This window comes from Aquarana catesbeiana, linkage group LG08, assembly GCF_042186555.1.
Source record: "Aquarana catesbeiana isolate 2022-GZ linkage group LG08, ASM4218655v1, whole genome shotgun sequence".
Classification (NCBI taxonomy): Eukaryota; Metazoa; Chordata; class Amphibia; order Anura; family Ranidae; genus Aquarana; species Aquarana catesbeiana.
In genome coordinates, this window is record NC_133331.1 from 256,657,233 (window position 1) to 256,879,569 (window position 222,337).

Below are 222,337 nucleotides of genomic sequence, written 5' to 3' on the forward strand. Positions count from 1 at the left end.
TTTGGGTAAAGCTCTGGATTGGAGCCCTCCAGCTTGCTGGTATAAAACAGGGCAAGTGCTTTCCAACCCAAGAGCAACGGGCCAGTGACCAACAGGCATTGCGGATGGCATTCCTGGGAGAGTGGCCCCAGCAGCAATGGGTGACTGAGTTGGACAGGCTGGTCCAGCAGGAGGTAGAGCTGGACAATCATTAATCGGGCTCTGCAATGGCATGCAGAGCAGGGATATTTAGGGGAGACAACAGAACGCTCTCCAGAGGGATATGGCTTTGGAGGCCCTGGATTGCTGTGGGAGAGCCTTACAGATAGTTTTGTGTTTATCGATGAAGGTTAACTTACCCTTGAAGAGAGGCTATGCTCAGTCTTGCAGGGGTCTTAGAGCTTAAACCTGATCTGGACCATTTGTTAAGGAAGGAACAGCATCTGGAAAGGGCATACAGGAAACTGCTAGAACACGTTCAGCAGCATGCCAGAGAATCGGCAGTGGAAACTCCGGAGATTGCTGTCCGCAAACCTGAAGTACTGACAACAGGGCAAAGCTCTGCTAACCTCTGCCCAGCACCAACAGTGGCTTCGGCCTTCTTGAGAGAATTGGTAGTCGGCCTTTCTCCCACAACACTGACAGGGACATGTGATTTTCTGCCAGCAGCATCTATGGAGTTACAACAAACTTCTACAGCTGATGATCTGGTAACTGAACAGAGGGCCCAAGACCTCTGTCCCACACTTTTAGCAATTCCAGAGACTGGGGATTTTATAGACGTTTCGGTAGAGGTGGAACCACCTAGCAAACCCCCAGCAGAAGTTCTGGCAACCGGACAGAGGGTCCAAGACCTCTGCCCCACACCTGCAGCAATTCTGGAGGCCCAGGGTGAGGAGGTGGCAGTCTATCGCAAGCTGCAGAACAGGATGCAAGGAGAGAATGCAGTCGTCACCTGACAACTACAGCTTGATCTGGTGTCGGTGGATGGGCCTGTGGTCTTCACTAACAGAAGATCAGCAGAAGTGCTGGCAACCTCTGCCCAGTACCGGCAACAACTGCGGAGTTCCAGGGAGCTGGGGCAGTTGGCCTCTCTCCCCAACAGATAGCTGGAGCAGATGATGTAGGGAAGCTCCTACGCCCAGCTGAACTGCTGGCAACGGAACAGAGCGCTGCTGGCCTCTGCCCTCCACTAACGATGGATTTCCTGTAAAAGTGGATGGGACTTCAGTCTCCACCTGTCTACCCCAGGGATGCTGGGCAGTCGGCCCAGATCCCCAACAGCATGACGGATTGAGCCCAGTCACCCTGTCTTCTCTCCAGCAGCTGAAAGGACTCCAGGGAGAAGGGCCAGTCCAGGCCTGTCTCCAGAGGCAGGCATGTTCTCTCAGAGAGGCAGAGGTTGGCTGGGTAAGTAATGCTATGTTTGGGACAATTTGTTTGGGATACTGTGTGGGTACAGGCATTAGGGGACTGGAACTATGGACTAAATTCGGAGTCAACCTGTCTGGGGTCTCCTCCTGCGTTAGTCTCCTGCCAAAAGGGGAGATGTGTAACAGACCTAGCCGGAAACAGAGGCTTTTGGAGAGGACTGAATGCTAGCCTCTTGACTTCTGATTATGGGCCCTGGATTTTAAGGAAACCATACACTTTGCGAGCTGTATGCCTGGGGAACTTGAAGTAATGTTACTTTGGATTCAAGTCCATGTCCCCCCAAAACACAAAACTCTGGGAACCCTGTATATGCCATATTATAAATAGTGACTGATTCATAATGTTGGGGCTCATAGAAGATGCTGATGTCATCAACTCCAGCCACCTGTTGTCTGCTATAATGTGTTTATTGTAAATAAGGCTAGTGTGGGCTCTAAGACTATTTCACCCATTGTTGTTTGTGTTAATTAACTCTGCAATTGTGTGAAGGTTTACTGTGTTTCTACAGTGGCTTGCGAAAGTATTCGGCCCCCTTGAACTTTTCAACCTTTTGCCACATTTCAGGCTTCAAACATAAAGATATAAAATTTTTATTTTTTGTGAAGAATCACCAACAAGTGGGACACAATTGTGAAGTGGAACGAAATCTTTTGGATTTTTGAAACTTTTTTAACTAATAAAAAAATGAAAAGTGGGGCGTGCAAAATTATTCGGCCCCCTTGCGTTAATACTTTTTAGAGCCACCTTTTGCTGCGATTACAGCTGCAAGTCGCTTGGGGTATGTCTCTATCAGTTTTGCACATCGAGAGACTGAAATTCTTGCCCATTCTTCCTTGCAAAACAGCTCGAGCTCAGTGAGGTTGGATGGAGAGCGTTTGTGAACAGCAGTTTTCAGCTCTTTTCACAGATTCTCGATTGGATTCAGGTCTGGACTTTGACTTGGCCATTCTAACACCTGGATACGTTTATTTGTGAACCATTCCTTTGTAGATTTTGCTGTATGTTTGGGATCATTTTCTTGTTGGAAGATAAATCTCCGTCCCAGTTTCAGGTCTTTTGCAGACTCCAACAGGTTTTCATCCAGAATGGTCCTGTATTTGGCTGCATCCATCTTCCCCTCAATTTTAACCATCTTCCCTGTCCCTGCTGAAGAAAAGCAGGCCCAAACCATGATGCTGCCACCACCATGTTTGACAGTGGGGATGGTTTGTTGAGTGTGAAGAGCTGTGTTGCTTTTACGCCAAACATATAGTTTTGCATTGTGGCCAAAAAGTTCGATTTTGGTTTCATCGGACCAGAGCACCTTCTTCCACATGTTTGGTGTGTCTCCCAGGTGGCTTGTGGCAAACTTTAGACGAGACTTTTTATGGGTATCTTTGAGAAATGGCTTTCTTCTTGCCACTCTTCCATAAAGGCCAGATTTGTGCAGTGTACGGCTGATTGTTGTCCTATGGACAGACTCTCCCACCTCAGCTGTAGTTCTCTGCAGTTCATCCAGAGTGATCATGGGCCTCTTGGCTGCATCTCTGATCAGTCTTCTCCTTGTCTGAGCTGAAAGTTTAGAGGGACAGCCAGGTCTTGGTAGATTTGCAGTGGTCTGATACTCCTTCCATTTCAAAATGATCGCTTGCACAGTGCTCCTTGGGATGTTTAAAGTTTGGGAAATCTTTTTGCATCCAAATCTGGCTTTAAACTTCTCCACAACAGTATTACAGACCTGCCTGGTGTGTTCCCTGGTCTTCATGATGCTCTCTGCGCTTTCAATAGAACCCTGAGACTATCACAGAGCAGGTGCATTTATACAGAGACTTGATTACACACAGGTGGATTCTATTTATCACCATCAGTCATTTAGGACAACATTGGATCATTCAGAGATCCTCGCTGAACTTCTGGAGTGAGTTTGCTGCACTGAAAGTAAAGGGGCCGAATAATTTTGCACGCACCACTTTTCAGTTTTTTAATTGCTAAAAAAGTTTAAAATATCCAATAGATTTCATTCCACTTCACAATTGTGTCCCACTTGTTGGTGATTCTTCACAAAAAATTTAAATTTTATATCTTTATGTTTGAAGCCTGAAATGTGGCAAAAGGTTGAAAAGTTCAAGGGGGCCGAATACTTTCGCAAGCTACTGTATTTATGATAATGTTGATTGTGTCTTCTGAGCTAAAAGACGGCAAGTCTGTCCTAAAGTTCATGTCTCTGAGTCACCTGGGCTGTCTAAAGGATTATATAATTAGATCATGTTAATTAGGTTTCTGGTTACAGTTTGTATTGTCATCCTGCGGTATATATTTGTGTGAGATCTCAAATAAAAGGCTATTCCTGATGTACTCTAAGACTGGTTTTGTCTGGTTCTTGGGGGTTACTATAGATCTATTGGACTCATGTTCCAGGACTTAGGAAGCGATATACTGATGGAAGCACTCAAGCAGAGTGTGGGACATTCCATTACAATCATTATTTTTATAAACCCTGTTATTACCGTGTAAAAGTAGCTGTGACCCCATTATTGTGCTGTACATAACCTGTGCAGAGCGCAAGGCTGTGGGAGGGGTGCAGCAGGTCCTCCTACTACAGGCTGCCTGCAGAAAGCTACAGGAGGGGGCAGAGACAAGACCAGTCACCCTGCATAAGGAAAGAGCAGCACTGACCAGTCTTTATTGCAGGAAGTTCCTGCAAAACAGCAATGTTTTACACTCGATTACTGCACAGATCCTAAATGAAAACATAAAGCACACAAAGTTTCCATAGTACATACACTATCTTTGCTCCACCTCCTGACACACACCTAACCTCATTATCCACTTCTAGTTTCAGCATACATGCAGTTATACCCACTGTTCTGATTTTACATTTGCAGTTGCTGGAACAGAATAATGTCAGAATTCAAGAATTACCGTATATACTCGAGTATAAGCTGACTTTTTCTGCACATTTTTTATGCTGAAAAAGCCCCCCTATATTATACTTGAGTGAGGGTCTCCCACTGTGTCATGCAGTCTTAACTGTTCGGCGGCCATCCACTGTAACAAAGCCCCACCTCCTCCTCGTCGGTGATAGACGGAACACTGATACAATGCTGGGAAAACTGAATCAGTGTTCCGTCTATCACGGACGAGGAGGAGGCGGGGCTTTGTTACAATGGACGGCCGCCAACCAGACTGCAGTTGCATGACACAGCGGGACACACCCGCTGTGTGTAATCAAAGGTGAGGCTGCAGATGGGCACAGTGAGGCTGCAGATGGGCACTGATGATACAGGTGAGCACAGTGAGGCTGCAGATGGGCACAGAGGATACAGGTGGGCACAGTGAGGCTGCAGATGGGCACAGAGGATACAGGTGGGCACAGTGAGGCTGCAAATGGGCACAGTGAGGCTGCAGATGGGCATTGTTGACCAGTAGCTGCTGCATTTCCCATCCTAGGCTTATACTCGAGTCAATACGTTTTCCCAGTTTTTTGTGGTAAAATTAGGTGCCTTGGCTTATACTCGAGTATATACAAAATATAATAAATAATATATAAAATAAATATAGTATATATAAAATTAAAAAAACTATACAGAACAGGGAAAAATAATTTTTTTAGTGAACATATTTATTAACTAAATGAAAGTTCTTACTTTGCCTGGTGTTATCAATTATGGCAGAAAAAGCTGGTGTTAGTGATGCTAGTAGTATATTTCAAAGTACGTAAATATTTCAGTATTAACATATTGACTAAGATTTACAGGAAAAGGATAAAATTACATATGGATAAAATTATATACACATATTACAACACAAATTCCTACATTCCCACAGGATTGCATTTAGAGAATGAAGAAAGATGCCTCAAATTCATAACAGCATCAGTTCACAAAATAAAAATACATGCAGACGTTTCCTTACCATGTGATATTTGTTCATTTTAACAATCCCAATTTTACCTTTTTTTTTTTTTTTTATTCCATTTTATTTTTTATCAACCATATCTGCTGAATATAAGCCATGTATGTAGGTAAAATCAAATCACAAGGGTTAGCACCAAAGTATTGGCTCCTAACAATGTTGCTTCTTGTGATAACAGATATGTAAAGTATTTTTTTTGGATAAGGTTCGGACATGGTTAGGTTTTGTTTTTTTTTCTTTTTTGCTGTTTGTCTTGTCAGGGAGAGTTCCCTCCCTGCCCTAGAGAGTCACTAGGAAGTGAGGCCGTGAGTGTCAGAAATAGGGGATAAAACGGCTATATATGGAAAAGATAGACAATGTATATTTAACCCCAGGCACGAACCTGCGGCCGCACATGTACAACCGGCACTCAAAGATATCATGATAAACATATGTAAAATAATTCTATGTTGTCCAGCTTTGTAACAGTATATGGCACCATCCAGTGCGAGATTTGTCCTGTTTACCATTATGATTGAAAGTGAAATAACATTTTGGCTAGTCCCCAGAACAGTAATAGAGGAGAAATCTTCTAATTGGGACACTAGTTCTGGTGACCTAGGGGGGCCCCAACAGATTCTCTTAGTTTGCAGTTAATTTCTCTTTTTTTGGTTATGGGGAGGAAGTGAAGGAAAATCTCCCCAATAGGCCACAGATGCCAAAAAAAAATAAAAAATCTGTGGGGGTTATACCCTCCTTTACGCTATCCAAAAAAAAAAAAAGTTTTGCCTGTAGTTCCACTTTAGGATTGAACAGTTTCTCATCCAACTTTATACAGTCACCATTTAACCACTTAAGGACCGAGCCTCTTTCTGAGATTTGTTGTTTACAAGTTAAAAAAAAAATTTTTGCTAGAAAATTACTTAAAACCCCCAAACATTAAACATTTTTTTTCCCGAATACCCTAGAGAATAAAATGGCGGTTCTTGCGAAACTTTCTGTCACACCGTATTTGCGCAGCAGTCTTACAAGCGCATTTTTTTTTGAAAATACACAAATACATTTTTTGAATTAAAAAATAAGACAACGGTCAAGTTAGCCCAATTTTTTTTTATATTGTGAAAGATAATGTTACGCCAAGTAAATTGATACCCAACATGTCCCGCTTCAAAATTGCGCCCGCTCGTGGAATGGCGACAAACTTTTAGCCTTAAAAATCTCCATAGGCGACATCAGTGCTGCCTATCAGTGCCCATCAATTCTACATATCAGTGCCGCCTCACCAGTGCCCATCAGTGAAGGGGAAAACAAAATTTTATGGCAGAAACTAAGAAAAATGTTTGTGTTTTTTTCAAAAATGTTGGTCATTTTTAGTTTGTTTAAGAAAAAATAAAGACCCCAGAGGTGATCAAATACCATCAAAAGAAAGCTCTATTTGTGGGAAGAAAATAATAAAAATGTAGTTTGGGTACAGCGTTGCATGACCGCACAATTGTCATTCAAAGTGTGACAGCGCTAAAAGTTGAAAATTGTCCTGGGCAGGAAGGGGCCAAAGTGCCTGGTATTGAAGTGGTTAATATCTTTTTGGGCATCTCTCTGTTATTTTATCCACCTCCTGTGCATTGAAAAATGCTCTTTTTACAGGTTACCTTTCAAATTATTTCTGGGTCTACAGATTACAATTTTATCAGACCTATTAGTGACAAGTTACCTTATCCCAACATTGCCACTTCAGACCCCTAACCTAGAACGTCACACTTGCATGGTTGAAGTTGAGGAGGACAGTCTGTTGTTTCAAAGTCTTTGGGGAAAGAAAAGTAGAGAGACCGGTAAGAACCTAAATTCCATCAAATGTGACAGTCATGAAGAAAGAAAAATGCCTTATTTAAGTGTCAGTCCACCCCCAAATACAGTCTGTGGAAAACCTGTTATAGTTAGATCTTTTACAGCCGAATTAGCAGCTCAATCCAACTGCTACATTTTTAACAAGGAAGTCTCACTCAACCTGCTGGCTTTATGTTGGTGAATGGAGAGCTAAGAACTTCAGTAGGTAACACTTCTCTCCAGCATTTGCTAATAACTGCAAGACCAGATTTGGTTGAAATGATGTTTTAATATGACAGTCCAAAGAGTAGAAACTACAATTGACACTCTCCTATAGATATTAGTTCACTGGGGTGGAATTGGGAAAAGCTTCTGATAGCTCTTTAGAAAGCCCTATTCAATGACAGTGGTTGAGCACATCCTAAGTATTACAGGCTGTTAAAGAACATTTACAAAGCCCAGGGTCTTTCAGATGACACTTGCTTTTGGTAATTCTTCAGTGATTTTTTTGGAGGGATGAGAGTGTTACTAAGTCCTGGCTTTTTCCTCTTCCCCCTCTCAGCTTGTGTCTCTTGCCGCAATTCCTCTACACTTTGTACATCCCCCAGTTTTGAGCTGTCTCTGACCATCTCTGGAGCATCACCTCCGCTGCTAGGAAGTTCTCCTGGGCTCAACACTGTACCCCCTGGTGGCAAATCAGTTCCATGACTGTATTTGCATTTTGTTCCATATCGACACCGTCCATCTCTCTGGAAGGCCAAACAGGCTCCTTTTCCACCCTTTGCCCAGTTGCCGTCGCTCAGTTTGACATGACGTTCCAAGATACTCAGCTGGGCCCGTTCCTCATCCCGAAAGGGATTTGAAAACACTCCACTGGGGCTTACTTTGCTCTGAGTCCCAAGCCGTGGTGCAGGGAGGCGAGCAGAGAGTAGAGGAGAAGGAAGAGGTTCTGTGGGTTTCTCTAATTCTCTTTTACTGTCATCTTCATCTTCACTGCTGGAGGCTGCATCTGCAAAGAAGTTCATTTTGGATCGAGAGGGCCTAAAAAAAATAAAATAAAAAGCGACAGCAGAAGACTAAAAAGGAAATAGAAGTCACAGAACAAAAACAGTGAAAGAGATGTTTAAAGGGTCAGTTCACCTTTACAGAAGAAATGTAAAGGTAAACTAACACAAGACACCCATCCCCCTGGTCCCCACTCTACCTACCTCCGGGGTTGCTGTCAGCACCCCCTCAGAGAGGGTGGTAAGAGAGGTAGGCAGTAGTAGTAGAAGATTAAAAAGTAGGAGATTCCAGCACAGAGACTTTAACACTTACTTCTTTTGGAGAAAAAAAACAGTCTTTGGTGTAGAGGATTTATCAGCAGGAGATGTGAATATGCAAACAATGGTATAAAGGCATGATATATATTCCTACAGTCATACTGCGTTTTTCACTTGCATAAGATGTGCATTGACCATGTAGCTTCATGGTGTCATTTGTTACCCTATACTTACTGCCTGTAGTAGAGTAAATTTTTACAATTCTGTGTCTGCAGTTTCTATTTGTGTTGAAACATGAGACATGGCACTACACAGGTTAATGCATGACCTCTTTCTGTAGTCTGAGACCTGACACTTCCTGTGAATAAACCACATATCCCACAATCCCTGGGTCTCTCAGTTTAGCACTCATGCAGATGAGAGCCAAAAAGTCATTGGATCTGCCGTAGACACAAGCAGTCAGCACTAAGAGCACATTCATGCAACTAGATGTGTTTAATCACATTAGAACTTCCACATTAGTGATGAGGCATGCATTGGACACTGTGTGACTGACCTGGAACAGAAAACTGTCCTGTCCCCTTGGTAAATATGGACCAGTTAACTGAAGCAATACATGGTCATAGGGGAATCGATCAGCCATGACAGTACAACTGCAGCCACAACAGGTGAGCTTATCATTACAAGGCAAGGCAAACAACACAAGGATCATATTAACACAAACACCTAACTAAACGAACAAAAACATTTGAAAGTCTACCATGCCCTTAAGTTTACCAAATGAAGAGTTTGTGTTATGTAGGGTGAGGGGCAGTGTTAGGAATAGTGGGAGGAAGAGGAGTGTTAGTGTTGTAGGAAAGGTTAGTATGTCAGTTAGTGTAAAATAAACAGGGAGGGTTTAAGTGTTAATTTTAGGGTTAATTTTAAAGCTTCTCACGTGAGTTACCTGCAAGGTTGTGGACAATGTTAGGGTTTTAAGAAGCATTAGTATATGTGTTAATGTTAACATTACAGTGAGGGCTAGTGTAAGGGTTAGTGTTAGGGTTGCAGAAGGGGGGGCAATGACAGGGGCTGTATTGTGTTCCTATTGTTGTTTGAGTTTCTCATCCCCCTGGTCAGCCCCGCTCTTTCCTACTTTGAGTGTACTATCGCCCACACTTCAGCCTAGTGCATCATCTTAACACAGGGGTGCCCAACCTTTTGAAGACCGAGGGCCACTTTAGCGACTTGGTAACTGATTGTGGGCCACAATGAGCGGAGTGGGCGGATGACAGGTCTCTGTCCACTCTGCAAATGCAGAGCAGACATGTGTAATTAAGTATGGAAGCTGCGCTTAGGACAAAAGTATAGGTATGCAGCCCCCCTAAAGGAGTTTCCCTAAGGATCCTCCACAGAGTAATGGGATATAAATTAAAAGGGGTGTGGCGCTCCCTACAGGGTTTAGGGATAATGTAAGGGAGGGGGACGGGGTTGTCTGATGGATTATATTAAATCCAAAAGGTGATATCCCCCACTCATCAACCTAGTAAGGTACCTGATACTAACAAAAATTATATACACAACAAAATTATTTAAACGAGAGCGATTGTGTGATTGTGTGCATCAGTGATTGTGTGCAAATACAAAAATGCCTTATATGTAAAGGATGTGTGCTGAGACCCCTACATCTGTGATAGGTCTGCACCATACATCGCCACAAGTGAAATAAGTATAATCCAAACCATAACCATAAAAAATTCAAACGTAGAAAACGTAAGTGTGCTCTACCTATCCGGTGCAAATATTACTATATAATGTAATCTGCCTAAAATAGTGCCAAATATTTTCACATTGGTGATCAGAGTCCAGTGAACAGGTGATTGCACCTCACCCTAATTAGTGCAAATATAAAACAATTAGTAATAGTCATAGTCCTTAAAGTGGTAAAACTCTTCAAACACAATGTTTCAGGGAATTTTCTTAGCAAGAGAAAACCGTGACAGGAGTGCTCTCAGGTGGTTTCTGTGACTTTTGTGCTCCCCCTTTTGGGTCCCCAAAAGTCACAGAAACCACCTGAGAGCACTCCTGTCACGGTTTTCTCTTGCTAAGAGAATTCCCTGAAACATTGTGTTTGAAGAGTTTTACCACTTTAAGGACTATGACTATTACTAATTGTTTTATATTTACACTAATTAGGGTGAGGTGCAATCACCTGTTCACTGGACTCTGATCACCAATGTGAAAATATTTGGCACTATTTTAGGCAGATTACATTATATAGTAATATTTGCACCGGATAGGTAGAGCACACTTACGTTTTCTACGTTTGAATTTTTTATGGTTATGGTTTGGAGTATACTTATTTCACTTGTGGCGATGTATGGTGCAGACCTATCACAGATGTAGGGGTCTCAGCACGCATCCTTTACATATAAGGCATTTTTGTATTTGCACACAATCACTGAAGATCGCTCTCGTTTAAATAATTTTGTTGTATATATAATTTTTGTTAGTATCAGGTACCTTACTAGGTTGATGAGTGGGGGATATCACCTTTGGATTTAATATAATCCATCAGACAACCCCGTCCCCCTCCCTTACATTATCCCTAAACCCTGTAGGGAGCGCCACACCCCTTTTAATTTATATCCCAGACATGTACACAGCCCGCTCTACTCTACTATGGGCCCTCCAGTCCTATCCGCCCAGACAGAAGGGGACAGATCACCTTCTGTTTTTTTAAACAGATCGGATTGGAGCTAGGAAGGTTAAATAAACACAAGTCCGTTTACATCTGCTGCTTTATAGAGGTGAATGGAGAGTGTGTTTGGGTCCGCATGAAAAACGGACAGGCGGACCCGATCGGACCGATCATGTGAAAAGGGCCTAAGACTGCTTTCACACTGATGCAGTGCGGTACCTGCACCTCAACTAACCTCAATCTTCACTTCTTCCTCAGGATTTCTGCAGGCTGGCTGCTACTGTTTCCCAGGCGGGTATGGCTGGCAGCTGCTGCTGGCTGTCCTCCAGGGCTGATACTACTATTGGGTACTGCTGGCGGGTACTGCTGTTGAATACTGCTGGCGGGTACTGACCATTTTACACTGTTAATGGCATCCATTCATGTGCCACGGTGTACGATTGTGAAAGTTGTGGTTGGCCATGGCTATCACATGGTACAGTTCTCCTGTGATTAGCCCTGTACCATGTGATCACTGTGACCAATCACAGAGATCACAATAGTACACAATGGCTATGAATGAAAGCCATTGTTTACAACTGACATGTGATAGCTGTGATTGGTCACGGTGATCGCACGGTACCAGGGACCCTAGGGTGCACACGAAGCGTGCAAGTGGGTATCCATCCAGGATAACAGAGCACCTGCCCTGCCGTTATATTACAATAGCCAGGAAGTGGTTAATGATGTATGAAGCAATACAAAACTTCATTCATTTGTTTCTTTATATCGGTCTGGGGTTCAGTTTTAAGGCATGCAAAGATTATTTACCCTGAGCCATCCTTCGCTCCGTCCTCTTCATCTGAGCTGGAGGAATTATATCCTGATAGGAGTCCCAGAGATGATGAAGTGGAGTTCATGGCTTACATGGACCGGTTGCTGGCTGAATCCCGTAACAAGGCGAACTCTGCAGGTTAAACAGAATAGTCATCAGATGCAAACTCTCCTTCCTATTATATTAAAAAAAAAAGTCTTATGAAAAAAATGTCTTTAAAGAACCTGTATTGTCCAGGCAGGCAATGCGGAATACACCTTTCACTTTCTATTATTGACAATATAAAACATGTTGGAGCAGCGCTACAAAACACACATTATCAAATAGCTAGTATGGGTATGCAGAACCCTCTAGATCTGACCCATCAGGGCTGGTCGGATCTAGAGGGTTCTCAATATCCCAGATAGGTATGTGATCCATCCTCCTGGCTGCAGTTTGATTTGGGAAGAGATCGTTCAATCAAAGATTTGCACTCATGGAGGTGTTGGTGACAGCTTTCCTTCCTCACGTTGGAACTGAACCCAGTGTGAACTGATCTCACCTATTGTTCCAGCTATATACAGTGCAGGACTGCAGCACTTTTGGACTTTATTATTCTAATTGCACCTTTCCATATATACAGTATCTCACAAAAGTGAGTACACCCCTCACATTTTTGTAAATATTTTATTACTTTTCATGTGACAACACTGAAGAAATGACACTTTGCTACAATGTAAAGTGGTGAGTGTACAGCTTGTATAACAGTGTAAATTTGCTGTCCCCCAAAATAACTCAACACACAGCCATTAATGTCTAAACTGCTAGCAAGAAAAGTGAGTACACCCCTAAGTGAAAATGTCAATATTGGGCCCAATTAGCCATTTTCCCTCCCCGGTGTCATGTGACTCGTTAGCGTTACAGGGTCTCAGGTGTCAATGGGGAGCAAGTGTGTTAAATTTGGTGTTATTGCTCTCACTCTCTTATACTGGTCACTGGAAGTTCAACATGACACCTGATGGCAAAGAACTCTCTGAGGATCTGAAAAAAAGAATTGTTGCTCTACATAAAGATGGCCTAGGCTATAAGAAGATTGCCAAGACCCTGAAACTGAGCTGCAGCACGGTGGCCAAGACCATACAGCGGTTTAACAGGACATGTTCTACTCAGAACAGGCCTCGCCATGGTCGACCAAAGAAGTTGAGTGCACGTGCTCAGCGTCATATCCAGAGGTTGTCTTTAGGAAATAGACGCTGCCAGCATTGCTGCAGAGGTTGAAGAGGTGGGGGGTCAGCATGTCAATGCTCAGACCATACGCCGCACACTGCATCAAATTGGTCTGCATGGCTGTCGTCCCAGAAGGAAGACTCTTCTAAAGATGATGCACAAGAAAGCCTGCAAACAGTTTGCTGAAGACAAGCAGACTAAGGACATGGATTACTGGAACCATGTTCTGTGGTCTGATGAGACCAAGATAAACTTATTTGGTTCAGATGGTGTCAAGCGTGTGTGGTGGCAACCAGGTGAGGAGTACAAAGTATGTCTTGCGTACAGTCAAACATGGTGGTGGGAAAGTCATGGTCTGGGCTGCATGAGTGCTGCCGGCACTGGGGAGCTACAGTTCATTGAGGGAACCATGAATGCCAACATGTACTGTGACATACTGAAGCAGAGCATGATCCCCTCCCATCAGAGACTGGGCCGCAGGGCAGTATTCCAACATGATAACGACCTCCAAGACGACCACTGCCTTGCTAAAGAAGCTGAGGGTAAAGGCGATGGACTGGCCAAGCATGTCTCCAGACCTAAACCCTATTGAGCATCTGTGGGGCATCCTCAAACGGAAGGTGGAGGAGCGCAAGGTCTCTAACATCCACCAGCTCTGTGATGTCGTCATGGAGGAGTGGAAGAGGACTCCAGTGGCAACCTGTGAAGCTCTGGTGAACTCCATGCCCAAGAAGGTTAAGGCAGTGCTGGAAAATAATGGTGGCTACACAAAATATTGACGCTTTGGCCCAATTTGGACATTTTCACTTAGGGGTGTACTCACTTTTGTTGCCAGCAGTTTAGACATTAATGGCTGTGTGTAGAGTTATTTTGAAGGGACAGCAAATTTACTGTTATACAAGCTGTACACTCACTACTTTACATTGTAGCAAAGTGTCATTTCTTCAGTGTTGTCACATGAAAAGAATAATAAAAATAAAATATTTACAAAAATGTGAGGGGTGTACTCACTTTTGTGAGATATTTATATATCTATATATACACACACAAATATTGTTTAGTATGCACGCCAGCTATTTGATATTGGGGTTTATTTACTAAAGCTGGAGAGTGCAAGATCAGGCTCACTTCTACATAGAAACCAATCAGCTTCTAACCCCAGCTTGTTCAATGAAGCTTTGGCAAAAAAAACCTGGAAGCGGATTGGTTTCTATGTAGAAGTGAGCCTGATCTTGCACTCTCCAGCTTTAGTAAATAAACCCCATTGTGTGTTTTGTAGCGCTGCTTGAAGTTTTTTTGTGTTTAAATATGTTTTAATACCTACCACTAGTAGGCTTTTATAGTAGCCGCTTCAGACCTAATGGTCCTATTATTACTTAATAATCAATCATTAAGGTTTTATTTCACCTAAACGCTTAATATTGTGGGAAAGGGCTCGAGATTGTGTTGTAAATTCTACAGTCATAATATAGTGAATATGGACTTTTGATGCGACGGTAGATGAATGACGGAGGGAAGGGGGCAGGTAAGGTGAATGTGATGAAGATGCAGGATTTGGATGTAGGGGAAATATAAAACGATCCCTGGAATTCAAAATAAGCACAAAAGATATCTGGAATTCGAAATCTGCGCCACTGAAGTGCAACAGATGGTGGAACTTGCGATTTATGCATCAGTAAGGTGTGTATGAATCTGTAACCACAAGTCCATGCAGCCCCTGCATCCCAACTGCTAGTAATAGGACTGCCTGTGTGGGGATGCACAGAACACCCTGTGCTGGTAAACACGGCCCTCCACGAGTGTACAGTTATGTCTGGGTGTACCGTGTGAATGAGGACTAAAGGGGCATTCCACCCAAAAAAAAAACATTATTACTGGTGGTATGAATAGCTTGCTGGCTTATCTCCTTAGTAATCCATTGTCCAGCATTTTCCTGTAGCAGCGATTTTGAAGCCAAAGATGTGAATCTCGCTCCTTATACTGCAAGCTTCACTAAAACCTAAATAATATTCCAACAACATCCTTGTATAAAGACTACAGCAGGTGACTGAATCTAGGAATTCGGGTGACAAGTGTTACCAAAGCTTACCAGCATCCACCCATAACATTATAACCCCTTCAGATCCGCACTACAGGAGAAAGACGGCTACAGCACGGATCTGATTTGCCTGGAGGGCGTCAATAGACGTCCTCCCCTTTGAACGCTCGCCAAGGCCCCCCCCCCCCCCCCCATGGGCGCACACAGTGATCACCCGAGTCAATGAGACTCGGGTGTTCACAGATCGGAGTAAGGGGTCGATCCTGACCTCTTACCACATGATCAGCTGTCAGCCAATGACAGCTGATCGTGTGATGTAAAAAGAAGATCGGTAATCTTTTTTTTTTTTTTTTTTTTCTTCCTTCTCACGCTGACAGCGTGAAGAGAAAAAAAAAACGATCACTGGCTTCTGTTTAAGGGACTTCGGTCCCAAAGAGGAAGAGGCGAAGCCGCCTCATATGTGCCCACCAGTACTGCCTGCCAATGCCACCTGCCAGTGCCCACCAATCAGTGCCCACCAGTACATCAGTGCCAGCAATCAGTGCCACCTATCAATGCCCACCAGTGGTGCCAATTAGTGCCTCAGTACCACCTAGAAGTGCTGCCTATCAGTGTCACCTACCAGTGCCCATCACTGCCACCTATCAGTGCCAGCTATCAGTGCCACCTATCAATGCCCTTCAGTGCTGCCCATCTGTGCCACCTCATCAGTGCCACCTCATCAGTGCCCATCAGTGTCACCTTATCAGTGCCCATCAATGCAGCCTATTGGTGCCCACCAGTGCAGCCTCATCGGCGTACATCAATGAAGGAGAAAAATTACCTGTTTGCAAAATTTATTAACAAAATATAAAATGGTTTTGTATTTTTTTTTTTTTTTTAATTCTGTCATTTTTTTACAAAAAATAAAAAACCCAGAGGTGATCAAATACCACCAAAAGAAAGCTCTATTTGTGGGGGAGAAATGATAAAAATTACATTTGAGTACAGTGTTGTATGACCGCGCAATTGCCATTCAAAGTGTGACAGCGCTGAAAGCTGAAAATTGGTCTGGGCAGGAGGGGGGTTTAGGTGCCCAGTAAGCAAGAGGTTAAACTCCAATTCTGCAATCGACGCCATCACTCCATGGCATTCGTTCTCTTTTTATGCATAAACCACCTTATTATCACAAAGACAAAGTCAAAATGTGATATCGTCTCAAAACTGTCCTATTATCTGTCCCACCTTAGATGATCCGGCTCCGGCACTGAATGGGTTAAGCAATAGCTGGCCAGATAATGGTTGGTTATCGATAACACACCAGATGTATGGGGGGGAGGGAAGGGTGTTGTCTGGCAGAGTCCATCCCCCCCGCTGGTGACCCTGCCAAAATCAAATTACTTCTCGCCTGACTGTCTGCAAGGCTCAATCCGCATCTTGCCTTCCCGAGAAGATATTTAACGTCTTCAGAAGCCATATATATGGAGGTGATGTAAAGTAAGTATGAGCAATTAGCACTGAACAATCCTTCCCTGACCCTTTTGTCCATTGGTCCTATTTGTTCCATTAGAAATGTGCAGCATGTTTTATAGGTCTGAAGGGTGAACAAAGCCAAAAGGATCCTATACAGACCTTCAGGAGTCGAGAGATCTAATCCTGTGTTCCCATCCTGAGCACAGGCACTGACCACAGGCACACCTCCATACGAGACTGCTGGCATGCCCCAACAGCCACCCACAATGCAATGCAGCACTCTTCCTATGAGCCAGGAAGCATCTGCATTACTCTGGGGGGGATTTTTTAGGATTGAAAGAATTGGTGGATCCACAAAATGAGAGTCTAAACTTGGCCATAAACATTACAATCTGATTGTACAATCTCTGCATTTTCCATCATACTTCGCAATACCATGCTGCTCCTCCTGCTCCTCCCTCAGCTCCCTTAGGTCCTTTTGCAGCTGGGAACAGAGGGTATGTGATCACTTATATAAAAAAAAGATATAATGTTTTTTATATGTATACACAAACTTTTTGTCCTTCATTTCTATTTTAAACTGAATGGGTTGTTTCAAAAGGTGAGCAGGCACACAGAACCTACTGCAGCAATCATGTTTGGTTAAAATAGGCAGTCATTGCTGATTTCTCTCTAAAAATGTTAGTGGCCAAGCTGTCATGATAATCCAGAAGGCTTAAAGCTGAACTCCAGATACTTCGGCAAAATAAGCACATAACCCAACGTGTGGCTTCAGTTCCTCTATGGCACTGGTGCCTACCCTGCAGCCCTTTGGCATTTTTTGTGCAGCCCTTAGGGCTTCTGCAGACACTAATCTGTGTTTCCCTATTGCCCTGTTATAGCAGTGCTTTCTAGTAGTCTATGACTGTCTCCCAAAGCATTTCCCCAATTTTCAACAACTACTATAGCATGTCCACAGTCTCTGACCACCTCTTGTATCATGTCTGCAGTCTCTGACCACCTCTTGTGTCATGTCTGCAGTCTCTGACCACCTCTTGTATCATTTCTGCAGTCTCTGACCACCTCTTGTGTCATGTCTGCAGTCTCTGACCACCTCTTGTGTCATGTTTGCAGTCTCTGACCACCTCTTGTGTCATGTCTGCAGTCTCTGACCACCTCTTGTGTCATGTCTGCAGTCTCTGACCACCTCTTGTGTCATGTCTGCAGTCTCTGACCACCTCTTGTATCATGTCTGCAGTCTCTGACCACCTCTTGTATCATTTCTGCAGTCTCTGACCACCTCTTGTGTCATGTCTGCAGTCTCTGACCACCTCTTGTGTCATGTCTGCAGTCTCTGACCACCTCTTGTGTCATGTCTGCAGTCTCTGACCACCTCTTGTGTCATGTCTGCAGTCTCTGACCACCTCTTGTGTCATGTCTGTAGTCTCTGACCACCTCTTGTGTCATGTCTGCAGTCTCTGACCACCTCTTGTGTCATGTCTGCAGTCTCTGACCACCTCTTGTGTCATGTCTGCAGTCTCTGACCACCTCTTGTGTCATGTCTGCAGTCTCTGACCACCTCTTGTGTCATGTCTGCAGTCTCTGACCACCTCTTGTGTCATGTCTGCAGTCTCTGACCACCTCTTGTGTCATGTCTGTAGTCTCTGACCACCTCTTGTATCATGCCTGCAGTCTCTGACCATCTCTTGTATCATGCCTGCAGTCTCTGACCATCTCTTGTATCATGTCCGCAGTCTCTGACCATCCCCTGTATTATGTCCGCAGTCTCTGACCACCTCTTGTACCATGTCCGCAGTCTCTGACCATCCCCTGTATTATGTCCGCAGTCTCTGACCATCCCCTGTATCATGTCCGCAGTCTCTGACCACCTCTTGTATCACACCATTAGTCTTTGATAATATCCTATTTTGTGTCTACTGTCTGATAGTAAATATTCACAAAATTTTATGTGCGGCCCTTTGGTGTCAAGGGCCACACTTGAGGGCCCCCCATATCAAAAAAGTTAACCACTACTGCTCTATAGCAACAAGCTTTAACAGTTCCCAGTGGATACCATAACAGCCCTTCTCCGGTGTAAAGCTGGGAACACTCTAGTTTTTTTGGTTGCATGAAAAGAAAAAAAAAAAACTGACAACTTCTGATCGGGAGTCAGTCATCTGCTGGTTTTCCAGCATGCACGGCCGACAGAAGCTGAATGGCCGGCTTCTGTTGGACAGACCGACATACACATGGGCAGAATGTCGGGCAGTAATTTTTGTACCAACAAACGTCTCCCGACATTCTGCCCGTGTGTATGGGACTTTAGAAACCAAACAAAAAGGTTACCAATAAACAGTCAATGGTCCCTCTTTCAGCATACCCACTCCCCCATTTTACAAAATCCTAACCCCCCCCGGTTTAATGTATTGTCAGGTTGTCGCTCTAGATGAAGCATGCCATTTTTTTCTACTGCAATAAAAGTGCCTAACCAATTTTGCCAGGAACTCTGCCAACTACATCCCCAAAATGGAATATGGTATCAAATACTAACCATATTTTTCCTTTCCTGGCACCAATCCATGGCAGCATACCCCTATAACATTTTGACCACCAACCATCGTGGCATGGACTCCACTAGACCTCTGAAGGTATGCCGTGGTATCTGGCACCAAGCCATCAGTAGCAGATCCTTTAGGTCCTTGTTTTTCCAGCACATCCCACAGATCCTTGATTGCATTGAGATCTGGAGAATTTGGAGGCCAAGTCAAAACCCCAAACTCGTGTTCCTCAAACCATTCTTGAGATCAGGCCACCTTCTTTCATTACTCGGTGGTCCAGTTCTGATGCTCATGTGCCCATTGTAGGCACTTATGGCTGTAGACACGGGTCAGCATGGGCACCCTGACCAGTCTGTGGCTATGCAGCCCCATACACTACAAACTACAAGACTCTTTGTGTTCTGACACCTATCAGAACCAGCATTCACTTTTTCAGCAATTTGATCTACAGAAGCTCTTCTATTGGATCAGACAACACAGGCCAGCCTTCCCTCCCCACATCCATCAATGAGCCTTGGCTGCCTATCACCCTGTCTTCAGTTTCCTTCCTTGGACCCCTCTCGGTTGGTCCTGACCACTGCAGACCGGGATCATCCCACAGGAGCTGCCATTTTGGAGTTGCTCTGACCCAGTCATCGGCTCTTGCAAAGTCACTCAAAATCCTTACACTTGACGAACATTTTTCTGCTTTCAATGCAACTTCAGGGTTAACATGTTCACTTGCAGCTGCCATTGTAACCAGATAATCAATGTTATTAACTTTACCTGGCTGTCAGTGGTCATGTTATGGCTGATCGGTGATAAGGATGAGCTCCGGCGTGTTCGCACAGCCCACGTGCAGAGCCCGCCTGGAAGTCGTCACGGCGCTGCGCTAATCACAGACAGTGAGATATTTCCTGATCTCTGCAGCCGCACATCGGGACAATGTCTCACTGCCTGTGATTAGCGCAGCGCCGACTTCCTGGCGGGCTCTGCACGTGGGCTGTGTGCGAACACGCCGGAGCTCATCCATAATTGGTGGAACGCTGCCATGCTGGCACCAAGATGGCAGAAAACTGTATCAAATATTTACCACAGTTTTCCTATCCTGTCGCCAATCTCCGGCACCGTACTACCCATATGTATGCTCTTATGTTGGCACCAGGAAAGTTCATTACCACCTCCCATTCCCCAGGTGGAGCAATCCTTTAAAGGTCCCAGCATGCCTTGCACACCCCCCAATACAAAACACCAACCTAACCCAGAAACAGCAACAACAAAAAAAAGCCATAAAATCAACCAGGAGAACAATGCATAACAACCTCATTGCAAACCATACGTTCTTTTCACATTACCTCGCTCTTTTATTTACCTTCCAATCCAGCCCAGCTCCAGTCCAGCTTCCCGTTACATCATCAGGTCGCGCCGAAGACTGGAAGCCGAAAGTGGGCGGCGCTTCCGCCCAACCTGTGACAGGGTGTGCCGCCAGGACTTGTGCGGGGAAAGAACCTAGAGGTCGTCACGTGGTGCCCTGACTGCTGAGCTGGTGACGTCAGCGCTGCCAGTAGTCATTGTAGCAATAGTGAGTGTTGCATGGAGATGTGCATGTGCAGGCAGGCGAGCTCTGGGCCAATGGGGTGACAGTGCAGACTGGGTGTCAGACTGTTATACCAAAGGCAGTGTCATTGTCTTCTGTGTGGGCTTTGTATTTATAGTGGGTGGCACATTGATATAGATGACAGTTCCTGTGCAGTAGCCATGTGCATATAGAACATACAGATGGCAATACAGGTCATCATTGTCTGCACACAGTACTGAAGTCTGAATATCAGTATTCCTGGCAGAAATTCCCTGCATGTGTCATGCGTGTGTTTTGCGTGTACCCGCACACATGTGTAACATAATTCCAGTTCCCAGAATTTTTGTTTTTGTATTGAAAGCAGAGTACGTATGTATACATGTACAATACTGTCCAGGGGCACCGATTTTTATATATATATATATATATATATATATATATACACACACACACACACTGCAAAAGTGTGTGTACATGTAGGGCGGGTCAAGGTGACACGGTGGTCATCCCGTCCTCCATGTGCCCCTCTTTATTGGGCTCTAAAGCCTCGTACACACAATCGTATTTTCCGCAGACAAAGAATTTTGTCCGAAGGGCGTTGGCCAGGAACTTGTCTTGCATACAAACGGCACACAATTGTCGGCCAACCAACACGAACATAGTGACGTACTACGCGGCTTTTCATCTCTTTAGCGCCACCCTTTGGGCACCGTCTGCTAATGTTGTGTTTGGTGAGCATTGATTCTCAGCATGCGTGTTTGTACTTTGGACTTTTGTCCGACGGACTTGTGTACACAGGCTCGGAAAGTCTGACAACACACCGTTGTCCGCGGAAAATTTATAAACCTGCCATCCAACATTTGTCCACGGAAAGTTGGCCAACACTTGTCTGATGGAGTGTACAAACGGTCAGGTTTTCAGCCTGGCATCACAGAATTCCCATCTGAAAATCCAATCGTGTGTACGAGGCTTTAGTGTGGGTCACATACAGTCATGTAAGTAACAAATGTATACCGCTTTGTGGTAACAGGACTAGGATAACACAGCTGCAACATACCACGTGATCCAAACATTGTCAAAAGTATTGGGACACTTTCCTTTACACGCACATGAACTTTAATGGCATCCCAGTCTTAGTCCGTAGGGCTCAATATTGAGTTGGCCCACCCTTTGCAGCTATAACAGCTTCAACTCTTCTGTGAAGGCTGTCCACAAGGTTTAGGAGTGTGTCTATGGGAGTGTTTGACCATTCTTCCAGAAGCAAATGTGTGAGGTCAGACACTGATGTTGGAGGAGAAGGTCTGGCTCGCAGTCTCCGCTTGAATTTATCCCAAAGGTGTTCTATCAGGTTGAGGTCAGGACTCTGTGCAGGCCAGTCAAGTTCCTCCACCTCAAACTCGCTCATCCATGTCTTTATGGACCTTGTTTTGTGTACTCGTGCGCAGTCTTGTTGGAACAGGAAGGGGACATCCCCAAACTATTCCCACAAAGTTGGGAGCATGAAACAAAAAACAATAAATAACAAACATGTTATACTTACCTCCTCTGTGCAGTTTTATTTGCACAGAGCAGCTGCGATCCTCCTCTTCTCGGGTCCCTCTTTTCTGCTCCTGCCCCCTCTCTCCTATCGAGTGCCAGCTCTCTATGGGGGCACCCGAGCCGAGTCAGAGCTTCAGACATGGAGCTCCGCCCCCTCTCTCCCCTGATAGGCTGACTTTGACAGCCGTGGGAGCCAATGCTGCGGCTGTTTCTCAGCCAATCAGGAGGAGTGTCCCGGACAGTTAAGACACTTGTTGACATCACTAGAGAGAGATGCGGTTTAGGTAAGTAGTTGGGGGGTGCTGAGGAGGCTGCTGCACACAGAAGGTTTTTTATCTTAATGCATAGAATGCATTAAGATAAAAAAAAAAACTTTCTGCCTTTACAACCCCTTTAAGAGTTCCCTTCACTGGAACTAAAGGGCCAGGCCCAACCCCTGAAAAACAATCCCACACATCATAATCCCACCTTCACCAAACGATTTGGACAAGTGCACAAAGCAAGGTCCATAAAGACACGGATGAGTGAGTTTGGGGTAGAGGAACTTGACTGGCCTGCACAGAGTCCTGACCTCAACCCGATAGAACACTTTTGGGATGAATTAGAGTGGAGACTACGAGGCAGGCCTTCTCGTCCAACATCAGTGCCTGACCTCACAAAATGCGCTTCTGGAAGAATGGTCAAACATTCCCATAGACACACTCCTAAACCTTGTGGACAGCCTTCCCAGAAGAGTTGAAGCTGTTATAGCTGCAAAGGGTGGGCCAACTCAATATTGAACCCTACGGACTAAGACTGGGATAGCATTAAAGTTCATGTGTGTAAAGGCCGGCGTCCCAATACTTTTGGCAATATAATGTAGTATAGCAATACAAATTAAAAATGCTGCACTATTGTCTCCATCACATGAAAAGCAGACATCACAATATCGCTTGAACTAAGCGCAATGAATGAAAATAAATCTGAAAGATAATGTATAGAAAAAGCCCAAAAATCACATCCAGTAGGTGATCAATTGTGAAAAGAAAGTGTAGCACCAATCTCTGAGTAATGTGTGATGTAATCCAAACCTCCCCCCTGTGACAACATGCAAGGATTACCGGAAGGAATTTACCATTCGTTCCAGATAGGTCAATTCAACCATGAGGTATCAGGATATCATCTGTCTCCTATATGGATAGCGGATCATCACCAGCAACTGTATTGCGTTCTCAATGGATTGTTCCTCCGCATGACACTATGTTAGGAATAAAGCAAAAAGACCCTTATAGTGTACTCTGTATAAAACAGTTTTATAAAAAAAATAAATAAAACATTAAACTCACATCATCTACTAAAAAGCGCTTTCTCAATATAAAACTCCAAACGAATACGCTAAAATGGTATCCCGATCACATCCGGCAACGATATAGTGACGTCGCAGCTGGCTCCGCCCTATGCGTTTCGTCATTCCCAACGTCCTCTGGGGCACAGACCATCATGGCCAAAAATATTGGCACCCCTGCATTTCTGTCAGATAATGCACCACTTCACCCAGGTTGCAATTACAAATGTTTAGGCATTTAGACGGATCTCTGTTATCCCAGGCAGCCCATCCCCCACACAGTAAACACACCCAGGGAACACATTTAACCCCTTGATCGCCCCTGATGTTAACCCCTTCCCTGCCAGTGTCATTAGAACAATGTCAGTGCATATTTTCAGCACTGATTACTGTAATAATGTCACTGGTTCCCGAAAAAGTGTCAAAAATGTCAGTTAGGTGTCCGATATGTCCTCCGCAATGTCGCAGTCCCGCTAAAAATCACTGATCACCGCCATTACTACCAGTAGTAAAAAAATAAAAATGCCATAAATCAATCCCCTATTTTGTAGACGCTATAACTTTTGAGCAAACCAATTAATATACGCTTATTGCAAGTTTTTTTGTAACCAAAAATATGTAGCAGACTACATATTGGCCTAAATTGATGAAGAAATTAGATTTTTTTTATTGGGTATGTTTTATAGCAGAAAATAAAAAATGTTGTTTTTTTTCAAAATTGACAGTCTTTTTTTTGTTTATAGCGCAAAAAATAAAAACCGCAGAGGTGATCAAATACCACCGAAAGAAAGCGTCGCACGACCGCGCAATTGTCAGCTAAAATAACGCAGTGCCATATTTCAAAAAATGGCCTGTCAGGAAGGGGGTAAATTCTTCCAGTCCTTAAGTGGTTAATGAGGCTCTGTCCTGCTTATTCCTATTACAAGGGATGTTTACATTCCTTGTAATAGGAATTAAAGTGATAAAAAAAAAGTTTTTTAAGGGACAGTGTAAAAATAAAGATTAAAAGTAAAATAAACAAGAAAAAAATAAAATTTAAAGTGCCCCGTCCCTCCGTGCTTGCACACGTAAGCGAACGCATACGTGAGTCGCGCCCACATATGTACATTTAGAAGATTTTTACAGTACCCATAGGTAAGAGTTATTATAGGCTTACCTATAGGTAAAAATTATGCATGGAAGTTTTTCTCCCACTTTAAGATCTCTGGAGATGGACTTGTAACCTTGAGATTGTCCATGCTTTTCCACAATTTGTTTTCTCAAATCATCAGACAATTCTTTGCTGCTCTTTCTCTTCTCCATGCTCCGTGTGGCACTCAGACACACAACAGAAAGGTTGAGTCAAATTTTCACCATTTTAACTGGTTACCTGTGTGATTTTCTATATTGTCGGCACCTGTTAATTGATACAGGTGAGTTTAATTACAAATTACAGGGGAAAAGGACATCAATTTTATTTGGATACAGCGTCGCACATCTGCGCAATTGTCAGCTAATGTAACGCAGTGCCATAATGCAAAAAATGGCCTGGTCAGGAAGGGGGTAAATCCTTGCGGTCCTTGAGTGGTTAATGAGGCCCTGTCCTGCTTATTTCTATTACAAGGGATGTTTACATTCCTTGTAATAGGAATAAAAGTGATCAAAAAAAAGTTCTTTAATCACTTCAATACCCGGCTATTGTAATATGATGTCCACAGATGGGATCTCCCATCCTGGGTGGACGTCATATGACGGCCTCGGGTTCCCGGCGGCCTAGGGGGCGCGCGCGCGCCGCCGCGTTGCTCGGGACCTGGTGTGTGCCCGTCGTCCGCGATGTCCGCCGGGCACCCGCGATTGCCCGTTAACCGGGCCGGACCGTGGATCTGTGTGTGTAAACACACAGATCCACAGCCTGTCAGGTGAGAGGAGAGCGATCTGTGTTCCCAGAATGGAGGAACACTGATCAGTCTCCTCCCCTTGTACGTCCCCTCCCCTTACAGTTAGAATCATTCCCTAGCATCCCCTCCCCGCCCCCTAGTGGTTAACCCCTTCACTGCCTGTCACATTTACACAGTAATGAATGCAATTTTATAGCATTGATCGCTGTATAAATGTAAATGGTCCCAAAAATGTGTCAAAAGTGTCCGATGTGTCCGCCATAATGTCGCAGTCACGAAAAAAAATTGCAATCGCTGCTATTACTAGTAAAAAAAATAAATAAATATTTTTTTTTTAAAAATGCCATAAATCTATCCCCTATTTTGTAGACGCTTTAACTTTTGTGCAAACGAATCAATATACGCTTATTGCGATTTTTTTTTTTTTTTACCAATAATATGTAGAAGAATACGTATCGGCCGAAACTGAGGAAAAAATTAGTTTTTTTTAAAAAAAAATTGGGATATTTATTATAGCAAAAAGTAAAAAATATTGTGTTTTTTTTCAAAATTGTCGCTCTATTTGTGGGAAAAAAAGGACGTCAATTTTTTTGGGTACAACGTCGCACGACCGCGCAATTGTTTAAAGTGCGACAGCGCTGAAAACTAAAAATTGGCCTGGGAAGGAAGGGGGTGAAAATGCCCTGTATTGAACCGGTTAAGGGACAGTGTAAAAATAAGAAATAAACAAGAAAAAAAAAAAATTTAAAGCACCCTGTCCCTCCGTGCTCGCATGCAGAAGCGAACGCATACGCAAGTCACGCCAACATATGTAAATGGTGTTTAACCTCTTGCCGACCGCCGCACACACATAAACGTCGGCAGAATGGCACAGGCAGGCAAATGGGCATACAGGTATATCCCTTTAAATTTGCCACCTATCGGGTGTTCGCACGATGCGGGAGCATGCCTGCAGGTCCCGGGAACTCGATGTTCACCGGCAGCCTGCGATTGCGGTGTGGAGAGGTAGAATGGGGAGATGCCTAGGTAAACAAGGCATTTCCCTGTTCTGCCTTGTGACATGACAGAGATCTACTGCTCCCTGTCACCGGGAGCAGTGATCGCTGTCATGTGCTGGGTTGCCCATCCCCCCCACAGTTAGAATCACTCCCTAGAACACACTTAACCCCTTGATCGCTCCCTAATTTTTAACCTCTTCCTGCCAGTGTCATTTACACAATAATCAGTGCATTTTTATAGCACTGATCGCTGTATAAATGACAATGGTCCCAAAATAGTGTCAAAAGTGTCCAATGTGTCCGCCATAATATCACAGTCACGATTAAATCGCAGATCATTGCCATTACTAATAAAAAAAATTAATAATAAAAATGCCATAAATCTATCCCCTATTTTGTAGACACTAAAACTTTTGGCAAACCAATCAATACACGCTTATTGCAAATTTTTTTTTACCAAAAATATGTAGAAGAATATATATCAGCCTAAACTAAGGAAAAAAATCGTTTTTTTATATATTTATTATAGCAAAAAGTAAAAAATATTGATTTTTTTTCAAAATTGTCGCTCTTTTTTTGTTTATAAGCACAACAAATAAAAACTGCTCAGGTGATCAAACCAGATCATACCACCAAAAGAAAGCTCTATTTGTGGGAAAAAAAGGACGTCAATTTTGTTTGGGTACAACGTCTCACGACGTTGCGCAATTGTTAGTTAAAGCGTTGCAGTGCCGAATCGCAAAAAGTGCTCTGGTCAGGAAGGGGGTAAAATCTTCCAGGGCTGAAGTGGTTAAATCACACATGTGTGGTATCGTTAGAGAGAGAGCAATAATTCTAGCCCAACACCTCCTCTGTAACTCAAAACTGGTAACCTGTAGAAATTTTTAAATGTCGCCTATGAAGATTTTTAAGTACAGAAGTTTGTCACAATTCCACGAGCGGGCGCAGTTTTGAAGCATGACATGTTAGGTATCAATTTACTCGGCGTAACATCATCTTTCACATTATAGAAAAAAATTGGGCTAACTTTTCTGTTTTCTAATTTTTAATTAAAAAAGTGTATTTTTTCCAAATAAAAAATTGCGTTTGCAATTGTGCAAATACGATGAGACATAAAGTATTGCGCCGATCTCCATTTTATTCTCTAGGGTCTCTGCATAAAAAAAAAATATATATACAGTTGTGCTCATGAGTTTACATACCCTGGCAGAATTTATGATTTCTTGGCCATTTTTCAGAGAATATGAATGATAACACAATTTTTCTTTCACTCCTGGTTAGTGTTTGGCTGAAGCTATTTATTATCAATCAACTGTGTTTAATCTTTTTAAAATCATAATGGCAACAGAAACTACCCAAATGATTCTGATCAAAAGTTCACATACCCCAGTTCTTAATACCGTGTATTGCCCCCTTTAACATCAATGACAGCTTGAATTCTTTTGTGGTATTTGTGGATGAGGCTCTTTATCTTCTCAGATGGTAAAGCTGCCCATTCCTCTTGGCAAAAAACCTCCAGTTCCTGTAAATTCTCGGGCTGTCTTGCATGAACTGTATGTTTTGAGATCTCCCCAGAGTGGCTCAATGATATTGAGGTCAGGAGACTGAGATGACCACTCCAGAACCCTCACTTTATTCTGCTGTAGCCAATGACAGGTCGACTTGGCCTTGTGTTTTGGATCATTGCCATGTTGGAATGTCCAAGTACGTCCCATGCGCAGCTTTCTGGCTGATGAATGCAAATGTTCCTCCAGTATTTTTTGATAACATGCTGCATTTACCTTGCCAACAATTTTCACCAAATTTCCAGTGCCGTTGTAGTTCACACATCCCCAAAACATCAGCCATCCACCTCTGTACTATTCATCATAGGCCTTGTTGACTTCTCTCCAAATGTAGTGTTTATGGTTGTGGCCAAAAAGCTAAATTTTGGTCTCATCACTCCAAATGTCTTTGTGCCAGAAGGTTTGAGGCTTGTCTCTGTGCTGTTTGGCGTATTGTAAGCGGGATACTTTGTGGCATTTGCATAGTAATGGCTTTCTTCTGACGACTCGACCACGCAGCCCATCTTTCTTCAAGTGCCTCCTTATTGTGCATCTTGAAACAGCTACACCACATGTTTTCAGAGAGTCCTGTATTTCACCTGAAGTTATTTGTAGGTTTTTCTTTGCATCCTGAACAATTTTACTGGCAGTTGTGGCTGAAATTTTAGTTGGTCTACCTGACCGTGGTTTGGTTTCAACAGAACCCCTCATTTTCCACTTCTTGATTAGAGTTTGAACACTACCGATTGGCATTCTCAATTCCTTGGATATCTTTTTATATCCCTTTCCTGTTTTATAGGCTTATATGCTTTCCCCATGACTCAGAATCCAGAAAAGTCAGTGCAGCACTGGATGAAAGGTGCAAGGGTCTGTCAGGAGTCCAGAAACTCATTGACCTTTTATATACACACACTACTTACAAGCAAACAGATCACAGGTGAGGATGTTTACCTTTAATAGCCATTCAAACCCCTTTGTGTAAACTTGTGTCACGTACCTGGTGGAGATAGAGCTGTGGAGGGGGCTTCTCTTGCACCTCCTGTCCAACGCCCCTGGTAGTGATGACAGGGAGTGGAGGACACAGAGTGGCATGAGGGCTGAAGTAGCAGATGACTCTGGCTGGACTTTGGCAGGAACCAGGTGGCTGGAGATCGCTGGGCCGGAACTGAGGACAGGAGCTCCGTGTCGCTAAATCAGCAGCTGGAAACATAGCCGGGACGTAAGCCAGGGGGTCATCAACAGCCAGACGGAGCAGGTACCTGAGACGTGAGGCAAAGGCAAAAAGGGGACACAGGCCAGGTTCGGTACACAGTCGGCAATGAGGCACGGGAACATCAGGCAGAATCAAACACAAGCCGGAGTCACAAGTAGGCAGAGGAACATCAGGCAGACTCAAACACAAGCTGGGATCACAAGTAGGCAGGAAGAGGTCAAGGGGAGGTTCAGGCAACCTGGGTCAGGATACAGGAAACTGGTACAGATTGGGTAAGCAGGCACTAGCTGAAAAGACCACTCAGCACTCAGTGCATGTCACTGGCAGGTTTAAATAGGCGGACTGGCGCCAATGCGTGCGCGCGGCGGCCCGCGCGCACTCACGCATGCGCCAGTACATGTCCTTTCTTGTGCATTTACTGGAATGTCCGCACCTGCGCACCACTGTGTACTTGTTACCCAGGTTTCTCTTACAACTTGTGTGCATGTTATCAGGTCACAATCACCAGGCTATGTAAACTTTTGATCAGGGTCATTTGGGTAGTTTCTGTTGTCATGATTTTAAAAGAGTAAACACAGTTGATTTGATAATAAATGGCCTCAGCCAAACACTAACCATGAGTGAAAGAAATGTTTTTGTGTTATCATTCATATTCTCTGAAAAATGGCCAAGAAATCATTTGTTTTGGTTTCTTTGCATGAAAGTCTGCTTAGACATCATCTGGGGTATATCCATACCCCAGATGACGACTAAGCAGAGGAAACACGTCTGGTTGACCTCTGCCAACATTACTGCGCCTCTTCATGTCCTTCTATGAGCTTTTTATGCACTTTCTAAATGCGAGTGTTCCATTGTTACTTTTTTTTAAATAAATGCAATTTTTAAACGATATCACACTATGTGGAACCTTTCTTTGATTTTTGGTTTCAACGTGTGAGCAAAGAATATCCTCTGGCTTATCCCTCCTTCCATTTTGAGCCTCCTGTTCTTGTATGCTGTGGACTTGATGTTAATCAACACTATTCAAAGATCTGTTCAAGAGTTCTGATGGTTTTCCATATACGGTGTTTATCGCCATAAGCCTGTTTGACTTAAAAGGCATAAGCCCCTTTAAGTCCAATACTTTCGGTAAGCCTTCATGCAATTGGTGGTGGTGTCTTCTACAAGCTTCTCCTCACCGAGTCTCTTCCCATTTGATGTCACTTACCTTATCGATGCATTTATTTTTCTGATATTAATCACAGATACCAGGACTGTTTAAATTTCATTATTCATCATTTTTCATTACTTTTTTACTTGGTAGATATCATTTTACATTTATATTCACACCATTTTTTCACTTGGTGGACTATTTTTATATGCCAGTGTGTGTTTTACTGATCACAGCATATATTATCTTTAAGTGTTCTTGCATAGCAAGACCACTTACTGTTATCTCACATATATATTATTAATCTTATTATAGCCAAATTTACCACCCACCCACTCCTCCCACAGCTTTTACACTACATAAACAGTAATATACTGAAACGTGCGGATTGTTCCCGATTGGTGTGCCATTACGAAGTGGAACGTTTCGCCGAATGGTTCACGAAATATAATCATTTTTGTGGCAAAATTGGTCCCATAGGAATGAATGGTGAAATGTTCAAAACTAGAGTGGGAGGTGACAAAAGCTGACAACCCCATGATCAGCTAAGACATTATGACCACCCTATGATCAGCCAAAACATTTTGACCCCCCCATGATCAGCCAAAACATTTTGACCCCCCCATGATCAGCCAAATCATTTATGACCACCCCATTATCAGCCAAATCATTTATGACCACCCCATTATCAGCCAAATCATTTATGACCACCCCATTATCAGCCAAAATATTATGACCACCCCATGATCAGCGAAAACATTATGACCACCCCATGAAAAAAAAATCATTTAAAAAAAAATCATTTTTGAAAAAAAAAAATCATTTTTGAAAAAAAAAAAAAATCATTTTTGAAAAAGAAGTTCAGCTCTTTCAGCTAATGATGGGACTTCTTCAACTTTTTTACTACTATTTATACTTTTTAAAATATTAAGCTTTTTAACACTTTTCGCAGTTACTCCAGCCACTCCAACCACACAACAGTTACTCAAGCCACTCCACCCAGTTATTCCGCCCACTCCAGTTGTAGAGGCAAGAACACTTTTCACAATTTCCCCAGAAATTGTAGCTTTTCTAATTATTATATATTGCCATTTTTTATATATTTATATTCACACCATTTTTTCACTTGGTGGACTATTTTTATATTTCAGTGTGTTTTACTAATCACAGCATATATTGTCATTATTATATACTGTCATTATATAATATATATATATATATATATATATATATATATATATATATGTATATATATACGCTGCATTTTATTGCATGATTTAACTTTTTGCTGTTGTCTCTGGCCGTGCTGGCTGCTGTATATATGTGTGTGTATATGTATATATATATATATATATATATATATATATATATATATATATATATATATATATATATATATATATATATCTTTTCTTCTTTCACATCGGGATAATCCCCCCCTCTTTTTGTCTAGAAAACAAGGGGTAACTGATCACTGTGATAGCCAATCAGAAGCTACCACAGCGATCAAGTGATTGGGAACCAGTCCTTCCGGTTCCCGATTGTTAGTACCGGAGATATCACTGACAGCTTGGTCTCTGTGTTGGAAGTGTGCTGTGCAGCACAAACACAACGGCACACATCTGCAGCCCCATGGAAGAACTTCTCTAAGGCCGCGTATATTATTATTATTATACAGGATTTATATAGCGCCAACAGTTTGCGCTGCGCTTTACAATTTGAAGGTAAGCAGTACAGTTACAATACAATTCAATACAGGAGGAATTAGAGGGCCCTGCTCATTAGAGCGTACATACTCTCATTGGGAAGAGATTAAAGTCAATTCATTCCATTTTTATTTCTTTTTTTATCTCATGGTACAGGCATTTTGATATTTTAGGAATGCAGAAAATAACAATCGGGAACTCTGCACTGGCCAGTAAGTGAAAAGAAAACAATGTATTGGTGTGAGAATGCAATGTTGGCTCAGGAATGCAAATCATTTGTAAGATTGCACCAGAGGGAGATCATTCAGTGAATGAAGGTCTTGTATGCGGGCCATCTGAGCTCGTTCGGCATAACTGGAGCCCTATTTCCTCCACCCAGGCAGCCCAGATGCAGCATACAGCCGCTCATCACCATGAATGATTTGTATGCCCGCTGTACTGGTGTATACATCAGTGCTGTCAAACACAAGTACACTGTACAAATGTTAGCAAAAAATAGAAAGTTGCACACGTTTCCTGTACCGCATTCAAAACGCGGTCTGCTGCGGGTGTCAGTGCAATGCTAATGACACTCCAAATGCAGAACGCAAACGCCATCCGGTTGCTCTGCGTTTTGTAAAGTGGTGCATGCACTACTTTTGCTGCGGCCTTTTGTGATTTCAGCCCATTCAGGTGAATGAGCTGAAATTTGACTGCACCTGAATCGCAGGCCCTTCGATATTCCTGTTTCAGGACTGATTCTCATTGGGATCCAATGGCGGCTGGTGTTCAAATTTTTTTTTTTGGGGGGGGGGGGGAGCAGCAAACACATCTGGACCCTCAACTCCCCCCCCCCCCACCAGCTCGCCCGTCGCTCACTCCATCGATCACCAGTTGCTACAAATACTGCAACTGCTGACTTTTAAAAGAAGGACACTCACCTGTCTAGGGCGCCTACGATGTCCTCACCCGAAGCCGATCCGTCCCCTCGGCTCCGGGATGAGGCGCCGGCATTGCTAGTAAGGGAATCAGGAAGTGAAGCCTTGCGGCTTCACAGCCTGGTTCCCTACTGCGCATGTGCGAGTCGCTCCCCGTTCCAAGTGGTCCCTGCTGTCTTCTGGGACCTGTGTTTCTCCCAGAAGACAGTGGGGGCAGGGGGGGCAGAGGAGGGGCCGGACATGGCGTAGAACGTCGCCGACACTGCGGCGATCTTTCACCGGAAGTGGGAGCAAATAAATGTAGTAGACAGGTATCTGCCCCCCTCCGCCCTGAAAGGTGCCAAATGTGACACTGTAGGGGGGGGGAGGAGTCCAGACAGCTGAAGTTCCATTTTTGGGTGGAACTCCGCTTTAACCCATGCAGGTAGCGGCTTTGACGGCTGCCCCCCTTCATTTTGTCCCGAGTCCCGGCTGTCGCTTTTCCTCCCGGCCAAACTGGTCTTAGGACTCCTGGCCAATTGGGTCTCAGGACCTGCTTCCTGATTGGCCAGAAGGAGAAGCAGGAAGACCTTAGCGAATTTTAATTTGCTAATGTCACATAAGTGGGTGCCCACCCTTTTGGAAGCCAATTAGAGCCTCAGGCTCTAATCATGTGCTTAAAAAAAAAACAAAAAACATTGAAATCCAGCGTCTGGCGCCCTGCATGGAGATTAGGGGCTGGGCGCATGGATTAGGGGGGTGTCACCCTGCACCCCTTATAAACGGCGACCAATGCAGAGAAATGCACATTTGTGCATTTTGTCAGCCCATTAATTTGCTAGTAAAAACAGTGCTGCACTCAAACACAATAAATAAAATCAACAAAAACGATGTCGCAAAACATAAATATATCCAGCGACGAATCCAAGTTAATAAATGATTACTGTCCCTTTAAATAACATGGGACATTTAATGACATGGGACATAGTTACATAGTTACATAGTTAGTCAGGTTGAAAAAAGACACAAGTCCATCCAGTCCAACCATAAAAAAAAAAAAAACAAAAACAAAAAAAAAACAAAAAAAAAAACGTACAATCCAATATACCCAATACTATACCCACAGTTGAACATTATTGTCTCATGTCATTTAAAGGGACAGTAACTATTCATTCACTTGGATTCTTCACAGGATATATTTATGTTTTGTGACATAGTTTTTGCAAATTTTATTTTGTTGTGTTTGAGCGCAGCACTGTTTTTACTATTTTACCGGAAAGGTTTGGTTTATTGTCCCTTTTAGTGCTAGCTGCTGTTTTCTTTACTTTTTCCGCTAAGTGCTCACTTTACATTTTTCATCTACTTTTAAAAACGCACTGCATTATATCGCATGGTACTACTGTAGTATAATGAGACTTGGTGCTCGCAAAAGCACTGCATTTGCGATCTGCCTTTGGGATGCCGTTAACAATACATTGGGACCCGCATGCAGATCGCATGCGGGTGCCACCCTGTGCTCTGGTGTGAACTGGCCCTCAAATCACAGTTCCTTTTTTTTAAAGAACAGATTACAGTTTTCTATTTTGCAATATTTAATCGCATCATTTAGTATTATTTTTTGTTTTACCACAGGCTGTAACGCTGAACCGGAGTAAGATCAATAAAGACACACTGCCCCTTGCACACGGGGCGTCTAGGAGCAGTGTGCTCCTCCCTGCGTTTTATTGCCCCCAGGATGGACTGGTTTAGCATCCAGGCCTGCAGCAGGCTGCCTGTCAAAGTCTATGGCAAGCAGTGCCTGGATGGGGCTGAATACTGTACCCAGCGATACGCCTAGGGTTGCCACCCTTTCTTCAAGTCAAACCCAAACACTTCAGCGGCGCACAGCTATTTTTTTATACATATATTTTGCTAATAAATAACATTTCTAAACATATGAAGTTAATAATAAGAGTCCTCAGAGTTCCCTTTCACTGTAAGGGGGGACTCTGCAGACTCTGATGTAAGGGAGGACTCTGGGGACTTTAACATAAGGGATGCTCTGGGAATCCTGATTTAAGGGGGAACACTGAAAACTCTGATGTACGGAGAGGACTCTGATGTTAGGGGGAACACTGAGAACTCTGATTTACGGAGAGGACTCTGATGTTAGGGGGAACACTGAGAACTCTGATTTACGGAGAGGACTCTGAAGTAAGGGGGAACACTGTGGCCTCTGGTGTAAAGGGGAACTCTGATGTAAGGGGTGCTCTGAGAACCCCCGCTGTCAGCGGGAAGCCCGCTGACAGCTGATGACTCATTGGTGAAGATTCATTGTTTGTTAAGGACGATGCTTCCCGGCCTGCTCATTAGCAACCAGCTATATACAGTGAATGTATAAAAAAAATATGAAATCGCAAAACGCGGTAAAAACGTTTTGGATGCAGGTCCATTGAAGTCTATTACATACAAAACGCTGCATTTTGCAGGAAAAAAAAGTCCCCAACCCTTTCCAAAAACGCAGAGGCACAAAAATGCATTGATGTGAACTTGTTCCATAGGAACCCATGTTAAAAAAAATTCCCTGCATTTCTACAAAATGCAAAAAGCATCAAAAAGCGTATTAGTGTCAATCCAGCCTAAGGCCTCATGCACACCTAAAGTGGAACTCTAAGCAAATGTTTCTTTGGATTTTTTTTTTTTTGCCATCTGTGTCCCATTGCACAGATTTCCCTTCGCTTCCTGTCCTATAGCCAAACAGGAAGTGAGAGAAAATCCCTTCAAATGAAGGGAATTCTCCGGGGGTTCCCCAGGTCACCAGAACTAGTGTCCCCACTGGTAGATTTCCCCACTATTGCTTTTCTGGGGACAACCCAAAATTTGGAATTTTTCTTTTACTTGCAACAGCTGCAGCCGCTCATTTTTTTTTACACGCATTTTTTATATTCTTTACTTTGGAGCGGCACCATTCATTTGATTGGGCCTCCCTCTGCTCCAAAAACGCTCAAAAAGAAGATCATGTTCCAAATCTTGGCACAGATCCCGGAGCGCTTGCGGTTGCGATTGTTGCTGTGACTGTACCGTGATTTGTCGATTGACAATCGCTTTAAAATCGCACCGCGTTTAGGGTGCCATTAAGAAATAATGGCATCGCAAACGCGTTCCGCGTTCTGCCACGAATTCTGGAATCGTGGGCAGAATTGCGACGATTCCTCCCGCGATCCAGAACGCCCAGGTGTGAAAGGAGCCTTAGGCTAGGTTCACAGCTGTGCATATTACATTGTTAATCTGGTTGACAAAAAAATAAAAACACGTACATCCAGTTCAACCAACAAAGAATGTGCGGTTGATGCTTTTTTCGGGGGCCCATTTTCCAGCATGTTTTGTGTTTTTTTTTTTTTTTTTTTTTTTTTTTTTTCATGCATGCTTTTATTGCGTTTTTGGGAAGTGTTGATTTTGCTAGGAGGAGGTGTCTGTTGTCATGCAGAAAATGAATATGTTTTGGATGTGATTTCAGTGAAGTCTATGGAGCCAATAAAGCACCGAGCTGGGTGTAAAAAATAGTCCCTGCGACTGTCCAAAAAATGGAAACTGCATAGATGTGTATGTGACCAATAGGAACTTATGTTAAATGGGCTGTAGGGCGTTTCTGAAAAACGCACTGGAAAACGCATAGGTGTGACCCTAGCTCTAGTGCTGCTATCGTAAATACGGTATGTTTAATTTGCTGTTGGGGTTTTTTTTAGCCCCTCACCCACCACTGTGTTTTCCCTACTCTCTGACTTCCTACACTGCGTTCACAATGGTGACCTTATCAAGTTTGCAATGTAATACATTTCCAGTGGGCTGTTTTCTGCTCTGTCCCAGTTTGGATGGATTCTGTGTTACTGATCTTTCCCTATAAACTGACACTTTGCAGTATCACACTGTCTTTGCTGCCTTTTGGATTAGATTGCCCCCCACCCCAAAACACCCCTTAAGAATGATTGCTACAATAGAGGACTTTGAATACTTACCTTTTTGGAACTGGTGAGTAGAGATGAGCTCAGGTGTGTTTGGATCCTAGTCGGAACCCACCTGAACTATCTAACAAGGAATCTGCCGCTGCCGATCATAAGCGTTTGAGGCATTCCCCACCCCACAGCCACATGTAGCACTAACTCTCGGTGGAGCTGCTGGTTTAAAGCGGGTTGTTACCTTCACTCTCGATACCTCTGTTGCACCGGGTCTAGGGGTCCTGTTGAGTTTACCTCTGGACAATGTATACACCAAACACTTGAATATATTTTCCAATGCTTTAATAAACAAGTAACGAAGGAAGTAGCAGGAAAGAGGCAGAAGGAAAGTTGCAGGGAAGCTCAAATACCTTTCCTTAGTATTCTTTAGAACGTTCTTTGCAATTGAACACTTGTAGTTGAATGCATTCCCTTTGTGGTATTCAATCTTTGCTCGCCTGGATAGGCCTCTCTCACTTGCCCAGCAGCCAGTACGTAGCACGAACATAAGTCTCTGCCACAGACTTGTTTGGAATAAAACCCGTACGATCCTCTGCCACAGGATGTATTGGTTGCGATGAATGTCAGACACAGTACTTGAACCTTTAAGCCAACCCGGCAGTACCATGCAATAAGACTACTTCAGGATATGTCCTCCAACCAAGTCACCAGGCCCCTCTCCAGACCAGCACTCTGCATGATCCTTCCATGAAGGGTCCTCCCCTGGGATCTCCTCAGTTGTCCAGCTTCTTCACTCAGGATAGACAGCCCAGGACCATTCCTCTGCTGCTGTGGTAGGCCCCAGACAGGCTTCTGGGCCCACCCACACATTTGCATCTTTGAAAATGGCGCCGCCATTCTCGCCCGCCTTCGGCCATTCTTGGCGGCTCTCGCCCGCCTTCGGCCATTCTCGGCGGCTCTCGGCCGCTTTCGGCAATTCTCGGCGGCTCTCGGCCATTCTCGACAGCTTTCGGCCGCTTTCGGCCATTCTTGGCGCCTCTCGCAGTCCCGTGGGAGCCGCCGAAAGCCGAGAGCCACCAAGAGCCGTCCAGAATGGCCGAAAGCAGCCGAGAGCCACCGAGAATGGCCGAAAGCGCCATTTTCAAAGATGCAAACGACACAGGGCAAGGCTACAGAGGGACACTGACAAGGCTGCAATGGGGGACAAGGCTGCAATGGGGGACAACACTACAGATTGACACTGACAAGGCTGCAATGGGGGACAAGGCTGCAATGGGGGACAACACTACAGATTGACACTGACAAGGCTGCAATGGGGGACAAGGCTGCAATGGGGGACAACACTACAGATTGACACTGACAAGGCTGCAGATGGACACTGATGAGGCTGCATTGATGGGCATTTAAATGTAAGTTTTTTTCCTTAAACTTTCCTCCTAAAAGTTTTTTTCCTTAAAATTCCCTCCTAAACTTGGGGTGCGTGTTATACGCCGGCGCGTGTTATACGCCGATAAATACGGTATTTTGTTCCCGTCCACTATAATCAATACAACATTCCTCTTCATATAGACCGCCTTCTCCTTACCCCACGATCCATATACACACATATATGTTCTTACCACAACATACTCATTTGCATATCTCCTCCCCCCCTCCTCACTCCCCGCCCACTCCCCGTCTCCCTTCACTCCCCTTCCACATTGTGTACACCCCATCTCCATGGTTACCTACGCGCCCAATTATTATACATAGTCCCGCCCTCCTCTCAGCTACCAGGACCCAGGTCACAGGACTCACATCCCAGGAACCCCCCCACTGGCCCGTGACACCCACATTCCCCGAGAGCACGCGGATGAAACTACTTTACAAAGTGTTTTTATCTGTTGTAATAAATATTTTTAACATATATGCTGCACTTAGAGGGCGCCGTCCTTCTTTCTTTTTTATTGTTCCAGAGCTTCTTCTAGCTTTTATAGACTGGCTGCCTTCCATTTATTCAGCATCATTTTATCCTCACATGGACTAATATCTGAACTTGTTGTGAAACATTAACTACCACCACCAAGTTCCCCCTCTCAGGAACCCCCAACCCCCCCCTTCCCCCCACCATTTTTAGTTATATGTACTCGGCTACCTCCATTGTGCACCATATTAACCCCTTGATTGTAAAATATTCAAAGTTTGTGATATTTTTTTATAACCTAACCCTGCTTTAAACTTCTCCACAACTTTAGATTTTAGTTAGAGGTATCAGAGTAAAGGGGGCTGAATACAAATGCACGCCACAGTTTTCACATATTTATTTGTAAAAAAAAATTGGAAAACCATTTATCATTTTCCTTCCACTTTGTGTTGGTCTATCACATTAAATCCCAATAAAATACATTTTATGTTTTTGGTTGTAACCTGACAAAATGTATAACATTTCAAGGGGTATGAACTATGAATACTTTTTCAAGGCACTGTATGTCCCTTGCATATGTGCGCCTGTGGGGTGGGAAATGCCTCAGCGGCTGGGAGAATAGCTCAGGTGGGTTCAGACTAGGATCCAAACTAATCCCTAATGTTGAGGCCAAATTCCTCTGCATTTAAAGGGTTAGTTCACTTTACCAAAAAACTGCCTATGCAGATAAGGGACAAGCTCTGCTGCTTTGACCAAAGTTGAATAAAGTCCTTGCTATTGGTGTAGGCCATTTTATGTAGCTTATTTATCGGCGTATAACACGCACTTCTTTTTTCCCCTTAAAATCAAGGGAAAATCGTGGGTGCGTGTTATACGCCGATCCCTGCTGTTTGTGAGGGGAAAAGCCGCCGCCGCCGAAAAAGACCAAGACAGCCTCCCTGCTGTCTGAGTGGGAGAGGAGCGAGCGTTGCCGAAAAAGACTGAGCCACGCCGAGTGTACTCGGCTCGGCTCTTCTCGGCTGTGCTCGTAGTGACGCTGTCCCGCCTCCCTGCTGTCTGAGTGGGAGGGGAGCGAGCATCGCCGAAAAAGACCGAGCCAACTTTACTGTGTACTCGCAGTCCCGCCTCCTAGCCCCGCCATTGGAACGGTGATGTGTCCATCATAGGAGCCGGGCCAATGGGCGGGACTGCGAGACAAGCGGCGCAATAATTTAAAAAATCTCAGCGGCGCAGTCATTAAACGTTAATGCTGCAATTTTGGGCAAGGCTGCGGATGAACACTGGGCAAGGCTGCAGTTGAACACTGGGCAAGGCTGCAGATGGACACTGGGCAAGGCTGGACACTGGGCAAGGCTGCAGATGGACACTGGGCAAGGCTGCAGATGGACACTGGGCAAGGCTGGACACTGGGCAAGGCTGCAGATGGACACTGGGCAAGGCTGCAGATGGACACTGGGCAAGGCTGGACACTGGGCAAGGCTGCAGATGGACACTGGGCAAGGCTGCAGATGGACACTGGGCAAGGCTGGACACTGGGCAAGGCTGCAGATGGACACTGGGCAAGGCTGCAGATGGACACTGGGCAAGGCTGGACGCTAGGCAAGGCTGCAGATGGACACTGGGCAAGGCTGCAGATGGAGCCGGGCCAATGGGCGGGACTCCGAGACAAGCGGCGCAATAATTTAAAAAATCTCAGCGGCGCAGTCATTAAACGTTAATGCTGCAATTTTGGGCAAGCCTGCGGATGAACACTGGGCAAGGCTGCAGTTGAACACTGGGCAAGGCTGGACACTGGGCAAGGCTGGACACTGGGCAAGGCTGCAGTTGAACACTGGGCAAGGCTGGACACTGGGCAAGGCTGCAGATGGACACTGGGCAAGGCTGGACACTGGGCAAGGCTGCAGATGAACACTGGGCAAGGCTGCAGATGGACACTGGGCAAGGCTGCAGATGGACATTGGGCAAGGCTGGACAATGGGCAAGGCTGCAGATGGACACTGGGCAAGGCTGCAGATGGACACTGGGCAAGGCTGCAGATGAACACTGGGCAAGGCTGCAGATGGACACTGGGCAAGGCTGCTGATACACACTTCAAATGTAAGTTTCCCTCCTAAACTTGGGGTGCATGTTATACGCCGATGCGTGTTATATGCCGATAAATACGGTACCTCATGAAGCCTGACTGGAAAACTTCTAGGATATTGCTAAGTACATTACTAAGACAGGCCTAGCTGTTAGTCTTCACACCCACCATCACATGAGTGAGCTGTTTCTCTGATTCAGACCCCCTCACATGCATTTTCTCTCTCCTGATACAGTAGCTCTGAGCTCAGCATTTTAAACCTCACTCCTGTGATGGTGGAGATGAAAAGTAACAGCTAGGAGTCTCTTAACAACATCCTGGACGGACGTATTCCACTCAAGCTTCATGAGGTAGGTAAATGGCCTACACCAATAGCAAGGGCATTATTCAACTTTGGTCAAAGCTGCACAGTTTGTTTTTATCTACAGATACCCCTTATCTACAACACCTTTAGGTGCTACAGCCTTTATCAGAATCTTTATTTCTGACACACATGTCTATTGGGTGCTGGTTCCTCAGTGTGCTTAAAGTATAACTAAAGGCAAAACTTCATTTTTTTTTACAATTGGATAGAGTGGTGAGGGAATAGAACCACTGTCAGGTCTGTATTTCTGTCAGTGTCCCCGTTAGGGAGATCTGACCTCTCAAATTTTCCCTGGTTGCCAACATCACAAGAAAAGAAAGTGATTGTCACCAGAACAGGAACAGAGGGCAGATATTCCAGCAGGGATACTTGTTCCCATGACAACTAAGCAGATTTCCCTCACATTGCAAAGATATCCTCTCACTTCCTGTTGAGTCTACAGGACAGGAAGTGAAGGCAAATTGCCCTATTTAGATACAGATGGCAAAAAAAAACAAAAAACTGACAGCGGTTTTAACCTTCCTCTATTCAAATGAACTTGCAGCCCACTGCAAAGGAACAGTATCTCACAAAAGTGAGTACACCCCTCACATTTTTGTTAATATTTTATTATATCTTTTCATGTGACAACACTGAAGAAATGACACTTTGCTACAATGTAAAGTAGTGAGTGTACAGCTTGTATAACAGTGTAAATTTGCTGTTCCCTCAAAATAACTCAACACACAGGCATTAATGTCTAAACCGATGGCAACAAAAGTGAGTACACCATTAAGTGAAAAAGTCCAAATTGGGCCCAATTAGCCATTTTCCCTCCCCGGTGTCATGTGACTTGTTAGTGTTACAAGGTCCCAGGTGTGAATGGGGAGCAGGTGTGTTAAATTTGGTTATGGCTCCACTTTATGTTGCTCTACATAAAGATGGCCCCTGGGCTTTAAGAAGATTGCCAAGACCCTGAAACTGAGCTGCAGCACGGTGGCCAAGACCATACAGCGGTTTAACAGGACAGGTTCCACTCAGAACAGGCCTCGCCATGGTCGACCAAAGAAATTGAGTGCATGTGCTCAGCGTCATACCCAGAGGTTGTCTTTGGGAAATAGTTGTATGAGTGCTGCCAGCATTGCTGCAGACATTGAAGGGGTGGGGGGTCAGCCTGTCAGTGCTCAGACCATACGCTGCACACTGCATCAAATTGGTCTGCATGGCTGTCGTCCTAGAAGGAAGACTCTTCTAAAGATGATGCACAAGAAAGCCCGCAAACAGTTTGCTGAAGACAAGCAGACTAAGGACATGGATTACTGGAACCATGTCCTGTGGTCTGATAAGATAAACCTATTTGGTTTAGATGGTGTCAAGCATGTGTGTCAACCAGGTGGGGAGTACAAAGACAAGTGTGTCTTGCCTACAGTCAAGCATGGTGGTGGGAGTGTCATGGTCTGGGGCTGCATGAGTGCTGCCGGCACTGGGGAGCTACAGTTCATTGAGGGAGCCATGAATGCCAACATGTACTGTGACATACTGAAGATCCCCTCCCGTCAGAGACTGGGCCGCAGGGCAGTATTCCAACATGATAACGACCCCAAACACACCTCTAAGACGACCACTGCCTTGCTAAAGAAGCTGAGGGTAAAGGTGATGGACTGGCCAAGCATGTCTCCAGACCTAAACCCTATTGAGCATCTGTGGGGCATCCTCAAACGGAAGGTGGAGAAGCACAAGGTCTCTAACATCCACCAGCTCCGTGATGTCGTCATGGAGGAGGGGAAGAGGACTCCAGTGGCAACCTGTGAAGCTCTGGTGAACTCCATGCCCAAGAAGGTTAAGGCAGTGCTGGAAAATAATGGTGGCCACACAAAATATTGACACTTTGAGCCCAATTTGGACATTTTCACTTAGGGGTGTACTCACTTTTGTTGCCAGCGGTTTAGACATTAATGGCTGTGTGTTGAGTTATTTTGAGGGGACAGCAAATTTACACTGTTATACAAGCTGTACACGCACTACTTTACATTCTAGCAAAGTGTCATTTCTTCAGTGTTGTCACATGAAAAGATATAATAAAATATTCACAAAAATGTGAGGGGTGTACTTACTTTTGTGAGCTACTGTAAGTAGTCAAATATCGCCATTGCATGAAACTGTGATTTAAAGGCAAATTATTTCTAATTCATTTTTAGATGCACTGTATGTGTAAAACCAATTGGAATAATATAAATAATCTTATTCAATATGAATCTGATGCCCTAAATGACCACCTCCCATTCCCCAGAAACATTGTACCTTTTAGTATTAATTTGCAATCATATATGAACATGTATAGATATTAATGGGAGGCCATGTTTGCTCATTACATAGGAACACTCTGCTGCATTGTGTGCATCTATGTGGCTGATATCTTATTCAGCAGCTGCTAAAGTAGATAGATGTATATAAATTAAATGAATGACGTTTAGTTTGCTAAAGCACTGTAAATCCTAAACAATTGCCATTTTTTAAAAATAAATAAAATGCAACCCCAATTCCAAAAAAGTATAAAATTGACATAAATTCAGAATGCAATGATTTGTAAATCTCATACTAAACCCATATTTTATTCACAATAAAAAATCAGAAACCTAAAATGGACCATTTTAAGAAAAAATAAGGCAATTTTGAAATTGATGGCAGCAACGCATGTTAAAAAAATTTAGGACATAGCCATGTTTACCACAGAGTAGCATCCCCTCTTCCTTTACCAACACTCTACGTCTGGAAACTGAGGAGACCAATTGCTGGAGTTTAGGGAGAGAAAGGTTATAAAGATTCTAACTGCTCAACAGTCCCGGATCTTCTTTTTTCAGGATGCGCCAAATATTTTCAGTTGGTGAAAGGCCTGGACTGCAGGCAGACCAGTAAAACACCTGGACTCGTCTACTACAACGCCATGCTGTTGTCATAAATGCAGTTATGAGGTTTAGCATTGCCCCGCTGAAATATGCAATGTCTTCCCTGAAAAAAGAGGAAAGTGAAGGAACTAGAGTAAGAACAGGACGTTAAATATGCCTCTGAGAACACGCCACACTAAATATATTTTAAAAAATACAAATTTTAATGCATTTACATATTTTTTTAAAAAGCCATAAAAACATAGAATTGTATACCATACAGAACAGAGCATCATGGTATGTTTGGTAGAAGAATTGCGATTCATGTATCTGTTCAATAGTAAGTTGGTCAACGGGTTTTGTGGAAGCACCTGCTTCTTCAGGACCACATTAACATATACAATATACAGCTCTGATTAGAAAAAGTTTTGTAGGCTGGCCACTCTTGTGAAGGTTCACCGCTGTTCCAAGTTATCTCCATTTGTGGATAATGGCTCTCCCTGTGGTTCACTGGAGTTCCAAAGCCTTAGAAATGGCTTTGAAACCCTTCCCCCACTGATACATGTACATTACTTTGTTTCTAATCTGTTCTTGATTTTTTTTTTTTAGATTGTGGCATGATGTGTGGCTTTTTTTGTGATCTGTTCACTTTGTCAGACAGCTTCTATTTATGTTATTTCTTGATTCAACAGGTCTGGCAGTAATCAGGCCTGGGTGTGGCAAGTGAAATTTTCTTCAGCTTTCCAAAAAATTGTGGTTAATCACAGTTCATTTATGATTTAGCATGGGGGGGGGGGGGGGGCAATTACTTTTTCACATAGGGCCAGGTAGGTTTGAACAGCTTTTTTCCCTTCATAAATGAAATAATAATTTAAAAACTGCATCTTGGATTTACTCTTGTAGTAATCTTTGTGTAATATTAAAATTTGTTTGATGATCTGAATCATTTAAGTGTGAGAAATATGCAAAAAAATAAAAAATCAGGAAGGGGGCAAATATTTTTTCACGGCACTGTGAATGTACAGCGTTGTATGACCACGCAATTGTCTATTAAAGTAACGCAGTACCGTATAGCAAAAAATGGCCTGGTCATGAAGGGGGGTAAATCTTCCAGAGGTCAAGTGGTTAATGTGTGTGCAGTAATATAAGGCAGCAGCTTAGTGTAAAGGGGCCAAAAAGATTTAAAACCTAACTCCAGCCAAAAATTTTTTGGTGACTAGTAAAAAGTAAATTTTTCTGTTAGCTTTGTTTTGCTGTCCATGATGCCATTGGGCGCATTTTACTTTATTTAAACTGCCCATAGATGGATAGTTTGTTTGTTTTTTTTTATCAGCTGGATAGATGATCAAAAATTAAAAATGAACAGATTTCCCGATCCACACATTTGAGGTAGATGTAGGAATCCTCCCTGATGTGCTATTGTATTCTGACAGCAGGCCCCCTCCGCTGTCAGAATACACTGATCAGTGCTGCAGCCATTTGGCTGCATGTGCAGATCGAGCACAAATTTTCCAACATTTATTTGTAATAGAAGTTGATCACTAGTTCGACTCTTCTCGAATGGGAACAGCCATAGAAGGATTGAAATTCAGGCGTTCCCTGCTGAGCTGGCCAAATTTTGATCCTTCTATGGCCAGCTTTACTGTCCCTCTGACAGCTTATGACATTACAATGACAGTAATAGCCTGACCGGGGTGTCAGTGAACATACAGACAGGGCTTCTATGCCTTCCACACTCTTTAGTCTAAAGCTAAAAAAAAAAAAAAAGTTTTGGCTGTACTTTAACCACTTCAGATCCGGAAGGTTTTTACCCTTTTCATGACTAGATGCAGTCATGAAACGCTGTACCCAAACAAAATGTATATTTCTTTTTTACTTTTTGTGGTATTTGATCACCATTGTTTTTTGGGGTTTTTTTGTGTTTTGCAATATAAACAAAAAATGACCAAAAATTTGTAAAATAAAAACAAAAAAAAAACAAAAAACATATCAAATAAAAAAAAAGGTAAAAATCTAATTTCTTCATAAATTTTAGCCAAAATGTATTTTGCTACATGTCTTTTGGACAGAAAATCACAATAAGTGTATATTAATTGGTTTGCGTGAAAGTTATAGCATCTACAAACTATGGTGTATATTGTAATTTTTTTTATACTGCTAATGGCAGTGATCAGCAAATTACAGTGGGACTGCAATAGTGCAATCTGACACTAACTGCTACTAACATCACCAGTGAGACTAATATAGTGATCAGTGATAATACTGTACACCAGTGTTTTTCAACCGGGTTGCCGCATCACCCTGGGGTCCTGCGAAGAATGCCCAGTGGCAGCAAAATCGTTATAAAGTTAGTAAAAATCATACAATCCCTTATACACAATCCTATACCCACAGTTGATCCAGAGGAAGGCGAAAAAAAACCCCCAGCAAAGCATGATCCAATTTGCTTACAGCAGTGGAAAACAACTCCTTCCTGATCCCCTGAGAGGCAATCGGATATTCTCTGGATCAACTTTACCTATAAATGTTAGTACCCAGTTATATTCTGCACACCTAGGAAAGAATCCAGGCCTTTTTTAAAGCAATCTACTGAGGTGGCCAGAACCACCTCCGGAGGGAGTATATTCCAAATTTTCACAGCTCTTACAGTGAAGAAACCTCTCCGTGTTTGGAGATGAAATCTCTTTTCCACTAGATATAAAGAGTGCCCTCTTGTCCTCTGTGATGACCTTAAAGTGAATAACTCAACACCAAGTTCACTATATGGACCACCTATGTATTTGTACATGTTGATCATATTCCCTCTTTCTCCTCTTCTCAAGAGAGAATAAATTCAGTTCTTCTAATCTTTCCTCATAGCTGAGCTCCTCCATGCCTCTTATCAGTTTGGTTGCCCTTCTCTGCACTTTCTCCAGTTCCCAGATATCCTTTTTGAGAACTGGTGCCCAAAACTGAACTGCATATTCCAGATGAGGTCTTACTAATGATTAGTACAGGGACAAAATGATATCTTTCTCTCTGGAGTCCATACCTCTCTTAACCACTTAAGGACCAGCCTCGTTTTGGATTTTAGGTGTTTACATGTTTAAAACAGGTTTTTCTGCTAGAAAATTACTTAGAACCCCCAAACATTATATATGTTTTTTCTTCTAACACCCTAGAGAATAAAATGGCGGTCATTGCAATACTTTTTTTTGCACCGTATTTGCGCAGCGGTCTTATAAGCGCACTTTTTTTGGAAAAAATTCACTTTTTTGAATAAAAAAATAAAACAACAGTAAAGTTATCCCATTTTTTTTTTATATTGTGAAATATAATGTTACGCCAAGTAAATTGATACCCAACATGTCATGCTTGAAAATTGCGCCCGCTCGTGGAATGGCGTCAAACTTTTACCCTCAAAAATCTCCATAGGCGACGTTTAAAAAATTCTGCAGGTTGCATATTTTGCGCTACAGAGGAGGTCTAGGGCTAGAATTATTGCTCTCGCTCTACCGGTCATGGCGATACCTCACATGTGTGGTTTGACCACCGTTTTCATATGCGGGCGCTACTCGCGTGTGCGTTCGCTTCTGCGCGCGAGCTCGTCGGGACAGGGGGGTTTAAAAAAAATTTTTTTTATTTTTATTATTTATTTTACAATATTTTATTTATTTTTACACTGTTTAAAAAAAAAAAAAATTGTGTCACTTTTATTCCTATTACAAGGGATGTAAACATCCCTTGTAATAGAAAAAAGCATGGCAGGACCTCTTAAATATGAGATCTGGGGTCAAAAAGACCTCAGATCTCATATTTACACTAAAATGCAATAAAAAAAAAAAAAGTCATTTAGAAAAATGACATTTGAAAAAATATGCCTTTAAGAGGCGTGGGCGGAAGTGACGTTTTGACGTCGCTTCCGCCCAGCAGTGTCATGGAGACGAGTAAGCGCCATCTTGGCCTCTCTCGTCTCCAGACACACCACTGCACAGGACGCGATCGCCTCCGCCGCTACCGACGGCTCCGGTAAGCGGCGGAGGGCACCGGATCCCGGCGGGAGGGGGGGCCCCTCTCCCGCCACCGATAAAAGTGATCTCGCGGCGAATCTGCCGCAGGGACCACTTTTATCTGAAAGCCGGCCGCCGCACGAAAACGGGGATACCGGGGTTATGGCAGCTAGCTGCTGCCATAACAACGATATCCCCGTTCAAACTTAGGACGTACATCGTCGTGCGGCGGTTGGGAAGTGGTTAATACAAGAAAGGACTTTGCTCGCTTTGGAAACCGCAGCTTGGCTTTGCATGCTATTATTGCGCTTATGATCTACCAAAACCCCCAGATCCTTCTCCACTATGGATTTCCCCAGTTGTACTCCCCCTAGTATGTATGATGCATGCATATTCTTAGCCCCCAAGTGCATAACTTTACATTTATCAACAGTAAACCTCATTTGCCACATAGTTGCCCAATTAAACAGTGCATTGAGGTCGGCTTGTAAGTTGGAGACATCCTGTAAGGAGGTTATTCCACTCCATAGCTTGGTGTCATCTGCAAACACTGAAATAGCACTTTTAATCCCAGACCCTATATCATTTATAAACTATTAAAAAGTAAGGGTCCCAGCACTGAACCTTGGGGTACACCACTAATAACCTTAGAGGATTCAGAGTAAGAGCCATTAACCACTCTTCTCTAAATTCTGTCTTTTAGCCAGTTTTCTATCCATTTACAAACTGACATAAAAAAAAAATTACATAAAAAACTGTCCGAACATATACTCTATCTGATCTGAGAGTGATCCTGTAACTTCTGTGTAGAGACAGGAGTAAGAGAGCACCACCCACACCTCCTCCCAGCTCTCTCCCCCTCCTTGCTTCTATGTGTAATCTTGCCAGCAAAACGGAAAGCTGTGTGGACCACCCGCCTGAGCCCTACCAACCAATGACGTCATTGGTTGCTAAGGACAGGTCAGGCAGCCCCACAGCTTTATGTTTTGCTGGCAAGATTACACATAGCATCAGTGAGGGGGAGAGAGCTGGGAGGAGGTGTGGGTGGTGCTCTCTTCCTCCTGTCTCTACACAGGAGTTATGGGATCACTCTCAGATCAGACCATCATACAGGGCTTGATGACCTCTCCTTAGCTCCTCAGCAAAAATTGTGGGTAAAAAAAGAATCAAATCAGTATGGGACTGTACCACCTGAATCATTATACTTATTTGCGCACCAGCCAATAATATGTAAGAAAAACTGTGACTGCGCTGGCAGACAAACAAAATGAATAAATAAGTGAATAAATAACTGTACAAAAGAAATATCAAAAATTCATCATTTGCAATCTAAAATTCATATAAGTGCAATATGCAAAATAATTACTCTTATGTGAAAATCCATTTTTTCCACTTATTTATATATTTATTTTATCTGTGAGTGCAGTCACTTTTTTTGTTTTGTTTTTTTTTTTTTTTTACAAAAATTGTGTGTAGTGGGAAGTAATCAAACACTGTTGTGTGATGAGAGGGATGTGGTGGAATGAGAGTTTTTGTGAGGGGGGTATATACAACCTACAGACCACCTAACTCTGCCATATAAACAACATTTTAGGCATAGGTGTGCCCAGCCTATTGCATTAGGGTGTGCAATACAAACACACCTACGTGTGTGTAAATATATATAGGGCAGTAGGGCAATGGACAGTGTAAGTAGGACGGACGTTGGTGTCAGTAGAGCAGTGGATGGTGTCAGTAGGGAAGAGATTGGTGTCAGTAGTTTATTTTTTTATTACTTTTTTACAATAATTTTTAAATTATTATTATTATTTTATTTATTTCTCTGAGCCCCATTGGGGGGCTTTGGTGAAATATCAGAAGTCTAAACAGACCCCTGATGTCTCACGTTGGAGAATACGAAAGGAACTAAGGACAGAGATTAACCAGTCCATTTCTCTGCAGCCAAGCAGCAGGGGCAATCTGCACAGCACAGGGTGATTAGGGTGTGCCCTGGCACACCCTGTGCGCACGCCTATGATTTTAGGGCATGCCATGCAGTAACACCTGCAAAATCGTGTATTTTTCCCGCACCGCACAAAAATGTATTCTTAATGGCACCCCCATGCATCTTGCAAATATGCGTACGTTATGTTGATGCCTGATAACTTTGCCTCTGTGTTGTCACCCTGTCTCTTGGGCTCCTGTTGGCATGATCAACTGCTGTCATCCTCAGGACACCTGCAATGAAAAATGCCATGCATGCATCCTTGGAGTAGACTGCAAAGGGGAAGCGGCAAATCAACAGCACTGACATGCAAAAAAGGACAAAATAGAAATTCATATTATTTTTAATACACAGTGCCTTATTAAACTAAACCTACTTCACTTAGGATGTAAACCTACTTATAATTTCTAACTTTCAGCATATAAAAAAAAAACAAAAAAACTATATATTGCCTTTCATAAAAAAATTAGATTTTTCTTATGGGTAATTCCATAGAAGAATATCTATAAGGGTGTGTTGAATTGGTGGCCCTGGGGATTGCACTATAAACCTGAGACACTGGGATGTATTTAAAACTGCTGAGCCTCGTTATCCTGCCACTTCCCAGATATGATCATTAAGCCGTATGGTGACAGGCGGCTGCACAGCTCTTTCCTATGGATGCTTCAGATCACACAGCAAGCCCTATGGCGGCGGGGTCACCAATGAAACATTCCATAGCTAATCACTGGGATTAAACTGTTAATGCTGTGTGTCTGTGTGCCCTGCTCCCTCTGTCACTGAGTCTCTTTCTCTCTCTCTCTCTCTCTCTCTCTCTCTCTCTCTCTCCTCTCTCTACCCCTACGCTTTGCTGTTTATCAGGCTCTGCTATTGCTGACACTCCCATTGTAAAAGACAAGTGACTTCAGGGCAGATGTACCATCTTCCTTCCAACCTATATTAGCCAATCCATCATGGATTCTGAAGTGGCGCTCGAGGACCTCTTCTCGCAGATTATTCAACAGTTGCGCCAAATCGGGGAGGATCTCGGACACCTGAAGGAGAAATATGTGAGATATCGGGAAATGTTTATTGTTAGATGCTGTTTTTTTTTTTCTTTACTAAGGGCTCAATCGGGGTTCCCTTTGCATTTTGCTGCATTGTTTTTAATAGGACCTTTTCACATTAATGCATTCTGGTGCATTGGAAAACCGCTCTGCTTGCTGCATTTTGGGTGCATTGATTTGTATTATGCCATTTAATGCAGTGATGTCAAGACTAAGTACCTAAAGGAAACCTGTCATTAACGTAATATATATAAGTTGTTTGTAAAAGGCAAATGCCGTGTACACACGGGCGGACTTTTCGACCGGACTGGTCCGACGGGACGAATCTGTCAAACAATCCGACAGTGTGGGCTTCTTCGGACCTGCAGCGGACTTTTTTGGTCGAAAATCAGACGGACTTTAGATTTAGAACATGTTTCAAATCTTTCCAACGGACTCGAGTCCGGTCGAAAAATCCGCTCGTCTGTATGCTAGTCTGATGGACGAAAACCGACGCTAGGGCAGCTATTGGCTACTGGCTATCAACTTCCTTATTTTAGTCCGGTCGTAAGTCATCACGTACAAATCCGTCGGACTTTGGTGTGATCATGTCTAGGCAAGTTCGTTCGTTTGAAAGTCCGTCGGAAGTCCGTCAAAAGTCTGCCAGAAAGACCGTCGGACCTTTGATGCCGAAAAGTCCGCCCGTGTGTACATGGCAAAAGAGTTGGGACTTTAGATGAGGTGTGTGCCCAAAGATCGATGCAGAGAACAAAACCTATGTATGAATACATTGACCCATAATACAAAGGTAGATGCACATTCAAGACAAACTTTATTAAAATGTCAGTCAACTATTGTCACCATGTTGAAACATGATTGAAGCTATACATTGAATCAGTCTCTACAGAAATGATAAAGCAAAAATACAAGGCAAAAATAGGAGCAAAAACATTTATGTACATGATATAAGTAAAAAACCAAAAGGATTGCAGCACAGTATGCTCTACGCGTTTCGTGAACCATCACTTCCTCAGGAGCAGGCGCAATCCATCTGTCTATAGGGAACATATGGGTATACATAAATTTAAGTTACTCACAGAGACGGCTACCCTCGTCAGTACCAGGCACCGACAGCCAGAGATCATCCCATACATGTGATACACCACGGGAACTCAGGGGGCCATGTCAGTGCACGATGGGTTGCAGTAAAAGGACCACAGACATGGGCGGGGGGGGGGATATCCATGTGGAGATCACCGGTGGTCATTTGACCATCCGGGGAGATTCTGTAGGAAAAATATAGTTTATATGTAAACAATAAATGTAGTCATGTCAAAAAATTATTATAAATTATTAGTAATCTTTATTTAATTTTTAAAATATATTATATTGATAGATAAATAAACCTATATGTAAGTAAGCTAATAATAGGATGTCAACCCAAGAAGGGGATAATGGGTGAGTGTGTATGGTAAAAAATGAATAAAATGCCAATATACAGGGTATTGAGGTGACCCTGGTAAATATAATAACATGCCAAAATCCAAGGTGTAAGAGTGACCATAAGTAAAAAAACAGGTGCAAGGTATTAAAGTAGCCTAGGTAGCAGAACGCCCTGCAGACCCAAGCCACTGTGTATATACTAAAATGGTAAACAATAAGGGAAGATTATATAATGTGATAAATGTGAACAAAGGTATAAGAATGATCCTACGAACATAGGATAACACGCTTATATGTTTAAATGGAAGAGGAACAAAAAAATACCATCCCCTCCAGAGCTAATTACCTTATTAATACCTAGTATTAATGGTATTGAACATTGACAAATATCACCAAACTAGATCCAAGAATTTCCAACCCCGCAGTCCTCTGCAAATGGGTAAATGACTGGCAACAGCTATAAAAGTTTTGTTTCTGATCTTTTTCTTAAAAAGTCAGTCGCCGGGCTGTCATGCTAATCCTATGGTGTCAGTAATTTCTAAAGCTGGGTACAGACACATACATTATTTTCAACCTGAGGGCCAAACAAAAAGGTGGGAGGTGGCCACCTACCTGGGGAAACTCAAATGATGTGTACCCAGTTTAAGCCACTTCGCCAAAGCAAGTATACAAAGATAGTGTTCAGACTTAGCTAACTGCATACCTGTTGATACTGAATCCAGGGGACCAGCATGATGACCTTGCATCTAGTGTGGAGCTCATCAATGGCATCTTGTTATATTTCTCTAAAAAAAAGTTTGGTTTCAACCTCAAGTACTTGTCAAGTTCCTCCCTTGAGGTGTGCATGTGCTGCCACATCATTCACAAAGTTTGATTTATAGGCACCCCTTTACATTATGGTGCCCAAGATTTTGGAAAATAGGAAACGCTTATATGGCACAAAAACAATACAGGATGGGTGCACAGATCCTCATAATAATGATCATTTACAAAGCCTCAAAGAAAAAGTGCCTGCAGACAATAATGATACCACTCAAATTATATATGATCCAATAGTGGAATCGTTAAATATGTACCCAAGTCAAAACTGGATTTTGAGTTACGGAGACTTAAGGGGAGTGTAGCTCAGTTGCAGAGCAGTTCTGTAATTCTTCTTGAAACCAGTGCTTCCAACTCCAATTTGTCAGTATTCTGATGTTCTTGGAACATACCTGTTGGTGATGCTGGAACACACTTGCTGATGATCCTGAAACACATCTGTTGGTGATCCTGGAACACACATACTGATAAGGCTGAAACCCACTTTCTGGTGAACCTGGAACCCACCTTCTTGTGATCCTGGAGCACACTGTCTAATGATCCTGGAACCCACCAGCTGATAATTCCTGAACACTCCTATTTCTAGAAATGGATGTAAAAAACATCAGCACTAAGAAGTACCTGTTTGGAAGCTTGAATGTGATGAACAGGAAGCAGGGAATGGGAGCTGTGCATGCTTACTCTGCTGGAGATTACAGAAAATTCATATTAAATGAACATTCTGATTTTAGTACAGTTTTAGGACATTGACTTTGGACCTGGAACTATGCACGCACCATCAAATGGGAAGTCAATTAGCCACAGCTCAAGGAACCCAAGCAATCTCTGGAGAAACCTTAAAGAGAAAGTAAACTTCCATGTATTGTTTGTACCTAGAGGTAAGCCTATAATAAGGCTTACCTCTAGGTACTGTTAATATCTCCTAAACGTGCACAGTTTAGGAGATATTTACTGTATATGCAGCCAATTACGTCATCTGTGCAGGCGCTCTGAAGGAATGGCCACCCGTGCCGTTTCCTCAGAACCCTGTGCCATGACCGGTGGCTCTCGTGCGAATGCACAGGAGTGATGTCACGCGGCTCCCTCCAGTCACACAGCCAGAGTCTTCGGACCCGGAAGGAAGAGGGGCATAGATGGATGCGGCCTTCAGCGGTGACGAAGAGGGCTTCGTTTTCATGTTAGTTTAACATAATGTGCTAGTGCGATGCATACTAGCACATTATACCTATACTTTTGCAGGTCAGAAAAAAAACTGCACTTTACTTGCCTTTTAAGGGTTCCAAGGACCCTGGTTGAGAATGGCTTCTATAATGCTTTTAAGTACCTTATACAGTATGTTACCTAGGCATTATATAGCTTATCTGTACCTAAGATCTGTAGACTGTAGTCTGTTAGGGACACTTACGGGGGAGGGTTACCTTTTACTTTTCTGCACTGAAAGCTCCACACTCAAAACAACTATCCCGTCTAAAAGAGAAGACAAAAAAGGAGAGAAAATGGTCTCCAGTAAAGCAAAATGATTTAAGGTTCTAAAAACTATTTTCCCTTCTCCTGGCACCTACTTTAGCAAACAGAGGAGTCCTGGAGAGGCCCTGTATTGGGATGCCTATCCATTCCTACAAAGGGTTCTATATGGCGTGCATGCTTGGATGTAGGCATGGTCCTGATGTTCGAGTCGAGCGTAAGTTCGTAAAACAAACAAACATATGGGGTGCTCGCCGGAAGTTTGCCCGCCGCAAAGCACCCCATAATGCACTGCCAGATCGCAGTGCATTGACAGCTGCTAATTGGCCAAAGCGTACACCTGACCTGTATGCTTTGGCCAACCACAGTGCGATGTGCTGCGAGAGCTCAGAGGCTAAAACCACGCCCCACACTATACAAGGCTGCGGCTTACACGGCAGCCGTATATAGTGAATGAATGGAGATTAGGCAGGTAGTTAGTGTAGTGTGCAGTCAGTCAGTGTAGTGTATATATAATACAGTTGAGAGTATATAGTGCAGTCCGTGTAGTATATATAATACAGTTCAGAGTAATATAGTTCAGTCCATATAGTGTATATATAATACAGTTCAGAGTATATAATGCAGTCAGTGTAGTATATATATAATACAGTGGAGAGTATATAGTGCAGTCCGTGTAGTATATATAATATACTTCAGAGTATATAGTGCAGTCAGTGTAGTATATATAATACACTGCAGAGTATATAGTGCAGTCATTGTAGTATATATCATACAGTGGAGAATATATAGTGCAGTCAGTGTAGTGTATATATAATACAGTTCAGAGTATATAGTGCAGCCAGTGTAGTATATATAATACATTGCAGAGTATATAGTGGAGTCATTGTAGTATATATAATACAGTGGAGAGTATATAGTGCAGTCAGTATAGTATATATAATACATTGCAGAGTATATAGTGCAGTCATTGTAGTATATATCATACAGTGGAGAATATATAGTGCAGTCAGTGTAGTGTATATATAATACAGTTCAGAGTATATAGTGCAGCCAGTGTAGTATATATAATACATTACAGAGTATATAATGGAGTCATTGTAGTATATATAATACAGTGGAGAGTATATAGTGCAGTCAGTGTAGTATATATAATACGTTGCAAGGTATATAATACAGTGTATTGAAGTGGTTAAGGGGAACCCTATGACAGAATTAAGAAAAAAAATGGTGTGGGGTCCCCTCCAAAATCCATACCAGGCCCTTTGGGCCTTTTATAGATTTTAAGGGGAACTTCACACCAAAATTAACCACTTCCTACCTCGCCCATAGTCAAATGACATCAGCAGGAGGGATCTCCCATCCTGGGCGGGCGTCATATGACGTCCTTGGCTTTCCAGCTGTCTAGGGGGCATGCACGCCTGCCGCATCACTCGGGAGCCGGTGCACGTGCCCGGCGGCCGCGATGTCCGTCAGGCACACGCGATTGCCGGTAGAAGAGCCGGGACGTGGATCTGTGTGTGTAAACACACAGATCCATGCCCTGTCGGGGAGAGGAGACCAATCATGTTCCCAGTACAGAGGAACACTGATCGGTCTCCTCCCCTTGTGAGTCCCCCCCTACAGTTAGAATCACTCCCTAGGTAACACATTTAACCCCTTGATTGCCCCCTAGTGTTAACCCCTTCCCTGCCAGTGACATGCATTTTTATAGTACTGATCACTGCATAAATGTGAATGGTCCCAAAATAGTGTCAAAAGTGTCTGTGTCCGCCGCAATGTCACAGTCATAATAAAAATCGCAAATCGCCCCCATTACTAGTAAAAAAAATAAAAATGCCATAAATCTATCCCCTATTTTGTAGACGCTATAACTTTTGCGCAAAATAGGGTAGCACCGACACACTATCACTTCGGTGCCGATACCGAGTATTTGCACAAGTATCGGTACTCGTGCAAATGCACCGATACCTGAAACCAATACTTTCAGGCTCGGTTCTTTGAGCTGTCAGTGGGTCTCCCCTGTTGATAGCTGAAGTGTTAAAGAAGTCCGGTAATTGGAGTTGTAAAAAAAAAAAGCAGCCGACAATGTTTATTAACAACATTGCTCAGCTGAAACACTAAAATAAAAAGAAACATTGTTTCTTTTTGAATCTTTCTGTTTCTTCATCTGCAGATCAAAGGGATCAACAAATGTTCATCTGTTTAACCCCAAATAAACCCTTAATTTACTCTAATCAGCCTTAATTAACTCCCTATTCTCTTCCATGTAATTATTTTCCTGCTTTTTTTTTTGTTCACATCTATTTTATAAACGATAAACGATTAAAACTATTTTTGTTTGCTTTGTTAGTGAATATTTTTACACATATATTATTAACATATATTTACACATTTCACATTGAAAAAGCGCAAAATTAGAAAAAAATCTATTTATTTCATTTGTAAATAACTTTTCAATGCTTTGTACCATTGCTGACAGCTGAAGTTAAAACAAGACAGTTGTGGTAGGGATCGGTAACTGGTATCGGCGAGTACTAAAAAAAAGTATTGGTGCTCGTAAAAAAATGGTATTGGTGCATCCCTAGTGCAAACCAATCAATATATACTTATTGCGATTTTTTTTTTTTTTTTTTTACCAAAAATATGTAGAAGAATACATATCGGCCTAAACTGAGGAAATTTTTTTTTTTTTTAAATTGGGATATTTATTTTACCAAAAAGTAAAAAATATTGTGTTTTTTTCAAACTTGTCACTGTTCTTTTGTTTATAGTGCAAGAAATAAAAACCGCAGAGGTGATCAAATACCACCAAAAGAAAGCTCTATTTGTGGGGGAAAAAATGATAAAAATTTAATTTGGGTACAGTGTTGCATGACCGCGCAATTGTCATTCAAAATGCGACAGCACTTAAAACTGAAACTGGTCTGGGCGGGAAGGGGGTGAAAATGCCCTGTATTGAAGTGGTTAAAAAAGAAAAGTGTGGGGTCCCCCCCAAAATCTATACCAGGCCCTTAGGGTCTGGCATAGATTTTAAGGGAAACTCCACGCCAGCATTTTTTTAAAAAATGGCGTGGGGTCCCCCCAAAATCCATACCAGACCCTTATCCGAGCATGGAGCCTGGCAGGCCAGGAAAGGGAGGGGACGAGCGAGCGCCCCACCTCCTGAATCATACCAAGTCGCTTGCCCTCAACATGGGAAGGGTGCTTTGGGGTGCCCCCTAAACCACCTTGTCCCCATGTAGATGGGGACAAGGGCCTCTTACCAACAACCCTGGCTGGTGGTTGTCGGGGTCTGCGGGCGGAAGGGGCTTATCGGAATCTGGAAGCCCCCTTTAACAAGGGGGCCTCCAGATCCCAGCCCCATGTGAATGGGTATCGGGTACATTGTACCCCTACCCATTCACCAAAAAAGTGTCAAAAAGTAAAAACCACAATAGACAGTTTTTGACAATTCCTTTTTAAAAAAAAAAAAAAAGTGTCCCGTGATGTACATCCATCTTCAATCACACCGCCGAGCATGATTGATGATAGATTTACAATGCGGGACACTTGTCATAAACTTTCTCTTGTGGTTTTTACATTTTGACACTTTTTCTGGGTGAATGGGTAGGGGTACTATGTACCCGATACTCATTCACATGGGGGGAGGAGCCAGGATCTGGGGGCCCCCTTGTTAAAGGGGGCTTCCAGATCCCGATAAGCCCCCCGCCTGCAGACCCGACAACCAATGGCCAGGGTTGTTTGGAAGAGGCCCTTGTCCTCATCAACATGGGATCAAGGTGCTTCACGGTGGGGGGGCACAGCCCCCCTGCCCCAAAGCACCCACCCCCCCCCATGTTGAGGGCATGTGGCCTGGTATGGTTCAGGAGGGGGGGCGCTCACTTGTCCCCCCCCATCCTGACCTGCCAGGCTGCATGCTCGGATAAGGTTCTGGTATGGATTTGGGGGGGGCCCACACCAATTTTTTTTTTTTTAATTGTGGCGTGAAGTTCCCCTTAAAATCTTAGTTCTCGAGCAGTTTTAATAAGTGCCCTGCCAGCTAACCTAAAATCTAATAAAGATTCTGTAGGTAAAAGAAGAAGACTAAAAGAAAAAAAAATAATCGGAAAGCATTTCATAAACTGTTTAGTCAATAAATTATTTGCCAACTAAAATCAAGCTACTTGCTGTGGGGGCACCCGGCAGGAGGGAGGAGCCAAGAGCGCCGGCGTGAGACCCAAGATGAGGAGGATCTAAGCTGCTTTGTGCAAAACCATAACATGTTTGTTATTTTAAAAAAACAAGACTTTAGCATAGTTTTAAGCTTGGTTCCACATTTTTTTACCTACCTGAGCCTCCCTATTGGTTGTTTGTTTGATATGATGGTTTGCCTCGCTGATAAATGGGGAGGAATGGGGTGAGGGGGGGTTAGTGCTGGAGCTCAGGGCTAATATTGACTTTTACAGGAAAAGTCAAGATTTGCATCTAACATTGGCCGATAATATCTGGTAGGCTTATCTTTAGGTGTATTTTCTTCCATTCATCTGAAATTGCATCAGTTATTGTTTCTTTTGAACTTCTGATTCTGTTAGATCGCTTTCTTCTGTGAACTTACTAAAAGCAAAGCTATCCCAAGCTTAAACCTATAAGAGCGTCACTTCCTACAAGAGGTCACCAGAGCTTTATTGGTCAAAGTCTTCTCCTGGGAGTCATGGGAATCTCAGAGCTTTAGGAGCAGACTGAAAGCAAAAAAATATATACATCAGGACCAAGGAGCATTTATGCAATGGCATTCCTTTCTGTCAACCAGTATTCTAATTCAGTCCATGCTATCCGTATTTCTCTCTGTATATTCCTAAGATCCAGCAGGGTACGCAATGTGCTAGTGGCACCACTTCTCAGCAAGTGACTGCATTGTGGTAGTACAGGATACATAGTTACATAGTAGGCGAGGTTGAAAAAAGACACAAGTCCATCAAGTCCAACCTATGTGTGATTATGTGTAAGTATTACATTGTATATCCCTGTATGTTGCATTCATTTAGGTGCTTAGCTAATAGTTTCTTGAAACTATCAATGCTCACCACTGAGACCACCGCCTGTGGAAGGGAATTCCACATCCTTGCCGCTCTTACAGTAAAGAACCCTCTACGTAGTTTAAGGTTAAACCTTTTTTCTTCTAATTTTAATGAGTGGCCACAAGTCTTGTTAAACTCTCTTCTGCGAAAAAGCTTTATTTCTATTGTAGGGTCACCAGTACGGTATTTGTATGTTGAAATCATATCCCCTCTCAAGCGTCTCTTCTCCAGAGAGAATAAGTTCAGTGCTCGCAACCTTTCTTCATAACTAAGATCCTCCAGACCCTTTATTAGCTTTGTTGCCCTTCTTTGTATTCGCTCCATTTCCAGTACATCCTTCCTGAGGACTGGTGCCCAGAACTGGACAGCATACTCTAGGTGCGGCCGGACCAGAGTCTTGTAGAGTGGGAGAATTATCGTTTTATCTCTGGAGTTGATCCCCTTTTTAATGCATGCCAATATTCTGTTTGCTTTGTTAGCAGCAGATTGGCATTGCATGCCATTGCTGAGCCTATCGTCTACTAGGACCCCCAGGTCCTTTTCCATCCTAGATTCCCCCAGAGGTTCTCCCCCCAGTGTATAGATTGCATTCATATTTTTGCCACCCAAATGCATTATTTTGCATTTTTCTACATTGAACCTCATCTGCCATGTAGTTGCCCACCCCATTGTTCAGATCTTTTTGCAAGGTTTCCACATCCTGCGGAGAAGTTATTGCCCTGCTTAGCTTAGTATCGTCTTCAAACACACAGATTGAACTGTTTATCCCATCCTCCAGGTCGTTTATGAACAAATGAAATAGGATTGGTCCCAGCACAGAACCCTGGGGAACCCCACTACCCACCCCTGACCATTCCGAGTACTCCCCATTTCCCACCACCCTCTGACCTCGCCCTCGTAGCCAGTTTTCAATCCATGTACTCACCCTATGGTCCATGCCAACGGACCTTATTTTGTACAGTAAATGTTTATGGGGAACTGTGTCAAATGCTTTTGCAAAATCCAGATACACCACGTCTACGGGCCTTCCTTTATCTAGATGGCAACTCACCTCCTTATAGAAGGTTAGTAGATTGGTTTGGCAAGAACGATTCTTCATGAATCCATGCTGATTACTGCTAATGATACCGTTCTCATTACTAAAATCTTGTATATAGTCCCTTATCATCCCCTCCAAGTGTTTACATACTATTGATGTTAGGCTAACTGGTCTGTAATTCCCAGGGATGTATTTTGGACCCTTTTTAAATATTGGTGCTACATTGGCTTTTTTCCAATCAGCTGGTACCATTCCAGTCAGTAGACTGCCTGTAAAAATTAGGAACAACGGTCTGGCAATCACTTGACTGAGTTCCCTAAGTACCCTCGGATGCAAGCCATCAGGTCCCAGTGATTTATTAATGTTAAGTTCTCAAGTCTAATTTTAATTCTGTCCTCTGTTAACCATGGAGGTGCTTCCTGTGTTGTTTCATGAGGATAAACACTGCAGTTTTGGTTACTGAAGCACTCGTGAAGACTGAGGAGAAGAATAAATTTAATACCTTTGCCATCTCCCCATCCTTTGTAACCAGATGTCCTTCCTCATTCTTTATGGGGCCAATATGGTCAGTCCTCCCTTTTTTACTGTTTACATACTTAAAGAATTTCTTGGGATTTTTTTTGCTCTCCTCCGCTATATGTCTTTCATGTTCTATCTTAGCCGTCCTAATTGCACCCTTACATTTCTTGTTGCATTCTTTATAAAGTCTGAATGCTGAGGATGATCCCTCAACCTTGTATTTTTTTTTAATTATTACATATTCCCAGTATTATTTTCCCCTTAGCTTCAACCCTTTGGAGCTCTACCCATAAGGATTCCACCTCCTCCCTAGCTCCCTCAGTGATGTAATCTCTCACATTCACTTGTACATTATTCTTGATATATAGGCATACCCCTCCCCCTTTTTTACCCTCTCTATCCTTGCGCTAAAGGGTATACCTTTGAATGTTTGCCAGCCAATCATGAGAGCTGTTGAACCAGGTCTCTGAAATTCCCACAAAATCCAAATCCTCCTCGTACAACAGTATCTCTAATTCACCCATCTTGTCCGCCATGCTCTTGGCATTGGTGAACATGCCACATAGTTTAGACCGGTCGCATATTGTCCTCGTATTGGGTGTTTCGAGATTGCAACTAGGACTTGCTACTATACTTACCTTGTGTTTTTGTGCTTTGGTCAACCTACCACTAATGCCCCCAATACTACCCTCTGGAATATCTTCCGCGCTGACTATCTCTACCTCTGGACCCTCCCCCCCCATCGCCTAGTTTAAAAACCCCTCTAACTTTTTGGCCATCTTCATTCCCAGCAGATCTGCACCCTCCTCATTTAGGTGCAGTCCGTCCCTTCTATAGTACCGGTTATCGACTGAGAAGTCAGCCCAGTCCTCCAGGAACCCAAACCCCTCCTTACTACACCAGCACTTCAGCCACTAGTTTACTTCCCTAATCTCCCTCTGCCTTTCTGGTGTGGCTCGATGTACCGGTAGTATTCCTGAGAATACTACCTTGGAGGTCCTTTTCCTCAATTTAGCTCCTAAGTCCCTGAAATCGTTCTTTAGGACACTCCATCTGCCTCTGACTTTGTCATTGGTGCCAACGTGCACCATGACAGCTGGGTCTTCCCCAGCCCCTCCCAGTAATCTGTCCACAAGATCCGTGATGTGCCGAACCCGAGCGCCCGGTAGACAACATACTGTTCGGCGCTTCAGGTCTTGGTTACAGATTGCCCTCTCTGTCCTTCTAAGAATTGAGTCCCCTACCACCAGAATCTGTCTTTCCTTTCCCTTCGCTGCCCCCCCACTCTCACTGGAGGAGTTCTTCCCCCGGCAGCTAAGAGAGTCCCTCAGCTCCAGCAGTGCTGGTCCCTGACTGGTTTCACCAATGTCACTCAATGGAGTGTACTTATTGGGATGCTCCAGTCCTGGATCGGCCTCCTTGGCACTTCCCTCTCTACCCTTCCTGACTGTCACCCATCTACTCTTTGCTAGTGCCTGCACCTCTTTGTCTCCACCCGCCTCTGTGCTGGCCCCTGCCGGCCCCTGCAATGTACGTTCCTGGCTCTCCTTTAGTATGGAGGGACTTCTCAGTGCTGACAGTTGCTTCCCCAGATTCAGAACCCGGGCTTCCAGGGAAACAATGTGCATACATTTTGCACAGCAGTATTTGCCCTCGATCGGATGATCAAGGAACGCATACATGCAGCAAGATGTACAAAGAGTCGCCTCTCCACACCCGCCGGGCATCGTACCTATTAAATTTAGTGAGGATTGGGGATTATACCCTGTCCAAATTACCTAACAGCTAGCTTCCTGGCACTAATACTTAAGACAATACACAGGTACACAACAAGACAATACACAGGTACTCGCAGACCTACGTGCACTCGCAGACCTACTCGCAGATACAGAAGGGCAGTTCCTCCAGGTCTTCAAGCCTAGCTGGTGATTAAAACCCTCCTAAATTAAGAACCAAGTAATCGTTTTAGTGTTGATGTGTTGACCCTTCAATACAGGGGTATTGAATTAAAATTATGGAGGTCCGCCTCCCCATTTACATCACCCCCCACAGCACTTGCCCCTTTACATCACATCCCCCCCCACAGAACTGCCCCCCTTTACATCACACCCCCGCATGGCACTGCCCCTTTCAGATCTCCCTCCACAGCACTGTCCCCTTCACATCCCCCAACAGCACTGCCCCCCTTCACATCCCCCCAACAGCACTGCTCCCCTTTACATCTCTCCCACACAGCACATTTCTCCCTTTACATCACCACCAGCACTGCTCCCCTTCACATCACATCTCCCCTCCCCACCAGCACTTGCCCCCTTTCACATCAGCCCCACGGCATTGCTCCCCTTTACACCCCCCCCCATAGCCCTTGCCACCCTTCACATCATCCCCTCCATGGCACTGCCCCCCCCCCCAATAATGTGCTCTGCCCCTACACCCCTTCAAATCACCCCCCCACAGCATGCCCCCTTCACGTCACCCCCCCCCCCCCCTCCTTTGCAGTCATGTTCTTATGCCAATGTTCTCCTACCTTACACAAATCAGAGAGATGGAGGTGCAGCCACACTGAATAGAGGGCAGGAGCTGCCGGGGGTTAATTTTTCATATTAACTAGCTGGTTGGTTGCTAGGACTGCCAGGCGGCCTTAGCAGCCAATCACCTGCTGGTAATCTGGAAAGTCAACTCATGCAGCTCCTGCTCCTGCCTTCCATTTATTGTGGTTCTGCTTCCTGCTCTCCGATCTGTGTGAGGTAGAAGTTAAGTCATGCAGCTCACTCCCATCCTCCATCCAATGTGGCTGTGCCTCCTTTTCTCCATACATTACTATCCTGCCTCCTGCTCTGTGCTCTGTCAAGGTTAGTGGCTCCTAAATAGCGTGACTGCGGGTCCAGGTGGGAAAGTGGCTCGATCTACATCCGGACCACAGCCTGCCATTTAGTGATGCCTGCTTTAAAGGACAATTTCACCTTTCTATACATGTATTTGAGGTGTAACATGTACAACAAATTTTCAAAGAACAGATGTTGCTCAGAAAAGTTATAAAAGGAATAAAGTGCAGAAACAATATTACGATGATTCATCCTATACACCCTCAAGCCTAATCTAGCTGCAGTAAATACATACCTTTTGCCCACTGATTTCAGGGCAGTAGAGGCAACGTGTTGTCATGTCACTTTAGGAAGTTAGGAGCTCCCTGAATTTCTGGCAGATCAACAGTTTTTGTTTTTTTTTTGTACTTGCAATGTTTTAAAACATGATTAAATGTGCATTTATTGTAGAGAGATACAGTACATGTGTTTTGGGGGATTTTTTGCTTTTTTTTACCCAGACAAAATCTTTAAACAAAAAGGAGATTTGATTACTCAGAAACACAATTATTTTTTCAACTCATAAAGACGACTCTTGATGTTATGTTTTGTATAAAATATTAAAAAATGTGGGCATACCATATAGTATGTATAACACTTTATTTTATTAATATCATATGTTGGTTACAAAAGTTGAATAAATAATGCATGTAAGGCTTTTTGTCCTGACACTCCTTTTTCTTTCAGTTGGAGGCACATGGGCTTGACAGCTTATCACATTTTGACCTACATGGAAGCGCATCCATGAGCTCAGAATGCTGGATGAATATGGCAATGGAGGAACGAATGTTGGCCAACATTACTGCCTACATAAAATTGGAGAGACGACTAATGAAAGTGATAGAAGAGCAGGCCGAAAGTCTTCTGCATGAAAAGCGGGACCTACACGGGGGCCTTCAAAACCTACTGGAACAAGTGACAGCCCTGAGGGCACAACTGGAGAACCTTGGAACCACCATGGGCCTGAGCATAGAGTCAGATGAAGGCATTGATGAAGTCGATAGAAATTCAGTACCTATGTTTGAGAGGAAGGTCAGGGGCTACCATGTCCTGAGAGACCTGTCCACATGGGCAGTGAGAAGTGTCAGGGACTTACGGAAGTTGCAGAAGGAGCAGAAGAGGTTGGCCAACAAGACTGAAAGATTCACTGAAGGGAATGGTCAATGAAGAACTGGGGGAAACCTTGAGTGAGGGAATGAGAAGGTGCCTAAGAGAACAAAGGTTAAAGAACACCTGTGCTTCAGCAATAAGCATAATGCTGACGTAGGAGGGTAGGAAGCAAATACTGTACTTGGAATTTCAGTAATGGTTTGAGTATATTTTGGAAGTGAAAAATGTAAGGTTTACTTTAGTCCCATTTTCATCCATGTTATTTGACTGTGGCATGGCTGGGATGTTGGGTTTAAAGGCTGTTTGCTGTGATGGGATGAATTGTTACTCAGTATCTTAGAGAAAGGAAGACACCAAAGCCTTCCAATACTTAAAGCTCTACTCTAACCACAATTTACTTTTTCATAGAGTGTAGAAGTGCTGTCTGTGTCCCTATTTAAGAGATTTCTCTCTGGCATATTAGCTACTTGACAGGTGTCAGAACAGGAAGAAAAAATCAATATTTTCCATGGGCACAGTGACAGCATTTAAAACCCAAGGGTAAATGGGGAAAAAAAAACAGGATGTGACACACCAATAGTAGAGTCAAGCCATGTTTTTTTCATAATAAAAAGTCCAACAAGACAAACTAAAATATTTTGGGGGCTCAGATGGGCTCTTTTCACAGTTCCTTAGTGTATCCAAATCTAAAAAAAAAAATGATTTGGCTGGGAGTTGATCTCCTCTTACCAATGCCCAATAGAGGATAAAACTTATGCTGGCCATACATGGATAGAAAATCGTTCGAAAAAATTAGATAAAGATTTTTGTAACAACTGCGTATTAACACGATCATTGTATCGAATTGTTTTCCACACATATTATCGATCGTTAACAACATGAATGATACATTTTTTGTCGCTCAATGATCAATGCACATGTTCATTCAAACTATTTACGATTGATTTCCCTACGAATGTTTAGAAAATCGTTCAATTATGCAACAAAATTCCAACATAACGGATCTTTCTTTTGGCATAAAAGTTTGCATTTCGAGAATCGAAATGTGCCCACTAACATTTCTAAAGTTGAAGGATCGGCTTATGGAACGCTTTTTCAAACAATTTTCTATCCATGTATAGTCAGCTTTACTTGTATGGCCGATGTACTGAGAAAATGGAGTCACCTTTCCAAGATCTCTTAAACCTTTATAATTGAGAATGCATTAAAACTAAGCCTAGTGCCTAACTTCCATATCCACCATCTTTTGTTTTCCCCACAGTTACAGGTGCTCTTTAAACAGGCCATACACAGTTCGAATCTTGGCAAGTTCAGCGGGAACTGGCCAAGATTCAAACCATGCATGGGCAAGCTGAATGTACAAAGTTGATTGATTGATCAACTTGGGTACAACCAGCATGCTGCCCCCACCGGGAGCAGACAGTGGCTCGGTAGGGGGGATTCCAGCATCAACACTGTCTGTGTCAATGGGGAAATCTAGCAAATTTCTTTCCTGCAACCCGCACAGTTGCAGGAAAGAAATTTGCTCCATGTGTGGCCGGCCTTAACCTCTTGGCACCGGCGCCTACCAGCCCTTTAAGGGGTTTAGAATGCCGGGTAGGTGGGGCTGGGTTTATGATCATGTGACCGTCGTGACTGGCTGTCATGGTGATCACATGATCTTAAAGCTCCCGATTGCAACTAGCAATCGAGAGCTTTCTGTTAGCCGCTGGTAACTGTTCTGGGAGCACACAGGGCGTGCTCTCTCGCCACAGCTGTATTTAAACAAATCCACGCAAATTTGCAGCCGCTCGGCACCAAGGTCCACCCTTCAAGAGGCTGCATATTTGAGTGTGGCTGGTGCCAAAGGGGTTAAAAAAAATCAGTCATTATGTGATCTTTACCAGATCTTGCTTGATTCAAGCTGACCACATAAAAAATATTGTCAGATCAAATCTAATCTATGATAATATAGGTAACTGGATGTACGGTAGTAATCTTCACTTATGCGGGCATTTAAAGTAAACCCGTCACAAGCCTGCACAATGCAAACTGAGCATATGATAAGTAGATACATGTCACATTGCAGAAAATCGAGAGGTTTAATGGCTGAAGTCATGTGCAAACCCTTGAGCTTGGCCCTATCCTCCCTGGATCCAAAGTCTTCCTACCACTTTCCTTGGTGATGGGCCGTCTCGCTGACCAATCAGGAAAATTCGGAGATTATGAGACTGGGCAAAGCTCAACTTTTACAGCATAAGTGTATATAAATTCAGGTATCCATATCTCCTGTTCTACCACTTATACTGGGCTACAGTTTTCACTGATAGTCACCTCTGCTTATGTATGTATATAAGGTGTTTAATCTCATATGCCCAGTTTTATAATAGAAGTCTATTAAGGCAGGGCATACATGGGTCGAATTTCTAAAGAATTTTCTTTTGGAAATCTTATCTAAGAATTTTCGTTCGAACTTCGAACCATTAGTGGGCTGCAGCAACAGACGATTTTTGTGCGGCCATCAGATTTGAGTAATCGAGCATGTGAGAAATTTTTTGAAAAACAAACGATTTTCTAATCAATCTTGGGAGAATCGTGCGAGAAATGTAATCAAAAAAGAAATGCGCATGTGCAAGAAAAGAAAATTCACGGGAAAAAAAAGATTCCTAGCAACGAAAATTCTTTTCTGTAGCAACGGGAAGTGAAATTGAAGGCTCTGTTGGTCGAATTTTGAAATCAATGGTGGCACCATCGAATCACAAAACGCACAAATTTTTTGATTTTCAAAAGAAAATTCTTTCCAATTTCGACCATGTATGGCCAGCCTTAGAGAAACCAACTGATTGGAAAAACGCTCAAAGTTCATCTGTCATTTGATGCCCAAAATAGATCATAGGAGAAAGATAGGAATGGTGGAATTGTCCTTTTATAAACAGTTGAACAAGCAATATACCGGTGCAAAAATTGTCTTTGTAAAATTGTCTTTGTTTTTTATAAGGTTGAAGAATGTGATGCCCACCTGTATTGTTACAGCCCACCACCTTTGTATAAGCTTGCTACTATAGTAGTGGTAGGAAAGTTAGTTGTCAGTTGCACTGTGGTTCTTAGAAGCTGAAAAGAGGGATGGGGTAGCCAGTGCTACTGAATAACAAACCTCAAAACACTTTTTCCATCTTCCTCTCTCCAGCTCCACCTGATTTTGTAAAACCTGTGGGCTCACTCAACTCAACCTTTCTGCACCAATGTGACTTCCTTCCCAAATGCACTAAAACATTCATCGTTGATTCATCAAGTACAGTATTAACCTCCCCTGCCACCCCTCTTCACAGCATTAAAGGTTCATCTAATTGACAGGTGCTCTTTAAACTATTAGTAGGACTGAAGACTGTGAAGTTAAACCATTATGCTGCTACTCTAACCCATTTGGGCCTGGCACCTACTAATGATTTCATCTAAATTCCACACGTTAACTGCCATTTCCTGGGGAGAAGCAGTTAATCCTAATATAATATATTCTACTATTCTTACGTGCTATTTATTACAAAGCTATTTATATATTTAAATTTAGTTTCCTAATTTTTGCTGATCATTAATTTATTATCACCAGAATATATGAAGAAGTTTCAGATGTGTCTTGCTAAAACAGATCTACCTTCATGCATGAAAAATAAACATGATACTAATACTAATGTTGTAGTGTGATCTGTCTAAAGTGGTGAAATATCTGTCAACCTAGGAGAGCGGTTTATAGAGAGTCGCAGTACCGCCCGTAGGGGCTGCTGAATGTAGTGGTCCATCTGTCACCCTGCCCAGCCAGGCACACACTTTTCACTCACTCAAAGACATGAAAGCAGTCCTTGCACTTGTTTTTATGTTTTATTGAGGGGAATTAAACTTGGATAGGGAGGGGGAACTTCTGAGATGCCAAGGAAATCAAAAGTCAATATTGGGACCAACTATATACACCTCAGTATATACAATCTCCTTTTCTCCTCCTGCACTTCCTTGTTTGCAGTGTATCGCTCCTCACTCCTCCAACACATCACTTCCTTGCACTCTCCGGACTAGCTAGCGCTGTAGACCTGACACTGGCTCAGCCAGATCTAAAGCAGATACCCTTTACAGGAAGGGACCACGGGCCCCTATGGTGTAGCAAAATAGAAAGTTACAGTGCTAGCTGTCCCTGTGGCTACTGCTCCCAGTACCACCTCTTCAGGCACTGCCAGCCCTCCTGGCTACAACTGCCCCTTTCCACTGCCCACGCCACCACCATCCTCCAGACTGACTCTGCACCCATCCCAGACTGCTGCATTTTAGTCCTCCCAGGCATGCCTCCCAGTCCTCCCAACAGTGTGTACACTCACCAGCCCTCTTGGCTGCCTCTGTGGAACTCCTGGAGACTTGCCTGGCAGTGTTCTCCCGCTGTCCTCTCTTGCTCCTCTTGTGACTCCTGGCCAGGACACCTCTGTGGGTTGTAAGAGGGTCCCGTCCGCACCCGAGCCCAGGCCCAAGGTCACCCCCCCAAACTGGGGAGCTCCCTCAAAGGCCCTGACAGCCTAACACTCCATCTCCAACTTCCACTCGATCAACTTCTCCCCAGCTGAGCTGATCCTGGGTATTTAAAAATGCCTGCCTCCTGCCAATCCAGTTTGGGGATTTGTCAGGGCTCCTCAAAACACCCCAGGTGGCTCCACCTCCCCTCTCCGCCTCCCTTTCCAGAAAGTACCAGAAGATTATGGAAAGAAGTGGGTGGTCCTGGTGAGTCACCCAGCACTACTCTAGGTCACTCCCAACCCAGATCACCAAAACACACCCAGGCTTGGCTGCCTGCCAGTCCTGGAAATTTACCTACTCTCTAAAAAAAAACTACATTACTCTTTTAGCACACTAGAGGGTGCTACAAGAGTGATATGGAAGCTGTACGTGAATTGTGCTACAGGGGAGAGTGGGCATGGCTTAACAATTAAAGGGTCTTGGTCAGTGTATAAATACTAATACAAGAAAAGGGCCACGTGATATTAAAAGAGAAGTATGGGTTTCCTTTTTTTTGCTTACATCTATTCTATGTGAACTGCTGATATCTAAAAATCATTCCAGCTCTCTCAGAAGTGCCCACATTCTGTTAAAATTAAGCTAAATACCTGTGGGAGGGTCTACAGATTTTCATACTGTGTAATACTGACAATGGTCTGGCTCTGGAGTCTGGATCCATCCACTTTCCTGTCATCTTGCTTGATTGATGTCGGCTCTCTGCTCTGTGCTCATTCCCGAGACTTCACAGAGTGTAGCTGCTCCCCCCTCCCCCCTCCTCCTCCCTCCTTCCTCCCCTGCAGCCTGTTCCGATGGTCACAAGAATCGGGAGCGATATCAGCACTTCAGTGACTAAGGTAGGAGAAGACACTGATAGTGCTGTGTATGTATATCTCCTATACATATTACTATCTACCAGAGTGAAAAAAATATATTTGTAAAGCAGAATACACATATGGATGTGACAGCACACAGACATTCCATGCATTACTGGTATAGGAAAATGAAATAAAATCAGAGCTAACCTTGTGAATGAATCCTGTCATTACATGTTGTACAGTGCCATCACATGCCGTACAGTGCCATCACATGCCGTACAGAGTCATCACATGCCGTACAGAGTCATCACATGCCGTACAGAGTCATCACATGCCATACAGAGTCATCACATGCCATACAGTGTCATTACATGTTGTACAGTGCCATCACATACTGTACAGAGTCATTACATGCCATACAGTGTCATTAGATGTTGTACAGTGCCATCACATCCCGTACAAGGATGGGGATGATGGGACTGTATAGGAGTACAGGGGATGGAGATTATGGGACTGTATAGAAATACAGGGGTACAGGGGATGAGGATGATGGGATTGTATAAGAGTACTGGGGATGGGGATGATGGGACTGTAAAGGAGTACAGGGGATGATGGGATTGTATAGGTGTACAGGGGATGGGGATGATGTGATTGTATAGGAGTACAGGGGATGGGGATGATGGGACTGTGTAGGAGTACAGGGGATGGGGATGATGGGACTGTAAAGGGGATGGGGATGATGGGATTGTATAGGAGTACAGGGTATGGGGATGATGGGACTGTATAGAAGTACAGGGGATGGGGATGATGGGACTGTATAGGAGTACAGGGGATGGAGATTATGGGACTGTATAGGAGTACAGGGGTACAGGGGATGAGGATGATGGGATTGTATAAGAGTACGGGGGATGGGGATGATGGGACTGTAAAGGAGTACAGGGGATGATGGGATTGTATAGGTGTACAGGGAATGGGGATGATGGGATTGTATAGGAGTACAGGGGATGGGGATAATGGGACTGTATAGGAGTACAGGGGATGGGGATGATGGGACTGTATAGGAGTACAGGGGATGGGGATGATGGGATTGTATAGGAGTACAGTGGATGGGGATGATGGGACTGTATAGGAGTACAGGGGATGGGGGTGATGGGACTGTATAGGAGTACAGGGGATGGGGGAATAGGGATGACATTGGTGGCAGAGGGATGGTGGTGGGGGATGGGATCAGTGACAGAGGGATGGTGATGGGGATGGGATCAGTGACATAGGGAGGGTGGGTGGGGTGGGATCAGTGACAAAGGGATGGTGGTGGGGGGATGGAATCAACAGCAGAGGGATGGTGGTGGGGGGATGGAATCAATGGCAGAGGGATGGTGGGGGGGTGGGATCAGTGGCAGAGGGATGGTGGTGGGGGGATGGGATCAGTGGCAAAGGGATGGTGGGGGGGTGGCATCAGTGGCAGAGGGATGGTGGGAGGGTGGGATCAGCGACAGAGGGATGGTGGGGGATGGGATCAGTGAGAGAGGGATGGTGCTGGGGGGATGGGATCAATGGCAGAGGGATGGTGGTGGGGGGATGGGATCAATGGCAGAGGGATGGTGGGAGGGTGGGATCAGAGGCAGAGGGATTGTGGTGGGGGGATGGGATCAGTGACAGAGGGATGGTGATGGGGGGATAGGATCAGTGGCAAAGGGATGGTGGTGGGGGGTGGCATCAGTGGCAGAGGGATGGTGGGAGGGTGGGATCAGTGACAGAGGGATGATGGGGGGGTGGGATCAGTGACAGAGGGATGGTGCTGGGGGGATTGAATCAATGGCAGAGGGATGGTGGTGGGGGGATGGGATCAATGGCAGAGGGATGGTAGGAGGGTGGGATCAATGGCAGAGGGATGGTGGGAGGGTGGGATCAGTGGCAGAGGGATCGTGGTGGGGGGATGAGATCAGTGACAGACAGAGGGATGGTGATGGGGGGATGGGATCAGTAACAGAGGGATGATCTGTATGTAAATTAAAGGAGACTCTGGGGACATATCAGGGGTCACTTTAGATGTGGGGGAGTTGTCAGGCTCCCCTCTTATGTACTGTACACAGGTATGCTCTCTACACATAGCACTGTGTACATTTCAGAGAACAGACACAGGGCACAGGTCACTATGCTCCTTACCATGTTTCCTCTTCTCATATAACACAGTGCTATGTGTAGAGAAATTACCTGTGTTCATAGAAGTTTTCAGTGACGATCCCATTGGCTGGAGGAGACGCTAACATGAACTTTGAATGAGTGGGGGGGGGGGGTGATTTTAGAGGACACAGGAATATCAAAGCCCAGGGGAGAGGTGTTGGAATCTCGCACAGAGCTTACAGATAACAGCCAGAGAAAGGTGAGGACTTCACTGCTTTTCTCATGCTGCTTCCGGGTTTTAGCTGGGGACATGTTGCTATGGAAACGGAGGCATGTGAAGAACGTGCTTGTCCTAGATAGCAGCCTGGGTGTGCACCTCTTCACCAAACACACCCACATGTCCTCCAGAGGGAGGGATTGAAGGAGTGGCTGGATTGTGGAGATGTTTCCACCCCCTGGAAACTTTTGAACTGAAAAAGAACCATTAGAGGCTGATTCTGGACACTTCAAAAGACTATTCTGCAAAAACTAAAGGACTGGGGAAAGAAAGAAATGCAGTGCAGGTATGAGGGTAGCATGTAATACCTATTTTTGCATTCCCTTACTTCTCCTTTAAAAAGCAATCTATCCTTGTATAAACTTTATGGTGTGAGGAATGAGTTAAATTTTTTGATGCAGGATGTAAAATCTGCTATATATCTACAAGCTAGTTTCTCAACAGTATATTCCTAATCTTCAAGAAAGATATGTTAGATTTCCCTAAAGAGGAGTCCAATAATGGCTCTAAAGGATAATTGAAGTCACCTATAAAGACTGCCGGCATCTGTTCCAATCTTCGGGAAAAAAAATCACCCTAAAAAGCGGCTTGAATAAAATTCAGAGCGTACACTACAGGCATGCTCTACGTTCTTCCAAAGAAGTCTCCTTCAATTATTAGGCACCTACTCCAAATGACCTATAAGAGAACCTGAACTCTAGTAGCTGTGTCTAAAAAAAGGTTGCCTGTGGGCTGCCTGTGGCTACTTTTGTTTTTTATAAATACCGACTTGTCATAACTTGTCCAACACTGTGTTTCTGTGTGGGTATTGCCATTTTGGTATAGGACAGTGATGGCAAACCTTGGCACCCCAGATGTTTTGGAACTACATTTTCCATGATGCTCATGCACTCTGCAGTGTAGTTGAGCATCATGGGAAATGTAGTTCCAAAACATCTGGGGTGCCAAGGTTCGCCATCACTGGTATAGGAGAAGGGCTTTGCTTTATTATGTCGGAATTGCCCGGCTAATAGCTGGTAATATCAGATAGCTGGTGGAGGAATATTCAAGAAGGAGCAAAAGAGGTTCACAAAGCATATGCATGAAGCAGAAGCAAGGAGATGTACAGTACTATACTATACAGTACTCTATTACCAAAAGTATCAGGATGCCTGCCTTTACACGCACATGAACTTTAATGGTGACTGAGTCTTAATCCGTAGGGCTCAATATTGAGTTGGCCCACCCTTTGCAGCTATAACAGCTTCAACTCTTCTGGGAAGGCTGTCCACAAGGTTTAGGAGTGTGTCTATGGGAATGTTTGACCATTCTTCCAGAAGCGCATTTGTGAGGTCAGGCACTGATGTTGGACAAGAGGCCTGGCTCGCAGTCTCTGCTCTAATTCATCCCAAAGGTGTTCTATCAAGTTGAGGTCAGGACTCTGTGCAGGCCAGTCAAGTTCCTCTACCCCAAACCCGCTCATCTATGTCTTTATGGATCTACACTACTATAAAAAGATTGAGTATACATACAATTTGAATATTTATTAATAAAACAATTATTGAATGCATATGCAGAATAAAAAAAAATAGATATAAGACAAAAGCTAAAACCAAAACTTTTATTCTTTTTAAGTAGTGGAATGGAGAATGGGCAGGGTTATTTTTGGTTTCTATTTGCCCCCTAAGAGCCTGACACCAAAAGTGAGTGGCCTCCTGATTTCTAAAGGCAAATCTAATGCCTGACCTCATTTTCATACCATATGCCATCTCTCACTTGCTATCTGTGCATAGTGGTATTAGATAGCAGAGCCCCTCTTTTTTTTGTTATGCTGTTATGTACACTCTTGTGTTGGGTGTCAGCATGTGTTATCATTATGAGGTGCTCCGGCAGTTGGCAGATTGGCTACAGTTGTGCCTTTCCCACCTTTGACTCAAACTGAAGAGTCATCCTCAATGTATCAGCAAGTCTGTGAGACTACGGACCACTAATATAGGGGGCAGTAGGATAACACTGTCATTGACCACTAGTGAGAAAGGAGGTTACATAATACTGCTCCTGACCACCAGTGCAAGGGAGGTTAAAAGCATTGGGGAGGGTTACATAGTTACATAGTTGTTCGAGTTGAAAAAAGACTCAAGTCCATCTAGTTCAACCAATAAAAAAAACACAAAAAAATAAAAAATACAATCCCATGTACACAATCCTATACCCACAGTTGATCTAGAGCAGTGATGGCATACCTCGGCACCCCAGACATTTTGGAACTACATTTCCCATGATGCTCATGCACTCTGCAGTGTAGTTGAGCATCATGGGAAATGTAGTTCCAAAACATCTGGGGTGCCAAGGTTCACCATTACTGATCTAGAGGAAGGCAAAAAAAACCCAGCAAAGCATGATCCGATTTGCTCCAGCAGGGAAAAAAAATCCTTCCTTATCCCCCGAGAGACAATCGGTTATTCCCTGGATCAACTTTACCTATAAATATTAATATGCAGTTGTTTTATGTACATTCAGGGAAGAATCCAGGCCTTTTTTAAAGCACTCTACTGAGCTGGCCAGAACCAGCTCTGGAGGGAGTCTATTCCACATTTTGACAGCTCTTACTGTGAAGAAACCTTTCCGTATTTGGAGATTAAATCTCATTTCCTCTAGACATAAAGAGTGTCCCTTTGTCCTCTGTGATGACCTAAAAGTGAATAAGGCAACACTGAATTCCCTATATGGACTACTTATGTATTTGTACATGTTGATCATATCCCCCCTTAATCTCCTCTTCTCAAGAGAGAATAAATTCAGTTCCTCTAATCTTTCCTCGTAGCTGGGTTCCTCCATTCCTCTTATCAGTTTGGTTGCCCTTCTCTGCACTTTCTCCAGTTCCCTGATATCCTTTTTGAGAACTTTGCTCGATTTGGAAACCACAGCTTGGCATTGCATGCTATTATTGAGCTTATGATCTACCAAAATCCCCAGATCCTTCTCCACTATGGAATCCCCCAGGTGTACTCCCCCTAGTATGTATGATGCATGCATATTCTTAGCCCCCAAGTGCATAACCCTTATTTGCCACAAAGTCCCCCAATTAAACAGTGCATTGAGGTCGGCTTGTAAGTTGGAGACATCCTGTAAGGACGTTAAGCACTGCATAGCTTGGTGTCATCTGCAAAGACTGAAATGTTACTTTTAATCCCAAACCCTATATCATTTATAAATATATTAAAAAGTAAGGGTCCCAACACTGAACATTGGCGTACACCACTGATAACCTTAGACCATTCATTAACTACCGTATTTATCGGCCTATAACACGCACCAGCATATAACACGCACCTTAACTTTAAGAGGGAAGTTTCAGAAAAACAACTTAAATTTCTAAATAAGGGTCAGTGCTGTGCAGGCTCATCAGTGCCCATCAATGCAGCCTGATCTATACCCATTATTGCAGCCTGTTTAGTGCCCATCTGCAGCCTCTAACATGCCCATGATTGCAGCCTCTAACATGCCCATGATTGAAGCCTCTATGGTATACATCTGCAGACTTGCCTTTGCAGATGATTGCAGCCGCGCCAGTTCTGGATGACACAGATCCGCGATCTCCTGTGTATCCGGCACTCAGTCACTCACAGTCCCGCCCAGCTTATATGATGGACAGAGCAGTGGTCCAATGTCGGGCCAGGGGTTCGGGACTGTGTGTGACAGCGCCGGATACACAGGAGATCGCGGCTCTGTGTCATCCAGCGGCGCTCGTCCCCTCCTTCCACTCCAAGTAGCAGGGGTCGGCGTATAACGCGCTGAAAAATACGGTACTACTCTCTGAATTTTGTCTTTTAGCCAGTTTTCTATCCATTTAGACTTTACCTTACACATGAGCCGTGTGTGGGGAACTGTGTCAGAAGCTTTTGCAAAACCCAAGTATTCCATGTCCACAGCCACCCCTCTGTCCAAGGTTTTACTTCCCTCATAAAAAGAAATCAGATTTCTTTGACAACTTCTGTCTTTCATAAATCCATGCTGTGTCTGTTTTTTTTTTGCTTAATATATTTTTTCTTTTATTAAACTCTCCAGTATCTTCCCAACTATAGAAGTTAAACTAACAGGTCTATAGTTACTTTGATCCCTTTTTAAATATAAGAAATTTAAAAACTGTACAAACTGTAACACATGCATGGATACCATGTTTTTAACCTCCTTTTGAATATTATGTTTATACTTTATATTTTTCAATAAATGTGATGAATAATACTACTAATAGTAGTACTAATAGTACTCTTAGTAGCACTCCCCCTTTTTTTTCTTCCTAAATTTACGGATGTGGCAGTTTAGTGCTTTTCTTTTTTTCAACCACTTAAATTTATTTTTGAGAAAGACATTTTATAAAAAGGTACAGATTTCCCATGGGGGATGCTGCTGATAAATGCCTAAATCACCTTGATCTAATTTTGAAGAGTAACTCCACTTTTGTTGAGAAAAAAACTGGGTGATCAATGTACATTGCAGTAATTTTAACAAACTTTTTTGCAGATTCCTACCTTTTGTTGTTCTGAAGAAATAGCTGTTTATTTGGCTGTAGTCATGTGCAAATTGAACGGAATGGGAGTTAATTTATAATTATCAATCAGCTGTTGCACTTGCAGGGTTCTAATGAGGAAAGTGACAGGGTCTGCATCCCTTTAGATGCGATTTCCCTTTGGGAGTATCTCACCCAAAATGAAACCTTTGTTCCAGGAGATGCCCAAAATCTGTTTGCATCCCAGCGCAGACTTCTGGGAAAATCAATAAGACAATCACAGAAGCAGGAAATTAGATATCTGCGGGGTGTTCTGTACACATTCTGTGTACAGAACAGCTCTAGGTAGCCATATTGCATTGAATTTTACAGAAAATTACAGCGCTGGAGATTGAAAAGGAAAGGTAATTTTTAATGCCATTCAATTATAATATGACTTGTGTAGCAGTTGTATATGCTATATTATTTTTTTTTATTTGCTATTTCTTCCTATGAAAGTAAAGTCATCCTTTAAATTCAAGCAAAAAGCAGAACTTTAAAGTTGTCGCCTCTCGAGAAACAATAAACAGATACACCACTAAAACCCACTAAAAGCATTCATGTTTATTTTATATGCCAACAATATGAAAGATAAAATATAAAAGATATACATTCTAGTATCCCAATACAATACACTTAGTACCCTCTAGTGGCCACTATATAACTTCTATTTATTCTATTCAGTCATGATGTGATATACCAGACCTAACAACCCAAGGCTCAGTCAGAATGTGCGATAGATATCAATACAGTGGAAATGGATGTGACCAGACTCAACGCCTCTTCAGGAGTAGGGTCCTGTAAAATAATCATACCAAAAAGTCCTTTATAACATACCAACTAATGTGTGTGTGTATATATATATATATATATATATATACAGTGGGGATGGAAAGTATTCAGAACTCCTTAAATTTTTCACTCTTTGTTTTATTGCAGCCATTTGCTAAAATCATTTAAGTTCATTTTTTCCTCATTAATGTACACACAGCACCCCATATTGAGAGAAAAACACAGAATAGTTGACATTTTTGCAGATTTATTAAAAAAGAAAAACTGAAATATCACATGGTCCTAAGTATTCAGACCCTTTGCTGTGACACTCATATATTTAACTCAGGTGGTGTCCATTTCTTCTGATCATCATTGAGATGGTTCTACACCTTCATTTGAGTCCAGCTGTGTTTGATTATACTGATTGGACTTGGATTAGGAAAGCCACACACCTGTCTATATAAGACCTTACAGCTCACAGTGCATGTCAGAACAAATGAGAATCATGAGGTCAAAGGAACTGCCTGAAGAGCTCAGAGACAGAATTGTGGCAAGGCACAGATCTGGCCAAGGTTATAAAAAATTTCTGCTGCACTTAAGGTTCCCAAGAGCACAGTGGCCTCCATAATCCTTAAATGGAAGACATTTGGGACGAACAGAACCCTTCCTAGAACTGGTCGTCCGGCCAAACTGAGCTATCGGGGGAGAAGAGCCTTGGTGAGAGAGGTAAAGAAGAACCCAAAGATCACTGTGGCTGAGCTCCAGAGATGCAGTCGGGAGATGGGAGAAAGTTGTAGAGAGTCAACCATCACTGCAGCCCTCCATCAGTCGGTGCTTTATGGCAGAGTGGCCCGACGGAAGCCTCTCCTCAGTGCAAGACACATAAAAGCCCGCATGGAGTTTGCTAAAAAAAACACCCGAAGGACTCCAAGATGGTGAGAAATAAGATTCTTGGTCTGATGAGACTAAGATAGAACTTTTTGGCCTTAATTTTAAGCGGTATGTGTGGAGAAAACCAGACACTGCTCATCACCTGTCCAATAAAGTCCCAACAGTAAAGCATGGTGGTGGCAGCATCCTGCTGTGGGGGTGTTTTTCAGCTGCAGGGACAGGACGACTGGTTGCAATCGAGGGAAAGATGAATGCCGCCAAGTACAGGGATATCCTGGACGAAAACCTTCTCCAGAGTGCTCAGGACCTCAGACTGGGCCGAAGGTTTACCTTCCAACAAGACAATAACCCTAAGCACACAACTAAAATAACGAAGGAGTGGCTTCACAACAACTCCGTGACTGTTCTTGAATGGCCCAGCCAAAGCCCTGACTTAAACCCAATTGAGCATCTCTGGAGAGACCTAAAAAAGTGGCTGTCCACCAACGTTTACCATCCAACCTGACAGAACTGGAGAGGATCTGCAAGGAGGAATGGCAGAGGATCCCCAAATCCAGGTGTGAAAAACTTGTTGCATCTTTCCCAAAAAGACTTATGGCTGTATTAGATCAAAAGGGTGCTTCTACTAAATACTGAGCAAAGGCTCTGAATACTTAGGACCATGTCATATTTCAGTTTTTCTTTTTTAATAAACCTGCAAAAATGTCAACAAAGAGAATAATGACTAGGGATGAGCCGAACACCCCCCGGTTCGGTTCGCACCAGAACCTGCGAACGGACCGAAAGTTCGCACGAACGTTAGAACCCCATTGACGTCTATGGGACTTGAACGTTCAAAATCAAAAGTGCTAATTTTAAAGGCTAATTTGCATGGTATTGTCCTAAAAAGGGTTTGGGGACCCGGGTCCTACCCCAGGGGACATGTATCAATGCAAAAAAAACTTTTAAAAACGGCCGTTTTTTCAGGAGCAGTGATTTTAATGATGTTCAAAGTAAAAAAAAAAAAAAAGTGAAATATTCCTTTAAATATCGTACCTGGGGGGTGTCTATAGTATGCCTGTAAAGTGGCGCGTGTTTCCCGTGTTTAGAACAGTCCCTGCACCAAATGTAATTTTTAAAGGAAAAAATCTAATTTAAAACTGCTTGCGGGTTTAATGTAATGTTGGGTCCTGGCAATATGGATGAAAATCAGTGAGACAAACGGTACCCCCCAGTCCATTACCAGGCCCTTTGGGTCTTGTATGGATATTAAGGGGAACCCCGCACCCAAATTAAAGTAAGGAAAGGTGTGGGGCCACCAGGCCCTATATACTCTGAACAGCAGTATACAGGCGGTGCAAACAAGACAGGGACTGTAGGTTTGTTGTTAAGTAGAATCTGTTTGTCATTTTGAACGGGTACATTTTTAACGTGTTTAGCTCCAGCCAAAATATCTTTTTTAAGCTTTTTGGAAAACATAGGGAAGGGTTATCACCCCTGTGACATTTGTTTTGCTGTCTTTCCTCCTCTTTAGAAGATTTCACCTCACTTTTTGTCCCAATGACAAATGTTTTTTGAGAATTTGGGGTTTTTTGTGGAACAAGGATTGGAAAGCATCAGTGGAAAGGAGAAATGTTTTTCCCATATTAACTCTTACAGGAGAGAATTTCCCTTCCTAGGGAAAGATTTCATCTCACTTCCTGTTGTCTCCTTCCGTTTGCAAGTAGGAGTCGTTTGTAAGTTAGATGTTTGAAAGTAGGGGCCTGCCCTATATACTCAGCAGAAATTTGGACCTTAGGTGTTGTTGTGGCCACAACAACGTAAGCCCTCACAGGGCCCTGCTGTGAAATATTAGATCAAGAATTGTAATTACATTCCCCTGTTGAACAGGGGCAGAAAAACTGGGCCTTTGGTGGTGGTGGTGGTGCTGGTGCCACAACACTGTAAGTCCTCACTCGCTCTTGGTGGGTGCAGAAATGGGCCCTGCTGTGAAATATTAGATCAAGAATTGTAATTACATGCCCCTGTTGAACAGGGGCAGAAAAATTGGGCCTGTGGTGGTGGTGGTGGTGGTGCTGGTGCCACAACACTGCAACCCCTCACAGACACGTTTGTTGGAACGCAGGAATGAGCCCTGCTGCAAAGTATTGCATCAAAAATTGTAATTACACGCCCCTGTTAAACAGGGGCAGAAAAATTGGGCCTTAGGCACTGGTGCTGGTGCCACAACACTGCAACCCCTCACAGACACTCTAGTTGGAACGCAGGAACGAGCCCTGCTGCAAAGAATTGCATCAAAAATTGTAATTACACGCCCCTGTTAAACAGGGGCAGAAAAATTGGGCCTTAGGCACTGGTGCTGGTGCCGCAACACTGCAACCCCTCACAGACACTCTAGTTGGAACGCAGGAACGAGCCCTGCTGCAAAGTATTGCATCAAAAATTGTATTTACACGCCCCTGTTAAACAGGGGCTGAAAAATTGTGCCCTAGGCACTGGTGGTGGCGCCCAGAACCAAAAATGTTCTTACAAGCTATCAGCGTGATGATTGAGGAGGAAGAGGATAATTACTCAGGGATAGTCACTCAGCATCAGCATAGGCAGTCTTTGAAGGGATCTGAGATTTCAAAAAAAATTATTCGGTTACATCAGCATCAGGTGCTTGGTAGCTGGTGGTGATCCAAGACTGATTCATTTTTATGAAGGTCAGTCGATCGACCGAGTCGGTGGACAGACGCACCCTGTGATCGGTTACCACGCCTCCAGCAGCACTGAATGTGCGTTCCGAAAGAACGCTGGATGCAGGACAGGCCAGTAGCTCAATTGCATACTGTGCAAGCTCTGGCCAGTGATCCATCCTCAAGACCCAGTAACCCAGAGGATTTTCGGTGGGAAAGGTGTCCAAGTCTGATCTTGCCCCTAGGTATTCCTGCACCATGTAAAACAGACGCTGGCGATGGTTGCTGGAACCGATCATACCTTGGGGCTGTGGACCAAAAAATTGTCTGAACGCATCGGTCAGACGGCCACCTTCTCCACCGCTCCTTCTTTGACTGACCGAAGCCTCAGCAACACGTTGTCCAGAAACAGGAGTTTGTAACCTCCCAGTCTCTGGGAACGCGTTGCACAGACCTTTCTGCAAGGCCTCCCGAAGATGTTTCATCCTCTGCTCCCTCTGCGATGGCAAGATAAGGTCCGCAACCTTACCCTTGTAACGTGGATCAAGGAGGGTTGCCAGCCAGTATTGGTCCTTCTCCTTGATACCACGAATACGAGGATCCTTACGCAGGCTTTGCAGGATCAGGGAGGCCATGCAGCATAGGTTTGCTGAGGCATTCGGTCCGGAGTCCTCTGGGTCACTAAGGACGACATGGTCCGCAGCCACCTCCTCCCAGCCACGTACAAGTCCATGTGTTTCTTGGGACTGATCCCTTAAAGACTGCGGCTGATGCTGAGTGCCAGGCTCCACCTCCATACTGACACAATCTTCCTCCTCCTCCTCCTCCTCCTCCTCGTCCTCTTCCTGTGTGATCGGCGGGCACGCAGGAACACTGTCTGGATAAAGGGGGCCTTGAGAGCTAAGGAAGTCCTCCTCTTCCTGCCTCTGTTCTGCCTCAAGTGCCCTGTCCATTATTCCACGCAGCGTGTGCTCCAACAGGTGGACAAGGGGGACAGTGTCACTGATGCATGCACTGTCACTGCTCACCATCCTCGTGGCCTCCTCAAATGGTGACAGGACAGTGCATGCATCCCTGATCATGGCCCACTGGCATGGGGAAAAAAAAACAAGCTCCCCTGACCCTGTCCTGGTGCCATAGTCGCACAGGTACTCATTGATGGCCCTCTGCTGCGTGTGCAGCCGCTGCAGCATGGCCAACGTTGAGTTCCACCTGGTGGGCATGTCACAGATTAGGCGGTTCTTGGGCAGGTTAAATTCCTTTTGGAGGTCCGTCAGCCGAGCACTGGCATTATATGACCGGCGGAAATGCACACAGACTTTCCTGGCCTGCCTCAGGACATCCTGTAAGCCCGGGTACCTGCCCAAGAACCGCTGCACCACCAAGTTAAGGACGCGAGCCAAACAGAGCACATGGGTCATTTGTCCCTGTCGGAGGGCAGAGAGGAGGTTGGTGCCATTGTCGCAAACCACCATTCCTGCCTTAAGTTGGCGTGGCGTCAACCACCTCTGAACCTGCCCCTGCAGAGCTGACAGAACCTCTGCCCCAGTGTGGCTCCTGTCCCCCAAGCACACCAGCTCAAGCACCGCATGGCATCTTTTGGCCTGCGTACTTGCGTAGCCCCTTGAATGGCTACGGAGCACCGCTGGTTCCGAGGACAAAGCACAGGAGGAGGCCATAGAGGAAGAAGAAGAGGAGGGGGTGGAGGAGAGAGGTGTGTCACAATCATTAGCATTTTGGAGGCGTGGTGGCGGAACAACCTCCAACCCAGCTGCCAGCAGAGTCACCCAATGCGCCGTGAAACTTAGGTAACGTCCCTGTCCATGCCTGCTGGACCATGAGTCAGCAGTAATATGCACCTTACCGCTGACCGCCCTGTCCAGCGAGGCATGGACATTGCCTTCCACATGCCGGTAGAGAGCCGGAATCGCCTTCCGTGAGAAAAAGTGGCGTTTGGGTACCTGCCACTGAGGAACCGCACATTCCACAAACTCACGGAAGGGGGCAGAGTCTACCAACTGAAAAGGCAGCAGTTGAAGTGCTAGCAATTTTGCCAAGCTAGCATTCAACCGCTGGGCATGTGGATGGCTGGGAGCAAACTTCTTTCGGCGGTGCAGCAGCTGGGGCAGGGAAATTTGCCTGGTACAATCTGACGTCGGTGTACCAAAAGCAGATTGCCCACAAGTACTTGGCTGTGACACACCTAATTCTACACCTTCATTCCTCTCAGTGCAGGTCTCAGAGAGGACTGAAGGTATAGTGGGGTTGGAAATCTCAGCTGATGAGGAGCAAGGAGAGGTCCTCTTTGTTCTTTGGTGTGGGTCTTTTAGATACGCTTGGCAACGAACTGCATGGCAGGTCAACATATGTCTGGTCAAGCATGTGGTACCCAAGCGGGAGATGTTTTGGCCACGCGAGATACGCTTGAGACATATGTTGCAAATAGCAGCGGTGCGATCTGATGCACTCGTCTCAAAAAAGGCCCACACCAAAGAACTTTTTGAATAACGCGCAGAGACTGCAGCGCCCTGCACATGTGGAGCTTTGGGGTGTGATGCAGTCAATGTGCTGCCCTTATGATGTGCCACCTCCTCCTCCTCCTCCTCCTCTCTCCTATCAGGCACCCACGTTGAGTCAGTGACCTCATCATCCCCTCCCTCCTCATCACTGGAGCAAACCTGGCAGTATGCTGCAGCAGCGGGAGCATGACTGCCAGATTGCTGTCCTTCTTGGGCACCCCTTCTGTTCGTGCTCATGTTACTGCCTTCATCGAGCTCAGTATCATCATCAGAGCCTTCCAAACGCTGGGCATCCTCCTGGAGCATGTACCCAACACTGTGGTCAAACAGTTCGAGGGACTCCTCAGGAGGACATGGTGGGGCTAGGGAAGGAGTCACTGATGACATTGAGCCGAGGGATGAGGCCGCTGCTTTGCCAGACAAAGTACCCTGGGCATGGGTGAGAGAGGATGAGGAGGATGAGGACGGCTTGGTCATCCACTCGACCAAGTCTTCCGCATGTTGCGGCTCAACACGGCCAGCTGCCGAAAAAAAGGCCAAGCGTGTCCCACGGCCACGTGCTGATGAGGATGCACCGTCTCCACGACCAGCACTAGACACAGAGCCTGCTTGCCCTCTCTTATTGGCTTGTGACTGTCTACCTCTCCTTCTTGGCCTTCCAGACATACTAATGGCCTGTAGCTGCACTAAGCTGGGATATATATATATATATATATATATATATATATATATGTACTGATACTGCAGCTAGCAAAATCAACTGCCTGCCTGTAGTATGAGAACACCACCAACCTTCTAAAGGTAGCTTTAGCTGAACACTGTGAGGTGGACGCACCCCACTAACTTGTAGGTTTAGCTGAACACTGTGAGCAGGACGCACCCCACTAACTTGTAGGTTTAGCTGAACACTGTAAGGTGGACGCACCACACTAACTTGTAGGTTTAGCTGAACACTGTGAGCAGGACGCACCCCACTAACTTGTAGGTTTAGCTGAACACTGTAAGGTGGACGCACCACACTAACTTGTAGGTTTAGCTGAACACTGTGAGCAGGACGCACTGCACTAACTGTAAATAGTCTAGCTGCCTGACTGTGGTACTAATAGGATCAAAAAAACACCAGTAATTTTCTTCAGGTAGCTGTATATACTGTAACAAGACAAGCCTGCCTGTCAGTAAGAAGATAACAGGAACGGATCTAGCTGAACACTGTGAGCAGGACGCACCCCACTAACTTGTAGGTTTAGCTGAACACTGTGAGGTGGACGCACCCCACTAACTTGTAGGTTTAGCTGAACACTGTGAGCAGGATGCACTGCACTAACTGTAAATAGTCTAGCTGCCTGACTGTGGTACTAATAGGATCAAAAAAACACCAGTAATTTTCTTCAGGTAGCTGTATATACTGTAACAAGACAAGCCTGCCTGTCAGTAAGAAGATAACAGGAACGGATCTAGCTGAACACTGTGAGCAGGACGCACCCCACTAACTTGTAGGTTTAGCTGAACACTGTGAGGTGGACGCACCCCACTAACTTGTAGGTTTAGCTGAACACTGTGAGCAGGACGCACTGCACTAACTGTAAATAGTCTAGCTGCCTGACTGTGGTACTAATAGGATCAAAAGAACACCAGCAATTTTCTTCAGGTAGCTGTATATACTGTAACAAGACAAGCCTGCCTGTCAGTAAGAAGATAACAGGAACGGATCTAGCTGAACACTGTGAGCAGGACGCACTGCACTAACTTGTAGGTTTAGCTGAACACTCTGAGCAGGACGCACCCCACTAACTTGTAGGTTTAGCTGAACACTGTGAGGTGGACGCACCCCACTAACTTGTAGGTTTAGCTGAACACTGTGAGCAGGATGCACTGCACTAACTGTAAATAGTCTAGCTGCCTGACTGTGGTACTAATAGGATCAAAAAAACACCAGTAATTTTCTTCAGGTAGCTGTATATACTGTAACAAGACAAGCCTGCCTGTCAGTAAGAAGATAACAGGAACGGATCTAGCTGAACACTGTGAGCAGGACGCACCCCACTAACTTGTAGGTTTAGCTGAACACTGTTAGGTGGACGCACCTCACTAACTTGTAGTTTTAGCTGAACACTGTGAGCAAGACGCACTGCACTAACTGTAAATAGTCTAGCTGCCTGACTGTGGTACTAATAGGATCAAAAGAACACCAGCAATTTTCTTCAGGTAGCTGTATATACTGTAACAAGACAAGCCTGCCTGTCAGTAAGAAGATAACAGGAACGGATCTAGCTGAACACTGTGAGCAGGACGCACTGCACTAACTGTAAATAGTCTAGCTGCCTGACTGTGGTACTAATAGGATCAAAAGAACACCAGCAATTTTCTTCAGGTAGCTGTATATACTGTAACAAGACAAGCCTGCCTGTCAGTAAGAAGATAACAGGAACGGATCTAGCTGAACACTGTGAGCAGGACGCACTGCACTAACTTGTAGGTTTAGCTGAACACTCTGAGCAGGACGCACCCCACTAACTTGTAGGTTTAGCTGAACACTGTGAGGTGGACGCACCACACTAACTTGTAGGTTTAGCTGAACACTGTGAGCAGGACGCACCGCACTAACTTGTAGGTTTAGCTGAACACTGTGAGCAGGACGCACCCCACTAACTTGTAGTTTTAGCTGAACACTGTGAGCAGGACGCACTGCACTAACTGTAAATAGTCTAGCTGCCTGACTGTGGACTGTGTAGAACACTAGTAATTTGGTTCAGGTAGCTGTAAATACTGTAACAAGACAGGCCTGCCTGTCAGTAGGAAGATAACAAGAACGAATCTAGCTAAACTGAATACAGTGTATATATATTTATATATACAACACCTGGGATGCATATATATACACAATACACTGTAAGTGCAGCTAACTGACTGACTGTTCTGACTAATCTATCTAACTCAAATCAAATGTCACTGTCTGTCTCTCTCTCTCTCTCTCAATGAACGCCGGAACACACACTACACAGGGCCGCCGTGCAGGCGGCCTTATATAGTGTGGGGCGTGTACTAAATCCCCTGAGCCATAATTGGCCAAAGCCTCCTTGGCTTTGGCCAATTACGGCTCTCTGTTCAGGCGGCGCTGTGATTGGCCAAGCATGCGGGTCATAGTGCATGCTTGGCCAATCATCAGCCAGCAATGCACTGCGATGCCGCAGTGAATTATGGGCCGTGACGCGCCACACGAATTTGGCGCGAACGGCCCATATCGTTCGCAATTCGGCGAACGGGCGAACAGACGATGTTCGAGTCGAACATGGGTTCGACTCGAACACGAAGCTCATCCCTAATAATGACCTATATAGCTCTTTAAATAGACCTAATTTAGAATAATGTTTGTATTTCTAGAGACCTCACTTACAAAAAGATATTGATAGGATAGAACAATTCCAGAAATAAGCAACAAAAATGGTGTAAGGTCTGCGGGTTAAAAAATATCAGGAGACACTTTAGGAACTTAGTATGTACAGTCTGGAGGAAAGAAAGGATAGAGCAGACATAACTGAAACCTTTAAATGCAGGGGTTAAATAGGGTAAAGGGGGGCAGAATTTTCAATATGAATCCAAGCTCAAGAACACAGACAGAGATCCTCAAACTAGCAGGAGGAAAGTTTAACCGAAAGACTAGGCGGGCATCCATGGACGTTCTCCCTAAACCATGCCTCCGCTCGCTCCCCTCTGTGATTGCTGGGTCCTTCTGACACAGCTAATCACAGATCGGTGTAAGGGGTCAATCACATCGGCCCTTTACCATGTGATCAGCTGTGTCCAATCACAGCTGATCACGTGTAAACAAACTTGCTGGTTATCAGCATTCCTTTCCCTACTCGCTGTAACAGCACGAGGAGAGAGGAGAGAAGAGCCAGTAAATCGGCAAGTGTGACAAGGAATGTTCATACAGATTATCAAGGCACTGATTATTAGTGCTGCCTATCAGTGCCCATTAGTGCTGTCTATCAGTGCCCATTAGTGCTGTCTATTAGTGCCGCCTATCAGTGCCACATATCAGTGCACCCTCATCAGTAACCATCAGTGCCACCTCATAAGTGCCCATCAGTGCAACCTGATTAACGCACATCAGTTGAGGAGAAATTTGCCAAATTAATAACAGAAAATTTTGAAAAAAAATAAATAATAATTTTGTAGTTTCTGTCTTTTTTTATTTGTTTAGCAAAAAAATTTAAAAAATGCAGCGGTGATTAAATACCACTAAAAAAAAATCTCTATTTGTGTAAAAAAAAAAGATAAAAATTTCATAAGGGTACAGTGTTGCATGACCATGCAATTGTCATTCAAAGTGCGACATGCGCTGAAAGCTGAAAATTGGCCTGGGCAGGAAGGGAGTGAAAGTTCCCGGTATTGAAGTGGTTAAAACTAGCCTTAGAAAGCATTATTTTACTGAAAAAAATAGTTGATGCTTGAAAAGACCTCCAGGAGAGCCAGTGAGTCTGTCAACAGAAAGTGGACTCAAACATGCTTGAGACAAACTATACAAAAAAGTAAACAAAAGGCAAAATAACAAAAAAATAGGGGCAGACTAAATGAACCACTTGTTTTTTTTTTTGTCTACCATCACATTATGTTTCTATTACCAAAAAGATGCTTTAGTTTAGGTCAGAACATTGACGCAGAAGGCCCATACACACCCAACCAGTGAGTATTACTGGGGGAACCGGTGTCAAAAGCGCACGCTCTAAAAAGTAATTTATTAAATATCTATATATAATAATCCTCAAAAGTTAAAGTCCATTTCAACTCCATTATGATCAAACATGATATTAATAAAACCTACCACTAGATGCTACTGTTCATGCCAAAGGTATAGAAAAAATTATGGCCATCCAATATTAGGTGAAGTATACAGGTGACTTGACTGTATCAATGAGGCCCAGACATGGACTGCAAATAATGCCTTCTAAGATATAATGATAGTGTATACAGTGCTCAGCAGGTGATAATAGGTATCCCCATTCAACAAAATATACAAACTAGGTGCTTTTATGTAAACCTATAAAAAGTGACAAATGAATAAAGCTATAGTAATTGCTTGGTAATAGTAATATTTGCTTCTACTTTTCTGTGTAAGTATTATTCATTGTAATATGGTGTTATTTTCACCCATAGACTTACCCAAATATGTGTATATAATATTGAATAAAATTTCAGTTTTATTTTCTGACATACTATAGAGTAGTCTTGCTCATTTTGGGTAGTTTGGTGTACAGTATCCCAGCCATGTCCTGTATCCTATCATATGTAATATAAGTTCCTTCTGCATGAGTGAGATAAGAAGACAGGATGGAGCCATCATCTGGATTGTCTGTACAGTGATAATATATATATATATAGGTGGTAGTTTCCGGGCCATGACAGAACTTATTTCTCTTTTGAAGTGCCAACAATGCATCCACTGAGGATCATCTTCTTCGCGCTCATCTGTAAGTGATTGCTTTTAATTCATGTGTTTGTCTGTCTTCCCTCTTTTAGGTAACAGTTAAAGACCTTTACCTAAAAAATTCAGAAAAATTGGTCATTAGAGCATTTGAGCTTGCCATGGAGTCAACTAATTTAATCCGAAAGCCCTTAAAATGTAATCTGGACTTGCTATTTAAATGGAATCCCAGACCACTGCCACAGGGATCTGCAAACTACTGCCCTCCAGTTGTTGCGAAACTACACGTCCCATGAGGCATTGTAAAACTCTGACATTCACAGACATGACTAGGCATGATGGGAATTGTAGTTCCTGAACAACTGGAGGGCCATAGTTTGGAGACGCTTGGCCCAGCAATACAATATGTACAATTTCCCCCCAGACTAAAGCCACAAGAACAATTTTGTGCTTTCAAGAAAAAAATTCCATCCCGCTAATTTTTTTGCCACTACAGTTGAAAATGGTTATTAATTTGATTTTTGGTCTGGTTTTATTTCATTAAAATATTAGTATGAGTTCATTAGTAGGTGCTCATCAGCTTAATACATGGTAAAAATATATTTATATGAGGTGCTAAACAGGAGACTAATGCCGTGTACACACGGCAGACTTTTCGACCTGACTGGTCCGACGGGAGGAATCCGTTGGACAATCTGATCGTGTGTGGGCTTCATCAGACCTGCAGTGGACTTTTTTGGTCGAAAATCAGACAAACTTTAGATTTGGAACATGTTTCAAATCTTTCCGATGGACTCGAGTCAAAAAATCCACTTGTCGGTATGCTAGCCCGACGGATGAAAACCGACGCTAGGGCAGCTATTGGCTACTGGCTGTGAACTTCCTTATTTTAGTCCGGTGTACGTCATCACGTACGAATCCGTCGGACTTTGGTGTGATTGTGTGTAGGCAAGTCCGTTCGTTCGAAAGTTCGTCGGAAGTCCATCAATAGTCCCTCGAAAGTCCGTTGGAAAGACCGTCGGACCTTTGATGCCGAAAAGTCCGCCCGTGTGTACACGGCATAACAGGATAACGGGACAATCTTGGAGATTACAGCAGACAGATCTGGGGAGAGTAACAAAATATACCCTGTAGAAGGTACATCCAGGGGCTTTAGATTTAATTTTTAGCATACCGATATTGCCTGAAGTCTAAGTCTAGCCTCACTCCTATGCCATATTGTAAGGCATGATATGTGGTACATTGTGGTGGCATTCATTTTGTTTGAATTGCAGCACATCACATCGGACGCATGGGAATCAGCTGTGCATTGGGAAGTGCTGCATTAAATGAAAAAAAAGGTTTTTTAGTGCATTGGGCTGCAACACAGATGAAAAGATATAGATGTAGTGCTAACCCCTTAGGAGCTGCTAAGTAGTTTGCCTAGATCCCTTTCCCAGTAGTTTCCTCACAGCAAAACACAAAGTTCCAATCACTCTTCAGGCTCATTAAACAGTCTAAGGGTATGCTTTTTCTGATGCTTTATTGTAGAACTTGGATAGGTAGTGGGTAATGGTTGGATACTCCAGTAACCCTTAGCAATGATTTGCAGAACTTTTTCTTCAGCAAGGAACATACATTGCACATTAATATTTATGCTACCAAAATTAGTGTGTGCAGTAAATTACCTCCAGCATTGCTCCTGTTTCTTCTTGCTGGAGGCTGACATTTTGCTGAAGCTCAGAGCCCCTGAACAGCAGTAAATCAGAAGAACTAAACCTATTGATTTAACGGTTTCTAAAAACAATTACATTCCTGGAATGCCAGGATTCCTACCTGTCACATTTCCTTGTGTCCTCAACCAAACTGTCAAACCATCAAATGGCTGGCGTCATAACTGATCACATGTGCAGCACCATGGCAGTTGAAGATTAAACAGAAACAGCTTCTTTAGCTTTAAAGGATAGGAAGGTTTAATTCCGTTGTAAGGCTGTCAGCAGATCGGCCTCTACAAACTTGGCAGTGTCTAAAAATGCCTAAAAATGTAGAGCAACTGACCATTGGTGGCTGGTGGGCTTTTCTTCAGGGGGAGGGGGGCAGCAAACAACCAGCACTACCCCCCCTCCGGCAGCGTGGTGGCGTGACACTGATGCACCCCCCCCCCCGCACCAGGGGTGGCCACGGGACTCGCGGCACTCTCAGCTAGCTAACCCCCCGGTCCATCACTTACTATGCGATGGGCAGGCTGGCTGTGTCCTCCTCTCCTCGCTGGCTGTGTCCTCCTCTCCTCGCTGGCTGTGTCCTCCTCTCCTCGCTGGCTGTGTCCTCTGGGCAGTGGCGGGTCTGGCTCCAGTATCTCCTCTTCCACTACGCTGGGCATCCAATAGCATCTCCTGGCGCTTTGGCTAATCAGGAAACAGGTTTCACTGACCTGCCCCCCTGATTGGCGGGGAGGCATTGTAGATACCCTATTTTGAAGCCTATTAGAGCCTCTAGCTCTAATCAGGTGCTTTAAAAAACACTCCCCCCGCCCACCCCCGCAATAGGAATCCATGTGTCTGGCATCCTGAAAGGGGCCAGGCACATGGATAGGGGAGCGGCGGAGGTGTTATGGGGGGCGGCGCCCGTGCACCCACAATGCACGGGCTGCCACTGATAGACACTTATATCGAATGTTTTCCATAGCCATACCTGCAAAAGGAGCCAGCCTGAAGTCATCTAGCAGGACTTAATTTTCTGACTAAAGTTCCACTTTAAGGTTTTTAAAATATGTCGGTATATTAAAAGACATTTTTGGAATCAACTAAACTGTGATCTCTGCTTTTTGATTGCAGTGGGATTTGTTGCAGTGCGAACATCTCAAGGTGAGAACCGGTCTATAGGAGCTATAAATAATAAAAATGAATGTGCACTAAACTCCTCTAAAATGTGTCTGTGGATTCACATCTACATTTATTCTGTATTGGTGCGTATTTTCTGCAAACTGCGCTTGGGGTTCTAGATAAAATTATTGGTGCCGCAAGTATGATGCATGTTTTGGTGCATTTCTGCACATGTTCCCAGAACACGAAGGTGTGAATGGGGGCCATACATTTATCAAAACTTTGTAACATGAAGACAAACCTTAACAATCTATTTGATGTGTATCCAGACTGGAGAGTCCTTACACTACAAAAATATTGGTAGATTTAAAGGAAATTGTAGAATTAGACTGTATAGTATGTGGTCAGCTTTAGCTACACAAATAACTACATAGTGCAAAGGCCTTCCTGGTTGGATAATTTAGGTAAGTCCTCATATTACATAGTTTTGGTAAATGTAAAGGAGATTGTACAAAGACTGAGTGGTCAGATGTGTACTGTATGTGTGCAGTGTGTTACATGGGAGTCTTAACCACTTCAATACTGGCACTTTCACCCCCTTCCTGCCCAGGCCCATTTTCAGCCTGCAGTTCTGTCACATTTTGAATGACAACACTATGCCCAAACAACATTTTTATCTATTTTTTAAGACAGAAATTTTGGGAGCAAGGACCCCAACTGCAAGCTCTCCAAGGTAAAGTGCAAGCGGACTATCACGGTACAAGTGAAAAGGGATAAACAGCAAAAATACAGAACATGTATATAAAACAAAATTCATTTATACAACAATAGGGAAATATAACAATACAAACTATATAAAGGTGTGCACAGATAACATGGAATATCGACTAGTTTCGCGGGAAACCCGCTTCATCGGGAAATGTATCTATGGATAAAATACAATACAATCAAATATATATATTTTCAAAGGAAAAGGTATGGAAAATAATGCCAGGATATGAGGGGGGGGGGGGGGGAGTAGAAAAAAAATTGTAAACAGATGTAAGGGGCTGCTTACCCATGCTGAGGTGCAAACAGAGTTCAGGCCAGACCCGGCAGGGTCTCCCGCGGCGACTGGGGGAGACACATATAAGACCGCAAAGGGGCAAACGTCTAAATGGGTAATGAAGGGGTATACATGAATATAGCATATACGTTATATGTCTATGGACCAAACAGTGAGGATGAGTGTGTAGAAGCACCAGGAGACGGAAAGGACCAGGAAGGGTTGAGAAGGGATCCAGTACCAAGAGACTAAGCTGGAGAGGGAAGAAAAGGGGGGATGCAATCAAAGAAATGGAAAAAGTGAGGAAAAGGGTGATGATGATTGAAAAAGAAAAGTATTCCAGGGAAACCAGGTTATAACTGGATGGTGACGATAAGGGTAGATTGAGAAATATCCATACTCTGTTTGCACCTCAGCATGGGTAAGCAGCCCCTTACATCTGTTTACAAATTTTTCTCTGCGTCCTCCCCCCCCCCCATATCCTGGCATTACTTTCCATACCTTTTCCTTTGAAAATATATATATTTGATTGTATTGTATTTTATCCACAGATACATTTCCCGATGAAGCGGGTTTCCCGCGAAACTAGTCGATATTCCATGTTATCTGTGCACATCTTTATATAGTTTGTATTTTTATATTTCCCTATTGTTGTATAAATACATTTTGTTTTATATACATGTTCTGTATTTTTGCTGTTTATCCATTTTCACTTGTAACGTGATAGTCTGCTTGCATTTTAGCTTGGAGAGCTTGGAGTTGGGGTCCTTGCTCCCAAAATTTCTGTTCCAAATTAAACCCGGATGATGGTACACTGTTATACAACTTATCCCGATTTGTGAGGCCAGCAAATCCCTTCTATTTTTTGAGACAGATGGACCTTTTTTTGGTGGTATTTAATTTATTTTTTCCCTTTTTTTAGTTTCTGTTATAACATTTTGAAAATACTGTATATACTCGAGTATAAGCCAACCCGAATATAAGCCGAGGCATCTAATTTTACCACAAAAAACTGTGAAAACGTATTGACTCGAATATAAGCTTAGGGTGGGAAATGCAGCAGCTACTGGGTAAACAATGCCCATCTGCAGCCTCACTGTTGCCCATCTGCAGTCTCACTGTGCCCATCTGCAGGCTCACTGTGCCCATCTGCAGCTTCAATGTGTCCATTTGCAGCCTCACTGTGCCCACATGTATCATAAGTGCCCATCTGCAGCCTCACTGTGCCCATCTGAAGCCTCATTGTGCCCATTTGCAGCCTCACTGTGCCCATCTGCAGTCTCACTGTGCCCATCTGCAGCCTCACTGTGCCCATCTGCAGCATCATTGTGCCAATCTGCAGCCTCACTGTGCCCCTCTGTAGCTGTACCTTTGATAACTTATACAGCGGGTGCCTCCCACCCGCTGTATAAGTTATCACCCGCTGTTTAAATTATCAAAGGTACAGCTGCAGATGGGCACAGTGAGGCTGCACCCTCACTCGAGACCCTCACTCGAGTATAAGCCGAGGGGGGCTTTTTCAGCATAAAAAATGTGCTGAAAAAGTCAGCTTATACTCAAGTATATACGGGAAGTACTTTTAATTTTTCACTGATGGGCACTGATAAGGCTGCACTGATGGGCAATGATGGACACTGATAAGGCTGCACTGATGGACTCTGATAAGGCTGCACTGATTGGCACTGATAAACTGCACTTATGGGCACTGATAGAGCTGCACTGATGATCAGGGCACTGATTATCAGTGTAAATAATATACTTACTCCGCACCCACAGATTGTCTATCCTTTCCTCACATGCTGTCTCTGTGTGAGGAAATTAGAAACAATAACAGGCAAGTCTGTGATTGGACACAGCTAATCACATGGTAAAGGGCCACTATGATTGGCCCTTTAGCCTGATCTGTGATCTGCTGTGTCCAAGGCACACAGCAGTCACAAAGCGTGCCCGATGCGCACCCCAGTGGGCGCACAGGAGGCACGCACGTGGGAGAACGTCCAGGGACATCATCCCAGAATTGGAATGCTGCACTATAGCCATATATCGGCTATAGCCCAGGCGGCAAGTGGTTATTGTCTATGGTGGTGGTTTCTCCATCTCTTTATGAAAGCCAGCTTTTCCAAGTACCTTCCACGTCACTTACTGTAATTAACCTTGTATAAATACACTACCTGTACCATTGTCTCTCTAGTGTCACAGAGATAAAGTGTAACTCCACTTTCATGGGAAAAAACCTAGCAAATAAAAAAAATAATATAGCATATACTATTGTCACACAAGTCATATTGTAATTGAATGTTATTAAAAATTACCTTTCCTTTTCAATCTGCAGCCGCTGTAATTTTCTGTAAAATGCAATGCAATATGGTTACCCGGAGGGGTTCTGTATGGAACACCCCCCAGAAACAACATTTCCTGCTTGTGTGATTGGCTCACCGATTTTCCCAGAAGTCTACACTAAGATACAAGTCAGATTTCAGGCATCCCCTGCAACAAAAATTTAATTTTTGGTAAGAAACTCCCAATGGGAAATCTGTCTAAAGGGATGCAGACCCTGTAATTTTCCTCATTAGAGCCCTGCAGCAGCTGGTTGATAATTATGAAACCACTCCCATTAGATTCACTTAGCACCGGGCTGCAGAGAAACAAACAGTGATTACTTCAGAATACCAAAAGGTAGAAATCTGCAACAAAGTTTGTTAAAATCCCTGCAACGTACATAGATCACCCAGAGGGGAATCTTTTTTCTCAAAAAAGTGGAGTTATGCTTTAATGTCACCTATGGCAACATTTGGATAGTTTTTTCTATTGGGTTCACTACAGAAATAGTTTTTTTGCTGTAAGACAATGCTTTTGGAAGATAATTGTTTTAAAGAAGGGATTATTAGCAGTCCCACTGCTATATAATTATATAATAAAAACTGCTAATTAAACTTTCTCTATTACCTTTCTTAACTGATGGTGTGATCCAAGAGCCAGCACTAGTAAGGGAGGTGCTCTTCTTAGATGGAGAAGCCTCTTGCAGGCTTCGAAGTGGATGGTTTTTCCATAATGGCCTTTGAAGATGCCAGCACTCCTGCCACTTAGCACCTTTCAAACTTCCCCCAGTTTTTCTTCTTCTTCGCCCCAGCATACCTGCCACTGCATCCCACTGCCACTGGCAATCCACCCTCTTCCTGTCACTAAGCAACCCTGCCACTTCACTCCTGGTACTGCCCCCCCCTAGTCACCCATGATCCACCTATCACCACCACCCCTTTCACAAAGCACCTCTGCGGGCACTGCATGCCATCCCGTCGCTGCTCCCCTCTTTCTCTAATCTCCCTATCACGCCCTTGTCACTCAGCACCATTGCCACTAACAAGTATGCAGGCAGGTGGGATGCCTACTGTGCACGGAGTAAGTCCACAGTTGAAAGACTACACTGACATCAGACGATATGGTTCCATACTCAGGAGACCTTAAGAGAAACCTGAGATATCGTGTGACTCCCAAGTTTCCCAAGTGACTTGATATATCTGTGGTTTCTGTACTTCCTGCCCTGAATACTTCTTCTGAGTGACCCAGAAAGGATTGAACTTGAGGAGGGGGGGGGGTCATCAATTAGCATTTTCAGAAAGAGGTCAGCAATAGTTTTTCAGGTTTACAGGTTTGATTTAAGACATCATATACATAACATGCATACTTTACGAAGACTCACATGATTTTTTCATTTCCATAACAGTTTATTAAGGATATTCAAGGTATGTATACAGAGACGGGTGGGTGTACAATACCAGAATTTACATCGGCCCTGGGTAGTTTCCCTCTTCATTAAGGTTTGAAGTCCATGGTTTGACTATATTCACAGGTGGATCTGAAATGTGACCAACAAGACCAGGACATAGTGTGTTTTGAGATGTTGTCATGGGAGATGGCTATGCGCTCTTCTATTTCAGCGATTTTGTCAATTCTCCGAAACCATTCTTTGATTGAAGCACATGATTTTTTTGTTTCTAGCGGAGGGTGAAGATTGTGTCTGACAGTCACAGTGTCCAGTCCTGTTAAGCTACCCATGAAACTTGTATTCTGGAGTGGTCTCCCAGGTGATTGACATAATCTCCCAATTGTCGATGTGCATTCCTTCCAATGCAGACTATATGCTTCTGCTTTTTTAATGGTCTCTCAAAGCATGTGTACTGATTGTATATCTGTAGATATATTTCTGGTGGTGTCAGAACAGTACTGATTGTGTCCCTGTGGACATGTTTCTGGTAGTCGCAGTATGTTATTGATTAAAAGAAAGGATATGGCCCCAAAATGGAACAAGTGTGTGATTAGGAGAGGCACCCATCCACTAAAAACATGCTTCCAGTGAATTCTTTAGGAAAGTCAGTATTTATTGATCCTAAAAACAGGTTAAAACTTTATCAGGAAATGGAGTACAGTACACTTTCATGGGTGGGATCTGTGTGCATTCCTTTAGCTTAGAGTATACTGTTTTTCCTGGGCTGAAGGACACACCTTTTCCAGATTGGCAACAAAAAAGTCACAAAATGCATTGATGATGTTTTACCCTGTTTTTATGGTCAATTAATACCGACCATCCTAAAGAATCTACTTGGAAGCACCTTTTTATTGAATGGGCGCCTCTGCTGACCTATGCTGGTTCTATTTTGGGGCGTTATCCTTTCTACCATTGTTCATTGGATCTGATCGTAACCTAGCACAATACATGAATTTCCCAAAAACCCTGATGAACATCAGGTGTGACCGCCCACACTCTGTGTGGAGTAAGTTATTTTCTTCATATGTGCTAAAATAGCTTGCTTGACCCTAAGACATGTATCTAACACCTTTATGAATGTGAGTATATGCTTACTACACTTTTTGCTATACTTTTCACATATGTATGTAGCGCCACCCCTCAAGGAGCTGCTTGGTAATATTGGGGTCGCTGTTAACGCCTCGACTCCAAGAACCAAGAACAAGCTCAGCCCCTCTGATGCACCTGGTTGAATAAATCACAACAACACAGAAGTATACAGTACCTTTCACCTGACTGAAGGATATTGGCAATAAGTGAACACACGCCTGTTTAGTGGTAGACACTATTAATCTGCTGTTAATAAGGATTTGCATAAATGACAACGTAAGATAGAGTTTAACCCATGGCGGGTAAATTAGAGTACAGCCTGCTAAACAAAATGGTGCTGTCCTCAGATAATAAAGGTGAAACAAATATATCTATATAAGTACCTCTATATTAATAGCCAAAATCAATACAAGAATACGTAAATAAGTAAATCCATAATAAACAACACATCTATACTCCTAAACATGTCCAAAAGGATTGCACTACCCTAGTGGTTTTGAGTGTAATCAAAGAAATGAGAGAGAGTAGGGTTCCCCTTAAAAAGGCAAACAAGCTGGGCTTTGGGGCAGTTCCAGTAGTAGAGCTGTCTTTTTGTCCTAATGTTAAAGCTTGTTGGCACACTTTAAGGCGGTCCATGAGGCCTACAGGCAATGTTAGAACTATAAGATGGCTGGTTGGGTAGCTCCTAACAGCTCAGTCTCTAGTGGCAGTAGCAAATAGTGGCCACAAGGCCCGCTCACCAGACCTGGGTGGGTAGTGCAGCAAGTCTTTACCAGTGGCAGTGGTTCAACCTTTCTCCCTATGGTGGTGCTGGGGCGATATGGGCCTCTCTCCACTTTTGGGTGCAAAGTCTGGCACAGCAAAGGGGCTTCAGTGGCTTAGTCCCTTTCCCTGATGGTGTTCCCCTCAGCCACACTTCAGCCTGAACGGGATTTGGCACCCGCTACATGTTCAACTGATCCCTTAAAGGGATCTCTCCGGTTGCCTTTTATCACTTTTTTTTCTCCATGTCTTTGATCATCTGGAGCACTACTGACTCATCTATGTTGTTGATTGCATCTCTGCTAATGTGTTTCTAAAGTCGGGAGACATTTGCCGGTTACATTAAAAAAAATGGCCAACATTCGGTCTGTGTTGGTCTGTGTGTATGTTGGTCTGTCCGTTTGGCCAGGTTCTGTCGGACGTGCATGCTGGAAAACCAGCAGCTGACGATTCCCGATCAGCACTCTCAGCCAATGGCAGTGTTATGGTGGGGATGCCATCTCCCTGTCTGGACACAAAAGCTCAGCGGGGGAGATTGCTGAACTAACCTTGCATAGTTAGTATAGCGGGATCGACTGGAGTGGACAGTTTTTTTTTTTCATTCAACCTGCTGGGTTGAACAGAAAAAAACGAATTGTGTGTACCAGGCTTTAGGGTGTCAAGTACCCCCTGCTACCTAATCATCCTGGTGACCTTCTTTTAAGGTTGATATCTCTAAATGCCTATGTACATTATGTAAAATATGATGCACTAAATGCAAATACAGGAAATCAATCCTATCCAGGGCATCAAATCAAATACTGCATACTTTACCCATGCACCTATATCACCAAATGCTATAATACATAACAAATCAGATACACAATTTGTTGATCAATTATCAGATAAATGTAAAAATCAAACACAATAGCAAATCGACAAATGTAAAAAACTTAAAGGCAATATGTTGCAAACAAATGACAGTGTCCATGCATCTTCTAATATCCTTGGACAACATGTAAAGTCATAAATATATTTACTGGTTGAAAATGATTGTGACCTCTACCTTCGTCAGTTGGCATACTCTCACCTTCTTAAATAGACCTTTGAATCAAAAGGTTATTCAGAGTATGTCCCCTTTAAAGCCAGGACAGGGCCAACACCATAGGCAGATATAACTAGTTTGATACATACAGTATCTCACAAAAGTTAGTATACCCCTCACATTTTTGAAAATATTTTATTATATCTTTTCATGTGACAACACTGAAGAAATACAATATTTTTTTACTTTATGCTATAAAACATATTAAATAAAAATTTAAAAAAATCAAATTTCTTCCTACATTTAGGTCAAAATGTATTCTGCTACATGTCTCTGGTAAAAATACAAAATCCCAATAAGTGTATATGGATTGGTTTGCATGAAAGTTATAGCGTGAAATGATATTATGTATACTGGAATATTTTTTTAAACTATTAATGGCAGTAATCAGCGACTTATAGTGGGACTGTGATAGTGTGGCGGACAATCTGACGCTAACTGACACTGGGTGGGAATTGACTAACTGACTCTGACATCACCTGTGACACTAATACAGTGATCAGTGCTAATACTATACACTGTTATTGTAATGACACTGGCTGGGAAGGGGTTAACATCTGGAGGGCAATCAAGGGGTTAACTGTGTGCCTAACAATGCGTAATGTGTGCAATATGTACTGCTTACTAATCGATGCTGCTGATTTTTTTCCCTGAGAAAAAAACAGCCACATCGTTGCTCTGTGTACAGAGCCCTGTGTTGTTGGTAAACACAGGGCTCTGTACTGTGATTTGCTAAGCTGATGACCAGGGCCCAGCCATAAATCATTGGCCAGGACCTGCTGAGCGACTTGTGCCATACCAAATCACAGCACAGATGGGGCACGCACCCCCTGCCCAGAAATGGCAGATGATGTACATGCACGTGATCTGGTGCAGCGGGGAAACCCCCCCCCCACAGGAAAAAGGCAGTGGGAGGTCCGCTAGTGGTTATAAAGATAAAAGTTACACTCATGTGTGTTTAAAAACAACGAGGCTCAGCTAGTGAGTGCAGGAAAAGGGTTGGTGAGCACAAACTCTCACCGTTTACAGAGATGCATTGTGTGGTCACCTCCACAGAGTCCTAGGGGGCACCTCCCACATCCACAATCTCCTTGCTCCGCCCAACTAGCTTAATCATTTGTGACATCATCAGGCACCTGATGAGCATATAGTGGGCAGGAGATCACCAAATCTTGATGGCTGAATATCAGTAGCCTGGTCTGAGGAATCTCAATTTATACCATAGGATGCAGGTGGTGGAGTCAAAATTTGGCCTGCATAGCATACATCTATTAGGAAGTGGCGCAGTGGTGGTCCCCTGTATGATGGTGTGGCCAATAAAAAGCTAAACTCTAGAAGCTCCCCATTCCATTCCACCTCCTAACAACCACTCTAATTTATTACTAAATTAATGCAAAGTGATACTAAACAGAGAAGAGTTAATTGCCATAATTCATTCACATAAATCATAATATCATGCCACTGTAGTTTTTTTTTTTTTAATCCTCTAAGTACCATATTCCCGCAGCGCTGTTGTGTGGTCACACAATGTTTCTCTGTTCTTTGGCATCTGCAGGGAAAGATCCTTGGAAGGGTTACATCAGCAGAGCACTTCTACAGTTTGGTGCTGTGCCGGTCACATGAAAAAAAAAAAAAAGAAAGAGAATAACATTTCAAATAAAATTATAGATGTAGCAATGTGGACTACAATTGCAAAGCATAGCGATTCCCTGTCATTTCTATGTACTGTAATATCCCTCTACTGCCCAACGTCACTAACTGACATCAAATCTGTGAGCCAAACCAAAGGGATTGTGGAATTAGTAGTTCCTCAGAATGGCAATTGCTCCGTATGACTATGCACTACATATCCCAGGGATCTTTGCTACCATCAGGGAGAATGCTGGGAAGAGCTATAAAAGAAGCAAGAGACCCGCCCCACGCTCTCTTCCTCCTGGGCCTGGTGTGTGACGGACCTCTCTGTACAGGGAGGGTGAGGTCGCGGCCTTCCACGCGGTTTACGACATTCCAACACGGCCAAGAAGAGCCTATCATTGCTTGCTGTTCATCAGACATCTACCTAGCACCACCCTGATAGTCCCAGAACCCGCGCTTCGTGCTTCGCATCAGATAATTGTTGCGAGGGGATTCACTGCAAGGACGCCTCTCCAGGAACTGAATCGGCCTGGTCGTTGGTGAGAGGGCAATTGCGCACCTTTGCAAATCTTTCTTTGTTGCTTCACTGGGACACTGTGCAATGGCGTCCCTAGGGGGGTGCAGAGGGGGCCCTGACCCCCCCCCCCAACATTATGCTCTGCCCCACTATGTGCCCCCCCCCATTAAAAAAAATTTTTTTTTTCTTACAAAAAGGCAATGTCTAAGAGGGAGAGCGTCCCCAGGCAGCTCCTGCGGGTGATTCCTCTCCCCTCCCTCTGCTTGCTGACAGTACATAATGCGAGCGCTCACACAACCACGGCCGCCCGATCTGCTCCTTCCCCTGCATCCTCATTGGCAGGGAGAAGAGCAAGTTGCAGGAAGGACTCCACCAGGACTCTCAGTTACTGAAAAAACAGACTAATTTCTCTCGTCCTTAGGACAGGAGAACCAGCCTGTAAATTCCAAGAGATGCCAGACCAGCACTGTCAATAGCAGGGGCAGGACAGCAAGAGGAGGCTGCAGAACACACGGGCCCGGTGGCAAGACAACCTTTGCAACCCTGATAGTTCTCCCACTGCTTTGGACCCTTATATTTTCTTGGTACGCTGGTGACATATACAGTATCTCTTGTTTTCTGCCACCCTGGTGGGGGGGCAATACAGTAGGAAGGGAGCTCACTGCAGAACATGTGAAAGGGCCATTGTGGGACTGTAGTAAAGGGCCCCGGGATATATATATGTATGTACATATACTAAAATTGCATTTTATAATTGCCCCGCTACTTTTGTCCCTGTCCCCCCATGTGCCCCCCCAAATATGAAAGCTGGAGACGCCACTGACACTGTGCACAGACAGCTTTACCCTGGGGAAACACTTTACTGCATTTCTATTTGAACACTGTAGATAAACACCTGTCGCATCAATCATTTCAAGAAATACCATTGCCTTGTTGCTGCACCTTATTGGATATAGTTAATGAGCTCCGACTGCTGGCGAAAACTGGGACATTACTGTCATTGCTACTTAAAGGGCCCTCATATCCTTCTTGTTTAATTGGTCTCTCATCAGGATTAAAAGTAATATAGGCCGGCCTGTATTCTCCCTTTAGAAGTCTTGCCAGAATTAATGCTTAACTCTCGCTTATCCTTTCAGGTCATGTTTAAGTGGTATTCCATTGTACATACGTGTATATAATATACTGTTATTGCCAAACTGTCTTCATTTGTATTATTGTAGAGGAATTCTTCTACTGAACTAGGACTGTTATCCAAAATTCAGTTGATCTTTTACCTCCTCCGTGCAACAAGATCTTCCCTGAGTTATCCAGTAAACGTTAATAGGATATAAACTCATCAAGTTGTTTGGGTTCAGACATCTTTGTACCACCTTAAAGTAATAAGTCAGAGTGTCAGGTGGGTTGGAATGTTCCCAGGGTCATGGTGACGCAGATGAGCAGGTAAATCCAAGCAGTCCCCAAGGGGGTTGTGCTACATAAACAATGAAGGAAACTGTTTTACAGATCCCTATAAATCTTTAGTGAACATCAAATGTGTATTTTGTGTGCGTTAATATGGTGTAGGCAGAGTCAAAAATGATTGTCACTAGCTCTCATTTAGTTCAGACGACATCTGCATCAAAGGCCCCATTTTTACTTTACAGATATTAGCAATTACAGTGCCATGAAAAAGTTTTCATACCCCTTGAAATTGTCCACATTTTACAACCAAAAACATAAATGTATTTGATTGGGATGTAATGTGATAGACCAACACAAAGTGGCACATAATTGTCAAGTGGAAGGAAAATGATACATAATTTTCAAAATTTTTTACAGGTAATTATCTGAAAAGTGTGGCGTGCATTTGTATTCAGCCCCCCCCCCAAGTCAATACTTTGTAGAATCACCTTTCACTGCAATTACAGCTGCAAGTAATGCATTTGGGTGGCAAAAATATGAATTCAATCTACTCACTAGGGGGAGAACCTCTGGGGGAATCTAGGATGGGAAAGGACCTGGGGGACCTAGTAGATGATAGGCTCAGCAATGGCATGCAATGCCAAGCTGCTGCTAACAAAGCAAACAGAATAGTGACATGCATTAAAAAGGGGATTAACTCCAGAGATAAAGTGATAATTCTCCCGCTCTGCAAGACGTTGGTCCGGCCTCACCTGGAGTATGCTGTCCAGTTCTGGGCACCAGTCCTCAGGAAGGATGTACTGGAAATGGAGTGAGTACAAAGAAGGGCAATAAAGCTAATAAAGGGTCTGGAAGATATTAGTTATGAAGAAAGGTTGCGAGCACTGAAATTATTCTCTCAGGAGAAGAGACACTTGAGAGGGGATATGATTTCAATTTACAAATACGGGTGACCCCACAATAGGGATAGAACTTTTTCGCGGAAGGGAGTTTAATAAGACACGTGGCCACTCATTAAAATGAAGAGAAAAGAGGTTTAACCTTAAACTACGTAGAGGGTTCTTTACTGTAAGAGCAACAAGGATGTGGAATTCCCTTCCACAGGCAGTGGTCTCAGTGGGGGGCATCGATAGTTTCAAAAAATTATTAGATAAGCACCGGAATGACCGCAACATACAGGGATATACAATGTAATACTGACATATAATCACACACATAGGTTGGACTTGATGGGCTTGTGTTTTTTTTCAACCTCACCCACCATGTAGGTAACTATGTAAGTCTGGGGATGTCTCTACCAGCTTTGCACATCTAGAGAGTGACATATCTGCCCATTCTTCTTTGCCAAATAGCTCAAGCTCTGTCAGATTGGATGGAGAGCATCTGTGAATAGCAATTTTCAAGTCTTGCCACAGATTCTCAATTTAATTTAGGTCTGGACTTTGACTAGGCCATTCTTACACATGAATATGTTTTGATCGAAACCATTCCATTGTAGCTCTGGCTGTATGTTTACGGTCGTTGTCTTGCTGGAAGGTGAACCTCCGTCCCAGTCTCAAGTCTTTTGCAGACTCTAATGCCGCGTACACACGGCCGGACTTGTCAACGGGCTAAACTCCGTTGGCATTTCCGACGGAAAGATTTGGAACATGTTCTATATCTGAGTCCGTCGGAAATGCCGACAGAAAAAGTCCGATGGGGCATACACACAGTTGGAATGTCCGACCGAAAGCTCCCATCTGACTTTTTCTGTCGGGAAGTCCAGCCATGTGTACGCGGCATAACAGGTTTTCTTCTAAGATTGCCCTGTATTTGGCTCCATCCATCTTCCCATCAACTCTCACCAGTTTCCCCATCCCTGCTGAAGAAAAGCATCTCCACAACATGATGCTGCCACCGCCATGTTTCATGATGGGGATGGTGTGTTCAGGTTCATGTGCAGTGTTAGTTTTCCGCCACATATAGCGTTTTGCTTTTAGGCCAAAAAGTTCAATTTGGTCTCATCTGACCAGAGCACCTTCTTCCACATGTTTGTTGTGTCCCCCACATGGCTTCTCACAAACTGCAAACGGGACTTCTTTTGGCTTTCTTTTAACAATGGCTTTCTTCTTGCCACTCTTCCATAAAGGCCAGATTTGTGGAGAACACGACTAATAGTTGTCCTGTGGACAGATTCTCCCACCTGAGCTGTGGATCTCTGCAGCTCCTCCAGAGTTACCATGGGCCTCTTGGCTGCTTCTCTGATTAATGCTCTCCTTGCCCGGCCTGTCAGTTTAGGTGGACGGCCTTGTCTTGGTAGGTTTGCAGTTGTGCCATACTCTTTCCATTTTCAGGTGATGGATTGATCAGTGCTCCGTGAAATGTTTAAAGCTTGGGATATTTTTATAGCCTAACCCTGCTTTAAACTTTTCTACAACTTTATCCCTGACTTGTCATGTGTCTTCCTTGGCTTTCATGATGCTGTTTGTTCACTAAAATTCTCTAACAAACCTCTGAGGGTTTCACAGAACAGCTTTATTTATACTGAGATTAAATTGCAAACAGGTAGACTTTATTTACTAATTAGGTGACCTCTGAAGACAATTGGTTCCACTAAATTTTAGTTAGGGGTATCGGAGTAAAGGGGGCTGAACACAAACGCACGCCACACTTTTCAGATATTTGAAAACCATTTATCATTTTTTTTTTCCGCTTCATACTGTAATTATGCGACTTTGTGTAGGTCTATCACATAAAATCCCAATAAAATACATTTATGTTTTTGGTTGTAACATAATAAAATATGGAGAAAAATCAAAGGGTGTGAATAGTTTTTCAAGGCACTGCACATTTGATATATTTAATGCTGATTTATATTAATACTAAGCTTTTTTGTGAGTATCTTAGTGAATGTGATCAGCAGCATACTATATCCTGCCCCCCATAGTGTTAGCAATAGAAGGACATAGAGAAGGAGGAAAGGAGTGTTATTTACCACTGTGTATACGCCAACATGCGTGACTCTGTAGTCATGTGGGCGGCACAGATAAAAAAAAAAAGAGGAAATAAACAGCTTAGAAAGGAACTAAAACTAGAGCATGCTCATTAGATGAGAACAGCTGATCTGCACAATCTCAGGCGTCAGTGGGGACACAGAGAAGATGGGAGGGACAGCTGAAGGGAGGATCAACCAGGTATATTTCACTCTACACAAAATGAATGCTTTAGTGGCGCTGTGAGAATGCACACTCTGTTATATAGCATGTAATGAGAGTGTTTCATAGTCTGGGTTTAATGACCCTTTCACAAAATATATCTATCTTGGTACATAATTTTAGATATGTTACAATATTTCAGATCCACACAATCTTTCATCCCTGCTCTCCTGAACTCAGCTCTTGCTCCCCTTCCAACCCATTCCATTTTCAATGTTCCTTTACTTTGCTCCTATCCACGCCTTTCCAACTTTCTTTTCAGTTCAGCTCTCTTACATATCTTAGCGGAGGAGTGGAGTGTCTTACCAGCCCCATATATTGTAACCATTGTGACAAACTATGTATCCCATTATGCGGCGTTGACATTGGACCTAGGTGTTGGAAGTATCTCATTTTATTTTTTAATAAGTGCTGAATGTGTTAGATGGGGTGGGAGGGAGGGATTGATAGGGTAGAGGGAAATCTTTGTCCACGGATGGGTTTTAACCGCTTGCCGACCAGCCGCCGCAGTTGTACTGCGGCAACATGGCTCGGCTGCGCGAATCGCCGGCATGTTACGTTGCTTCCTGATTTGGCCACTAGGGGGGGTGCGCGCCCCCTGCTCGCCCACGGAGCTGATGTGAGTGCCTGGCGGTGCGATCGCCCCCGGGCTCCCGCAATCGCTCGGGGCTCACCGAGAACCGGGATCTGTGTGTGTAAGCACACAGTTTCCAGTTCTCTGAGGGAAGAACAGACAGATCGTCTGTTCATACCGAGTATGAACAGCGATCTGTCATCTCCCCTACACAGTCCCCTCCCCCTTTAGTTAAAACACACACTAGGGAACACAATTAACCCCTTGATCGCCCCCTAGTGTTAACCCCTTCCCTGCCAGTGACATTTTTACAGTAATCAATGCATTTTTATAGCACTGATCGCTGTATAAATGCCAATGGTCCCAAAAATGTGTCAAAATTGTCCGACGTGTCCGCCATAATGTCACAGTCGCGATAAAAATTGCAGATCGCTGCCATTACTAGTAAAAAAAAGAAACTATCCCCTATTTTGTAGACGCTATAACTTTTGCGCAAACCAATCAATATACGCTTATTGCGATTTTTTTTTTTCCAAAAATATATAGAAGAATACATATCGGCCTAAACGAAGGAAAAAAATATTTTTTTTTCAATATATTTTTGGGGGATATTTATTATAGCAAAAAGTAAAAAAAATTGTGTATTTTTCAAAATTGTCACTCTTTTTTTGTTTAAAGCGCAGAAAATAAAAACCGCAGAGGTGATCAAATACCAGCAAAAGAAAGCTCTATTTAAGGGAAAAAAAGGACGTCAATTTTGTTTGGGTGCAACGTCGCACGACCGCGCAATTGTCAGTTAAAGCGACGCAGTGCCGAATCACAAAAAGTGCTCTGGTCAGGAAGGGGGTAAAATCTTCCAGGGCTGAAGCTGTTAAACTACAGCAGATGTGCAGACCCAGGGAATCATATGCAGATATCTCACCAATAGAGTGCCTGAGAGATACAAGGCACAGTGAGGGGCTTTTATTCTTTCTTTCTCTAGCAAAAAAATGAAATATCAAAACAATGATCATGTCTGAATGCTTTATATACTGATTTACGTTTACAGGATGCTTTGGTGTCTGCAAGTGTACTTATTATATATATAAGTGGCCATGGAGTCCACATGTGACAGGGTTTTTGAATCTTAAAAGTGAACTCAGCCCCTTGACATTTCTAGGCTCAGCATACTAATCTAAATTTTTTGATTGTCATCTATAAAGATCATAGTTTCTCCATTTTTTTGTTTATAGGTGGGGAAGGAAACCCTGTAACTGCACAGTGTCATTTACCCTTTATATTCCTCTCCAAATCATATGATTTCTGCACTAAAGAAGGAAGAAATGATGGTCAGCTATGGTGCTCAACCACCCCAAACTATGACAAGGATCGGCAATGGATCTTCTGTGAAGGACAAGGTAAAACTCTGAATGGTCTAAAGTTATTAGTGGTGTACCTCAAGGTTACTTTTTATATATTTACTAATGATACAGAGTTTGGTATTAAAAGTATCATTCCATTGTTTGCAGATGACACCAAGCTATGCATTGAAATTATGTCCTTACAGGATGTCTCCAATTTACAAGCCGACCTCAACGCACTGTTTAGGCTACTTTCACACTGAGGCGCTTTACAGGCGCTATAGCGCTAAAAAGAGAGCCTGCAAAGCGCCTCTCCTGTCACTCCAGTGTGAAAGCCCAAGGGCTTTCACATTGGAGCGGTGCGCTTGCGGGACGTTAAAAAAGGTCCTGCAAGCAGCATCTTTGCAGTGCCTCTGCCCATTAAAAACAATGGGCAGCGCTGCCGAAGCGCCTTTGCAGGTGCTTTTAACCCTTTATTCGGCTGCTAGTTCTAACGACAGTAAAAATATTGGCGCTTTACTGCTGACGCCCCCAAGTGCTGGCGGGGAGTTGGGATGAGTGGCAGTGCTGGTGGGGGGTGGGATCAGTGGCAGTGCTGGGGGAAGTTCTGATCAGCCAACTTAGGTGCTCTTGATCAAGGTCATCTGCTGATGTGAGATCTGTAATGGGGACTTTTAATGGCAACTATAATCACAGGTAGTGTTACTCATTGTGTCTCTGGCTTCACTGTGTCTCCAACTTTGTGGTGTCTCGCAGCAGTAACACCTATGCCGAAATCAGGAGATTGGGTCTACTTCAGCCCCTCCCACTTCATATTCCTCACCAGTCAGCTGACCTCTAGTCTCTGCCCCCCAGCCATGCCGTTAACTGAATGGGCGGCTGCGAAGAGGCTGAGTAGGCGGCCCGCAGGCTCCAGGAACAGCCCAGCTGGGTGGCCACAGGCTCCAGAGACAGCCCTGCTGGGTGGCCACGAAAAGGCTGGGAGAGCAGTGCGGGCTTCAGGAACAGCCCAGGATTTAGTTACCTCTGGCAAATCGTCATCCGACTCCCAGATTGCGAACCACTGCTCTATTAGAAGAGAAAAGCCAAATATCAAGAGAATCAAGCTCTATCGCTGGAAATAGAGAGAAAGTGGTGGCTTGAGCTGTTCATGCGGAGATGGGTTTCTTGGATGAGGATAGTGGAACTGAGTCTGAATCAGCAGGACTGGCCATTCCTGACACTAATAAGCCAGTAAGCGAACTTGGGCCAACCAAACTGAAGGCTCAGGTAGCTCAGGCCCAAACCCAGATGTATCATGCTTTAATGCGAGTGATGGAGACCCAACCAAGGGTTCAAGAACAAGGGACTCGTCAAGGTGAACCAAAACTTTACCAAAGGCAAGAAAAGAGATGTTATGGGTGTGGAGAAGGTGGACACTTTCGGGCTGAATGTCGCAAGACTAGCATCAGCCCTCAATTACTCACGGAGGTAAAACTGCACTCCAAAGTCAAGAGAAGATCTAAGAAGAAAAGGGGGCTCAAGCTACCTGTTGCCCTTTCCCCTCCTTTACCGAGAAAACCAAAAGAAACAAAACCCTCAGGGAAGGAAAGAGATCAGTGCATACCTTACTGAATGAATAGTTAGACCAACTCCACTGCCTTCGAAGAGGCTGATTAGAGCACAAAGAATAGAGTCACCTGTTGGGAACCTGCCAAAGAACTTATAGAACTCCCCTATAGACTCGATACAAGTAGAGGGCATCCACACTCAAGCCCTGCTGGATACCGGAGCCCAGGTGATGTTGCTGTACCGAGACTTTTACCACAAGTACTTGAGGCATATCCCTTTGTGCAAACTCGAGGAGTTAGAGATTTGAGGTAAAGGGACCCAGAAGTGCCCATACGACAGATACATACCCATCAAGATAACATTTGATACTGCCTTGGCTGGAAAACCAGAGACTTTTGATACATTGGCAGTTGTCTCCCCCAAGCTCCTGGGGCAGGCCAAAATTCCTTGTTGATAGCCACCAACACAAATCTTGTGTGGAGACTACTCACTCCACTGGCCTTGGAGGGTGCTCTGGTAGGAAAGATCCATGCTCAGCTGCGGCAGGCTTTCCAAAGAGTGTTGAAAGAGAAGAACGCCCCCAAGGAAGGGGTAGGAGGACTGTGGCGATTGGATAACCATGAAAGGGTGTTGCAGCCGGGCGAGAGAGTCTGTCTGAAGGCCACGGTTAAGCTGTCATGGGATCAGCCGGGTCCCTATGTGGTGGTGGAAGCTGATTCAACAGAGGAAGTTGGAATAGAAGTGGTCCCAGAGATCATACCCACTAGGGCCTTACTGAGAAGCGGAAGCGGATTTCCTGTCAGTGTGAGGAACCCAATCAGCCTAAAGCCCAGGATGGTGATTGGGAAAATGAGAGCTGCCACCCCAGTGATGGGGGATGAGCTAGTCCAAAAGGGAGATGGAAGAGAGACTACTGTCCATTGCCCAAATCTACCTTCTGGATGGGAGGAGAGGATCAACTCTCAAATAGCCCCATGGGAGAAAATGTTCTCCAAGAATGAGTTTGATGTGGGTTGTGCCCAGAGTGCTCAACGTCGAATTTGGCTAACTGAAGATAAGCTTTTTCGTGAAAGAGCCAGGCAAATTCCTTTGTGTGATCTGGAGGATCTTCGTGAACAGCTGGCTGAACTGAAGAGGTCAGGGGTCATCAAGGAGTCCAGGAGCCCTTATGCTGCCCCGATTGTGGTAGTGAGAAAGAAGAATGGTTCCTTCTGGATGTGTATTGACTACCGAACCTAAGGACCATTCCAGATCAGTAAACAAATCCCAGCGTAGAAGAGGCCCTGCAATGCTTATCAGGGGCCAAATGGTTCAATGTGCTGGATCTAAAGAGTGGATACTACCAAATACCCATGCATCCGGATGACAGAGAAAAGACGGCCTTCTTAAGCCCTCTAGGGTTTTTCGAGTTCGACCGAATGTCGCAAGGATTAACAGGGGCCCCTGTCACTTTCCAGAGACTGATGGAGTACACTGTGGGTGATATGAACTTGAAGGAATAGCTACTGACTCTCATAAGTTGGAGGCTGTTACTTCCTGGCCTCTCCCAAGCACCGTCACTGAGCTGAGGTCGTTTTTGGGAAGAACTTTGTGAAGAACTTCTCACAGATTACCCGGCCGTTGAATGAGCTTTTACAGAAACAAATGAATTGCACGTGGATGCCAGCAGAGATGGCCTCTGTTGTATCAAGAGTCAGAAGGGAGGCTTCATCCGGTGGCCTATGTGAGTCGCAGTTTCACCCCCCCAACAAGAACTAACCTGTACACAAATTGGAGTTCTTGGCTCTCAAGTGGGCCGTGGTAGATTATCTGTACGGGGCTACCTTTGTGGAGAAGACTGATAACAACCCCTTGACTTACGTACTGTCCACTGTCCACTGCCAAGCTGGATGCCACTGCACATCGGCGGTTGGCCACACTGTCTGAATTCCAGTTCAGTTTGAAATACCGACCAGGAGTGGGAAATCGAGATGCTGTCGCTCTTTCCCGAAGGCCTCACTTCACCAACGCTGGCCAGAAGAGTTGGGTCCATTTACCCTTGGAAGGAATATGGGCTGTGTGCCAAGGAGTAGAGCATAAACATTGAGGGGCCATAGGAGCCCAAGCTGTGGGAGTTACCCCTGCATGAGTACCAAGATATTACTATGATTTAACCCAAGTGCGCAGCCAAGAACTGCCTCAATTGACAAGAGAGGACATGAGACAGAATCAACATGAAGATCCATTGGGGAATCTTGTGAGGAAATTGTTAGCCGCCCAGAACCCTCAGATACTGTTAAACAGCTACATTGAGGAAGCAAAAGTCATCCATAGAGAGTGGTAACGAACGTGGTTGGAAGATGGAGTCATATACTGGAGAGGTACATCTGAGGAATTAGAAGGTGTTCGTCAACTGTTCCTCTCTGAGAAACAACGACTAATAGTGTTGACTGCTCTTGATGATGATCATGGTCACTTAGGCCCAGATCGAACCTTCAGGTTAGTCAGAGATCGATTTTATTGGCCATCCATGAGAGCTGAGGTGGAAAGCAACTGTCCCTCTTGCATCAGATGCATTCAGAGAAAGACTTTACCAGGAAGGGTAGCCCCAATGGGCCATCTTCAAAGCCAGGGACCAATGGAGTTGGTGTGCATTGATTTCTTGTGCTTGGAACCTGACCTGAATGGACCGAGTAATATCCTGGTTGTGACAGATCACCCGTTATGCTCAAGCTTTCCCCACTAGGAACCAGCAAGTCAGTACTTTAGCAAAAACTCTAGTGGAAAAGTTTTTCATTACTATGGGCTGCCTCAGTGCCTACATTCATGTCAAGGTTCAGGATTTTAAGAGCAAGCTGATCAGAAGACTGTGTGAACTCTTAAATATAAAGAAATCCAGGACTACTCCTTACCACCCTCAAGGGGATCCACAACCTGAGCGTTTCAACCGTAGCCTGCTGAACATGTTGGGAACCCTTCCCTTGGAAAAGAAACAGCATTGGGGAGACCATATAGCTGCAGTGGTTCATGCTTGTAATAGCACCTCAAATGATTCTTCTGGATACTCCCCCTATAGATTAATGTTCGTAAGAGAAGCTCATTTACCAGTGGATCTGGCCTTTGGAACATTGTTAGATCACAACTCTCAGGAGTCCTACCGGAGGTATGTTGACGACTTCAGAAGAATTTAAAAGTGGCCTAAGATAAAGCCAAGGAAGCCTCTACCATCAGAGAACAAAGGAACAAGAAAAACGTTGATCTCAGAGTGAGGGTTCAGGATCTACAACCTGGAGATCAAGTGTTGTTGCTCAATCTAGGGGTGCCTGGGAAACATAAACTGACTGATCAATGGCACTCTCAACCCTACATTGTCTGTAAGCAATTACCTGGGATGCCTATGTATCAGATTCGGGCTAAAGAGAAGACTGGCCCTTTGAAGACTTGGCATCAAAACCATTTTCTGGCTATACCTGAGGCTGTCCGAGTACCTCCCATCCTCTTGTCTAGAGACTTGTCAGTCCCCTACGCTGAGGCCTAGGTCCGGGAAAACCTGCTCACCTATACCACCTGAACAGGAGAGCGATGAAGAAGAATTAACTATTGATTGGTTGTGGGTTCCCCCTCTTAAAGACAATCCCATCACTCCTGGGACTGGGGAGGAGAACAGTCAGCGGACACCCTTTATGAGGCAGACACGTCCCCGTTGCAGGAAGTTGACGTATCAGATCTTCACCCACTAAGGTGAGATGAGGAAGTAAAGATGGAATCCGATGAAGTATCTGATGTGATGGGAACTCCCACTCCCCCTACTAATTAAGCAGAGAGACTGTTCCTGAACCAGAGCCAGAACCAGGGCCCGAGCCAGAGCCTGACTCCAAATCTGGATATCATTTCCGGGGAACAGATCGGGGACTGGAGCCATTGGAAAATATTTACTCCAGGTTGAGACAGAAAATATGCCCTCCAAAAAGACTGACGTATGATACCTTTGGGGAGAATTCTGATGAGCTTATCCCTACCGATCAACGTTCTAGTCAAGCACTCTTGAACCTTTAGTAAAGGGTAACCTTGATCCACCCCCTGACACTATTGGGTGAGCCACTGACTTATTGGCCTGTCACAAGATTAATATGACTTCGCCTGACAATGTATATAATTTACTTTGAGAAGATCTGTCACGGAATGTCCCACATTCCGCTTGAGTGCTTCCGTCATATACCACTTCCTCCCAGTCTGTATACAGATATCAGATATTCCAACCTCTCTGAGCACAAAACAAGGCGACACTTGCTTGTTGCTAACATGAACTGTTTTATTTAGAATCAAAATTACAAGACTTTATATGCCGTTGGAACCTCCTCTAACAATACAACTATAACCGAATTAACATAATTAACATGAGCTAATGAACTAATCCTTTATACAGCCTAGGTGACTGAGACATGAGCTTTTGCCCAGACTGAGTTAATTATCACAGGACATTTTCTCACAATAGCAGCAGCTCCAATAGGAGTCTTCCCGTCTCCTACATTGTATAGAGGACAATGTGATCAGCTCATTCAATTAACATAAACACAGGTAGTTGGAGTTAATGACACCAGCATCTCCTCAAAGGATGTGTCCCAAAAGTATGAATCAAACAACATACAATATATACATATATACACGACTGAGTCCGATTAGTACAGTTCAGACTGGATTTCTAATTCACCTCACAAAGAGTATTGTTCCCTTGAAAATCCAGGGCCCATAATCAAAATGCAAGAGGCTCGCATTCAGTCCTCTCCAACAGCCTCTGTCCCGGCTAGGTCTGTCACATTTCTCCCCTTTCGGCAGGAGACTAACACAGGAGGAGACCCCAGACGGGTTGACTCCGAAGTTAGTCCATAGTTCCAGTCCTCTACTGCCTGTACCCACACAGTACCCCAAATAAATTATTCCAAACAGAGTATTACTCACCCAGCCAACCTCTGCCTCTCTCAGAGAACATATCTGCCGCTGGGGAGAGGCCTGGACTGGCCCTTCTCCCTGGAGTCCTTTCTGCCGCTGGAGAGAAGACAGGGGGACTGAGCTCACTCCATCCTGCTGTTGGGGATCTGGGCCGATTGCCCAGCATCCCTGGGGTATACAGGTGGGAACTGAAGCCCCATCCACCGACACCAGATCAAGCTGCAGTTGTGAGGTGATGAGTGCATACTCTCCTTGGATCCTGATCTGCAGCTCGCGATAGACTGCCACCTCCTCAACTTGGGCCTCCACAATTGCTGCAGGTGTGGGGCAGAGGTCTTGGACCCTCTGTCCGGTTGCCAGCACTTCTGCTGGGGATTTGCTTGGTGGTTCCTTCTCTACAGAAACGTCTATCAAATCCTTAGTCTCTGGAATTGCTAAAAGTGTGGGACAAAGGTCTTGGACCCTCTGTTCAGTTACCAGATCTTCAGCTGGAGAAGTTTGTTGTAACTCCATAGATGCTGCTGGCAGAAAATCACATGTCCCTGTCAGTGTTGTGGGAGAAAGGCCGACTACCTCTTCTCTCAAGAAGGCCGAAGCCACTGTTGGTGCTGGGCAGAGCACAGTGAACTTTGGCCCTGATAGCAGCTCTTCTGCTGGAGGCTCATCAGGTTGTTCTTCCTCAGCAGAAAAGTCTATCAAATCCCATGTCTCTGCAACTGATGTCTGGGGATAGAGGTTCACCATCTTCTGTCCATTGAACCCAGAAGATGCTATCTTTTCTGGGCAGAGGTTAGCAGAGCTCAGCCCTGATGTCAGCACTTCAGGTTTGGGGACGGCAATCTCCGGATTTTCCAGTGCAGATTCTCTGGCATGCTGCTGGACAGGCACATTCCTCCATCCAAGATCATCCCATGCAGAAACAGGATCATCAAGGTCAGTCAGCACTTGCTGCATCCGCCATAAGACCTCCACCCCCATAGCTGTGGGGGCAGGTTGGCAAAGCACACTATTGCTCTGCCACATTGCTGACTCTTCAGCCAGGATTTCAGGGTTGTCAGCTGGTATTTCCTGATAGTCCCAGGCAAAGTGAGCCCAGCCCTGGCACTGAGCAATGTCTAGCAGCCGTCTGTAGGCGATCTCTAGCTCCCATTCCTGAACGGCCAGAAACTCCAAATCTTCCTGTGCCCAGTGCACTTCCGAAATGTTCAGTAGCCCTTCTCTGAAATCCATGATTTCATCCAACCGCCACTCCAAATCACTCCCAAAGTTAGAGTCCCCTGTCAGCTTCACATACAACAGTCCCAGGCCACCGTAGCTCAAGCCTTCTCTGTCCAGACCAGCCTGCTTAATTCAGCTGTCTGCTTCTTGTGCGGTTTTTCTCCCAAAAACCGCACCCGCAGTCTGTACTGCAACCACTACCTTTCCTCGATGGAGGGGAGAACTTTTCGCTGGTGACACTGCTCACGGGCTAGCGCTTCTTTCCAGAGTTTGCAGCGAATAGAATCACACCATCCCAGCAGGACCTGCTCTGATACTGGTCCTCTGTGCTGTATCTGCATCTCTCGCAACCTCCTTCTGAATTCCTCTTCCATGGCGGCTGGTATCTGTACCTCTCCTCTCCTGCTATCTGGACCTTGGATCCAGATGGAAGTTTGGATGTCCCCGACTGCAGGAAGCTTTCCCGCTGCTTGCCACCAATGTCACGGAACGTCCCACACTCCACTTGAGTGCTTCCGTCATATACCACTTCCTCCCAGTCTGTATACAGATATCAGATATTCCAACCTCTCTGAGCACAAAACAAGGCGACACTTGCTTGTTGCTAACATGAACTGTTTTATTTATAATCAAAATTACAAGACTTTATATGCCGTTGGAACCTCCTCTAACAATACAACTGTAACCTAATTAACATAATTAACATGAGTTAATGAACTAATCCTTTATACAGCCTAGGTGACTGAGACATGACCTTTTGCCCAGACTGAGTTAATTATCACAGGACATTTTCTCACAATAGCAGCAGCTCCAATAGGAGTCGTCCCGTCTCCTACATTGTATAGAGGACAATGTGATCAGCTCATTCAATTAACATAAACACAGGTAGTTGGAGTTAATGACACCAGCATCTCCTCACAGGATGTGTCCCAACAGTATGAATCAAACAACATACAATATATACATATATACACGACTGAGTCTGATTAGTACAGTTCAGACTGGATTTCTAATTCACCTCACAAAGAGTATTGTTCCCTTGAAAATCCAGGGCCCATAATCAAAAGGCAAGAGGCTCGCATTCAGTCCTCTCCAACAGCCTCTGTCCCGGCTAGGTCTGTCACAAGATCCTTCTTTGGGTCAGTTGTTGGCTGTTACAACTTCTGGTTCTTCAAATAATTAACCATTTATTTTCTTGTGATGCAGTAGGGTGATTTTTGTCAGGTTGTGTTTTGTTTTCAGGGACCAAAGACTTTCAAGTGGGGGGAGGATGTAGCAATATGGACTACAATTGCAAAGCATAGCGATTTCCTGTCATTTCTATGTACTGTAATGTCCCTCTAGTGTCCAGCGTTACTAACTGACATCATATCTGTGAGCCAAACCAAAAGGATTGTGGGATTAGTATTTCCTCAAAATGGCAATTGCTCTGTATGACTATGCATCCGGACTACATATCCCAGGGATCTTTGCTACCATCAGAGAGAATGCTGGGAAGAGCTAGAAAAGAAGCCAGAGACCCACCCCCTGCTCTCTTCCTCCTGGGCCTGGTGTGTGATGGACCTCTCTGTACAGGGAGAGTAAGGTCGTGGCCTACCACGCGGTATATGACATTCTAACCCAGCCGAGAAGGGCCCATCACTGCAGACATCTACCCAGCACCACCCTAATAGTCCAACAACCCATGCTTCATGCTTCGCATCAGATGATCGTTACGAGCAGATCCGCTGCAAGGACGCCTCTCCGGGAACCGCTGTTCAAAAGGCATTGAATTGGCCTGGTCAATGGTGAGAGGGCAATTGCCCACCTTTGCAAACCTTTCTTTGTTGCTTCACTGGGACACTGTGCACAGACAGCTTTACCCTGGGGAAACACTCTACTTCATTTCTATTTGAACACTGGGAAGGCTGGATGAGTATTTAAACTAGGATTGAGGGGGGAGGGTGAACTAGAATTCCATCAGGCAGACAGGTCAGTTGGGGTCAAACATTAATGGAGGGTGGAATGGGGATAGATGGGGGAGGGTTGTGGCAGGTGACAAGAAAGTTCCCATGTTGCAAACAACCATTGGAAATGATAGTGCCATTTGTACTACTAAAAAGGATATGCAAAACACCATAGCAAAATGTAATAATGCATTAAAGTGTTTGTTCAGCAATGCCAGAAGTCTGCCAAGCAAAATAAGTGAGTTGGAAGCTCTCATGCACGAGGAGAGCTATGATGCAATTGGTATTGCTGAAACTTGGCTTCATTCCTCACATGACTGGGCTATTAATATTATTGTCTATGCACTCTTTCAGAGAGACAGGGTAAAAAGTAAAGGTGGCGGGGTCTGTCTCTATGTGTGAAGTGATCTCAAAGTGAGTGTGAATGAGGACCTAATTGATGGAGAGTGTGATGTAGCTGAAGCATTATGGGTGGAACTGCATATAGATGTGCGTAGTTCAAAGTTAATCATTGGAGTTTGTTATAGACCACCCAATGTTAATGAGGAGGTGGAGACTCAGCTCCTTGCCCAGATGGAAAGGGCTGTAAGGGCTGGGACAGTGATAATAATGGGGGGATTTTAACTACTCGGAAATTGGCTGGAGTAATGGTACTGCTGAAACAGTTAAAGGGAAAAAATTTATAAACCTATTACAGGACAATTTTATGGTCTAATTTATTGAGGCCCCAACTGGGAATGATGCTCTGTTGGACCTGGTAATCTCAAACCATGCAGAGCTTATTACTAATGTTCATATAAAGGAACATCTGGGTTCCTTACATGATACCATAACAATATGATTTCATTTGATGTTAGCTTTTAAGCAAAAAACACATACGGGAAAGATAAAAACGCTTAACTTTAAGAGAGCAAATTTTCCAAGGATGAGGGCCGCTCGCAAAGACTTAGACTGGGAGGGAATATTGGGATCAATGGACACAGAACAGAAATTGGAATTCTTCAAAAAGACTGTTTGTGAACTCACTGCAAAGTATATTCACATGGGCAATACGTTTAAAAGGCTAAAAATAAAACCTATGTGGCTCACAGTCAAAGTTAAATAAGCTATAGACAATAAGAAAAGATCTTTTAAAAAATATAAAAATGAAGGAACACTATTGTCGTTTAAATATTACAAAGAATATGTAAAAAGGAAATCAGGGACGCAAAAATTCAATACAAATGACAGAATACAACAGATAGTAGGACAAACCACAAAAATGTCTTCATATATATTAATAGTAAAAAGGTCAGGTCTGAGCATGTAGGCCCTCTACAAAATAATCTAGAGTGGGTGACTGGGGACAAAGAGAAGGCAACTTTCTTAAATACATTCTTCAATTCTGTATATACAAAGAAGCTCATGTCCAGAATGGGTGTGGTAGTGACACAGCCCAAGATGATCCACTATGGCTCAAAAGTGATATGGTCCATAAATATTTAGACAGAATAAAGGTCTATAAAGCACCTGGACCAGATGGTATCCACCCACAGATCCTAGAAGAATAGAGCTCTGTCATTTCAAAGCCATTGTATCTAATTTTTAGGGACTCATTAATGACAAGAATAGTACCACTGGATTGGCGTAGGGCCAATGTGGTGCCTATATTTAAAAAGGGAACAAAATCTTTTCCAAGTAACTGTAGACCTGTTAGTTTAACTTCTATAGTCGGGACGATACTGGAGAGTTTAATAAAAGACCACATAGATGAGTTCTTGCTGGAAAAAAATATTTTAAGCAACAGACAGCATGGATTAATGAAAGACAGAAGTTGTCAAGCAAATCTGATTTCTTTTTATGAGGAGGTAAGTAAAACCTTGTACAGAGGGGTGGCTGTGGACGTGGTATACTTGGATTTTGCAAAAGCATTCGATACTGTTCCCCACACACAACTAATGTGTAAGGTAAAGTCTACAGGCTTGGAAATATCAGTTTGTAAATGGATAGAAAACTGGCTAAAAGACCGAATTCAGAGAGTAGTGGTTAATGATTCTTACTCTGAATGGTCTAAGGTGGTGTACCCCAAGGTTTAGTGTTGGGACCCTTACTTTTTAATACCTTTATAAATTATATAGGGTCTGGGATTAAAAGTACCACTTCAGTCTTTGCAGATGACACAAAGCTATGCAGTGTAATAATGTCCTTACAGGATGTCTCCAATTTACAAGCCGACCTCAATGCATTGTCTAATTGGGCGACTATCTGGCAGATGAGGTTTAATATTGATAAATGTAAAGTTATGCACTTGGGGGCTAAGAATATGCATGCATCATACATACTAGGGGGAGTACAACTGGAGGAAACCATAGTGCAGAAGGATCTGAGGGTTTTGGTAGATCATAAGCTCAATGATAACATGCAATGCCAAGCTCCGGTTTCCAAAGTGAGCAAAGTCCTTTCTTGTATTAAGAGAGGTATGGACTCCAGAGAGAGTGATATAATTTTGCCCCTGTACTAATCATCTGGAATATGTACCAGTTCTCAAAAAGGATATCAGGGAACTGGAGAAAGTGCAGAGAAGGGCAACCAAACTGATAAGAGACATGGAGGAGCTCAGCTATGAGAAAAGATTAGAGGAACTGAATTTATTCTCTCTTGAGAAGAGGAGATTAAGGGGGATATGATCAACATGTACAAATATATAAGGGGTCCATATAGTGAACTCGGTGTTAAGTTATTCACTTTACGATCAACACAGAGGTCAAGGGAGCACTCTGTACGCCTAGAGGAAAAGAGATTTCATCTCCAAATACGGAAAGGTTTCTTCACGGTAAGAGCTGTGAAAAAAACTATTAGAAAATGTGGAATAGGCTCCCTCCAGAGGTGGTTCTGGCCAGCTCAGTAGATTGCTTTAAGAAAGGCCTGGATTCTTTCCTAAATGTACATAATATAACTGGGTACTAACATTTATCGGTAAAATTGATCCAGGGAAAAACCCGATTGCCTCTCTGGGATCAGGAAGGAATTTTTTCCCCTGCTGTAGAAAATTTGGTCATGCTTTGCTGGGGTTTTTCGCCTTCCTCTGAATCAACTGTGGGTATAGGATTGTGTAAATGGGATTGTATGATATTATTTTTTATTTATTTAGTTGTTTTTATGGTTGAACTAGATGGACTTGTGTCTTTTTTCAACCTGATTAACTATGTAACTGTACATAAACACCTGTCGCATCAACCATTCCAAGAAATACCATTGCCTTGTTGCTGCACCTTATTGGATATAGTTAATGAGCTCTGACTGCCGGCGAAGACCATCAGGCCTGCAACTGAGACATTACTGTCATTACTACTTAAAGGGCCCTCATATCCTTCTAATTAATTGGTCTCTCATCAGGATTAAAAGTAATATAGGCCGGCCTGGATTCCCCCTTTAGAAGTCTTGCCAGAATTAATGCTTAACTCTCACTTATCCTTTCAGGTCATGTTCAAGTGGTACTCCGTTGTACATACGTGTATATAATATACTGTTATTGCCAAATTGTCTTCACTTGTATTATTGTAGAGGAATTCTTCTACTGAACTAGGACTGTCATCCAAAGTTCAGTTGATCTATTACCACCTCCGTGCAACAAGATCTTCCCTGAGTTATCCAGTAAACGTTAATAGGATATAAACTCATCAATTTGTTTGGGTTCAGACATCTTTGTACCACCTTAAAGTAATAAGTCAGAGTGTCAGGTGGGTTGGAATGTTCCCAGGGTCATGGTGATGCAGATGAGCAGGTAAATCCAAGCAGTCCCCAAGGGGGTTGTGCTACATAAACAATGAAGAAATCTGTTTTACAGATCCCTATAAATCTTTAGTGAACATTAAATGTGTATTCATACCCCTTGGAATTGTCCACATTTTGTCATGTTACAACCAAAACATAAATGTATTTTATTGGGATTTAATGTGATAGACCAACACAAAGTGGTACATAATTGTCAAGTGGAAGGAAAATGATAAATAGTTTTCAAAATTTTGAAAAGTGTGGCATGCATTTGTATTTAGCCCCCCCTTGAGTCAATACTTTGCAGAACCACCTTTCGCTGCAATTACAGCTGCAAGTAATGTATTTGGGTGGCAAAAATATGAATGCAATCTACTCACTAGGGGGGTGAACCTCTGGAGGAATCTAGGATGGAAAAGGACCTGGGGGTCCTAGTAGTTGATAGGCTCAGCAATGGCATGCAATGCCAAGCTGCTGCTAACAAAGCAAACAGAATATTGGCATGCATTAAAAAGGGGATTAACTCCAGGGATAAAACGATAATTCTCCTGCTCTACAAGACGTTGGTCCGGCCTCACCTGGAGTATGCTGTCCAGTTCTGGGCACCAGTCCTCAGGAAGGATGTACTGGAAATGGAGCGAGTACAAAGAAGGGCAACAAAGCTAATAAAGGGTCTGGAAGATATTAGTTATGAAGAAAGGTTGTGAGCACTGAACTTATTCTCTCTGGAGAAGAGACGCTTGAGAGGGGATATGATTTCAATTTTTTCCATCAAAAGATTTATTAAAGTTTTAAATGCGTTCACAATCAAAGCCATATTTTAGAAACATTATGTTACAGAGACACATGTTGTCATATACACAGCAGTAAAGCTAAGCTTTTGCTACATTTATCAATAATCTATAACTTGCATGGAACAATAATATTCCTCATTAGCGTTGTCTTTACAATATACTGGGTCTTGATGAGGGTCTATCTTTCACTCGCCAGCCGGGTATCTGAGCTGATTTAGTCTACATCACAACAAGTACACTTGATCTCTTAGCCTTGATTGCGCATATAAGTAAAAATTTAGAATAATAGAGTAGAGGAGATGAATGTGAAAACAGAAGAAAGGAGTAGGACAAGTTACCAAGAGTCGGTAAAAACTCTCCCTCCCTGGTCGTCGCGTGTTGCCCGTGTGAGCTTAGGCACGTGTCTAGTATGTCTTATCCGTTCCTCAGGCGGTCATAGTCTGTTGAGACCTTAAAATGTAGCCAAGGGGCCCATGTGGTGTTGTATCTATCAATGTTGTCTGAGGCTTGTGCCACAGCATCTTCCATCTGTCAAATCTCAGAAACTTTCTGAAGCCAGTCTCGCACCGAGGGAGCCTGCCTGCTTTTCCAGCGTAGCGGTATTAAAGCCTTGGCGGCGTTCAATAAATGCTTTGAGATTTTTTATATCTTTTATATGGAAAATTAGAAATGTGGAGTAAGCAGCAAGCCGCATCTAGCTTAATTCTCGTCTCTGTGATTTGCCGTATGGTTTCTCTCACCGTGTTCCAGAAATTGCCTAGTACCCGGCAATGCCACCAAATGTGGATGAGCATGCCAGTCTCCTCTTGACATCTCCAGCATTTTTCTGACACCTCTGGGAACCATGTATTAAGTTTGTGTGGAGTAGCGTACCAATGTGTCAAGAGTTTATAAGCCGTCTCTTGAGTTTTCGTGCTGACAGAGCATTAATGAGAGAGGATACAAGCTGTGGACCATTGGTTGTCTGTAATGTCTCTTTGTAGTGCTCTGGACCAGTCTTTCCGAAATTTGTCATCTAGGGACGTTTTAGAGTACTGTAGCCAGTTATATGTTGTTGAGGTCACCTTATCAACAGTATCACCTTTGTAACAAATTGATTCTAGTTCCGTCATTGGTCTTTGAAAGACGGGTCTGTTAGTTTTGCTTGTGACATAGCTACGGATATGAAAGTAGGCCCAGACAGGAAGTAATGGAAGATTACTATCTTCCTTCAGCTCCGTGTAGCTTTTAATTCTGTTATTACTGAAGCAGTCTCCCCCAGTAATATGTTTCTTTGGGTCAGTGGGTCACAGAGCCCCACCTTCCATTCCCGGCGGAAAACCCGGGTTGTTGAGTAGTGGGGTCAGTGGACTTAGAAGCGAGGTCAGATCTGTCTTATTTGTTACGGTCTTGAATATGCTCGGCGTGGCGCCTGTTAATGGGTGATTTCTTGCTGCTTGAGGTTGGCAATTCCAGGCTATCCACGGAGCGTATAGTAAGGACTTGTGGTTCAATGACTCTTCCAGGGCGACCCAATCTTTGGATGCACCGTGGCAGTGCCAGTCGATCACTCTCGTGAGATGAACTGCCCTAAAATAGTTCTGAAAGTGTGGGAGTCCCATTCCACCTAAGTCTTTGGGCCTAGTCAAGTGTGCAAACTTAATTCTGGGCCTTTTGTGGTTCCAAAGGAATTGTAACAGGAGGGACTGGAGGTTTTTGTGGGATTCTAATTGGGAGCGCTCTTAATAGATACAGTAGTCGTGGGAGGATCGTCATTTTAAGTATGGCGGCCCTACAGAACCACGAGAAGTATTTGGAGTTCCAGTTCTGTAAGTCAATTGTGATCTTTTGTAACATTTGGGGAAAGTTTTGATCATAAGTAGTTTTCAGATGTGGCGTTAATGTAACCCCCAAATATTTGAGGGCCGACGTGACCCAGCGGAATGGGCAATTTTCTTTTGTTTTATTGAGGGTGTCTTCTGTCAGTGTAATGTTCATGGCTTCTGACTTGCTGTAGTTAATTTTAAGGTTAGAAATGTAACCAAAAAGTGCGAATTCTTTAATTAGATTTGGGATTGTTGTATGTGGTTTAGTTAAGAAAAACAGTAGATCGTCCACGTAGGCGGCCGTCTTATATGTTCTGTCGGCCACCTCAAAGCCAGTAATCGATTTGTTTTTGTTAACCCACCTGATGAATGGTTCTAGGGATAAAATAAATAAAACTGGTGACAGGAGGCACCCCTGTCGGGTCCCATTTGAGATCTGTACCTTATCTGATAGTGTGCCGTTAATTTTTATCCTAGCTGAGGGGTTCTGATAGAGTGCCGCAATCCACGTCATCATGTGTGGTCCCAGGCCCACATGAAGGCAGGTATCTAACATGTAGTCCCAGGAGACCCTGTCGAAGGCCTTCTCCGCGTCCGTGGACAGGAGAAGGCCCTCCACACCCCGGGTATGTGCCGCGTGCGTCAAAAGGAGAGCCTTAATGATGTTATCTCTTGCTTCCCTGGCTGGCATAAACCCGACCTGTTCCAGACCCACCAAGGAGGGAAGAAGGGGCTGCAATCTATTTGAGATGATTTTGGCTAAAAGCTTGAGGTCTAGATTTAGTAAAGAGATGGGTCTGTAATTTGAACATTCAGATGTATCTTTGTCCACTTTAGGTATTAGTGTTATATGCGCTGACAGAAACTCAGGCGGCACCTGTCTAGGTAAAGAGAGGGAGTTTAGTGCCCTCATTAGCGGGGTTGAAAGGATGTCACTAAAAGTTTTGTAATAGGCGGATGTGTAGCCATCCGGTCCTGTGCTTTTCCCCGGCTTCAAACCCTTGATTACCGCCTGAATCTCCGCCAGGGATATCTGGTCCTCCAAAATGGACACCTCTGATTCTGCCAACTGGGGGAGACCACTGTCTGCTAAATAGTCCCGTATCGCCTGTCTTCTATTAGTTGGCATTGTGGGGGGTTTGTGTTGGGGTGGCAAATTATAGAGTCTCGAATAGTACTGATGGAACTGTGCAGCTATGGCCTCTGAGGTAACTGCTAGTTTGCCGTCTCGTGTTCTGACACCTGTAATGTTGTTAGTGGCGTGGGCATCTTTTAAAGCCCTGGCCAGCAGTCTACCTGTCTTGTCTCCCGATTCGTAGTAAACTTTTTTTTTGAAAAATAGTGATCTCTTAGTTTGGATCTCAAAAATTTGTTGAAGGGCTTTTCGGGTGTCTAAAAGGTCCTGGGCTGATCGTACAGCTAGGGAGTGTTTGTGGGTGGCTTCTAAGAGGCGTATTTTCTCAGTTAACCTGTTTATTTCCTGGTCTCTGGTCTTTTTACGTTGTGCACCTAATTTAATCAGTTCCCCCCTTACCGTGCATTTGTGCGCTTCTCAAATCATCATAGGGTCCATGCCCTGGGTAGTGTTATTGAGAAAATAGCCCGAAATCGCTGCTCGAATACGAGGCAGCAGTTCCGGATCAGTTAACAACGAGGTGTTCAATCTCCATGTGTTCGATCTTGTCTTTGGTGTGCTGAGGTCTGCTTCCAGCGATATGGGGGCATGATCTGAAAGTGATTGTATGCCGATGTGGGCCCCTGTCACTATCTGTAAGTCCCTTTGAGATATATAGATGTGGTCAATGCATGAGTGTCGGTCATGTGGGATCGAATGGAAAGTGAAATCTCTTGTCTCTGAATGTAGGAACCTCCAAGTATCCACTAATTGTAGGGTATTTAGGAGTTGTTTCATTTTTTTAAGTGCTCTATAGGTCCCCTGTATAAGTCCCCTCCCATAATTAGAAGTCCCGTTGAGAAACCCTTGAGTTCGTGTATGATCTTCTGGCAAAAGGTTATCTGAGCTGAATTGGGAAAATAAACATTTGTCAACGTTAGTGTCCTATCTCTATAAGTTCCTTTAAGGAAGATATAACGACCCTCCGGGTCCACTAATCTGTCCGTAAGTGTGAAGGGAGCCTCTTTACTGATTAGAATAGACACTCCCTTAGTCTTTGCTACATTGTTGGTTGCATGGTGGGCTGCTGTGAAGAACGAGTTTGTGAGTCTGGGGATTTGGTTTGTCCTGAAGTGTGTTTCTTGCAGGAAAACAAACTGTGGCTTACCTTTCTTTAACTCTCGGAGTAGTGACACACGTTTCTCCGGTACGTTCAGGCCCCTGGTGTTGTGAGAGATCACCAAAGGCGACCTCCCAAATGACGAATAAGCCATCTCTAAGATGTGGAGTATAGAAGCTTAGTTCAGACACTGCAAAATAAATCGAAATTATCTGGTGTGTGTATCACTCCGCAACAGACCAGGGAGAGGCAACTCAGTAGGGTACAGGAGTAGAGAGAACGAAAGATGGTAGGTTAAGTCAAGTAGGAGAAGATCCTCAGATAGAAAGTATCTTCTCGAAATCTGGAGCAACAGAGGGAAACATAAACAATCAGCCTTAGAAAACGTATCCCAGTCTTCAAAGTAAAATTAGAAAAAGAAAAAAGGAAGGTAGTGCACCTGGGTCGAAAGTTTCTGGCCCAAGTGGACTTCGTGGGTGCGCGGGAGGTCGCAACCAGGGTGGTATTTCTATAGCTGTCTCAGCTTCAGCTAATGCTCTGTCAGTCCTGAGCAGAGACAAAAACAGCAAAAATATAATCCCTAATAAATGAGGAGACACAATAGGAAGAAATCAAACGACACAGTCCAATCTGATGAGCAAAAACAAATAGAAAATGACCCGATTGGTCAACTTAGGTAACCCTAAAAGTACAAAAATAAAAAAGTGTCGGGTAGTTAACCTGGCACGGTTAGGCCTGTCCCGTAATGCAGAGAATCGTTCAGTTTATGTTTCATAGCGATATCTGCCTTGGACACAGATTCTGAGTATTCTCAAATTGCTTTTCAGTTAGCCCGTGAGCTGGGGTGAACCCACAGTCCCAGTAAAGTTCTTGGATGCGAATTCCGCCAGTATGTGAGGCTTTAGCCCATCTGTGTGATGGTCACTAGGAGATCAAGCATAGTCAATAGGTGTAGCATAAGGGGATGCTCCTGGTGTGAAGTCTCTGGAGTTTAAACGAATGCTGTGGCAGCCGCTGAAGGGATGTGCGTGAGAACGGTTCTTGTGCTGTGCAATCCAGCAAGTTCCCCTTCTATTGAGTGAGGGCCATATGACTGGAAACTCCTGGGAATGTTAAGTGTTTGTGTCCAAATTACCCATGGAGCGTCTCTCAGCTATTGTGCGTAACGGGGTCAGGCATCCATGGTGGATGTGGAAGTCTGAATCGTCCAGTTTAGAGGGACCATATTTTATTCCATTGTTTGAGATCTGGAAGGAGTTTGCCATTGGTTCGGTGTACCCCAGTTTTGGTTGTTGCCACGTCCATTTTTCAAGCGTTTTGGTTGTTGTTTTTCTGGTGTGGAGGCGGATGAAGTAGGAGGGCTTCTGGCGGGTGGCAGTAATGTAAATTCCTGGTACCACTCTGGCAAGTCTATCAGCTCTATACCCAAACCCTCACAGAATTCCGGCAGGTCCAATGGTGAGCGAAGAATGTGCTGCCTACCGGTATGCGTCACCACCAAGGCAAATGGAAAGCGCCACGTGTATCGTAGGTCACGTTCCCTGAGCTTATCCAGTAGAGGGCGCAGGGCTCTGCGGTTTTTTAAAGTTATTTGTGAGAGATCTTGAAACAACATGATGCGCGCTCCATTAAAGACAACGTGATCGTTTCTGCGTGCCCTTCTCATTATATCTTCCTTAAGTGGGTAGCTCTGGAGAATTCTATATCTGTGTCCTCTTGTCTGTCTAGTAGGAACAGTATTATATGATCAGGGTCCACTGTCTCTGGTATTCCTCTTACACGGATGTTACACTTCCTCCCCCTGTTATCTAGGTCCTCCAAATGGTGGTTCATTTCTATGAAATGAGTGGCATGGGAATCTGAAACTGTCTCCAAGCGGTGCAGCGCTCTGTCCCTGAGTTTGCCTGTGGCTTCAACCGTCGCCATTTTCTCAGTTAGGACTAACAGGTTTGACTTTAAATCTGTGATGGCCGCAGAGAACGTAGATTTAATGTCAGCTGCAAACCCGGACATGTCTGCATATGTGAGGGGTTTATTTGTGCGGTTGCGTTCCCTACCTGACTCCTCAGTGGCGGGCTGTGAGTCCTCGCTGAAATCATCCGTGTCATGTTGGGACCGCGCCATCTTGGGGCCTGCTGCGCTGTCTCGTGATGCTGGCAGTGCTTTTAGTAGCTCCGATATGCTCCGGACAGCTGAGGAAGCGCCGGTGTTGCGTCGGGACCTGGAGTGGGGTGTTTGGAGGTTCGATTTTCCCATTGTCAGGTATGTGCAAGTGAGGGTGACCTGCTTTAGGCTGTGTCGTTCGCGGAGCTCCTCTAGTGCGCATCCATCTCGGTTGCTAGCCAAGCCACGCCCCCGATATGATTTCAATTTACAAATACCGGTGACCCCACAATAGGGATAAAACTTTTTCGCGGAAGGGAGTTTAATAAGACACGTGGCCACTCATTAAAATTAGAAGAAAAGAGGTTTAACCTTAAACTGCATAGAGGGTTCTTTACTGTAAGAGCGACAAGGATGTGGAATTCCCTTCCACAGGCAGTGGTTTTAGTGGGGGACATCGATAGTTTCAAAAAACTATTAGATAAGCACTGGAATGACCACAACATACAGGGATGTACAATGTAATACTGACATACAATCACACACATAGGTTGGACTTGATGGGGTTGTGTCTTTTTTCAACCTCACCCACCATGTAGGTAACTATGTAAGTCTGGGGATGTCTCTACCAGCTTTGCACATCTAGAGAGTGACATATCTGCCCATTCTTCTTTGCAAAATAGCTCAAGCTCTGTCAGATTGGATGGAAAGCATCTGTGAATAGCAATTTTCAAGTCTTGCCACAGATTCTCAATTTAATTTAGGTCTGGACTTTGACTAGGCCATTCTAACACATGAATATGTTTTGATCGAAACCATTCCATTGTAGCTCTCTGGCTGTATGTTTACGGTCGTTGTCTTGCTGGAAGGTGAACCTCCGTTCCAGTCTCAAGTCTTTTGCAGACTCTAATGCCGCGTACACATGGCTGGACTTGCCAACGGGCTAAACTCCATTGGCATTTCCGGCGGAAAGATTTAGAACATGTTCTATATCTGAGTCCGTCAGAAATGCCGATAGAAAAAGTCTGATGGGGCATACACACGGTCGGAATGTCCAACCGAAAGCTCCCATCTAACTTTTTCTGTCGGGAAGTCCGGCCGTGTGTACGCGGCATAACAGGTTTTCTTCTAAGATTGCCCTGTATTTGGCTCCATCCATCTTCCCATCAACTCTGACCAGTTTCCCAGTCCCTGCTGAAGAAAAACATCTCCACAACATGATGCTGCCACCGCTATGTTTCATGATGGGGATGGTGTGGTCAGGTTCATGTGCAGTGTTAGTTTTCCGCCACATATAACAGCTGTATTTATACTGAGATTAAATTACAGGTGTACTTTATTTACTAATTAGGTGACCTCTGAAGACAATTGGTTCCACTAAATTTTAGTTAGGGGTATCGGAGTAAAGGGGTCCGAACACAAACGCACGCCACACTTTTCAGATATTTGAAAACCAATTATCATTTTTTTTCCACTTCATAATTATGCGACTTTGTGTTGGTCTATCACATAAAATCCCAATAAAATACATTTAAGTTTTTGGTTGTAACATGATAAAATGTGGAGCAAAATCAAAGGGTGTGAATAGTTTTTCAAGGCACTGCACATTTGATATATTTAATGCTGATTTATATTAATACTAAGCTTTTTTGTAAGTATCTTAGTGAATGTGATCAGCAGCATACTATATCCTGCCCCCCATAGTGTTAGCAATAGAAGAACATAGAGAAGGAGGAAAGGAGTGTTATTTACCACTGTGTATACGCCAACATGTGTGACTCTGAAGTCATGTGGGCGGCACAGATAAAAAAAAAAAAGAGGAAATAAACAGCTTAGAAAGGAACTAAAACTAGAGCATGCTCATTAGATGAGAGCAGCTGATCTGCACAATCTCAGGCGTCAGTGGGGACACAGAGAAGATGGGAGGGACAGCTGAAGGGAGGATCAACCAGGTATATTTCACTCTACACAAAATGAATGCTTTAGTGGCGCTGTGAGAATGCACACTCTATTATATAGCATGTAATGAGAGTGTTTCATAGTCTGGGTTTAATGACCCTTTCACAAAATATATCTATCTTGGTACATAATTTTAGATATGTTACAATGTATCAGATCCACACAATCTTTCACCCCTGCTCTCCTGAACTCAGCTCTTGCTCCCCTTCCAACCCATTCCATTTTCAATGTTCCTTTACTTTGCTCCTATCCACGCCTTTCCCACTTTCTTTTCAGTTCAGCTCTCTTACATATCTTAGTGGAGGAGTGGAGTGTCTTACCAGCCCCATGTATTGTAACCATTGTGACAAACTATGTATCCCATTATGCGGCATTGACATTGGACCTAAGTGTTGGAAGTATCTCATTTTATTTTTTAATAAGTGCTGAATGGGTTAGAAGGGGTGGGAGGGATTGATAGGGTAGAGGGAAATCTTTGTTCATGGATGGGTTTTAACCACTTGCTGACCAGCCGCCGCAGTTGTACTGCGGCAACATGGCTTGGCTGCGTCAATCGCCGTCACGTTACATTGCTTCCTGATTTGGCCCTTGCTCGCCCACGGAGCTGATGCGAGTGCCCGGCGGTCGCGATCACCGCCAGGCTCCCGCGATCGCTCGGGGCTCAACGAGAACCGGGATCTGTGTGTGTAAACACACAGTTTCCGGTTCTATGAGGGGAGAACAGACAGATCGTGTGTTCATACAGAGTACGAACAGCGATCTGTCATCCCCCCTACACAGCCCCCTCCCCCCTTCAGTTAGAAAACACACTAGGGAACACAATTAACCCCTTGATCGCTCCCTAGTGTTAACCCATTCCCTGTCAGTGACATTTTTACAGTAATCAATGCATTTTTATAGCACTGATCGCTGTATAAATGCCAATGGTCCCAAAAATGTGTCAAAATTGTCCGACGTGTCCGCCATAATGTTGCAGTCTATGGAAGCAGGAAAGTCCTGTACTGCCGCACTCCATGAAAAAACATCTGTATTGTAAAAATTGAATAAAATCCCAAAATACAGACAAAAACAGACAGTGGACTCAACGGGATGCTTACTCATCGCTTTGTTTAGCTATGAGTAAGCTTCATCTGATGTGAAACGCGTTAGCCATTTGATTCCCGTTGAGTCCACTGTCTGTTTTTGTCTGTATTTTGGGATTTTATTCAATTTTTACAATACAGATGTTTTTCCATGGAGTGCGGCAGTCCAGGACTTTCCTACTTCCATAGACTTGTGCATAGCCAGCACCCAGAAGTTTGCAGTGGGGCAGGAGTATTCTATTAAGCATGGAGGCTTAGGGAGCGGCATTTCCTCTACACGTTTTACATAATGTCGCAGTCCCGATAAAAATTGCAGATCGCCGCCATTACTAGTAAAAAAAAAAAGAATAATAAAAATGCCATAAAACTATCCCCTATTTTGTAGACGCTATAACTTTTGCGCAAACCAATCAATATAGAATGTAGAATGTACAATGTAGAAGAATATATATCGCCCTAAACTGAGGAAAAAAATAGTTTTTTTTATATATTTTTGGAGGATATTTATTATAGCAAAAAGTAAAAAGAAATGCATTTTTTTCAAAATTGTCACTCTTTTTTTGTTTATAGCGCAGAAAATAAAAACCACAGAGGTGATCAAATATCACCAAAAGAAAGCTCTATTTATGAAAAAAAAAGGACGTCAATTTTGTTTGGGTGCAACGTGGCACGACCGCGCAATTGTCAGTTAAAGTGACGCAGTGCAGAATCGCAAAAAGTGCTCTGGTCAGGAAGGGGGTAAAAGTGGCCATGGAGTGCACATGTGACAGGGTTTTTGAATCTCAAAAGTGAACTCAGCCCCTTGACATTTCTAGGCTCAGCATACAAATCTAAATTGTTTGATTGTCATCTATAAAGATCATAGTTTCTCCATGTTTTTGTTTAAAGGTGGGGAAGGAAACCCTGTAACTGCACAGTGTCATTTACCCTTTATATTCCTCTCCAAATCATATGATTTCTGCACTAAAGAAGGAAGAAATGATGGGCAGCTATGGTGCTCAACCACCCCAAACTATGACAAGGATCGGCAATGGATCTTCTGTGAAGGACAAGGTAAAACTCTGAATGGTCTAAAGTTATTAGTGGTGTACCCCAAGGTTCAGTGTTGGGACCCTTACTTTTTATATATTTACTAATGATACAGAGTTTGGAATTAAAAGTACCATTCCATTGTTTGCAGATGACACCAAGCTATGCATTGAAATTACAGTATCTCACAAAAGTGAGTACACCCCTCACATTTTTGTAAATATTTTATTATATCTTTTCATGTGACAACACTGAAGAAATTACACTTTGCTACAATGTAAAGTAGTGAGTGTACAGCTTGTATAACAGTATAAATTTGCTGTCCCCTCAAAATAACTCAACACACAACTATTAATGTCTAAACCGCTGGCAACAAAAGTGAGTACACCCCTCAGTGAAAATGTCCAAATTGGGCCCAATTAGCCATTTTCCCTCCCCGGTGTCATGTGACCTTGTTAGTGTTACAAGGTCTCAGGTGTGAATGAGGAGCAGGTGTGTTAAAGTTGGTGTTATCGCTCTCACTCTCTCATACTGGTAACTGGAAGTTCAACATGGCACCTCATGGCAAAGAACTCTCTGAGGAGCTGAAAAAAAGAATTGTTGCTCTACATAAAGATGGCCTATTCTATAAGAAGATTTCCAAGACCCTGAAACTGAGCTGCAGCACGGTTACCAAGACCATACAGCGGTTTACCAGGACAGGTTTCACTCAGAACAGGCCTCGCCATGGTTGACCAAAGAGGTTGAGTGAACATGCTCAGCGTCATATCCAGAGGTTGTCTTTGGGAAATAGACTATGAGTGCTGTTCGCATTGCTGCAGAGGTTGAAGGGGTGGGTGGGTGGAGGGTCAGCCTGTCAGTGCTCAGACCATACACCGCACACTGCATCAAATTGGTCTGCATGGCTGTCATCCCAGAAGGAAGCCTCTTTTAAAGATGATGCACAAGAAAGGCCGCAAACATTTTGCTGAAGACAAGCGGACTAAGGACATGGATTACTGGAACCATGTCCTGTGGTCTGATGGGACTAAGATAAACTTATTTGGTTCAGATTGTGTCGAGCGTGTGTGGCAGGAACCAGGTGAGGAGTACAAAGACAAGTGTGTCTTGTCTACAGGCAAGCATGGTGGTGGGAGTGTCATAGTCTGGGGCTGCATGAGCGCTGCCGGCACTGGTGAGATATAGTTCATTGAGGGAACCATGAATCCCAACATGTACTGTGTCATACTGAAGCAAAGCATAATCCCCTCCCTTCAGAGACTGGGCTGCATGACAGTATTCTAACATGATAACGACCCCAAACACACCTCCAAGACGACCACTGCCTTGCCAAAGAAGCTGAGGGTAAGGGTGATAAACCGGCCAAGCATGTCTCCAGACCTAAACCCTATTGAGCATCCGTGGGGCATCCTCAAATGGAAGGTGGAGGAGCGCAAGGTCTCTTAACATCCACCAGCTCCGTGATGTCTTCATGGAGGAGTGGAAGAGGACTCCAGTGGCAACCTGTGAAGCTCTGGTGAACACCATGCCCAAGAGGGTTAAGGCAGTGCTGGAAAATAATGGTGGCCACACAAAATATTGACACTTTGGGCTCAATTTGGACATTTTCACTTAGAGGTGTACTCACTTTTGTTACCAGTGGTTTAGACATTAATGGCTGTGTGTTGAGTTATTTTGAGGGGACAGCAAATTTACACTCTTATACAAGCTGTACACTCACTACTTTACATTGTAGCAAAGTGTCATTTCTTCAGTGTTGTCACATGAAAAGATAGAATAAAATATTTACAAAAATGTGAGGGGTGTACTCACTTTTGTGAGATGCTGTATTTCCTTACAGGATGTCTCCAATTTACAAGCCGACTTCACTGCACTGTTTAGGCTACTTTAACACCAAGTATAAAACCAAGTGTAGCGCTAATACGTGAGAAAGAATTGTACAATAACACATACAATAATAAAAAATATAAACTTGTGGAAAATGGTGTTTTGTATACTAATGAAAGTTCAAAAAAAGTCAATCATATTATAGACCCTTAGGGTCACCAAACGTGATGACGAGATGCAAAATGGCAATATAGTCCAAAACTAGATATACAGGTGCAGTAAACATAGATATTGCAATGGTGATGAACTCCAAGGCATATAATCGTGGAAATTTTTAAATGTAATGCAATATGTGCTGATAGATACTTGTGCAGAACCACCACCCGAATGACTGGAGGCTTACCGGAAAGTTGGGACCCACAGAGCGTATGCTATATGGGTCAAACAGGCTTAAGTTGCTCACTGGCAATGGAGGTAGGATATCCAGGGCTGGTAGATGGTGAGGTCGTAGCGTTGCTATCCCAAAGCAGTCTTCTCCATACGGAAGCTCAGACATCAACGGACATGGTAGATGGTGAGGTCGTAGCGTTGCTATCCCAAAGCAGTCTTCTCCATACAGAAGCTCAGACATCAACGGACATAACCCACCGAACGTGTAGTAACAGATCCACCGCTCACGTACTCGTGAGCGGTGGATCTGTTACTACACGTTCGGTGGGTTATGTCCGTTGATGTCTGAGCTTCTGTATGGAGAAGACTGCTTTGGGATAGCAACGCTACGACCTCACCATCTACCAGCTCTGGGTATCCTACCTCCATTGCCAGTGAGCAACTTAAGCCTGTTTGACCCATATAGCGTACGCTCTGTGGGTCCCAACTTTCCGGTAAGCCTCCAGTCATTCGGGTGGTGGTTCTGCACAAGTATCTATCAGCACATATTGGATTACATTTAAAAATTTCCACGATTATATGCCTTGGAGTTCATCACCATTGCAATATCTATGTTTACTGCACCTGTATATCTAGTTTTGGACTATATTGCCATTTTGCATCTCGTCATCACGTTTGGTGACCCTAAGGGTCTATAATATGATTGACTTTTTTTGAACTTTCATTAGTATACAAAACACCATTTTCCACAAGTTTATATTTTTTATTATTGTATGTGTTATTGTACAATTCTTTCTCACGTATTAGCGCTACACTTGGTTTTATATGATCTATAGCAAATTTTCTATTTGATGTGGTAGCTGCTTACATATATAATTTCTTTGGAGTAAGCGCATGGTTTTACAGGTTTTTTATATACTTTAACACCAAGGCACTTTACAGGCGCTATAGCGCTAAAAATAGCGACTGCAAAGCGCCTCTCCTGTCACTCCAGTGTGAAAGCCCAAGGGCTTTTACACTGGATCGGTGCGCTTGCGGGACGTTAAAAAAGGTCCTGCAAGTAGCATCTTTGCAGTGCCTCTGCCCATTAAAAACAATGGGCAGCCCAGCCGAAGCGCCTGTATAGGCGCTTTTAACCCTTTAACCAGCCACTAGTTTTAAACTACGGTAAAAATATTGGCGCTTTACTGCTGACACCCCCTAAGCCCCAGTGTGAAAGTGCCCATAATTGTGCAACTATGTGGCAAATTACGTTTAACCCTTTCATGCCTAAGCCTATTCCTGACATTTGTTGCTTACAAGTTAAAATCCATATTTTTTGCTAGAAAATAACCCCCAAACAATATATATATATTTATATATATTTTTTTAGCAGAGACCCTAGGGAATAAAATGGTGATTGTTGCAATAGTTTATGTCACACGGTATTTGCGTAGCGGTCTTTCAAACGCATTTTTTTAGGAAAAAAAAAAAATTAAAAAAATTAAAAATAAACTAAAAACAGTAAAGTTAGCCCTTTTTTTTGTATAATCTGAGGATGATGTTATGCCAAGTAAATAGATACCTAACATGTCAAGCTTTAAAATTGCACACACTCTAGGAATGGCGACAAACGACGGTACCTAAAAATCTTCATAGGCGACGCTTTAAAAAAATTTTAACGTTTACCAGGTTAGGGTTACAGAGGGGGTCTTTTGGTAGAATTATTGCTCTCACTCTGTTTAAAAAAAAAAAATCTGATCACTTTAATTGCTGTCACAAGGAATGTAAACATTCCTTGTGACAATACACTCTTAATGGAGGGATCGGTGGTCTAAAAGACCCCAAATCCCTCCTTTGCACTTAAAAGTATTCAGATCGCCAAAAATGACGATTCTGAAAACTGTCATTTTTTTTTAAATCGTCGCCATTGGCAGCCAAGTAAACCGGGATTGTACATCGGAGACCCGATCAGAGTCTAATCCGGCTTTGTTCGGGTCCCAGCCGGTGAGTCGGGTCTCCCGGTGGGACGGGAGGCCCGGGAAGAGCGGCGAGAGGTGGCGATGTCCCCTCCCGCTCCTTTAGGATAACAGCCGAGCAGCTTTCAGCCGCTTCGGTTGTCACCACTAAAGAGCCGACCGTCCTCTCTAAAAAATGGTATCGGAGTGATGCCTGCTGGCATCACTCCGGTATTACCCCCTTCATGCCATGAATGCAAATTTGCATACGGTCAACATGACGGGGTTGTTGATAAATGTAAAGTTATGCACTTGGGGGCTAAGAACATGTACATATCATACATTCTGCAAGGAGAATGCCAAGCTACAGTTTTAAAAGCTAAACATTTTTTTTGTTGTATTAAAAGAGGTATGGACTCCAGAGAGAGAGATATAATTTTGCCCCTGTACAAATCATTAGTAAGAACTCATCTGGAATATGCAGTTCAGTTTTGGGCACCAGTTCTCCAAAAGGATATCAGGGAACTGGAGAAAGGAAGGAGGAACTCAGCTATGAGGAAAGATAAGCTAAACCTATTCTGTCTTGAGAAGAGGCAATTAAGGGGGGGGGGGATATGATCACCATATATAAATACATAAGTGGTCCATATAGTGAACTTGGTGTAGAGTTATTCACTTTCAGGCCATTACAGGGGACAAAGGGGCACTCTTTACAGTTGGAGGAAAAGAGATGTAACCTCCACATACAGAAAGTCTTCTTCATAGTAAGAGATGTGAAATGGACCTCTCAAGAACCAGTTCTGGTCAGCTCAATAGATTGTTTTTAAAAAGAGCTGGATGTATTCCTAAACAAACAAAATATAACTGGATACTAATATTTACAGGTAGTAACACCAAGGATAATTGATCTAGAGAATATATGATTACCTGTTAAGGGATCAGGAAGGATTATTTTTTTTTCTCCATGGGATCATGCTTCATTGTTGTTTGCCTACTTCTGGATCAACTGTGGTTATAGAATTGTATATTTTGAGATTTTCTATTAATATGTTTTTTTTCTCTGCAGGTTAAACTTGATGGACTAGTGTATTTTTTCAACCTGACTTACTATGTAACTATGACTCCCTCAGGAACTAGTACTGGTCAGCTCAGTAGATTCATTAAAAAAAAACAACACATTCCTAAATGCACAAAATATCATTGGATAGTAACATTAAGGCCTCATACACAAGGACGTTTTAAAAAACAGGCTGTAAAGCTAGTACAGACGCCAGGAAAAAAGCAGCGTTAAAAACGCGATTTTATCAGCGTTTTGCATTGGCGTCAATGCGCGTTTAGCGACGTCTTTGAGCGTTAGCGCTAAGGCGCGTTTTTTTTTAAAGACATCCCTCTGCTATTTTCCACTCCCAAATTACCCACAATGCCAAGGAAAATAAATACAAAATGTTCGATATCATGTGACGGTGCCATTTTGGTTGGAGAGAGAGAGAGAGGAGAGAGATAGTCAGTGAGTTTGTTGGATTTTTTGTGGAGTTTTTGCGTTTTCTTCAGATTTATTCATAATGGATCCTGTTGTGCAGAAGATTGATGAAGCAATCCTGCTTATTATCTTGCGGAAGATTCGTAGAAGAAGGCAGTTGGAGGAGGAGAGAAGCAGCAGACGACGTAGCTTCTGGACGCATCCACCTGTATCCCAGCGGCTGTCAGTGGGTTACTTCACCCAGAGGTATGCAGAACTACGCATACATCCGGAAAAATTTTACAACTTTACCCGGATGTCTGTGACGCTCTTCGATGAGCTCTTGGAGAGATTCCGGCCAAGATTGACCAGGATGGACACTGCCATGTGTCACCAGAGGTAAGTGATATTTTATAAATAAGTACACATATGGATTAGGGGATAGGGTTTGGGGGTAGGGGTTAGGGTATAGGGTTTAGAGAATAGGGGTGGGGTTTAGGGGTTAGGAGGTAGGGTTTGGGGTTAGGGGTAGGGTTTAGGGAATAGTGGGTAGGGGTTAAGGGTAGGGTTTAGGCAATAGGTGTTTTGGTCTGGGGTTTAGGGATAGGGGTTAGGATTAGGGGTAGGGTTTAGGGAATAGGGGTTAGTGGTTAGTGTTAGGCTTAGGGGTAGGGCGTTGTATTCGTTTGCTGTTTTTAATTAAATATTTTATAATTGTTGTTAGGTTCCTTGCCACAGGACAAAGTTTTGTGTCCCTTCACCATTATTTCCTCCTTGGTGTCGCAACGGTCTCTGCAGTAACGAGGTCAACATGTGTGGCAATTTGAGAGGAGCTACACGAGTCAGTCATGCCGGAGCCCACCGAAGAAATCTGGGAATCTGTTGTGGATGGATTCTGGGAAAAAACACAATTTCCTAATTGAATCAGTGCCCTGGATGGGAAACACATCAGGGTGAAGAATCCTCCCCACTCCGGATCATCTTTTTTTAATTATAAAAAATATTTTTCTGTGGTCCTCCTGGCTTTGACTGATGCCCATCTAAAATTCTTTGCCATGGATGTGGGAGCTTACGGCAGCCAAGCCGACCTCCGCATATTCAGAGTTTGCATTCGGACGTCATCTGCATGAGGGACACTTCAACATACCAGCCAGCAGGCCTCTACCCTGCACTGATGAACCAAGTTTGCCATTGGTCATGGTTGCGGATGAAGCTTTTGGATTGGCCGAAAACCTTATGAGGCCATATAGTGGCTATGGTCTTAGCCATGGAAAAATAATTTTAATTATAGGCTCAGCCGTGCACTCTCTGTGGTCAAGTGCGCCTTTGGTGTCTTGACGGCCAAATGGAGGGTTTTGCTGTCCTCCATGCAACTGGATGTGGAGAATGCAATCAAGGTGGTCCTGGCATGCTGCGTCCTTCACAATTTTCTAAGGGACAATGAGAGGAGCAATGTGGAACTGGAGCCCAGCAACCCAACACAGTGTGTTCAATTTATGGACTTCCGGTCAACGGCACGGTTCATGACAATCCGCATCCAATTTGCCCAATATTTTGTATCACCTGATGGAGAGCTGTCATGGCAAGATGATCATATTTAAAAAACAATGCCGATATTGAATAAATCAGCTCGGATTTCAGTCTTGTTTTTTTTGTTTAATAAAATTTATCATATTTATCTTACTTCTTTTTGTGTCCATGTTTCTTCTTTGATTCCACGAGTCTATCCATTCTGCGTGAGGTAAACGCATGTTAGCCCTATTCGGGCTTAACATGCAATTGTCTCAGACAGAGCACAAAGGAGTCCATTCCATTCTGCACAAGGCAAACACATGCTAGCCCTATTTGGGCTTAGCATTCATTTGTCTCAGGCAGAGTGCAAATGAGTGCTGTTGTGCATCCTAAAAAAAAGAAAACAATCAGATGAAATTCATTAATCAAATACATTTTTATTTATCGTATATAAGATCACAACTGGTGATATGTGTGCTGGGATGCCTGGTCACCTTGGGGATGTGGGGATTGGGGACAGGGGAAGGAATGGGGCTGGCGATCATGCATATAAGGATGGGCAGATGACGGTGCACATTCTTCATAGGAGTGTGGGGGGTATAATGGGGTCTGGGGCATGATGTGTGGCGACTAGCGGAGAGGAGGGGGCTGATATAGAGAGGGGGGTGCTTGCACTGCTGATGTCCCGGGGACCATTAGGGGATCCTAAGAAACAGTGTATGGATCGATTGAAGGTGGAGGTGGCACACCACTATATTTTGCCTGTCTGCATTGCAAACAGATGGTGTTCAATCGATTCATACACGGAATCTCCAGGTCTCCCCACATGTCCTCCAGAATATTGTTCATGTGGCGGCAGAAACAGGCACGCTTGTTGCTTGGGTCAAGGAAAGCATCAAAGCTGCGCCTCTCCTAATGCACTTCCTGCAGCAGTGCAAGCACCCTGTTCTGTCTCTGAAATGAACCCGCCCACCCTATGCCGCTGGTTACACCCATGCCCAGGGCCACAGACACCTCCACGACCATGCACCTCCCCGTGTTGTTGGCTGATGCTGGATTCCTGTAAAAGAAAAAATATATAGATTGGCATGTAGGTAGAGAGACAGACAGACAGACATTGAGATAGACAGGCAGACATATCGGATGGACAGTTACCTCATGTGTTGTCTCCTCGGCGTGGCTTTCAACACTGCTGTCATGGGGATATGTGTGGGCTGAGCTGTCCGTGGCACTGGTGGTGGGCCACCACTGGCTCTTCCCCTGCCTCCTCTCTTTTCTCGGCAATATTGGATATTGTCCTACAAAGAATAGAATTTAACCACTTGCCGACCAGCCGCTGCAGTTGTACTGCGGCAGAATGGCACGGCTGGGCGAAACGACGTTATGTAATGTTGCCCCCCCCGAGTCGATGCGAGTGTCTGGCGGTCACGATCACTTCCGGGATCCCGCGATCGCCGCTGACACACGAAGAACTGGGATTAGTGTGTGTAAACCCACAGTTTCCAGTTCTCTGAGGGGAGAACAGACAGATCGTCTGTTCATACAGAGTATGAACAGCGATCTGTCATCTCCCCTACACAGTCTCCTCCCCCCTTCAGTTAGAACACACACTAGGGAACACATTAACCCCTTGAGCACCCCCTAGTGTTAACCCTTTCACTGCCAGTGACATTTTTACAGTAATCAATGCATTTTTATAGCATTTTTCGCTGTATTAATACCAGTGGTCCCAAAAATGTGTCAAAATTGGCTGATGTGTCTGCCATAATGTCGCAGTCCCAATAAAAATCGCAGATTGCCACCATTACTAGTAAAAAAAAAATAAATAATGAAATTTTGGGGGGATATTTATTATAACAAAAAGTAAAAAATAATTAGTTTTTTTCAAAATTGTCACTTTTTTTTGTTGATAGCGCAAACAATAAAAACCGCAGAGGTGATCAAAAACCACCAAAAGAAAGCTCTATTTGTGGGAAAAAAAGGACGTCAATTTTGTTTTTGAGTGCAACGTCGCACGACCGCGCAATTGTCAGTTAAAGCGACTCAGTGCCGAATCGCAAAATGTGCTCTGGTCAGGAAGGGGGTAAAATATTCCAGGGCTGAAGCGGTTAAATAGTTAGTTGACATTATACATGCACAGGGGTAATTATATGATGTAAAAAGAAGACAATAAAAAAACAATAAAACTCTCTGGTGCTGTTAATCATCGCTTGCCTTACGAAGGCCAGGTTCTGGTGATACATGTACAGCTTCTTTTTGGGCGCTGGCGCTCCGGACCGGGCTGCCTTTTCCTCTTCCGTGAGGTCCCCCCTCACGCGATCGCGGAGGGATTTCCACCGCCGCTGAAGGGCTTTGCCTAAAGAATAGTTAACAAGAAGAGGAAAGTGGAAAGGAAGAGGTTAATAAGGGTTTTGCATTCTACATTGACATTACAGAGCAAACAGATCATGCATTCCATGAACATAGACTTACTTGTTTCCTTTTGTTCACCATGTGACATAGCTTCCTACCCCGGGGTGATCGATGAGCTGATCTCCATCCACACTTTATTTTTAAATATACGGTCCCCATGCTGTGGGTGAGCAAGGTCCCAAAGCTCGGGATGGGCCTCCACAGCTGAAATTAGAGCTGGCTGTGAAACAGAGCTGGCATTGTTCCTCCTCTTTCTCTTTCCCACAATCCCCCGGGTGTGCAAAGGACTTTTTCCTGTTTTTCCTTACATACAGTGACCAATCACATAATACATTTTTATAGCTTAAAAACGCAGATGCTCGAAAACGCGTGTTTTTGAGCTTTTGTCATCATTAAAACAGCTCTAGCGCTGGAGCCTCAGAATGCGCTGGTCCTGTTTTTCGTTTGGAGCTTAGAAACACCAATGCCTGTTACAGCTCAAAAACGCCATGGTGTGTATGAGGCCATTGAATAACATGGAGTGGCGTTTTTAAGCTGCAAAAAAAGTTCAAAAACGCCGCTCTAAAAACGTCCGTGTGTATGAGGCCTTATAGGTGATGCCAGGGATAGTTGATTCAAGAAATATCAGATGGCCTCCTGGGAGATCAGGAAGGATTTCCCACCCTGCTGGACCAAATTGGACCTTGCTTTAGGCCCCTTTCACATGGGGCAGTTACTTTTATGATCAGCAGGGGATCAGCTTACAGGTCCCTTGCTGAAGCAGAGCGGGCAGATGACACATCCGTGTCCGCTCAGATTCTGCACAGCTGTACTGTATGGGCGGCTTGGAGTAAACAGAATCTGTTGTTCGTTTACACTCGACTACCTCCAATTCACTCATGTGGAGTCCCCTTGTGTTTTTTTAGTGGACCTGATCGGACCATCAAGGAGCTGAAGAGATATCCACTTTACTTTCTGTTCTGTCTGACATCCCTCAAATAGAAAGCGATGAAAAATCTCCCAATTAATGAATACACAACAAATAAATTTGTCTCTAATCATCCGCTCTATACAAAATTAAAATAAACGCCACTGCTCTCACTCATTCAAATTTGTGTACATGTCAGCTTGAGCTACTGTCCTCTGTAAACAGGCTTTTTTTTTTCTAAAGCAACCAGGAAAATCCTGAAAAACCTGTGAAAAGGATCCGACAGCCCCACCTGCTGGCTGCATACCGAAATACAAACAACATGCGTTATTTCATATTTACCTAATTTAAAAAAAAGGTTTATAAAAATGTTATTTTTAGTTTTAATAAATAAATAAAATATATACAGAATCCCTAAACATTTACTTTATTATGTACAAGCTGGTTAACAGACTTGTCTACTAGAGGTTAGTATGCCTGTATACTATCCTATACTGATCTCTTTGCCCTTGTCATTTGCAGTTGCTGTCATGCCTGGAAATTCCAGACTTTGGCTGGTCCTGCCTCTGTGCCTTGGGGTCGTCATCCTGTTTGTCTGCATCGTCGGATGCTGCATGAAAGTGCAGTGGAGAGGTGAGTTAGCACAGAGTGGTTGGGAAAGTGTGGTAAATAAACTGGGTGTCCCATGCTTTATGTACATATGGATTTGGTGGCCATTTTATGCTTCATTCAGGCATTGGTCAAGAAGCATGTTTGAGAGTCCCCAGTGAGATCATTTCAGGTTCAGAAAACTTGGCCTTCAAATAGATTTACACACTTTAACCACTTCAGCCCAGGAAGAATTTACCCCCTTCCTGACCAGAGCCCTTTTTGCGTTTCGGCACTGCGTCGCTTTAACTGACAATTGCGCAGTTGTTTATTTTTATTCTTTTTACTATTAATGGCGGTGATCTGCAACATTATGGCGGACACATCAGACAATTTTGACACATTTTTGGAACCATTGGCATTATTACAGTGATCAGTGCGATTAAAAATGCATTGATTACTGCAAAAATGTCACTGGCAGTTAAGGGGTTAACAATAGGGGGCGGTGAAGGGGTTAACTGTGTTCCCTGGGAGGTGATTCTAACTGAAGGGGGAGGGACTAACTACAGGAAGTGACAGATTGTGGTTCCTAGCTAATAGGAACACACGATCTGTTACTCCTGTCAGAACAGAACAGGGAAGTGTGTGTTTACACACTCTCGTCCCTGTTCTGTGTCTCCTGGTCATGATCGCACGTGCGCCTACTATCCGGACCTCGCAAGACCACGTACAGTAACGTGGTTTCGCGCAGTGGAGCCAATCTGCCGCAGTAAAACTGCAGCGGCTGGTCCAGAAGCGGTTACAGGCCCGGATTTACTCCCTTTGCCGCCCCAAGGCCGGGTTCTTCAATGCCGCCCCCAACCCCCCCCCCACACACACACACCACCATTCTTGTCCTTTATTGATGATGCTACAATAGATCAATTAAAAACATATCTCCATACACGAGAACACTGAAAACAACTGGCTTTAATTGTACAGACTAAAAATACTTCAGGGTAAGCGCGCGAGGGGTAAGGATTTTTCGCAGGCAATTTTTCAGGGCAATGGCTGGTGTTAGTGCTTCAATCATCCCTGGCACCATGGTTGGTATGGTGTCAGGATGATTGAAACACATTATTTATATCATTACATTGTAATATAAAATGAAATAGTTCAACTCACCATAATGCAGAATCATTGGGAGCCCTGAGCGTGTCACTTGCCACCATCGCTTGTCACTTGACACTATGCCTGCCACCAGATCGAGATGTCACTTGCCATGATGCCACCACATGGTGATGTCACTTGCCACACTGCCTGGCTGCCACCAGATGGGGATGTCACTTGCCACGCTGCCACCAGATGGAGATGTCACTTGCCACTCTGCCTGCCACCAGATGGGGATGTCACTTGCCACGCTGCCACCAGATGGAGATGTCACTTGCCACTCTGCCTGCCACCAGATGGGGATGTCACTTGCCACGCTGCCACCAGATGGAGATGTCACTTGCCACGCTGCCACCAGATGGAGATGTCACTTGCTACACTGCCTGGCTGCCACCAGATGGAGATGTCACTTGCCACGCTGCCTGGCTGCCACCAGATGGGGATGTCACTTGCCATGCTGCCACCAGATGGGGATGTCACTTGCCACGCTGCCACCAGATGGGGATGTCACTTGCCACGCTGCCACCAGATGGGGATGTCACTTGCCACGCTGCCACCAGATGGGGATGTCACTTGCCACGCTGCCACCAGATGGGGATGTCACTTGCCACGCTGCCACCAGATGGGGATGTCACTTGCCACGCTGCCTGTCTGCCACCAGATGAAGGAGGGCGGAACAGCGGTGCTGGCAATGAGAGATGTCATCTCTCTCCCCCCGCCGCCGCACCGCTGACATTACTTCTTATTCTTTTCAAAAATGGCGCCGGGCGGCGCAATCACGCTACTGCGCATGCGCCGCCTGGCCAAGCGCGTACGAGCTTTCCCGAGCCCGGCTGCCTCAGAACTGCGCATTCGCAGTAGTGGGCGGCTCGCGGCCATCTTTTCTAAGGGCACGGGTGCCCTTAATCAACTTTAACGGGCAGCCTGAAAGGGGGGGGCGGCCGCGAAGTCGCCGCAGGAGCGGCGCCGCCCCTGCACCACTGCCGCCCCGAGGCCTGGCCTCGGTGGCCTTATGGCAAATCCGGCCCTGAGCGGTTAATGTGTCTCACTGGTCTCTCTCTTTTTTTCAAACTTTCCTGATTGCCATGGGTTGCTTGTGCAAACAGAGACCTTGTAATTGTAAAGCAATGACTGCCTTAAACACCCTATCCTGTTTTTAACTGCCAGATGTGAGCAGGTAGATGCATTCTCATAAGAGGATTTGTGTATGTGTCCTCATAAGAGGATTGGTACACAATAACCTTTTTGCATTAAAGGAGAAGTTTGGGGTTTTAAATAAAATAAACATACTCACCTCCACGCAGCAACATTGGTCTGATACTGCAGCTGCCCTCCGCTGGCTCTAAGCCAGAGAACTGACCACTGATTGCTCATTTCTCTATCTTTTAGCAGAGAGCGGTGACCATCAGTCCTTGCTCTCTGGGCTGCCTCTCCAGCTTTGGCTGTACATCTCTTTTAAAGCAAACTTGTGGTAGACCATCTCATATGCGAATGTAATTTGTCTTCTCCATGCTCCTCGCCATCCCATTTTCCTGCTTGAGCCCTGAGGATAAAAACTGAGTGTAAGCACAGGATTAGGATTAGAAAATGTATAAGCTCTTCTTTTTCTTTGCCTCAAAATGCTGTACATCATAAATCCATTCTAAATTGCTTCCAATATTTTGTAAATAGTAGTTAACTGCTGCAATTAAAAAATAGGATGAGTTTATTTCTTTTTAGATTAGAACCCATGTCAGGTATTTACTGTTATCCAGGGCTCCATTAGAATGACTACCCCTCACTTCCTGTCCTGTTGGCAGTTTGTCCATCAGATTTAACTTTGGGTGGCAAAAATATGAATGCAATCTATACACTGGGGGGAGAACCTCTGGGGGAATCTAGGATGGAAAAGGACCTGGGGGTCCTAGTAGATGATAGGCTCAGCAATGGCATGCAATGCCAAGCTGCTGCTAACAAAGCAAACAGAATATTGGCAGCATTAAAAAGGGGATTAATTCCAGAGATAAAATGATACAACGATACAAGACTCTGGTCCGGCCGCACCTAGAGTATGCTGTCCATTTCTGGGCACCAGTGCTCAGGAAGATTGTACTGGAAATGGAGCGAGTACAAAGAAGATCAACAAAGCTAATAAAGGGTCTGGAGGATATTAGTTATGAGGAAAGGTTGGGAGCACTGAACTTATTCTCTCTGGAGAAGAGACGCTTGAGAGGGGATATGATTTCAATTTATAAATACCATACTAGTGACCCCACAATAGGGATAAAACTTTTTCGCGGAAGAGAGTTTAACAAGACTTGTGGCCACTCATTAAAATTAGAAGAAAAAAGGTTTATTCTTAAACTACGTAGAGGGTTCTTTCCTGCAAGAGCAGCAAGGATGTGGAATTCCCTTCCACAGGCGGTGGTCTCAGTGGGGAGCATCAATAGTTTCAAGAAACTATTAGATAAGCATCTGAACGACCTCAACATACAGGGATATACAATGTAATACTGACATATAATCACACACATAGGTTGGACTTGATGGACTTGTGTCTTTTTTCGACCTCACCTACTATGTAACTATGTAACTTCTTGCAAACACCAGTTTCGGACCATCAGATTCAATCTCTTACAAACACCAGTTTGGGTCCAGAGGAAGGAAATTCAATTTCCCAACCACCCCAAATGTGGCCAATTTTGCAAAAATAAAGATTTTCATGGTGTGACCAGATGGTCAGATCAATTCCAAGGACACAAATTTACCATACTATCCTTGAGTACTGCTTAACCACTTCAGCCCTGGAAGGATTTACCCACTTTCTGACCAGGCCATTTTTTGCGATACAACACTGGGTCGCTTTAACTGACAATTGAGCTGTCATGCGACGTTGTACACAAACAAAATTTATGACCTTTTTTCCCCACAAATAGAGCATTCTTTTTATGGTATTTGATCACCTCTGCAGTTTTTATTTTTTGCGCTATAAACCAAAAAAGAGCGACAATTTTGATAAAAAAAACAATATTTTTTACTTTTTGCTATAATAAATATCCAAAAAAATAAAATAAACATTTCTTCATCCGTTTAGGCCAATATGTATTCTTATACATATTTTTGTTAAAAAAATCGCATTAAGCGTATATTGATTGGTTTACGCAAACGTTATAGCGTCTACAAAATAGGGGATAGATTTATGGCATTTTTATTAAAACATTTTTTTTACTAGTAATGGCAGTGATCAGCGATTTTTGCGGGACTGCGACATTGCGGCAGACAGATTGGACACTTTCTACACTTTTTTGGGACCATTGACATTTATACAGCGACCAGAGCTAAAAAAAAAACACTGATTACTGTATAAATATCACTGGCATAGGCATGCGCACAGGGTGTGCCGGGTGTGCCCAGGCACACCCTAATCACCCAATGCACATTAGTGTTATCGCTCTGTGTAGCAGCAAAAACAGGGAAAAGATCTCCCTCTTACTGGCTCTGCCATAGGAGAAGTGTTTATGCTCTTCTTTTTCACTGTGCCGGCAGGGAGATCAATGTGCTGGGGTCATATATATGTAGACACCCGCACACACATGTGTGTTTGAGCTTAAGGGTGCACACCCTAATGCAATAGGCTGAGCACACCTATGATCACTGGCAAGGAAGGAGTTAACACTAGGGGGCTATTAAGGGGTTAAGTGTGTCCTAGGAAGGTCTTTCTAACTGTGGGGGGATGGGACTGACAGGGAGTAGAGAGAGATCGCTGTTCCTGATTACTAGGAACAGCAGATCTCTCTCTACTTCCCTGACAGAACGGGGATCTGTCTGTTTGCACTGACAGATCCCCGTTCAAGCTCTCTGAGGAGCTATCGCGGGTCGCTGGTGGGCGTCGCACCGGCTCTGGCATTGCGCCGCAGGTGCAGGCGCCCCCTAGAGCTCTTAAAGCAACGGACGTACACCTACGGCGATTCGCACAGGGGAGCCAACCTGCCGCAGTATAATGACGGCGGCTGGTCGGTAAGCACTTAAATGTAAAAATGTCTCAAGTCCTTTTACAAAATCTTTTATTAATGTTATCATTACTACTGATGATAAAATCATTCTCCCAGATGTAGCTGATGTCCCCTTGTTTGTCATATGTGACACAAATTTACCACTGATTTATACAAGGGCAAATCTTTACCTTCATTAAGTATTTTTATCTCTTTTTATATACACCTGAAAATGTTATTTGCTTTTCAACTGACACTTGGCATGGAGTATTCTCCAAAGCAAGTTTTATCATATTTAATTGATAGTAAATGTTTTTTCTTAGAGATAGACTTTGGGTAAGTTGGGGTTATGAGATCTCTGGGTTCAATTATATCTCTGGTGCTAATACTTCCCATTTCTCTTATTGTAGGTATTCAGAGTGGACTCTGGTGGTCTTCAAGAAGACAAGTGCTTAAAAATGGTATGTGGCATTGTGTCGATGTGGTGGGTTTCCTGTGCAAAAGATCAGAGGCCACACCAAGCTCAAAGCCCAATTCAAGCCAAAACATACCTCTTTGTTTTGGGTTGAGTGGGTAGGAGTTATGAATTAAATATTAGAGGAACATCACTCTTGTTTAAAAAAAAATCAAAAGTCAGCAGCTACAAACACTTACCAGCACATGGAGTCCAGTACTATCCTCCCCATAGTCAATTCTTCCCCAGACTTCTGTTTTTAGGTGCCGCCATTTTGGATTTGGGAGCCAGCTGTGATTTCCTGATGTCCCACAACTGGCTCCCTATTGTGAATGTGTGAGGCACAGCAGTGTTATGGGATTGGTCCTGTAGCCTCCTGGGATGTGTGACATGTTCCAGGAGGCTACAGACAGGGGGATATCCCAAGTGGATGTCATTATCGATTAGGTGCGAATTGAGGGAGTTGGAGTGGGCACCTGTCAAAAAAGCCTGCTCCCTGAAAAAAAGACCCTCAAATGGGATGAAAAAAATAAAGCACCTCTCCTGGTTGGTCCATCACTGTATTGCCCTTGCTACTTGCTAGGGTGCTGGATGGCTCATACCATAATCAATGCAAAAAATAAAAAATGGATAACACCTTGAATATTAAAACTCCAGAATCTTTATTTCAAGGTTAAAATCTTGACAGCAGCACAGGTACACAAGGAACCTGGTTAATGTGTTTCACGTCCACAGACGCTTAATCATAACTTCAAATGTGTTAGGGGAGGAGGCGAGGGGGATGAGCAATACTTTCAATTTTGAGTAAAGGTCCACTTTAACTCACTAATGGTGACACAGTCAGCAAAAAAAAATTGTTACTGTCCGTGCTCATTTCTTGTCCCTGTGACCACACATGAAGCGAGGGTAAATCTTCCTAATAAATAAGGAAATAGCAATAAAACTTACTGAGGTTTTAACACTACATTCCGGTCAAGACTAAAAAAGAAAACGTTTTGACAATTGTTAAAGTGGTGTTCCAACCGAAATTATACTTTTTAAATAAAAATACCCCTATAATACACAAGCTTAATGTATTCTAGTAAAGTTAGTCTGTAAACTAAGGTCTGTTTTGTTAGTTTATAGTAGTAGTTTGTTATTTTATAAACTTACAGCAGGCCGTGGCCATCTTAAGTGTGGGCATCTGAAGCCAGATTGTATTTCTTCCTGGATCTCATCCTTGCAGATCTCGCACATGCTCAGTGCAGCACAAGCAGTGTAATAGGTTTCAGGTCAGGTTTCCATAGCAACGGCAGTGTCCGAGGAAGTTGCCGCCCCTTCCCAGAAGGCTTTGCAAACAGGAAATGATGCGATGGGCCACGGCCAGGGAGGAGGAAGTGAAAAATGAATACAGCAGATATACAGTAGGTGCTGAGAAAAAAAATAAAAATATATCCAATTCGTTTACAGTGCACAGTTTAGTGAGGGATGCTGAAGAGTTGTAAAAGTGGGTGGAACTCCACTTTAAGCTTTAAATGATCAAGTCATGTGGACTTACATCATTTTTGTTGAGGTTCAATAACCCTTAGCAGATTAACTAAAAAAGCATTCTTATTGGGTGCTATGGAATGCTTGTACATGGATGTCTTTGGGGTTATATAGTATATTTATATAGGATAAGAGAAATCAGCAGGATATGGGATGCTTGATCCATGAGGAAAATACCTGGTAATTCTTATAATATGGAGGATAGTGTGACCAGAGCTACTCAAGACTTACTTCAGATGGATTAAAATTTGGGCAGTTCAGCAGGGACAGGCCAAACTTTGGACCACGTGTGACAGCTTCTGCTTGGCAGAAGTCAATTTACCAATTGAGCTATGTCAAACAGGAAAGGAAAACATAAAATTCCAAATCAATCAATTACTGTTGCAGCTGTCATGCCTCCTGTCTCTCTCCCTGCAGCAGCCACTTGGCCTGCCTTCCCTTGCTGAAGCATTCCGGAACTGCTTGCAACTCCCCCTCTTCAATGGGTTGGTGGAGGCACTCCACTCGGGATGCATTCATGTTTCTAGCCAATGGTTCAGCTCTGTCTGCCTAGCCTCTTCTCTTCATTCATTGGTGGCTCTGTGGCTCTTTATTTAAATATTACAAGCCCATGACTCTGGGCTTGTGAAAGCATTCAGCTACCTGGTGCCTATAAATGTGTATTGTCTTGTATTGCTACTTTTAGTTGACCCCTTGCTTGGATGACATATTCTACTTTTAGCCTCCTGACCTTGCCTAGATACATGTTACTATATTGAACACCGCCTGCCCTGACCTTTTCCTAGATAGCAACTGTGCTACTGATTGGTGCCTGCCCCAACCATGCCTGTTTAACAAATACACTGCTGATTGCTGCCTCCCTTGCTTGGATAATTGACTCGGCCTTCTGCTAGCCAGCCCTAAACACACCATACTTGGCATCCATGAAATTACCAGTCTGCATTACTGCATCTACCTTGAACCTTTTCCACATATTGAAAGAGGTTCTAAAGCCTTAAGGCTTTTCACCTTAATGCATTATGCATTAGGGTGAAAAACCTTGTGTGCTGCAAAATCCCCCCAGCTCTCCTGATGTGATCCAGCGATGTGCACGAGAGCACCGGCTCTCCCTGCTGTCTCCCTCCTCCCTGGACAGATTTATAACAGCGGGAGCCATTGGCTCCCACTGCTGTCAATCAACTGCTGTGCCGAGCAAGCAGGGGGCGGAACCGAGCTGCCAGCTCTGTGTCAATGGACGCAGACAGGGCAACTCGGGAGCAAGCACACACAGGTTCCCCCATGAAAAGCGACTTTCCATTAGGGCACTAGCCAAATAGAAGGAGCCTGGAGTGCCGGCGGAGGACCCTAGAAGAAGAGGATCGGGGCTGCTCTGTGCAAAACCATTGTGCAGAGCAGGTAAGTATAACATGCTGTAGTTACATAGTTACATAGTAGGTGAGATTGAAAAAAGTCCATCAAGTCCAACCTGTGTGTGTGCTTTTATGTTAGTATTAGATTGTATATCCCTGTATGTTGTGGTCGTTCAGGTGCTTATCTAATAGTTTTTTAAATTATCGATGTTCCCCACTGAAACCTCTGCCTGTAGAACTGAATTCCACATCCTTACCGCTCTTACAGTAAAGAACCCTCTATGCCGTTTAAGGTCAAGCTGCTTCTCTTCTAATTTTAGTGAATGGCCGCGTGTCTTTTTAAATTCCCTTTCGCTGAACAGTTTTATCCCTATTATGGGGTCACCAGTACGGTATTTGTACATCAAAATCATATCCCCTCTCAAGCGTCTCTTCTCCAGAGAGAATAATTTCAGTGCTCGTAACATTTCCTCATAACTACGGTCCTCCAGTCCCTTTGTTAGCTTTGTTGCCCTTCTCTGGACTGACTCCAGCTCCAGCACATCCTTCCCGAGGACTGGTGCCCAGAACTGGACAGCATACTCCAGGTGCGGCCAGACCAGAGTCTTGTAGAGTAGGAGAATTATTGTTTTATCTCTGGAGCTAATCCCCTTTTTAATGCATGCCAATATTCTGTTTGGTTTGCTTGCAGCAGCTTGGCATTGCATGCCACTGCTAAGGCTATCATCCACTAGGACCCCCAGGTCCTTTTCCATCCTAGATTCCCCCAGAGGTTCTCCCCCTAGTGAGTAGATTGCATTCATATTTTTGCCACCCAAATGTATTATTTAAATTTTTTCTACATTAAACATCATTTGCCATGTAGTTGCCCATCACATTAATTTGTAAATCTTCTTGCAAGGTTTCCACATTCTGCAGAGAAATTATTGCCCTGCTTAGCTTAGTATCGTCTGCAAACTTAGATTGAGTTGTTTATCCCATCCTCCAGGTCGTACTCTGGAGTACTCTGAGTACTCCCTGTTTATCACTACCCTCTGACACTACCCTCTGAACTCGCTCCTGTAGCCTGTTTTCATTCCATGTACTCACACTATGGTCCATGCCAACAGACCCTAGTTTGTACAGTAAACGTTTATGGGGAACTGTATCAAATGCCTTTGCAAAATCCAGATGCACCATGTCTATGGGCCTTCCTTTATCTAGATGGCAGCTCACCACCTCATAGAAGGTTAATAGGTTGGTTTGGCAAGAACGATTCTTCATGAATCCATGCTGATTACTGCTAATAATAATACCGTTTTCATTACTAAAATCTTGTATATAGTCCCTTATCATCCCCTCCAAGAGCTTGCATACTATTAATGTTAGGCTAACTGGTCTGTAATTCCCAGGGATGTATCTTGACCCTTTTTGAAATATTGAAGCTACATTGGCTTTTCTCCAATCTAATGGTACCATTCCAGTCAGTAGACTGTAAAAATTAGGAACAATGGTCTGGCAAGTACTTGACTGAGTTCCTTAAGGACCCACGGGTGCAAGCCATTTGGTCCCGGTGACTTATTAATGTTACGTTTTTTAAGTGTATTTCTAATTCTATCCTCTGTTAGCCATGAGGGCACTTCCTGTGACGTGTCATGAGGATAAACATTGCAGTTTTGGTTACTGAATCCCCCCATTTCCCTCGGGAAGACTGAGAAGAAGAATAAATTCAATACCTTCGCCATCTCTCCAGCCTTAGTAACCAGATTCCCTTCATCATTCTTTATGGGGCCAATATGATCTGACCTCCCTTTCTTACTATTTATATATATTTCTTGAGATTTTTTTTTTTTTTACTCTCCTCCTCCTCTGTGCCTTCTGTGTTTTATCTTAGCCACCCTGATTGCGCCCTTATATTTTTTGTTGCATTCTTTGTAAAGTTGGAATGCTGATAATGATCCCTCAGCCTTGTATTTTTTGAAGGCCTTCTCCTTTGCTTTTATATGCATTTTTACATTGGAGTTAAGCAGCTCAGGACTTTTATTAGCTCTTTTAAATTTATTTCCCATTGGGATGCACTGGCGAATACCCTTATTTAATATGGTCTTAAAGCATATCTATTTTTCCTCCATGTTCTTTGTTCCTAAGATTTTATCCCATTTAGTATCTTCTAGCAAGGATCGTAGTTTAGGGAAGTTGGGTCTTTTGAAATTCAGTGTCTTTGTATTCCCCTTATGTTTCCTATTTGTGTGAGTTTTACTGAAACTAATTGACCTGTGTGTTTCCTAAATTGTCCGTAGTTCCACATCTGTGATCAGGTCTGTGTTGTTGGTAATCAGTAGGCCTAGTAATGCTTTGTTTCTTGTGGGTGTATTTACCATCTGACCCATGAAATTGTCCTGCAAGACATTTAGGAAATGGCGAGATTTAGATGAATGCGCGGTAACTTCTGTCCAGTCTATGTCTGAATAATTAAAATCCCCCATTATAATGACACTTTCCATCCTTGCCGCTAATCCAAATTGTGATTGGAGGTCCGTCTCCCCCTCCTCCCTCTGGTTAGGGGGCCTATAGCATACGCCCAGTATTACTTTCCCCTTAGTTTCCTCCTTTTGTTAGCTCTACCCATAAGGATTCCACCTCCTCCCTTGCACCATTAGTGATGTCATCTCTCACATTCACTTGTACATCATTTTTGATATACAGGCATACCCCTCCCACTGTTTTACCCTCTCTATCCCTGCGATAGGGAATACCCTTGAATGGTTATCAGCCATTAATGAGAGCTGTTGAACCAAGTCTCTGAAATTCCTACAAAATCTAAATACTCCTCGTACAACAGTAGCTCTAGTTCTCCCATCTTGTCCGCCAGACTCCTGGCTTTGGTGAACATGCCACGTAGTTTAGACCGGACGCATACTATCTCCTTATTGGGTGTTCTGAGTTTGCAAATAGGACTTGTTACTGTACTTACCTCGGGTTTAGGTGCTTTAGTCAACCTACCAACACTACCCTCTGGAATTTGTTCAGCGCTGACTTTCTTTACCTCTGGACAATCCCCCCCTCTGTCGCCTAGTTTAAAAGCCTATCTAACTTGTCGGCCATCTTCACTCCCAGCCGATCTGCATTTAGGTGCAGTCCATCCCTGCTAAAGAGCTGGTAACTGACTGAGAAGTTGACCCAGTTCTCCAGGAACCCAAACCCCTCCTTTTTACACCAGCTCCTCAGCCACTGGTTAACTTCCCAAATCTCCCTCTGCCTTTCTGGTGTTGCTCAAGGTACCGGTAGTATTTCTTTGAATACTACCTTGGAGGCCCTTTTCCTCAATTTAGCTCCTAAGTCCCTAAAATCGTTTTTTAGGACACGCCATCTTCCTCTAACTTTATCATTAGTGCCAACGTGCACCATGACAGCCGGGTCTTCCCCAGTCCCTCCCAGTAATCTGTCCACCAGATCCGTGATATATCGAACCCGAGCGCCCGGTAGACAACATACAGTTCTGCCATTCAGGTCTTTGTGACAGATTGCCCTCTCTGTTCTTCCAATGCCGCGTACACACGATCGGACATTCCGACAACAAAATCCATGGATTTTTTCAGACGGATTTGGGCTCAAACTCGTCTTGCATACACAGGGTCACACAAATCTTGTCGGAAATTCCGAACGTCCAGGTCGCGGTGACATACAACAGGTGCGACGGCAGTAGAAAAGGGAAGTTCAATACCAAGTGCTCCACCCTTTGGGCTCCTGCTAATCTCGTGTTAGTAAAAAGTTTGGTGAGAGACGATTCGCGCTTTTCAGACTCGTGCTTTTCATATTGTTACTGCTCTTCAGTTTGTGCTTGTGGGTTCATATCTGGTTTTCAGTGCATGTAGTCAGTTCGCATTTGTTTTTCAGTGCGTATTTTATAGTTAATATAGTTGCTTTGCTGTCCCCTTATATTACCAAGCAGGACACCTGAATGTGGCAAGCCATCACTCCTGAACAGTCGCTAGTCGCCACGTTGCAGTACTTAGCGACGGGGAGAAGTCTGCAGGACATCAAGTTCTCGACAGACATCTCCCCCCAGGCTCTGGGGATCATTATTCCAGAGACCTGTTCTGCTATCATTCAGGTCCTGCAGAAGGACTTCATTAAAGTAAGATTTCTCCGTTAACATCACATTATATGTATTTAATGTTTGCTAATGTATTGTATTTCTTTCATCATTCCCTAATTACCATGATTGGAATATGCTGTGAATGTCCCCTTTGTCCTCATGCATGCTGGAAGTTTTTAAACTTCCTTTTTTGTCCTTCATGCATATACGCAGGGGCAGATTAATGCACAGGCTGGTCTAGGCTGCAGCCTAGGGCCCCATGTGTGCAAGGGCCCCCGATTGGCCATGATATTTTTATTAATTCATATATATTTATGTATATGTAGAATAAAAACCATGCCTGCATGTTATACGAATAGGTCGATAAATGTTTTTTTACCAACAGGGGGCGGGGATCGGGCGGTCCGCCCCGGGTGCCACCCATTGGGGGGGGGGTGTCAGGCCAACTGTACCGCCTCTCCTGGCTCTGGGACAGCGCTGCCAGCATACTTTTAAGTTGACAAAACATTACTGCCAGCCCTTTCTCATGCACAGCTCCTCGTGTGTCACTCTCAATGTAAATGGAAGTCTCTTAATACCTCAATTAAAGACGCTCTGTCTGGCCGCTCTCCTCCTCCCGCTCCACCCCCTTCCCGAGTGTAGCATTTGATTGCAGGAGTAGAGCGGTCATGTGACCGTCAATGAAACAGCAGAGGAGAGCAGTTACATGAATGGGTCACGAAGAACGGCGTTAATTGAGGTATTTAGAAGCTTTGATTTACAATGAGTGACACAGAAGGAACGGTGTATGAGAAAGGGCTGGCAGTGATGTTTTCTCAACTTTAGAGTATTCTTTCCCAGGAGACTGGGGGTCTCCTGGGAGTGCAGGGGGGCTTTATAATGAAAGAGGCCTGTGTGATATGCAGGCAAAGGGGTCTGTGTACTATGCAGATGTCTGTGCACTGTGCAGGGAAAGGGGTCTGTGTACTGTGCAGGGAAAGGGGGCTGTGTTATGTGCAGGGGGTCTGTGTACTGTGCAGGGAAAGGGGGCTGTGTTATGTGCAGGGGGTCTGTGTACTGTGCAGAGGGTTGTGTACTGTGCAGGGAAAGGGGTCTGTGTACTGTGCAGGGGGTCTGTGTACTGTGCAGGGAAAGGGGGCTGTGTTATGTGCAGGGGGTCTGTGTACTGTGCAGAGGGTTGTGTACTGTGCAGGGAAAGGGGTCTGTGTACTGTGCAGGGGGCTGTGTACTGTGCAGGGGGTCTGTGTACTGTGCAGAGGGTTGTGTACTGTGCAGGGAAAGGGGTCTGTGTACTGTGCAGGGGGGCTGTGTACTGTGCAGGGGGTCTGTGTACTGTGCAGAGGGTTGTGTACTGTGCAGGGAAAGGGGTCTGTGTACTGTGCAGGGGGTCTGTGTACTGTGCAGGGGGGCTGTGTGCTGTGCAGGGGGGCTGTGTACTGTGCAGGGGGCTGTGGGAAGTTTTTTTTCCTGAAACTTCCCTCTTAATGTTAGGGTGCATGTTATATGCACTCTGAAAATTAAACAAAGGCGCCACTCTAAGTGCAGTAAAAAACATGGAGTTTAATAAAACTGTAAAAAGGTACTCACAAAGGTACATAGTGAACAAGCATGTTGGCAAAAGCTGCCGGATATCCTGGGAGTGAGTCTGGCCCGTTTCCTGGATTGCAGTGGTGTCCGATGGACAGGCTGCACTGATGGATGCTGGCACTTCCTGCCGTTGGAACGTATGATTGTTCTGCTGTTGATTATTGCTTGCTTTTATGTGCTGCTGCTGCTGTTTATGGTATTTGTATGGCTTTTATTTTATTGGAATATTACACAGCGTTGGTCTCTGTCAGGATGTTGTGATTTTGCCTCAGTTAAACAGGAGCTGCTGCAGACGTTTTTGGCCTAACTGTTGGTTTAGAAAGGTAAAATCTGTTACCAGCTTGCAGGTGTATTTTGAATGCTTTTTTCTGTGGCATTGCTGTTTATAATAGGCTCATGTCTGAATGTGTTTGGGCTGTAGACCTGAGAGTTGCACTTGAGGCGTGTCTACCCTTTTACACATGGCACTAAATAATTTATTTTCTGATAAAACATGCTTAGGAGGGGGCCACACAAAAAGTAGCCTAGGGGCCCATGACCACCTTAATCCTCCACTGGATATACGCCTTAACTAACCTCCCCAGCATGCTATCCTGGGCCCATACATACCTACCCTAGTCACTTAACAATGTATTTTGTCAGCTCCATAGTACTGCTTTACCCTAAACACCCCCTAAAATGTGATAAAATTATGGAGAGGAAAGCAAAGGGCAGGACTTTGTGTGAGGCACACGGACGCAATGAAACAATAATATAATAAAAAGGTCTTTAATAGATTCAATTAGTCATATAATAACATGAAAAATCAATATCTCTTCAAATCAATCTCTTTAAAATCAATAGGGATGGAGGCACACGGTCGCATTATGAATAGTATTTGTACATCCTTACAATTTTACATGGCTACTTCTTAACCGTTTTTAGAAACACTGATGTTCTTCCGATTTTCTCTATGCATCGGTTGTGTCTATGCACACACCATAGGCTGGTGTGTGTATCCCCATATTTTCAATTCCTAATTTGACATTCTGCATGTGCGCACTGGTGGCCTCAGCTGATGTTTGCCGTGTGACCGTGCCTCTCCTGTTACGCTCCGGAGCTGCGACGCGCACTGGGGACCTCCCCTCCGCCAGGCTCTTACATAGGGTGGGCGGGGGCTCCACCACTACGCGTCGGCGTCACGTACTTCTTGCCAGCACGTGTGGCGTCATATGGCGCACCTCTTGCCGGCGGGTTGTATTACCATCTCCAGCGCATCGATGGTTGGTGGTGGACACGGTGTTCCTTGCTGAACGGCTTGGGTGGTCTGGCCGCGAGCTCGATGATGCCTTCTTTGCCCCCCCACAGTGTGCTGGTACGTGACGTTGGGGGACGGCCGTGGCGGCGCTCCCTACATGAACATCTCCCGCTGTTTGGTCTCTTAGACTTATTTGCTCACAATACCTAACACTGTGAAACCACTGTTCCTTATTTCTTTGTTATTACTTACTTTGAGCCAGGTAACTTCACCCATTTTCTCCACTTATTCACTTTTTACTCTTTTTCATTCGTTGTCACTTCCTCTACACTTGACTATGGTTTCCGCATTCTTTCTATACTTTGTTTTTCTTTCATACTTTCCTATTCTTGCACTACTCCTACACATACATTCTTTACTCACTCACATATCCCCTCTCTCCCCCCCCCTTTTTTCACTTTTTCAGAGGTCTCCAATTTGGAGTGATTTTTGGTTTACACGTTGTCACTTCACTTAGTATGACCTACCCGGGGTCGGTCTGTGTGTGTTGTGTCTGCCTCGTAGCTCCCCCTCAGCTCTGGGATGTGGCATCATTGGCTGATCTGTGACACACATGGCTGCACCACCACTGCGTCCCCCTTAAATTATTCTTACATGGCTGCTCTCCCCATTCTTAGGTACTATTTCGGTTTTGCTCCTGATAAGGGGCTAGAAGGTTCCGAAACGCGTAGAGCTTACAACTACCGACATGTATATACTACCATTATGATGTATGGACGTTCCATCTAGATCTATTTCTCTTTTTTGTTTGTTTTCTCTCATCCTCATCAAATGACATATTAGCATGTCACTCTGTATACTATCTAGTACAACGTGTATCATATGCATTTTATGTTCTATGTTATTGTAAATGATTCCTTGTTGGAATATATAGTATTGTGCAATATTAGGTTCTAGTGAAATATAAAATAATTGGTATATATAGCAAGAAGCATTATCAATTTTCATGTTATTATATGGCTAATTGAATCTATTAAAGCCCTTTTTATTATATTATTGTTTCATTGCGTCCGTGTGCCTCACACAAAGTCCTGCCCTTTGCTTTCCTCTCCATAATTTTATCATTGAACCGGGATGGAGGAGGGGATTTGAACGGCCCCCTATTACCTCATTCAAAGTCCCAATATTTTTCTTCCTCTCACCCCCTAAAATGTGTTTAAATGTTATTTGTGTGCTTAAATTCATGCAGAGTGCCAGAGGCTTTTTTTGGGGGGTCCCAAAATCATTTGGAACCCTCCCTCCCTCCAACCGCTAAGTCAACCGATACCAATCCTCTATCTGCTGAATCTGATCTTGCCCACACTATAACTACTTCTTTTGTGGTCATATTTATGGATGAATTCACCAAAGCATGTAGTGAAAGGGCCTGCCTGAATACTTTCAAATGGTACTGTTTAAAGTTTTGTTCTCCTATTATCCTGACAGGTAATTGCAGAATGTCAAAAAGTGCTTACATTTGGACAGTCTGTATTATTTTTATTTTATTATGACACTTCTTACCTGTCCAGTGGGCTGCCAATAGTGTAAGTAAGGAGGGACTGGCCAAAGTAACACACATTATTTATGCATTCAGCTCTCAATAAAGTGGAGAGGGTTACCTGTCCAAAACATCTCCCCCCCCCCCTAAAATTTTTACAATGGGCCATCAGAGGGGGTAAGGAATCTGATAAGTGGACCTTATACTTTTGTCTTTAAATACTCCTTAAAAGAAATGTTATACTGATGTTGGCCAACACTGTTTGTGTCTAATCTGCTTGCAATGTTATGTGCAAAATTACTCATTTTTTTTCTTGTTTGACTCCACAGTTTCCTTCAATGCCACAGGAATGGCAGACTGTGGCTCCCCAATTTGCCCAGCGGTGGGACTTTCCAAACTGCGGAGGGGCAATTGATGGGAAACACGTCCACATAGTCCCACCCCTCAACTGGGGTCATACTATTATAATTACAAGGGGTTTAATAGTATAGTGACGTTGGCAGTGGTGTGGGCGACATACGAGTTTCTCTATGTGGACGTGGGGAAGAATGGCCGGATGTTGGATGGTGGAGTCATCGCCCAGACCGAGTTTTACAGACGGCTCCAGAATGGTGGCTTGGGATTGCCACCTGCTGAAGAGAACGTGGAAGGACTCCCATTCATCTTTGTTGCTGATGAAGCGTTTGGGCTGGGTGATCACCTGATGCGGCCGTTCATGATGAGGACCCTCACCCCGGACCAGAGGGTTTTTAACTACCGGCTGGCCAGAGCCAGAAGAGTGGTGGAGAATGCTTTCGGGATACTGGCCAGCCGGTTCCGCCTATTCCTCACTGCAATAAACATGGCAGAATATAAAATCAATCACATAGTTCTTGCATGCTGCATATTACATAACGTTTTAAGAAAATATGCATCAAACTATGTGGCCTCAGTTGGGACTGAGGCCGGCTTATTACCAGATCCAACACATCTGATGGCTCTTGAAACTGGCTGTCCTGGCTTGCCCCCCCAAAGCACCAAAATACATTTTTTTGTTAAACTGAAATAATATTTCCTTTGATTTAATGCTTGTGTTTCTTTTAGCTGTCTTCTAGGTTTTCCAATGGGCTTTTCTTTTTGGCCATTTTCTTCAATAGTGCAAACGTAATTTATTTGATACATGAGGTGACAATCTCTTCTTCAGCTAACTATTATGTTGTGGGTCTGCTACACACACACACCTTGTTTTTGTTGCTAATGTATGTAATGCATTAATGATAAAAAGATTCATAATTTTTTGCACCATGAATGAATTTTTGTGTGTCAAAAAAATGGCATGATTGTGGCAAATTATAAAGCACTGTGGGAGTTATTTACTAAAGGAAAATCCACTTTGCACTCCAGGTCCACTGCAAAAGTGCACTTGAAACTGCACTGAAAGTGAACTTGTAGTGCACAGTGGATTTGCCTTTAGTAAATAACCCCCATTGTCACTGTAAATGCCAACGCCAAAACTACTATTGAGTATTAAAAGAAGAAACCACACATTGTTGATTTTACATTTTTTTACACTTTGCACATTCACACGTGCTTTAGAAAAGGGTTTTTGAACAAACCAACATATTTTTGGAATAACATTTTTCCATTCGACAGTACAAATAGCCTTTTTTTGTTAAACAGGCATGTTTAAAACCATAAAACAATACATAACTCAGGAACTTACAAAGTTCAACTTTGATAAATTGAAGGCAATATCAGACATTAGTATGTCCAAACTGTGTTGATCTTGCCTTCATCAGATGGGGTGATGTCACCCCTGTGAAAGCCAAATTTTGAAGATGCACACAAATTGAGAGTCATAATGGGGATTTTACTCCTGATCCCATGCCTAATGTCAACATCTGCTAGCTCCCATCATGGGGTATCAATGGATGTGTTTCGGGGGTGCAACCCCTTCCTCTCAGCTACTTTAGTTGTGAGGAAGGGGTTACACCCACAAAACGTGTACTTTGATATCCCGTGATGGCAGATAGCACATGTTGACACACTGTGTGCATCTTCAAAATTTGGCTTTCAATAGATTTCAAAAAATTTTCAAAAATTTAGAAAATCTCAACAAATTGAAGAATTTTGGTGTGTTTTAGATTCTGCCTAAAACATCAATGATGTTTTTGAGTCTTTTTTCAATATCATTGATGTCTTCCTTGATCTTTTGTAAATCACGATTGCACACCATGATCTCCCTGATAAGACTGTGTGCACTTGCACTTGTGAAATGAGTTTCTTCTTCCACAACATCCACATCACCTAAAATTCAAAAACACACCATGTATTAGAAATATGCAGGCATACATCTATTACCTGAAGCTGTGGTCTCAGACACTCACCTGTTGTGGTCCCTATTTCACCAACTTCATAAACGTCTCCCTCCACATCCTCTGGTTGTGTTGGTGGTATTTCCCCTTCTTTAGGAGGTTTTGGGTCCCTGGTGTCCTCAGATGTCCAGAGTCTTTTCTCTCCTATGTGAAAAAAAAGGTATACTTAGCACACAGATATTTGAGGGCAGAAATAGGAATCTCAAACATTGCTTGGAAGTGTCGTACAATTGTCTTTTTGGGCAGAGTTCCAAGCTGAAGACATTATTTTTTTCCCTTTCTAAAGCTGGAATACTTACCTTTTTTGTACAATTTTCACACATGGAGACACCCCTAGTATCCCCTGGAGCACCTGTGTGGGACACCCTAAAAAATTTGTTCTGGTGTCCCACACTACTGCTCCTGCATCCAGATGTGTAAACAGCTGCTGAGTGTCCTCTCCTTACACTGAATCAAGTTTGCATTTCATTCTAGTTACAAACACATCTAGACAACAATGTACTAAACTTATTTTAATACAAATAGGCTTGACCAAATGTACTTAACCCTGTATCTGCAAAAAACATCGTATTATTAGTGGGCGAACGAACAATGTTTACTACGACCGATTACTGTGCCCACGAGCCTGAAAGTTGTCATTTTAAACTGTACAACAGTAAAGAAAAGCACATGGAGTAGCATGCAAGTAATAATAATAATAGGAACACACAACAACTACTTACTTTTTTGCAGAACTCTCTTGATCCTTCTGTACTGATCCTGCTCCCTCAATTTCAGGTCTGACCAGCGTTTCCTCAATTGCTCCTTGGATCGTCGTACCCCAAAATTCCGGCGCAGACTCTTCACAACTTTAGCCATGATCTTGGCCTTTCTCACATTTGGGTTTAGGTAGGGTTCATACTTACCATCATAGTCGGCCCTCTTCAAGATGTTCCACCATCTCCACCATCTCTACAAAGGACATATTTGAGACCTTAAATCTCCTCCCGGATCGGGATGTTCATGGCTCTTGCTCTGTCTCTGCCATGTGCCAAAAGACAAGGGGTGGGGAATAGACTAGAAAGAACGTCCAGGGCGGGTGGAGTTTCACGCATGCGCAGTGTATATAAAGCCTAACATGCGTGCGTTATACGTACGATCTGTGAGTGGAGGAAGGAGTATCGGAAGCGCTGATCATTAGAACGAAGATGCTTATAGATGGAGGCCTATATTGGGACAAGATTATGAGAGTTTAGAATGACATTTGTCTTGTGTTGTGTCTTGCAGAGAAATTGGGTGGCTTCAATGATCACAACTTCCTCCCCCTATTCATAGACAAGTACAGGGAGCTGTCCTGTCTGTGGCAAGTGAAACATCCACATTATAATCATAAAAGAAAGAGGCAGGCAGCACTGGAGAAACTGCTGGAGTTGGTGAAGCCAGTGGTCCCCTCGGCAACCATCCCCTTTTTAAAAGCCAAAATTGGTGGCCTGAGGAGCACTTATAATAGGGAGCGCAATAAGGTCCAGGATTCCATGAGATCAGGAGCTGCAGCAGATGCCATTTATGTCCCCAGGCTGTGGTACTATGAGAGACTGCAATTTCTGTCAGACCAACCTGAAGTCAGGCAATCACTCTCAACCCTACCTTCCACTCTTCCTTTCACGCTTCCTTCCACCCCAGCTGAGGCTTCCGATGTCCAACCTGGGCCTTCCAGCCAGGAAGAAGAAGTGGAGGAGCCCGGCTTGAGTCAGGTATAGCATTGTTCAACATATTTCTGGTGGTAAAATTAATGATGTTAACTAGATGTTATTATTGATCACTAATTGCTGATTTAATAAAGTGTTTTACATATCAATAGACAGTAGTCGCCAAAAATGTTTGGGACAAGAAGGAAAAATGCTGGGCTCAGAATGATAGTCTTTTCTATTTGATAACATTCAATTTGCAACAGGCATGAGCTGAAAATTGTGTGTGATTGATGAACAAAAAACTAAAAATATGTTCTTTTTTCATACACAGGAAAACCTCAGCCAGGAGGAGGGTGTGGAATGTGGCAGCCAGGAAGAGGCTGTGGAATGTGGCAGCCAGGAGGTGGCGGGGGTAAGTGGCAGCCAGGAGGTGGCCGTTCCAAGTAGCCTGACAGAATCCCAGGTCCTTCCCCTCCGCCTTCCAACCAAAAGGCCCAGGAAGGGGAGTAATGTGCAGGAGGCAGCGCTTGGGCTGATTCGGGAGGCTAAGGCAGCCCCCAGAGCCACCCCCACTCCTCAAGAGGCCTTTGGCTGCATGACTGCCAGCAAAATGCAGGAAATGGAGGAGGGCCAACGCCTCTTGTGTGAGTAAATAATGGATACGACCCTAAATAAGGGGTTGAGGGGCCAAATCACAACCAAAACACACCTGTGTGAGTTGGACCATCCTCCTCCACCTCCTGCCACACCTCCAACACCACAGCCACAGCCTGGAAGGAAGCCTGGAAGGAAGAGTGGAAGGCAAGAAAGTGATGGCCTGGGTTCAGTCTGGTCTGACAAAAGACGCAGGCTGTTGTATGACCACAGCCTGGGGACATATATGTCATCTGCTGCTGTTCCTGATCTCTTGTAGTCCGGGACTGGATTGTGATCACTATTATATGGACTCCTCAGGCTACCAGTTTTGGCTGTAAAATAGTTGATGTGTGCCCTGGGGTACAAAGGCTTTGCCAATTTCACCATTTTCTCCAGCGCTGCCTTCCTCTTTATTTTATTATGACCCATAATAAATGTCTATTTTGTATTCACAAATACTTGTTGTGTTTTACGCCAAAAATCACAGTTTGTTTGTGAGCAGGCAGGTACATTTCCAAAATACAAGGTCAAATTAACAAGGGACACCAACACCAAACAACCACCTTAAGGTTAAAAAAATACAAGATAATAATGGTGTTGTGGTAACTTGACACACAAAACTAAAAACAATATTATGGAGAGCACTAGAAAAAAAAAAAAAAACAAGGAGATCTTGATAAAAAAAAAATACACGATAAACAAAAATTAAATACATTATTATGGAGATCTGACAAAACCCAAAAAATTAAATATTCAGGAGATAACGAGAAATAATAAAGAAATCATTTTTTCAGAACTCTGTGTGAATATCAGCAGCAAAACAACTTCATTATTCTAGCATTCTAAAGAAGAAGAGAATGCGCTGCATTAAAAGATTTTTTAAATTGCAGTGTGACGAATGTGCTATCTCCATTACGAACGCTAGTTTTACCAGACCGAGCGCTTCCGTCTCGTAATTGATTCTGAGCATGAGTGGAACTTTGTGCGTTGGAATTGTGTGCACAGGATCGGAATTTACAAGAAGGGATTTTGTTGTCGGAAAATTTGAGATCCAGATCTCAAATTTTGTGTGTCAGAAATTCCGATGGAAAATGTCCGATGGAGACTACACACGGCCGGAATTTCCGACAACAAGCTCCCATCGAACATTTTCCATCGGGAAATTCGACCATGTGTACGGGGCATAAGAATTGAGTCCCCTTCCACAAGAATTTGTCTTTCCTTACCTTTGGCTTTATTCCCACCCTCACTGGAGGAGTTATTCCCCTGGCAGCTAGAGGCATCACTTTGCTCCAGCAATGCTGGTCCCTGACTGGTTTTCCCCATATCGCGCAACGGGCGTACTTATTGGGATGTTCCAGCCCAGCACTGCCTCCCTGGCACTTTCCCCTCTACCCTTCCTGACTGTCACCCATCTACTTTGCTCTGATGCCTGCCCCTCTTTATCTCCAACGCCTCTGTGCTGGCCCCTGCCGGCACCTGCCTGGTACGATCCCAACTCTCTTTTAGTATGGAGGGACTTCTCAGTGTTGACAGTTGCTTCCCTAGATTCAGAACCTGGGCTTCCAGGGAAACAATGTGCTTACATTTTGCACAGCAGTATTCACCCTCGAACTGATGATCAAGGAACGCATACATGCCTGCAAGATGTACACTGAGTCACATCTCCACACCCACCGGGCATCGTACCCACTAATTTAATGGGGACTGGGGATTATAACCTGTCCAAATTAACTAACAACTAGCTTCCTGACTCTTATAACATGTTTGTTATTTTAAAGGGAAAAAAAAACAGAAAGTTTAATATCACTTAAAGTCATCTGACATGGTACATGAACTTCTGTTTCTCTCTGTGAGTTCTTGGGGAGCATCCCAGCCCTACGAATATAGCATTGCTCCTTAAGACCTAGGGTCATCTAAGTACTGGTGAACATACCAGCATTAGGAAAAGGTGGCTGCTATAGGTGAAACTGAGCATTAGTCTTGCTTTTTTCACAGGACAAGACGCAAACCTGTAATTCATACAAATAATGTAAATTTTGTTTCTTGACTTACAGTAAACTCTGTGGCAGCATATGATTGTTTGTCTCCACCCCTGCTCCTACTCCGTAGGACCCCACTAAAATATATATAAGGCAGATCCAGGCCATGTTTTCTGTAACTAGCCTAATCATGAAACTTGGAGGGATCCTACGCTGCCATGGAGTTTGTTTTAAGGAGGCTGGGTAAGTAGGGGAAATGATGTTTAACAACAACAGGTGTTTTGCTTTGTATCTTTTACTTCAATTTGCAGTAAAGTAAGGAACTAAATCCTCTATACTGTAATTCATTTACTTTTACTAAACAAGAATGCTGTACATACACTATTTACAATTGTAGAAAAACAATAAAAGACATACAAAGTATTACAAATATACATACAACACATGCACACTCTACCTACCTTCCTAGCAAATGAGCATGGACAATAGTCTGTGAAATCGGGTGCTAGAATCATCTCCAGGGGAAGTTCCTTCTTTGGTCTTGTAAATTCCCCTCTGGCACAGACTTTCCTTATTAGTTCTTGTGTTGTAATGGAGCCTCTTTCAGCTTATGCTTCTGGCCTTTTATATAGAAAGTTTAGGTAGTCATTCCCACATGGGCATATCTTTTTCGCATCAGTTTCTATGAGCAAAACTTTTCCTAACTTAAACTCTAGATGGCACTGTTGTATCGTGCATGCCATAGGACAAATGTGTCAAAAGATCAAGCTATTGTTGACTTTTATTGACACATCCTAGGTCCAGTGTTTGACTAAAACTTCTGTAAAAGAATGGGAACAGCTAAAAATGTGTACCCGGCCAATTGACTGGTTTACATTTGCCCAATATACCACAATAGTATCTATTTTCCCTTTGTATTAGAGGACAGCTTATGCAAACAAGGTGCGGTTGTACTAGCATTGTCTCCAGGAGAAAAGGCTGTCATAAACATGAACTCAAAACATATAGATAATTATTTTGCTCTTGAAAAAAAACAAAACACAAAGAAATTAAGTTCTTTATGAGATGCAAGGTGACATTGAAACAAATATGCTTCAAAAGGATATGGGTAGATAAATAGAAAAAATAGAACCTTTATAACATTCTTTTTTTTTTTTTTTTCAAGGGACGGAGGTGGAAGATACCAGCAGACCAGAATCTATATATGAAAATATTGATTACAAAGATGTTAAGGACACCACACCTATCTGATATGAGATGAGGCGTGGGTTTATTCTTTCAAGATCATCAGTCTAATCTCAGATATACTTCACAACTAACTCTAAACAAAGTAAAGAAATATCATATAAATTTAGGATGTGTACATAGACCAAAACCCTTTGGTTTTTATTCAGATGTTGCTTGAATACATGAGGGCTCCCCACTTTGTAAGGTCCTTTAGATGTTGGTACCCTGGTCCTCTGGGAACAGCTGATGGTAAGCCTATGATTCTGAAGGCTAGTTATACCCAAATCAGCATTATTAACCCCCAAAAACCCCAGTATCACTCAATTATTTTTTAAGTCTTTCAGAAAACACTGTTTATATGTTGATTTGGCATTGGTGCCAAATCATTATAACTATTTACTGTCAAAATGTGTGATTTGAGGAACATGGCTGGTTCAGGTGGAGCCTAAGCACAGGAACTTGAAACATGAATAAAATGGGCCCTTATTAATATCTCTCTGAGGCGCTAATACTGTTATTGGTGGCATGCAATAATTTTATCAATGACAATATTGTCATTTTTTATTTGACATCGGGTGATATTTTTTTAAAGGAAGCACACTATTGCCCATTTTTAAAATAATATTCTGTGAATAAAGAAGCAAGTTGAGTATCCACAGTATTTCCTTTATACGCTTTCACTGTTTTTTTTTTTATTTTTTAAGTATTATATGACTTGGGAGCAGTCATTTTGAATGCTGATTAGTTTAACCTGATACCTGATACTCCTCACCTCACTCCTTCAGTCTCCTCTCGCATTACTAACTTACTAACTGACATATCAGCATGGATGTCGCACCACTTCCTTTAACTAAATCTCTCTAAAACTGAGCTATTAATATTCCCCCCTGCCCGTGCCCCCCTCCATGACTTTTCCATCAAAATCAACAATGCAACCATCAGTCCCTCCCCTCACGCCAGGGTACTAGGTGTAATCCTAGACTCTGACTTGTCATTTCAGCCTCAAATCCAATCGCTGTCAAAAGTTTGTAGAATTCACCTCCGTAACATCTCTAAAATTCGCCCTTTTTTAACAAATGAAACCACCAAGCTCCTCATTCACTCCCTTGTTATCTCTCGCCTTGACTATTGCAACTCCCTTCTCATTGGCCTACCGCTCCATAGGCTATCCCCTCTTCAGTCTATCATGAATGCTGCTGCCAGACTTATCCACCTTACCAACCGCTCAGTGTCTGCCAACCCTCTACTTCAATCCCTACACTGGCTCCCAATCACCCAGCGAATTAAATTCAAAATTCTAACCACAACATACAAAGCCATTCACAACTCTGACCCAAGCTACATCACTAATCTTGTCTCCAAATATCGCCCAAATCGACCTCTCCGCTCTTCTCAAGACCTCCTGCTTTCAAGCTCTCTCATCTCTTCCTCCCATGCTCGTCTCCTGGATTTCTCCAGAGCCTCTCCCATCCTCTGGAACTCGCTACCTCCATCTATCCGGCTATCCCCTACTCTTGCTACCTTCAGGCAATCCCTGAAAACTCATCTCTTGAGGAAAGCCGATCATGTCTCCAACTAATCTCCTACCACTTCCACCAGCTCATTCCCCACAGTTACAACCTTTTGTACCACTTGCCCCACCCTATTAGATTGTAAGCTCTTCTGAGCAGGGCCCTCTTAATCCTATTGTATTGTATTGTATTGTATTATAACTGTATTGTCTCCCTTTTATATTGTAAAGCGCTGCGTAAACTGTTGGCGCTATATAAATCCTGAATAATAATAATAATAACCTCTTTATTATCCAGTTTTCTTCTGGGATCTTCAGTTTGGTATTATAAAGGAAAACCCACTAACCTCTTCTAATTATAGAGTCCTCTCAAAAAGCAGCTATGCGCATTGCTGATCTAGCAATCTACCCACTGTAAATAAATAGCTATAATATAAAAATACATTCTTGGGCTTAGCTCAGCATAGAAAGAAAATTAAATGAATAAATATGTACTGGACCGCTGCAGTCTATAAAACCCAGACACTGGGCCAATAGCAAATCTAAAATAAAAAAAAGTGCGCTGTCACTTTAAAAAATAAACAATTAAGCATTCACTGAAATCAATCCTTGGTTTCAAAGTGAAAAAAAAAAGTAAAAAAGGATGTGCAAAATGCAGCAATATATGGACCTTAAAGTGGAACTTCAGTCATTTTTTCCTCTTTCCCTCTCTTAAATTCTCTGCCCTTGTTGCTTGAACTTTGGATAGTAAAACATTTTTTTTTCTGCCAGTAAATACCTTGTGCTGTCCACTTCCTGTTTCTTGTCTGGTCATTATGAAAAGAAAAAAAGGCGCCTCTAAGTGCAGAAGTAAAACTTTATATTTCTCAAAAGGGTTAAAAACACTTACAAAAGGGTAGATGGGTAGGCACACATCATATTACTAATATGATAGGTGGTCATTCTGGTAGTCCTAAGGAGTCTCAGGGATATCCGGAGGTGTAATTCTATGGTCACATATTCTGAAGTGGCCAGCAGATGGAGGCCACGACTCAATGAGTCATTGCTTGAAGAAGGAACCAATTAGCTGTTCGGAAACGCGTCGCATGTTAATGACATCACTTCCGGTTTGCTGTCCACGCTGGTTGTTGGTCCCTTCCAAAAATATGGTCCCTTTAAAAAATATATAATTTATTGTAAATAGAAAAAATAAACAAAAAATACATACATTTATAGGGGGAAATTGAATCTAATCCCCTATAACAAAAGACAAGAATGCATAGACAAAACATATTACATGATAGCCGACATGTTTCGCAGTTGATATATATCCACTTATTCAAGGTTTGGTTGCTGTGTAATTTCATCAAAATCTGTATCCAAAATAAAAGATACATATACACATATAAACAAATCAATACACAATCCACTTATTAAATACATATAATACTCCTAAAGGGGGGGGTGATATGGGGAGAAACAAGGCAGGGGCGAGGGGCCCAGGGGGGAAGGAGGAGTCTCCAGGCTCTTTTTGTCTGATGCTGCCTCGCTTGTGTTTGGCGCCATTTCCCTTGTTGTTTGACTTGATTGGACTATTCCGTGGACCCTCCCCTCTTTTATCGGCTTTATATGGAGGGGAGGGTCTGCTATGGGGCTCCATGCTGGGGTGCAGGATCCTCGGAGACCTAGACTCACTGCACGTCTGGCTGAGTCCATGCTGCAGGGAGTGTCTCCTATTACTTTACTGCGTTTGGGTAGTCATACGTGTGGGATTTCGTAATCCACTGTTGTCTACAGAGGATTGCAGGTAAGCCTAGTTTCAGTGGTGTATTGAAAAGCTCTATTTTGAGTTTAATACACCGTTGCCGGTTTGAATTTCTGGCCCTTGCTAACTCTATTCATGTATGTTCTGCTTGCCTTTAGAAATACCTATACATGGAAATTGTTGGATTCCCCAGATACCTTGTTAAATCAGATTCCACTATTCGTAGTGATGCAATTTTAGGCACCTATTTCTCTCTCTAGTTTAGTGGTCTTTATTGTTGCTTGATGTTTATGGCTAATTTCTGATACTATCATTTTACTAATTTGGATTCACCCTTTTAGGGACGACCTCAATAGTCTTATATTCTGGAAGCACCGTCCATGCTGCGTGGACTCTTCTCATGGTGTGTCCTATCTGTTTGGTGTCCCCTTAGTCCGAATGCCTCAGACGGCCATTAGGGGTATATATACAAATCTTTTCACCCCCCCCCCAGCCCCTTGCCCCTGCCCTGTTTCTCCCTCCCCCTTCCCCCCCTTCTTTTCCCCCTTTTAGGAGTATTATATATATTTAATATATGGATTGTGTATTGATTTGTTTATATGTGTATATGTATCTTTTATTTCGGATACAGATTTTGATTAAATTACATAGCAACCAAGCCTTGAAGAAGTGGATATATATATATCAACCTCGAAACATGTCGGCTATCGCTTGCTTTTATGTAATATGTTTTGTCTATGCATTCTTGTCTTTTGTTATAGAGGATTAGATTCCCTTTCCCCCTATATATGTATTTATTTTTTATATATTGTTTTCTATTTACAGTAAATTATATATTTTTTATACTTTTGTGTAATACTATATATGTTCTGGAGGTGACCGTTAAACGCCCACAACTATTTCTCTTCCTTTTCCATTATATAACCAGGGTTGGCACTCCATGACATACTCTGTTTAAACTATATGGGTGGGTTTTGACTACATGTTTATGACTCTAATTAACTCTTCTTTCCCTTCCCTTCCCCTGTCCCTTTCTTTCCTTGTGTTAACACCCATCTAGTTTATGGGTTAACACGTATGCTTATCTTAGAAGAATTAAAAATTAGAAGAAAAGAGGTTTAACCTTAAACTACTTAGAGGGTTCTTTACTGTAAGAGCGTCAAGAATGTGGAATTCCCTTCCAGAGGCGGTGGTCTAAGCAGGGGGCATCGACAGTTTCAAGAAACTATTAGATAAGCACCTGAACGACCACAACATACAGGGATATACAAGGTAATACTGACATATAATCACATACATAGGTTGGACTTGATGGACTTGTGTCTTTTTTTGTAACTATATAAAGCACAGTTCCACCTAAAAGTGGACTTTTCGCTTATTTGTCTCCACCCCCCTCCGGTTCCACATTTGACACCTTTCAGGGGGGAGGAGGTAACGGGGACCTGTTTTTGACAGGTCCCCTTCCCCACTTACGGAAGCTCGTCTACCCTCTCTCTGGAGTCCATACCTCTCAATACAATAAAGCAGGGGTGTCAAACTACATTTCATCGTGGGCTGCATCAGCATTATGATTGCCCTCAAAAAGGGCGGTTGTATCTGTAAGATTAGATGCCCAGTGCATCCCCTACCCTTACATTAGATGTCAAGAGCCACCCAACCATCAGAAGTTGAGTCCCCCTTACATCACAGTACACCTCCCTTTCCTTATGCTGCTGCTGGGAAGAAGCTGGATGCATTGCTTGAAAGCAGAAAGTAAGGGTCTTTAGGAGGACTAGAGGAGGGCTGGAGCTCTCCTGCAGCTGCAGGAGAAGTGCGAGGGCCACATGAAATGGCCTGGAGAGCCGGATTCGGCCTGCGGGCCTTGTGTTTGACACCTGTGCAATAAAAGATTTTGCTTGCTTTGGAAACCGCAGCTTGGCATTGCATGCTGTTATTAAGCTTATGATCTACCAAAAGCCCCAGATCCTTCTCCACTATGGATCCCTTCAGTTGTACTCCCCCTAGTATGTATGATGCATGCATATTCTTAGCCCCCAAGTGCATAACTTTACATTTATCTACATTAAACCTCATCTGCCACATAGTTGCCCAATTAAACAGTGCATTGAGGTTGGCTTGTAAGTTGGAGACATCCTGTAAGGACAGTATTCCACTGCATAGCTTGGTGCCATCTGCAAACACTGAAATGGTACTTTTAGTCCCAGACCCTATATCGTTTATATTAAAAAGTAAGGGTCCCAACACTGAACCTTGGAGTACACTACTGATAACCTTAGACCATTCAGAGTAAGACCCCATACACACTATACAACTTTTGTTGTCTGATTTCCTTTAGATTTACCAAAACCATGTAGTGCAAGGGCCTGCCTGATTGCATACAAATTTAAACTCATAAGGTTTGACTTCGTATTATATGGTTTTGGTAAATCTGAAGGAAAAAATCTACAGAAAATTGTATAGTGTGTATCCAGCTTAACCACTTAAGCCCCGGACCATTTCGCTGGCCAAAGACCAGAGCACTTTTTGCGATTCAGCACTGTGTCGATTTAACTGACAATTGCGCGGTCCTGCGACGTGGCTCCCAAACAAAATTGACGTCCTTTTTTTCCCACAAATAGAGCTTTCTTTTGGTGGTATTTGATCACCTCTGCGGTTTTTATTTTTGAGCTATAAACAAAAAAATAGCAACAGTTTTGAAAAAAACGCACTATTTTTACTTTTTGCTATAATAAATATCCCCCAAAAATATATTAAAAAAATTTTTTTCCCTCAGTTTAGGCCGATACGTATTCTTCTACATATTTTTGGTAAAAAAAATCGCAATAAGCTTTTATTGATTGGTTTGTGCAAAAGCTATCGCGTCTACAAAAGAGGGGATCGTTTTATGGCATTTTTATAAATATTTTTTTTTTACTAGTAATGGCGGCAATCTGCAATTTTTATCGTGACTGCGACATTATGGCAGACACATCGGGCAATTTAGACACATTTTTGGGACCATTGTCATTTTTACAGCGATCAGTGCTATAAAATTTCACTGATTACTGTAAAAATGACACTGGCAGTGAAGGGGTTAACTGCTAGGGGGCTAGGGAAGGGTTAAGTGTGTCCTAGGGAGTGATTCTAACTGTTAGGAGGCGTGGCTATCTGTGACACGTCACTGATTACCGCTCCCGATCACAGGGAGCTGTGATCAGTGACAGTGTCACTAGGCAGAACAAGGAGATGCTTGTTTACATCAGCATCTCCCCGTCCTTCCTCTCCGTGAGACGATCGCGGGTATCCCCACGGACAGTGAGTCCGCGGGACCCGTGATCCGACTCACGGAGCTCCTGGCGCGCCCACAAGCCGCCTCTTAAAGGGCAACGTACAGGTACGTGATTCTGCCTGTACGTGCCCTTCTGCCGCAGTATATCTGCATGAGGCGGTCGGGAATCATTTACCACTACTCTCTGAATTCTGTCTTCTAGATAGTTTTCTATCCATTTACAAACCGATCTTTCCAGACCTGTAGACCTTACCTTACACATTAGCCGTGTGAGGGGAACTGCGTCATATGCTTTTTGCAAAATCCAAGTAGCCAACATCAACAGCCACCCTTCTGTCCAAGGTTTTACTTAGCTCCCCATAAAAAGAAATCAGATTTGTTTGACAACTTCTGTCTTTCATGAATCCATGCTGTCTGTTGCTTAAAATATTTTTTTCCAGCAAGAACTCATCTATGTGGTCTTTTACTAAACTCTCCAGTATCTTCCCAACTATAGAAGTTAAATTAACTGGTCTATAGCTAACAGGTGAAGACTTTGATCCCTTTTTAAATATAGGCACCATATTGGCCCTATGCTAATCCAATGGTACTGTTCCAATCATTAACGAGTCCCTAAAAATGATATACAATGGCTTTGAAATGACAGAGCTAATTTCTTTTAGGATCCATGGGTGGATGCCATCTGGTCCAGGTGCTTTATCCACCTTTATTCTGTCTAAATATTTCTGGACCCTATCACTTTTTAGCCATTGTGGATCATTTGTGGCTGTGTCACTACTACCCCCATTATGGACATGAGCTCCCCCATGCTCTTTTGTATACACAGAGCTGAAGAAAGTATTTAATACATTTGCCTTCTCTTTGTCCCCAGTCATTCACTCTAGATTATTTTGTAAAGGGCCTACATGCTCAGACCTGACCTTTTTACTATTAATATATTTGAAGAATTTTTGGGGGTTTGTCCTACTATCTTTTTCAATCTGTCGTTCGTTTTGAATTTTTGAGTCCCTGATTTCCTTTTTACATGTTCTGTTATATTCGTTGTAAAATTTAAACGGTGATAGTGTTCCTTCATTTTTATATATTTTTTTAAAGCTCTTTTCTTATTATTTATAGCTTTTATTAACTTTGTCCGTTTCATTTTTTCATTTTTAACCTTTTAAACTTATTGTCCATGGGAATATATTTTGCGGGGAGTTCGCATAGTTGGAGAGGTTGCACGGTGTGCATAGATAGGAGAAAACAATGTCAAGGGTATTGCTGTCTGAGTAGCATGTATCCATTGCTTCAGGTTAAAGGAGGAAGTTAGACTGAGAAGACTTGGAAGCAGCAATAGTGTTAGTATTAACAGGGATGTTGAAGTCACAGAGAATGATTGTGGGGATTTCAGAAGAGAGAAAGTAGATTAGCCAGGCAGAGAAAGGTTGATACCGCTCCAGGGGGCTGGTAGATCACAGCTATTCTTAGAGAAATTGGAGAGAAAAGACAAATGCAGTGTGCCTCAAATGAGGAGAGTGACAGAGAGGGATGATAAAGTTTCTATAATTTCATGTTACATATTCTGTTGGGCCCATAATGGAGGCTTTCAAGTTGTGAAAACATATTTTTATCTGATAAAATCACAAGTTGTTGAACTAGATAGACTTGTGTCTTTTTTCAGCCAGACTAACTATGTAACAAACATTTAATCACTTGCCCACTGGGCATGTAAAACCCCTTCCTAATCAGGCCAATTTTCAGCTTTCAGTGCTCTCACATTTTGAATGATGATTACTCAGTCATGCAAGACTGTACCCATATGAAATTTATGTCCTTTTTTTCACAAAAATAGAGCTTTCATTTGGCGGTATTTAATTACCACTGGGTTTTTTATTTTTTGCGCTATAAATGAAAAAAGACTGAAAATTTTGTTAAAAAAAATGCATTTGTCTTCGTTTCTGTTTTAAAATTTTGCAAATTAGTAATTTTTCTTCACAAATTTTGGCCAAAAGTTATACTGCTACATACCTTTGGTAAGAATAACCCAAATAAGTGTATATTATTTGGCCTTTGTGAAGGTTATAGAGTCTACAAGCTATGTTGGCAGTCATTGAAAATTGATCACACCTGATTACACATGATGTACTGATGGCCTCATTTCTTGAGACACAACCAAGCCAGCAAAGTACAAATACCCCCCAAATGACCCCTTTTAGGAAAGTAGACATTCGAATGTTTAATATTTATTATTTAGTAAGAGGCATGGTGAGTTTTTTGAAGTTGTCATTTTTTCCACAATTCTTTGCAAAATAAAGATTTTTTTTCCCCCAAAATTGTCATATTAAAGGTTATTTCTTATGACCCCATTTTGGAACGCAAACACCCCAGCATATAATCTATGAGGCATAATGAGTCTTTGGAACATGTCATTTTTTTGCACAAGTGTTTGGAAAATGTGGAAAGAAAGTTGTCCAAGATATTTCTAAAGCCCCATACACACGATAGGACTTTATACAAACTTTCCCTTGGATTTTTGTACAAAGGGCGTTGGCCAGAAGTTTGTCTTGCATACAGACGACAGGACTTTTCCAGCCAACTTTAACCAAATCACGTGTTTTTTTTAGCTCTTTACCACCACCCTTTGGTCAACTTCTGTATTGTTGTCTGATATTGTGTCAATCTCGCCACTTTTATTGGTGAGATTGACACCTTGTGAGCCGGGTCCACACTGGTGCGGGGATCCGACTTGGATCCCCGCCAATGCCAGGCATTGTGTTTGGTATGAATCTTGAGGGGGAACTCCACGCCAAATTTTAAATAAAAAACCGGCATGGGTTTCCCTCCAGGGGCATACTAGGCCCTTAGATCTGGTATGGGTTTTAAGGGGAACCCCCTACGCCAAAAAAACAGCCTGGGGGTCCCCCAAAAATCCATACCAAACCCTTATCCGAGCACACAGCCCGGCCGGTCAGGAAAGGGGGTGGGGACGAGTGAGCGCCCCCCCTCCTGAGCCATACCAGGCCGCATGCCCTGAACATGGGGGGTGTTTTGGGGGAGGGGGCGTCCTGAGGCACCCCCTCCCCAAAGCACCTTGTCCCCATGTTGATGAGGACAAGGGCCTCTTCCCGACAACCCTGGCCGTTGGTTGTCAGGGTCTGCAGGCGGGGGGCTTATTGGAATCCGGGAGCCCCCTTTAATAAGGGGGCCCCCAGATCCCGGCCCCCCACCCGATGTGAATGAGTATGGGGTACATGGTACCCCTACCCATTCACCTAGGGAAAAAAGTGTCAATAAAAAAAACACACTACACAGGTTTTAAAAGTAATTTATTAGGCAGCTCCAGGGGTCTTCTTCCGACTTCGGGGGTCTTCTGCCGACTTCGGGGGTCGATCATGCCTCTTCTCCCTCTCTCCGGTGTCGTCTCTGTGCTCTCTGGTTTTTGTCCGGTGCCTTCTTCTTTCTGCCGGGCTCCTCCGCTATCTTCTGCTCTTTTGCCTCCTCTAGCGGAGGAGCCCGGATATCTGGATCGTCTTCTTCCCTCTTCTCTTCCAGAGATGTTGACACAATGCTCTCTCCGGCTGTAATGCTGTCTGTGCGCTCTGCTATGACTTATATAGGCGGTGACCCCGCCCCCTATGACATCACAGTCCTGGGGCATGCTGGGACTGTGAGGTCATAAAAGGGCATGGTCATAGGAAGACCTGACCACGCCCCCTTATGACCTCACAGTCCCAGCATGCCCCGGATAAGGTTCTGGTATGGATTTTGGGGGGGACCCCCACACCGTTTTTTCGGCGTAGGGGGTTCCCCTTAAAATCCATACCAGACCTAAGGGCCTGGCATGCCCCCAGAGGGGAATTCCCTCTCGCGCTCGCCACAAAATGTGTTTTTGCTATTGCAGCCAGCACGAGATGTACAGTACCCTGTCGCCGAGAACCAGCACGATGGGTTCGCGCTGGAAACATTCTCGCGGCCACGTACTGTAGTTTGTACAAAAGTCCGATGCTTTTGTGTACACACGATCGGACTTTGCTCCATCGGACTTTTGTTGTCCGTTCGCACAGCCAACAAAAGTCCGATGGAAACAGAAAAAGTCTGTCCGATGGAGCGTACACACGGTCGGATGTTGCTCCAAAACAACTAATTTGCATGTTTGTTGTCAAAAAGTCCGATCGTGTGTACGGGCCTTAAGACACAGCATGTGCATACCACAAATTACACCCCAAAATACATTCTGCTACTCCTCCTGAGTATGGCGAACACATGTGTGAGACTTTTACACAGCCTGGCCACATACAGAGGCCCAACAGCAAGTAGCACCTCCAGGCGTTCTCGGTCCTTGAGCACCAGGACAATGGAAACGGCCATAAAATGACCCCATTTTGGAAAGCAAACACCCCAATGTGTAATCTATGAGGCATAATTAGTCTTTTGAACTTGTCATTTTTCCACAAGTTTTTGGAAAATATGGGAAAAAAATGAAAACAGCCTGGCCACATACAGATGCCCAACATCCAAGGAGCACTGTCAGGTGTTCTAGGGACATAAATTACACATCTAATTTCCTGACAACCTATTACATTTTTGAAGGCCCTTCATATTTCTAGCACATAGCATGTTCATACCAAGAATTGCACCCCAAAATACATTCTGCTGAGCAAAGGGTAAACAAATGTTTACCTATGGTTTAGTAGTGCAGTTGTCCACAGGAGAGCATTGGTACAGGTAGAAGGCCAGGAAATAATGGGGATGGGTAGAGGCTTCTCTCCCCCAAATCTCTTTGAAGTCTCCAGACTCTAATCCAGGAATGAGAAACCAAAAAAAGTGTTTTCTTCATCCAGAAAAACAATTCTGAAGCCCCTCACATATGTGAGATCCCTGTGTTATAAATCCCACTACTCCAGTAGCAGGGTAAAAGATCAGTCCAAGAGGCAGGCAAAAAACGTGGTCAATAAACGGCCCATAGCCCCGAGTCTCTGCAGGGGTCCCCAAGGGGAGGCTCTCTGGGGACCCTGATGTAAGGGAGAGGCTCTCTGGGGACCCTGATTTAAGAGGGAGGCTCTCTGGGGACCCTAATGTAAGGGGGGCTCTCTGGGGACCCTGATGCAAGGGGAGGCTCTCTGGGGACCCTGATGTAAGGAGGGCTCTCTGGGGACACTGATGTAAGGGGGGCTCTCTGGGGACCCTGATGTAAGGGGGCTCTCTGGGGACCCTGATGTAAGTGGGGGGCTCCCTGGGGACATATACACACACACGTATTTTACTGTATATACATGTGTATGCGCACCCAAGCGTATGACTTTCTTTACTACACTGCTATGGGCTCTAGCCCCAGATCTTTTGTAGACCTATCAACGCCCCTGGGCAGAGGTATGTACAGTTTAGCGTTAGGCAGAGGCATGGTCGTATAATAGGCCAGGGTCATTTCCAGAGAAGGCAGCAGTATGTACAGTTTAGTGCAGTGGCATAAGGGGTGTGGAGGTAAATGACAGGAATTGAGAATTATGTTTACCATACTTCATGAATAATGTAGAGAAGTATGGTAACGGTGGAAACAGTTACCTATACAGAGGCCTGTTTAAGAAGGACACTGGGAACAATAATGCTTTCTGGTGGGCCTTCATGGTACAATAGGGCAGAGATAATTTCTTCTTGATAATGAAGATAGGATCACTGTATCACTGCTGGAGTCTTCTTCCATTGAAGATTGTGAAATAGGGGCAAGCTTGTGTAGTAATTATCCACAGTGAGGGCCGGTTACCCTTGCCAAAAGTGACAGTTAGATTCTACGGCTAAAGCCTGACAAGGCAAGATCTGTCTAGATTTTGCAGGCATTGGGCAATCAAAGTGATGTTGTCTACTAGGATCCTTAAAGCTTACTCACCTCTGAAAGGGTCATCAGAAAATCCCACAGTGGTAATGCCAGGAAAGGACATATCACTAACTGAAGAGTCCCAGGTTATCCTGTACAACACTGATGATTTAGATACCGGACAGGGTGAGGGGTTGTTAAGGCTGGTCACAGACAACCAAAGAGAGGTAGAACAATATAATAGTTAAATGAGCTCTGGGGAATGACCACAATACTAAGATGAATGGAAGTGATCATATGTTGCAAGTTGTCATAAAAGAATACAAGGAGCAATATTGAAGTTAACTGTATATAAAAATATTTTAAAAAATGTATTATATTCCAGAGGTGTAGTGCCAACTACAGTAGACAATAAACACTAAACTGCGATGCAGCCTCTTCACATCAGGCTTGGGAAACCAAGGTCTGAAAAAATAATGAGAAAAGAGAGGCGCCAAGCCACCACATGCAGTATGTCACTTATTAAATCAATAATTAAAAACAATAATTTATGCATTAACAAGCAGAGGGAGGTGGTAAATATATCACTGTGGGGAAAAGTCCTATGCCATGGATGGATGGATCAACACAGCCGGCACAGCCGCTCTGGAAGGCACCGTTGCTTAGGAGAGACGCTGGGACTGCCAGTAATGGACGAGAGCTCCACACAGAGCCACAGCTGTAGACATTTCCTGCTTGGATCCAATTGAATGGAATGCTGGGAACAGTGTTTCGGGAACACAGAGCATCCCCTTCATCAGTCAACCTAATGGCTACCCTCCGGGAATATAAATAGGGATCACATTCTAAAGGATTTAACCCCTGATGGACTAAGATAATGTGGCTATCATATATATATATATATATATATATATATATATATATATATATATATATATATATATATATATATATACAGTATCTCACAAAAGTGAGTACACCCCTCACATTTTTGTATATGTTTTATTATATCTTTTCATGTGACAACCCTGAAGAAAGGATACTTTGCTACAATGTAAAGCAGTGAGTGTACAGCTTGTATAACAGTGTAAATTTGCTGTCCCCGCAAAATAAACTCAACACACAGCCATTAATGTCTAAACTGCTGGCAACAAAAGTGAGTACACCCCTAAGTGAAAATGTTCAAATTGGGCCCAAAGTGTCAATATTTTGTGTGGCCACCATTATTTTCCAGCACTGCCTTAACCCTCCTGGGCATGGAGTTCACCAGAGCTTCACAGGTTGCCACTGGAGTCCTCTTCCACTCCTCCATGATGACATCACGGAGTTGGTGGATGTTAGCGATCTTGCGCTCCTCCACCTTTTATTTGAGAATGCCCCACAGATGCTCAATAGGGTTTAGGTCTGGAGACATGCTTGGCCAGTCCATCACCTTTACCCTCAGCTTCTTTAGCAAGACAGTGGTCATCTTGGAGCCTTGGGGTCATTATCATGTTGGAATACTGCCCTGTAGCCCAGTCTCCGAAGGGAGGGGATCATGCTCTGCTTCAGTATGTCACAGTACATGTTGGCATTCATGGTTCCCTCAATGAACTGTAGCTTCCCAGTGCCTTCAACACTCATGCAGCCCCAGACCATGACATTCCCACCACCATGCTTTTTTTTCTCCAAACTTTTATTGCATAAGTTTACATCAAACACATGTATACAATTCTTAATACAGTAATTCCACGTCAATTTTTTTTAGCTACACCATTCAATATAACATTAATACAGTTCCCACATTATTACCTTATTACACCCTCAAAGCAACTTCACCTTTTTACCTTAGATTTACATTAATTTCTTTTCCTTCTAACGATTCAATTCAATTTATATTTCTTTTTAATCCAAAGTCATTGGGGAGTTACACCACGAATCCCATATTTTATAATACTTATTGGGTACCCCTCTGTGCTCATACATTATCTTCTCATATGGTATTATCTGGTTAACTGCTCTAATGCATTGGTTTATAGTTGGGACCATTGGTTGCATTCATCTTAATGATATTTGTTAACGTGCCATAAATAATGTTTCTTGTAACATAATCCTGTTATATTCCGACCACTCTTTCACCTCTAGTAATCCCAGTACACATACTCTCAAGGTATATGGTACCTCCTTATTAATAATGCTGGTTAATTTATCTACCACTTGTTGCCAATAGTCAGCTATTTCAGGACATGACCACATCAAATGTATAAAATCTGCCTCTGGGTAATGGCATAGATTAAAATCAGTTGAGGTCATTCTTCCCATTCTATACATTTTCTGAGGGGTAAGATATGTTTGATGAATTATATAGAATTGGATTAGCTTGTTGTTAATGGCGGGACATGTGAAGGTCAAATTCTGCCCCATTTCTTCTCTATCCCGTCAGGGAGCACATCCCGCAATTTATCTCTTATTTTAAGTATTATACCACTTAACTTAGCCCTCAACAACTGAGAATATAAAACAGATATTAAACCCTTTTATCCTTGTGATCGCAATATACCTATTAATTGATATTTGGAATCTTTAGGGTCTTGATGCCCAAACTGAGCCTGAACCATATTTCTTAGCTGTAAGTATTTGTAAAAAAAAGTATGGGGAATATCATATTGTTGACTGAGGTGTTCAAATGTCTACAGATTTCTATGGTCATATATCTGTTTTAATGTAATTATTCCTCTCTTCCTCCAAAATTCATTATCAGGAGACATCCTCAAGTGATCTAAAGAGGGGTTATTCCACATAGGAGTCTCTAGGGGGGTATCCTGTTATTTTTTTTACCTCTCTCCATACTGCTCTAGCCAATGTGACTATGGGTATCTTTACTCTAGGTAAACAAATAGTTTGGGCTTCCAATCCGATAATTAGGTTTTCCACCTGTAGTATCTCCAATAAGTGTCTTTCCACCCCATTTCTGTGATCTTGTGTCACCCATGTCCTTAGATGTTTCAATTGTCCCACTAAGTAATATAGATAAATATCTGGGAGGGCAAATCCAGCATCTGACTTTGGCCTTTGTAATGTCGTTAATTTCAATTTGCATCTTCCCTCAGCCCATAGGAAACTTATAAAATATGAGTGTCATTTTTTAAATAGGAGCTTAAGGATAATGACCAGGGAACGCGAAAAAATATATATACATTTCGGCAAAAGGATCATTTGATTTAATCCAATTCTTCCCACTACTGATATTGTTAGTCTCTTCCAAGCTTCCAGCTTTTCCCTAATGTAATTCATCAGGGGATTAACCTTAGTTACTATACATTATTTTGATTGGAGTGTGATGTATATTCCTAGGTACTTAAAATAATCTACCACTTTAAGCGGAGAATGAGACCAGTCGTCTCCTATGTTTTGAAATAGGGGCATTAATACAGACTTTTGCCAATTAATTCTGAGGCCTCAGTAATTCCCAAAATCGTTGATTATTCTCTGTAGAGTGGCTACAAGGCATGGTGGGTGTAATGCAAGATAGATTCATGGGCGCCAGACATTTCTTGAATGCAAAAAGATTTATTATCTCTTAAACAGAACTGTGGGAGAGAGGGTTTAGGGCTAGGACACCCTTAAATGGTTGCAATGTTAATTGGCAGACTCCGAGACTTCTATAGGTAGACAGCAATGCAGGGAAAGGCACCCAGCCGGACACATCTGCATGTGTAAGATTGCTGTCTCCTATGGCAACAGTCTTGTAACAGTTTCTAACACAAGTTGTAACAAACTTCTTTACTTCCTCTACAATCTCCTCTTGTAGATCTTCACTCAACTGAGCTCCCAGTCTTTCACTGGACTTGCTGATCCACTGCCACTGGATCCCCTGAGCTCTTTCAATCTTTTCACTCAGTATCTTCCTCAAACGTCACCCTCGCGTCCCTGCTGGGTCCCTAGCTTGGCATTCACAGATACTCCTCAAGCGTCACCCCACTGGCCTGCTCGGTCCCTGGCTTGGCACACAAGACTGCTCTGCAAGCGTCACCTCCGCTGGCTGGGTCCCTGGCTTGACACCTTGCTGAAGTTTCCCAATTCTTCACAATCCCCGGTTGGTGAGAATACTGCTCTGGTACTTGCTTCAGCTACTCACTGTGGTCCCTGGTAACAAGGTGGATGGTCCATTAGTGGTGACAACTTTCCCTCTACCTGTGACAACAACAGGTTCTCCGGCCAGGCTGCTGTATACCGTGCCCTGTACCCTGCTGTATACTGTGTCCTGTACCTTGCTGTATACCCGTGCCCTGTACTCTCCTGTATACCATGTCTTGTACCCAGTTGTATGCCCATGCCCTGTAACCTGCTGTGTGTCCGTGTCCTGTACCCTGCTGTGTGCCCGTGTCTTGTACCTTGCTGTGTGGCCTGTGCCCTGCACTGCCTTGTACCATGTCATATGCCCCGTACCCTGCTATGTGCCCTGTACCATGTTGTATACCCTGCTGTGTAAGATGAGCTATGTACAAAGTGCAGGGTTCTGGGATGAGCTATGTACAGAGTGCAGGGTTCTGGGATGAGCTATGTACAGAGTGCAGGGATGAGCTATGTACAGAGTGCAGGGATGAGCTATGTACAGAGTGCAGGAATGAGCTATGTACAGAGTGCAGGGTCCTTGGATGACCTATGTACAGAGTGCAGGGTTCTGGGATGAGCTATGTACAGAGTGCAGGGTTCTGGGATGAGCTATGTACAGAGTGCAGGGTTCTGGGATGAGCTAAGTACAGACTACAGGGTTCTGGGATGAGCTATGTACAGAGTGCAGGGTTCTGGGATTAGCTATGTACAGAGTGCAGGGTTGTAGGATTAGCTATGTACAGAGTGCAGGGTTGTAGGATGAGCTGCGTACAGGGTTCAGAGTTGTAGGATGAGCTGCATACAGGGTTCAGGGTTGTAGGATGAGCTGCATACAGGGTTCAGGGTTGTAGGATGAGCTGCGTACAGGGTGCATGTTTGTGGCAAGAGCTGCGTACAGGGTTGTGGCATGAGCTGCGTACAGGGTGCAGGGTTGTGGCATGAGCTGCGTACAGGGTGCAGGGTTGTGGCATGAACTGCGTACAGGGTGCAGGGTTGTGGCAGGAGCTACGTGCAGGGTTGTGGCATGAGCTGTGTGCAGGGTTGTGGCATGAGCTGCGTACAGGGTGCAGGGTTGTGGCATGAGCTGCGTGCAGTGTGCAGAGTTGTGGCATGAGCTGTGTACAGGGTGCAGTAGTTTTTCATTTTTATTTATTTATTTATTTTTATTATTTTTCTTTATCGTACATCACGGACACAGAGCAGCCATAAAAACTAACTGGGTTATACGCCACCTATTGGTGAATGGACATTGGACACTAGTAAATCAATCAAACAAGAAGTCCTCCCCTATATAACCCCTCCTACACAGGAAGTACCTCCAGTTTTTTCGCCAGTGTCTGTTAGGTGGATGGTCACTGATGTGACGTGCTCCTTGGAGCATACTTGGAGGTCTGGACAGTTCTATTAGGAATCATGGACTTCATTCGGATCCATTCGAAAAAGCTATCAGCCAAAATGGATGGTACCCGAGTCTCATTGGAAGGAGAGAAGATTCTTTGAGGTTTTGCCAGTAATGCAGCCTTATGGTGCAGGACCCTGCGTAATGGAAACCTGTGCAGTGTTTGTTCTGACCAAGGTGCTTTCCTGCATTGTGCTATACAGGTCCAGGGGGGTGGACCCCAGATTAAGGGGGACCCAGTCTCTGAAGGTCTTTTATGAAAAAGCTTGCCGTGATGGGTGAAGATTGGACTCCTGTTATGTTCAGAGTCCTGCAGCGGGAATGGTAAGTCTGCATCTTTGAAGCTTCTCTTTTTAAAAAAAAAAAAGAGAGAGAGAGATCTGACTGTCTGTTCTCCCAGTGGCCACTGGGGGCAGTGTGCTGTTTAATCATGCTGTGTACTTCTTAGTCATGTGGGCTGCTGTTTCTCCTCCAGCCACTAGAGGGTGCAAGTCGTTCAGTATGGCCTATTATGATATAGGCAGGAAGTGGAAGGGCGGCCATATTAAAGCCATGTCGTCCTGGGAATACCAGGTTAGGCCTCTGGAGACATAATACCAGCCCATGGATACTAGTGAAGTGTAAGTACTTACTATGGGAGAAATATGTGGCCAGACAAGTCATGATTATATACTGCTTACTTACTGTTTAATCCGGGAAAGTCAATACACCCCTAGCAGTGCACTTTAAAGTGTTGGGTCTCCAGAATCCTGTGCATTTGGCACAAAAATAGTTTGGGGCCTGGTTCAGTTGAACAGGTGCTAAACTAGTAAAAACCAGTATGGGGGGAGTGCAGCATAGTGTACATGCTTGCAAGCTTGTTGCCTAAACACATGCTTGAATAAACACATGTTTTGCATAGATGTTGCATACATACATGTGACACATACTTGCCAACAGTCCCGATTTTCCCGGGACAATCCCAATTTTGGGACCCTTGTCCCGATCGGAGCTCGTCCCCGATTAATTTCCCGGGATTGGTGTAGGAAGAATAGCAGAGATATATTTGTTTAGGAGATGTGTTTGAGTTTTGTGAAAAATTCTGCCCCCCATCTTAGCAGCACTGCCCATCATTACAAAATACGCCCCTTCTGTAGGCATCCGCCTCTCACATGAACCCGTAATGAAATAATGCAAGGCACTGTAAGATCTTAAGCTTCTGGACATCCTTCTGTTTCAGGTTCTGTCCATTTAGTGTTGACCTCTCTAAGAGGTAGATTTTGGGGTCTATAGTCATCAATGACGCATATCTTCATGTTCCGTTTTTTCCAGGCTCATGAAGGGTTTTTCCAAATTGCAGCCAAAGTATTTTTTTTTGGGACTCTGCTCTTCGGGCTGGCCACAACTCTGAGCAGTAGTGTATTTTTGTGCTGCCCTAGGCCTGACTAAACTCGTGCACCCCCTAGTTTAAATATGACCCACCCCTTCCTGTCAAGGCCACACCCCTTGCTGTTTAAGACCCGCCCTAAAATTTTCGAGTGGGAACACTAGTTCTGAGGGCCTGTGGGGGGGGAGCAATGGATTCCCTTAATTTTCATAGATTTCCTCTCACTTCCTGTTTGGCTATGGGGCAGGAAGTGAAGGGAAATCTCTGCAATGGGACAGGAATGTTAAAAAATAAACTGACAGGGGCTATAACCCTCCCTTACTCTATCCAAAATGAAAAATAAAAGTGTTTCTCCCCTGCAAAGTGCTGCCCTAGGACTGGGCCTTGTCGGCCTAGGCCAGGATACAGCCTTGGCTCCGAAGGTTCACAAAGCTCCCAGCCCAGTACTTGAATTGCTGAAAACGCAGATGTGCCAATCTCAGTTTACCTCAATAATCTTTGTTCAGGAAGTAGTCTGTTCCAGATTTTCCTTTGATACATTTCTTCAGGAGGAAGTTGTATCTAGGTCAAGGCACGTTCCCTACGTAGAGTCCTACTCCAGGTCTTTGGTAGAGGATCATTCTCTCTGTCTGGAACATGACATTTCAGGCATTGTATTGCCAGACGGCTCTGTTCCCGGGGTATTACAGAGCTAAGATTGCTGGTTGATGGTTCAAGATCTGGAGAAGAGATGGGCAAGATAACCACTGATGCCATCTTCTCCAGTTGGTTTAAAGGTGGCTATAGTTCAGTGGACTTGGTCTCCACAGGGGAAAGTACTGCCCATCAATATCTTTGATTGTTGGCATGTACACCTTGCTCTGGATGTTGAGACAAACCAGTTGTAGGGGTAATGCTTCTGCAGGCATATATATCAACCACCAGGAGTCATACGGCTCAGGAAGGTGAACAACATTCTGTCTGAGTACAACAAGTGCTGTCTCTATCACTAGTACATATTCCAGGTATAGTATAATGGCAGAGGGAACTCTGCATGTGGATCTAATAGATTTCAAGTTCCACAGCAAGTGGGAACAGTTTTGTCTGTGATGAAAGTCCCACCAGCAATAGGGGCAGATGCACTGGTAACACCTTAGGGACCAGTTCTCCCTTATTTGATGCTTTCCCTCTGTTTTGACTTCTCCCACACCTTTTGCGAAGAATCCGGGAGGTGGTAACACTGATAATAGTGTTAGCTCAATTAGCCTAGGAGGGCTTAGTACGCTGACATAGCGAGTCTTGCGGGGGTCGCTCCTTGAACACTCCCAGTCCAGCGGGACCTAATTGTCTTGAGTCCTGCATCTCCACACTGTTGAGCCCTGGAAGCTGGATTCAGGGAACCTCGATTACAGGACTTGGAAATATTTTTTTCCTGGGGGAAGCCAGGAAGTGGCACTCATAGCAATATGAGTGGGAAATTTTCTTATCTTTCTCCAATCAGTAGGGGAAAGGAGATTGGCCTTAAGTACCATTAGGGTTCGAGTTCATCCCTATCCATTTTTTCCAGAGGCCATTGTTTCTCACTCCTGGATTCATACTTCATACAGCATGTAGCGTAGATGGTCCCACATGTCAGGCCACTCTTGTGTCCTTGGGACTGGGATTTACTCTTTGCTGTCTTTGCAGATGCCATTTTTTGAACGAATTGGGAGACTGTTAGTCCCTTATCTCAGAAGATGGCTTATTTGGTTGCTATCACTTCACTAAGTGAAGTGTCAGAGCTGGCGGCCCTTTTATGCAAGGAGCTGTTCTTGGCAGGGGCGGATCCAGGGGGGGGCAACAGGGCAATTGCCCCCCCCCGAAAATAGTACTGACTCCAAGGCTTTCTCCCTCCGTCACCTCACCAGATTTGCGTTACCAGGCTTCTAAATGCAGCTGCAAGGACTTTATTTCTGCTTCCCCTGGCTCTCCCAAAGTCCCAGGTGGCCTAAAATATATTCCAGTTCATTTAGAGGGGGCCAGTGGCATCACTATGGGGGTCTGGAAGTGATGTGACACCGGGGCCGCTGCTACACACTGGCAGATTTGCAGCACAGCGGTGCGAGTGTCACTTCACTTCCCTGTCAGGCGGAGTGATCTCCACCCGACAGGAGCTTCCTAGTCCCGGCTGGTGTGACGTCACGATTCAGAGGCGGCAGGATTGAAGACAAGATGGACCTGTAGCCAGAGCTCAGTGCACTGCAAGTGAGTGAGCACTTAGCTAAGGAATTGTTATGTTAATTAGCTACGGCGGGCAGTGTTATGTTAATTCGGTACGACTGGCATTGTTATGTTAATTAGCCACGGCGGGCATTCTTATGTTAATGAGTTAACACCTTGTGAAGAGGTTAACGCTTTGGGGGAGGGGAGGGGGGTTAAATAATTTACAATGGTAATTGTAATATGACACATGGAGGGGGTTAATGTACTCACTGATGTATTACTGACCAGTGGCAATTAACCCCTCTGTGCAGCATTAATGACAGTGGCACTATCAATGTTAATTAACCCCTTTTATGCTACAGCATGAAGGGGTTTATAAACACTGCCACTAGTGCCACTAATGCAGCACAAAGGGGTTAATTAATTGCCACTGGTCAGTAATACATCAGTATATTAACCCCCTCCATTTGTCATATTACAATGACCAATCATCATCATTATCATCATGATAATCACACAGTACATGTGCGTTGAGCCACAGCTCCTGTATTGTGTGACTATCATGATAATGATGATGATATAGAATGACAGAAAAATTCATCTTTAGGCTTCATTTACACAGGGCGTGTAGCAGGCATGCGTCTAACATGCAGGGCTGTTTTTTACTGGCTTGGGGATGCATAAAGTGATACATGCATCCCAATGCCAGCATCCCATTTATTTCTACTGTGACACACAGCCGCTATATCCCAATATGTCATGCGTGTGGATCCCAGAATGCAGGCAGGGTTTACTCAAGGACCCGCACCAGCATGTCATATTGGGATATAGCGGCTGTGTGTCTCAGTAGAAATAAATGGGATAAAACCACCCCGCTAGCGGCCAAATAGCGGCGCTAAAACGGCGCTAAAAATAGCGCCGCTTTACCGCCGACGCCCGCCCCAGTGTGAAAGTAGCCTTATTTTCTGGCAGTGCCCCTCCGAGACTAGACTCTGGATCCGCTTTTATATTTTTTCTTCTAATCCACAGTCAGCAGAAGATTGCTATATACTCTAGAGGTAGTTCAGACACTCAGGGTCTACTTGAGTTGTCGGCACAGGTCAGGAATCCTGATTTGTGCAGCAAGAAGAGCCCAGGAAGGGCAGGCGGCATCCAGGTTGAATGTGTAGCAGTGGATCAGCCAGTTTATCAATGTTGCGGAAAACTGATGTTCTGCTTGTATTGCCAGAAGGTCCCAAGAAGGGACAGGCAGCATCTAAGTGGACTATTTCCGCCAAGTGATTGTTCAGGCGTATGGATTAAAGGGTAAGGCTCCGCCTTTTCCAGTAAGGGCACACTCTTCCAGAAGAGTGAGTGCTTCATGGGCAGTTCATCATCAAGCATCGATGGCTCAGATTTGCAAGGCTGCTACTTGGTCTTCGGTGCATACATTCACTAGGTTTTATCAAGTGAATGTTAGGACTCAGGAGGATGTTGCATTTGGACGCAGTGTACTGCAGGCAGCAATATAGATCCTGTTGTTTTGATGGTGTTTCTTTGGTCATAATGGGTTCCTACCCCTCAAAAAGCATTGCTTGGGGATGTCCCAGTTAGTTATTATGGCTACTCTGTGTCCCGTGATGTACAATAAAGAAATTAGGATTTTTTTTCCTACAGCTTACCTTAAGATCCTTTCCTTGATCACAGATAACTAAACTGGGAGATCCACGTTCGTGAATGCTTTCCCCCCTCCCCTCTTTTCTTTCCCTCACCTCCCATTGCTCTAATACTCTCACCCCGATTTCTGGTCCGTATTTTGAGAACGAACTGTTTTTCTGTTTTTATTTTGTAAAGAAAATATGAAAATGGAAGGAGACAGGACACACGAAGGGACACTCCACAGAACTTACACATTCATCCACAATAAATAGCTACATTATGATAGAGATGCAGATTGGGGACCTGGAATAGCGATAGAAATGGCTCTCGCCTCAAGAACCACCACATGCTCTGAGCATTTGGAGTACACAAATTCCAGCGTAGATTCCATCAGAGACTACCCTCATACTATGCACACCAATGTATCTTTATGATGTCTATGTAAATGCTTTTGTTGTAATGTTATGATGACTACAATGCTGTAATGATCCCTGTTGACCTGTCTCCAGTAATAAATAAAAAGTTAAAAAAAAAAAAAAATCCTTTCCTTGGAGTACATCACGGGACACAGAGATCCCTCCCCACTTGTCTGGGAAGTTTATTTCTTGCTACAAAACTGAGGTACTTCCTGTGTAGGAGGGGTTATATTGGGGGGGATTTCTTATTTGAGTGATTTACCAGTGTCGATTCACCAATAGGTGGCGTAGAACCCAGTTAGTTATTATGGCTGCCCTGTGTCCCGTGATGTACTCCAAGAAAAGGATTCTACAGGTAAGCTGTAGAAAAAATCCTAATTTTACTATTATATTTTATTTTACAATTTTATTTTAAAAAAACTGATGAGAGGGGATGGCAGTGGAGGGCATTATGATGGGAGGGGATGGTAGTGGAGGGCAGTATGATGGGAGGGGGGCAGTGGAGGGCATTATGATGGGAGGGGGTGGCAGTGGAGGGCAGTATGATGGAAGGGGGGCAGTGGATAGCATTATGATAGGAGGGGGTGGCAGTAGAGGGCATTATGATGGGAGGGGGTGGCAGTGGAGGGCATTATGATGGGAGGGGGTGGCAGTGGAGTGCAGCATGATGGGAGGAGGTGGCAGTGGAGGGCAGTTTGATGGGAGGGGGTGGCAGTAGAAAGTATGATGGGGTGGAGGGCAGTATGATGTGGTGGAGGGCAGTATTATGGGAGGGGTGGTAGTGGAGGGCAGTATGATGGGGTGGAGGGCAGTATGATGGGAGGGGGGCAGTGAAGGGCAGTATGATGGGAGGGGTAGGCAGTGGAGGGCAGTATGATGGAAGGGGGTGGCAGTTGACAGTATGATGGGGTGGAGGGCAGTATGATGGGAGGGGTGGCAGTGGACAGTAAGATGGAAGGGGTGGCAGTGGACAGTATGATGGGAGGGGTGGCAGTGGACAGTATGATGGGGTGGAGGGCAGTTTGATGGGAGGGGTGGCAGTGGAGGCCAGTATGATGGGGTGGAGGGCAGTATTATGGGAGGGGTGGTAGTGGAGGGCAGTATGATGGGGTGGAGGGCAGTATGATGGGAGAGGGTGGCAGTGGAGGGAAGTATGATGGGAGGGGGTGGCAGTGGAGTGTAGTATGATAGGAGGGGTGGCAGTGGGCAGTATGATGGGGTGGAGGGCAGTATGATGGGAGGGGGTGGCAGTGGAGGGAAGTAAGATGGGAGGGGGTGGCAGTGGAGTGTAGTTTGATAGGAGGGGTGGCAGTGGGCAGTATGATGGGGTGGAGGGCAGTATGGTGGGGTGGAGGCCAGTATAATGGGAGGGGTGGCAGTGGAGGCCAGTATGATGGGAGGGGTGGCAGTGGAGGCAGTATGATGGGGTGGAGGGCAGCATGATGGGAGAGGTGGTAGTGGAAGGGAGTATGATGGGGTGGAGGGCAGTTTTATGGGAAGGGTGGTAGTGGAGGGCAGTATGATGGGAGGGGGTGGCAGTGGACAGTATGATGGGGTGGAGGGCAGTATGATTGGGGTGGGGCAGTGGAGGGCAGTATGATGGGAGGGGGTGGAAGTGGAGGACAGTATGATGGGAGGGGGTGGCAGTGGAGGGCAGTATGATGGGAGGGGGTGGCAGTGGAGGGCAGAATGATGGGAGTGGCAGTGGACGGCAGTATGATGGGAGGGGGTGGCAGTGGAGGGCAGTATTATGGGAGGGGGTGGCAGGTGAGGGCAGTATGATGGTAGGGGTGACAGTGGACATTATGATGGGGTGGAGGGCAGTATAATGGGGTGGAGGGGTGGCAGTGGAGGGCAGTATGATGGGGAGGAGGTAGTGGAGGGCAGTATGATGGGAGGGGTGGCAGTAGAGGGCAGTATGATGGGAGGGGTGGCAGTGGAGTGCAGTATGATGGGAGGGGTGGCAGTGGAGTGCAGTATGATGGGAGGAGTGGCAGTGGAGTGCAGTATGATGGGTGAGGTGGCAGTGGAGGGCAGTTTGATGGGAGGGGTGGCAGTGGAGGGCAGTATGATGGGGTGGAGGGCAGTAAAATGGGAGGGGTGGTAGTGGAGGGCAGTATTATGGGAGGGGTGGTAGTGGAGGGCGCTATGATAGCGTGGAGGGCAGTATAATAGGAGGGGTAGCAGTGGAGGGCAGTATGATGGGAGGGGTGGTAGTGGAGGGCAGTGTTATGGGAGAGGTAGCAGTGGAGGGCAGTATGATGGGAGGGGTGGCAGTGGACAGTATGATGGGGTGGAGGGCAGTATGATTGGGGTGGGGCAGTATGATGGGAGGGGGTGGAAGTGGAGGGCAGTATGATGGGGGGGTGGCAGTGGAGGGCAGTATGATGGGAGGGGGTGGCAGTGGAGGGCAGTATGATGGGAGTGGCAGTGGAGGGCAGTATGATGGAAGGGGGTGGCAGTGGAGGGCAGTATGATGGGAGGGGTGGCAGGTGAGGGCAGTATGATGGGGTGGAGGGCAGTATGATGGGAGGGGTGGTAGTGGACAGTATGATGGGGTGGAGGGCAGTATGATGGGGTAGAGGGCAGTATGATGGGAGGGGTGGCAGTGGAGGGCAGTATGATGGGGGGAGGTAGTGGAAGGCAGTATGATGGGAGGGGAGGTAGTGGAGGGCAGTATGATGCGAGGGGTGGCAGTGGAGTGCAGTATGATGGGAGGGGTGGCAGTGGAGTGCAGTATGATGGGAGGGGTGGCAGTGGAGTGCAGTATGATGGAGGGGTGACAGTGGAGGGCAGTATGATGGGGTGGAGGGCAGTATGATGGGAGGGGTGGTAGTGGAGGGCAGTATTATGGGTGGGGTGGTAGTGGAGGGCGGCATATTAGGGTGGAGGACAGTATAATGAGAGGGGTGGCAGTGGAGGGCAGTATGATGGGAGGGGTGGTAGTGGAGGGCAGTATGATGGGAGGAGTGGTAGTGGAGGGCAGTATGATGGGAGGGGTGGTAGTGGAGGGCAGTATGATGGGAGGGGTGGTAGTGGAGGGCAGTATGATGGGAGGGGTGGTAGTGGAGGGCAGTCTGATGGGAGGGGTGGCAGTGGAGGGCAGAATGATGGGAGAGTTGTTAGTGGAGGGCAATATAATGGGAGGGGTGGTAGTGGAGGGCAGTATGATGGGAGGGGTGGTATTGGAGGGCAGTATGATGGGAGGGGTGGCAGTGGAGGGCAGTATGATGGGTGGGGTGGAAGTGGAGGGCAGTTTAATGGGAGTGGTGACAGTGGAGGGCAGTATGATGGGGTGGAGAGCAGTATGATGGGAGGGGTGGTAGTGGAGGGCAGTATTATGGGAGGGGTGGTAGTGGAGGGCGGCATATTAGGGTGGAGGGCAGTATAATGAGAGGGGTGGCAGTGGAGGGCAGTATGATGGGAGGGGTGGTAGTGGAGGGCAGTATGATGGGAGGGGTGGTAGTGGAGGGCAGTATGATGGGAGGGGTGGTAGTGGAGGGCAGTCTGATGGGAGGGGTGGCAGTGGAGGGCAGAATGATGGGAGAGTTGTTAGTGGAGGGCAATATAATGGGAGGGGTGGTAGTGGAGGGCAGTATGATGGGAGGGGTGGTAGTGGAGGGCAGTATGATGGGAGGGGTGGCAGTGGAGGGCAGTATGATGGGAGAGGTGTTAGTGAAGGGCAGAATTATGGGAGAGATGGTAGTGGAGGGCAGTATGATGGGGTGGGGGGCAGTATGATGGGAGGGGTGGCAGTGGAGGGCAGTATGATAGGAGGGGTGGCAGTGGAGGCCAGTATGATGGGAGGGGTGGTAGTGGAGGGCAGTACGATGGGGGGTGGTAGTGGAGGGCGGTATGATGGGGGGGTGGTAGTGGAGGGCAGTATGATGGGAGGGGTGGTAGTAAAGGGCAGTATGATAGGAAGGGTGGCAGTGGAGGCCAGTAAGATGGGAGGGGTGGTAGTGGAGGGCAGTACGATGGGGGGTGGTAGTGGAGGGCAGTACAATGGGGGGTGGTAGAGGAGGGCAGTACAATGGGGGGGTGGTAGTGGAGGGCAGTATGATGGGGGGTGGCAGTGGAGGGCAGTATGATGGGAGGGGTGGCAGTGGAGGGCAGTATGATGGGAGGGGTGGCAGCGGAGGGCAGTATGATGGGAGGGGTGGCAGTAGATGGCATTATGATGGGAGGGGGTGGCAGTGGAGGGCATTATGATGGGAGGAGGTGGCAGTGGAGGGCAGTATTATGGGAGGGGTGGTAGTGGAGGGCAGTACGATGGGGGGTGGTAGTGGAGGGCAGTACAATGGGGGGTGGTAGTGGAGGGCAGTACAATGGGGGGTGGTAGTGGAGGGCAGTACAATGGGGGGTGGTAGTGGAGGGCAGTACAATGGGGGGGTGGTAGTGGAGGGCAGTACAATGGGGGGGTGGTAGTGGAGGGCAGTATGATGGGGGGTGGTAGTGGAGGGCAGTATGATGGGAGGGGTGGCAGTGGAGGGCAGTATGATGGGAGGGGTGGCAGCGGAGGGCAGTATGATGGGAGGGGTGGCAGCGGAGGGCAGTATGATGGGAGGGGTGGCAGTAGATGGCATTATGATGGGAGGGGTGGCAGTGGAGGGCAGCATGATGGGAGGGGGGCAGTGGAGGGCATTATGATGGGAGGGGGGCAGTGGAGGGCATTATGATGGGAGGGGTTGGCAGTGGAGGGCAGTATGATTGGAGGGGGGGCAGTGGAGGGCATTATAATGGAAGAGGTTGGCAGTGGAGGGCAGTATGATGGGAGGGGAGGCAGTGGAGGGCAGTATGATGGGAGGGGTTGGCAGTGGAGGGCAGTATGATGGGAGGAGGGGCAGTGGAGGGCATTATGATGGGAGGAGTTGGCAGTGGAGGGCAGTTTGATGGGAGGGGGTGGCAGTGGGCAGTATGATGGGGTGGTGGGCAGTATGATGTGGTGGAGGACAGTATTATAAAAGGGGTGGTAGTGGAGGGCAGTATGATGGGGTGGAGGGCAGTATGATGGGAGGGGGGCAGTGGAGGGCAGTATGATGGGAGGGGGTGGCAGTGAAGGGCAGTATTATGGAAGGGGGTGGCAGTGGACAGTATGATGGGGCGGAGGGCAGTATGATGGGGTGGAGGGCAGTATGATGGGAAGGGTGGCAGTGGACAGTATGATGGGGTGGAGGGCAGTATGATGGGGTGGAGGGCAGTATGATGGGAGGGGTGGCAGTGGAGGGCAGTATGATGGGGGGAGGTAGTGGAGGGCAGTATGATGGGAGGGGAGGTAGTGGAGGGCAGTATGATGGGAGGGGAGGTAGTGGAGGGCAGTATGATGGGAGGGGGTGGCAGTGGAGGTCAGTATGATGGGAGTGGCAGTGGAGGGCAGTATGATGGAAGGGGGTGGCAGTGGAGGGCAGTATGATGGGAGGGGTGGCAGGTGAGAGTGGGAGGGGTGGTAGTGGACAGTATGATGGGGTGGAGGGCAGTATGATGGGGTGGAGGGCAGTATGATGGGAGGGGTGGCAGTGGAGGGCAGTATGATGGGGGGAGGTAGTGGAAGGCAGTATGATGGGAGGGGAGGTAGTGGAGGGCAGTATGATGGGAGGGGTGGCAGTGGAGTGCAGTATGATGGGAGGGGTGGCAGTGGAGTGCAGTATGATGGGTGGGGTGGAAGTGGAGGGCAGTTTGATGGGAGGGGTGACAGTGGAGGGCAGTATGATGTGGTGGAGGGCAGTATGATGGGAGAGGTTTTAGTGAAGGGCAGAATTATGGGAGAGATGGTAGTGGAGGGCAGTATGAAGGGGTGGGGGGCAGTATGATGGGAGGGGTGGCAGTGGAGGGCAGTATGATAGGAGGGGTGGCAGTGGAGGCCAGTATGATGGGAGGGGTGGTAGTGGAGGGCAGTACGATGGGGGGTGGTAGTGGAGGGCGGTATGATGGGGGGTGGTAGTGGAGGGCAATATGATGGGAGGGGTGGTAGTGAAGGGCAGTATGATAGGAAGGGTGGCAGTGGAGGCCAGTATGATGGGAGGGGTGGTAGTGGAGGGCAGTACGATGGGGGTGGTAGTGGAAGGCAGTATGATGGGAGGGGTGGCAGTGGAGGGCAGTATGATGGGAGAGGTGGCAGTGGAGGGGCAGTATGAGGGGGTGGAGGGCAGTATGATGGGAGGGTTGGCAGTGGAGAGCAGTATGATGGGAGGGGTGGCAGTAGAGGGCAGTATGATGGGAGGAGGTGGCAGTGGAGGGCAGTATTATGGGAGGGGTGGTAGTGGAGGGCAGTATGATGGGGTGGAGGGCATTACCATTATATTTTATTTTACAATTTTATTTAAAAAAAAATGATGGGAGGGGGTGGCAGTGGAGGGCAGTATGATGGGAGGGGGTGGCAGTGGAGGGCAGTATGATGGGAGGGGATGGCAGTGGAGGGCAGTATGATGGGGGGTGGTAGTGCAGGGCAGTATGATGGGAGGGGGGCAGTGGAGGGCATTATGATGGGAGGGGTTGGCAGTGGAGGGCATTACAATGGGAGGGGGTGATAGTGGAGAGCAGTATGGGAGGGGTTGGCAGTGGAGGGCAGTATGATGGGAGGAGGGGCAGTGGAGGGTATTATGATGGGAGGAGTTGGCAGTGGAGGGCAGTTTGATGGGAGGGGGTGGCAGTGGGCAGTGTGATGGGGTGGTGGGCAGTATGATGTGGTGGAGGGCAGTATTATAGAAGGGGTGGTAGTGGAGAGCAGTATGATGGGGTGGAGGGCATTATGATGGGAGGGGGGCAGTGGAGGGCAGTATGATGGGAGGGGGTGGCAGTGAAGGGCAGTATAATGGAAGGGGGTGGCAGTGGACAGTATGATGGGGTGGAGGGCAGTATGATGGGGTGGAGGGCAGTATGATGGGAAGGGTGGCAGTAGACAGTATGATGAGGTGGAGGGCAGTATGATGGGAGGGGTGGCAGTGGACAGTATGATGGGGTGGAGGGCAGTATGATGGGGGAGGTAGTTGAGGGCAGTATGATGGGAGGGGAGGTAGTGGAGGGCAGTATGATGGGAGGGGGTGGCAGTGGAGGGCAATATGAAGGGAGTGGCAGTGGAGGGCAGTATGATGGAAGGGGGTGGCAGTGGAGGGCAGTATGATGGGAGGGGTGGCAGGTGATGGCAGTATGATGGGGTGGAGGGCAGTATGATGGGAGGGGTGGTAGTGGACAGTATGATGGGGTGGAGGGCAGTATGATGGGGTAGAGGGCAGTATGATGGGAGGGGTGGCAGTGGAGGGCAGTATGATGGGGGAGGTAGTGGAAGGCAGTATGATGGGAGGGGAGGCAGTGGAGGGCAGTATGATGGGAGGGGTGGCAGTGGAGTGCAGTATGATGGGAGGGGTGGCAGTGGAGTGCAGTATGATGGGAGGGGTGGCAGTGGAGTGCAGTATGTTGGGTGGGGTGGAAGTGGAGGGCAGTTAGATGGGAGGGGTGACAGTGGAGGGCAGTATGATGGGGTGGAGGGCAGTATGATGGGAGGGGTGGTAGTGGAGGACAGTATTATGGGAGGGGTGGTAGTGGAGGGCGGCATATTAGGGTGGAGGGCAGTATAATGAGAGGGGTGGCAGTGGAGGGCAGTATGATGGGAGGGGTGGTAGTGGAGGGCAGTATGATGGGAGGGGTGGTAGTGGAGGGCAGTATGATGGGGGGGGTGGTAGTGGAGGGCAGTATAATGGGAGGGGATGGCAGTGGAGGGCAGTATGATGGGGGGTGGTAGTGCAGGGCAGTATGATGGGAGGGGGGCAGTGGAGGGCATTATGATGGGAGGGGGTGGCAGTGAAGGGCAGTATGATGGGAGGGGGTGGCAGTGGAGGGCATTATGATGGGAGGGGTTGGCAGTGGAGGGCATTACAATGGGAGGGGGTGGCAGTGGAGAGCAGTATGATGGGAGGGGTTGGCAGTGGAGGGCAGTATCATGGGAGGAGGGGCAGTGGAGGGTATTATGATGGGAGGAGTTGGCAGTGGAGGGCAGTTTGATGGGAGGGGGTGGCAGTGGGCAGTGTGATGGGGTGGTGGGCAGTATTATAGAAGGGGTGGTAGTGGAGGGCAGTATGATGGGGTGGAGGGCAGTATGATGGGAGGGGGGCAGTGGAGGGCAGTATGATGGGAGGGGGTGGCAGTGAAGGGCAGTACAATGGAAGGGGGTGGCAGTGGACAGTATGATGGGGTGGAGGGCAGTATGATGGGGTGGAGGGCAGTATGATGGGAAGGGTGGCAGTAGACAGTATGATGGGGTGGAGGGCCGTATAATGGGGTGGAGGGCAGTATGATGGGAGGGGTGGCAGTGGACAGTATGATGGGGTGGAGGGCAGTATGATGGGGTGGAGGGCAGTATGATGGGGGAGGTAGTTGAGGGCAGTATGATGGGGGAGGTAGTTGAGGGCAGTATGATGGGAGGGGAGGTAGTGGAGGGCAGTATGATGGGAGGGGGTGGCAGTGGAGGGCAATATGATGGGATTGGCAGTGGAGGGCAGTATGATGGAAGGGGGTGGCAGTGGAGGGCAGTATGATGGGAGGGGTGGCAGGTGAGGGCAGTATGATGGGGTGGAGGGCAGTATGATGGGAGGGGTGGTAGTGGACAGTATGATGGGGTGGAGGGCAGTATGATGGGGTAGAGGGCAGTATGATGGGAGGGGTGGCAGTGGAGGGCAGTATGATGGGGGGAGGTAGTGGAAGGCAGTATGATGGGAAGGGAGGCAGTGGAGGGCAGTATGATGGGAGGGGTGGCAGTGGAGTGCAGTATGATGGGAGGGGTGGCAGTGGAGTGCAGTATGATGGGAGGGGTGGCAGTGGAGTGTAGTATGATGGGAGGGGTGGCAGTGGAGTGCAGTATGATGGGTGGGGTGGAAGTGGAGGGCAGTTTGATGGGAGGGGTGACAGTGGAGGGCAGTATGATGGGGTGGAGGGCAGTATGATGGGAGGGGTGGTAGTAGAGGGCAGTATTATGGGAGGGGTGGTAGTGGAGGGCGGCATATTAGGGTGGAGGGCAGTATAATGAGAGGGGTGGCAGTGGAGGGCAGTATGATGGGAGGGGTGGTAGTGGAGGGCAGTATGATGGGAGGGGTGGTAGTGGAGGGCAGTATGATGGGAGGGGTGGTAGTGGAGGGCAGTCTGATGGGAGGGGTGGCAGTGGAGGGCAGAATGATGGGAGAGTTGTTAGTGGAGGGCAATATAATGGGAGGGGTGGTAGTGGAGGGCAGTATGATGGGAGGGGTGGTAGTGGAGGGCAGTATGATGGGAGGGGTGGCAGTGGAGGGCAGTATGATGGGAGAGGTGTTAGTGAAGGGCAGAATTATGGGAGAGATGGTAGTGGAGGGCAGTATGATGGGGTGGGGGGCAGTATGATGGGAGGGGTGGCAGTGGAGGGCAGTATGATAGGAGGGGTGGCAGTGGAGGCCAGTATGATGGGAGGGGTGGTAGTGGAGGGCAGTACGATGGGGGGTGGTAGTGGAGGGCGGTATGATGGGGGGTGGTAGTGGAGGGCAGTATGATGGGAGGGGTGGTAGTAAAGGGCAGTATGATAGGAAGGGTGGCAGTGGAGGCCAGTAAGATGGGAGGGGTGGTAGTGGAGGGCAGTACGATGGGGGGTGGTAGTGGAGGGCAGTACAATGGGGGGTGGTAGAGGAGGGCAGTACAATGGGGGTGTGGTAGTGGAGGGCAGTATGATGGGGGGTGGTAGTGGAGGGCAGTATGATGGGAGGGGTGGCAGTGGAGGGCAGTATGATGGGAGGGGTGGCAGCGGAGGGCAGTATGATGGGAGGGGTGGCAGTAGATGGCATTATGATGGGAGGGGGTGGCAGTGGAGGGCAGTATGATGGGAGGAGGTGGCAGTGGAGGGCAGTATTATGGGAGGGGTGGTAGTGGAGGGCAGTACGATGGGGGGTGGTAGTGGAGGGCAGTACAATGGGGGGTGGTAGTGGAGGGCAGTACAATGGGGGGTGGTAGTGGAGGGCAGTACAATGGGGGGGTGGTAGTGGAGGGCAGAACAATGGGGGGGTGGTAGTGGAGGGCAGTATGATGGGGGGTGGTAGTGGAGGGCAGTATGATGGGAGGGGTGGCAGTGGAGGGCAGTATGATGGGAGGGGTGGCAGCGGAGGGCAGTATGATGGGAGGGGTGGCAGCGGAGGGCAGTATGATGGGAGGGGTGGCAGTAGATGGCATTATGATGGGAGGGGTGGCAGTGGAGGGCAGTATGATGGGAGGGGGGCAGTGGAGGGCATTATGATGGGAGGGGGGCAGTGGAGGGCATTATGATGGGAGGGGTTGGCAGTGGAGGGCAGTATGATTGGAGGGGGGGCAGTGGAGGGCATTATGATGGAAGGGGTTGGCAGTGGAGGGCAGTATGATGGGAGGGGAGGCAGTGGAGGGCAGTATGATAGGAGGGGTTGGCAGTGGAGGGCAGTATGATGGGAGGTGGGGCAGTGGAGGGCATTATGATGGGAGGAGTTGGCAGTGGAGGGCAGTTTGATGAGAGGGGGTGGCAGTGGGCAGTATGATGGGGTGGTGGGCAGTATGATGTGGTGGAGGACAGTATTATAAAAGGGGTGGTAGTGGAGGGCAGTATGATGGGGTGGAGGGCAGTATGATGGGGTGGAGGGCAGTATGATGGGAGGGGGGCAGTGGAGGGCAGTATGATGGGAGGGGGTGGCAGTGAAGGGCAGTATTATGGAAGGGGGTGGCAGTGGACAGTATGATGGGGCGGAGGGCAGTATGATGGGGTGGAGGGCAGTATTATGGGAGGGGTGGCAGTAGACAGTATGATGGGGTGGAGGGCAGTATAATGGGGTGGAGGGCAGTATGATGGGAGGGGTGGCAGTGGACAGTATGATGGGGTGGAGGGCAGTATGATGGGGTGGAGGGCAGTATGATGGGAGGGGTGGCAGTGGAGGGCAGTATGATGGGGGGAGGTAGTGGAGGGCAGTATGATGGGAGGGGAGGTAGTGGAGGGCAGTATGATGGGAGGGGAGGTAGTGGAGGGCAGTATGATGGGAGGGGGTGGCAGTGGAGGTCAGTATGATGGGAGTGGCAGTGGAGGGCAGTATGATGGAAGGGGGTGGCAGTGGAGGGCAGTATGATGGGAGGGGTGGCAGGTGAGAGTGGGAGGGGTGGTAGTGGACAGTATGATGGGGTGGAGGGCAGTATGATGGGGTGGAGGGCAGTATGATGGGAGGGGTGGCAGTGGAGGGCAGTATGATGGGGGGAGGTAGTGGAAGGCAGTATGATGGGAGGGGAGGTAGTGGAGTGCAGTATGATGGGAGGGGTGGCAGTGGAGTGCAGTATGATGGGAGGGGTGGCAGTGGAGTGCAGTATGATGGGTGGGGTGGAAGTGGAGGGCAGTTTGATGGGAGGGGTGACAGTGGAGGGCAGTATGATGTGGTGGAGGGCAGTATGATGGGAGAGGTTTTAGTGAAGGGCAGAATTATGGGAGAGATGGTAGTGGAGGGCAGTATGATGGGGTGGGGGGCAGTATGATGGGAGGGGTGGCAGTGGAGGGCAGTATGATAGGAGGGGTGGCAGTGGAGGCCAGTATGATGGGAGGGGTGGTAGTGGAGGGCAGTACGATGGGGGGTGGTAGTGGAGGGCGGTATGATGGGGGGTGGTAGTGGAGGGCAATATGATGGGAGGGGTGGTAGTGAAGGGCAGTATGATAGGAAGGGTGGCAGTGGAGGCCAGTATGATGGGAGGGGTGGTAGTGGAGGGCAGTACGATGGGGTGGTAGTGGAGGGCAGTATGATGGGAGGGGTGGCAGTGGAGGGCAGTATGATGGGAGAGGTGGCAGTGGAGGGGCAGTATGAGGGGGTGGAGGGCAGTATGATGGGAGGGGTGGCAGTGGAGTGCAGTATGATGGGTGGGGTGGAAGTGGAGGGCAGTTTGATGGGAGGGGTGGCAGTGGAGTGCACTATGATGGGAGGGGTGGCAGTGGAGTGCAGTATGAAGGGAGGGGTGGCAGTGGAGTGCACTATGATGGGAGGGGTGGCAGTGGAGGGAAGTTTGATGGGAGGGGTGGCAGTGGAGGGCAGTATGATGGGGTGAAGGGTAGTATGATGGGAGGGGTGGTAGTGGAGGGCAGTATTATGTGAGGGGTGGTAGTGGAGGGCGGTATGATAGGGTGGAGGGCAGTATAATGGGAGGGGTGGCAGTGGAGGGCAATATGATGGGAGGGGTGGTAGTGGAGGGCAGTATAATAGGAGGGGTGGTAGTGGAGGGCAGTATGATGGGAGGGGTAGCAGTGGAAGGCAGTATGATGGGAGAGGTGTTAGTGGAGGGCAGTATAATGGGAGGGGTGGTAGTGGAGGGCAGTATGATGGGAGGGGTGGTAGTGGAGGGCAGTATGATGGGAGGGGTGGTAGTGGAGGGCAGTATGATGGGAGGGGTGGCAGTGGAGGGCATTATGATGGAGTGGGGGGGCAGTATGATGGGGTGGGGGGCAGTATGATGGGGTGGGGGGCAGTATGATGGGAGGGGTGGCAGTGGAGGGCAGTATGATAGGAGGGGTGGCAGTGGAGGCCAGTATGATGGGAGGGGTGGTAGTGGAGGGCAGTACGATGGGGGGTGGTAGTGGAGGGCGGTATGATGGGGGGTGGTAGTGGAGGGCAATATGATGGGAGGGGTGGTAGTGAAGGGCAGTATGATAGGAAGGGTGGCAGTGGAGGCCAGTATGATGGGAGGGGTGGTAGTGGAGGGCAGTACGATGGGGTGGTAGTGGAGGGCAGTATGATGGGAGGGGTGGCAGTGGAGGGCAGTATGATGGGAGAGGTGGCAGTGGAGGGGCAGTATGAGGGGGTGGAGGGCAGTATGATGGGAGGGGTGGCAGTGGAGTGCAGTATGATGGGTGGGGTGGAAGTGGAGGGCAGTTTGATGGGAGGGGTGGCAGTGGAGTGCACTATGATGGGAGGGGTGGCAGTGGAGTGCAGTATGAAGGGAGGGGTGGCAGTGGAGTGCACTATGATGGGAGGGGTGGCAGTGGAGGGAAGTTTGATGGGAGGGGTGGCAGTGGAGGGCAGTATGATGGGGTGAAGGGTAGTATGATGGGAGGGGTGGTAGTGGAGGGCAGTATTATGTGAGGGGTGGTAGTGGAGGGCGGTATGATAGGGTGGAGGGCAGTATAATGGGAGGGGTGGCAGTGGAGGGCAATATGATGGGAGGGGTGGTAGTGGAGGGCAGTATAATAGGAGGGGTGGTAGTGGAGGGCAGTATGATGGGAGGGGTAGCAGTGGAAGGCAGTATGATGGGAGAGGTGTTAGTGGAGGGCAGTATAATGGGAGGGGTGGTAGTGGAGGGCAGTATGATGGGAGGGGTGGTAGTGGAGGGCAGTATGATGGGAGGGGTGGTAGTGGAGGGCAGTATGATGGGAGGGGTGGCAGTGGAGGGCATTATGATGGAGTGGGGGGGCAGTATGATGGGAGGGGTGGCAGTGGAGGGCAGTATGATGGGAGGGGTGACAGTGGAGGGCAGTATGATGGGAGGGGTGGTAGTGGAGGGCAATATGATGGGGGGTGGTAGTGGAGGGCAGTATGATGGGAGGGGTGGTAGTGGAGGGCAGTATGATGGGAGGGGTGGCAGTGGAGGGCAGTATGATGGGAGGGGTGGCAGGGGAGGGCAGTATGATGGGGTGGAGGCCAGTATGATGGGAGGGTTGGCAGTGGAGGGCAGTATGATGGGAGGGGTGGCAGTGGAGGGCAGTTTAATGGGAGGGGAGGCAGTGGAGAGCAGTATGATGGGGTAGAGGACAGTATTATGGGAGGGGTGGTAGTGGAGGGCAGTATGATGGGTGGAGGGCAGTATGATGGGGTGGAGGGCAGTATGATGGGAGGGGTGGCAGTTTAGGGCAGTATGATGGGGGGAGGTAGTGGAGGGCAGTATGATGGGAGGGGAGGTAGTGGAGGGCAGTATGATGGGAGGGGTGGCAGTAGAGGGCAGTATGATGGGAGGGGTGGCAGTGGAGTCCAGTATGATGGGAGGGGTGGCAGTGGATTGCAGTAGGATGGGAGGGGTGGCAGTGGATTGCAGTATGATGGGAGGGGTGGCAGTGGAGTGCACTATGATGAGAGGGGTGGCAGTGGAGTGCAGTATGAAGGGAGGGGTGGCAGTGGAGTGCAGTATGATGGGAGGGGTGGCAGTGGAGGGCAGTTTGATGGGAGGGGTGGCAGTGGAGGGCAGTATGATGGGGTGAAGGGTAGTATGATGGGAGGGGTGATAGTGGAGGGCAGTATTATGGGAGGGGTGGTAGTGGAGGGCGGTATGATAGGGTGAAGGGCAGTATAATGGGAGGGGTGGCAGTGGAGGGCAATATGATGGGAGGGGTGGTAGTGGAGGGCAGTATGATGGGAGGGGTGGTAGTGGAGGGCAGTATAATAGGAGGGGTGGTAGTGGAGGGCAGTGTGATGGGAGGGGTAGTAGTGGAGGGCAGTATGATGGGAGGGGTAGCAGTGGAAGGCAGTATGATGGGAGAGGTGTTAGTGGAGGGCAGTATAATGGGAGGGGTGGTAGTGGAGGGCAGTATGATGGGAGGGGTGGTAGTGGAGGGCAGTATGATGGGAGGGGTGGTAGTGGAGGGCAGTATGATGGGAGGGGTGGCAGTGGAGGGCATTATGATGGAGTGGGGGGGTAGTATGATGGGAGGGGTGGCAGTGGAGGGCAGTATGATGGGAGGGGTGACAGTGGAGGGCAGTATGATGGGAAGGGTGGTAGTGGAGGGCAATATGATGGGGGGTGGTAGTGGAGGGCAGTATGATGGGAGGGGTGGTAGTGGAGGGCAGTATGATGGGAGGGGTGGCAGTGGAGGGCAGTATGATGGGAGGGGTGGCAGGGGAGGGCAGTATGATGGGGTGGAGGCCAGTATGATGGGAGGGTTGGCAGTGGAGGGCAGTACGATGGGAGGGGTGGCAGTGGAGGGCAGTTTAATGGGAGGGGAGGCAGTGGAGAGCAGTATGATGGGGTAGAGGACAGTATTATGGGAGGGGTGGTAGTGGAGGGCAGTATGATGGGGTGGAGGGCAGTATAATTGGAGGGGGCAGTGGAGGGAAGTATGATGGGAGGGGTGGTAGTGGAGGGCAGTATAATGGGAGGGGGGCAGTGGAGGGCATTATGATGGGGGGTGGCATTGGAGGGCAGTATGATTGGGTGGAGGGCAGTATGATGGGAGGGGTGGCAGAGGAGGGCAGTATAATGGGAGGGGGGGCAGTGGAGGGCAGTATTATGGGGGGTGGCAGGGTCGGGCAGTATGCAGGGGTGGAGGGCAGTATGATGGGAGGGGTGGCAGTGGAGGGCAGTATGATAGGAGGGGTGGTAGTGGAGGGCAGTATAATGGGAGGGGGGCAGTGGAGGGCAGTATGATGGGAGGGGTGGCAGTGGAGGGCAGTATTATGGGAGGGGTGGTATTGGAGGGCAGTATGATGGGAGGGGTGGTAGTGGAGGGCAGTATGATGGGAGGGTTGGCAGTATGATGAGAGGGGTGGCAGTGGAGGGCAGTATGATGGGAGGGGTGGTAGTGGAGGGCAGTATGATGGGAGGGGTGGCAGTATGATGAGAGGGGTGGCAGTTTAGGGCAGTATGATGGGAGGGGTGGTAGTGGAGGGCAGTAAGATGGGAGGGGTGGTAGTGGAGGGCAGTGTAATGGGAGGGGGGCATTGGAGGGAATTATGATGGGAGGGTTGGCAGTGGAGGGCAATATGATGAGAGGGGTGGCAGTGGAGGGAAGTATAATGGGAGGGGGCAGTGGAGGGCAGTATGATGGGGGATTGGCAGTATGATGGGATGGAGGGCAGTATGATGGGAGGGTTGGCAGTGGAGGGCAGTATGATGAGAGGGGTCGCAGTGGAAGGCAGTATGATTGGGTGGAGGGCAGTATGATGGGAGGGTTGGAAGTGGAGGGCAGTATAATGGGAGGGGGGCTGTGGAGGGCAGTATTATGGGGGGTGGCAGGGGCGGGCAGTATGCAGGGGTGGAGGGCAGTATGATGGGAGGGGTGGCAGTGGAGGGCAGTATGATAGGAGGGGTGGTAGTGGAGGGCAGTATAATGGGAGGGGGGCAGTGGAGGGCAGTATGATGGGAGGGGTGGCAGTGGAGGGCAGTATTATGGGAGGGGTGGTAGTGGAGGGCAGTATTATGGGAGGGGTGGTAGTGGAGGGCAGTATGATGGGAGGGGTGGTAGTGGAGGGCAGTATGATGGGAGGGTTGGCAGTATGATGAGAGGGGTGGCAGTGGAGGGCAGTATGATGGGAGGGGTGGTAGTGGAGGGCAGTATGATGGGAGGGGTGGCAGTATGATGAGAGGGGTGGCAGTTTAGGGCAGTATGATGGGAGGGGTGGTAGTGGAGGGCAGTAAGATGGGAGGGGTGGTAGTGGAGGGCAGTGTAATGGGAGGGGGGCATTGGAGGGAATTATGATGGGAGGGTTGGCAGTGGAGGGCAGTATGATGGGAGGGGTGGCAGTGGAGGGAAGTATAATGGGAGGGGGCAGTGGAGGGCAGTATGATGGGGGATTGGCAGTATGATGGGATGGAGGGCAGTATGATGGGAGGGTTGGCAGTGGAGGGCAGTATGATGAGAGGGGTGGCAGTGGAGGGCAGTATTATGAGAGGGGTGGTAGTGGAGGGCAGTATTTTGGAGGGGTGGTAGGTGAGGGCAGTATGATGGGAGAGTTGGCAGTAGAGAGCAGTATGATGGGAGGGGTGGCAGTGGAGGGCAGTATGATGAGAGGGGTGGTAGTGGAGGGCAATATGATGGGAGAAGGAGGGATAGTGGAGGGCAGTATGGGGGGACTGTACAGCATAACTGGAGAGGGGCAGTGTATGGGAGGGAGCAGAGTGACCATGAGCGTCCTCAGGGCAGGGTGCATTTCTCCTACCTTCCAGCGGCAAGAACAGCCTTCAGGCAAGACCCGGAGTCGATGGCGGAGCTTAGGCACGAGGAGGAGGAATCCTCCGGCTCGCTCTGAATGCTGCGGCTCCGCTCTCCTCCTCGTCATGACGTCACTGGTTGCTAGACGCCAGGCGGGCCCCGTCTAGCAACCAGTTGTTTGGGCAGTGAGCCAGGCAGTGCCTGGGGGTGAAAAATAAAGCTGTTCTTGGCCAGCAGTACGCAGAGCAATGAGGAACAGCGGCTATGCAGCGGCATTTTTTAGGGGACATCAGATCGGCCAAGGGGGCTACTCCGGGACCTTGTATTGTCCCAGAATCAAGGTCAGCAGAGAAACATAATGGGGTGGGGGGGTCTCCGGCGCTCCGCAGCATGTGATGTCTAAGGTAAATAGTACAATGGTAGCTATAATAGCACATTAACATAAGGCAGGTTAATTCTAGAATGAGGAGGCAGCCATCCTCAGAGGGTGTCCATTACCTCTGTTGATAATCAATGTTGAAAAAAGGAGGGGTGTGGAGGCGCCAACTGTGGTAGCTTGTTTATGCAAAAATGAAAGTTAGTGTAACAATTACACTTACTGGTTCGCAGGGTGGAGGTGTTTCTTTGAGATGGGAAGTGTCCTGGGATGTGCTGTTATTTTGTTTCTGGCTCGGATTTCATTCCTTCAGGCGTCTGGGTGTGGTGTCTTTAAACAGGCTGAACAGCTGCATCCAGTGCATGGAAAGCTCCACGCTGACCACTCTGGTGCGCGGAAGCGGAAATGACGTCACTGATGCACGGCAAACGTCCAGGCTGGTGTTGGGGATGATACAGGGATAGTACAGGCTACGCACTCGGGGCTCACAGCTTCTTCTACTGGCCTTTTTGCTCCCTGGAGGAGAGCAGATTGAATATACAGTGGAGGCAATTAGGCAATTAGGTTAAAGTGTATGGGCTGGAGGTCTGTGGCTGTGGAACCACAACAGCCAGCGGACCCGCAATCTTCCAAAAAGCACAAAAAAGTTGAAAGTAAAATATGAAAAATTAAAAATATGATGAATTGGGGGTAAATTTAATAAATATAAGGATAATAATAGTAAGTGGAATTAGAGTTAAAACATTTATTTAAAACATGAAAAAAATGTGGAAAATTAAAAATGAAATAAAAATAAAATAAAAAATAAAAAATAAGATGAAAAATAAAAACAGGAAAAAACAATGAAAAATAGAAATAAAAATAAAAATAAAAATAAGTATAAAAATAAAAGTAAATATAAAATTAAAATAAAAATAAGAAATAAAAATGAAACATAAAAATAAAAAATAAAAATAGAAATAGAAAATGGGGGGAAAAAAAAATTAAAAAATGAGATTAAAACTATGAAAAATAGAACTAAAAATAAGTATAAAAATAAAAGTAAATATAAAATTAAAGCGCCAGAGTGCCGGAGACCCCCCCTTTTTGTTTCTCTGCTGATTACTGAACAGTCGTGCCCTTCTCCGAGCTGCACTGCTTTTTGGATGTCTTCCTATTTTTATGCCATAATACTAAGCACATATATACATTTTTATATATTTTGAATTAATTTAAAAACTTGTGGAATTTTTTTTTGTTTTTTTTCTGTTGTTGTACCGATACACACTTATGGAGCTCATCATAGAAATTGAGAAAGCCAAATTTAACATTTTAGATACATTTTACTCTTTGTTCCCAACCAATTTCTTCAGCCCCACCTTCCCCTATCCAGGTCACCATGGTAAATCCCTATGCAAAAAATTCTTAAAATTAGAAGACTTAATCTCCTCCGCCAATCAACATTGGTGGGATGGTTTTTTCCTGGAACAATATTTATCATATAAAATTACACCCAGAGGCTTGAGAGTGTTAAAACAGTGTTCCTTTTTAGACCCAGACCTATCCAAAGAATGGGCTTTTGTATCTGAATTCTGTACAGAAAAATGGATAAAAATTATTATTGCACAAAGAAAAAGGAAATATGAAACCTGGGTAGCTGAAATTAGGGAAACCTGCAGCGGCATCACACAACACATTGCTCAACTTCCATACACCTGGCTCAGGACACTAAAAAGGAACACCATCAGACAAGAAAATGACCTTATCCAAAACAAATTAGGAAAATTCAGGAGGGACATTGGTGATTATACCAACAACAGGGTTTTCTGCTGGAAGAAAAAACTGGTTGCTCCACCATCCTGGAGACCTGCACCTAGGTCACTCTCAACAGGCCCCTCACCGACAACAACCACCCAGCACTCCCACCATAACCCTTCACCAACTCATTCCCAAACCACAGCGAGTGGCAAAAACCAACAAAAACAAAAAAACTCATAACCCCCAGTCAAAACCAATGCTCACACCAATCAATAATACTCATGTGGATCCAGATCCATCACCAGATTCACCTTCAAACCCAGTGGTTGAACCTAACTCCACTACACTTTGCCCAAGTACTCCTCCCTTCAACACCAGGGTTATAACAAATACACAGTCCAACCCAGTCACCCCCCTTTTTCCTACTTCATCCTATAGCCCCACAGTGACCAACAACACAGAAACAACCAAGGATGATGATTTTTTAGGGTCAGCCCCCCCCACTCGGCACCTTCAAAAGAAAGTACGCAAGAGAGGAGGAAGGGGGGGGCAGAGGAAAACTCAAAAGGAAAAATACGGAAAGTATAAAGATTTTCAACTTATTCACCCATATATTATCTATGGAAGAGACCTCACTCTTGAGCAAAGGTCTCACCTTTGCACCTACCATCCGCCCAAACCCATTCATGCTATTCAAAGACCTTAATAAATTTATACGAGACTTGACAGTGAAAAGATTCTACAATATCCAATCCTCTCTGAAACCCCCACCCTCGCAAGAACCCATTGAAACCATTAACCATGATGTCCTCCCAGTAGATACCGACACAGATTCCTCCATCATCTTGGACCGAGATGAACTCCATACAGAATATTCCTTTGCAGATATGGAATTGTACACTCAACACTACCAAACATCCCCTCCGATGTGTAAATCGGCTCCCAAGAAAAGAGCTAACCTCTCTAAAGCAGAACAGAAGGCCCTGGATGAGTTAACCAACAACCACAAAATCATCACAAAGGCAGCAGACAAAGGCGGCGGCATTGTAATACAGAACAGTTCAGACTACATGGCGGAATCACTCAGACTATTATCCGACACCAACACTTATTCCAAACTCACTCATGATCCCTTACCAGAATTCACTCAGAAAGCCACAAAATTAGCCCACAGAGCCCTAGAAGATGGTATTATTTCCAAAGCTGAACTGTCATTTCTCATCAAAGGTTTTCGTAAAACTCCCTATTTTTACCATTTACCAAAAATCCATAAAGACCAGTCCAACCCACCAGGCCGTCCCATAGTAGCTGCTATGGAGAGCATCACCAGCGGGTTTTCTATGTACATAGACCATTTCCTTCAACCCCTTGCGCAACACCTCCCATCTTATATTAGAGATAGTACCCACCTATTGGAGATGCTTTCCTTCTACACCTGGGAACCCACCTACCAGTGGGTATCCTTGGACGTTACATCTCTATACACTTCCATCCCCCACGCAGTAGACCTCAGAGCAGTAGAATATTTTCTCTCCGAGGACCCCCTCATCAATCCCAGACAGGCACAGTACATCCTGAAGGCTACACAATTCTGTCTAGAACACAACTACTTTGAGTTTGACCACACCTTCTATCTACAAACTCAAGGCACTGCCATGGGTGCCAATTTTGCCCCAAGCTACGCCAACCTGACTATGGGCTACTGGGAACTACAATACGTCTCACATAACAACCCTTTTGCCGCTCATATCATATATTATGGGCGCTACATCGATGATATCATTCTGATCTGGGAGGGCACATCAGAGAGTATAGAGTCCTTTGTCAAGCATTGCAACTGCAACTCCCTAGGGTTATCCTTCACCTATGTCATAGACCCTGAAAAACTAATCTTCTTGGACTTAGAACTTTTTCATAGTGAATCTGTAATACATGCTACAAACTTTGTCAAACCCATCGCTGGGAATTCCTATATTCACTACCAGAGCTGTCACCATCCAACATGGATCAACAACATACTGAAGAGCCAATTCCATAGAATTCGGCGGAATTGCACCAAGGACGAAGATTACCACATACAGGGTAAACTCCTTTCCAACAAATTTCAGGACAAAGGATACCCACCACATCTGGTATAAAAGGCCTTCCTCCAACAGGCAAAGAAACCTTCACCCAAACCCAAAACTTCAGATAATCCACAACCAACACGTTTCACTACCCAGTTTTATGATTGTCACAAGAAGATGGAGAACATCTTAGCCAAACATTGGTGCATCTTGCTTGGAGACCCCTTTCTAGGTTCTTGCCTCACCCAACTACCCAAGGTTTCATATCGTAGAGCAAAAAATATTAAAAGTAAGATAGCACCCAGTAAAAGCCGTAAAGTCCCACCCACTCCAGCCTCACACATCCCCCTAATTCCATTAGTGGGAATGTACCAATGCCGGAAAAAATTATGCCTAACGTGCAAATTTGTTGACCATGGACAAAAAAACTTCACTGTTAAAGATAAAACATACACCATAAAAGACTTTTATAATTGCTCCAGTGAATACGTTGTGTACTGCCTGACCTGCCCATGTGGTCTCTTTTATGTGGGCAGGACCATACGCCCCCTACGCCAACGTTTTGGCAAACACAGGAGTTTCATAGAAAAGGGCTGGGACAAACACAGTGTCCCTCTTCATTTTTTGAAGGAACACCAAAAATCTACCATGGGCCTCAGAGTCTGGGTCATCGAGGCCATGCCCAGAGGTCTTCCTGCTGCGGAACGTTTTAAACGCCTGTGTCAGCAGGAGGCCTACTGGATATATTCATTGGGTACTCTCTCGCCAGGGGGACTCAATGAAGAATTGGAAACACATTCTTTGTCGTAGTTTACTTTTCTCCCCCCCTTCCCCTTTCCAATCATACATTCGTTCTTCACTTTCTTAGTATATATATATATATATATATATATATATATATATATATATATACACCTTGCCCATCACTATACAAACCATGTAGAAGTTTTTTACAACATAAAAATACCCCCATGATCCTTTGCTGTCGTATCATCCAGTCACCTGAGGGACCGCTGTCCCCTCATGGACCCAGATAGCAACTCCACCGTTCTATATAACAACTTCACCCCCCTCTTCCCCCCCACCCCTCCCCCCCTTCCCTCATGTCCCCCCTGAGCTCATCCTCATAATGTGTATCCCAGTGCTTTTTAATCTCATTTTTTAATTTTTTTTTCCCCCCATTTTCTATTTCTATTTTTATTTTTTATTTTTATGTTTCATTTTTATTTCTTATTTTTATTTTAATTTTATATTTACTTTTATTTTTATACTTATTTTTATTTTTATTTCTATTTTTCATTGTTTTTTCCTATTTTTATTTTTCATCTTATTTTTTATTTTTTATTTTATTTTTATTTCATTTTTAATTTTCCACATTTTTTTCATCTTTTAAATAAATGTTTTAACTCTAATTCCACTTACTATTATTATCCTTATATTTATTAAACTTACCCCCAATTCATCATATTTTTAATTCTTCATACTTTACTTTCAACTTTTTTGTGCTTTTTGGAAGATTGTGGGTCCGCTGACTGTTGTGGTTCCACAGCCACAGACCTCCAGCCCATACACTTTAAATTAATTGCCTAATTGCCTCCACTATATATTCAAGCTGCTCTCCTCCAGGGAGCAAAAAGGCCAGTAGAAGGAGCTGTGAGCCCCGAGCGCGTAGCCTGTACTATCCCTGTATCATCCCCAACACCACCCTGGACGTTTGCCGTGCATCAGTGACGTCATTTCCGCTTCCGCTCTCCAGAGTGGTCAGCGTGGAGCTTTCCATGCACTGGATGCAGCGGTTCAGCCTGTTTACAGACTCCACACCCATAACAGCACATCCCAGGACACTTCCCATCTCAAAGAAACACCTCCACCCTGCGAACCAGTAAGTGTAATTGTTACACTAACCTTCATTTTTGCATAAACAAGCTACCACAGTTGGCGCCTCCAAACCCCTCCTTTTCCCAGAATCAAGGTGCCCGGGACACGGAACAGACCTCCCAAGGCGGGACTTTCACGTGCAATCCTGGATGGTTGGAAGGTATGGCGGCATGTCAATTTTTTCCCGTGCAGAAAACTGCATACACGTTGCAGATTCCTGCGCAGGAAAAAAATCTGCACGTGATATCAGTGTTGTGGTGTAAACAAGGCACATAGAGGACAATGTTTTTTCCTGTGCCCTTGCAGAACGCGTGCAAAAAAACTGACGTCTGTGCATCACCATGGTGTGAATGAGGCCTAAATGTCTATGTGCATGAAACAGAAGCCCTTTGCTTTTGGCTGCAATGAATGTTACAAAATTAAAAGTAAATTCAGAAAACATTTTCGCTCTATTAAATTTAAATATCTCCCTTAATAACTTTAGCAGTTCACCAACACAATTTGCCTAAGGGTTCTACATTCAATGTAGAAAACTTGGAAATGAACATCCAACTATTCCTTTCTTAACATATAGGTTGGACTTGATGGACTTATGTCTTTTTTCAACCTCACCTACTATGTAACATTTTATTTCTACTATAATACAGGAAAAACCAGCACGTTGCTTGCTTTCCGTGATCGTTGTTTCTGTTCCTCCCCTCATACCTTTTAGTTAGTAAAAATCACTATGACTCTGCAGTAGTTGCTTTCTATATAGACTTGATGGACTTATGTCTTTTTTCAACCTCACCTACTATGTAACATTTTATTTCTACTTTAATACAGGAAAAACCAGTACGTTGCCTGCTTTCCGTGATCGTTGTTAGGGATGGGCCGAACGGACCCCTGTTCAGTTCAGACCAGAACTTCCGAACACCGCGAACGTTTGGACCCGAATAACAAACCCCATTAAAGTCAATGGGACCCGAATGTCAAATATCAAAAGTGCCCATTTTTAAGGCTTAAATGCAAGTAATTAGGCATACAATGGTTATAGGGGTCCGGGTCCTGCCCTGAGGGACATGGATAAATTAAAAAAAGTTTGTGAAAAATGTCATTTTTAAATGAGCAGTGATTTTTTGATTTTTAAAGTGAAAGCCTAAAAATGAAAAATTCCTTTTAATATAGTGCCAGGGGGATCCCCTTAGTCTAACTGTAAAGTGGCAGATCTGTACCATGTCTAGAATCTACTGCAGCAATAATTGAATTTATAAAGCCAAAAAAATGACATTTTTCCTGCAAGCTGCCTTTATTTTGCTCAGCAACAGCTGAGGAGCCAGTGTGTATGATGAGGCCACAATGTAGTTCACTGGGAACAAGATTAGAGATTTTTAGGATACATTCTGGTGTCACTTTGACTTTGGATAGAAGTAACGGGTGCGTTAAAATTGGTCTTTGGGTGTTGGTGGCGCCTTCCCACCGTAACCCTATAGAGATAATCTTGATGAAAGCAAGAATTTGCCTTGCTGTAAAAAATTGCAATGATATGCACCTGTCAAACAGGTGCAGAAAAATTGGTCTACAGTCTACAGCTGGTGGTGTGCTGCTGGTAGATGAGCTGCTAGGACCTTGGACACCCTGTGCTATACCATCATCCCTGTCAGTGGAGGCTGCTGAAAGGTAATGACTCCGTATCGCAGGGGCAGACTGAAGTGGGTAAGGAGGAGGAGGAGGGACAGATTTGTGCCCCTTTTGTGTGGCTTTTAGGTGCTCTTGCCAACGGGCTGAGTGGTTGGAGGTTAAATGCCTTGTTAGGCATGTGGTACCCAAATAGTTAGTGTTTTTGCCACGTTTGATGTGCCTGTGACACAGTTTGCAGATAGCAACAGTGCGATCTGCTGCAGATGTGCTGAGAAAGGCCCAGACAGCTGAGCTGTGGGGAGTGGGCCGGGAGATAACAGCTGCAGAATGTGATGGAATATGGTGACTGCTCTCTACTCTTTCTTGACCCCGACCTCCTTTGGGTTGTGCCACCTCACCTTCAGTTTCCTCCTCTGCTCTATCTGGCACCCAAGTCGCATCAGTGACCTCATCATCATTATCTCCATCTCCTCCATCTTCATCATTACCACTGGAGACAACTTGGCAATATGCTGCGGCTTGGGGAACATGAATGCAAATTCGTCTACCAGTGTTCCTCCCTCACTCTAGGCTCATGTTCCTGTCATCCTCAACCTCAGAACCAGCATCTGAATCCAGTAATGGCTGGGCATCATCAAGGTGCAAGTGGCTGACGCTGTGGTCAAATAACTCCGCTGACTCCTCAATGGCTGATGTTAGGGCTATGGCAGGAATAGATGTGGACAAGAAGGCAGGTTTATCCACTCTGGCAACTGCAGGGGACTGCACACTTGTCTCTGCTTGAGTGACAGAGGATGAGGAGGATGAGGTCCAGTCCACCACCTCCTCTGCATGCTGTTGCTGGATAGCAGGGGCAAACTCACTAAACAGAGCAAATGATGCCCTGCCTGAGGACTGACCACCACGTCCACCTTTGCCTGTGGACACATTTGTTGTTGGCCCCCTTACAGTGCCAAGGGAACGTCTGCCTCTCCTTGTTGTTCTCCCAGACATTATTGGGAGGGAGGGGGCGGTGCAGAAAAACTGACGTCTGTGCATCACCATGGTGTGAATGAGGCCTAAATGTCTATGTGCATTAAACAGAAGCCCTTTGCTTTTGGCTGCAATGAATGTTACAAAACTCCAATTAAAAGTAAATTCAGAAAACATTTTCGCTTTATTAAATTTAAATATCTCCCTTAATAACTTTAGCAGTTCACCAACACAATTTGCCTAAAGGTTCTACATTCAATGTAGAAAACTTGGAAATGAACATCCAACTATTCCTTTTTTAACATATAGGTTGGACTTGATGGACTTGTGTCTTTTTTCAACCTCACCTACTATGTAACATTTTATTTCTACTATAATACAGGAAAAACCAGCACGTTGCTTGCTTTCCGTGATCGTTGTTTCTGTTCCTCCCCTCATACCTTTTAGTTAGTAAAAATCACTATGACTCTGCAGTAGTTGCTTTCTATATAGACTTGATGGACTTGTGTCTTTTTTCAACCTCACCTACTATGTAACATTTTATTTCTACTTTAATACAGGAAAAACCAACACGTTGCCTGCTTTCCGTGATCGTTGTTAGGGATGGGCCAAACGGACCCCTGTTCAGTTCAGACCAGAACTTCCGAACACCGCGAACGTTTGGACCCGAATAACAAACCCCATTAAAGTCAATGGGACCCGAATGTCAAATATCAAAAGTGCCCATTTTTAAGGCTTAAATGCAAGTAATTAGGCATACAATGGTTATAGGGGTCCAGGTCCTGCCCTGAGGGACATGGATAAATTAAAAAAAGTTTGTGAAAAATGTCATTTTTAAATGAGCAGTGATTTTTTGATTTTTAAAGTGAAAGCCTAAAAATGAAAAATTCCTTTTAATATAGTGCCAGGGGGATCCCCTTAGTCTAACTGTAAAGTGGCAGATCTGTACCATGTCTAGAATCTACTGCAGCAATAATTGAATTTATAAAGCCAAAAAAATGACATTTTTCCTGCAAGCTGCCTTTATTTTGCTCAGCAACAGCTGAGGAGCCAGTGTGTATGATGAGGCCACAATGTAGTGCACTGGGAACAAGATTAGAGATTTTTAGGATACATTCTGGTGTCACTTTGACTTTGGATAGAAGTAACGGGTGCGTTAAAATTGGTCTTTGGGTGTTGGTGGCGCCTTCCCACCGTAACCCTATAGAGATAATCTTGATGAAAGCAAGAATTTGCCTTGCTGTAAAAAATTGCAATGATATGCACCTGTCAAACAGGTGCAGAAAAATTGGTCTACAGTCTACAGCTGGTGGTGTGCTGCTGGTAGATGAGCTGCTAGGACCTTGGACACCCTGTGCTATACCATCATCCCTGTCAGTGGAGGCTGCTGAAAGGTAATGACTCCATATCGCAGGGGCAGACTGAAGTGGGTAAGGAGGAGGAGGAGGGACAGATTTGTGCCCCTTTTGTGTGGCTTTTAGGTGCTCTTGCCAACGGGCTGAGTGGTTGGAGGTTAAATGCCTTGTTAGGCATGTGGTACCCAAATAGTTAGTGTTTTTGCCACGTTTGATGTGCCTGTGACACAGTTTGCAGAATACAACAGTGCGATCTGCTGCAGATGTGCTGAGAAAGGCCCAGACAGCTGAGCTGTGGGGAGTGGGCCGGGAGATAACAGCTGCAGAATGTGATGGAATATGGTGACTGCTCTCTACTCTTTCTTGACACCGACCTCCTTGGGGTTGTGCCACCTCACCTTCAGTTTCCTCCTCTGCTCTATCTGGCACCCAAGTCGCATCAGTGACCTCATCATCATCATCTCCATCTCCTCCATCTTCATCATTACCACTGGAGACAACTTGGCAATATGCTGCGGCTTGGGGAACATGAATGCAAATTCGTCTACCAGTGTTCCTCCCTCACTCTAGGCTCATGTTCCTGTCATCCTCAACCTCAGAACCAGCATCTGAATCCAGTAATGGCTGGGCATCATCAAGGTGCAAGTGGCTGACGCTGTGGTCAAATAACTTAGCTGACTCCTCAATGGCTGATGTTAGGGCTATGGCAGGAATAGATGTGGACAAGGAGGCAGGTTTATCCACTCTGGCAACTGCAGGGGACTGCACATTTGTCTCTGCTTGAGTGACAGAGGATGAGGAGGATGAGGTCCAGTCCACCACCTCCTCTGCATGCTGTTGCTGGATAGCAGGGGCAAACTCACTAAACAGAGCAAATGATGCCCTGCTTGAGGACTGACCACTACGTCCACCTTTGCCTGTGGACACATTTGTTGCTGGCCCCCTTACAGTGCCAAGGGAACGTCTGCCTCTCCTTGTTGTTCTCCCAGACATTATTGGGAGGGAGGGGGCGGTGCTTATAAGCAAATGTAAAGGAGAAGTTGAAATCTGTACGTAGATGCACTTTAATCAATGTAAAGAGGTGTTTGGTGCCCTTTAATTTGAGTACTCACACTACACAGACACACTCCACGGATACAATATAATATACTGCAATATAATGCCAAACATACAGTGATGCACAGAACTATATGGCGTTAAACTGGCAGTAACGCACATAGAAGTAAATGGCGTTAAACTGGCAGTAACGCACAAAACTATATGGCGTTGAAACTTGTAGCAATGCACACAGAACCATATGGCGTTAAACTGGCAGTAACACAGGCAAAACTATATGGTGTTAAACAGGCAGTAACGCACGCAAAACTATATGGCGTTAAACTGGCAGTAATGCACGCAAAACTATATGGCGTTAAACTGGCAGTAACGCACGCAAAACTATATGGCGTTAAACTGGCAGTAACGCACGCAATACGATATGGCGTTAAACTTGCAGTATGACAGTGTCCAATCATGACTCTGACAGTGCTCTGTGCCCTGATTGGCTGAAGCTTTCACTGCTTCAGCCAATCAGGGCTTGCAATGCACTGTTCAACGCCACAATGTATTGTGGTCGGTTCGGGGGGGGGGCGAACAAACGGTCGAACAACCTGTTTGTTCGGCTGTTCTCCGAACGTCCGAACAACGAAAGTTTGGCCCGAACTTATGCTCCGGCCGAACCGTTCGCCCATCCCTAATCGTTGAAAAAAGGAAGAAAAACTGCGCTAAGGTGTATGTTGGTAAATAGCTCAGAAATGTTAAATCATAAACTAATAAACTGTGAAAAGCAGCAATTCGAAATATATGACACCTATATAGCAATTAAATATACAAACACATGAATTGCGCTGATAAGTGAACATAAACAATGAATAATGAATAAAACTAAGTGAAATATTAATCACTACACAAATTATATGATATATAATAACCAGACTGGGTTTGTGTAATACACAAAATCAAATGATATATAAGTCTCTGTGATCACTGATAACAAATATCATCCACCCGTGTAAAAGAAAAAGAAAAAGCTATATAGTCCGCATGAGACGGTCTTCAACTACTGTGTAACATAGAAATATGATCCACCACCGGTATAGAAGGGGTTACTCCTTACCAGACAGGCATGATCCCCCATTACAGAGGATCATGAAAAGCATGACAGCTGTGACTTTGAGTGTATCTCCCGTGCTGGTCTGCCGCTAGGACCTCGGATCATCACATTGAATAGATCGGCTCAGATGGAATGCATGGCATGACAGAAATAGGGAAACTCTGATCATGAAAAACCTTTTTAAAATTTATTAGGTAATAAGACAAAAACACACTTACAGAAGTTGCTTCATAAACAAGCCTAAAGTCCGATGTGTCGGCCGAACATGCTCGGACAGACCCATCCTACTGGAAGTGAGAGCAGTGACTGGAGGTGACGTCAGCGCGTCGTCCTGCTCCACCCTACGCGTTTTATAATAGAATTACGTCATCCAGGGGCACGGGCGGCGCGCTGCGTCACCTCCCTAAATACCAAAACATCGTAACCAAGCCTCGTCCTGAGCCTCAGTTCACCAATAGACATCCACGATGCTTAATATGGACCGCAGGGCCAGAAACGAATGGCATTTAAAATATTAATGAAATAGTAAAAACAGGGGGTCCTATATTGCTGACTATATTGCTTTTTCTTTTGTTTTGCACAGGTGGATGATATTTGTTATCGGTGATCACAGAGACTTA

At 44.8% G+C, this 222,337-nt stretch overlaps 3 protein-coding genes and 1 long non-coding RNA gene across 11 annotated transcripts; 2 read left to right on the forward strand and 2 right to left on the reverse strand.

Moving 5' to 3' along the window:
- Nucleotides 1–5,269: 5,269 nt before the first annotated feature.
- On the reverse strand, nt 5,270–20,607 carry LOC141106349 (uncharacterized). 6 transcript variants are annotated; one of them, XM_073597061.1, is made up of 3 exons: nt 20,451–20,607; nt 11,863–11,998; nt 5,270–8,119 (listed from the first exon to the last, which is right to left on the reverse strand). In XM_073597061.1, exons 2-3 carry the CDS (start codon nt 11,891–11,893, stop codon nt 7,560–7,562), a joined length of 591 nt encoding a protein of 196 aa, XP_073453162.1. In that variant the 5' UTR covers nt 11,894–11,998; nt 20,451–20,607; the 3' UTR covers nt 5,270–7,559. The 6 variants fall into 6 exon arrangements, with proteins under 6 accessions (XP_073453162.1, XP_073453159.1, XP_073453163.1 ...); XM_073597058.1 differs by having other exon boundaries at nt 5,270–8,151; XM_073597062.1 differs by having other exon boundaries at nt 20,434–20,583.
- On the forward strand, nt 20,498–68,998 carry CNTF (ciliary neurotrophic factor). 2 transcript variants are annotated; one of them, XM_073597064.1, is made up of 3 exons: nt 20,498–20,660; nt 50,888–51,075; nt 64,947–68,998. In XM_073597064.1, exons 2-3 carry the CDS (start codon nt 50,980–50,982, stop codon nt 65,424–65,426), a joined length of 576 nt encoding a protein of 191 aa, XP_073453165.1. In that variant the 5' UTR covers nt 20,498–20,660; nt 50,888–50,979; the 3' UTR covers nt 65,427–68,998. The 2 variants fall into 2 exon arrangements, with proteins under 2 accessions (XP_073453165.1, XP_073453166.1); XM_073597065.1 differs by lacking the exon at nt 20,498–20,660 and adding an exon at nt 32,008–32,026.
- A 20,873-nt stretch (nt 68,999–89,871) lies between these two features.
- Nucleotides 89,872–171,099, forward strand: LOC141106351 (matrix metalloproteinase-9-like). 2 transcript variants are annotated; one of them, XM_073597066.1, is made up of 7 exons: nt 89,872–89,937; nt 92,705–92,734; nt 108,992–109,156; nt 133,362–133,526; nt 144,469–144,579; nt 150,065–150,115; nt 169,231–171,099. In XM_073597066.1, exons 1-7 carry the CDS (start codon nt 89,901–89,903, stop codon nt 169,314–169,316), a joined length of 645 nt encoding a protein of 214 aa, XP_073453167.1. In that variant the 5' UTR covers nt 89,872–89,900; the 3' UTR covers nt 169,317–171,099. The 2 variants fall into 2 exon arrangements, with proteins under 2 accessions (XP_073453167.1, XP_073453168.1); XM_073597067.1 differs by lacking the exon at nt 169,231–171,099 and adding an exon at nt 161,753–162,488.
- LOC141106353 (uncharacterized) lies at nt 100,159–210,335 on the reverse strand. Its single transcript, XR_012235712.1, has 5 exons — nt 210,161–210,335; nt 171,692–171,954; nt 168,527–168,686; nt 146,978–147,226; nt 100,159–102,044 (listed from the first exon to the last, which is right to left on the reverse strand). It is a non-coding gene; the product is annotated as an uncharacterized lncRNA (long non-coding RNA).
- Between the last annotated feature and the right edge of the window lie 12,002 nt (nt 210,336–222,337).

Coding starts and splice junctions, on each gene's coding strand:
- LOC141106349 (XM_073597058.1), bottom strand. CDS start 11,951: ATGAACTCCACTTCATCATCTCTGGGACTCCTATCAGGATATAATTCC. Junction 8,152..11,862: donor GGAGCGAAGGATGGCTCAGG/GTAAATAATCTT, acceptor TATTTTTTTTAG/GCCCTCTCGATCCAAAATGA.
- CNTF (XM_073597064.1), top strand. CDS start 50,980: ATGGATTCTGAAGTGGCGCTCGAGGACCTCTTCTCGCAGATTATTCAA. Junction 51,076..64,946: donor GACACCTGAAGGAGAAATAT/GTGAGATATCGG, acceptor TTTTTCTTTCAG/TTGGAGGCACATGGGCTTGA.
- LOC141106351 (XM_073597066.1), top strand. CDS start 89,901: ATGCATCCACTGAGGATCATCTTCTTCGCGCTCATCT. Junction 109,157..133,361: donor GATCTTCTGTGAAGGACAAG/GTAAAACTCTGA, acceptor TTTTGTTTAAAG/GTGGGGAAGGAAACCCTGTA. Junction 150,116..169,230: donor AAGACAAGTGCTTAAAAATG/GTATGTGGCATT, acceptor TTTTTTTTCAAG/GGACGGAGGTGGAAGATACC.